The sequence below is a fragment of the Pogoniulus pusillus genome, chromosome 21, assembly GCF_015220805.1.
Source record: "Pogoniulus pusillus isolate bPogPus1 chromosome 21, bPogPus1.pri, whole genome shotgun sequence".
NCBI classification, from domain to species: Eukaryota; Metazoa; Chordata; class Aves; order Piciformes; family Lybiidae; genus Pogoniulus; species Pogoniulus pusillus.
This window is the reverse complement of record NC_087284.1, coordinates 19,246,360-19,493,324: the sequence shown is the minus strand read 5'-3', so window position 1 is coordinate 19,493,324 and position 246,965 is coordinate 19,246,360. Positions and strand designations below refer to the sequence as shown.

Genomic DNA, 246,965 nt, shown 5'->3' with positions numbered 1-246,965 from the left:
TCCTGACCTATTAAAAGCTGAGCCAGTCCACACCATTCCCAGAAGGAATAACCCATTGTTAAACAGGCAGCGTGGAGAGGATCTCTTGGATGTTCAAATGCTGCTGAAGATCAAGGTTGTAACGAGGCCAAATCTATATGGATTTAAAGTGCATCTCATTGTCTGACCCAGTAAACAAATACTATTCTAGGCACTAGACTAAGCAGCAGTTCAAGCAGGTAAACAGGTGGTAGGGCTTGCTGAGTAAAAAGCAAACAAAAGCAAACCAGAATTGGCTTAGAAATGCAGAATGCTGAACCTCCTGCACTTGCAAGCTACCTCTGTGGATAAATAAGGCAAATCCTAAAAGCAGATGTGTTAAGGTGTATTTTTTTAGCTCCCAGAGAAGATAAAAATAACTAGTATATAAGGTCTGCCTCATCTTCCCCTTGAAAAGGTCAAGGTTATTGAGAGTTCATGTTGGTCTCTACTTTCTAAACTGGCCTTAATTTCTATGGGTTCTGTCCCTTCCCGGAAGCAGTTTGGATTATACATTCATGTGAACTAAGATGCAGTAAAACCTGAGGCGTGACAGGGCCCTGGGCAACCTGGTCTAGTTGAGGATGCCCCTGCTAACTGCAGGGGGGTTGGGCTAGATGACCTTTGGAGGAAGGTCCCTTCCAGCTCAGACCATTCTGTGACTCTTTTCCTTCCAGGGCTTTATCCCATGACATTGGTAAGCAGATCCCTGAAGAGGAGGAAGTCTGTCCTCTTGGAATCCAGGGCAGTGAGCTTGCTTCACAACCTCTTTGATGCATTGAGAATCTTAAACTCTACCATTTCATGGTTGCTGCAGCCAAGGCTGCCCTTAAGTTTCCCATCCCTCACCAGCCCCTCCTTGTTGGTAAGGACAAGATACAGAACCTTTTCTTTTGGTTTCCTTTACCACATTCGGGCACAAATAGATACACATCCTGTCTTCAGCTGGAGCGTTTTTTCCATGACAGCTGAGTCAGACTCCAGGACACTGAAGAATGAGTGTAGATCCACAGCAGTATGCAGGACCTTGATGCCCACGCTGGAAGTCCACCAGTGAGGTCCCAAGACAGACAGAAAGGACAGACAGACAGAAAGGACAAACAGGTTTGTTGAGTGTTTCAGTTTTTGTTTGTTTTTTAGCAGGAGTTGACACAGAAAAGGGAGTCTTTAAATACCCTCCTGCAGATTCCCATTGGAAAGGAAGAGCTGGGATTTAAAGGGCATCTGATGACTGTCAGACACAAGTATTGTCACAAGTAACCAGTTGTGGTTGGAAGTGCAAATAGCAGACTTGATTATGATGCTTTGTATTTTCCTTGGAGACAGCATTTAAGACTTAGTTCATGCTTGGTTGATTGTAGCAGTGGTTCGTTCAGGGGGTGTAAGTATTTCACACAGGGGTGCTGCTCTTGCAGCCTTCGCACCCTGAAGAGGTGCAGCAGCTACTGAGAAGGTAAACCAGTCAGTAATTCTGCCCCAGAGCAGTCTTCTCTGGGCTATGCTTCTAACAAGTCCCAGGTAAACACACCACAGGATGACGGATGAGTCTGTAACATTGTAGAATCACAGACTGGTTTGGCTTGGAAGGGAATTTTCAGGGTCACCTAGTGCAAGTGCCCTCTGGTGAGAAGAGACCTCTTCAACTAGAGCAGGTTGCTCATGGTGCTATTGCTCTGCAGCACCTATGCATCCAGGCAAACTGCTCATCTCCCCAGGTCAGTTACCACACAGGCAGTCCAAGGTGGACGTAACACCATCCTACTAGCAGGCTAGACTCACAACTTTTTACACACACACTCTTTCTTTCCCAAACATTGGACCTTTTTCTGCAAGGGGAAAAACACTTTAAGCAACTCCTAGGCCGCAGAGCTCACATGGTCCACATCACCTCCTTTGAGGCAATTTGAAGCTGTTTCCTCCTATTGCTTGTTACTGGGGAGAACAGACTGACCTCCGTGACCCAGATCTCATGGATTCATGTTCCACACATGGAAACCCCCACCTTCCTGGTGCCCCTCACTGCCAAGGCATCTCTGGTGGCAGAGCATTTAGCTCCTCTCCTAGGTTTTATGCTCTGGGGAAAGCATGTGGACTCAGCCCTTGAGGTCAGATCCACAACATGGCAGCTCTTTCACTCTCTCCACCCATGTCAAGAATTAACCTGCAGCTTCACCTTAAAAAAGATGAGGGGAAAGCATTAGGGGATGAGCTTGAGGAAGCAGCAAGGAGGAGACACATGGTGGCAACACTATCATCTCATCTGTTAACCTGACATCTTAGAGGCCAGCTCAAGCTGTCACTGCCCAGTAGTTGGGGCAGGGAGGATCAGAGGCAGGAGGACCGAAGTTCTGCTGGCCTGCAAGGTATAACCCTGTTGAAGACAAGAACAACAGGGAAATGCCCAGCTCAGGAATCATCACAGTCAAACTTAGAAGAGCTGGGCACACTAATTGTACTCTTCTGTGGCCAAGAACCCAAGGGTTGGTTGGTTATAAACTGGATCATGGCCTTATTGAAGAAGAAATCAACTTCTAACTTGGTTCTAACCAACTTAGACTTCTAAGTCATCTATTTCATAAGCAATTAGTCACAATGACTTAAACTCATCCCACTTGATTTTATACCTCATGACAGGCTCCCATGGTCTTTGGACATGAGTGTCCCATCAGTCTGGTGGGAGGAAGGGGGATTTCTAAGGCCAGAGGCTGGGAGAGATACAAGTAGCATTTCTGCAGGTTTTCTTCCCCAGAAATGCTGTTTCTGTCCCTTCAGCTGTCAGCACTGCCAGCAGTGCTTCATCAGACATCCCCCACCTGGGGCAGAGCTGGCGCTGACTGCTTTTCTTCTAACCAGTTCTCACTGGGAGGTGAGGCATCGCATCCTCACCAAAGTGCTCTGGGGGGGTGATGACCTCTACCGTGAAGACACGGAGGGTTGTAGGGAGGAAAGCAGCAGTGGCAGTTTACCCCCCAAGTATGGCTCTCCAATTCTGAATTGGTTCAGTTCTCTACCAGAAAGAAGCATCTTACCAGGACTTAGGAAGACGCAGAAGCTTCAGCATCACTTCCACGCCTCCAGAGCTGGACACACAACTCGCACCGTTCCTTAGCTCACTGTTCTGTGAAATGCCTTTTATTGGTAGGAAAGCATAAAAAAACGCAGCAAAGGCAGCTCCAACAAGCTCCAACAAAGGATTTCTCTTTCTTTTGACACAACATGTGGCTTCTGAACACACCCTGGAGATTTCACAGCCACATGCAGATTTCTGCCTGCAGAAAGTGACTTAATCTCTAGAGAAAAGAACTAAGAGTGTTCATCACCGCAACGTGCTGGATGGATGCTCACAAGAAAGGAGAGAGCCCTGACCCCCAGGGCCTGCACAGGAAAAGCAGCACCGAAGACCTTGTCCTTGACCTGCAGCAAGAGAAAAGAACCTTTCAAAGAGGCTGGGCAGCCAAAAAATGGTGGCCAGAATGACCATGACTTTTCAGAGCACTTCCATCGCCTCCAGTCCAAAGCAGCTCAAGCGGAGGAAGAAGAGCAGCGAAGCTGTGCGCAGAGCTAAGCTGTGGCCTGCGCCTCGCCCTGGAGCCGAGCAGCCTGAGAAGCCAGTTCCACCAAACCCCCAAGAAGAGCCAGGCCCATTCCATAACCTCTAATTTTTAAATACAACATTTTATTGCTTAGATGGTTTGATACAGAACAAAACTTGTACTTTTCAGTTTGGATTTGGAAGTACTGTACAATGGGACGAAAAGAGGAGTAAGAGTACCAAAACAAAACGTGTGATTCTCTGTTCATGTGGCATTTAACCAGTCTTGTACACAATTCGTAGCAGCAGTTTTTAAGTTCCCTTTAGAGAAAAAAAAAATAATGAATTCTACACATTTATGACTGTTTCCTGTGTGGGATGAAATCACTAGGATTAAACTTCCTTCGTGGAGAGAGAGAGAGAAGAAAGGAAGGAGAGACAGAGAGAGGAGGGAGAAGAGAATGAATCGCTCTGAAAATGGAATCAGGCTCTCACGTAGCCCCCAGAAGTTATTTCACAACAGCCTCAAACAAGCTTCTCTCTTTTTTTGTTTCCTTTATTTAGTTACTTTCTTTTTTCTTTTGCTCTTTCACAGTCAAGTGCTTAATGTAGTGATTGAATTATCTCAATGTTAAGTCCATTGCAACTCAGGCAAAAAAAAAGAATTTCAGATCCTTTTGTTTTTTTTCTCTTTTTATGTCTTTTTTTTGTTTGTTTTTTTTTTTTTAATATTTTTTGTAAAAGCCCTGAGAGAGGAAAAAAAAAACAAAACCCAAAACAAACCAACCAAAAATAACAAAACAATAAAAAGATTCAAACAAACAAACAAAAAAAAATTGTATAGAGACAAATTAGCTGAACATGCAAACTAAAGCCTAAGATTCACCCATAAACATTATCAATTTCACAGTTTAATACTTGGGGGGGGGGGAAGGAGGGAAGGGAGGGGGGAAAAGGGGAGGAGAGGAAACAAAAAAACCCAACAAAACGAAACAGCCCAACAACAGCAACGGTTCTCGGTCAAACTCAACTAATAAACATGTCAATAAAATGTGGCAAGACCTTAAAACTCTACAAGGATATAGATAAAAGGCTAAATAAAGCTTTAAATCAATAGTGATTATTGCTAGCAGACGTCCCGGCAGGCTGCTGGGAATTAATTACTTGCTACATCATTCTGCAGCATATAGTTTAGTAATGGCTTCTCTCCCACAGTTATCGAGCAGTTTTAAGTGTGGAGAGCTGCAAGAGAAAACAAAACCCAACAACAACAAAACAAACAAACAAAAACACACCCCCAAATGACCAAAAAAAAAAACAAACCCCAACCCCAAAATAATAATAATTATAATAATTATAATAGTATTAACAATTTAAGGGATGCGTGAGAGGGGTTTGAGTAGAATGCACCTGGGTAGAGAGTTTTCATCTGAATCATTGGTTGTGACGAGTTTACCTAGAGCTGGCCTTAGCTTTCATTCTGAACTGCTTCAAACATCCCTATTTACACAAAGAGTAACACCAAAAATAACAATTCCCAACAATAGAAATCACAGATAGATACCTCGGCAGAAATCAGATATCTCAACAGGAATCAAGATACCTCAACAGAAGTCATCACAGATACCTCAACAGAAATCATCACAGATAGCTCAACAGAAATCAAGATACCTCAACAGAAATCATCACAGATAGCTCAACAGAAATCAAGATACCTCAACAGAAATCATCACAGATAGCTCAACAGAAGTCATCACAGATACCTCAACAGAAGTCATTACAGATACCTCAACAGATATCTCGACAGAAGTCATCACAGATACCTCAACAGAAATCATCACAGATACCTCAACAGAAATCAGGTATCTCGACAGAAGTCATCACAGATACCTCAACAGACATCAGCCACCTCAAGAGAAGTCACCGCAGCCACCTCAACAGAAATCGTTACAGATAGCTCAACCATCAGCTGGTTCTTCTCAACTCTATTCGCAAGAATACTACTCGAAAACCTTTCTCTTGCATCTGAATTCTGGACGATGAGATTTTGGCCTCCAGAAAATTTGGGGAGAATTGTATAAGTTTCTATGAAATATAATCTAGGCTGGGTTTGAGGCTCACCTTCCTCCATGCCTGGAGAGAGCAGGAAACGCGTTTCTGCAAGGAGAGGGGAGGGAAGGAGGGTCCCAGTGAGGGCTGGGCTTGGGAGGGTAGGGCTGCAGCGGTGGAATAGCACAGTGAGGCTCCGGCAATGCTATTATGGCTCTGTCTGTCCCAGAGGTCACGACTGACAGACAATTCACAAACAACAAGAAGGACAACAAATGACAACAAAGGACAACAACAAAACAATCAACGCTGGGCACTCCTAAAAATGCACAGCTACAGTAGGAGACATTTTGCTCGACCCCTTCAACAGTGGTGGCTGGAGTGTCACCTGTTGCCGGCAACAGGAGCCATGGGGAGAAATCCCAGCTGCCAACATTAAAGGGATTAGATTTGATATGAAATTTAGACAACACACCTCTAAGTCTTCAAGCATCAACCCCAAAATCTCAGGAAGAATTTCTTTTATTTTATTTATTCTCTTTTTTTTTCTTTAATTTATTTTATTTACTTTTAACATGTCTGTAGTTTTTATTACCAGTAGTATTTTCTTGCTCCAGAACGCACCGGCAGCAAGACGACGGGTAGGGCTTGCCTTTCTCTCTTGCTAGCTTTGGACTGGAAGACAGAATAACTTTGCTCTGAGTAACACACGCTGTCACCAACGGGATTCTAACGGGATTCATCTGCCACTCGCGGTACTTCTGATGCGCCTGGAGGGGCCTTACATAGCCTCCTTGTTCGCGCAAGTGTCTCCTCCCTGCCCACAGACACACCCCCCCGCACCACGAGTGAGATGCTCCCCTGTACGGGTGCGACGGTACCTCGCTGGTTTCTGTTCGACTCTCTGGCGAGAGGAAGGGGTTCATTGAGAGTACAGTAGAAGAGCTGCAACATAAGAAGAGGAGCTGGTGAAAGCGCTAAGTCAAAAAAACAAAACCCAGCAATTTTGGTGAGGGGAATCCAAGCTGCGTTACGCATCTGCGGGAGGGGGGGAGGGGCAAATATTGCCCATCGGTTTCTGCTGACTGCAGAGACAAGCCAACTGATGGATTTATAAAATAATAATAATAATAAAATAATAATAATAATATTAATAATAATAATAATATATTGAAGCAAATCAAACATATATAACAGCGGGTGCATCATTTCCATAGGTTATGTTGCTATGTAACTCTTCTCTGTATACACTGCTCAGTCCACGATGGCCAGAACACCCTTCCCCACCCCCCCTCTCAAAATAATAATAATAATAATAATAATTAAAAAAAAAAAGGATTTCGAAGACCATTTCTAATGCTGAAAAGTGGAAACAAGCATGAGGTTGAAATTCGTTGTGTTTCCTGCTTTTGGCTCGAACCACTTTGAAACACCTTCGAACGCGCCACGTTGTTGAGGCTCGGCTCCAGAGTGGGAGCCCTGGAACAGGCTTAATGCTCCACCGTGTGGCAAACGCAAGAACATCTACTGAGAACGAAATAAATCAACATCTCAACCTGCGTTTTCCTCTGACTAGTTCATATGAAATTCACATCAGTTTTCTTCCAGTTATTGTCTGTGGTATCTAAGGGCCTCCCACCCCACTGCCCCCATTTCCAGCTCAGAGAACAAACACAGTAACTATCACAGATTGAACAAGAACAAGCTCACGCACACCAATACAAAAGGTAACATTAATGCTTAAATGAAAAAGGTCCTCTCCAAATAATTCATTAAAATATTAAAAAAAAAAAGAAATCATTTTGGGGAAAAAAAAAATCTATGATACCAAAAGATCTAATAAAGTAGTAAGGCACTCAAATCAGTATAGACTGTAGTTCTCTTGCATTATTATACTGAAAGGCATATGGCACTGCATCCAGTCTGCCGTTCTCCACTCCCCGCCAGCTCCAGGTCGCTCTTCAAAACCCCAGACTCCAGCAACCTCGCTCTGCTGCCTTCAGCCGGGCACGCCGGGACAGGTCTGACCCCTAAGCCGAGTCATTCGACCCCCAGGAGCTGAGGCGTGCTGTCTGCAGGGGCGAGGATGTGATTCAGGGGAGACTTTTTGTTGTGCATCTCCAGCAAGTCTTGAATGAAACCTGAGGGCCTCTCCTGCTCAGAGCTAGCCCGAGGCTCCTGGTCTTTCGCAGTCTGTTTCTGAGCACTCTTGATGGGCTCCAGGGGGCAGGTGCTGGCTCCTCGCCCGCTTGGCCTCTCCTCTCTGCAGGGCAAGTCCTTGACCGTGCCAGCCAGGGACTCATTTCGGCTTCCCGTGAGGCTACCGACAGCCCCTGCAGAGTCACACTCGTTTTCTGAGATGGGGTTGGTGCCGCTGTGGCTAGACTCATTTTCGCTGTCTTCTCCACACCTCGACTGGGTCTCCTCCTTGTCACTCTCCTTCCCGTGGTTTCGGGTGGTTTTGACTTTCTGGTGTATGCGCTGGTGACGAACCAGACTGTGTTTCAGAGTAAAGGTCCGTTCACAGGTTTGACACTTGTAAGGTCTCTCACCTAGAAGAGAGTTAATAGGCAAAGTCAGACAAAGTCACCAACGTCTCTCAGCCTTGTTTCAAGTAGTATAAGGCACTCTGCACTCTGGAAATCCAGTATCTGCATCAAAGGAGTCCCATTTAGGCAGCATTTTTGCTTCTGTCCAAGCCGGATACAGACAAATCCCTGAGGGTGCAAATGACAGATCAAAACTAAAGGCTTTGAGAGTCCTATGAGCTTCATACAGCCCCACACTAAGGAGGGAGGAAGACCGTAAGTCCCAGGTTCTTGTTAGCAGCCCATCTAATTTACTCAGCAACTTTTCTGGAAGACATTTGCAGTCACTGTCTGGAGCTCAAAAGCCACCCTAAAGCCTGCCCAACATGGGGCTTTCCTGCTGTGAGTCAGCCCTAACACACATGGAGAGGGAGGACTTGAGATGGCAAGATGATACTACCCAGGTCAACAGTGAACAGCCTCTGAGAAAACATTTCCCTCTTTCTGACAGATGGGCAAGCATGAAGTGTGTGAGGCCTTCCACAAGGGCCTCTCCTCTCTGTGAAGCAGAGACAGTACCACCACATCTCACAGAGCAACTAAAGACCTTGGCTTGTCAGGCATTCATGGGATGTGGGAACTATCAGTTAGAGGGGATCACAATTTACTGCCTCGGAGAAAAATGCCTGCCTCAGGGTGTTACCCACAGAGCTGCTGGTGTTCCTCAGATGACTGGTGCTTTAGGACAGGAGGAACACCTGAAAGCTCCTGAGAAACCTCTTCATGCCTATTCCACAGATGCTACTCAGAGGACAAAACTCTTCCTCTTACTCTGCAATGCTACAGTGCAGAGCACCTGCAGGCCCCTTCTGTTGTAACCGACAGGCCACCTGCTCTCATCTCAGAGCTGCCTGTTGCATAGAAAGTGCTTCAATACTTCCCTGGGCATGAGCTTACTGGAAAACAATGCAAGCACAGCTCTAGAGACAAAACTCCCCTAGGGTCCCCAGGAAGCAGAATGCCCTGAAGAATGAAGCTCCCACCTTGACCCATCCTCCATTTTAAATTCCACAAAGACCTGTGCCAGTGTAGGCAGAAAACAAGGCACAGTTCATTGCCTGGGACCACTGAGAACATAGCAGCTACAAACTGCAGGCTGCTGGCTCTAGGTTCTGCTGTCCCTGGGAAGCCTCACACTTCCTAGAAATGTTTCTCTGCAGCTCCCTGTTCAGGCATCTGCTAGCAAGGGAAGGTGTGGCTCCCCAGGTGCATTTTTGGCCAACAGTCTTGGCCTACCTGGTTGTGGCCAACACAGTGCTGGGGCTCACCCTGAACTTGGGCAGGCAGCACTAGAGCATCCTACAATGACCTGCCACGAAGCAGTTTGCACTGGGAGATCATTTCCAGCCTAACTGCCACGTATGAGGCAGAGGTTCCTCACTCACTTGAGCACGTCCCAGACATTCCTGTTCTGAGTAACAGCATCTCCAAACCTTACAGTTGTCATTAAAACCCGATGGCATTTGCTGATAGAACTGAACAAGAGGGAAGGAAAGAAGGGCGGGCATCATTTGGGTAAAACTCAGAACTTCATATATTAGCATCTTCCCAGAGCTGCTGAATTGGTATGAAAATAGGCACAAGAATGGGACCTGTCTTTTGTTCACTTGTGGCTCCATGCCAGAAGAAGACAGGCCAACTGCACACTTGGTAGGGTAAAAAGTCTGGTTAAGGTGCTAGTCTCTGGGCTAGTTGACTAAACATCGCTGTCAATGACAGCACAACTATGTTTTTAATCATACAGGGCTTGTCTTCAGCAGACAGCACCTTCAAAAGGGTCAACCTGCCTGTTTGCCCCTGTCACAGCAGCTTGCTGACAGGTAAAAGGCCTCACTGATAAGGACATGTTAATAAGAATAATTAATTCACCTCTGATCTGGCTCACGGCTTCATCTCATCTGCAAGGCCCTGCTGCAATCCCTATCACTTGAAGCAACCCCAGGTGTTCTAACCACCAAGCCAAAGCATTTTGCTCCCTGTGCTCCACCTTGCCTGCCCAAGCCTGAGTGAAGAGCAGGGTGTCCACTGTAGCTTTGCCTTTCACTCAGCATGGTACCTGTGCCAGACTCAGCTAATCAGACAAAACCAGACACTCTTAACACTCGCAGGGGAAGGCATCACCATATACTGGCAGGGTCCTGCACTGCTTGGCAAAACACTGTGAAGACATAAAGCCATGTAGAAGCTGGACAGAGCAACTGCTCAGGGATCTACATGCTTGCCCTCACCTCTAAGCTCAGTAAAGAAAGTATGGGTAAAAAACAGCTTGGGAATTGATGATAAGACAGTGGTGTCAATTCCTACTCCTGTGATAGGCTTCACATGCAGCAGGGGACTGGGGCAGAGAAGTAACCTTGCAGATACCTGTAGACTAAAAGCAGTGCCTCCAACCTCAAGTGCCAGCAGCAAGTGTGCAACTACAGAGCAGATGCTTCAGCCTGGTGGCAGACCTGCTCAAAAGGTCGAGAGGAAGCAGCCTCATGTTCAACCAGGGGAGGTTTAGCTGGACAGTAGGAACAATTTCTTACCCAGAAGGGTTGTCAAGGCACGGAAAAGGCTGCTCGGGGAAGGGGATGACTCCCTGTTCCTGGAGGGATTTAAAAGCTGTGTAGATGTGGTGCTGAGTGACACAGTTTTGTGGTGACCTGGCAGTGCTGGGATTAGTGGTTGGACTTGATGATCTTAAAGGTCTCTTCCAACTAAAACAACTCTATGATTCTATGATCTGTTCTGCTCTCAAGCCTCCTCTTACCTGTATGAGACCGCATATGTCGCGTCAGATCTTGCAGAGACCAGAAACGCTTGTTGCACACAGTACAGACTTTCTTTCTTTTGTCTGCTTTTTCAGTACTCTTAGCCCCATCAGTCTTTGGTTTTCTGTCATCACTGCTCTTCTCAGTGGACTTTCTCTCTGTGCCTTCCCCCTCAGAGATGCTTTCGCTCTCTTCATTCTCCTTTCCTGTTGCCTCAAAGTCCACAGGAGACTCCACTACCTTCAAGTCCATCGGAGACTCTTCCTGCTCAAGACCAGAGACCTGCATCGAGGGAGCTCCTGCATCATCCTGAATGCTTTTGCTTTCATCCTCACTGCTCCTTTCATCCTTTCTGTCCTCACGAGTGTGGGCCTTTTTGTGACGGCTAAGAGTGCCAGCAAACTTGAAGGTTTTGCCACAAATGTCACAGGGATGTTTCCTTTCAGTCTGAGAACTGCTGCCTGCACTCTGGTCACTCTCTGCCAGCTTGAAGTCCATTAATTTGCTGGCAAAATTGAGGTCAAGACTTTTGTTACTTACAGAATCTTCCTCGGGGCCCTCTTCATATCCATCTGCTTTTTCTTCAGCATCCTCTTCGGCGGGAGGGGAGTCAGCCTTCTGCTCCTCCTTGGGGCCACGCTCACTCTCTGGCAGCTCTGTTATTTCACCTGGCTGTTCCTTCTCACCGGAGGTCAGGTCCAAGACTTCGTTTCCTGTCGCTAGTGTCTCTGCATCAGCCTGGCTGTCTGCAAGTAAACAGAGATAAACTTTGAGGGGGATGCTCTCTGCTAAGTCACAACCACCAGTGGCCAGGCTGCCCACAGATCCACAACCACTGCTTCTTGTCAAGCAATCTCCACATGTTTCTCTCGTGTGTGAGTCAGGCCAGTAAGTCAGAGATTAAATGAGATCAAACCACCGCAGAACCACATGAATAAGATGGTTACAAATACTTTCTTTTACGAGACATGCGCACAGTAGGTCAAGGGAGGTGATTCTCCTCCTCTACCCTGCTTTCACGAGACTCCACCTGGACTGCTGCGCCCGACTCTGGAAGCCCCAACACAAGAAGGACATGAAACTGTTAGAGCTGCTCCACAATATGCCATGAAGGTGATCAGAGGGCTGGCTCGCCTCTCCTATGAACACAGGCTAAGAGAGTTGGAGTTGTTCACCCTGGAGAAGAGAAAGCTCCAAGCAGACCTGAGAGCAGCTTTCTAGTATTTGAAGGGGGCCTACAGGATAGATGCAGAGGGAATTTTTACAAAGACATGTAGTGACAGGATGAGGGCTAAGGACTTCAAACTGGAAAAAAACAGACATATTAGACATGAGGAAAAAATCCTTTGCCATGAGGGTGGGGAGGCACTGGAACAGGTTGCCCAGAGAAGCTGTGGAGGCTCTGGGCCTGGAAGTGTTGAAGACTTTGAGCCTTGAGCCACCTGATCTAGTACACAGTATCCCTGCCCACGATTCTTTGCAGTGTCTTTAAGGTTTTTTTAATGTAATCACTTCTACCAGACAACACCAAATGCTGAGATGCCAATGAAAGGCTGAGGTCACTGTTGTTACAAGTACACTGCTCCAGAGACAGGTGGATGGATGACTTATAAACCCCTGTATGAGAATCTGAACATTTATCAGTGTCACACACATACATCCACATATTAATCAAACTGATGCATGAGTAGGAGGAAACACTTTTCAAAGAGGATGTAAAGGCCTCATAGAATCACATAGATCTGTTTGGAAGGGTCCTCAAAGATCACCCAGTCCAACTCTTGACCCAGCAGAAAAGGGTCAACACTAAACCACATGCCTAAGCGCCAGGTCCACACGCTGCTTGAAACCCTGCAGACACCACAGCCCTGGGCAGACCATTCCAATGCTTGACAACCCTGTCGGTGGAGAAGTATTTCCTAGCATCCAGCTTGAGCCTCCCCTGGGACAGCTGGAAACCATTTCCTCTAGTCCTGTCACTTGACACCAAGAAGAGGTGGCTGTCCCCTCTCTGCTCTGACCTCCCTTCAGGTAGTCATAAAAAGGGATGAGGTCTCCCCTCAGCCTCCTCTTCTCCAGACTGAACAGGCCCAACTCCCTCAGACCTTGAAGTGAAACCAATAGAAAGCACCTGAAAGGGTTGCTATAACCCTGCCATTGCTGGTCATCCTCAGCAAAGTGGTGGGCACCTCCTGACATGTGTGGGTCACCATGTCCCCTCCCCAGGGAGGTGTGTTAGGCAGAAACAGTTCAAGCAAAGATTGCAAAGGAAGATTGCAAGCACAGCACGGAGTGGGTTCATACGAGAGCAGGGCAGGAAAGCATGTGAGCTCTGACAGCATGGAGAGCAGCTAAGGGCACAGAGACTGAGATGAAAGCTCCTCTGTTATCCTACCCAGTGAGGTGTTGTGTAACTCTTTGCTAACCAAAGAGAAGGCAGCAGATGCAGCATGAGTTGGGTTTTCAACAGGAAGTACCAAAGTGAACAAGGGGAACACATGCTAATAGCACTCAGGTACAAGCAAGACTAACCCAGAATGTCTTAATGCTCTAAACCACAGAATTCCCAACCTTTAAACTCTACATGTCATATGCCATGCATGATTTTCCAGTTTTCTCCTAATTTTCACTAAGCTGCTGCTTCTCCTTCTAGTACTTCCAAAACCTGACTCTTTTTCTTATGCTATACTCATCCTTCAGATAAACTGTACCTGAACCCTGTCTTCTTTTTGCCCTGATCCCCTTCCCTGCTGTTATTCTGTTCTTGTGTGGCTGACCTACAATTGCATTTTGCTGCACACAAGAGCTAAGCTCCATGGGATGGGTGGTCCACAGACAGGAAATGCTGCCTTACTAGCACAGGCAAACAGGAGAGGTGAACAGCAAGAATGTGCAGTTTAAAGAACATGCTTTCACAAGGGACAAAGGCCACTCCAGACTCTTGCAGCACAGATGTACGCAGGTTTTCTCCACCCCTGCATGAATACATTCAAGCTTGGGGTAGGGTCACAGTCAGGAACAAGCTAACACAGATACGTGCCTGGCTGAGCCACTCTTCCTTCTGACCTACACAAACCACACCTGCTGTTTTCTTCACCAAGAGGGAGTTTCACCAGCCCCTAATGAAACTTCCTGTTGTAAGGTGGCAGCACCTGACGAGTCCACTGTGCTCTGTGGTTACCCCCAACCTGCACAGTTGGTTCTGCAACTGGTGAACCAGTGAGCTGCTCTGCACAGACCCTGGGTGCTTGAGCATGGGTGAGAATCAGCCAGGCTCTGCTGCAGCCGGACTGGAGGAGCGGTGGGGCAGCTGCTGAGGGGCTTAGTAAACAATGGTTGTGAAGACAGCCATGGCAGGGCTGCTGTGGGATTTCTCCTGCAGTGCAAGAGACACTACAAGGGTAGTTTCACATTGGCAGCTGCTCCACCCACTCCAGAAGATGTTTAAGCTTGGCTCTGCACTCCTGCTTCTACACCTATCTACAGCAACAGAAACCTTGTTGGCCATATGGCAAACAAACCTTAGTCAAGGAGAAAGATTTTGACCAAACCATCAGATGCAAGCAAACATCTCTCCAACAAGGCTGAGCTCCTGTCAGAAAGGTAATTCCTATTTCCAGAACTCTGTTGATTTATGGCGCAAAGCAGTCACAGAATCACACAATGGTAGGGGTTGGAAGGTTACCCAGGATCGTGTCCAAGAAGGTTTTCTATCTCCATCCAGGTGCTTGCACCCAGATGCTGAGGAGTGTGAGAAAGGCCTGCCACTGCTTTCACCCTCTTCCCATCTTTCACTTACTCAGGTTGTAGAACACTTTCTGGTCCGTTTGTTATCCCACAGATATTTATACTTGTCAAGTCAAGAGGATAAGAGTGGAGAGGTCAGCTTGACAAGGCTCCCACCCACCACCACTCTTTCATTCTGTATTGTGGAAGTAGAATACATGGCCCTGTCATGGACAATAGAGCTTGTGTCAGTCCTCCAAAGTGAAGACAAGAAGGTGACACTACTTGATTATGCCATTTCTGGCACTGGAGCCAAAAGAACATGGGCAAGGCAAAGGAGAACGAAGAGCTGCGCAGGGAGGTAAGGATGACAGCAACATGAAGCAACTATCAGTAACTTAGCTGCTGCCTCATCAGCTCCTGGGAAAATAATGACCTTCTTAGGAGATATATTCATAAGCAAAACATCAAGAACTCCATCTGAGAATTCAACAACTTTTTTACCTGCAAGAAAAAAATCCTATACAGTTGTAACCAAAATAGTTTCCCCTCTGAACTGTGGAAAGAAAAGTCTGTTTTGCTGAGGTCTACCTACAGTTCAGGTTGCAGTTCTCAGTCAGCCCAGGCAGAAGACCCCACTTCATCTTTTATAGGAGTCAAGAAAGAACACGAAAGAGAAGCAAACTACTTTCCTGCATACACAAACCACATCATCAGGGCAGACAGCAAAGGTGGAAAGTTTCAGATAAAAGAGCACACAGAGATCAAAGTGGGGAGGTTGCTGGCTTGACTCTTCTTTTCCCATGGGTTTCTTTTTTTCTGGAACCAAGGTGGAATAGAAAGTAGAGTTTAAGATGCTAAGGAGTTAGTAGATAAAACAGGGTGTTGTAATGGAAATGATTTTGGGTCTTTAAAGCAACTATTTATTGCCAAACATTCCTGGCATCCTGAGAGAAGCGTTAGAAACCCATCGCACAAAGAATGCTCCGAACTGCAGCAGACAGAGCACTGGGAAGGGATGTTGCACAAGTAGTTGGCATTATCAGTCAGATGAGCCAACGATTTACTGTTTGCCCTGCATTAACTGAAATAACCCCAACTGCTCTCGTATGTTACAAGGGACACAGCTACCACTAGGTGGTAGCAGCCTAGTAAATTTGTGAGTTCTCTTTTGTTTTTAGCCCCGCTCGCCCAATGCTGCTTCTACTTCCACCTACAGATGGGGGAATCAGAGAATCAACCAGGTTGGAAGAGACCTCCAAGATCATCCAGGGAAACATCTTTCCAACCTGCGAAGTCGACTTGCAAACTTTTGGGGGTTATCTGTGTCCATTTTTATTGTAAACACCCTAAGCACTAAAATGTGCCACCTTCATTACATGACATGCACACAGAGAGGTGAAATGTTTATTTAGCCCACAGCTGAAGGAGCTGAATGGCTTCTGAAATGAAAACATCCAAGGCAGAAAAGGCTTGGGTACATTAAACAAAACTGAATGCATCTGGTGGAAGAGGAGAATGTAACCTCTGCAAAAAAACTCACTTTTTGCCTTTAACATAAAGCATGTTCCTCCAGTACCTTCAAGGGAGCAGCTGAGGGCATCCACACAAAGAAAAGCAACCAGGACTAACTCTGACTGAACCTAACCAGTAGACCTCTTCCCTGAAAATGCTGGACTTTCAGCTTATGTTGAATTCCAATTTCATTGGAAAGCAGGGAATACAATCAGCAAGTTAAGCACCATCTCCTCAGTATCTTCCAAACAACAGCTCTAGCATTCAGGCCAAACAGGTCCTGCCTTACCCTAAGCTGTGGCACTGAAGCAGCTGTTAAACTTTGCCTGGCACTGAAAATGGTTATTTGAAGCCCTTTGCCCTCTAGGAAATACTCACAAAATATAGTTCAGAGGTAGAAACAGCAAGAAAAGTTGGGAAAACCAGAAAGTGTCCCTGCTGTGCCCAGGGCACACATGATATCTGGAGTGTCAGAATGGGCAGAGATCTAGAGCAAAGATGAATTCTGCTAAGTGCCAATCAGGAAATTCACTGGGTGTACTCGGTGTGTCAATATTTGCCTAGCACAGAGTGGGTTGTGTTCGACCCTCTCACGCCAGAGGCATGCCTCTTTAAGACAGAAATCTTTCCTCAGCAAAGTCTCTTTCTGCCTTACATAAGAGATAATCCCTTGCCCTATTCCCATCCCACATTTCTCTTCTGTCAGCAGTGTTTCGTTGCAAGAAGGGAGCATTCAGGAAGGCCTAACGAGACAGAGGCAGAGCTGCTTTAACATGATGGAAGTGGACGACTCCTTCACTTGCTCCATGATTTGATTTTATGCCTCTCTGCCGGTACAGGTTTTCCCTGCCCTGACTGCTGCAAATCAGGCCAGATGTCCTCACTTTGCTTCAGAAGCTTTAGACTGTTCCTTCCCTCTCCACGCACCAAGGACAAGCCCCATCACTCACACAGCCTCCTTGTCTCTAAATTCTATTTAAAACCACCATTCTAGCTCTGTTTTGCTTGAAAAAAAGACCCCCAGCAGTTCCTGCATGCCTTTGTTCCCAGCGATGCTCTGTTGAATTGCACTTCCTGCCTTACACCTCATTCTCAAGCTTCATTTAATTCATAGCTGCCCCATTCATTCATGCATCTCCCTTCATTCCCTTTCCCTCTGACACATGGTGAAATTTGGATTAGCCATGTCCAAATGTGGCCCTTGCATGGGTTCTGCAGATGAGCCCCAAGCACCTCCTAACAGGAGCACAAAAAGAGACATTTTCCCTTTTTATCTAAGACACAGCTTCAAAGCTTCAATTTCTTTCCACCGATTTTGAAACCCATTTTTCACAGACCACGGGTCCAAGGCAGTTGAAGAATTCTGGACCACGATTAAAGACCACTTGACAAGGCCAGTTCTAAACCAAAGTCGTGCCACACAGAAGAGGGCCTGGGCTCCTTCCTCACTGTCTAAAGCTGTGGGAAGGCACAAAGCCAATTTGAAGAGCATCGATCCCCAGTGTCTCCAGGAGATGCTGCCAGCTCCACACCTCAGCTGCACCAATGTGCTCCTTGAGGCTAGATCACAGAATCACAGAATGTCAGGGGTTGGAAGAGACCTTGAAAGATCATCCAAGTCCAATCACCCTGCCAGAGTAGGATCACCTATACCAGATCACACAGGCATGTTCTGAACATCTCCAGAGAGGGAGACTCCACACCCACCCTGGGCAGCCTGTTCTGTCACCATTACAGTGAAAAAATCCTCCTCCTGTTTACATGACACTTCCTATGCCTCAGCTTCCACCCACTGCCTCTCGTCCTGTCGCTGGGCATCACTGAGCAGAGCCTGGCTCCAGCCTCCTGGCATTCACCCTTTACATATTTATGAACAGTGCTGAGGTCACCTCTCAGCCTCCCCTTCTCCAGGCTAAAGAGCCCCAGCTCCCTCACTCTCAACTCGTAAGCAAGATGCTCCATGCCCTTACTCATCTTCATGGCTCTGCCCTGGACTTTCTCAAGCAGCTCTATGTCCCTCCTGAACTAGACCTGGGAACTGATGCTACCAACAGCCAGTCCCTTCTTTTGCCCTTTTTCTCTTTTGGTGCAGCTGGGTCAGCTACAGCTGAGGGGATGAACAGCTGGGAACAGGTCCAGCCAGTACAGCCAAGAAGTGCTTTGTGTTATCCAATCATGGCCCAAGGCTCTGTCTGCCAGGGGCAGGTTGAACTGCTCTGACTCGCCCGGTGCTGGTTGCTAAGAACAACATCTACTGCCACTGAACTCCTACCCATCCTACATGCTATAGCCAGTGCTCATCTGAGTAGCTTTAGAATCCCTCTCTCCTCACCCCACCAACCCACTGAACCACATCAAGATGAGTCTGACTACAAAGAAAGGTTACATTAGACTCAAGTAAAGTATTGTAGGCTCTACAAAGGGATCTGAACAAGGTGGATTGATGGGCCAAGGCTAATAGTATTAGGTTCAATGAGGCCAAGTGCCAAGTCCTATAATGTGGTCATAACAACCCTCTGCAATGCTCCAGGCTTGGGGCAGGTGGCTGGAAAGGGCCTAGCACAGAAGGACCTGGGGATGTTGACAGCCAGCCATCTGAATAGGAGCCAGCAGTGTGCCCAGGTGGCCAAGAAGGCCAATAGCAACCTGACCAGTATCAGCAACAGCATTGCCACCAGGCCCAGGGCAGTGATTGCCCCCCTGTACTTAGCAATGGTGAGGCCACAGTTCAAATACTGGGTTCAGTTTCAGGCCACTCACCACGAGAAGGACACTGAGGTGTTGGAGCAGATCCAAAGAAAGGCAATGAAGCTGGTGAAGAGCACAAGTCTTGAGAGGAGTGGCTGAGGGAACTGGAGTTGTTCAGTCTGGAGAAAAGGAGGCTCAAGAGAGAGACCTTCTTGCTCTCTATAAATGCCTGAAAGCAGGGTGGAGCCAGGTGGGGTTCAATCTCTTCCTCCAAGGAACAAGAACTAGGACCAGGGAGGGGTTAGCATGGACACTAGGAACAATTTCTTCCCCAAAAGGAATGTCAAGCTGTGGAATCTCCCCACAGAGGTTTCAAAGCTGTGCAGATCTGTTGCTGAGGGACGTGGTTTAATTGTAACCTGGCAGTGCTGGGTTAATGCTTGGACTCAGTGATCTTAAAGTTCTCTTCCAACCAGAAATATTTCTGTGATTCTATGATTTTAGTTTCATTGTGCCACGAAGATCTTCAAAGCTGAACACTTCCAGAGTCTTTTCTGTAGACTTTTGTTCTGTGAAGAGATCATGTCATAACATGAGTCTTCCTCTCTCAGGCTGCAGCCATATGTTGTCTGCATAGGCTGAAGGAGCCCATGTGACAGCCCAGATACCAGGCTGCAGCCCTGAGAAGTTATAGCCTGTTAAGGAGGTAACAAGGCAGCTTAGTCTCTTTATGGTAGGCAAGATCAAATCACGTCGTAACATGTCTCCAGCACGGCAGACTTTAATGCCAGCCTAGCACCAAGACCTGTATTACAACATCTGAATTACTGCAAGGCAACCTGCTGGATTAAAGGGAGAAGAAAGGAGGAGAGAGGCTGGGAAGATGGCACTTTCCCAAACACACTGGAGCTTGGAAATGTAAGAGGAAAATCCTGTGCACACTCTGTGCCATCCGATCAGCAGCTACCCTGAGGTACAGCCCATTCAGAATGTTAACTACCCTGCCATGCAGAGCCAACTCCTTGCTGTCTTTCGGTTTGTTATTTCAGCAGCTCTCCTTTGAAGCTGACACAAAGTGACCCTGGAGGTGTGAACACCTTCCAGCAACCGCTCCCTTGTGCAAACACCTCTTAGGCAAGGGACATGGACCACCATCTGCTGAGCTTCCTTCTTGCATCCACCCCATTTGGTTAGCACAGAAAACCCCCGAGTGACTGCAGCCGCTCTTGGTTTTGTGCCTGCTCGTCCTTTCTGGCTAAGCACTACTCGCCTGCCTACAGCAAAGCCCTACACGATCTGGCATTCTATCTCCTTCACTGCTAAACTCTCCAAGCACAGCAGGCAAGAAATAGCAGGAGAGCTGCCACGCAGATGAATACAGGGTGAAACACCTCTGGGAAAACAACCCACAACATGCCGATGGGGGTAAAAAGCCAGCACCGCCTTCTGACAGAGGAAGGGCTGGCACAAGAAGAAAGCAGACCCACCTGTCCTGCACAGTAAGAAACCTCTTTGGCTGTTTGCCTATTCTCCCTTTGCTGCCTGGTGACCAACTACAACATCCTGATTGCAGGCTCCTGAGATGTCTCTCACCCATGTGAATTTGACACAACTTCCATCAAAGCTACAGGGTATCTCTCCCTGCACTTTGGTGGAATCAGGTGCTGTATGTTGAACAACTTCCATCAAAGCTACAGGGTATCTCTCCATGCACTTTGGTGGAATCAGGTGCTGTATGTTGAACAACTTCCATCAAAGCTACAGGGTATCTCTCCATGCACTTTGGTGTTGAATAACCAATCATTTTTTTCCCACTAAAGTTTTTCATGTCTGTAATGCATTTAAATGACCAGAAGAGACTGAGTGACTACAGGAAAAGGCAGGATCGTGCAGTGCCATGAGGACAGCAGTTCTGCAAGATATCTTTGTGATACAGATGGATTGTGAGGATAGTTACTCCTAAAAGGACGTGGGCTCCTGTCACATCTCTCATCTCACAACCAAAACCTCTGCACACACACATCAGTCCTCCCACCAGCCTCTTTGAGACACCAGCACAGAATCAGAGAATCAACCAGGTTGGAAGAGACCTTCAAGCTCATCCAGTCCAACCTATCACACAGCCCTGTCCAATGAACTAGACCATGGCACTAAGTCCAGGCTTTTCCTGAACACCTCCAGGGACGGTGCCTCCACCACCTCCCTGGGCAGCCCATTCCAATGCCAATCACTCTCTCTGCCAACAACTTCCTCCTAACATCCAACCTAGACCTCCCCTGGCACAACTGGAGACTGTGTCCCCTTGCTCTGTTGCTGGTTGCCTGGCAAAAGAGACCAACCCCTACATAGCTACAACCTCCCTTCAGGTAGCTGTAGACAGCAATGAGGTCACCTCTGAGCCTCCTCTTCTCCAGGCTGCACACCCCCAGCTCCCTCAGCCTCTCCTCATAGGGTTTGTGTTCCAGGCCCCTCACCAGCTTTGTTGCCCTTCTCTGGACACATTCCAGCACCTCAACATCTCTCTTGAATTGAGTGGCCCAGAACTGGACACAGTACTCAAGGTGTGGCCTGACCAGTGCTGAGTACAGGGGAAAAATAACCTTGTCCTACTGGCCACACTGTTCCTGCTACAGGCCAGGATGCCATTGGCTCTCTTAGCCACCTGGGCACACGGAGATGTTTCTCACTTGAATCTCCCTCAAGTTGGTTCTGCTCTCATTAAACATCTCAACCTGTACAAGGCAATGATTCTCCACATCCCACAAACATCTTGGATGCTCTTTGTTTTAATTTTCTTCCAGTGTCAACACAACTTTTTAGAAGCATCAGGATCCTGCTTTTTCTGGGCTTTCAAGTCACTCTCTTTTTAGCTGCCTGCTAAACCAACCATCAACTCGTGCTTATGAACACCACCAGCTTCTGCACTTCCATTTGTCTTCGTTCACAATGCAAATACAAAACAGAACTTCAAAGGTGAGCAGAAATCCTTTTGATTCATGATAGCCCAATTCCTCTCCACAGTTCTTTTCAAGCATGCAACGACAGGATTAGCTGGGGATTAATTACTTGAAACTCAACCTGCATCTCAGGTCACAATTTTCTCAGATTTTTCAGCCTTGAAAACTTTTTTTTATCAACAAAATGTTTGCCATACAGACCAACACTTGTAACAGATAAGATTCTTCTTTCTACACAAACATCCTAGCTGGAGATCTCAAAACCAAAACAAAAGTCTTGCTTACTGTGCAAACTTCAATACTCCCACCCCAAGTTGTAGTCCTATTCCCAGATGGAAACCTGACTGCTTTCCAAAAGTGTCACCTAGAAAGGCACAAGAGAGATCACTCACAAGAGCAGTATTCTCTGCTTCCTGCAAGTTGCCTTGAAGGCAACTGCTCCTCTGATAACATAAGCCTACTCCCTGAGGGAAACCTCAAAAATAATGAGGCTAAGTGTAGTATGTAGAGGAGGCCACAAAGATGCTCAGAGGGCTGGAGCACCTCTGCTATGAGGACAGGCTACAAGAGCTGGGGCTCTTCAGCCTGGAGAAGAGAAGGCTTTGAGGAAGACCTTATATGGCCTTCCAGTATCTGAAGGAAGGCTGGGGAGGGGCTATTTACAAGGTCTAGTAATGACAGGACAAGGGGGAATGGGTTTAAACTGGCAGAGGGGAGATTCAAACTAGATATTAGGAAAAGGTTCTTTACAGTGAGGGTGCTGAGTCACTGGCACAGGTTGCCCAGGGAGGTTGTGAATGCTCCCTTCCTGGAGGTGTTCAAGGCCAGGTTGGATGAGGCCTTGAGCAACCTGTTGCAGTGGGAGGTGTCCCTGCCTATGGCAGAGGGTTGGAACTGGATGATCCTTGAGGTCCCTTCCAACCTAAACCATTCTATGATTCTATGATTTCACTTTTCCTTAGCTTCCCCCCCCCAAGAATTGTGATGGGTCTGGATTAAACTAAATCTGTGTCTACACACTGACTCAGAGCTGGCCAAATTTTGGTAATGAGCACAGCAGGACTAATCTGGGCAGGACACTTTGCAGAAGCTATGCAATAGGAAGGACCTGGGAGTCCTGGTGATCACCAAGAGCCAGCAGTGTGCTTTTGTGGCAAGAAAGTACAATGGTCTTCTAGGGTGCACTGAGAAGAGTGTAGCCAGCAGGTTGAGGGAGGTTCTCCTCTCCTTCTACTCTGCCCTACTGAGATCACATCTGGAGTATTGTGCCCAGTTCTGGGCTCCTCCATCTCAAAAGAGACAGGGAACTACTGGAGAGAGTCCAGTGGAGGTTCTAAAGATGTTGAAGGAACTGCAGCATCTCTATGGTTCAGAAAGACAGAGAGCTGGGGCTGGAGAGGAACTGACTGAGAGGGTACCTTCTCAATACTCATCAACATCTAAAAGGGAGAGGAAGGAGGTGAGGCCAAGAGAATGGTGACCAATGGTAGGACAAGAGACAGTAGGCACAAACCAGTACACAGGAAGTGCCACCAAAACATAAGGAACATCTTCTTTCCTGTGAGGTTGACAGAGCACTGGACCAGGCTGCCTAGAGAAGTTGTGAAGCTGTGGAGTCTCCTTCTCCAGAGAGATTCCACAAGTGCCTGGACACAATCTTGTCCATATCTAAGTGTGTCTTTAACATTCAATAGAATTGTGATATGGAGGACTCCATACACACTGACATAGACTGCTAGAACTGGCAGTGCTCTGGCACCTTCACAGGAAGGCTTTCTAATGCTCAGATGGAAGCTCCGGGGTTCCAGTTTCTGCCCATTGTTTCTTCCCTTATCACTGGGTGCCACTGAAAAGAATCTGGCCCCAGCCCCTTGTTTCCTACCCTTTGGAAATAGAGAAGATCCCCTCTCAGTCTTTTCCATGGTAATACTCCCTCATCATCTCTGTAGCACTCTCTTTGTAGCTATATCCATGAGAAAGCCAACCCCCCCACCCAGAACATGCCCTCAATAAACTGCTGTATCTATCAGCCAGCTGCCAAGGTGCTCCCATGCCACCAGCACCTGACACTTCCCACAAAAACACAGGGCTCACTGCGGCTGAATGCATCCTTGTTTTGGCACCACCTTGCTGGAACTACCATGCCCTCTTACCTTTCCCTCTCCCCTCCATTAAGCCTCGTCTACAGCACTGCCACAAAGAAGCTGTTGCAAACAGCCAACATCCAGTTTAGAAACAGAGTGCTGATGTCACCCAAAAAGAGATGTCCTATGGCCAAAGTGTGCTGTCAACCGGTCCTCCAGCAGAAGTCTCTGCTGATGATTAGAGCTTGGTATTATCATTGCCAGAGTGCATTGATCATACAACACCATGGTATCACCAAAAATCTTGTACCTGCACTGAGGATCCAGTGCTGCTACTGCTGCAGTTGCTCTCCTTCCTTGTGGGAATTGCAGCACAGGCCTTCTGAAAGGACAGTGTCTCCTTGCAAATCCAGTGGTGGTAAGGAAGACAAGTTTTACCAGTAACTCTTGGCTGAGTGCATTTTCCTGTCTTCATTAAGGGTTTACACCAGTGCTGCTAGGTTGGAAGTCTGCCATCAGTAAGCAGGTCAAACCCCTTAGTCTGGGAAAAGCCTCTCTATTGTTTTCCGCCTTGTGAATGGTTCTTCAGTAACTTCTTTTTTTTTTTCTTGAAAGAAGGGTGTTAGAAAACAATTGATACCAATAAAGAGCTCTCCTTCACCATGGAAAGTAAACTGTACGCTTAATAACATGGAATGATTTGGTCTCTGTGGGCCAAAAAACAATAGCCTCACTGTTGCACTGTTACCTTGCAAGTTATGTCCTCACGTCACCTAAAGCAAACTGTAACAGGGACTGCTCCACAGCTTGGATTCCCTTTAAACCTCTTAGCTAACCTCCTTTACCTCTCCAGATTTCCCTCTTTAGCACAGACAGGAATTGGCTGCTCCAGGAAACCTCAAATCCTTAAAAAAACCCAACACTTCTCTTTTACAGAGCAGTACTCAATTCCCTAAGTTTTACTCTTTACACCAGGAGCTTAGATTGCACGGTGAGGTAAACTGTATCCTTTTAAGTCACTCACAGCTACAGCAGCAAGTGCAGCTTTGTCTCTTCTCCCTCCTTGCATGATGAGGATCTGCTAATTACCTTATTATAGTGTGGGTGGGAAAAGGAATGAAAAAAAAGAACAGAGTATTTCCTTTGCAGTGCAGAATGAAAAGTAACCCTAAACCTAGAACACATCTTGTAGGTTTGAGGTTGACTACACAGTAGCAAAATTACTAAAGACTCCATACACATCTCCATTCCTCAAGCCCACCTTTAGCTGTCTAATAGACAGAAGAAACATATCCCATAGGCAAACTACTACGTAATGCCCAGGATGGATGATGTTTCCTGTGTCCTCCTTCTTTGATCTACCAAATAAGACCCATCACAAGAAGAACAAAATGCTAAACTGTTATTTTATTTTCCTGCCACAACTTCATACATATTTGCTCTGAAGCAAACAAGCAGGCAAGCAAACCATGTAAGGCACAGTGAAATACTTGACACACATGTTCACTCTCAAGATAAGCCAATAACAGAACATCTGAAGCCAAGCTTTTCCCAGCTATGGTAAAGTATGTCACTGGAGTTAAATGGGCTTTAAGCAGTCTAATTTACCTTCTTTGTAGAATTCTAAAGTTGTTTCAGCTGGAAAAGACCTTCAAGACCATGGAGTCCAACCATTATCTAACTCTACATAAAGTCTGGGGCTAAACATGTACCTAAGAACCACATCTCTGTGGTTTTTAAACACCTCCAGAGACGCAGATTCAGTCACCTCCCTGTGGAGCCTGTTCCAGGGTTTGAGAATCCTTTCCATGAAGAATTTTCTTCTAATATCCAACCTAAAGCTCCCCTAATGCAACTCGAGGCCATCTCCTCCCATCCTATCACTTGTTACCTGGGAAAAGAGACCAAAACCCTCCTGGGTCAAGCCTCCTTTCATGTAGTTGTAGAGGGCAAGAAGGTTTCCCTCAGCCTCCTCTTCTCCAGGCTAAACAATCACAATTCCCTCAGCCACTCCTCACAACACCTGTTTTCCAGACCCTTCACCAGCTCTGCTGCCCTTTTCTGGAGATGCTACACCACCTCAGTAGCCTTCTTGGAGTGAGTGGCCCAAAACTGAATCCAGTACTCAAGGTGCAGACTCACCAGTGATGAATACAGGGAAACAATCACTACTGTGGTCTGCTGGCCACACTATTCCTGAAAGAGGTCAGAATGCTCTTTGCCTTCTTGCCCACCTGGGCACATGGTGGCTCATTTTCAGTGGGTTGTCGTTCAGCAACCAGAAGTCTGTCTCTACTGGGCAGCTTGATACTCAAAAGCAGAGATTATTCTGTTACTAAAATATGTACCACCACCACCCAACAGCAACAGCTGTTATATATAATATATGACACATGAAACGACAAGAAAAAGATCTGAGAACAAGAAAGGAGATTCCTCCACAGTGAGGCCCTTCCATGAGGTACATCCTCAGCAGCTCTTACCTGTGTGAGTGAGCATGTGCCGCTGCAGGGAATTTGCCCACGGAAACACCTGAGGACAGCAAGGGCAGGGGATATTTTGCAAGCAGTCTGAGTAAGCATTCCTCTTCCCTCTCAGCAGCTTATCTTCAGCAGTTTCCTTTTCATCCTCACTTGTTCCATTTCTTCCACTTTCTTCCTTGAAATTATCAGTGGACTGCAGAAAGGGGCTAAATTTATTAGTGTCTGTGGTAGCCAGCATCTTCTCGATGCTGGCAAACTCCCCACTTGACTCCAGATCCACACCACTGCTGGGCTTAGGCTTGTTTTTTGTTCCTTTCTTTCTCCCTCTTTTCTTAGTCAAGCTGGCATCAGCAACAGGAGACTGCTCTGGCTCACAGGCCTGAGCCAGGTCACTGGGCAGGCTGGAGTCTCTCTGCATTGTGGTTGTGATTGTCACTTTTGTTTTGGCATTCCCTGATACGTCACACCCAGTGGAGCTGCTCAATGCCTTGGGACTAGCGTCTGCAGCCTCTGCTTTCAGCAATGCAGGAGCAGAAGACACGGATGAAATGATCTGTGCAATGGAAGCCAACGGTGGCAGCTCTTTAGCTACTGGAGGCTTTGGCAAGAGAGGTGGTGGTGGTGGTTTAGGCCTCAAAGGTCTCAGCAAGGTAGAATTGCCAAGAAGAGCTGGGGAAATGATTGGGACAGTCAAATGCAATGAACCTTTCAGTGGCTGAGGGTGCCTGATGGCCATGTTTGTCTCTGAGTTCCCATTGGCACCAAAAACCACAGGACACTGCAGACAGTTAAAGGCTTTATCGCTGTTCCCTGAAGCAGCCAATTCTTGGTTCTTGGCTTCACAAGGGACATCATCTTTATCCTTCTTCAGGGCTTTGGGGATGGACAAGTCAATAGGCTCCATGGAACAGTCATACGGGGACAAGGGAGAAGAGCCAAAGAGATTCTCCTGTTTCACTTGCACAGCACTCAGGGTTTTGCTCTTTTGAGAGAAATCCAATGGCTCGTCGAAATCCATAGGGAAGTTGCCCGTAGGTTCAAGTTTGATGGGAACGTGCGACGGCGTCCCGAGCAAGAAGCCGTTCTGCGGCTCCAGGAAAGGCGTCACGGACTTGTGGTCCATGTAAGTGCTGTCCTCCAGTAAGGGAGGGTCTGTCTGGCTTTCCTGAGCACTGCAGTCCACTGCTAAGATGTAATTCTCAATCTCCCTTTCTTGCACGTGCAAGTGCTGCTTGAGGATATGGTGAATGCAGTTTCTCTTGGCCGAAAAGGCTGTGCCACACTCCTTGCACTCAAACGGCTTCTTCTTCTGGCAGCCACTGTGTGTCCTCATGTGAATGCGGAGGGCCCGGTAATGCTTGAGGTCCTCACCACACAGCTTGCACACAGTGTCTGGGGAGCAGAAGGCGTCCACCATCTCTGCAGCATTGCTGGTGACATATTCAATGTTCTTCTCTATATCCTTCCTGGTCACTTTGAGGTGCTTCTTTCGCAGGTGCCTCTCGCAGTTGGCTTTCACTGTGAAGGGGTAGTGGCAGATTTTGCAGATGTAAGGCCTCTCCCCACTGTGTGTCCGCAGGTGCCGGATCAGCGCCGCCTTGTCGGCTGCGATGTAGTCACAGATGTTGCACTGGTACGGGGAAATACCCAAGTGAGAGCGGATGTGAGCTCTCAGGACACCAGAGAAGGCAAACACCTGGTCGCAGAAACGGCAAGGATACAAAACCTTCCTCATGGTTGGGGCTTTCTTGTTTGCTGCCCCTGCCATGATGGCTTTGAGCTCTCCTTCTGTGACCTCTTGCTTGATGTTGGCTTCCATACTCAGAGGCAGGAGAGCTTCAATGATTCTGTCCTGCTCCAGTTGTGTCTTCATCTCATGCTGAGTTAAAGGCTCTACTTTGGGTTGGAGGAGCAACTGTGAGGAAGCACTTGATTTGGCTCCTGGCTGGGCGAGGTGAGAGTTGGAGGAGGACTCCACTGAGTTCTTGATCAACCTCAGAGGGGGAGGTGGGAGGCTTGGGCTGATGCAGCCAGGCGAGGCTTGCTGGGCACTGATAAGAGGAGGTGGTGTAGAGGTCGCAACTATTGTTCGGGGCGTTACCAAAGGCTTTGGCTTCAGCGGTGGCATATGCTTGAAAATTGACTGCACAGGGACAGAAGGTGCCTTAGAAAGTGGAGGAAGACTGATTTGAGGAGGAGCAGAAGAAGCCATCTTCAAGATCTGCTGAATATCTGCCAGCTCAATGGCAGACTCGTTGGAGATGGGTTTTACCACAATACTGCTGTCAGGCTGGATGATAAAACCCTTCTGGAAAGGCTGCAGCGAAAGAAGCTTTATGTTCTCTTTTGTAGGGGGAAGGACTGAAAATGACCCTCCCATAGAGGCAGCTTCCAGAGGAGAGAGGCTGAGCAGACCGGTGCTGCCGGGTTCCTGAGGTAGGTTACTCTTCAGTGCTCTGAGCTGTATTTCTTGGACCTCATCTTGTGTATTGTCCTCCTGCTTGACAGGCTTGATGTCTTTGGTGTACTGTAGGCCCAAGGATGCCATGAAGGCTTTCTGGTCTGGGTTCTCACTGGGTGGGGTCGTGGACTGTGGCTTGTGCTTGTCTTTTCCCTGATCCACCACGTGAGTTTCCATGTGCAGTTTGAGTGCCGAAAGCATGGGGAATGCTTTGTTACATGTCTCGCAAATAAACCGATGGAAGTCACTGATGCACCTTCGCAGATTCGTCTCACACCACACCTGCAAGACAGACAGAAACACTTCTGATACCTCCAACTGGTAAGGCACCGCATGCTGCTGTGAAACAAAACCAGTTCACTCTCCCTTCCACTGCCCAAGTTAAGGAGTTTCGAGCAGTAGCCACCTACCTGGCATGGAGATAATTCTGCTCCACAGTCCTCAGCCACCTAAGTGCTGTGTCTAAATTAGGGACTGAATTGCCAAGGACAATTCAGACTCAAATATTCCTCCATCCTAAATCATAGGAAGGGACCTTCAAGATCATCTAGTTTCACCTCCCCTGCAACAGGCAGGGACACTTCTACTAGACCAACTTGCTCGAGGCTCTATACCTGGTTCTGAGTACTTCCAGACCTGGAACCTCCAGAACTTCTCTGGGAAACATTTCAGTGCCTCACCACTCTCACGGGGAAAAATGTCTTCCTAATGTCTAATCTAAACTGAGCTTGGAGCCACTAACCCTCATCCTGTCTCACAATGCCTTTGTAAAAAGTTCCTCTCCAGCTTTCCTGTAGGCCCCCCTCAAACTGGAAGGCTGCTTTAAGGTGAAATTAGACCCTTCTCTTCTCTAGGTTGAACAACCCCAACTCTCTCAGCCTGTCCTTATAGGAGAGGTGCTCCAGCCTTCAGATCATCTTTGTGTCACTCCACTGGATCCACTAAAAATTCCATGTCCTTCTAGTGTTGGGGACTCCAGTGTTGGGCCTCAGTAAACTGGGCAGCAAGATTGCCTTATTTAGAGCTTTTACTACTAGGAGGAGAGGAGGGGAAAAAGAGGTGTCCAATAAAGCAAACAACATAAGCCAGCCAAAACAACATTCCCCAAAAGCAGATCAATGTAATGCAGAGCCCAAAGTGGCTTTGGGCTGGTGAAGCCCAGTTATGCTTTTTCTCCCAAAAAGAAACATTAAGCTCACAAATGTATTTTGTAACTGGCCCTAGAAATGATCATGAATCCAAATGCTATATTCAGATGCTATCTGGATAGCTCACATATTGCAAAGGGGGGCACAAGTGTTAAATTAAGCAGAGGGCTCAAGACCCTACACATACTTCTTACACCTTTGCCTCAGTGCAAGCAAAACTGTTAGAAAAGGAAAGTCCTAACATTTAATTCTCTTGATAACTTTAAATTAATTACAAAAGAAACAAATCCAAGGTATTTAAATATTCTCTCTTCTTCTGATTTTGTATCTTTTCCACTAGAACTCCACTAGATTTACAGAATTACCTACTGGCTGCCTGGATTAGCAGCAAATTTCAGCTCAACTTCTTTGCAGCCAGAGGAGCTGGAAATCATTGTTTTCATCCAAATAAAATAAGAAAAGTGATGACACCAAATGAGCAAGGTCCTGCTGGACTGTGCTGTGGAGGTATTTCTTTCATTTTTAACTAGACAGGTAGCTTCATCCAGACCCAGATTAAGGCAGGCAAAGTTTGACAAAAGGAGAAGTAACACCATCCACAGAGAGCTTTATGGCTCACAGAAAAATATTTATAGCCTATCTCCCCCTATCTCCTGGGTTTTTTCCCCCCAGGCTGCTGTCCCTCAAAGGTGCAAAATCTCTAAACCTTGTGTAAAGAACATAATGAAAAGGTGCCTGGGAGTGTTCTGTGTGGAAATCACCAAAGTTGTCACTGGTGAGTTCCTAAAGCTTTTTGTGATATAATCTTTCACATTACAATTACATCCTTGTTGCAGTAAAATAAAATATAGTATCTTCCTTACTCTGTCTCTTCTCTTTTGATTTTAGATGTGGGATGGTTTTGTGAAGGAGAGAACTAATGGCCAGGCTGTAAGGAGAAAGGATCTAATATCAGCAATACTCTTATAGCTCCTTACACTGGTAGTTATCCACTGCCATGCTGAAAAATCCAACCCAAACATTCTTTAGATTGAGAAAGGCAAGGCAGACAGTGTTTGAAGCCTCTAAAGTGCTTTCCATTTAACACCTGTTCTCTCTCTCCTTGAGGACAGCTCTTCAAGTGATTTCAGAACATGCACATTGTATCAACTGCCAGCTTAAGCTACACGAACAGGAAGTACCTGAGCAATGCGGGGGAACTTCCTACAGGAGAAGTCGGTGAATCCCAAGTCATGGAAGCCTGCTGGTATTGAAGGGTTGTTCTGAATGAAAGGTTTTCCCATGAGATCTCTGGGAAGCTGCTTGTGGATAACTGCATTATGGCGCAGCAAGCCCCGGTGAGTACGAAAGGTAATACAACAGATGTCACACCTGGAAGGGAAGAAAAGAGACATGACTCACTGGCTGCTGCAAGCTTATGAACTAGCATTATTCTTGCTTTAGGACAGCCTCTTCTCACCTGCCCCATGGTAATGTGACTAACCTGCTACATGCAAAACAAAGCCACAGCCTGTCAAACACCTACGGCCACAGAAAGGCTGCCTCAGTCCCAGTCACTTTCAACTCCTTTCTGGCTGTAAAATACAGCAGGTGACAATGGAGTGGCCAACAGCAAAGTGAAGGCTGAGACCACAGATTTCTGACAACCTTCCTATTGTCTGACATAAAATATTTCAGTAGTCTTTATATGTGGGGTTTTTTTTTACTAAAAACTGTTATTAAAATAAAAGACGTCTTAAAAACAAACAAACAAACAAAAACTGTGACAAAGAAAGGCTAAAGCAGACCTAAGCAGCAAGCAAGTGCTAATGTAGAAGTGGTAGCTTTTTAAACTCAAATACCCAGACATGAATTTTGTCTGGACTGCCTCTCCATAGCCTTTCACTGATTCTCCTCAAAGCTGTTCTGAGAAGTTGTTTTAAAAGGAAAACCAGTGCTCCTTGAAGGAGAGGAGGATCAGAGGAGGAAGATCTAAAGACTTTCAACACTTCTGACACTCATATGCTCCCTTCGCAGCCAGTAATCCCCATAGAATCACAGAAATCCCATCATGGGATTGTAAAGGACCTCTGGGCACCACCTAGTCCAACCCTGCTGTTAAAGCAGGGCCAGCCAGAGCAGGCTGCCCAAGCTTGCAATGCTCAGGTGGGTTTGGAACCTCTCCAGACAAGGAGACATCACAGCTTCTCTGGGCAGCCTGCTCCAGGGCTCCATCACCCTCAAAGAATGCAGAAGCAATGTCGTTCCCTATCCACACTCCATTGCTATGATTTCTTGGTTTTCTTAAGTTCTTAAATCCCAAACTGAGCTGAACAAAATCTCCTCACATGAAGTGTACTTGGATTAAAAAAATCAAAGGTGTTGGTGATGCAACTGTGCTGCAGGCAGGCTGGACTATGCAGCAACATGTGGCCAACATGTCAACAAACAAGCCTACAGCTTTTGGACTATCTGGGATTTTAGCTCTGCAGCATGACAGGTCATGTCCACTCTTCATTCAACAAGTGGCACTTTTTGAGTTTCACTCAAAAATTTCCTTGCCATTATGGCTCCAGCTTGTAACTAAAGCATGAACTTCGCAGAAGCAAATGCCAAAGAACATGAAGCTGATTCTGCCACTACAAATATTTTATGCCTTAGGAGTTTTTCACATCTCCCCTCTGTCTTAGTTCTCTCCATGCTTCCTTCACCCTCCACATCACAGAAAAGGACCTAACCTACTCATTACAGAAACATGCTGCAACTAGAAATGATTTCTGGCAAAATCCTGAAACCAGCCCCTCTTTGTCCTGTCCCTAACAATCTCCCATTGTTGTTCTTTTTATCACTACATCAAACTTCCACAGACCTTTCTGATTCCCTGAACATGGAGAGAGCACCAAGTCAGCCCACAAAGTAACTGGATTCACAGTCTCTGAGTGGTGAATCACAGAATGGTCTGGACTGGAAGGCACCTCCAAAGATCATCTAGTCCAACTTCCCCTGCAGTCAATAGGTGCATCCTCAACTAGATCAGGCTGCCCAGAGCCCTCTCAAGCTGTGTCTTGAGTATTTCCAGTGAAGGGACCTCTACCACCTCCCTCAGCAACCTGTTCCAGTGCTCCACCACCCTCTTAGTAAAGAATTTGCTCCTAACATCTAATTTAAATCTGCTCTTCTCTAGTTTGAAGCTATTGCCCCTTGTCCTGTCACTGCAGGCCTTTGTAAACAGTGTCTCTCCATCTTTCTTGGAGGCTCCCTTCAGGTACTGGAATGCTACTATTAGGTCTCCCCAGAGCCTCCTCTTCTCCAGGCTGAACATCCTCAGCTCCCTCAGCCTGTCCTCATAGCAGAGGTGCATCAAAACCCTGATCATTTTTGTGGCCCTCCTCTGGACCCATTAGCAAGAAGCATGTGTGAAGTCTGTATCAAGGGTCCCAGAAGAATGAGACATTAATACCAAGTGCTGGAGGTTTCATCTACTTTACTTCCTGTGTCAATTCCCTTGCATCCTACCTTTACAGTTATTGCCAGCACAGTTCCTACATCCCATTAAATGCTGAACCAATGCCACTTGCAAAGCAAATGTGTCCTTAGAGATGTCTGCTAAATGTGACAACAATCTCTGGCAGTGGTGGTGACAGAAGGATGCTAACACATAAGGCTCTTCCAGCATCAAGACCCACAGATTTCCTCCAGCTCACTTGGCAGCACCTATTCTGTAGCGCTGAGCTTTCAAAACCACACACAGCCACCTAAGTTGCTGGGGCAGGGAGGGCATTAAAGGGTCAGAGCAGTTACTTGGATACCTTGCAGGCTGCTGAAATACAATTCTTCTTTAGAGGTGACAAAAACACCTCTCTTGAAAGCAAGCAGTTCTTCTGGCAAGCCCCTCTTGGTACGTCAGCACACAGCCAGCTCTTCTGCAGACGGACCCAGACCTTCACCTTGGGGTGTCTTGAGGAAGACCTGGGGTCCCTGAGGTGTCTGACCTCTACCAGGCTGGCAATCCCTCCTGGTACCAGGGCAGGTACAGCTACCACTGATGTGACTAGATTGCTTCTGGAGTAGCAGGTGCCTGCCATGGTAACCCCAGGATTTGGGCTCAGCAAGGAGCCAGTACTCCAGGGCAAGCAGACAGCAAGGAGATGTGCCTTGTCCATCGCACACACTCCCCTGCCCCCCTCCCCCATCAGCTGCACAACACACTGATTTTAAGAACTGGCTTATTTAGGGCTCCCATCAAAAGCTGCACCTGAAAGTAATATCTTTCAGAGCAGAGACCCATGTGAAAGTCCTTCACAGAACACCTGGATCAACTGCTATGCCTCAGGACAGTGAACATTTGCAATTTAAAACCGGTGTTTTCCATGCCAAGTGCACTGCCTTCCCACTCCCACAGCCAAAGCAGCAGATCTTGGACAAAGAATGAGTACTTTCTCTAGAACTAAACACCACACTGTGTTTTTCCCTCTCTTCCTTAGATTATTCCTTGCTGTGAGTGAAGAAGCAGCAAGCAAAAAAGAGATTTCAGGAAAAGGATTATGCTCTTTTTCCATTTGGTCAAAGAGAAGCTCCCAGCTGACAAAAAGAAACATCCAGATAAATCACACCTGTCACCTGGAGAGACAGGCACTGCAGGGCATCTAAATGCACAGCACCCTGGCTCAGCACCCTCCCCTGCTGTCAGATCACACGAGGAGGGACGTGTGGATGCCCTCCCTTTCTCAGTGGTCCAGGCACGACAGTAAAGGCAGACAAGCTTTGAGGGCTGGAATATGAACACCCAGAGAAAAGCTTTCCCTGAGAGACAGAATAGGTTGGAAGAGATCTCCAAGATCATCCAGCCCAACCTATCACACAGCCCAGTCCAATCAACCAGACCATGGCCCTAAGTGCCTCATCCAGGCTTTTCTTGAACACTTCCAGGGACGGTGACTCCACCACCTCCCTGGGCAGCCCATTCCAATGCCAATCACTCTCTCTGCCAACAACTTCCTTCTAACATCCAGCCTAGACCTCCCCTGGCACAACTCGAGACTGTGTGCCCTTGCTCTGTTGCTGGTTGTCTGGCAGAAAAGAACAACTCCCACCTGGCTACAACCTCCCTTCAGGTAGTTGTAGACAGCAATGAGCTCTGCCCTGAGCCTCCCCTTCTCCAGGCTGCACACCCTCAGCTCCTTCAGCCTCTCCTCATAGGGTTTGTGCTCCAGGCCCCTCACCAGCTTTGTTGCCCTTCTCTGGACACATTCCAGTTTCTCAACATCTCTCTTGAACTGAGGAGCCCAGAACTGGACACAGTACTCAAGGAGTGGCCTGACCAATGTTGAATACATAGGAAAAATATCCTCCCTTGTTCTACTGGCCACACTGTTCCTGATACAGGCCAGGATGCTATTGGCTCTCTTGGCCACCTGGGCACACTGCTGGCTTGTGTTCAGCCTACTATCCACCAGTACCCCCAGGTCCCTTTCTGCCTGGCTGCTCTCCAGCCACTCTGTCCCCAGCCTGTAGTGCTGTAGATGTGTAGGCCTGTCAAGGGGTGATTGTTTTAAACTGGAGGGACATTTAGAGTAGATAGAAGGAAAAAGGATTTTTTACAGAGGATGATGAAACACTGGCCCACATTGCCAGAGATAAAGTAGATGTCCCATTCCTGGAAACATTCCAGGACAGATTGTTTGGGGCTCTGAGCAACCTGCTTTAGTTGAAGATGTCCCTGCCAATTGCACTGGGAGTTGGACTAGACAACCTTTAAAGGTCCCTTCCAACTCAAATCACTCTATGCTTCTATTCTGTGAAAACACACAGCCTGTTTTTTCTCCTGTGTCATTAGTTGAGCTCCTCCTCCACAAGACAGGAGTCCAAGCTTCTCCCAGGTGAGACAGTTTGAGCTTTGAACACAATTAGCAGTGCAGATGCAGATACAGACATGCACCACTTCCAAGAAAACCTCACAGGTACTGTGCTTCAAACCCAAACCAGTCAAGGCAAGCATCCTGCTCCATCAACTAAGGCTTGTGCTAACGTAAAGTGGAGTAAACTGCTGTGCCTAACAACGTATTAACTGGAAACATTAAGTGTTTTTAAGGAAGCTCAAGCATTAATTTCTCTGTTCTGTCATCAGCATTATGTTCCATCCTTAGGTAGTGCTAACGCCTACAGTATCTTTAAATCTAAAGCCACAGTTGAAGACAGACAGAAAGGAATCCTAAGTGACTGCAACATTTTTTTTCATCTTGCTAATACTGCTTTAAAAAAAAAAGACAAACAAACCAAAATGTTAAATCATTGTGGAAAGTCTGCAAAGTCCAGCACATGGAATCATAGAATGCTTTAGGTTGGAATGCACCTTTGAAGGTCATCTAGCCCAACCCCCCATGTTAAATAGAGTATCTGAAACATATGGGAATGCTTTGCTCATTATGAACTTTAAGAAAGAACAAAACAAAAACCCAGTATAACTTCCCCTCTCCTTACAGTTCTTACAGTCCTTACAGTTTCACAAGCCTGCTCATGTGCAGTGCAAAGTCAAACAGCGATGATATGGCTCAGAGAACAGGTTCTGAGGTTGTTAGCAGCACAGGCAATACAATGGCTTCACACCTGAGCCAAGATAAAAGCACTCTACTTGCAAGGTAAGTTTCCAGCTGTAGCAAATAAAAGCTAGTGTTATCATGTGATTGTAGGTCTTGGCCATTGTTGTCCATTTGCCTATAAATATGATTACAGAGCAGAGAAAAAAGCTGTTCCACCCCTAGCACTGAGGGTCAATTAGAAGTAAAAAGGAAAAAAAAAACACACCTGTTTTTAGCAGCTAAGACCACTTTAAAATTAGCTTCATTCTCAGTGGCCTTCATGTTTGAAAGTCATCCATACCTGTACTACATAAATGTAACACAGAGGTATACAAAGCAAGGCAGTGAGAAAATGGAACAGCTGCAGTACAGAAGCATCATCTAACTGCATGAAAACAATGTAATGGTTAGGCTTCCCTTGGTGCTTTCAGGTGAGTCTCACAGAATCACAGACTGGTGTGGACTGAATGCGACCTCTGAACATCATCTAGTTCAGCTCCCCTCACCCAGATCAGGTTGCCCAGGACTGCAACGCCTAGGTGGATTTGCAATGTATTCAGAGGAGACTCCACAACCTCTCTGGCCAGCCTGCTCCAGGGGCACTCCCAAAGTAAAGACATTTTTCCTCATGTTCTCATGGAACCTTCAGATTTGTGCCTGTTTGCCCCTTGTCCTGTTACTGTGCACCACTGAAAAGAATCCAGCCCCATCCTCTTGCTCCCTGCTGTTTAGATTGCATTGAGAAGATCTCATTCTGCTCTTCTTCAGGCTAACCAGCTCCAGCTCTCTCAGACTTCCTTCAGAGAGATGCTTCAGCTCCTCAACGTCTTTGTAACCTCCGTTGGACTCTTTCCAGAAGTCTCCTGTTTCTTTTGAACTGGAGAAGTCAGAACTGGACACAGCACTCCAGATGTGATGTCATTAGGGTGACTTTGTTTTGTTTTTGAATGCAGATAAAGTCTGCCTGTAAAGCTATTAACAGGCTTTCTACTAAAATAAGTTATTACTGTAATGCTAATTGGGATATAAATACATTTGAAAAAGCCTTAAGAAAGAGTTAATGCTTTGTGAAGCTTGCTCAAGAGGCAAGCCAGGGTTTGCTGGCTCTAAGACCAGCAGCACCTAAGCAAGAAAAGTTTACACAAATGATGCCTGTTGGCTTGCATCAGACTCTCCCCTGAGCCAATCTTACTTTGTCGGCACTGAGAAGAGCTTTTTTTTTCTTTAAGTAAAGGAAGGAAGCTTTAGCAAGGAAATGCAGAATAACATTTTAAGCAAAGCTAATCAGTCTTGATTTTTAGAGTAATGCAGTCAAACATTCAATCCTTCTAAATTCCATATTTTGTTAGTCAAGATGCAAAGCCAATTCTTTATATGCACCGCTGTTCCCAAGGGAACCAACGCTGTGCTCTTCATTACACTGGCACTGGGCAAGGCAAAGGGACGTTGAGTCTTCTCCTACTTCACAGTATCACAGTATCACCAAGGTAGGAAGAGACCTCATAGATCATCAAGTCCAACCCTTGACCACAGAGCTCAAGGCTAGACCATGGCACCAAGTGCCACGTCCAATCCTGCCTTGAACAGCTCCAGGGACGGCGACTCCACCACCTCCCCGGGCAGCCCATTCCAGTGTCCAATGACTCTCTCAGTGAAGAACTTTCTCCTCACCTCAAGCCTAAATTTCCCCTGGTGCAGCCTGAGGCTGTGTCCTCTTGTTTTGGTGATGGCTGCCTGAGAGAAGAGAGCAACCTCCTCCTGGCTACAACCTCCCCTCAGGTAGTTGTAGACAGCAATAAGGTCACCCCTGAGCCTCCTCTTCTCCAGGCTAACCAATCCCAGCTCCCTCAGCCTCTCCTCGTAGGGCTGTGCTCAAGGCCTCTCCCCAGCCTCGTCGCCCTTCTCTGGACATGCTCAAGCATCTCAATGTCCCTCCTAAACTGGGGGGCCCAGAACTGAACACAGTACTCAAGGTGTGGTCTAACCAGTGCAGAGTACAGGGGCAGAATGACCTCCCTGCTAGCCACACTATTCCTGATGCAGGCTTAATACTTTTGAAACCACACAAGAGCAAAGGAGAGCTTGAAGTTGTCACCCTCATGCTTCACTAGCACTAGGTTGTGAATGTTAACAAACAAGAGCAGTGTGAATTTCTAGGCCTTATCTAAAACATAACCTTAGTACCGGTTTGTTACTTTCCCTATCTATGCTCTTTATAAACTGCCACAAACAGAAGCAAGGAAAACATAACAAGAATGAAATCTATCCTGAGACAGAATTGTTAATCCACAGTTCTAATAGGAAGCCATCCAGCTCCTCCCACTGAAATCCCTACTATGGGCCATAGATAAATGTCTGCTTTTCGAAGCACGGAACTGCACTGGCATTGAGTCAAGCCAATGACCAAGTCTGGTGCTGATGCATGTCTCTCTACACCACATCTCTGCATCCTTTAAACACTTCCAGGGATATGGATTCAGCTGAGACTGTTCCAGTGTTTGAGAACACTTTCTATGAAGAAGTTTTTTCTAATATCCAACCTAATCCTCCCCTGGTCCAAATTTCCTCTTCTCCTATTGTTATTGCTATTAGGGAGAAGAGACCAGCCCCCACCTGGCTACAACCTCCTTTCAGGTAGTCACAGAGGGTGAGGTCTCCCCTCAGCCTCCTCTCCAGACTGCACAACCCCAGTTCCCTCAGCTGCTCCTCTCAAGACCTCTTCTCCAGGCTCTTTAACAGCTTTGTTGCTCTTCTCTGGATCTATTCCAGCACCTGATGTCCTTCTGGGCAGTGTGGCCCCCGCCCTGTCATCATTATTCTCCTTTCTGTCTCACATTATGTGAAGAATTAATGTAATTCTCCTTACGAACAAAGAAAATCTGACAGTGGCCTAAAAACACTCCAACTGGGCAGAAGAGAATGATGGTCATTCCCTGCCGTTGACTCATGTCCTCACCAGGGACAGCAGCAGGCTCCTGGCCTCTGCCCTGGGAATGTGCACTGCAGAGGCCAGGGGGAGGGAGAAAGAGGGAGAGGGGGGGTGATGGGGAAAGGCTGGTCTTAAACAGAAGGGCTGTCACCACCTGTGAGAGAAAAACTAGCAGCTTACAGACATTCCCCTTCAGGAAAGGATTCCTTTGCTTCTCTCTTACTCCTCTGGGGGCAAAGGGAAGGGAGGGAGATGAGAGAGAAAATTGCTTTCTGCTCCTGTGCAACCCCACCCAGATCCAGATACTCATCTTCTTTTGGATGAAAACCCCTTCCTGGCCTCCACACCCAGGGCCCTGGGAAATAACATCCAACAGCTGCACTAATCTCTCCCACTTGTTGCAGATGAGTGATGGAAAAGCAGCAGTTCTGCACATGCCACTCCTGCCTCCCTCCTGGGGATCCCTGGGGGTCCTCCCATTGTCCTGCGGTGACCATTCCTGCCTCCTCCCCCTGCAGTATCTTAGCATGCCTGACCCTGAAGGACCTGCTGATCTCCCATCTCCACCTTGCCCAGTGCTACAGATCAGCGCCAAAACCACAAGCAGCACAGCAGCACCAGGAGCTAATTCTGCCAGGCTCAGAATGGCTGGAGAGGCTTCCCTCCCCAACCCCAGCAGCATAGGGACATGGACACAGCTCTTCAAAAGTTCAGTACAGGCACAACAGCTGAGACTTTCAACTTTTCCTCCCTCCCACCTCCTCACTGCCTGTCTGACTTTGTTACCAATGTGTTCCACACTTCTCTTTAATCATCTCCTTCACAGAATCATTTTGGTTGGAACAACCATGAATCCAACACTGCCAGGTCACCACTAAACCATGTCCCTCAGCATCACATCCACACAGCTTTTCAATCCATCCAGAGATGGGGACCTGACCGCTCCTGTGGGGAGCCTGTTCCAGAGCTTGACAACTTTTTGGGGGAGTAATTTTGTCCTAATGCCCAACCTGAACTTTCCCAGGCACAATTTAAGGCCATTTCATCTTGTGTTACCTGGGACAAGAGACTAACTTCTGCCTGGCTGTGATCTCCATTTAGAGAGTTGTAGAGAAAGGTTTCACCTCAGCCTCTTTTTCTCCAGATTAAATAACCACAGTTCCCTTGGCCACTTCTAGGCCCTTTAGGACGTCATTGCCCTTCCCTGTACACACTGAAGCACCTCAATATCCTTCTTGTAATTGAGGGACCCAAAAGTGAACCCAGTATTTGAGGTGTGGCCTCATCAGTGCTGAGCGTAGGAGAACAATCACTGCTCTGGTTCTGCTAGCCACACTGTTTCTCATCTGAGAAGACACCCTTGGGTGTAGCAATGGCTGAAACCTCTGTGCCAGCTCTTCTATTAATAGGGGGATGCACAAGACCATGTGCATTCCTACAGCCATGCTGTGGTCCAGGCAAGAAAAGTACCATGCAGGAGCCAGGGTAGATAAAACCAGGGTGATGTTGTGCTTCAGGAATCTGTCACCATGCTGCAGAGCCAGTGTCCTTACTGGCATGTCATGACACAGTCAGAGGAACTAACTGGGGCATCAAGAAGGTGGGAATCTTTTCAGAGCTGCCCAGCAACAGGACAAGGGGCAACACACACAAACGGGAACCCAGGAGGTTCCATCTGAATAGGAGTTAAAAATTCATTGCTGTGATGGTCCTGGAACCCAGAGAGATTGTGGAGTCTCCTCTGGAGAGATTCCAAACCCATCTGGACATTGCAATCCTGGGCAACCTGGACTGACCCTGTAGTCAGACTAGATCTCCTGAGGTCCTTTCCAGCCCTAACTATTCTGGGATTCTGCAAACTCAAACAAATTTAACCAATCTAAGGTATAATAAAAGGACATCAGCCATTCTATGCCATCTTTTAACTGTCTTTCAGTGGTTGCAAACACATCATTTCTTCCCACCCCTCTAGTGAGTTGAATGAACCATCTTCAACTGTGCCAAAATGAGTTATCTTTGCCCTGGGGAAATCTTGCCTGACTAACCTGATAGCCTTCTGTGAAGGTATGACCAAATGGATAGATGGAGAGCAGTGGATATTGTCTATCCTGACTGCAGCAAGGCTTTTGATGCTGCCTCCCATAACACCCTTGTAGGCAAGCTCAAGAGAAGTGGGTTAGATGACTGGACCATGAAGTGCATTGGTAACTGGCTCAACAGCAGAGCTCACAGAGTTGTGATCAGTGGAGCAGAGTCCAGTCAGAAGCCTGTGGCCAGTGGCATTCCCCAGCGGTCAGGACTGAGTCCATTTTTGTTCTGTATCTTCATCCATGGCCTGGATGAGCAGACTGAGTGTGCCCTCAGCAAGTTCACTGATGGTCCGAAACTGGGTTGGGGTGGCTGATGTGCTGAAGGCTGTGCTGCCATCCAATGAGATCTGGACAGGCTGCAGAGCTGGGTGAAGGTGAACCTCATGAAGGTCAGTAAGACAAGTGCAGAGCCCTGCCTCTGGGGAGGAGTAACAGCAGGCAGACTAGGGGTTATCCTGCTAGAAAGCAGCTGCATGGAGAAAGACCTTGGAGTCCTAAGTGGATAACGAGTTCTTCATGAGACAGCAATGTGCCCTTGTGGCCAAGAGGGCAAATGGCATCCTGGGATGCATTAAGAAAAGTGTGCCCAGCAGGTCTAGGGAGCTTCTCCTCCCCCTCTCCTCTGCCCTGGTGAGACCATATTTGGAATACAGTGTCCAGTTTGCGACTCCCCAGTTCAAGAGAAACAGAGGTCTGCTGGAGAGAGTCCAGCAGAAAGCTACAAGGATGACTTCAGGACCTGAACATCTTGCCTCTGAAGAAAGACTGAGAGACCTGGAGCTGTTTACTCTTTAGAAGAGAAGGCTGAGAGGGGACCTTATCGAAGCCTATAAATATCTGAGGGTTGGGTGTCAAAACGAAGGTGCCAGTGTCTTTATGGTGGTACCCACTGACGGAACAAGGAACAACAGGTACAAGCTAGAACACAGAAGGTTCCACCTCAACATGAGGAGACACTTCTTTACAGTGAGGGTGACAGGGCACTGGAACAGGCTGTCCAGAGAGGCTGTGGAGACTTTCAATCTCTGCTTGGATGCACTTCTGTGTGGCCTGCCCTAGGTGATCCTGCTTTGGCTGGGGGGTTGGACTCAGTCTCTGGAGATCTCTTCCAGCCTCTTACATTCTGTGATTTTCTAATGGAACAGTAACTTTACCAACAACAGAACTGACATACAACTAAAAAAATAAGAAAAAAGGGAGATAATCTACAGACATTTGCACAAACATTTTCTCATCATCACCTTTCTACTTAAAATGCTCAAAGTTTAAAAAACTAGAAGTGCCAAGAAACCATCTGGACAGAATTACAGAGCAGAAGATGAAGATCAACATAAATAACAATAAAGAGTTTAATAATTAGGGCAAGCATAGCTAGGACAAAAAAAAACCCTCCATGACCAGTACAGTGCTCTACAGCTACCAAAATTGGCAGCTGTACAGCATTCTGAATAAAAGTAATTATTTGTGCACACAAACTGAAGTGGACATTCTAGTATTCTTTAGGGGTGAGAAAATGAAAGCTTGTCCTCCCTCCTTCCAACTAAGGACATAAAGTAAAACTACAGGAGTAAAGTTAATGGCAAGAAGTAAAAAAATAAGTCTATGTGTCTACTAGGATAAAAAGCAGCACCATTTTTCTCAAGTAACATAAGCAGCAACACATTTACAGATGCTTGCCTACCCCAGAACCACCCACTGGTGACAATGGGGTTCACAGACAGGTGGACAGGAAAGGACACCCTTGTCCTTCTCTAGGCTCACAGGTAAGCCATGTTCAGCATGCAGACATTACTGCTGACACAACGAGCAGCAGCCAGTGCTCGGAAAGAGCCCACACAGAAACAAACCCTGGCCATCAGGATCAGGCAGGCTCAGGAACAACCTCTTTTGGCTCAGCCCTCCTGCCCTCCTCTCACTGTTACGAGAAGCAGCTTTCCTCTGCAGTCACCTTTGTATTTCACCCACTTTCTATTCTTGCAGCTGAGCTCAGATATTCACCACCATGTGACACACCACACAGCTTCACAAGAGAGCCTCACACCCTGGGTCCATTCACTTGCTGGTATTTTAACCCAGCTGCTCTGGATTCCCCATCTCCTCTCACAATGAGCTCCCTGATGGGAAGTGACCACTTTTAGGCAAGGGCTGGGTTTCTGCTGCCCTTCAGATGTTTCCCATGTTTCTTTCTTCAGAAAGCACTTCAAATGCAATTCTGCTCTGATTTTGCAAGCCAGCACAGAGACAGATGCTCAACCCACTGATTGTCCTTCTCCCCTTGCACAGGAAAAGGATGCATTCACAGGCTTGCTTGTACCCCCTCCCCTCTGCCTTATCAACATTAAAAGTTGCATTGTACCACAGCACATTTTTGGTCCTAGCATTTACCAGAGATGAATTTCACCAGCTGGCCTGTGGAATTACTCCTGTGCTGAAAATGCTGCCAGCAGAGATCAGGATGAGATTCCTAGTTCCTACCAGCAAGCAGCTTGCAGAGTAGAGCAGGAGAGTCAGTCAAGTCAGCAATGCCACACAATGGACCTTTGTGCCTCCATCCTTGGCTCTAGCAAGTCTTTATAGCATAGACTCTTAGTACTCAGTTACGCCTGGGAGCAGTTCCTACCTAAACTATCCTTGATGGTACAAACTCAATCCATGTCTAAAATGGGAGGTATCAGGGCCAAAGGGGTGCCAAAGGTCAGGAAGGTTCATGAACACACCTGTGATGGAGTGCTTTCAATGTCTCTTACTACCCAACAGTCTCCTAGGATACTGGACTTGGGTCTCAATAAACCCCTGAGGTGCTCCAGGCGTGGGGACGAGTGTCTGGAAAGCTGCCCACCCAGAGAAAGTTTGTTGATTGACATCCAGCTGAATGAGGGCCAGTGTGTGCCCAGGTGGCCAAGAAGGCCAACAGCATCCTGACCTGTATCAAGAACAGTGTGTCCAGCAGGACCAGGTAAAGTGATTGTTCCCCTGTATTCAGCACTGGTGAGGCCACACCTCAAATACCGGGTCCAGTTTTGGGCCTCTCACTCCAAGAAGGACACTGAGGTACTGGAGCATGTCCAGAGAGGGACAACAGTGCTGGCAAAGGGTCTGGAGAACAGGTCTTGTGAGGAGAGGCTGAGGGCACTGTGATTATCTAGCCTGGAGAAAAGGAGGCTTCATTTAGATAGCTGCTTGCTCTCTGCAGCTATCTAAAAGAAGGCTGGATCCAGGTGGGCACAAATGAAAGAGGAAATGGACTCAAGTGGCACCAGGGAAGATTTAAGTTGGATATTTGAAGAAACTTCTTCATAGAAAAGCTTCTCAAACCCTAAAGCAGACTGCCCAAGGAGGTGATTGAATCCACATCCCTGGAAGTGTTTAAAAGGCACAGAGACATGGTGTAGAGAGACATGGTTTAGCACCAGACTTGGTGGTGTTAGATAATGGATGGACTCAATAATCTCAAATGTCTTTTCCAACCAAAACAATTCTGTGAGTCTATGATGCAACCACCTGAGAATCATTCACCTGCATTAGAAGAGCACAATGGTTCATATTTTGGTGCTAGGAAGGAGTGAGGCTCATCTCTGCACACAGCTCTGATGGAGATGGGAAAGGAGGATGAAATTTCACCATGCCCCATGAAGACTATCTGCCATTCATGCTTCAAGTTGCTTCCAGTAGTCAGTAATTACCACTAGTAGGAAAAAACTTCCTCTCCCCATAGTTTTGTCCCACAAGCAGCATCAAATGCAAACATGTGGTTTTCAAACACATTCACTCCTGTAAGTTCACACTGTCACTACACCCTCGTCCCAAAAAAAGGCTGACCATGTGTGGATGCTAATGTGCTTCACAAAAATGAAGTCAGCAGGATTATTTCCTGCTATATAAGGAGAGAAAAGATAGAAAGTGAATTCCTGAAGTTGCTTAAGTAGGCACTGGCAAAACCAGGAATGAAACTTCAGGGTTTTTTCCCTGGTGATTTTTGTTCTCTTACACATCCTGTACAGCGTACTTTCACTCGGCCACACTGCTGCTCTGTTCACAACTCAGTCTTTTCTACTGAAGATAATGGTTGAAACTATCTCTGTGCACTCTAAGTCTTCTTGGCTTTTTTATCTCCCCAAAACTGATGTGCAGAAGTGCCCTGAAGAACAGTAACTGTTCGAGATGCATTTCAGCAAAGCTCAGAAGGCTGTTTTGGAAAACAAGGTAAGACTGTGAACAGCTTTTGGTTTTCTTTGGAAGTTCTACAGAAGCACATTACCCTGGGGCAAGAGAGCTGCTTTTGCTGTCCTTGTGAAAATATGCCTGGGATTTGACAAGTTCCAAAGCTTAATATATTATAACAATTACTGTTTGGACATCCTCTGCGGAAGACCAAAAAACTTAATCTACCCTGAATCCATTCATGGCAATAGGAATCTACTGGCTCTGGTCAGCAGGACAGCTCAGAGGCTGAGACAGTGTCTTTCACACTCTGCAATGCCTATTTATTTCCTGGTGACTATAAAAAGTTAGCAAACTCAAATCCTGCAACTGAAGGCAATGCCATGCTGAACCAAATGTGATCATAAAGCTACCATAACACTCATTATGATGCAGGCTTCCACCACATTCAGACTGCATGACTATCCCTGCTGAGAACTGCTGTTGAAGTTCATGTCTAAGAAAGGAGGTAACTGCAACACTATCACCACCCCCCTGCTCCTCTCCTCGGGAAGATGCACAGGGATGAGAGGCAGTGTAAAGGTCTCCTTGCTGTTGTGAGGAATTTAAAATCAAGCTGTTGCTAGTGAGGGTACTGTAAAAAATATCCCAGCAGAGAATCACAGAACTGTTTGGTTGGGAAGGGACCTTAAAGATCATCTAGTTCCAAACCTTCCTGTCATAGGCAGGGACACCTCTTACTAGACCAGGTTGCTCAAGGCCCCACACAATCTTGCTTTGAACAATTCTGGGCTTGGAGACTCCACAACTTCTCTTGGCAACATGTTCTAGCACCTCACCATCCTTGAGGGGAATAATTTCTTCCTAATGTCTAACCTAAGTCAGGGTTCTTCCAGATTGAAGCCACTGCCCCTCACCCATGCCCTTTTACAAAGGCCCTCTCCAGCTATTGTGTAGGCTCTCTTCAAACACTAGAAGTCTGCTCTAAGGTATCCTTGAGGCTTTCATTTCTCCAGGCTGAACGACCCCAACTCTCAGCCTGTCTTCACAGAAGAGGTGCTACAAAGAGCCTCAAGAGACTTTCCAGAGGAAATTCTCACATCTTGGCTTGTGCTGTTGATGCTGCTTCGAGCTGTCTACCAGGCAACCTTTACAAGCACATCCCGTATTTGACAGCAACCCTCTGCCACCAAAGCTTCCAGAGAAGTTCCACTTCTCAGGGAGGTTTCTTAGTTTCCCAGCCAGCATTTAATCTCTCTGCTAATTAAATCAACGATCAGATACAAACCCACCAAAATAAATGGTGTCCTGAGGCCCCAGCTGCAGGGAAACTGCCCTCCTCTTCAAACAATCCAGGTATAGAGGCCAAGGGGGTCACAAAGCACCCCTGGGCCACCCCCCACTGCTAAAGGGGATTGCAGACAACCTCCCCGGCTTGACCAGCTCCCTGCACTAATTAGGGGACAAGTCCCAGAGCTTCAAAAGGCCAGAGATTGACCCGGGGGGGGGGGGGGGGTAATGCTACAGAGGAGATGCAGTGGCACAGCCCATTGTCAGCAGGACAAAAGGCTCCATTATAGCTCCCAAGAGCAGGGCAGTTCTTACCGTAATTAGGAGACAAAGATGCATGATTTGGGATTTTACATAATCAAGAGATACTTTGCCCATGCGGGAGCTCCTCTCAAACAATCAGGGGATTAAGTATTGTTTATTCTGCTTCGAGTAAACAATGAGGTGATCCCTCCTCGGGGCTTTACATGAAAAAAGCAGCGCCGGGGAAGACAAAGCTGGATGTCTTTTCATCTGACTTTGAACAGCTAACCCTTCCATTTCAAGTTGTTCATTTGACAGCAGCTGGAAGAGTATGGCCCACCCTGTAAATTAGCTGCTCACACACTGATCCCAGGGCTGCAAGACAGCCTTACCTTTTCTTAGCAGAGGGAGGTCAAGGGCAGACAAACTAGGGGCAAGAGTCTGTATTTACACAATAGCATGACAAAGGCAGGATTAAAGAACCACAAGGAAACCAAGAAGCTGTTGCCCACCCCAGCACTTTGCTGCTGCTGCAGATGCCACCCAGAGGGACCTGAGCAAGCTGGAGAACCGTGATCGTGTGAACCTCATGAGGTTCAACAAGGCCAAGTGCAAGTTCCTGCACACTGGTATCAGTCCAGGCTGGGGGGTGAAGGGATGGAGAGCAGCCTGTGGAGAAGGACCTGGGGGTACTGGTGGGTGAAAGGCTGGACACGAACCAGTAACAGGCACTCACAGCCCAGAAGCCAACTGTGTCCTGGGCTGCACCCCCGACAACGTGGTTGGCAGGTCGAGGAAGGAGACTTTGCTCCTCTGCTCTGTTGGGCTGAGACCCTGCCTGTAGTTTCAGGTCCACCTCTGGAGTCCTCAGCACAGATGGGACATGGGGAGCAGGGCCAGAGAAAGCTACAAAAACGACCTGAGGTTTGGAATCCCTCTGTTGTGAGGACAGGCTGGGAGAGTTTGGGTTGTTCAGCCTGGAAAGCAGAAGGCTTCAGGGAGACCTTACTGGGGCCTTTCAGTACTTTAAGGGGCAAATAAGAAAGATGGGGACAGACAGATTTTGTAGCAGGAAAAGGGGTGATGGTTTTAAAATGAGAGACAGGAGATCTAGACTGGGTCTAAGGAAGAAAGGTTTTACACCGAGGCTGCTGAGATGCTGGCCCAGGCTGCCCAGAGAGGTGGTGGATGCCCCATAGCTGTAAACTTTCCAGGTCAGGCTCTGAGGCTCTGAGCAACCTTCTCTAGTTGCAGATGTCACTGCTGACTGCAGGGATGTTAGACCTTCAAAGGTCAAGAAAGATATGGCTTGGCAGACAGGGCATCATTTATTTTTAGCCGTGACAAAACAGTCTGTGCAGGGCTACCTAACCCTCCAAAGTGACTGCCAGACCCAGAACATCTGGCTCTGGGATGCACAACAGAATACCCACCTCACAGGAAGCCCTGATCAAGGGACTCTACTTTTACAATACTGGCAATAAAAAGAGACTGAGAGTGTTCTGCTCCCTGCCCTTTGGTCCTAACACGGATGCTACACTTTTCTGTTTGAACTGTAAGGAGAGTTCTTCCTCCTTGTCTTCTCTGATAAGGAAACACCAGGACTTGATGAATGTGTTCTAGCACTTTGCAGTATGCTCCCCTGCCATGCACACACTCATACACATGTGCCTCCTGAAAAAATGTTCATCTTTTTCACTCAAAACCCCACCCCTAAGAGGAACCATTTCAACCACATGAACTCAGCACCACAGTCAGTGTATCCTGTTGAAATCCTACAGTTTTGCAGAACCCTGGGAACCACTGTCTGCCAAGGATTTTAACACATTTCCTTTGGGATAAAAGCAGTCCAGACTGTTCTGCTTACCAGAGGATTTTCTGCCAGGTTGGGACAAGCAGACAGTGTAATTTGATTTTTTTTAGGTGGGGATAAAAATATGTGTTTTAAACCAGGTATCTGGGACAAGCTGCATTTATTAGCGGGCCAGGGAGAACCACAGCTTCCTTTTCCTGTCTTATCTCCACTGATGTGTGGAGCAAGCGTTTGACCACAACCCTCTTACCATCATCTAGACAAGTCCATGAAGACCAGCATCCCAGCACCACCCTTAAGTCATGCTCCTGGAGCTTGATAATTATGGCTTTGATTTAGGGACACATTTTAGGTTTTGTTGCTCAGCACAATCAAGTGCAGCAAAATCTATTTCAGGAGGATATTATCAGAAATGAGTCTCCTAATCCTAGAGAAGGAGCTGCATGGACTGGAACAGGATGTTTGCATGGCCAGTATGTGTTCCAGATGTGTCAAAGTGGACTGCAACGCAAGGATACCCACTCTGTCATCCTTTCTCCATCACTCAAAGCAAGAGAATCCACCTCTCCAATCATGTCCATGGCACAGAACTTTGCAAAGAGGTCCTATTTTCACAGAAGCTTCAAAAAGAGGCAACAACCCCCTGCAATGCTTTGGCCCTGGGGAAGAGTAGCTGGACATCTATCCAGAAGAAAAGGACCTGCGGGTGTTGATAGATGGCTGAACGTGAGCCACTGCAGGCCCAGGTGGTCAAGAAGGCCAACAGCATCCTGGCCAGCAGGATTAGGGCAGCAACCATCCTCCTGTATTCAGCACTGGTGAGGCTGCATCTCAAATACTGCACTGAATTGTGAGGCACTCATTACAAGAAGGACACTGAGGTGCTGGACTGTTCTCTACAACTACCTGAATAGAGGCTGGAGCCACATGGGCACTGATTGGTTCTCCCAAATAGCAAGGGACAGGATGAAAGGAAACAGCCTGAACTTGTCCAGGGGAGGTTTAGGCTAGATATTAGGAAAAATTTCTTCCCCAGAAAATTTGTTAAGCCCTGGAACAGGCTGCCCAGGGAGGTGGTGGAGTCCTCATCCCTGGAGTGATTCAAAAGCCATGTAGATGTGGTGCTGAGGGACATGGCTTTGTAGTGACCTGGCCATGCTGGGTTAATGGTTGGACTCAATCATCTTAGAGGTCTTTTCCAGTCTAAACGCTTCCATGATGCTAACATCAGGATAAGCTTGCCCACATTCCCCAAAGTGCATGGCAACATTTTCTCAGACTCCCTTTTTGGGGGTTGCAGAACTCTTACCAGAGAGCTACTATTTCAGTTTTGCCATAGGATGGAAATGTACTTATTTTACTTCAGAAACAGTGAACTCCAACTAATTAACTACTACTTGTTGGACTGCGTTTAAGAGCGAGCTTCCCAAATCCCTTCCCCGGTAATTACAGCTCTTACAGTGCCTTTAAAATGCGTTTGCTTGCATTTACTGAGGTTTTCTGATTTGAGAAGATGGGATTCATTTCCTTAAATTTTACCAGTTTAAGAGAATGGGATGACCCTGCTCCATGTCATTCTGCTAAGAAGCTGCATTCAGGTGAAAGTGCTGACACTTTGAATGCTGAATTCTGCACCCTTCCAAAAAGATCATTAGAGATCAACATTCCAAAGTAAACTTAAAACACTGTCAAAGCTCTGCAAGAGGACAATCACCTTCTCTACAACAGCAGCTTTTCTAACATGTTTAAGATGGACCTGGAATATCTTTTTGGATAGTCAATTCTTTGTAGAACAGATGGCTCTACATTTTTCTATAGTAAACACCAGGAATATAAGAGTGTTAGGAGTCTAAGGGGCAATGAGTTGAATCAAAACACACTGCTCAAGTACCTTGCCAAACAATTAATAACTAATTTTGCCCTATTAAGAGAAGCTGATTTATGCCCAAATCCAAACTATTCCCCAACCTCAACAGCCAGAAAAGCACAAGACATTTTATGGAAGAAGCTCATCTATCTTCATTCACTTCCACAACAGACAAAACCTTTGCACCCAGCTGCCTTCTCCCCAGGCAGAATCACCTCACAGGTTGTACCAGAATACTCAAGTTTTGCTTCACATTTTAAGCATATTTAACTTAGTAACTCTAATGTTGGCATTTTACAGTTTTATGTAACAACAATGATGGCTTTGATCTTTTTGAGTTGATTATAATGCCCTCTATAAAGATCCGCAGCTATTAACCTGCCAGATTGCCTCTATTTGAAAAAAGAAAAAGAAGAAGAAAAAGAGAAAGAGAAAAAAAAAGAATACAATTAAGCCTTACAGCACCCTAGTGACACAAGATGAGGCAGAAACGTTTAAAAACCTGTTCAAAATCACCAAGTAATTAGAGTGCAGGGAGCTGAGTGGCTCCTCCCCCTCTCCAGCAGGCTCCCTCAGGCTACGTCATGGCCAGAAACACTCTGGGGACTCCTTCTTACCTCAGTGAATTATCTGGATGTGTCTCCATGTGGGACTCCAGCCCATACTTGCAAAAAAATTCTTTGAAACACACTGGACAATGATAAACTTCCTCCTCAGCCCTCTTATCCCCTTCACCAGAGTGACCATCTTCAACAACCTACAGAGAGAGGGGAAAAAAGACCTCACTAGATCAAGTTTTAAGCAACAAACCAAACACTTAATCCATCTGAAGCCCCCCCCACAAAGATATAGCATGTTCCATCTGTAACTTTGCTGCAGGAGACCAGAAGTGATTCATTTCAGAGAGAAGGGTAAGTGACAGAGCCTCTCTGTGAGTGAGAGCAGGCACGACAGCAAAGGAGGCTCAGCAGGAGATAAAGTGTGTAGTGAAGTCACGTATGCAACAGCTCTAATGAGAAACTGCCATCTGAACAACTCATAGACCCATATGTTTATCTACTACCACTGAACCAGCATTCCTCCCCTTTCAGAAAGCCAGACGAGCTGTCAGCCTAAATTATTTATGCCACTGAGATACTGCCAACTGCTAACTCAAGTGGTCCAGGGCAAAGCAGTGAACTTCCGCGTGCTTTCTACAGGCCTCTTCTGATTACAGGGAGAAAAGCATGCACCAAACGAGGGATGCAGAGCTAAAGGGAACTGCCACTACCTTGCACTGGGAGATGAGATATGGAAAGGGTCGAGTTCAGCTTGGCAGGCACCTTGTATTTTGTATAAATGACTGAAATGCACTCAAATATGGCCTAAATAAAACCCTAATGGAAATGTCTAACCCTCAAATAAATATCTTCTTGTTGCTCCTGTAACTCAAATAACACAGGATCATGCTCTCGTGAAAGAGAGATGTACTAGAGGTTTTATCCTTGTCTCTCCACATCAAGACAAAAGCAGACTTGAGCTGCTGCTGCTTTTGAAATAAACACTATTATCTTAAAAGTTAAAGTCACTCTGCTGTAAGAGAGATCTTTCTGAGGAAAAAAAAGCTTCAGTAGCAAAAGAATAGTTCATCATCCTGTCATCCAACACCAATCATCTCATCATGTAAATCCAAAGCAAACCCAAAGATTTAAACAATAAAGTACAAAAAAAGGACGATTCTTTTTTCATCTGAGAAGTTAGAAATGATTTTTTCATGTTGGAGAAATTAATTTTCTCTCTCAGTCATCAGTGTTGGCTACAGAGGAAAAACAAGGCTTGGTACACAGGTCTGTAACAGGACCACATCTTCACATCTCCATGCTGACTGCCTGAGCTCAACAGCTGACAGTTTAAGAGGTAGCCAGGGACGTATCCCACTTTCTGCCCCTTAAAGAACCTTTTTTGCAGGTGTCCTTTCCTCTCTGTCCATCTCAGCATCGTGACTGAATTTCCGTTTCGAAGACAATCGCCTGCGCTTCAGCGGGGATGGGGGAGTTGTGCTCGCAGTGCTGTTTGGATCCTTCTCATGAATCTTCATGTGCCTGAGCAGAAGGGGGAAGAAGACACTGTCAGAGGGCAAATCGGGGCAGAATGACCCCAAACATTTTACTGTCAACATCATTTCTAAGGTTTGCTTCTCACAGAACCATAGAATGGTTTTGGCTGGAAGACATCTTTAACATCATCGAGTCCAACACCACTAAACCGTGCCCCTCAGCACCACATCTACATAGCTTTCAAACCCATGGGGACTCCACCACTTCCAGTGACTGACAACATTTTGGGGAAGAAATTGTTCCTAATGTCATCAAAACTTACCCTGGCACAACCCAAGGCTGTTTTCCCCTTGTCCTATTATTACTCAGAGAGCAGACCAACCTCCACCTGACTTCAATTTCCTGTCAGGGAGTTGTAGGGAGCTAGAAGGTCTCCCCTCAAGCTTCCTCTATTCCAGTAACACAAATGCCTGGCCTCTCAGTCTTATAAAATCATGGAATGGTTTGAGTTGGAAGAGACCTTTAAAGGTCCTCTAGTCCAATCCCCTGTAGTCAGCAGGAACATCTGCAACTGGAAGAGGTTGCTTGGAACATCGTTCAACCTGACCTGGAAGGTTTGAAGAGATGAGGCATCTACCACCTCTCTGGGCAACCTGGGCCAGTGTTTCACCACCTTCAGCATAAGTTTTTTCTTACATCTATCTATTCTGAATCTCCCTTTTAATTTCAAACCATCACCCTTTGTCCTGTCACAACAGGCCCTATTAAAAAGTCTGCTCCCATCTTTTTTACTGGCCCCTTTCAGCACTGAAAAGCTACAAGAAGGTCTTCCCCAGAGCCTTCTCTTCTCCAAGCTGAACAACCCCAATTTGTGGTTGTCTACTTAAGTAAAAAGCCTGCAGCTTAGCATCCACTTCTTTCCATGCAAAACAAACATCCCATCTGCAATTGCCTCTCCTATAGTTAGCTGGTATTACACATGGATTTGTATTTGCTAACACTTCTGAAATACATTTGTTCCACAGAATCACAATGCAGTACGGTTGGAAGGGACCTTTGAACATCATCTAGTCCAACCTCCTAGCTGATCATCCAGAGCAGGCTGCCCAGGATTGCAATGTTCAGGTGGGTCTGGAATCTCTCTAGAGAAGGAGATTCCACAACCTTTCTGGGCAGCCTGGTCCAGTGCTCCAGCACCTTCACAGCAAAGAATGTTTTCTTCATGTTGAGGTGGAACCTCCTCTGTTCCAGTTTGCGCCCATTACTGGACACAAATGAAAAGAGTCTGGCCTCATCCTCTTGAACCCCGCTGCTTAGATATTCATTAACACTGACAAGATCCTCTTTCTCATCCTTAACACACTGATGCTGGGGAAGGACTTTACAGGCTCTCAGGGAGTGACAGGAGGAGGGGGAATAGAGCAAAGCTGGAAATGGGTAGGTTCAGGCTGGACATGAGGAGGAAGTTCCTCAGCATGAGAGTGGTGAGAACCTGGGATGGGTTGCCCAGGGAGGTGGTTGAGGCCCCACCCCTGGAGGTGCTTAAGGCCAGGTTGGATGGGGCTCTGGCTAGCCTGATCTAGGGTAGGGTGTCCCTGCCCATGGCAGAGGGGTTGGAACTGACTGATCCTTGTGGTCCCTTTCAACCCCGACTGATTCTATGATTCATTCCAATACTGAACTTCCACTCTGAAGCTGAGATCTATCTGGACACACTTTTAAGCTAGAGCAGGCATGACCTGCAGAACTCCTCATTGCCAAGGCACATTCACAAACATGCTTCCTCAGGAGAACAACCATTTTGTGTCACAACAGCACTAAAAAAAGACAGGAAGCAATCTCACAAGCATCTCTCTATCTGCCCTGTCTGCTGTTTGGGGTTTGTTATTTGCAAACTGAGAAGACACTTGGCAAGTTCTAGATGCAAGCTGCTGCTCCTGTCTTGCTGCTTCTGAACACTCAAAGCTCAGATTGCAAAAGTTCTCTTTTGAAGGGCCTTTAGCCTCACTTCACACTTACTGTGCTGTTGGAAAACATCAAACTTATGCTCCTACATGCAAAGATAACGTCTGCTTCTACTACCTAGAAGTAAAGGATACAGCTGCCCTTTGTCCATCTGACTGACTTAAAAGCAGCACAAAGGAGACCATGTTCATGGCCTCTTGGCACATCCTGCAGAAGTCACACCCACAGCTCCATGCCATTTCACCTGCACGCACGCTATCTCATGTTCATACATGCCAGAGTGTTGTAACCTACATGAGTCTTGTATGTCCTCATAACTGCTTGGGTGTTATGACATCAAACCCATTGCAGTTTTGGACGCCAAGGGCATGATGCTTTCAGATAACACACTGGACCAAAGTGATCCACGGGCAGACTCCAGTGGAGCTGCTGGGAGTCCTGTCTTCTCACACAGCACTTTTTGTTATGTTTCTTTTCACAATCTCTGAATCTTATACAAAAAAACTCTAAAGGCATCTAAATTACCATCTCTAACTACAGCCAGGCTTCTGAGGGTGTAGTGCAGGAGCAGTCTCAAGCCAGAAGAACCACACACAGCAGAACCTACGTGAGATTAAAATGGCTGCTCAGCCACTATCTGCTTTCAACACTCAGCAAGGCTGCCTGGAGGACCAGGTCCACATGAGTGAAACACAGCTTCCCCAGCCCCTCAGTAACGCTCACAAAAGTGGTGGAGGCACAGTTTGTCCACCAGTTAGTCACACCGTGGGAGATTCAGGGAGGAGAGAGCATCTGCATGCAGATGTGCCCAGGAGACTGGGCACAGCACCGCAGACATGTTGCTGCATTTGATTTCTTTCCCTGTTGTTCACTCGACTGGGAGCAGAAGGAAGGCTGAAGTTCTGAGAGTTTGGCTCTTTCCAAGACTTAGGGAGAAGTTGGGGTTCCCTGCCTTGCCCTCTTGGTAGCTCTGATACCACGGGCTCCAAACTAACTGAATCTAGTGCTATACAGCCTCACCAAATCTACATAGGAGGTATCTACAGGTACTTTACTGACTCATTTTCTTTAAGTCTTTTTTTTCACCTCCTGTGGAACTGATCTACCTTCCCTTGCCAGCTAGAGCTTCTTACAGGTGCTACAGCAACAACAGGAGAAGCAGCTGCCTGTATCCACGTGAGAAGAAACCGGTTACTTGTTCAAAGAGTTTCTGTCCACAGTGGTTGAAGATAAAACTCAAAAAGCATCTGGGAACAACAAAATGTAGTATTCAAATAGCAGAAGCAAAGCAAAATGTGGAAGGCGGTTTGTTTTTAATCTTTTTGGTAAAGACTGTTTTTCAATTTCGATGAGCACTTGAAAGTGAGACAGAGGTTTTTGCATGTGGTCGTCTATGCGTCTATGCTTCCCCCCCAGACACATCCTGCATTGCTTAACCTTCCGGCTGATGCACAGCTAAGGTGACTTGGCCAGTCACTTTCCAGATAGCTAGAGAGCAGAGATAGCCAAGCTAAAGCACATTCACCCAGAGAACAAAGAAACGCATAACAAAAGAATCTGCTCTGCATTAAGCATGGGACTCTCTGTCCCTATTTTCTTTCAAAGCCTCTTTTCTGCCAGTAACAAGCATGCAGAACTCCCACTTTGTAGCTACCTATGCAAAACACCTTCCCCTAGGGCTACCTTCCTTCTTTGTGCTGTTTAACCACCTGCTGAACTCTGCCTGCCTTGAAGGAGCTGCTCCTACTTCAGAGGGCACATCCACAGAATACCAACACGAGAACCAGTCGAGACCTCCATTCCAGCGTGGCACCTCTGCGTGGCATGACCTAACTCATGCAAACACACCGGCTCCTGCAAGCCTCAGCGCAGTCTAGTTGCCCTTGCAATGCAACAGAGCACAGAGTGTGCTTGTACCCCAGGAGGCCAAATGTAGCCTAGATGTCAACGGGCAGGGCTGGGCTGGCCACTAGACAAGGGACAGAGACTCTCCACCAACCCCTTTCCCTGGCAGAGAGACTGATGGGCTGGGAAGGAAAACTACATCATCTTGAGTGGAAATAACAACAATAAAATGGATGCAAATATATACAAAACCAACATCAAACCCAGCCCCCTGATGGCAATGTCGTCACTGCCACCACTGATGCTGGAGGCAGGCACTGGGGAAGTGCCAGAATGGATTCAGTATCAGATGGGAACTGGATTCAGGAGTTGGATTCAGCAGCACAGGACGTGAGAGTGGGGTTGTTCAGCCTGGAGAAGAGAAAGCACTGGGGAAGACATTCTTGTAGCCTTTCAGTATTTAAAGGGGCCAGTCAGAACGATGGGAACAGACTTTAAATAGAGCCTCTTGTGACAGGAAAAGGGCTGATGGTCTGAAACTAAAAGGAGATTCAGACTAGATAGATATAAGGATACTTTTACACTGAGGGTGGTGAAACACTGGCTCAGATTGCCCAGAGAGGTGGTAGATGCCCCATCCCTGCAAACATTCCAGGTCAGGTTGGACAAGGTTCTGAGCAGCCTGCTCCACTTGCAGGTGTTCCTGCGGACTGCAGGGGCTTGGACTAGATGACCTTTAAAGGTCTCCTCCAACCAAAACCATTCTATGATTCTATGTGCTAATTCTATATGCAGACCTTGCTAATGTAGGTGCTACACCACAGTGATGGGGCCTTTGCTGCTTCTGATGTCAAAATCATCAGCTGCCCCCAGCGTGCAGTTCTCCTTCCTGCAAGAGAGGCTTGTGCCATGCCCTAAAAGTGACAGTAGAATCTATACCCACAGCAGGGAATGTGGTAATCCCTTCGTGTTTTAGTTTTGCTTGTTTGAAAGGAAGCAGCTCAGGCTATTGAGCTATAAACAGGAAGACACCCTGACTGCACCTTTGACTTCTACTGTGTAGGTCAAACATCAGAGCTGCTGTGATCACTCTCTGCATACCATCATTAAGGGAAAAAGAAAAATCCAAAACCAAAGCAGCAGGTTCCAGAGTTCTCAAGGAGAGTCGAAACCTGTCCACATCACAGTCAGCAGGTTTGTTTCCTTGGCAGGTTGAGCAAGTTTCACTACATCAAGTCAAGGGTGGAGAGGAAAAAAGATTACTAAAGCTACAGGCCGAGATAAGCAAGGAGATAAGGCTGAGCAGTACAAAGGAGAGACAATCTTCATCTCCTACTCTGCAGCATGGATGTTATCCTGCTTCGTGAAAACATTTATCACCCAGTTTGGGTTGAACTGCAGCAGATGCCAAGGCACATCCACATCTTCTCTTTCAAAGTTAAACAATCCCTTCACCAAGGCTTCTTTTACTTTAAAAGTTTCCTAATTATAATTAAGGGAAGGGGGGGAAATATTTGTGTTGAGTTATCCTCCTTGAGAAGAGTTTGCCTTGATTAGATCTTACATGTAAGGCTGAAAATGCTGGAGCTCACTGTTTAGCCTGCCAAGATGCAAGGAGAACAGGAACAGAGCTGTGCTTAGAAGTTATTTTCCCATTGTGACTATAACAACATATTTTGGCCTGACAACACTGGCATACTTGGAATACAAAAGCCAGGCTCGTAAGTCAGCCTGGCTTTCAGCATCTTACAGTGACAAAGGAAAATGGTATGATGTTCATCAGTTCCAAAAAATAAACACTCAACACTAAGTTAGAATGCAGCACCATAAAAAACAGGGCAAAATGAGGACATGCACAGAACATCTTCAGCCACTCAGGCAGGTTACAGTATTATGTGCTAGAAGCTCTGAAGTGATCACTACAGCAGCTCAGAAGAGAGCCAGAAGTGGCTGTTTCACCTACAGCAGATGAACTTTTACAATTTAAATCAATGAATTGTGGCCCTGAACCACCCTAGAGAGCTGCCCAAGAAGAGCAGTCAAGCTTGGGAAGGTGCAGAGTGTCACTTCATATAGTGGTTGCTAATCTCCCCAGCATGCCTGCAAGGACACAGACACTTGGGACAGCATTGAGGGTGGAACGCTGAAATGCAACCATGATACAAAAGATGAAAGGAAGGAGATAAAAAAATTTAGCTTAATACTAGGGAGGATTCCCTGCACTAAGAGCTAGATAGCCTTGATTAACATCTCAGAGAAAGTGGTGGAGGAACTGGCAAAGACTACTGCTGAAAAATGGGAAGAGGAAATGAATTTTTTCCAACCAAGGTCTGAGCCACCTCTGAACTGAACTCTTAGCACTTAAGAACTGCTATGCAAAAAATGCAGCAAACTTGCTACATGCTCTGCTTTTCACACCACAGCTGTAGGTGAAAAAGCCCTCCCCATAGTTTCTTCCCTCCCCCTCGCACAAGGAATTTCACAGGTGAGCCAAGAGGATCCAACTGTGCTACGCCTCTGCTGGCCAGCCCTCTTCACAAAAGCAGTTTTTCAAGTGCCTGACTGCCTTTCATTCCACCCTCACTGTGAAAATCACCTTCCACTTCCCCTCTTCAGCCACAGCTTTCCTCTCCCTCTAGTTGTCATCTGAATGGGATGACTAAGACGATACTGCTCAAAAATTCCCCCAGCTCCTCTCCTTTCCCCTCCTTTTTTTAAGAAACAAATGGGCAAAAAAGCTTTCATCCTCAGTTCTGGCATCAGAGCATGATTTCAGAAGGGTGGAAAGGTGACTATTCCACCAGCACAGTGGCAAGGCAAAACTCTGCTCCCTTTCCTTGAAGGAGAGACTTCTGTAATAATAAACAACTGCAGAACTGAAGTGCCTTACTCCTTTTTGGATCAGTGCCTAAGGGAAGTGACTCACTGAGGGGGGGTGTGGGGGAAGAAGGGCAGGTGCCCTCCTGAAGTGACACAAAGCCCCTGCTGGTCACATCCCAGCCCTTCCTGCACCTCGAAAAAGACCTGCTGTATTTTCTTAATGCCAAGAGGATTTGCATGTTGATCATATAAGCTTTCTGGAGGTCCTGAAACAGGGCAGCCCCCAGCTTCAATGCCAAAACCAGAACGTGGGCAGGTTTTGACTGGCTGGCTCAAGGCTAGAACAAGGAGTCGAAGCATCCTGAAAGAGGCAACTGCAAGACGCAGCTGCTCCCAGCTCCGAGTCTCACTGAATTAAGAACAAAACCAGGAGCTCCTGCTTTGCATGCAGATAACCTGATCAGCTCTGCTTCGGCTCTTGGAGAGGAAGTGTCAACCTTCAGCGTGTGTGGGAATCCCTCACCTCTTAACTCTGGGGGAAAAAACCCACACTGGAGCTGCACTTTGGATTTTTGCAGCTGCTGATGTGCTCCATATCCTGAAGCCTACCTGGCTTGGAGGCTGGGGCAAAAGGGACCTATGGAAAAAAGGGTGTATCTACAGCCTCTGAGCAGGGTCCAGGATTAAGCCTCTCCCTTCTAACCATGGCAGCACAAGCACTGCTGGCCTTGAGTCAAGAGAGGTTGAAGCCAGGTAGGTCTGATTAGAAGGAGCAGCATGTCCAGAGGGGGAGCAGCAAACAGTTTAGTGAGGCCTGGTTGGGAAAGTCCCAGCATCTAAATCAAGATTAATTCATGAGTGCAGGATCCAGTGCATGTATAAACACTCTCCTCCTCCCTCACATCTCCATGCTTGTGGAAACATAGTGGGGAGGCCAATGAATCCAGGCTTTATCAGCCCAGAGAGATCATCTGACAGTATTAAGTTCAGGTTCTTGCTTCATATCCCACATATTATTCCAAGTTTCCCCACTTTACCACTAGGTGTACTCTATACTCTGCCATACAGCACACGGCTGCTCATCTCCTCTGTGATTTCTGAGCAGGCTGGTATATAAAACAAGGGGATGATCCTCATACAGCTGATGATATCTGGACAAAGGTGCCACACATCCAGTTGGATCAAACACACTCAACTTTACATAAAAGATACCTTTTTTTGTTTGTTTCCCCAACTCCCCCCACCCCCCTTCAGCAGTATAGTTACTTAAGTTCACCAAGATACTCTGCTGATAAGGACTGGGCTGGTCAGATGGCCCTAAGGACAATTACAATAACTTTACCTCTCCCACTGTTTTATCCCCTGAGATCTTTCTTTTATATTGCTGCCTTCAAACAACAGGAAATAATCTCACAAGGAATAAAAAAAAAACACACCACATTTTCAGTCATTTACAGTAAACCACCTCTGTCATTCAGATCATCACCAAACACATCTGCTTAAAACAAACAAACCAAAAGTCTGCTTTGTCTAAGCTCCCACTCTGTGCCACCATAGCAGAACTAATGAGAGTTCAGGGTGCAACCAAAACAGGTTGAAATTTGGACCATGACATTCCTCAGGTCCCACAATGAGAAGTGTCTCAGAGCAGAAGACAGCCTTCAAGGTGATACTGATAACATCTCTTTTCAGAGCTAAGTCATGGCATCTTTGTCATTGGTTTGATATCATTCTACCCAAATTGTCTAGAAATGCAGAACTTAGGGAGCTCCTCTTCAAAGCTTCCACCATTTGATGTGGGAAATAAATCCTAAACAAACACAAAGTGAAGCTGCAGCATTTTTAGGAGCAATCACTTAAACTGCTGCTGTTCCTTAATAGTCTCATGAATATGACTGGAACTTAAGTCAAAAGTGCAGCAAGATTATATCCTTGGGTTAAAGACTTTAGTCAGTTGTTTGTTTGTTAAATCATGTAGAGAATCTGTATTGACAGTGTATTTCCAGTGCTAATTACCAACATAACCCACTTAAAGTGAGCAATACACCCAGCCTTTGCCAGCTATAATCACAAGAACCAGAAAGATGCAGGTAATTTTGCACTTCAGATACAATCCCTACTTGGACCAGCTTCTGTTTTTTGTGTCAGCTTCTCAGCTTGTTTGCTATTTGTATCCTCACAAAAACTGCAAAGCGACCCCAAAAGCCATCAGACGTGCAGACACACTTCACAGCAAATCAAGAGACATTCAAATACCAAACCCCCTGCGTTCTGGAAACACCCTCTTGCAACTGTGGAGCAATCTCCAAACACATTTCAGGTACCACCGAACAGCCTAGTGGTAACCAGTGCTGAACACTGTAAACAAAACAAAGCTGAAAAGCAAGAAATCTCCATGCCTGTGCTGGTAGAAAGCAGTTGCAACACATGCAGTGGAAGAGCAGGCTGGGGTGAACAGGTCCCAGGAAGCATTAGACTGGGGAGCAGCAACTTGTTTTCTCACAGAAAATAATCACAGAATCATCTAGAACTTTAAAATCATTGGGTCCAACCACCAAGCTGACCCTGCCAAGTCTGGTGCTAAAACATGTACATCAGCACGACACCTGCACGGCTTTTAAACCTTGCCACCCCTGCCCTGATAGTCTGTTCCAAGACTTGACAAGACTTGTGGTAAGATTTTTTTCCTGATGTCCAACCTAAATCTTCCTTGGTATGACTTGAGGCCACTTCCTCCTGTCCTGTGACTTGCTGCTAGGGACAAGAGACTGACCCTGACCTGGCTACAACCTCCTTTCAGGGCGCTGTAGTGAGGCATGAGGCAGAAGGTCTCCTCTCAGCCTCCTTTAATCCGATGCTTACAACCCCCAGTTCCCTCAGCTGCTCCTCACAGCGCTTGCACTCTAGACCCTTCACAATGAGCTTTACACTTTAGTTGCAGGCCTGCAACTAGGCACAGCAGGAGATCCCCCAGGGCAGCACTCAGGCTCTGCAATCCTGCCAGCACAGCTGCATGGCTCATTAACTCTATCGGGGGCAAAGAGGACCCTGTCCAGCCTCCTCACATAGCAGCATGTGGTGGCATGTGCATGAAGCAGCCTGCCTGGGAACTGTGGCTGCTCAGACATGCCATGACCATCCCTCCACATTCAGCATGGGCTGCCATGGTATCTCCCTGCTCAGCAAGGCTCTTCCAGCAAAGCCAAAATAGAGTAGAGAATATCATTAGGATGACATGAACAGATCCACCAAGGTGAGCTGGGTTACAAGAGCCACCCAGGCTGACATTCAAGTGAGAGATCAGAAATCCCTTTTCAGCACTATCAGGCCAGTCTGCAAAGTTAACTGGTGGCAGCTCCCAAGCTGCGATACCTAAAGTTTACAATAAACACACATCCCCCACGGAGCATTTCATATTTCCATCTGCTTTGCTGTGAGAAAGGGCAAGTTGTAAGAATGACTGAGAGAGAAGATATTAATCTACAGATCCAAAGTGTGAGGGGGACCATTTCAGAATAATTATGCTGTATTCACATTTAAGCAACTACTTGCTAGGCAGAAACAGCAAGTTGAAACAGGCTTAGATTGATACAACTGCATTTCCAGCTCGGCTCGAAGTTACTCCTGTTCCCTACCAGCAGCATTGTCAGAACACCTCAAAGGAAAAAAAAGAGACAAATATTTGCCTGATGATACTGTGACAGGAAAAGTGATTCAAACCATGCCTCCAAAGCAAAGCTTCCCAGAGGACAGCAGAATGAAGCTCTCATTCGCAGTTTGCATCAAGTCTCACATAAGGGAGGGTAAAAGGGGAGGGAAATGGAGTTTGAGTTTCCCAGTATCACCTCTCCAAACTGCCTGCCCACAGCCTGTATTAAATTCAGAGCAGACCTAAAGTAACAGTGCCAAGGAGACTTCCCAGTTGTAAGAAACTTGTTCACAAGAGACAGTATTTAAAAAGGATACTTCCTTAAGCTTAGACATCAATGTTTTAAACAGTGTACCAAAAACCTGGCCTGGGATATTCTGAACTGCTATCTCCTTTCATCCTTTTGGAAAGCTGTGGTTTCCAGGCACATCCTTTCGTTATCACAGAATATAACCTTAGTCAATGACTTCATTGCTGATCTTTCAGGAAACTTCATGTTTGAAGACAAGTGTTGTTAGATAATAAGGTCAGTTAAATCAGTTTTAAGTTTTACAATCAGGGAAAAAAGGGGAGAGAGAGAAAAATGAGAGAAAAGATACTACAAGTAGAGACTTTTATCTTTAAGAACAAACACAGGATCCAGGTACCATCTCAGCTATGTCCTGCCTCTCCAAAACCTCATCCCTTTACCAATCAAGCAAACACAAGCTCCAGCTACTTCTCAGACACAGGCAAAGATCTGCTGCAGCTGCCTCCCTCTCACACTCCTCTGTTGAGCAATCCTGACAGCACACAGTAGAGAGCAACTTGTTGCATCACACAGCTCAGTGAAGAAAAAAATTGATGGCCACAGCTGAGTATCTCCCCCACCCAGCACACACACACGTGCAAGCAAGGAAGCTGCACCAGGATAAGAGAAGCACATCTTTGTGAAAGCAGGGCCTCCACATCACCCCAGTATCAGCAGTCACCAAGTAACTTGAGGAGTAAGAAAATAAGAGGTTATCACCACACACACACACACACACGTTGTGCAAACTTTTCCCAGCACTGAGGACGGCATCCTAACAAATGAGGTTTCACGTGCTCTGCCCATTTCCTCCTTGCCTGTTCCTGAACATGAGGTCCTCCTTCCTCAGCAGCAGTGAGCTCACAGCATTCTCTCACTGAGCAGAGAAGCACTAGGAAGATTTCACGTCTTGTAACAGGCCTGGCTGGTCAGGCACAGTAGCTGGACACAGAAATCGCCACGTGGCTTGTGCTACTTTACAGGAGTTTGGGAACTTTGGCCCTTAAGTGAGATTAATTTTGGTACAGCCCTGACTCTCTTCCCCCTTGGTCTGAAACTATCAAGGAAGGCAACACACTAAGGTAGTCTGATGTCAAAACTGATCCATACAGAAGTCGTACATCTCCTCTGTTTCAAGACATCTTTTTATGTAGAATCACAGAATCAATTAGGTTGAAATCATAGAATCACAAACTGGCTTGGGTTCAAAGGGAACTTGAAACTTCATCTAATCCAACCCCCTTGCATTCAGCAGGGATGCCTGCAACTAGAGCAGGTTGCTCAGAGCCCAAAACAACCTGACCCAGAATGTTTCCAGGGATGAGACATCTACCACCTCTCTGGGAAACCTGGGCTAGTGTCTTAGAATCATAGAATCATAGAATCAACCAGGTTGGAAGAGAGCTCCAACATCATCCAGTCCAACCTAGCACCCAGCCCTAGCCACTCAACCAGACCATGGCACTAAGTGCCTCATCCAGGCTTTTCTTGAAGACCCCCAGGGACGGTGCCTCCACCACCTCCCTGGGCAGCCCATTCCAATGAGAAATCACTCTCTCTGTGAAGAACTTCTTCCCAATATCCAGCCTATACCTACCCTGGCACAAGTCTTGCCACTCAGTGTAAAAAATGTCCTCCTTTTATCTAGTACAAATTCCCTTCTTTTAGTTTAAAACCATCATCCCTTGTCCTGCCATAGAAGGCCCTGATAAAAAACAAACAAAGTGTCCTTAAAGATCTTTAAGATAACTGCATCCTATCATTTTGGTTGGGAAGGGCCTTTAAGATCACTGTGTCCCACCAGGAAACACCAGATTGCTGATTCTGAGGATACAGCAAAAAAAATTACTGAGTGTGTACAAAGCTTCACCTAAGAGAGCAGCCCAGAGAACTCGGTATGTCTGCAGATGTCCTCAAGAAGCAGAAAGGAGCATTTGCATTCAGGGTGCCATTTGCCAGCTGTATGGTGACACTGGTACTTTACAGACAGTGTCTTTGCCTGAAGCTGTGTGCACCACGCAGGTAAGCATCACAGCTCAAAGCCCAAGTGAAGGGCCCTCACCAAGCCCAAACGCCAAGGTTCTCCTCACCAATTTGGTTTTTTTAAGCTAGAGAAGCTTCCTTGAATGCTGATGATCTACCAGTAACAAATAACCTGGTTTTAAAAGATGGGAGAAAAAAAAAAAGACTAAGAAACCTGCTGACCCTGAAATGGGGCATTTCTGCAGCCTGCTGGTTCCAGCATGATGAACTAGAACAGGTTGAGCAGGTTAGATGCAGGGGGAGGGGGAGAGAGAGAAAAGGTAAAGCTGGAAGACATACAGTAAAGGTAGAACGACAGCAACCACAGCTGCAGTTTGAGAGTTTCCTCATTCCCGTGGCCCCAGAGTCTTTTTAGAGAAGAGGAGGAACAGAACGAGCACATATTCGTTGGAGAGGCAGTGCAAGTATTTGATGTGCATGCACAACAGGTTGAGCAGAGGTTACCTTAAAGCACAAACTCTCCCAGGAAACTTTCTCACCAGCAGCACTTTTAACATGGAATAGCCCAACCAAAGCACAAGCTAGAAGACAAATCACTAATTGAAATGCTAACAAAGTAACACCTTACTTGTTAACCTTGACAGTTAATGTCTCTGCAAGAACAGTGTCAATGTCAGGCTAATGACCAAGCACTGGAAGCACCCCAATGCCCCTCAAAGATCACTTTTTTTTCCCCAGTGCTTGCTTATTTAAAGGCTTGCATTCATAGAATCAGTCAGGGTTGGAAGGGACCACAAGGATCATCTAGTTCCAACCCCCCTGCCATGGGCAGGGACACCCTACCCTAGATCAGGCTGGCCACAGCCTCATCCAGCCTGGCCTTAAACACCTCCAGCCATGGGGCCTCAACCACCTCCCTGGGCAACCCATTCGAGTCTCACCACTCCCATGCTGAAGAACTTCCTCCTCACATCCAGTCTGAATCTCCCCACCTCCAGCTTTGCTTCATTCCCCCTAGTCCTCTCACTACCTGATGTCCTAAAAAGTCCCTCCTCAGCTTTCTTGTAGGCCCCTTTCAGATCCTGGAAGGCTACAAGAAGGTCACCTCAGAGCCTCCTCTTCTCCAGACTGAACAGTCCCAACTCCTTGTCCGTCCTCATAGGAGAGGTGCTCCAGCCCTCTGAGCATCCTTGTGACCCTTTTCTGGGGGCCACGAGGATGGGGGCCATTCATTTTGCAGTTCTTCAAGGTGAGAAGAGGAGGTAACATGCTGAGAATATGAGACCTTCAGAGGAGATGATGTTTCTGAAAGGATATTTAGTCGGAAAGATCAAGGTCTCACACTGCTGTATGCTCCAGGATCAGTCTGTGAGGTCAAGTGGCTTGCGTTTGTTTGAACTGTGACACGGGTAACAAAGCAGCACTAAGGAACACTCTGTTATACAGAGATTTATATTATTGGCCATGAGGAGGGTGGCACAACTCTGCTGCATCAGACGACCTTTCCCCACGCACAAGCCACAGCAGAAGCCTAAACTTACTGAAAGTGACATGTCTCCTTTTTTTAGACAAAAAACCTCACCAAAACACACAAATCCACAACCTTGTAACATGCAATACCAGCCTTAGTGGTTACTTAAAGGCACCACTGCCAAAAAGCAGGCTGAAGTTTGTCTTATGTTAAGGTCCTGAAGAGCTGTGGAGATGCAAGTATAATGTTCTTCATTGTGTACACTTGGCTTCTCAAGAACAATGGAGCTAATTAAGGTCTGCGTATAAATCTTAACCCTGCACTTCCTTGCCTCGCTTGATTCTAATCAGAGCTCAGCATTCGTGTTTTGGTGTTAACTTCCTTTGCTGTGCTTTAATGATAACTGAAGGGGGATACTGTTCAAGGCTACAGGCAGCATGTAACACATCTGAAATCATGGCAACTTCTGACGCCGACAGCTCACAGAGGTGCTGTTGCACCACAGCTCCTTCTGAGTCTCTTGCCACTGAAAGTAACTATGGTGGGGGTGTTGGAGCACCCTATTTATGCATCGTGAGAATGAAAGAAAAGTGTTCAGAAAAGATGAGCAATTTACTCAGCAACAGTGGGACAGACAAAAATTTCTGCCTGGGACCATTTATAATAGCATGGCCTTCTCGTTCTCAAAGACACAGAGAAACATATTCTTACTGCTATACTGCTGTTGAAAAAGCCTCACACACACACTCCTACCTCTTAATGCTTCTTTCTTTCCCTTTCCCCCTATTTATTTTTTTTCCCCACCTTCTTTCCTTCTCTGTCTCCTGTCTTTCACCTTTCTCTCCCTATTTCCTCTTTCTCTCCTTGTCTTTATTGCTTTCTAAATCTTCAAAACACAGGGATTTCAACAGAATATCAAACATTTACCCTGGCTATCTATGCTGACAGGAGAGAGACCAAACCCACTTTTCTCCTCATCTCCCCATCCTTCTTTAGAAAATGTATTCCCAAAAATGTAGGAAATGCATTTTAACTGCAGAGAACACCAAAGCAGCTATCATACCTCACCTGTCTCCTACACCCACAAACAGTCAGCAGAAACAGAACTGAGCCCTTTGTGTTTGTCATCCCTGCTCAAGAATTAGGGCACTTGTTTTTGCTGAGGCTTATCCCTCCTAGCATGCTGACAGTGGCTAGATCATCCCCCCTGTATAAGGAATGGATCTAAGAGACTGTAATGCAGTCTACTGTTTCATATTTAAGAGCACTGCCTACCAGTTGCTACACTGGAATAAAAGCTCCTTAGGAGATGACCAAAGAAACATTTCTATTGTGCAAGACAATAAGAGGGAGCCTTTTCACATGCATGGTGTCAATCATGTCCAGCGTGGCAGGATCCTTGGCTGTTTGTTTTTAGCTGTAAGCTCTTGAACATTCGTTTTTTCAAAGCCATAAAATGTTTAACACCAAATTTTCACTTGGTCACCTTGGCAAAGCACCAGAAACCTAAATGTGTTGTACTAAGGCAATTCCTCTCCTCTCCTACAAAACAAAAGCTTCTCATCACATCTGGCTGAGCCCTGCCTCCAAAAACTCCAGCCTTAAGCAAATGGCAGGCTGCACATGCCAGACTGCAGAGATCCTATTTGCACTCCAAGTCATTGCACTGCACCCTCCGAAGCACACAGGAGATACTGGAAGCAGGCTAATGCCATAAATAACATAGGAGCAATTCACAGGTGGAATGCAGGGAGAGGATGGATTGAGCCAGATCTTGAGGACGCTCTGCCTAGGGGATATGTGCAAAGTCAAGGGCAGCCTGCACGCATGCCTGCCTGAGGAATGCTGAGCCATGTTAAAGAGAACGGCGAAGTCGTTATTGCATCTCAGCTCCTCTGCCTTGATCAAGATCCAGCACTCATCTTCCAACCAGCACATTACAACATTCACCATGTGCATGTTCTTTGTTTCCCATGGCTGGTTAAAATATCAAACTTCACAAGTTACCCTCCAGCATGTACACTTTCTACCCTTGCTCAAGTGACTCCTTCAGCAACATATACCACACGTGAAGTGTTGGGTAAAACACATCTGATTTGAGCATCAGGACAGCACACACCCTGCTAACAAAACAGCTGTTTGTCCACCCATAGCACATTAAAAAGACAAGTTTGGGAAACCTATCTAGCACTGAAAATAAGATGGAGAATGTCAGTGCCTTCTTAATTAAAAGAAGAAATACCTTCTCTGATAGGACCCTTTGCAAGCATGCTTCAAAGCATAGTTCTGCAATCCACATCTTCTAATTTGAGTTTCAAAGACTTCTGCATGTGGATGTTGCATGTGATGTTTTGCATGTGCCAAAACCACCCCAAACAATTCTCCATCCTTTGACACCTGTTCTTGATATGATGCATAAACATCCTAGGAGTACTTGAGTAGGATGAAAATAAAAAGCCATTACAAAGAATTTTGCTAGATATGGAGTAGAAGGTTTGGTCTGGAAGGGACTCTTAAGGTCTTCTCATCCAATCACTTTACACTGAGCAGGGATAGCTTACACTAGACCATGTTGCTCAAAGCCTCATCCAATCTAGCTTTGAACACTTCCAGAGATGCACATGGTTATGTTCAGTCTGGTGCATACCAGCCACAGTCCCTGCAGCTTCTTCTAGCACACTGGGGAAACTGGCTGAAATGTGTCTATTATCTCTTCAGCCTTTTCAGACTTGCCATAAAGCCTTTAATAGCTACCCACTGGAAACTGGTAGGAAGGTCACTCCTCATCTCATTTCCAGCATTTCTGTCCTATTAACATTTTCAAATTGCATTGAGAACATGTCTTTGGCAGGAAGGAAAATGTGATTTAAAAGTGACAGGCACAGACCATCCTCAGTCATGGAAATGGAAAAGGAAACGTTGGCAAAGCCTCCTCCTTCCAAAGGAAACACTTTTGGAAGCATTGCCCTTCCTCTTGAGGCCTGACTGATGCATGTATTACCAGAACACCACATAGTAAGTCAAGCAAAGTCTTTTGCCCACCTAAAGGTCCCTTGCTAAAGCTTACAAACCACCCCAATGAAGACCCACAGCAGTGGTCTAAGTCTTCTGTCTCCATTTTGTGGAGGTGCATCAGTGGAGATGTAGTAAGAGACTTTCAACCTCTTGTTTGCTGGAAGAGCTCCTCAGAGCTGGCACTATTCATAGATCAGCTCCCCGGGGAGCTACTGTGACAGTCCAGTTGGAAAGGCTCTGGAAAACCTTTAGTAACTGCAATCTGTTGATTTGAGACACTAGTTTGTAAATCTCCATCTCCCTTAGAACTACAGAAAACTCTTTGTACCACCCCTCAAACCCCATCCCCACTCCTCTGTACTTCTATATGGTGTTTTCTTCTGCTAGAGATCTAAGAATGCTGAACTTCCATTTCCTGAGGCCAAGAGAAAGCAAGAGTGGCTATCTTCAGTGTGAAAGTGTGAAGCTCTGCATATCCTCAGCTGCAGATTTTCTTAGATAATAGATTATTGTTTTGCCACTCCGATTATAGGAACTTTGAACTACAAGAATCACTATGATCTAATTCCTTTCCCCAAGTTCTAAAAAGCCACAAGAAAACAACCCCCTAATCCCCCAAAACTCAGTCCCTGATGCTAGAAGGTTTGCTATTTCCAAGACTTGCTCTTTCCAATGCTGGGCCAACAGAAATCGCTGTAAAAAACCTCAGCATTGTCTCCAGTTCTACTTTTCAAGAGCAATTTCTGTTCCTCATACGAAACACTGATGGATCTCCCCCTTATCACTGAGACCTTTGCTCTCTCCAACAGAGACTCACCCCACAGGAGGCTTAGGGCACTACTGAGCTGTCTTCCAGCTGTAAGAGACCCAGGCTCATGGTTCCCTCTTGAAAACCCTGTCCAAGAGTCACTCTGGTCAGAAAAGCAAGCAGGTTTTAACCTCTTTTTTTTTCAGAAAGGTGCTGCACAAGACAATTTTCCCCCTCCACCCCTGCATGCTGTGCCCATTCAACTTGACTTGCTGTCCAGAAAACAAGGAGCACAACAAAAAAAAAACACCTGGACTTTATGTGAGAGGTTATGACTGCCTTAAAAATATCTTCCTCATATTGAGGGCCCCAAAACTGAACACAGTACTAATGGTGCTGTGAGACACTCTAGGGATACCATCATGGCTAGCAGGGGAACATCAGAAATCCTATTTTTTGGGCATAAATCTGTCACTACTTAAGATACTAGAGCACAAAAATAGGAAATGATAAAAGGAACTGCACACAACAGGGGAAGATGGATTTGTATTATCCAGGTGGTGTGAAAGAACTCACACACAGCACCACCACAAGTCAGGCCTATGGGAATTGCGCACAAGGCAGAACGTGGCCAGCAAGTCCTTGCTCCAGAATCCTGAGGTGGAAGCAGTCTGGAATGTGAAGTGAGAGGCATTCAGGCACAGCAAAGGCAGGCCAGTGGACATGATGCTATAGTTAAGTTTGAGATGCCTACAAAAGAATTCACTTCAAACCATCTTAAACTAGAAGTACCTGTTTAAGGAGGAGGTACCCAGTGGACAAAACCTTGTGAGTGAGTCATAGGAACAGGTAACAAACTTAAACTTCACTTTGCATTTATCCTCATCTGCCTACTTCCACATTCATGCTTCCCACTTCAGCAACAGGATTAAGTATCAGTTTGTTATAGTAGTAAGGTTACTGACTGCAAAAAATATTGGTGGCACAGTCTTGCCAATCACAACCCTCCTTTGGCAAAGGTAGCCTGATTTAGGGTGCTCAGGAACTTGCCTGTCACGGGTCTGGGATTACTTGCTGCAAGCTCAGCAACAGGTTTCTGCCATGTCCCACTGAGCTGCTTTGGTATGGGGCTACACATGGGACTTTTACAGAGCAGACAGAGATATATCAGATGGAAACAACTTTTAACAGGAAGCTTTTCACTGATTGAACTTAGGTCTTTTTTAGTACAGTCAGTAAATACAACTTGTTACAACAAAAACTGAAAGTCAAACAATCTTCTCATCAGGTCCTCATCTTCCTGTCTGGACTTCCTTCTGGGGGAGTCACTGAGCCTGGCAGTGCTGGCAAATTAGCTCCTAAAGCACAGTAAATGTTGCTATATGGGAAATCTGCAAAAGTGAAGCTGACTACACCAACAACTGATAGGCCTGGAGTCAAGTCTCAAGGTGAGCCTTCTTTTCCTGCTTCTGAGAGAGGATGAGGAGATGCATGGAGAACAAAAAACCAAACCAACTCCACAAGCAGCTTGGGCTGAGGAGTGGGCCACTAATGTCCAACCACTCCAGACTGCAAGCACTGGAATTCACCTTTGGATGCTGACAGTGCTGCAATTCAGGAGCTGCCCTGCCTTCCTCAGGCAGACAGAGTAATGACTTAGTCTGGCAACACCTCTGGTCAGATGAGTCAGAGGTGTGATTTATTCAGTGCCCAAGGCCCCTATCTCCTCTGAACCTGTTTGCATCTTCCCTTCTCATTTTACATCTCTGTCCAATCCTTTCCAATTCTAATCAAATGTAAGTTAAATAAATATGGAACTACAAAACTGCATTTCTGCTCTCTTTTCACCTGTTTAACCTAGACAGTATGACACAGAATAGGCAAAGCTCCAAGAAAGTACTGCTTCCTTCATGTGGCATTTTGTTATCTTCCCTATTGTCACCAAAGTCACCCCTTTGATTCCACCTATAGCACACTACTTGGAAAATGACTGGTAATAATCAAGGAAACAAGATCTCTTCCCTCCTACACTGTCTGTAACCATCACTCTTGTCATTGCTTATTTGCCATATTCCTTTCTCTCACCTGTCTTGCAGATTCTTTGTATGCTGTAAATGCTTTGATAGAGGCACTAAAACTATGTGGGAATTCACAACGTTAATCAGCTCTGAAGTGTTCCACCCATGAGAATACATGAATCCTGGATGAGGGCATGAGAGAGGCCAAGGAACATCCATGAGATTTAACATTTTGTTTCCCCACTTGACAACCCTCCATACTGTGATACTGTGATACTGTAGCTGTACAGTGAAAGAAATTACACAACATATACTTAGTAACTTGGGTTACAGATCATTTCTCAGATCTTCCAACACTGTTGGAAGTTGTCTACAGTATGAGTAAGTAGTGATGGATGCACTTAAAACCAAGATCCATTATTCCAAAGAAACATTTTCATGATGGCACACAGATAGCTAACAACATAAAACATCATCACGGATGTTCCAGCACAACTATTTGCATCCACAGCTCTGAAGCTACAAACTTAGAAGCTCCCTGTACAGCTTGGCTATTTTTGTCCTCTGAGAAAAATCCATCTCATTTGTCAAGATAATAATACCAATAAAGCCAAAAAAAGAGCAATACTTAGGGACAACTCTTGGTAATGCATGGTAAGCTGGAAAACCTTTCTCAGTTCTGACTTCCCCCCACACCTTAAGCACCCTAGCCATTATAGTGTGTCATGCCATGCTTGTACACCACAGACAGCCCACGTTTTCTGCTACATTAAGTGCCTTTAGTCAGGCTGCAAGTCCTTCTAAAGCAATGAAACAGCCTCCTATACTGTAATCCTTTTCCAAACTCCCGGGTGATAGTCAGCACTCACCTGTGCATGTTGCCATTGGTGGTGAAGGACTGTCCACATACCGAACATTTATAAGGCCTTTCACCTGAGTGCACCAGCATGTGGCGATCAAGCGAGCTCGCTGAGCTCAGAGACTTTCCACAGATGCTGCAGGAATGGTCTGTCCCTCCAGTGTCAGTGTTATGCTAGAGAAAACAACGATTTGTTTTCATTGAGTGCCCTTTCTGAAGTGCCAGCAATTAGCGAGAGCTACAAACATCTCAAAGCCCCATTTAAAGGCAGAATGGCTTATACTAAGGTGCGTCCAGAACATAGCTCTCCTCCCCAGCCCTCCCCTCTCAACTTCACACCCACCCTTCATTTTTAACTTCATAAGGCACTAGCTGCACAAGTAGCTGTTTCATGTAACAGCTGTTCCACACAGCCTGCAATGCCCACCACATGAGCACTTCTGCTGGGTGAGCGGCAGAAGAGGACAGGAAATGATCCAGCAGCAACCCACCAGACAAATGGTACTTTAGGACACTATAAGCTGAGCAGTGTTTTGGGGCTGGCTAAGGGGGAAAACAGAAAGAGAATGTAACTATGAACTTCATGTCAGAAAGAGACACTTAAAAACAAATACTCCTTAAAGATATTCATTTCAGACTGACTGTGTAGTAAGGAAACAGAAGTAAACTGCTTCTGAGTGAACATGCAGACTTGTATGGCCATATCCATGGCCAAAGGGTGGCCCTCAGCTGTATATACCACCCTCCCCCTTACTCACATTTAGATTTGAAGATTTCTTCACACACCAAAAAAAAACTAATGTCAGAAAAGTAGAAAAGTAATAAAATTGATAGTTCAGGAGGGAAAAATGAAATAGTAACTAATGGACTCAAGAGTGGTGAACCACAACCTGAGCATCCAAAGCAGAAACTCCTGCCACAAAAAAAGGCCAAACTTCCTTACACAGTATGCATATAATGCAATAGGAGCAAGAAGAGGCCTGTAGCTGACCACAAAAAGAGTGCATAATCTATTCAAAAAGTGTATTTCTAATTCTGCCTCATGAAACTGTCACATCCTGAGACCCTCTTCTACACTGACATGATTGAAAAAACTGCCTTCCTCTTTCTTAATTAGCAAGGAGAGTAAAGAGATCTGTAGTCAAGGCCTCCTGCCTCGTGATGTTTTTCCAGATCCTTGGGACTCCTTAAGCTATGCACAACAGGACACACATCCTTGTTGAAGCCACTGTGTATGTGTGCATGGGGAAGTGTTGGGCAAGGAAGAGAGGGAAATTACCCACTTTGGGTTGGGTTTGTGGGTTGGGCTTTTTCCCCCCCCCAGAAAACACAAGCACAGAAGGCTTAAAAAAAAAGGCAAAACAATTGAATAAAGTTATAAAGAAAGCATTTCAGCATTTCTGGTTTGCACATGCTTTTTCACCACTGAAAAATGCAAACCAGACAATTAATACTACAAGTCAGGAACCGAGAGCCTGTACTCCACATACCTGACGAATGTGCATAGTTAACTGGTGCTGTGTAGTGCAAATCTTTTCACAGAGAGGACAGGTATAGGAAGACTTCTCTTCTTTTGTTTCCTATGAGTAAAACCAGAACAAAACAAAGCAAAATGAGAAGGAATACTGATACAAAAAGAACTCAATAACTGAACCTGCAGGGCATGCAAAAAGTATTACACATCCTAAGTACCAAAGGCTAACATAAGTTGCATGTATGCATTTATCATCATGAGAGATCCCTCAAGGAAGTGTCAGAAACTTCTGAATTTCTAAATAAAGACTATTTCAGCTACTGCAGAAGAGCAGCTGCTGTTTTAGTAACACAGATTCTCAGCAGTAGCAGTTTAGGACAGGAACTGAAGGCAATTATTGTGACCAGATCAAACTGCCAGGAAGAATTTAAGTGAGCTGAAAGTAATTCCTGGAACAATGCCAGAATATACAGGCAAATGCCACCCATCTTCCCAAAAGGTCTTTTAATAAATACAAGTTGTTGAGACTTCAGATATTCCACCCCATCCCAACAGCAGGCATAAGCTCAGTGCCCTCTTCCAGAGGCTGTATGTTCTGCTCCATGGCTGACTCAAAAGAGAGGCATTTACTGAATCACCAGCACCACTTCCCTTTGCATCATGTTTCTCCTGGAAGCATCCCATTCAGGCACACTAGCCAGGCCCAATCCTTCTCAAGCTTGCAAGATCTGATGACATCATGGCAAGAAGAGGTGACAATGCAGCAGTGTACGTGACTCAAAAAGAACACACTATGAACCTGGTTATTCCCCACCCAGGTGAGGATCAGGAGAAACCATGCTCAAACCACGAGTACAAACAATGAAGTGGACCAGAGAGCTCAGCCTGCTTTAAGTGTGCCCTTGAAACACTGAGCAAAGCCACAAACAAAATGGCACTCTCAGAGCAACCAAAGGCATTTGCTTGACTTGTTCACAAGAATGACTGAAAGGTTATTTTCACCACTTCACCAGGAAGCCCAGGTTCAGCTCCTGTACCAATGCCTTCATATTACAAGGAAGATGGCCTAGCACTGAAAAATGAAACCTCAGTTTTCTGTAGAATGATGCAAATCACCAGTTAGGTTCATCACCTGTTACCTACACTTCTGGAGACAAGTACAAAACCATCTCTGCATGACTGGAGGGAAAAGCCAAAAGGACATGCTCTACTCAACTTCTTGGCTGACTACTTTAAGTACTATTAGTAAACCCACAAAACCAAGGACAAAATAAAAGCCATGCTCAGTAGCTCTTTAGTTGAGAGGGATTTAATAGGTATGAGTCTATCTACACATTGCCTCTCTCTGCACAATTGCCTCCCCTGTTGCTTGTCCAACAGGAGCATTTGTTAAGAACACTGAGAATGACTAATGCAAGTCTCTGTGACAAATGTTATGAGGGAAGATGCTGACACAGTGTTAGAGAAAGGTTTTGTTATGGCTCAGTTAAGCAAGATTCTCTCCTATATGACTCGAGAAAGAGAGCTTCCTATTAAAACCTAACACTGTGTTCTCAAAAGTAGGGCCATGAGCATTTTCTGTTAACTTCAGCAGCCTGTGGACATGGATGAAGTGCTGACTTCCTTTTTTGCCTGAAGCAAACAAAAACCTGGTGACTACACTTCTACAAGGCTCAGGGCTGCAAAGATTAGGTTCTTCCACCCCTCTCTACTGCTTCTCCTGTACATCTGTATCTCAGGGCTCCCCATCCCAAAGGTAGTCACTGCTGCACACACAGGCTAACATCTAACACACAGAATGTTAGAAAGCAAGTAAAAAAGGCTGACATGAAGAAGTCTGAATGCCCTGAGAATACTAAAACACATTATCCCAGTACTTCTCTCCATTTTTATCTGCACACTCATTGCATCCAACTTACAAACCTTTAATTTTCACAGACTCACAGAGTGGTAGGGGTTGGAGGGGACCTCTGGAGATCATCTAGTCTAACCCCCTGCTAATGCAGGTATACTTGTATCCGGTTGTACAGAAACATGTCCAGGCAGGTTTTCAATGTCTCCACAAAAGAAGACTCCACAATCTCTCTGGGCAGTCTGATCCAATGCTCTGGTATTTTCCTTGAGTTCAAGTGAAATCTCCTGTGTTCCAGTTTGTACTCACCAGGCACTACTGCAAAGAGGTCAGCACTGTTCTCCTGACCTTCACCCTTTAGATATTTCTATGCATTGAGAAGATCCCTTCTCAGTCTTCACTTTTCCAGGCTATACAGTCCCAGGTCTCTCAGTCTCTCCTCACAAGAGAGATGCTCCAGTTCCCTAATCATTTAAATCCCTCTAATGAAGAGGACTTTAAACCAGGGTTGCCTGGGGAAGAGATCCTTAATCCATTCCATAAGCCAATACTAATGACACACCCTGGGCCTGCACTTGGACCACAGGCTGAGCAAGGAGCACCTGAAGTGCAGGGTAAGGAAAATCCAGCCAGTAGTCATCTTCAATGGGGGCCCAACTTAAATGCCTCTACACTAACACACACAGCATGGGGAACCAGCAAGAAGAGCTACAGACATGTGCATGCCTGCAGGACTACAGTGTCATTGGCATCACTAAGATGTGGTGGGATGGCTCTCATAAGTGGACCATAGCAATAGACAGTTACAAGCTCTTCAGGAGACAAAGGGAGGGAGTGTTCCACTGAAATTGTAGCGTTTAAGATATTAAGATGTCACTGCTCTGGATTTCAAGAGAGCAGACTTCATTGTCTTCAGGGATCTGCTCGGCAGTGTCACAGGATAGAGCCCTGGAGGGAAGAGAGGCCCAAGAAAGCTGGTCAATACTCAAAGACCATGTCCTCCAAGCCAAGCAGCAGTGAATCCCAAGAAAGAAGATGGCAGGCAAGAATGCTAGGAAGCTGGCTTGGATACACAAGGTACTACTACTTAGGCCAAGAAAGGGAAGTCCATAGGGAGTGGATGCAAGAAGGGGCTGAGAGGATTACAAAGAAGTTGTCCCAGTAGTCAGAGAACAAGTTAGGAAAGCTAAAGCAGAGACAGATTTACTTTTGGCTAGGGACATAAAGGGGAACAAGAACACTGGAAAGGGACTTTTTACAAGGGCTTGTAGTGATAGGATGAAGACTAATGGCTTTAAGCTGGAAGAGGGTAGATTTAGACCAGATACTAGGATGCCACTTCCATGAAAGTGTTCAAAACTAGGTTGGACAGGGTCTTGAACAATTTGGCCTACTAGAAGGTGTCCTCATCCATGGAAGGAGGGTTGGAACTATATGACCTTTAAGGTCTCTTCCAATCCAAACCACTTTATGATTCTATGAACCATCTTCGTGTCCCTCTGTCGGACTCTCTCTGGTAATTCTTTATCCCACTCTTACTGGGGAGCCCAGGTCCAGCCTTGCCAGGGTGGAGTAGAGAGAAGGAGAATCTCCCTCAACCCTCTGGCCAAACTCTGTAATGCATGCCAGAATACCACTGACCACTTTGGCCACAAGCCTGTATTGCTGGCTCATGGTGAACTTACTGTCCACCAGAGCTTCCAAGTCTTTCTCTGCATTGAGATGCAGAAACCTGTCTGTGGAGCAACATTCAGCTCCAATTATGCTGCAACCCTATATGCAAGTTGTCTCAGGACAGTGAACAAACACTGTCACCAGAAAAATCCATGCAACTGTGCAGACAGTTCAGATGGTGTTTAAATCCCAGGGTATTTCTGTGAAATTATCAACCTACTCCTGGGGGCTTCTCTCCACTCCCTATGCCCCCCAGAAAAAAAACCCAACTCAACAAAACCCAAACTGCAGTTCTACATGATGCAGTTGATTGCTTCCAAGCCTGCTTTCCTGCCTACTCTTCAAAACAGCAAATTAACTGAAGATAGAGTAATTACTGGTTCACCTTGAAGCAGAGCTCAGAAACACACTCCAGCTCAGGCAGAGTTGATTAGTATTGAATCTAGGGTTGATTATTAACTAAAACTCAAACTTTCTCCGGCGGTAACCCAGAGTACAGGCTGCATACCGTAACACAGCTCAAGCAAATCCAGGGTAGCTCCAACAGGAATGCTGTTGACTGACCCAGTTCAGACCAAAAGCTATCGGCATCCCAATCATAAAAGCAGCCCTGCTCACGAATTTAACACGTAGCATTCAGCTCCTCCACTGGAGGCAAGCTGGTGAAAATACAGTCCCTGAACTGAAAGACAAAACCAGCAGCAAACTTTTTAGCTACTCTGCCCTTAGTAAGTCAGCCTGGCACCACTGCTCTTCCTTCAGCTGATGGGTTTTGGAATCTATTTGTTTTTCTGCAGCTCAGAGAAACACCCTTGTCTCGATTTTCATGTTCTTCACAAGCAAAGCAAATGAGAAGTTAAAATGGATGCTGGTCTGATGTGAGAACATGTTTATTAGACTATGGGTAGACTAGAGCCAAGATAAAGTCAGTGTTATAAAGAGAACCATAGACTTTGGGACAAAGGTTCAGGGCAAAACATTTTGCTGCCAACTCATGAGAAACTGCAGTCAGACCCAGAAAACTAGCTTAACTGTTATTATCCTTTAAATATTCTAATAAGGGGCACATTCTGACCAGAACCCCTAAGCTGTGAGCTGCTACTCACTGAAACAATTCAGTGCTTTCATTCTGCTATGCTGGAAGTGGAAATTCGTTGTATTAGAGGCTGCTGACCAGACTGATTCCCACTTAATATCTCACATCTCACTTCTATTTTCTCAGTAATGCAGCCATTCGCCCCTCTGGCAATAACGATCTCTCAGCCTAAAAACAAATAAGCTATTTAGAATCACTGAATCCTTTTGGTTGGAAAAGATCTTTAAGATCATTGAGTCCAACTATTATCTAATTCTACCAAGTCTGGGGCTAACTGTGTTTCTCTGCACCACATCTCTGCATCTTTTAAAAGTTCTGTAGGGATGGAGATTCAACTAACTCCCCAGAGACCCTGTTCCAGTGAACCCTTTGAGTGAAGAAGTTTCTTCTGCTATCCAATTTAAAACTCCCTGGTGCAACTTGAGAACATTTCCTCAATTACCTTGTCCCTGAGGACATTGTCCTATTACTTGCTCCTACAGAGAAGAGACCAACATCCACCTTGCTCCAACTTCCTTTCAGGAAGCTGTAGAGAGCAAGAGGGTCTCATCTCAGCCTCCATTTCTCCAGGATAAGCAACCCTTGTTCCTTAAGCCACACCTCAGAAGAAGACCTGTTTGACAGATCCTTCATCAACTTCATTGCCCTTCTCCAGCACTTCAACATCCTTCTTGGAATGAAGGGCCCAAAACCAAACACAGGAGTCAAGGTGTGATCTCACTAGTGTCACGTAAATGGGAACAATCACTTTGCTGACCCTGCTGGTCACACTACTTTCTATGTTTTCTGTGTATTTGTTTATTTTTGTGCTGTAAGAATCCTTCTTAATCCTGTCACATTTACTCTCAAGCTTCCTTTGATTCAATGCCCATGGAAATATCAGGTGGAATAAAGGTCACCAATGCTTAACAAGCTTCCCTGAAACCAAGCCACATGGTGTACTGGAGGACAGCTGTATAACAGCACTGCCACTGACACCAGCCTCAACTCCAGTGCCTTCACTTCACATGATGAAAACAAGGGACCAGGGCAGCCCTGAAGTGGGAACACTGCAGGTGCTAGACAATAAAATCCCCCACAGTTGCCTGCATGCTGCCCAGACTCTTCATTTAAGAATCTTAATTGACAGTTAATAGTTTTAACTCCTTCCAAGTAAAAAAATCCAAGAAAGTCATAAGTCTGCCAAGTGCACAGCTACTCGACAAGCTATTAATAAACTACTATAGGAACATCACGAGTCATGCCTTGCATCCCTTCTGGTCCCTGCTACAGCTTGATTCATTTGTAAATTCTCTGTGCTTCACCATAAGCTCTACAGTCAAATGGACACAGGGATTTAGGGTATTTCTTGATGTTCTGCAGCACTTCTATTGGTAGGGCTTGGCCCAGCAGGAGAAAAAAGGAATAGTCACAGCTTTAATTAATACAACTCTGTCTTTTCGCTTGTTTAGATAAATGTTGCTATCAACTGGTGCCATCAGCTGGTAATTGGAAAAAGTAACTGATAGAAGCTAAATGCATTTGCTTTTCCAGATACGTACAAAGCATTCTGCAATGCTTCTTCACAGTTTTATTAACAATGAAGTAAGGCTACCTTCACCCACACACATTTACCGAGTGTCTAACACCACCTTTAACCTTAAATCACTTGGATCTTCCCTGGAGACGTGATATTCCCATACACTTCACAAGGAGTCCCACACAAAAGGCAAACAGAGGCCCCCCTCTGCCACCCTGCTCTGCTCCTCTCTGAACTACTTCTCTCCTCCTAGCTTCATGAAGTGAACTGATTCCCCAGTAGAATAGGTGAATAAAAGAGCCAGGAGAAAAGACACAGCAGGGAAGAAGTAGCAGTTCTTAGATGCCTGGCCACAGCTATCAGCATCTACTAGACCAGTGCATCATTGTATGATGTCAGAGCTCACTCTCACACAGGTTTTACATCTGAATCCAAGTAAGTGGACACCTCTGACTCCTAGTTTTCTGAAGTTATGTTCTGGAAGAGCCATTACAAAACATACAGAGAGAAGCATACACAGAGGAGGAAGTTCTTCACCATGAGTGGTGAGATCATGGAATGGGTTGCCTAGGGAGGTGGTTGAGGCCCCATCCCTGAAGGTGTTTAAGGCCAGGTTGGATGAGGCTTTAATCAGCCTGATCTAGGGTAGAGTGTCCCTGCCCATGGCAGGTGGGTTGGAACTAGATGATCTTTGTGGTCCTTTCCAACCCTGATTGATTCTGTGATTCTAAGCAATGGTGAAGGCAAGAAATTCCCACTGGAAAAAAAAGGCAAAGCAATCAGAGAAATACAATTATGCCTTATCCCTTTCCATGTCGCTGCTTGTCTCCCCTTCACCCTCCTTGCACACACCTGGTTCCTCCTGCCAATCCGATTTGGTGCAGGAGACTTCGTAGGGGATTTGACATTTTGAGAGTTCCCACCATTTTCAGCAATCTTCCCCACATTCATCACTGCTGACATCATGGCATCAATGGAGGACAGGTCTGGTCCGTCCAAACTGTTTGGTGAGCTTGGTGATACCTTGTAGCTGTTTAAGCTTTCCAGCTGCTTCTCTGGAATTAAAACAAAAAACACAAATAGGAGTTGCCAAAAACATCCCAACCCAAACAATCAAATCACAGTATTTTCAGTTGCCTCTAACTCATCACACTTTGCTGAATCATCACAGAACACAAGCAGCATCCCATAATAACTGAAATTCCTACGACAGGAGAAGTTTCTAATGTTGGAATGTGCAGGACAAGATGTACACTTCTCACAGCACACGAAAGTCCTCTTCATTTTTGAACCTTAATTCAGTATGGGGCTTAGAGAGTGGTTTGCCTGAAACTCTCTTACTGTAAAGTGGTGTTTTCCTGGTACCTTGTAATCACCAGAACTAGCAGAGCAGTACTGATGAATGCATGCTCTGGCAAGCACAACCATTCAAGCAAGCACGTGCTGTGAGCAGAACTGCACAATTAAGGCATGAGAAACAGTGTAGGATGCTGGGTTCTTCTCCTAGCCAGGCTTAAGCCAGCTCTGTATGTGGAGTAAGTTAAATTAGCAAACACCCAACCAAAACAAACATCCAACCCCCCAATGTCTCTTTACTGCCACAGTTGGTATCTCTGTAATTTTTTTTCTGGTTTACCAAGCCACCTTAGTCCATGGAGCACATATTTACAATTAACGTCACAGCTAAAGCTGATCATGGTTCAGACTTCTCCATCACATTCTGCATATAGCAGAGATGCTCCTGCCTCAGATATCTAATTCAAAACACACCTAAAATCTCCTCTCTGCTTTCTCAACACACCACGTCAAGCACACTGGTAAGGCCTTCAAAGTTCATCTTTACAGGTCCAACAAGTCAAGTATTTTCAGACTAAGCACTCCTTTCACCCCAAAGGAGGCTTCCAAACAAACAGGAGCACCCTGTAAATCTACTGTTCTGTCACTTCTGGTGGAAAGCACAGAATCTTAATCTGCCTTGTGAGAAAGTCACTGTAACACAAGGAGGAAAACATTTATCTACGAGCATTTCAGCTCTGCATCAGTTTGAGCATTACCAACAGGTGGCTTTTTGAGGCTGTGTAATGTGGTGCCAAGTTACTGGGAGCAAGGAAAAACTTAGTTTGGAAGCCTGCAGTGGCAGTACAGTATATGCCCATGCTCCTAGTCAACTTATTCCATACTTTTCACATAGAAAAAGCTTAGGGATGGGGAAAGAAATTTATGCACCAGTGCTCATCTAACACTCTTCACACAAACAAGGGGTACAGGGATGGGTAAGAAATGATTCTACAAGCATCAATCAATGCCCTAATTACAGTCACACAGAGCAAGTCAAACCAGTTACCTTCATTGTTATTCCCTGATTGACTGTGGCTTTTTTCTTGGTTGCTGGTCTCCTCACTTAGTGTAGCATGCACAGTAGCGTCTGGCTCTTCAGCCTCTTCTTCAGCAGCACCCTCTAGCACTGCATGAGAGGGAAGGGAGAAAGAGAAAAGGAGTAAATTTTTTCTGGAAGCCATTTTAGCAAAACAAAAGACTACAGCCCTTTAGTTTGATGGCTCTCCTGACTGGACAGAAGCATCTCAACAGTGCAGCATCCACTCCCACCAGCGGCTGGCCACAGGTGAAATTTGAGCAAAGAAAGAAAAAGGAAACTCTTACTGGCTTGGTCTCCAGCATTCAACCATCAAAATGGAAGGAGAGAGAGGAAAGAGTGATCCAGCACATCTCAAAATCTCACTACTGTCAGCAAAAAGAAGTTGGGAGAACATTCTACAGCTAGAAAACTTAAGTAACTCCATTTCATCCAAGCCCTCCTCCCCCTTTCCCTTCTTGGAGGATTAACATTTCCTCCAATACATGTATTCATGGTGACCTTTTTCTTCCTTCTGGCAGTGGTGAAATGACTACTGGAGTTTCTGGGACCATTCGGTACATTCCTCACACCCACTGCCCAAGGTTTCCAGATGAGCTGAAGACATAAGCAACCATTGTATCTGCTGACAGAATTTCTCCACACCCCCTTCTTGAACCACAAACTTATCGTGCTATTGTTGGGGTTTCAGGAAGGATGCCTGCTCTGGCTGGAGAACGACAGGGCAGTTAAACATCATTTTAGAGGTGATGAGGAACGATTGACACAGAGGAAAAAGGAAATCTCTGCTCGCAGTGCCCATGGAGATAGTCTCTGGCAAAGGTTATTTGTAATGTGGAAACCTACATTTTTAAAGGTGAAATACACCTTCATACCCTCCCCTAGTTATTTAATTCTGGAATTGAACACACGTGGACGTTTTGACATCTCAGATTTCCAAATCCTATCCAGCAAACTTAACAGAGACCTTCTTTTTTTCCCAGAAAGCAGAGACCCTAAGCCTCAGGTCACTACTTGAGCAAGGTTTCTTCCTTTTAAGAAAAGCCATATTCTCCAGGATGGCGTGCAAAGCAGTCAAGCAACGTGTCTCAAATGTTGTTTGAACAGCATTTGCAAATAATAAATACCTTCTCCCAACTACTGACATTTTAGAGTGCACAAGAAAAGACAAGCAAAGAGAAAGGGCCCAGTTTGTGTCAGGCAGCAGTTCCTCATTTCACACAGTTGACAGACAAAGCAGCAGATTCAGGCTTCCTACTTTTAACCACTAACCCTCTCAGCAGCAGTGCACTGATGTTCTGGCACGGTGAGCCAGCACAGGCTTAGAAATAAAACCTAGGACCCAGCTAAGCCTAGCATTTAAGGCTCTGGATAACATTTACTAAACTAACACTGTATCTTCAAAACCAGGCAAAAAGATCTTTATGCCCTCCTGGACAAATCAAGGTAACACTTCCCTAATCAGTTTTGTGTTTTTCTGCTAGGGAAACACCAGTGGTCCCAGCAACACTTGATCCAAGGTGAGGCCAAGCATTCGGTGCCATGGTCTAGTTGACTTGATAGGGCTGGGTGATAGGTTGGATTGGCTGATCTTGGAGGTCTCTTCCAACCTGGTTGATTCTATGAAGTCTACTCTATTTTATCCAGTAATTATGCAAGTTGTTTCTCTCTTTGCCTTTGTTTCATTTATCCTTAAGTGTTGCTGTTACTTTTATAGTATCACAAAGGCTGGAAAAGACCTCCAAGATTATTAAGCCCAACTGTTAACCCAACAAGCCCACCAGTAAACCATGTTCCTCAGTGCCACGTCTACACATTTTCTGGAACACTTCCAGGGATGGTGATTTTACCACTTCCCTGGACAACCTGCTTTGAGGGAAGAAGTTTCCTCTAATAACCAACCTAAGCCTTCCCTGGCACAACTTGAGGCCATTTCCTCTCATCCTGTTGTTACCTGAGAGAAGAGACCAACTCTCATCTTGCTACAATTTCCTTTCTGTGGGTTGTAGAGAGCCACTTCTCATACCTTATTTTTAAGAAGGGTTTATTTCACTCAAGAGTAGCACAACTGGCTTGTATTTTTTTTTTCTCCCTCAACCTTTTTTATAAGCTCTCATGTGGTGGCTGACTTAATTTTGAATAGAATAGGTAAAAAAAGAGTTATTTTCAAGACTGGTTCACATAAATCTTCTAAGGTGCTTGGTGTACCTGCTTTGTACCACCAAAAATAAGGACTACTTTAAATTAAATTACTGGGACAGATTTCTCTGGAAACAATACACATAAGGGCTTGAGTCCTTAAAGAACCCAATCAAATAAAACAACTCTCTCTTCCACAGTAGACCTGTTCATTCCTCTTCAAGTCAATATCTAAGGCATCAGTATTACCACTGATTCACTCTGGGAAAGTCAATTCCATGTTGGCCAAGGTAACTTTAAGATTGCTGAGAAGCTTCCCAGAGGAAGAGGAGCCTGAATTCCTTGTTCTGCTATCAGTAACAGTGACAATGTGTTCACTACTAAGACAAGAGGCAGGCAGATGCACACACATCATCGAGCCTGCCTCCTGGTTTTGAAACACCTGCCGGCTTGCCCTGTCCTTCTTTCAGGTGGCAAACTCTGCATTAGGCTATCACAGTCCTTCACAATTTGTAAGAACCAACAGCTATTTTATTTTTGAGTGCCAAGATCTTCCTGCAAGTACAAAGGAAGATGTACAGTCACAGATCTTGCTTTGAAAAACATCTGTCTGATTAAAAAAATGCCCTCTTTTGGAAGCAGCTGAAAGCTCCCAAGCTGATTTGTGCAGAAGTAGGTATTATTGTTGCATTGTTTTATTTGCATATTTATCCTCCACTCTCTTGCACATAGTGAAAATACACTACTGAAACAAAGGCAACTGCACAAGCAGCACACACTGATCTGAAAAGCCTAACTTTCTATTTGCAGTAGGATATAGAAACAATAAGAATACTGGGCCAAATCTCTCTTTCCTGTGGGAAAACCCATGGCAGAGAGCCTTTAGGCAGGAACACACTCAGAGGTTTCTCCTGCAGCCTTTTTTTTCTGCCTTCTTTTTTTTATTTTAATTATTCTTTAAATAAATGCATCATTGAGGTTGGGGAAGTGGGTTTATTTCCACAGCACCTATGCAGCTCTGGGAACCAGACAGGCAGTGAACAGCACCGATACACTATGCCAGGCTTCCTTAAGGGCTGCAAAACTTTTCAGCACACACCAAGTGCCACTGCTTGGAGGTCATGCTGATGGAGCCTTCTTCCTCCCTCTCCCCAAAAGAAAACAAAGACCTCCAGGAAAGAGGACAAACAGGAAGTAGGTTGGCAAACAGTGCAGCCTCAGGTTGCATTCAATATCAGATCCAAGCCTCTAGGAAACAGGGAAGTGGTCACAAGCACTCAAGTTATCTTCTGCTCTGAAGAAAATCCCCAATGTCACAATGACCCTCTGTGAAAAGGAGGAAAAGCAGAAAGCAACCAGCACAGCAAGAGTGTTGACACAAGGTGAGTGGGACACGGGACCAAGCAAAACAAGGCAGAAGTCCTCTTTGCACAGCCATGCTGAGACACGGCTCTTGCATCCCCTGTGTCTGATAATGTTGCTGAAACCACGAAAACAGGGCAACCACAATCTCACAGAAGAACCCAAAGGGCCTTTGGCTCTTGTTTCTCCCAGACGTCCAACCCTGATGTCCTGCAACACCAGCTATGTCAGGGAGAGTCACTGAGAAAGCAGAGAGCTCAAATAAAAAGCAAACAACCTTGTTGCTTCCCATGCAGTCTGTACAGGAAGACACTTGCTAGACCTATTTCCTCCTCTGGGATAAAGTGTGACTCTACTGTACGTTAAAGCTGAGCCCATCAACAGTTACTTCCCCCCTTCACTTATGTGTATTTAATTTTCTTAAGACCAGACCACTGTCAACATTTAGAGCTGCTTCTACTGAAGAGCATCATGGATGAAGGAAAATGGAGAACATGGGCCACAGGGGAAGGAAGAAGAAAGGAGAAGAAATGATGAGTTTTCAGAGTCATAGTCACTTGACCTGCTGTTGGGAGGCAGCTACAGCAGCATGGAGTGACACGTCCCAGCCCCCAGGAGCTGGTACAAGTTCCTGCTCTACTTTGCTCAACTCTCTTTTGCACAGGAGTTCTCCCTTTGGAATAGATAGGAAGAAACACACAATACATTCAAGGAGGGGGAAAACCTGGTGTATAGCACAAAGCTGCTCATTGTTCTGACTTCCAAAAAAAAAAGTCCACACTAACGTTAAAGGAGAAGCCATGTGCTAATTGGGCTAGAGGAAGATCAACACTCACAGCCAAATACTCTTACTGGCTTCATTAAACATACCACAGTACATAGAACAGGACATGAGGAGAGGAAGGAGAAACAAATGACAGTTGTAGGAACGTGCACCTCCCTGCAGATGGATTTCAAACAACTTTTTTCTGTGAGGCCCAAACAGGAATCCTGAGCCATCTTCATCATTTCCATCTTAGCAATGCTATCAGCTTATTGAAGGCTTTCCCATTGATCTTTTTTTTTCTCCTAACTGGTAGAAAAAAAATCCCCAAGGATCATTTAAATGAAGGCCAGACCTTCTCATATACAAATTTAGATGAGAACAGAACTTCAAAGAGGGGTATCACATTTGAATAAACAAAGTTTACCATTTACCCTTGAGATTGTAATACCTAAGAATTGCTACAACATGCTCCAAACTGCTTCTGATGCACTGGTCTCCTGCTAAGCCTCTACACAGAGAAGCAGATTTTACTTCCAGAGTACACAGTGACACTTGCAAACACACTTTCACGCCAAAAGATGCACTCAGTCACCCATGCTATGTTTTGAATGTGATTTTGCATCAAAACTGGGAGGAAGGGAAGAGGGTGAAAAGGTGTTGGGCTGCAAGAGAAAAGGGTTAACAACCCTGTTCGAAGCACTGCCTCATGACAAAGGAAAACAAAATAAAAAGGAGTTTTCCCAACTGACCTTTTTAATACCAATTCTGTCATTGCTACTGGAGTGTTTGGTGCTGACTTGGCACCCCAGTGGTAGAGAATTACACTGGCAGCATCACCTCACTGTCTCACCACTGCTGAAGCACCAGTACAGAGCCGCCTATGGGGAGAGGAAGACAAGCACAAGAAGAAAGACAAAAATAAAAAGAAAGACAAGAATAAAGAGAAAGAGGAAGATAGAGACAGATAGTGACATGGGAGAAGCAAGCTGGCATTCCTTCACTCAGCCCTGGCAAAAACTAAGACAGTTATCCCAAAGCTATTGAACTTGTACCTGTAGCTAACACGTTTCTCTAGGCAAGAAAAAAAAAGCCAAACAAAAGCGCTCAAAGGCAACAACCAAAAGAAACAAGTCCTCTTCAAAGGTGCTCTCTGAGTGCTAGGAGACAGACTGCCCATCTCTGAGCCATTAGTGATATGATTATTGTATCACCTGTATTAGCACACATGCAGTACTTTGCTTCCCAAAATAATCCTGTAAATCTCCAACATTCGTATGCCTTTTCTTATCTAACATAGACAGAACAAATAAGTGAGGCACACACTCACGGCCACACTTTTAAACTGAGCTAGGAACCACCTTCTGCTCTGGGGAGGAAGCAGAGGAAGCAGCACCAAAGAAGAACAAGATGACCCTCATACTTCCAGATTACTTTATGGAGTGTTGCTACAACACTTGACAGGCTAAATTTGAAACATTCAAACATATTTACTCCTCCTGATTTATTTCCTTGCTTGCATGTTAGGCTATGCACATACATTGAGGTTTTTACATAGGTTTTGAAAACCACCTTCTGGTGACTTGCAGACCACTAATAGTCTTCAGGATGACCAAAATCACCTCTCCATAAAGAGTATGAACTCAGTTAATGCCTTAAGCGAACAACAGGTCTGATTCTCCATGATACTCTGGTATTACATTGACGTAATACACCAAAAACAAGCTCTAATGCAACTGGGAGATGCAGTACCAAGTGCTGCACAGCAACGTATGGAGGTACCAGGCAGCCTTAATACAAAAAAATTATAATATAAAGCATATTGTCCCAAACCTCTCAATCCTATGTTCAACTTGCTAACGAACAGGGTACCCATGTGTGCTCCTTTTGGAAGTGCCGTGCGAGCAGCCCTCATGCAGCAGGCTCTGGTCGTGCTAGGCTAGGAAAGCAGAAACGAAGCACATGCTGTGCCATCAGGAGAGAAAGCAAAACCCAGCAGCCTCTATGCTCCCAACAGAAAATCTCAGGTCTCTAGCTGCACCTTAGAGGGTTTAATCCAAGCCTGCCCCAAGCTCCCAACAAGCACTGCCATCTCTGGGGACACAAAAAACACACAGCACTGCAAGCGCTGCAATAACCTGTGGCCACATTTTGGGTCAACTGATGAAGAATTCACAGCTCCTGATTAATTCTGAATTTTTTTCTAATGACTTTGCCCTCCTTCCCTCTCGATCTGCAAAGTATCCATGAGCTGTTCCTCATCCTTGCTGCTCCTCTGAGCTTGTGAGTGAGCACCTGGCCCTCCAGGAAGCCTTTGTCACCAAACTGCAGTCAGTGTTGAGAATTCACTCAAGCAAAAAGGATTACTGAGATTTGAAGGCAGCTTAAGAAAGCTGGCCAGGTAAAAGTGGAACACTGCTTTTAGACACATTAGAAAATAGAGCCAGGGCAAGAGCATAGCAATGAAGTGGCTGTAAGCAGACATCCCTCCACTCTTTTCTCTGTAGACAACTGCAAACACCCCTCCATCCTCATTCCTGCCTGCTCACGCAGCCCTGGGGAGGGGGCCTGGCTCCCCCCAGCCACCCAGAACCATGACGACACAGGGGGAATGTGGGACAAGACGGGCCTTAGGCTTTACCTGGCACATCCCCTCCTGCACCCTCCCAGCTGGCTGAGGAGGGTCACAAAAGCAATACTGTCTGTCTTTAAAAGCTCTGCTTTGCATGTGTTTGGGGAGCGAGGACAGCTGTGCGGACGGCTCGCTGAGTTCCAGGAAGTCAATGTGTTTCTTGGCTTCGACTCCAGCTTATTTGCCTTAGATGAAGTGGCGACCCGAGAAAGTCCCTTTGCGTCCTGTCCCCCCCACCCAGGGCTGGCACCAGCCGCAGCGGGGTGGTGCTCCTTGGCACGCAGCCCGGGGTCTCTCCCCACAACCATCAGCCTGCCCCGCTCCAGCTGCCACATCTGTCCCTCGGGCCAGGGCTGGCTCACAGCCCACCGGGTGAGGGGACAGCTTTGGGATGCAGCATGAGGGAGGGTGGGAACCCAGAGCGGAGCCAGGGGCCAGAGGGAGCAGAAATCTCTTCCCTCAGCACGAGGGATGGCGGTGCCTTGAGACGGTGGGAATGGGTGAGAGGAGCAGCATCATGTTGCCCGCCAAGCCACCACCACCCACACCGCCCTGAAGGAGCCGAAGCAGAAAGGCAGAGGAATGATGAAGCAAGGACTAGCGGGCACCTCAGTTACACGAATCTCCTGGGGAAGATGCCTGCCTGCAGGGACCCCAGTGACCCCAACGAAGCACAGCCCAAGGACACAAAACCTCATCTACTGCTTCTGCCTCAGACAAGCAAGAGGGGACAAGTGATGTAAAATGAGGAAGCAATCTAACATGCAGCTCTGTGGGTTCGGCTAGGTGATTCAGTCGTTTTTGCTTTGTCCTCCCACACTCGGTTAGCTTAAAACCCTGAGCAGAAGAGAAGCTGTGTCACCTATATGGCTCAGCGAGCACTACACTGAGGGAACGAGATACTTGTCCAAGAGTCTGAGGGGTGAGCTAGACAAACTGCACTTGGGACAGCCAGCTGGAAAACATTTCTGAGGAGTAACAGAGAAGAAAAGCAACCTCCCCTCCAAATAGTCCGAATTACAGCTCCCCTTGGCTCCAGCAGAGGAGAGATGCAGGGATGTGGGGGGGAGGGCAAAGCTGGGCTCAGCTGGGTAGCTGTGACGGAGATGCTGACATCCCCAACAATATATGGCCAGTCTAAACCACAGGATATCTTGTCCTTTTAAGGTGGGCCAAGAGCAAGCATCTGTGCAGCAGCAGCACAGCCCCAGCCTGCCACCAACAGCCCCTAGTGTCACTGAAAAAACAGGAGCTCCTGTGCCATACAGACAGACAGTGCAAATGCCCAGGCACCCACCCCGAGAGGAGACAATCCATCTGGTTGTTCCTCCACACAGCAGGATGGAAACAAGGAGGAACAGTAACGATGAGAGGAAAAAAAGCCACAAAACCATGCAGCCAGGCTGCTCGCTGGCAGTTGGCATCTGCAGCTGTCAGAGAGGGAGGAAGAGGGGGCCTATCCCCATCCCTGTTCCTCACCCTGATGGCAAACAGCTCAGCCAAGAGGAGCTTTGGACCCATGACTCAAGGTGAAGGTTTAAAGCAAATCTCTGGAGGAAGAAACAAGCAAACGTTTCACCCTCCCACACTTGCTCTTCACACATGGCCAGAGCTGCGTGCACACAGCAGGATAGGTCAGAAAGGGATTAGAGAGGCAGAATAAAGTATGCTGAGGAAGATAGAGAATATCTCCTGTGCCAGTGCCCTGCTTCGTGTGAGGTACCCCAGATGTGATCCAATTCCTCCAGGACACAGCTTCACTAAGGGTCCTGCATGCATGTGTAGCATTAACAAAACCATTCTGGAAACAGACTAAGCTAAACCAGGAAAAGAGTCTTTCCTTGTGGAGTAGCCATGTTCCACATGGCGTTGCACCACTCTAACTGCATCCACGTGCTAGCAAATGCCCTCGTATAGGCACTTACTGCAGAGCCCCCAACACATTCTTTGTGGGAGATGCCAGCACTCTCTCTCTGCTTAAAACACCACACCAGGTAGCAAACTAAGGCACACTGCATCTCACAAGACAATGTAGTAAAACATGAAAACAAAGAGTAGATCCTACACAAATTAAAACTCATTTCCCGGTGGTTGCACTGTCAACCATCACCATTTTTGGTGAGCCCTATAAGTATCAGATGGTGCATCAAAAAAAAAAAAAGACTGCACAAAAAGCTCAGAAATTTGAGATTTTAAGGCAAAGTTTGAGTTTTACTTTAAAAAAAAGGAAAAAAAAGTTTCTGCAGCTTGTGGAGGAAGGACAGAAACATTGCACACTCAGCAAGATACAAAAAGCAAATTGGAGTGAAGAAATTAATTTTAAAGCCTCATGCTTTTACAGATAATCATGACCTTAGAAGCTCAGTCTGTAAGTTCTTAACACACAGGAATAGCACCACAGACTGACCCTTCTCTGTGCAGCACACTTTGGACCCTGGGACATACACCTTCCAAAAGTAAAATGTGGTTTTCTTTGTTTAAAGAGGGAAAAGAATGGCCACATCTCACCCTTCCTAACATTTTACCTAAGAGCCAACTCCACTGTGCTTTGGTGCTGCTTCAAGATGAGAACCCCACCAAATACCAAACTCAATTTAAGCAGAGAGGGATTCAACATGCAAATATTTTGAAGGGAGAACGATTCAAGAGTTCTCGCAGTTCTTCTGGCTGCTCTTTTCCAGGGAGCATGACTTGCTGACAGGATTAACTACTGCCAAACTCACGAAGCTGGGAGACAGCTGCCACATGGCAGCCATTTATTACAAAGCTCCACTCCTCTAAAGTTAAGGAAGAAGCAGACTATTTCATCTGTGTTATCAGCAGGGCTCCTCTGCTCCACAGGCTTTAGTGACTAGGCTTTTTCTAAACAAACACCTCCTTTTCTCCCCCACCTTGTTAACATCATTATCTTCTTGTCTTCTGTTTTTGGTCAGCACAGGAACTATTCTCCCCTTGTCACACTCTCCAAACAACGAAAGCATCTATCATCAAGACAATTAAAAATGCTCAGGAACACATACACCCCCAAAAACTAGTTTTTTTAATTGAAGAGTTCTATCTTGAAAGTGAACATGGGGAAACCACATGTCACAGGGAAGAAAGAGGGACGTGCTGGAGTGAAGGATGCTGTACAACCCTCACCTCCCCATCCACCCTGGGAGGCATTTGTAATGTCAGCCTTAAATGGCAACATCCAAAGTGGCTACACAGCTTTCTCACAAACGAGATAACCTGCAGTGCTCCTTCCTAGCTTATGTTTCCATACCAGGCAGATCCTCAGCAGAACCACAAGCCAAAGCCAACCCTGGTGCTGTACCATATGAGGTACAAACAGTTCTCAAGTCAACCACCTCACACAGCCTGCCAAGAACCAGAAACAGATACACAACATCTACATCATTTCCATGCGATACTAAGCACAGATGACCACTGGTTGCCATTCTCTGTTATTTTGAACCAGAGTTAAGACACAAGCTAACTGTTTAATTTTACCTGGAGTTATTCTAGATACATATATGCCAGAGTACCACAAATCACTCAAACTGAGGTTTATTGTTTCCTCCAGGTGAAAGGAGAACCCAGCCTTGAGAAAAATGTCTTTCTCCCATCTCTGATGAACAAGTTGCCACAGTCCTGTGATTACACCCACCAGTTTAGAGCAGCTGAACAGACAGCCTTCAGGGTTGTTTGCAGAACTCTAAATTGGGCCATACAAAGACTCCTTCTTGGTTTAGTTAGGTAAATTAATTACAGCAATAGATGATGCTGGCAAACCACTCCAAGCTGAGATCCTCTCAGGAAAGTCACCAGGAAAATTTTAAGCAGCTCCTGGCCAATAGCATTCTTCAGTAAGAGTTTTCTTTCTATTCTGAAGAACACCCAATGAAACTAACCTGTGGGAGGTGCTTTCTGCACACTGACAAAACGAAACAGCATCTGTTAACTTTCATGGACTGCAGTACAGAGGCAAAAAGAAGGACAGAGGGAATCCAGTTCAACAATTTCTCATGGAATTCAAAAGTCACTCAGTTTTAGATGAGCAAAAGCTTTCTCAGGAATGACATATCTCAATTTGACTTGAAATAAAAGATGTATTTTCAAAACAAGAACTGCATACACACACACAGACACACAACTCCTGCTTCATCCACGATCACATCCAGCTGCTGATGTTCCAAGTTCCTTGTCGTGTATAGCCTTTGCTCTGGGGCTCTAGAAGCCTAGCAGGCATTTCTAAAGGATTTTACAAAGTACACAGGCACGGCCTTGTAAGAGCTCATGAGGAATCCATGGAGGTCATCATGTAGCTTAGACAGACTGCAAACAGCGTAATCCACGTGCTGGTGAGGTAAGGAATCACCAAAGTCAGGAGGATAGGCCTGAAGACTTCTGCAGCAACTGGCTCCTCCAACAATGCTGTTAAACCCTGGAGGAAATGCCTGCTGATCTTCAAAGCCCTTGAGTAGGAACAGCCTTAAGTTTCCTGAACATGAACATTCTGGTTGCGAGGCTGCAATCCTCTTATGCACACAGAGAAAAATATAAAATCAAAGCAAAGAACAAGAAAAAACAAAATCCACTAAAGTTAAGAACTGCAAATACCGAGCGAGACTGACCCTCTACTCTGCAATGAGCTGTCGGATCCATCCAGCAAAGTTCTGATGCTCCTCGGCACAACAGCCACACGGATCAAGCAGCAGCTTACAATCTCTGCAGCTTTCCTTTTTCTATTCCAGGCAGTCCTCGACACGTGTAGACTCCTGGAACACAACACTCAGGGATGCTACAGCCTGCAGCTGCACAAGGTGTCCACCGTAACTAGATCAAAACCATTTCAGTGTGCTCGCACTGCCGGCAGAATTTTAGGTACAGCCTTCAGTCGTCTGATGGGCTGCACAGGCGACCATGAGTAAAGGGGGGAGTCCGGACACCTGCACACTGCAAAGAATTGCAGGAAGTTTATTTCAGGAACGCTGGGGAAAAAAAAACAAAAACACAAAAAACAGACAAAACAGTGAACAGGTTTCTTCAGTAAGTGAAGTTTCAAAGTTGCTATTCCTACAGCCAAAAAATGTCTGTTGCTAGTCCAAAACCACCCTCCTCTTCCAAAAAACCAATTCCAGCACTAGTGCTTCCTCTGTTGCTATCAAACAAACAAGACAGGCAATTCTTCCCACAATTCATGGATGAAAAGGGAAACTCATTTACTTCTGTTGACTCTCACTTACCCATAATATACCAAAATGTTAGCCCGTAATTAATTAGGAGGAATTAAGCACAGGTTCAATCCAAAGTAGTAGTTGCAAGAGATCACCAGAGAGAAACTGAATGAAAACAAAAAAACTGCCCAGGGTAGCCTGTGTGCCCAGCTCACTCCCACCCCAAATTCTGCAGTAGGACAGCAAGAGCTTGCCAGTGAAGCCTTGACTAATTGCTTTCCTATATGTACACACACTGAAGTTAACACTGAAGTATCAGAATCAGAGCTCTGGTACCAAAATTCATATTTCTTTTAAGGAGTGATGTTTCCACATGAATGTCTTCTCAGTCAGTTTTATGTACACACACAGGCAGCCACTTTCTTTCCATTCTAAAATTGAAATCACCTTAGCTTCATAGTTCTCACAGAATGGTGGGTGTTGGAAAGGACCTCTGGAGATAACCTAGTTCAACCTCCCTGCTAAAGCAGGGTCACCCACAGCAGGTTGTCCAGGATCACAGCATCCAGATGGGTTTGGAATCGCTCCAGGAGACATTGCAACCTCTCTGGACAACCTGATCCAGAGCTCCAACACTCTCACAAAAGAAGATTTTCTTCATGCTCAGATGGAACCTCCTGGGTTCCATTTTGCATCCACTGTAGTACACGCTATGGCAGCAGATGACTATGTAGTCAAATGTGTTAAAACAAGACAGTAAAAAGAGAAAACAAGCAAAATTATCAGCTAAATTTTTCACTGTAAGGAGAAAAACTACTCTGAATATACCCACTCATTTCACAGGTAGTAACATGCAACTAACTTTCTACCAACAATCAGAAGAGTAACCATCACATTTGTTTCACTCCTTCCTTCATCTAAACTTCCAGTGGGGTTTCTGAAGCTGCAAGATTTCACCGTTTCTACTTAGTGACAGAAACTGTCCCCTTCCTCATCTCTTTGGGTATGGAGCCAATGGAAGTAGGCACCTTTGTAACACAAGTGGCAGCAGCAACTCGTTTACCACAGAACTTGACACATAATTCAACACAGATTGGACACTAAGAATACGAGAGCTGACAAGCTCAAAGGTTCCCCAGCAAACACATTCCTGTAAAACGTTGCAAGATCTTTTCTGAAGTAACAAGGCCTTCAAAGTAGCAGTGAGCAAGCTCCCTGAAGGGTGGGGTAAGTGGGAGGGTTATCACACCTCTGGGGGAAGTCACAGGCTCTGTCTTGGCAGTGTTTCATCCCTTCATATACCCAGGGGACTGATTAGTTCCTGATAAGCAATTAGGCACCCTAAGGAGGCCAGTTAACCCTCTTAACCAAAACAAAAAGGCTGCACAAATTTAAGTCCCACTAGACTGAAGAAACTCTATCTGAGGAACAGCAAATTTGTGTTTCCTTCTACTGGAACTAGGAAATAATGCATTTTGCCTACATGTGGCAGACACAGATCTCAGAAAGCCCAAATGTGAGCACGTACTTGCTGCTAAATTGATAACAAATGCTCTGAAACATTTTCTTTCCCAAGACACCAGTGCTGTGATGCAGGAAAAAAAAATGGAGGCGAGAAGGAGGGGAAGAACAGAGTAAATAAAGATGAGACAACTTGAACTGGCAATCTCATTTATCTAAATTCTCTTCCTCACTATTAAAATTGTCCCTAACCAAAGACTGGCTGTGGAAAGCACGACTTGGAAAGGCAGCTGGATGCTGGTTGAATTTTGGAATACCCAGCCAGCAGCAGTCCCACTATTACATGTACTGCTCCTAAGAAAGAAAAGTTCTAGGAAGCTCCTGCCCACTGTGAAGCATCTATGGGTATCACTCTCCTACCTACCTTAAACATTTCTCTCTGGGGAAGCTCAGGGACAAGTTCACCTTTTGCCTGCCGACTGACTGAAAAACTCTAACGCACGCTAGAGCTGCCGATGGAGCTGTTTCTGACTTACATCAAGCCCAACGTATTTCAAAGTACTTCTACTGCTTAAAAAATGAAGGAATGCTTTTCAATAAGGCGACCCCCTGTTCTTTTCTGTCCTTTTATCTTCTCTTAACAGTTTGCCATCCAGTGATAGGAGGGAACCCCAGCTGCATAGCCTGAGCTTTTATCTTCTGCTGACCATGCAACAACACAAAGCTCAGTGCTGGATTTCCTGCTGCTTGCCTAGAGGGGCTGTTCAGCTTGTTTAAATATTACTTGCCTTGGGAGCCTTGGAGTTGTGCCCAAGCACTGTACTGTATCTTCCCAGCATCCATTTCAGCATGTACTTTAAAGGTCTTTAAGTTGGATGCACTATGCTCTCCCTTGCTATGGGGAGGAGCCTGATGCCTCTAGGACAAAAAAAAAAGGGAAAACCCACCAGACTCCTCCCTCTCTCCCCATTCCCCCCATTATTAACCCCTGCACCTCATTCTGTGACATAGCTGGCAGAAGTTCCTCTTCATCCCAAAACCATGCAAACATGTTTAGTCCAGTAAAACCCAACCGAGGGAAAGGACATTCTGGTATGAAAGGCTGCAGCTAGGACAAAATCAGCTGCTGTGTACCACACGCAGCAAGCGAACAACCAAGAAAGTACAGTAGCAAAACTGGGCTTTTAAGTTGAGTTGTGGTCCAATAGCCTCTTGTCAAGCTAAATTTGGGAAGTCTCCACAGTGGATTCTAGAAGAAAGGGAACTTTGAATGGCCTTCTTCAAATCTGCAAACTTAACATCAAGGCACTTTCTTCCCTCGTTCAGCAATGAAAATAAGAGACAAGGACAGCTTTCAGAAAACCTGAGAGGATATTGCAGACCTCCAGGAATTCTTTCAGGAGCTCTCCTTTTCACAATTTCCGTGCCACCTAGAGGCTGAGCTCCGGCTGCAAGGTCAGCAAGGAGATAACTCTGGCCAATAGAAATTATCTGCATCAGCCCAAAGGCAGAGCCGGGCGGCCACCCAGTAAGCAGCAGCCCAGCAGGCTTCCCTGTTAACCTGTTTGCAGACGATAACAGCTGATACGGATGGAGAAGGAAGAGATAAAAATCCAGACTCAGAATCTATTTGTGAAAGTTGTGGACACAGCAGTTGAACAAGGAACACTCTCAGTGAATGCTGATCACGAGAAGTGTCCTGTAAAAAAGATGTCTTCTGTATCCCAGGGCAGCTGAGATGCAGAAATGCACCTTCCCCCACAAGCTGGCGTGGAATTGCAGTTGTGAGGAAACTCAAGGCTAAAGTGAAAACCTGTTTTTAATCCATTCTGCTTTGCCTCAGCCTGCAGTGTACTGACTGATTTAACCTGATCTAAGTCACGGCTGTAATTCAGAAGGACAGGGACTGCCAGTCCTCACTACACCCTGAAGCTTCAACCACGCATTCTGCCTCCGGCCTTACGCCAGTCTCAGCATCTGGATGACCACACGGTGATCCAGGATCATGGAGCTGGTCTGTTTTGGGATTTGATTGAGTTTATTTTTTTTGTTGTTATTATTTTTTATCAAACTTAAAAATGTACACACAAAGTTTCATCAACAGCCTTCACACAGAGGATCTGAGACATCGTCAAATTACACCCTCTATTTGAGTAAGGGATGAGAGACCTGAGCAAGAATGTTGTTGGTAACTCTACTCCCATGGTGCTGCAGTATTGGGGAAAGATGAAAAGATGCAGTGGAACAAACCCACAGCCAGCTCCGTCTACAGACTCCTACTGCTCCCCCTTGCTCCCTTCTCATCAGCTGAGAGCTCACTCACAACCCCTCTGCCATTAAAGAAAACTCTCTTCATTTAAAAGCCTACCTGAAGATCATCTCTGCAGTTAACCCCAGTGAAAACAAGTCCTAACAAAACAAGCTACCGTGATCACATCACTGCTGCTCCCACAATCAAAATCTCTGCAGTGCACCTATCTCACGGCATCCCTGGAAGAGGCAACAAGAATGCAAGAGCAGTACCAGGCAACAAGTGAGTGATTTTCTGCTTACCGACCCCAGAGTTTGTCCCAGATCCAGGACTGGCTGTACCTTTAGCACAGTGCTAAGCACCAAACAAACACGAGTTCGAAATAATCCCTCCCTCTTCACCTCCCTCAGTCTTTACAGGGACGAATACAGCATAATTTTCAACGTGTTTGTTTATAAACACTTGCAAAGGACCCAAAGAAAAAAACTGCCCCCTGCAACACAGCTCATGCTTCATTAAGTCACATCAGTAACAGTGCTGCAGCAGCCTGTCACCCTGTGCCACCACATGTGCCAACTACAGCTCCAGAGTCCTCAGGAAGCCAGGCAAGCAGCTCACCTGGAGTCTTCACTACTTTAGAAACAATATTTGCAAACCTTGGGCCCTGGGATTTACCACACGGCACAGTGGGAATGGCACAGATGCTGCCCCCCAGGCAGCAGACTCCCTCCAGGATTGGGTAGCCATTGGAAAATGCATCACCTTAAAGGGAGGGGATGGCACAGAGCTGCAGGGGGAAAGGACGTGTGGCCTGGCTGCATGTCCTCAGGCGCTGCTAGCTCACATTGCTTGCACCATCTGATCGCTCACAGCTAAACATGGAATGTAGGTAGCAAGTCAGAAGGCTGTGCAGGGCTGGAGACGTGACCCATCAGCTGTTTCTCAATTATAATTACTACACTGGGGCACAGCAGGACCAGAAGTTTGCCTGGGCAGACTTCTGTGACGTTTTGGCTTGTTAAAACCGACAAGAAAGGCCACATGTTACTTTCAGCTTTGTGATTACAGAGGCATTTCCACAGGCCTGGCATTCCCTTTTTAAAATCCTCAATCCACAGGGAAAAAAGCCCAGAACTGTTTCCCTGTACTAAGAAATCAGACTTCACAGAGCTGTGATCTCTCTCTCCCCTCTCCCAAAGACGTTAAAGAGTTTCACACCAAGCAGCATCCAGAGTCACCATTCCCTGCACTTCTATGCTAGACTTTGTCATCTCTTCAGGCCACTTCTGCTCTCAGGCTTTCTCTTCCTCTCTTCTTAAAGTTTTTGCTACTAATAAAATCCAAACCTGCCTGCCATGCCATCATTTCCCTGAATTATGGTATTTTCTGGTGATCCTGACCCTCAGCTCCCACTGGGCCTAAGTTGGTGCAAACAGGTTCCTTCAGCTCTTCCTCCATTTTGTTTTTGTCCTAAGTACAAGCAGAGGACTAAGTTCTACAGCTCCGGGCTTAAAATGCAACTACCTTCACTGGTGCAGGCTGGAAGGAAGAAAACCCTGCAGCAGCAGCACACAGCCACTGTGTTTCTGTTGCCAGGCAATGTAAGATGGAGAGCACGGCCCCTCTCTTTGAGAGACCACCAGCGCTTGTAAGCCAGAGGAATGCTTTCAGGAGGTCACCTCGAGCTACCTCAAGTTTCCTGTCTGGTACCACATACACACCCTCTGCCATCCCACCCATTCCTCAACCAAAGAAAGAAGCAAAATGTTAGCACTTGGAGCACACTGTCAAAATGCACTCAAAATAAAACCATTGTGAGGGAAGAATACAAAAGGGATAACCCCCAAACTTCAAAGATGCTCTGCTCCACTTCATTGAGACCTCACCTGCAGCGCTGGTCCAGCTCTCAATTACTTAGCACACACAAGACATGGACCTGATCAAGCAGGGCCAGAGGAGGACACAGCAATGACGCGAGGACTAGAACCAACGCCTCTGCTGTGAGGACAGGCTGAGAGAGTTGATTCAAAGGCCTTGCCATCTACTGTGAGATCAGTGAGCATCAGTCTTTCTGTGTGGAGTTGATGAGGAAAGAGGAGGGAGGAGCTATCTGTGTCTTGAAAGAGAACTGAAAACAAAAAAAACAGAAGACAAGCCCAGAGTAGTGTCCAGCTCTGGAGTCCTCAGCATGGGAAAGACGTGGACCTGTTGCACTGGATCCAGAGGAGGCCACAAAAACGATCAGAGGGCTGGAAGCACCTCCTTGTGCTGAGAGGACAGGCTGAGAGTTGAGGTTGTTCAGCCTGGAGACAAGAAGGCTCCAGAGAGACCTTATTATGGCCATTCAGTAATTAAAGGGGCCCATAGGAAAGACTGGGACAGACTTTCTAGCAGGGCCTTTTGTCACAGCAGAATGGGTGGTGGCTTGAAACCAAAAGAGGGAGCTTTAGACGAGATCTAAGGAAGACATTTCTTTACGTTGAGGGTGGTGAAACACTGGCCCAGGTTGCCCAGGAAGTGCTGCATGTCCCATCCCAGCAAAACATTCCAGATCAGGTTGGTGGTGGCTCTGAGCAACCTGATCTAGTTGCAGATGTCCCTGCTGACTGCAGAGGGATCGGACTGGCTGACCATCAAAGGTCCTTTCCAGCCCAAACCATTCTGTGATTTGCTGCCAGGTAGTTGTCAGGATTGCAGGTGAAGGGAAGAAGACATCAATGAGTTACAAACAAGTTTGTAGGTCAGAAAAGCACACTCAAAACTAATAGACCAAAACTTTTGCTAGCACAAAGAAGAGCACCCATCTCTAAAAATCCACTTCTCATCTTACTCTTCCCACTCCATCCTTTCTAGCCTTCTCCCTGCTGCTCTTTGGAACAGCTAAGCAACTGATCTCTAACCATGCATCAGAAGAACTGGCCACCCCACATGAACAGAAACCACCAATAAATCCAGCTAGTGGACAATTGCAAATTTTTCCTTTATTGATGGTGTTAAACTGCTAAGGGTACCTTTGCCTCTGCACACACTGCTCTCTGCTGCAACTCACACTTGCAAATGCACAGACAGATATTCTACACATCTGCTTCCACCTGGTGGATTTACCAGAGATGGAGACTACAGCCTTTTAAAAACAAATGTGGGAACTCACCTCCAAAACCAGCTGTAAATTAGTTCTGTGGCCAAGAGAAAAGAGGAAGAGTGGTTGGGCCCAGGTGATGGGGGTAAGTGTGCAAGAAATGGAATATGAATCACTAAGCTGTTTAACTCATTAGGAAATACATTTTTTTTTGTCCCTTGGAAAGCAACTCAAAAAGGGATTTTTCTTTCATTTTGAGTTTTTCAGAACTGAGGAGGGCAGAGCTATTGAATATTGCTCTAGGTACTTCATGTGAATACACCACTTCAACCGAGTGTCTTCTCAAAAAACTTTAACTATTCTTTCCACAGTCTCTCCTTCCCTAACCAAGTAAAAAATAAGTTTTTAATTAGCATATATAATACAGACACATGCTGTACAGCCAAACCAAAATCCTAAAGCAGTTCAGTGAGGACGAGCCATAGCTACACACACCGAGGTTTCAAACAGTCACAGAGTGGTTTGTGTTAGAGAGGACCTTATAGATCACCTAGTGCCAAACCTCCTGCCACAGGCAGGGACACCTCTCACTAAAGCAGGTGGCTCAAGGCCCCAGACAACCGAGCTCTGAACATTTCCAGGCTTGGAGCCTCCACGACTTCTGTGGGCAATCTGTTCTAGCATCTCACCATCTTCATGGGGAAGAATTTCTTCCTAATGTCTAATCTAATCTGAGGTTCTTCTACTATGGAGCCATTACCCCTTGTCCTGTCACTCCATGCCTTTCTAAAAAGTCTCTCTCCAGCTATTCTGCAGCCCCCCTTCAAATACTGGATGGCCACTATAAGGTGCCTTTGGAACCCTCTCTTCTTCAGGCTGAACAACCCCAACTCTCCCAGCCTGTTTTCACAAGAGAAGTGCTGCAGCCCTGTGATTATCTTTGCAGCCACCTTTGGACCCACTCTAATAGTTCCACATCCTTCTTGTGTTGGACACTTCAGAGCTGGACACAGTCCTCCAGGTAGGATCTCATGAGAGCAGAGTAGAGGGAGTTCTTTCAGCATTTCAAGCAAAGCCAGTGAGGAATGTCAGCATCCCAAGATACTCTCTGTTGTGAAACCTTTCCAGTTTGGTTTCTAAAAATTTCCTTGCTATGCTACCAGTAAAAGCAGCTTTGCAGTACCTTCCAGTTCCATTTTCATATGCATGTTTTAACAGACAGCAGCCACCTTAGCTCTGTGTATATAGCACTGGGGATATTTCATTCTTTGTAGCCAAAGCTCCCAGAAAAGCCAACACAGAGATCTTAGGTGTGGCACATTCCTTTTTGCTCAGACTGGAAACTAAGGTAAATATTACTCCAGCCTCTATCTGTTTCCCTCCTGCACCCACAGCTTAGTAAGACTCATTCAGCAGGTTACTGCAAATCATACTTAAGGGTTAGTTACAAATCAAGGCCTCAGTCTGGCTAATGGCTTTGATATCAACAAGTCTATTCTATGGAAGAGACCCATCAGCTTCAAGCAAAGCTATGAAGTCCCAGTGCAAGCTGTCTTCTGCAAGGAAGGGCTACATGGCCCCCTGCTTCATGAGGTTTGTTTACACCATATGCACAGGCATTTATAGATTTCTGGGCCTTTGTTTTTCCTTAGGAGACTGGTGGTGTTTGGCAAAGAGTGCAAATCTTGTCAGACAACTTTCAAGCTCCCCTTACTCCACATGAAGCAGAAGTACCTACAAAGAGAATGTTTTCACCTTACTTCAACAAGCCCCTCAGCTGGAAGTGCTCTACCTATGCCTGTACATCACAGTGCACTTCCCACATGGTTTCTGCACGTGAAAGAAGAGATAAATACACTGGTACACAAGATCACCAAAGTGCTAACTCAAGATACAGGCCTGGGTTGCCAACTTCAGTATTCACAGAGCTGTACTTACTGTGGAGTAAGGGAGACATGAGGATGGCTCAACATTCCCTAGGTTATGCAGAGTCCTTTACCATTCTGTCATGAAAAACAGAATAAACTGGGAAAAAAGCATCACTACCAGTGACTGTCAGCTGGGATAATCAATAACTAAGTTTATTCAATCAACAGTGGTAACTGCCATCTTCCACCTGCTTATCCCTTCCCAAATCTGAAAGCTCTTCCACCACAGCTTTGAGGACTAGAAAGGTTAGAGTTTCTCCCCACTTTTCAGAGATTCTAGGTTTGTTGTGGTTTTCAATTGTTTTCAGCGAGAAAAGAGAAGGCATGAAAGAGAATTCAAAACCTGAAGATACCTTTCACTTAGCTGCATTCTTAGACATAGCTGAATATACACTTTTAAAATTACTTTTCTCTCCACCAAAACAAACCTGTTCTGAAGCTGAACACCTGACATGTACATGGAGTTTCATCACTGATGGTTAAAAGCTTGGTGGAGCCTTATGAGAGAGAGGACAGGGCCCATAATAAAATTGCCTGCTGATCTCCAATCCAAAATTCTCCTGTGAGCCCAGATTCTTTCATACAGAGAAACTTAGTGACATTCTCTCTCCATTTCTGTCCCTGATGACTCTTTCAGTATTTCTGGAAATTAGGAAGCTGACTAAGCTCCCTAAGCACTGCTCTGGACAGTCCCAGTCGCTCCTGCTCCAAAATGGTGCAAACGAGTGGTTTGACATCTCAGCAGATGAAGTCGCAGACTACACTGTTGGAATTGCTGGCAAACACTAAAAGTATCCTTCTTTAACCTCAGGTTTAGCTGCTGTCATAGCCCCTCATCCTGCAGTCAGGAAAGATTTGCAATGCATTCTAGGGGTTGCTGACTTAAGGCTTGCAGGACAAGCTCCATGGTTGTTCACAAGTCAGATGTTTGCTTGGAAACAGAAAGCAGGAAAAAAATATTCTCTCACAGTCACTCAAGTCCAAGAGCCACAGCCTTGGCACTGCCAATTTCCCATCTCATTAAGTGTCTTGCAATACTTGTTTTTCTAAGTTTTCCATGATGTCTACACAAGAAGCTATCTCAGAACCCAGAAGAACTACATTCCTTACATGGACCCTCTCCAGACTCACCCCAAACCCTTGTGTGCTTAAGGTCTCACATGAACACACAGATCACTACAGGCCCAGCAGTTAATTCTCGTTCAAGTTGCATTAATTTTGAGGCTAAACACATCCAGAACTTCTCCATCCTTGATGTTCCCCAAATTCTTCAAGAATGTGAGGCTTCCTGCTGCTTTCTCTCCATTCACAGTTGGTAAGACCTCCCTGCAGCCAAACAGCTTGCTCTCCCATGAGCCACTGAAGTGTCCTACCACGCATGCAGAGTAAGATTCATATCAACTACTATATACACAGCACCGTTCTTTGCAACAGCTACAGAGTAAATGGGATCACAGAATGGTTTGGGCTGGAAAGGACCTTTGATGGTCAGCCAGTCCGATCCCCCTGCAGTCAGCAGGGACATCTGCAACTAGAGCAGGTTGCTCAGAGCCACCACCAACCTGATCTGGAATGTTTTGCTGGGATGGGACATGCAGCTCTTCCTGGGCAACCTGGGCCAGTGTTTCACCACCCTCAACGTAAAGAAATGTCTTCCTTAGATCTCGTCTAAAGCTCCCTCTTTTGGTTTCAAGCCACCACCCATTCTGCTGTGACAAAAGGCCCTGCTAGAAAGTCTGTCCCAGTCTTTCCTATGGGCCCCTTTAATTACTGAAAGGCCATAATAAGGTCTCTCTGGAGCCTTCTTGTCTCCAGGCTGAACAACCTCAACTCTCAGCCTGTCCTCTCAGCAGAGGATCCAGTGCAACAGGTCCACTTCTCTCCCATGCTGAGGACTTCAGAGCTGGACACTATTCCAGGCTTGTTTTCTGTTTTTTTTTTTCTTTTCAGTTCTCTTTCAAGGCATAGATAGCTCCTCCCTCCTCTTTCCTTATCACCTCCGTGTAAAAAGACCTAAGCTGGCTGACCTCGCCGTAGATGGCAAGGCCTTTAAATCAGTGGCTATTAGCTGGTCCTGAATGGGTTTGGGTAACATTCAGACAAGACACAGAGTAAACTTTATATCCAATTACAAATTCCCCACCTACCCCCTCATCAGCTCACCCCAGTTCCTTTGTCTTTCAAATGTAATGAACAAGTAACAACCAAACATCTCAAACAGTCACTTGACCTCAACAGTTTCTACATCCCTTCTCATCCTCCAGCAATGGCACAGACATCTTCGAACTCAACACTGCCAATGCAGAAGTGCAGCAGAAAATAAACTCACAGTCATTTCCCAGGGTTGGAGTGTACCTACAACTGTAAGCTCACAGTGTGATGGACATTTGCTTCCTTTGCATACTTTACATCCTTTATGCCTAAATCAAGACAAATCCCATTTTGGAAAGCTTTTTAAGAACAGAAGAGCCCAGTTCTTCCAATTTTTATGCAAGCAGCAAATCCTCCAATACTTATGTGTTTAGGGCACTGAAAAGCTACCAGAAATAGTCAAAGGACAAGGGTAAGGCAGGTTTCTGTGACAAATCCTACTTTTCAAGAGGTTACAGGAAAAAATGAATGCTCAAACAGATCAAACCAATATGGAATCTGAGAATGGAAACTACTCTAAAAATTGCTATGGTGATTTTTATGGTTTTCTACTTCTACTGATTTACAGTTTTGACAGCAACAGACAAGTGGTTAACAGAGAACAAAACTACTTTCCAACCTCAAGATAGCATTAACACATTGGTATCTGTGCATCTTTCATCTGCATTCATGTCGTAGATTCCATGGTAGAGGCAGAAGAAGGATGTAAGCCAAACCTGCAAGCTCCATAACCACACCTTTCTCTTAAAAAGATTACTAGAGCAATCTAACAAAAGGGTGTTCACTTTTAACACACACAACTCTGTATCACTCAGCATGTTTGCAATCTAATACTGATATCACTTAACACTGGAGACAAGAGGCACCACATCTCCCTACCAGGCAGATGGAGCAAATCCATATAAGTCAAACCAAAACCAGTCAAGAAACAGAAGAATCAAGTCTTTGGGATGTTATAGAATCATAGAATCATTCAGGGTTGGAAGGGACCACAAGGATCATCTAGTTCCAACCCCCCTGCCAGGGGCAGGGACACTGTACTCTAGATCAGGCTGCCCACAGCCTCATCCAGCCTGGCCTTAAAACACTTCCAGGGATGGGGCCTCAACCACCTCCCTGGGCAACCCATTCCAGGCTCTCACCGCTCTCATGCTGAAGAACTTCCTCCTCACATCCAGTCTGAATCTCCCCACCTCCAGCTTTGCTCCATTCCCCCCAGTCCTGTCACTACCTGATATTCTAAAAAGTCCCTCCCCAGCTGTTTTGCAGGCCCCCTTCAGATACTGGAAGGCCACAGTGAGGTCACCTCAGACAGTTATGCTACTGTCTCCTGTGTGGTTAATTTTGATGAGCTTGCTGAAGCACAGCCTTCAGCCAAGTGCTTTTTCATGCAGACTCATTCGTAGCTTGGAGACAATTAATCATCATTTATTACTCTCCTCCTGGTAACACCCACTTTAAGCTAGATACCATCCAGACACATCAAGCAAGACAGTCCAAGTCTGAAGGCTTTGTGGTAAAAGGCATCCATTTCTGAGATCGGATCCTGACAGACAACTACAGACACCCATGGTACTCTGCAGCGCTACTAAGATCTGTCAGAATAAAGCTGCTTGTAGGAGAATGTAAATACAAATGCAATTCTTTAAAAGGTGATGTATTAAATATGCTGGCTCTACCTACTTTTCAGTGCCTGCCAACTGCTACTTGTGCTATGGTATGAGTAAGTCTCATGTAAGGAATCTGCTGAAGAAATATGGTGGTGAATTTCCATAGATCAGAGCACCTTGCTTGGTTACAGTACACAGAAAAGCACTTATTTTGTTCTCCTGCAGCATTAGTAACAGCTCAAACAAAGAAGCCTGATTGAGACAGACAGTGAGGGGCTTATCAGCTTAGGAAATGGCAAGGATGGTCCAATTAACTGCCAAGCAGTCAGACATAATTCACTCTGACGAGGCCAGCGAGAGACAAGTCGGAGAAATGCATGTCCTGTCCCTTTATGTAACACCCAAGTCTCCCCTTCTGGAACTGTTCCCTAAATAGGGAGCAAGTCTCTAGAAAAAAAAAATCACCTGTACAGATCTGCATCAAACCAGCCCCCTCTCTGATTAAGGAGCCACCTCAGTGGTACAGGATACATGGCCACTCGCTAAACTGCTGGAGACAGGCACTAACAGCTATTACCAAGCAGACAGCTAGAAAGCTCTGTGCAAGGTTATCTTGGGTCTACACTACTGCTCTGTCTTCTCACACATCAAGGAACAGGGCAAGAGGCAGAAGGCACAAAAAGCAAAAAATTACCCCACCCCAATCTAAATAGACATGTTTCATCTCCTCTCCCTGAGCCGCTCCTGCTAGTACAGGAGTCAGAACATTACTGCAGGCAAACCATACATAAACACCTCATTAAGAACACTGTGAATCCAGCCACAGTGCTGCTCCTGTCCTCTGCTGTTCACAGTACCCTGCTGGTGCAGGGCAAACAAAAAGGTGGGTACAGACACTGTGGAAGGGGAGAAAGATGCTGGAAATGGAAAGTGAGTTGGAGTTCTGGTTTGGGACCCATCACCTGGGAGGCAACAGTCATTAAAGTGGAGAGAGAAGAAAAAAGAAACAAACCAGAAGTCCCCTAAACATTGATTCATAAATACAAGCTTCTTCTGGCATTTATGGAAGGAATGGAATCTTCATCTTGCAGCAAAAACACACATGTGGAACCTGGTCCACCCTTTGATAAAACACCTTTTGCAGGCTGTCATGATCAGAAACACATCCTTTATACTCCATGAGCAGGAGTGTAAAAAGGTCCAGCTGCATGGAGTATTTATGTTACATATGGCAACATCCTATTTGTCAGCTGGTTACCAGGAGCTGAGGAATCCGCGCGGTACTAGCAAAGTGGCCTTGCAGCAGGGTGTTATAGCGAGCACAAATCGGACTATATATGGTATGTTTACTGAACTACTAGGCATAAACATGCTACAGAAGAAACTGTGTCTTGTATTAGATGCTGGGCTTGCTCAGAAAGCAGTTTGCTGCATATTCCCCACACGCTTCTGTCTGTGGTGCCAGTGAAACCTCTAGAAAACAGGAACAGGTTATGCTGCAAGTAATGATTAACTATGTGGAAGATCAGCCCTCTGAGCTCCACCCGCCAGCATTCCCTGCCTCCTTGCTGCTCTGCCTCCCCCACTAGTTTTCAGCTGGGACCGCTCTCAAGGCAAGCCGGCAGAGGGTAGGAGCGGAGGCACAGGCCACAGAGGCGCATTCTCTGCTACGACCGGATGATGGGCACAGACAAGTGCACCCTCCAAGTCTTAAGAAACAGCTGGCAGCCAGGCGAGCCAGAGCTGCAACCATCCGCCTGCCCCATGCTCAAACCCAGTTGGCGCAGGACTATTTCATCATGGGGAGGGGGCTGGAATCCTGAAAGGGGAGAGGGAGGAGGGTGCACTGAAGATGCCTTAAAGCAGAGAAGAAGGTTCGTATCTGGCTCAGCATCCTGTTTAACCTGTTTTGTGGTATGTTCCGGTTAACCCTCCTTTTGGTTGAGGTTGTTAGGTCTTTTTTAATCTGGCAACCAGACCCAAGCTGCAGCCCCATCTTTTTCCTCTGACTGCTTTCACGCTCCATCACACTCCAGCACAAACACAGGCACAAAGAAAGGAGAAACCAGAAAACAAAACCCTGAGTACCTCACAGACTGAAACTGGACACACAGTTTCTTTACTGTAGGTAAGGAGCTGGATTTTCCTTACCAATTTGCCAGGACGATGAGCCCTCAAGTGCCAGACTTCCCACCTCTGTTGCTGCATTTCTACTTCAGCAGCTTCTGCAGCTCCTCCAAACATCCCCCAAAACTATACAAAGTGGCAAGGAGATGGGAAAACAAAGCAAGTGCAACCCCAAAACCCCAAACTACACACCCAGAACATGCAAACCTAACCCAAGCGTAGTACAGGGGCAGCAGCAGTGACCACAGCAGCAGTGATCCATCCTTGCCACAGCAGATTTATGTCTTGTGTACAGCATTCACAGGGTTAACAGACAGCCTGAAGGTCAGAAATATACCTGCTGAGCAACAAAGGCATTAACTCCAAGCTGTTCTGGGTGGGCTTTTGACAGGGGTTAAGCAGTCAGTAACCAGTAGCACAACACATGTACCCCTCCATCACATGTGAAACTCAGAGAAACCGAGAAAGAAAAAAGCTTATTCCATGAGCTCCAGAGCAGTGGCAAATCCCTCAGAGCAACGAGCACCAGGCATCTGAAACTTCCTGGTTTCCAGTTGGGTGTTTCACATGTTTTTTTGGGCAGTTCCTGCACTGTGGGAACATTTTCTAAGTGCACTGAAAAGTGAGCCTGCAACATCCCCTTTCACTCCCACAGCAAGTATGCAGTCCATAAAAGATGAAAGTGGTGAAACAGGCTGGAGTGAAGACTCCTCGGGTTTTTTAAATCCTATCACAGTTCAGCATTTGATACATTCAGTCAAACTATTCTGCCACCCTTTTTTAAGGCATCAAGGGAGTGCAGGGAGATGGAGCAAGCAAGAGCATGTGAGACACATGCAGCCTATAGCTCAAACACGATTTTACAGATGTATTTACTACACTGCTTTTCACTGGGGGCTTTTCAGGCCAGGGCAGCCTTTGTCTCAGCAGATCTGGCTCCTCCTTGGAATCTGCTGGAATGCCAAGGCATGAAGATGTGCCTGAAAAACTCCTTCTGTCTGGTTAAGAATCCAATCAACCCCTTTGGTCACGTGAGTGCCTGAAGTCTGGTACAATTATTAACTGTGCTGCAGTCACATGAAAGGGGAACAAGCTTCCCCCTTCCAGCCTCATCCCACGGGTAACATTATGTGGGCAGAGAAATACATGAAGGAACATGGTGAGGTGGGGGCAGTGGAGGAGACCTCCACAGAAAGGCTGCAAAGTTGTACTGTTTTGGTGACTATTTCTTTTTTGGTGAATGGTTTACTACGTTCCAGGCAAGGCTGCCCAATGCTCAGGCTCCTTTGGGTACCCAGAGGAGGGTGAGCAGGAGTCCTCATCTTCTTCACTCAGTGCCATCTTTTTTTAAAAGGGAAAACCAGAGGTGGTTGCAGATTTCCTCATTTCTCAAACACAGTGATGATGGGGCAGGGAAAGTATTTTTACTGAAGCACAAGCAGGCGATTTCTAAGCTGGTGGGGTTGCTTTGGAGGTGGTGTTACTTGCTGGGGGGGTTCAGGTATGAGAGAGGAGAGATGGAAGAAAGAGCCCACTGTGCTTCCGAGGAGAAACTCCTGGCATTGAGACAAACAAGACAGGCAGCATGGACTGAAAGCCTAAGCTGTGATTCAGCTGCTGGGACCAGAGCCTCACATAACTCCCCTGTTCTGCTGCACACACTCACGGAATTAAGAACAGGAACAGCACTTTCCAAAACCTGCTTCTCAAGGTCAAGGGGCGAGCAACAGAGAAACAGAATGCAAACAGTATGGCACCCACTAACCCAAATTCCACCTCCAAACCTCCTCACCCACCTCCCAGCCTGACAGAAAGCTGCTGTTGCATTATTTTAAGTGAAAATCAAGCAAAGCAGAAGTGTTTAAAAGGCTGAAAAAAACACAAGAGGCCACTTAGCCTGAAAAAGAGCAGACTGAGAGGGGATCTTCTCAGTTCTAGGCAACATCTGAAGAGTGGGGGACAAGAGGATGAGGCCAGACTTTTCCACTGGTAACCAGCAAGAGAACAAAGGGGAACGGGTACAAACTGGAACACAGGAGGTTCCACCTGAACATAAGGATGAGCTTTGCCGTGAGGGTGCCAGAGCCCTGGACCAGGCTGCCCAGAGATTGTGGAGTCTCCTTCTCTGGAGATTCCAAATTTGCCTGGACACCATCCTGCCTGGGCAACGTGCTCAGGGTGATGCTGCTTTAGCAGAAGGGTTGGACTAGATGATCTCCAGACGTTACTTCCAACCCCCAACATAACAAGATTCTGAATACTCTGTAGAAGCTTGGGGCAGTAAGTATTAAAGACTGTATCTCAACTAGGATGGCAGCCACACTTGATGTCCATGCAGCCCCTCCATCCTCCCCCAACACATCCTGACCCATGGATCAGCCTGGATTTGGCCAAAAAACAGTGAATTTTTCTGACCTTAGAAGCAGGATAAGCTGGGCAAGCAGAGCAGGCAGTGAGCCAAAGCATCAGGTTTGACATCAGATGACATTTCCTAGACAAGAGTTAAAAACTGTAAAGCACAGAACATCTTTAAATGTCTCCAGGGTCTCCAGGCCTGTGGCACTTAACAAGAAAAGCACAGGGGAGGAATAGAGTGGGTTGATGACACACAATAAAACCTAAATGACACACAATAAACCAGAAACAAGCACACACACTCTCATGTATTTTCAGTTGACTTACAACTGAGGCTGTCGCCCCAAATAACTCTGTAACCTTACAAAATGGATGCATGATACAAAATACTTCTAAATGTGCTTTTGCCTTGGCCTGCCTACACAAAATAATGAAGAAATATGGCTCATCAGGAACTCCCAAAGAAAAATAAACCTCAAAACAGCCTGGAATGCTCACCGAGCACCACGTATTTTGGCATAAGTGCTGTCCCTTAAGTCTTCTTGCCCCTGAATGCTGTGAGCCTCACACGCGTGTGCACACAAAAGACAGACAGACTGCTGCTGCTGTGGCTGCTGTGGACAAAATGGTGCCATTTAAGACAAAAATCTGGTTTATGCATAGCCTGGCTGTAGTGCACACACTGGGCCCAAGCAGAGTGGGATGCAGCCAGTTAGATCGAACAGTTGTGCTCTCGGCAACAAACGGTGCATTCATAAAACTGGAAAAGCCTCTGTCTAGGGGCTCGCAGCTCCACGAAGGGAACAATTGCTTGCTGACATTTTCTGAGGGAGGGTATGGCCAAAAGAGGTTGTGGGGGAGAAGTTATGTACAGAAGAAACATCAAAATACAAGGGAAACCCCCCCAATTCTTCCACTAAGTCACCTTTGTACTCTCCCCGTGTTATCCAGTAAGGCCACTTGGAAAAGGACATGTGCTTGGAAAGCACCTGGCCAGTGAAGAGAAAAGGCTTCTCATAGAACACTAGCCCAGGAAGAAGGAACAGACACCAAGCAGGCTGCAGTACACCAAGCTGCATCTGACAGGCAGTTTTCTCCCCAGTTTCTCACCCTTGCCTTTATTAGCTATGCCACCTCCACACTGGTAACGAAAAGCCAACATCTGGTGCTAGCTAAATGTCAGCACAGACAAACCCCTTAATAAAAATTTAAAGAGTCTGGGTCCCAATGAGGAAGCCCTAAGTGCCTTACATGTAAGACCTTACACCAGAGCTGCAAGACCAAAACAATCCAGCCTTTTAAAGGCAGGCAGAGTCGAGATCTTGGTGTGTGCTGGGCCACCTTGCACAAGAAATGCTCAGCTGGGACACATGCAGCCCATGCGAATGGTTCATCCAGTCAGCACCCCGTGCTGAGGAGCCCACCCGTTCCCGCTGGTGCCCAGGTGCTGCTGGAGGATGGGAGTACCCCATACTGTCTGCCCCTGGCCTGGGGAGCTCTGGCTCCTGGAACTGGAATGCCTGGTACTGCTACCTGCCCCAAACACAGGACGTCTGCATCGCTGAAGCCAAATCCTGCTTATTATGGAATGGCTTGGATGGGAAGAGACCTTTAAAGGTCTTCTAGTGGAACCTTCCTGAAGTCAGCAGAGACATCTTCAACTAGATCAGGTTGCTCAGAGCCTCAAACAACCTGACCTGGTTTGTTTACAAGGATGGGGCAACTACCGTCTCTCTGGGCAACCTCTGCTAGTGTTTCACCAACCTCAGTGTAACAAAAAGTTTCTTCTGAGATCTAGTTTAAATCGCCCTCTTTTAGTTTAAAATTATCACCTCTTGTCCTGCCACAACAGACCCTCTCAAAGAGTCTGTCCCCAGCTTTCCTACCAGCCCATTTCAGTACTAAATATCCACAATAAGGTCTGCCTGGAACCTTCTCTTCTCCAAGATGAACCACCCCAACTCTCTCAGCCTATCTTTCACAGCAGAGGGGTTCTGCCCTCAGATCATTCTCTGGACCAGTTCCTTCCTGTGCTGAGGAATCCAGAGCTGGATCCAGCACTGCAAATGCCCTCAAGATACATAAGACACACACTCAAGTTGATGCAGAAGTGCTCCTGAATGGCAGCTAAGCAGCAGAGCTTATTAATGAATGCCTGTTATCTACTCTGATTAACTAAGTTCAGTAATTAAAAAACCCTCCTCCAAATCACACACTGGAGCTCAAGTTAAGTGGGAGAGTCACTGAAAGTTTCTGGAAGAGGAGAAATTAGTTGAGACCCCTTGCACACTGACAGGAAATAAAGCTCCTTCACTTACCCTGACTGCTCCAAGGCTGTGGTGGGGCATTCACTTCACTTTCTCCTGGTGCCTAGAAGTCTCACATCTCACTCCACAAAGACTTTCTACCAATACAAATCTGACCATGACGCTTTGGGAGCAATGAAACTATTTCCCCAGGTGAAGGAAAGAGGACAGAAATTTTGTGTAAGGGTTGAAAGAATGAGTCCCTTCACTGCCTTACCAAAAGACTTTGTCTGTTAGAGATTTAATAGAGTATTCTTGTGTTGAAGTTTTACAAGGGCATCTGGGGAGGGGAGACATAATTATTCCTGCTAACAATCCTGCAAGAACTGCTCATGAAGCTATTCCAGAGAGAAACAAGACTATTGTCTCACAGACTGATAGCAGAAGAACCTGGAGAGAGGTTAAACAAAAAGGCCAAACAGGATTAGTGGCTCTTCAGGAGTGAGAGCCCTTCCTGCACCTTGGTACTCCAAGCAGACAAAACCAGAACCACACAGAAGCTGTCAAGATGCTGGATATTAATAGGAATATTTTTGTTTATCAGCTGTGCACTGTAAATGACTGCAACTGCAATAAAGTTTGTATAACTGATTTCAACCAAACTGCACAACAAGCCACTTTGTTAGCACCCATTGGAGACATCCAGCAGATAGAAAACTGCAAATGCTTTTGCAGAGGCATCAAAGCAACCTAAAAACTTTCGGACTTTTGCCTTGCCTGGAAGCCACCCAAGGAATAAAGTTTACAGAGATGTACAATGTTCTGTACAAAGAACTGTAGAATCACTTTTGTTGGAAAAGACCTTCAAGATCAGACTCCAACCAATATCATGCTCCCATGATGCTTACCCTTAGTACTTAAGTGAATGTATTTCAGCATTCAACAAACATGTATGATTTTGTTTCCCTCAATGAACTTTAAAAACCTTCTATTACAACACACAATCCACTTACTGGGAAAGCAAGTTGGTTTGTTGTTTGTTTTGCTTTTGTTAAAACATGAAGTAGGCAAAACCACCTGGGAAGCTAGGGGAAAGCATCATCAGAGGCAAAACTACATCCAAGCTTCCTGCAAAAGGTTAAAATAAATCTCTTCGGGAAGCTTGTGAGTAAGGGACAAACCAAGAAGTTCTCAATTTGAGAACTGTCTTGGCTTGATTTAGATTAGAGATTAGAAAGAAATTCTTCCCAATGAGGGTGATAATGCACTGCAGCAGGTTGTCAGCCAAGCTGTGGAGGCTCCAAGCATGAAAGCATTCAAAGCCAGGTTGGATGGGGCCATGAGAGGTGTCTGTGCAGGCAGCTGGAACTAGATGATCTTTAGGTTCCTTCCAACTAAAACCATTCTATGATATTCCAAGAAGTTGCAGTTTCAAGCCTGCATCTAAATATCCTCATAACTTGGCCACCCACAGGACTATGTGACCACAGCATGGGCTATCACTGCAGCCCTAGTGGTGATGCCTACCTCTGTGCAATAACCTGGCCACCCCACAGCAGGACATGTCAGCTGAGCCCCTGCACCTCTCATGACAAGAGGTGGGTTTCAGTTGGACGGCTAATGTCAAATTTAAAGGCCCTTCTCATTTCTTTTTCATCTCCTGGCTGATCCAGGTGGAAAGAAGATGCTGGGATTTGCCTCTCACACAGATACTTCTAGCATCAGTATAAAATGCAGTGGGGAAAAGAGGCTGAAGGTTTCTAAATGAGTGTGCCAAACACTGTGACCTCCTCACGCCCCAACCCACAAATGCTTAACTGCTAAATGAGATTCCTCTCGTTTCCTGCTCTGAATCATCTGTGTCACCACAAAGATGAGATTTTTAACTGTGAGCATACATTTCGTACTCGAGGTGCAGCAGAGGCTAGGACCTGCCACATAGAGTTTGGATTTCTTCTCTGTTTGATGTACCACGTCAGTAAATCTGTGTTTTTCCGGTAAGGTACAGTCTTTCAGTGATGTCCTTTTCTAGGAAAGATGTAGGTGAACACTGCTGCTTCTTTCTTTTGCAAAGTATAATTTGAATGGAGCTTGGAGGAACAGGATATGCTGATTTGCACAAGTAAAAATAACTTGCAGTTCGAACTCTGGCATCAGATGCTTCAACAAATTTCATTGGGGTAGACCACGTGCTCCTTTCAAAATGCTTGTTTTTCCCACCCCTCGACTTAAAACAACTTCCTTAAGTCACCTGCAAATTGCTTCCTTTTCATTGCTAAGTCAATCAGCTTGATCAGTACTATTCTTTCTACAAAAAAATTAACAGTGCTGCACCCCTCAAAAGCAATAAAGAAACATTCAAGTAGCCCAAGAGAAAGAAAAAGGAGGCAATCTGCTAAACTACAGCTCCTTAAACACCCTTTGTAAGCAGGACAGCTCTGTATCATTGCTTCCTGTAGGCAGGGAGGAGAGAAAATGTGATCTGCTCACTCTTGGCTGAAGTCAGGGTTCTGGGTAGAAGCTGGCCCATACAAAGATGGGAAAGGGATAGCAAAGCTCATGCTTTGCTCTGATTTGATCGGAGTCATGAGGAGTTTGTGCTGTTAGCAAGAGCAGGAGGGCTGATGTGTTCTGGTCATCCCACTGGAGGAGAAGGAAAATTAAAGATGCACATCCTCCTTGAGCACCACCATCTATATGGATGAAAGCTTAAGGACAAACCCCACATTTTTTTACACGGGCCTACTTCCACAAAATGCTCTCAGTGCTCTCCACCCCTGAAGAAAAAACCTTCCATCCTTTTGACCTTGGACTTGTTCATTTTCTCTGTCTCTTTCCGGCCATGCTCTTTGCTAACCATTCAGCATGCTGCGAGCCTTGATAAAAGTGGTTAATGTTTACTGAAACCTGTGCATGAACTTTACTAAACCTGCTGTGGAGGGAGGCAAAGTTCTGCTAGCAGCATCCATGACCAATTAAAAATAAGTCTTGGTTTGTTCTTCTTTCTAAACTCAACCCCCCTTCTACTAAACAGCTGCATCAGTAGATGGGCAGGCAGCAGAGGGAGAGGATGAAAAAAATGCTTCTAATTCATCCATCTACTGTGATACTTCAAAATAGGTTGCTGTTTTGAGTACCACAGGCCTTCCACATACACAGAAGCAATGAAAGAACTATCTGGGTCCTTTTTCTGGGGGATGATTATTTTTTCCCCAAATAACTGGTTATCCAAACTATTCTGAAAACTTACAAGTCCAGCAGAACTGCTGAGTATTCCCTTGTAGCTTTCACTGTGAGAAGTCCATATACTTTTGCTTCAGCAGTCTTTCAGCAGCCTTTGCTGGATCATGGCCAAAGAACAGCAACAAAGCTGGTGAAGGATCTAGAGCACAAGTCTTGTGAGGAGCAGCTGAGGAAACTGGAGTTGTTTAGCCTGGAGAAAAGGAGGCTGAGGGGAGACCTTCTTGCCCTCCACAAATCCCTGAAAGGAGTCTGGAACAAGGTGAGTGTTGGCCTATTCACCCAAGCAACAAGTGGTAGGCTAAGAGGAAGCAGCCTCAAGTTGTGCCAAGGGAGGTTTAGATTGGACATTAAGGATATTTCTTCCCTGAAAGGATTGGCAAGCCCTGGAACAGGCTGCCCATGAAAGCAGTGGAATTGCTATTCCTGGAACCGTTCAAAAAAAAGTGTAGATGTGGCACTCAGGGACATGCTTCAGTGGTGGACTTGGCAGAGCTGGGTTAAAGGTTGGACTTGACGACCTTGGGAGATCTTTTTTCAACCTTTATAGTTCTATGAAAACATCCTGAGTCTTAATTAAGTGAAAAAGAAGAGTATTACTGCTGTAAACTCAAACTCCAAGTAACAGTTGATCAATATGATTGAGAGACCTTAAATTCATCACAGAATCACAGAATTGTTTTGGTTGGAGAAGACCTCTGAGATCATTGAGTCAAACCACCAACCTAACACCACCTGGCCACTAAACCACAGAGACACATCCTTCATAATAATCACCTGTTTCAATAGCTGCACCCATGCACTGTTTAGGAAGAACGTACTGCAGCATCAGCCAAACATACGCATCACCCTTTCTTAGCTCTTCTCTCTCTGTATTCTAATATACAGCCCAGGGAGCTCTAACAAACAGCTCTTTCTTCCCTCCTACCATCTCTGGTGACAGTGGGATGCTCTCAGGTGTTTAAAGCCTTTATATGGGTGGTTTTTTTTTTGGTACTAGAGGGCAGCAACAGAGCTACAGTCACCTTGGAAACAACCATCACCCACTGTTTGCAGAACAAACAATGGTACCTTTTGAGCCAGCGTGAGGCAGGCAGGGCAAGGGGCAGCCAAGCAATTCTGGGACTTACAGGAGTGTTAACATATTGCATTCATTCAGTGCGTCAAAAAATAGTTCAGCACGAAAAGCAAGGCGCTCTCAAAGCGAGAGCCTTTGGCTGGAAACCACAGACAAGCGCCCAGGGCTCAGAAGGTCAAACCAGTCTCCCGAGTCAGCGCTGAGATCTTTTCCTCTTGATTTTTTCTTTCCCTTGCCCTCTTGTTCCCCTCTCTCTCGTACACACAGAAGGATGAAAAACGCACCTATTTAAACTGATCTTATCCATGGAAAGTCAAGTGTTCAGTTTCCAAGAGTCACTCACTGAAGTTTCCTCAGCGTGCCAAAATATTTTAAAGAACTGTTTACCCGCACTTGTAGTGCTTTGTACCCTGTGCATCAAGAGCCGTTTCCAGCAGCATTCCTTCTGAAGTTAGCAAGATCTGCGGTTATTCAGCATTTCAGACCCTGTGTCTAAGCACTCAAGTAGCTACATACCCCCCTCCTCTTAACAGAGTTCCATTTTCATAGAGCCGTGGACAATGCTACCGCTTTAAGAAGCAGATGATGCAGATCGGACATAAAAGTAACTTCTTGAGTGGCTTCCAAGCTGCTGGAGAATTTTTTTTCTGTTCAAAAATACCTGCACCATCGAACAAGCCTTTTAAAACGGGCAGGAAAAAGAAGGCAGACTTCTAAAGACACAGGTTTTGTCTAGTTTAACACCCCCTCACAAGGTGCTCACTCTTGTGGCCAGTTGCGAGCAGAGTGTTTAAAGCAGAACAGAAATCAAGGCATCACTCAGATACTTTGGTGCTTTACAACCTTCCCAGACTGAGAAGAAGCTGACATAAGTCCAGCTGCCCAGCTGCTCTGTCAGGCCACTCGGCAAAGGACTGGGAGGCCCTCTCAGATCCCGCTGCCGTTTGACTCACGCATAAAAGAGCATCCAGGTGTGCTGTGAAGAAGTGCCAGGCACAACACACTCGGCTGAGAACCACACCAAGGAGGTGAGAGCAGAACAAAAGGACAACAAAGCAACTCCTGGGCGAGATCTGTGGATTTCGGCATCACCATCTAAACGTTTTCCTGCAGCCCACACTTGGCTTTGGGAAAAAACAAACGAGAAAATGACACATCTTAATCAGGCCTTTAGGAACACGGACTGGTGGTGTCCTGCTAACTAAAGCCTCCAGCAAGCTTGTCCATGTGGGTCAGACGGGTTCACTGATGACTACAACCACAGCAGCTCAGTTGAGTCAGATTAACATTACCAAAAAAAAATAAATCTATCTTAATGTTCATTAAGATGCAAGTCAACACAGTAACTGGTCTCAAACAGCTACAAACGTGGCTACCACAGGGCAGGCTGTACCTTAAGGAGCATCGAGAGAGGCTTTTTTTCCTTCTTAATTGTGTTAAGCTAACTCATCTGACCTCAAACAATTGAGACACACACCCTTTCTGCCTGTCAGGACAGGGTCCTCCTCTGTCTTTCACTGCTGGGACAGGAGAAGTCAAATAGGTATAGAGATGATTCACATGCAATCCATCCTTCACTTACTCCTGATGGGGGGTGGAGGGGAGGAGGGAAGCACAAGCCGCAGCTGTTCCAAGGCTGTTCCAACTTTACAGCACACGATTTATGGAAAACAAAACAAGAAGAACAGAAAAAGAGGATTTTAACATTGCCACCTTCAGGAATCATTATAAATACCTCCTGCTCTGTCTAAGGCCTTCAAGGCCAAGAAAGGAAACATTAAACTTAACACAGCAGCCAGAATTCACGGCCTACTTTCTCAAAGCCCCAGGCCGTGCCAAGAAGGGGAGGTTTTTACCTGTGGCACTGGCCAAGCCTTGCTGCTGCTGCTGCTGCACCTCCACCCTCACCCCGACCTGCAGGCAGAGGCTGGTGAGAGCAGAGAGGGCTGCCCTGGCCCGCAGCTGCGATGCCCGCAGCCAGCCCTGGCTCTCTGGGCAGAGGCACTGGCTCCGGAAGGCCCTGACTCAGCGGGTACCAGTGGGACAGGCCAGCCCTCCCGAAGGGCTCCGGCTGCTGCCGCTGGAGGCACCGAGCCGACGTCTGAACACAAGCAAGGCCGGGGGACGAACACGAGCCCCCTTCGCCCGGACATCGCCATCCAAACTTCCCGGGGTCGCACCACAGCCCAGCACGCCCACAGCAGGGCCTCCCTGCAACGGAGAGGCGGCGGCGGCGGCAGCAGCAGTTGCTGAGGCAGGGCCAGCCCTTCCCCTCCCTTCCCTTCCCCCCACACAGCCACCCCCACCCTCCAGGAGCTATATCGCAAATCCCCAGGCCTCGCCGACTGCCAGCTGACATAACTGTTTAGTCAGCAAGCGGGGAAGGAGCAGCCGCCCTCCTCCATCCTTCCCTGGCTGCTTCTCCTGGTACCTTCCCCGTCACCAGCAAACCTTATCTCTGCTCCCCAACCCCCAAGTCTCCTGCTTTCCAGAACGTCTGCCGAGCATCACACATGACCGAGGCTCTGAGGCTGGGTTATTTCTTTCAGTGACTCCCTCTCTGTGCAACCCTCTTTCACCACACCGCCCCATTCCTCAGGAGAGAGAGAGGAGGTCCAAAGGAGCTGCTTCTGCTTCAGCAGCTTCCTCCATTTGCTGGAAGAAGATGGTCCGCCCCGCAGAGGAAGCACAACATAATAGCCAGGCCTGAGGTGCCAAGGTTAGCTTGGCCTTTTCCTCTCTCCCCGGGATGATTTCCACTCCTTTTAGTCTCAGCTTCATCAAGAGGCAAGCGTTTAAAAGCCATGCAAAAGTTACCAACCAGAAAGCAACAACAACGAAACCCAAATAAACAAAACCAAACCCACCAAAAAAAAACAACAACCCCAAAACAAAACAAAACGAAAAGAGAAAGCTGAAGCCTGCTGAAGCAACACAAACTCGCATGTGTTTTGGAAAGATGTAACCTTTTCTGTGGAGCTAAGTCAACTTTCATCCACGCATGCAAAGCTGGATCACTTTAACCATGGCTTTTAATGGGAGGTTCTTCTGCCCCTGTACTCAGCACTGCTCAGGCCACACCTTGAGTGCTGTGTCCAGTTCTGGGCTCCGCAATTCAAGAGAGATGTTGAGGTGCTGGAAGGTGTCCAGAGAAGGGCAGCAAAGCTGGTGAGGGGCCTGGAACACAAACCCTGTGAGGAGAGGCTGAGGGAGCTGGGGGTGTGCAGCCTGGAGAAGAGGAGGCTCAGGGGGGACCTCATTGCTGTCTGCAGCTCCCTGAAGGGAGGCTGCAGCCAGGTGGGGTTGGTCTCTTCTGCCAGGCAAGCAGCAACAGAACAAGGGGACACAGTCTCAAGTTGTGCTGGGGGAAGTACAGGCTGGATGTTAGGAAGAAGTTGTTGGCAGAGAGAGTGATTGGCATTGGAATGAGCTGCCCAGGGAGGTGGTGGAGTCACTGTCCCTGGAAGTGTTCAAGAAAAGACTGGATGAGGCACTTGGTGCCATGGTCTAGTGGACTGGCTAGGGCTGGGTGCTAGGTTGGACTGCATGATCTTGGAGGTCTCTTCCAACCTGGTTGATTCTATGGTTCTATAATGGAAGTTAGAAAAGCCCAGACCTGGCCAGCAAGGCAGCAGGACCACCAGCGTGTGAAACCCCCTGGGCTAGTTTGCTTTGCCTACCTAGCACAGATAACAGGTGAGGTCCTCTATGTCACAGAGACACAAACATCTACAACTTCATGATGAAGATGGCAGAGTTGAGTGTTTATGGATAAGAATCAAGGGGAAGGCCAACAAGGCAGCTATCATAGTGGGAGTCACACACTTCCCACTCAGGATGATGAGACTGATAAAGTACTCTATAAGCACTTGGGAGAGGGTTCACAATTGTTACCTCTTGTTCTAGTGGGGGACTTCAGCTTCCCAGATGTGTACTGGGAATATAATGCAGCAGAGAAGGAACAGTCCCAGAGGTTCTTAAGAGTGTGTGGAAGAGAAATTCCAAACACAGATGATGAAGGAACCAGCTAGAGAAAAGTGCCCTCTTGGACCTGCTGCTTGCTAACAGAGAAGGGCACACAACAGCTAGAGGCTGTCTTGGGCTTAGCACTCATGAAATAATACAGCTTTCAATTCTTGCAGAAGGAAGGAGCTGGGTCAGCAAAACTGCCACCTTGGACTTCTGTAGGGCAGATTTTGGCCTGTTCAGATTTTGGCAGTGTCCTTTAGGAGCCCATCCTAAAGGACAAAGGAGTGGAGGAGGACTGGGCACTCTTCAAGAAGGAAATCTTAAAAGCACAGGAACAGGCCATTCCCATGTCCCAAAAGACAGGCCTGGCAGGGAAGAAGGATGACCTGGCTGAATCTCCATTCAGCTTTGGCTGGAACTCAGGAACAACAGCAGAGTTTAAGGCCTTTGGAAAAGGGGATGCAGCACTCAGGAAGACTACAAAGATGCAGTGAAGCTATGCAGGGAGAAAATTAGGAGGACCAAAGCCCAACAAGAACTCAAATCTAGCTGCTGCTCTAGAAGATAATTAAAAAATGCTTCTATAGATATATTACCAACACAAGGAGAACTAGGGAGAATCTGCATCCTATATTGGATGCAGGGGAAAACAATCTCACCAGGGAAGTGGAAAAGGCTGAGATACTTAATCCCTTCTTTGCTAGCCTTTGATGGACCCGTTGTTTGATGGGTAGCCATCCCCTCAAGCTGGAAGACAGGGATGGGAAAGAGGAGACCTCCATAATTCAAGGGGAAATGGTGCCTGCTGCACCACCTAGACATGCACAGGCCTGTGGGGTCAGATGGGTTATGTGCAAGAGTGCTAAGGAATTGACAGATGCGCTTACTGAGCCACTCTTCGTGGTTTATCATTAGTCTCAGCTAACCTGGGAGGTCCTAACAGACTGGAGATTAGCAAACGTGATGTCCATCTACAGAAGGGCCAGAAAGGGGACCCAGGGAACTACAGACTCATCAGTCTCACCTTGGGGGCAGGGAAGGTCATGGAACAAATCATTTTGAGTGCCATAACACACCACTGACAGGACGATCAGGCCCAGTCAGCATGGGTTCATGAAGGGCAGGTCCTGCTTAACAAACCTCATCTCCTTCTATGACAAGGTGACCCACTTGGTAGATAAGGGAAATGCTGTGGATGTTGTTTACCTGGACTTCAGTAAAGCCTTAGAGACTGGCCCCACAGCATCCCCAAGACAAAAACAGCTGCCCTAGGCATGGACAGGCACACATTCTGCTGGATCAACCCCTGGCTGGGTGGCAAGGCCCAGAGCAGGGTAGTGAATGGAGCTAAATCCAGTTGGCAGGCAGTCACAAGTGGCATTCCCCAGGGCTCAGTGCTGGGCCCACTCGTGTTTAGCATCTTTATCAATGCTCTTGACAAGGAGATTGAGAGCACTAGCACTAAGTTTGCAGATGACACCAAGTTAGGTGGGAGTGTTTAGCTGCTGCAGGATAGGAAGGCTCTGCAGAGGGACCTGGGCAGGCTAGATTGATGGGCTGAGGCCAATCATTTGGGCTTCAAAAAGTCCTAGTGCTGAGTCCTGCACTTGGGCCACAACAACCCCATGAAAGGCTGGGGCTGAGCGACTGGAAAGCTGCTTGGCAGAAAGGGACCTGGGGGTGTTGATCAATAGCCAGCTGAACAGGAGCCAGTAGTGGGCTGTGGTGGCCAAAACCGCCAACAAATCTGGCCTGCATAAGGAATAGTGTGGCCAGAAGGAGCAGGGAAGTGATTGTCTCCCTGTACTCAGCACTGCTGAGACTGCACCTTAAGTACTGTGTTCAGTTTTGGACGATGAAGTGTAAGAAGAACAGTAAGGTGCTGAAACTGGTCCAGAAAAGAGCAGTGAAGCTGATGAAGGGTCAGGAGAGTAAATCTGATGAGGAGTGGCTGAGGGAGATGGGACTATTTAGTCTGATGGAAAGAAGGCTGAGGGGAGGCCTCATTGCTTTCTATAACTACCTGAAGTGAGACTGTAGAGAAGAGGGTGTTTGTCTCCTCTCACAAGTGATAGGACAAGAGGAAACAGCACCGAGTTACACCAGGGATTAAGTCAGACATTAGGAAAAACATCTATACAGAAAGGGTTATCAAAGTCTGATAACAGCTACTCAGGGAGCTGGTGGAATTGCCATCACTGGATGTATTAAAAAGCCATGTAGATACGGTGCTCAAGGATGTGGTGTAGCAGCAGCCCTGAAGGAGTTAAATAATGTCTGGGCCTGATGTTTATGAAGGTCTTCTCCAACCACAATGGTCCTATGATTCTCTAACAAGTACAGCAGTACAAATATCTCAGCTGAAAGGAAAATTATACCCCAGACCAGGCAGAGACTAAAAAGCTTGTCCAAAAATTAAGGATGTAGACTATGAGCAGGGAGATCATAGAATCATTTAGGTTGGAAACGACCTCTAAGATCATCAAGTCCAACCATTATCTAACTCTACCAAGCCTGGAGCCACACCACGTCCATCAGCACCATACCTTTGTGTCTTTAAATCACCTCCAGGAATGGGGATTCAATTACCTCTACAGGCAGCCTGTTTCAGTGTCTGAGAATCCTTTAGGGGAAGAAGTTTCTTTTAACATACAACCTAGACCTTCCCCTGGCATGACTTGAGGATGTTTCCTCTCGTTCTATCAATTTGTTACTAGGGAGAAGAGACCAACACTCACCTTGCTACAACCTCCTTTCAGGTAGTGGTAGAGAGCAAGAACATCTCCATTCAGCCTCCCTTTCCCCAGGCTAAAGAACTCCAGTTCCCTCAGCTGCTCCTCATGAGGCCTGTTCTCCACACCCTTCATCAGCTTCATTGCCCTTTTGTGGACATGCTCTAGCACCTCAATGCCCACCTTGTAGTGAAGGCTCCAAATCTGAACACAGTACTCAGTGTGCAGCCTCACCAAGGCTGAGCACAGGGAGTTAATCACTTCCCTGGTCTTGCCAGGATGCTGTCTCCTTGACCACAGAGTTCATCACCTCAATCTTGATTCTCAAAGTGCTGGGGATGGAGTTTCCCTTTTGTCAATCTGTGCAACTGAATGCATAGCATGTATTTAAAAACAGAAGGTTTCATGGAAAGATTCAGAGGTTATTACACCTTTGCTTTGTCAGTTTGCTTGCAATGGTACAACAGTGTGCCTCGACTTACCCTGAAACTCAAATGTTGTGTCGAGTAGCTGGAGTGAAGCTGCTACACTGGCTCCTTTTGCTAAATGCTCTGCCTCTCCAGGTGGAACAAGAGGAGATTAAAAGGTCTAACAATGCCTTAGGTGTTATGATGCTATCCATAGGTTAGGCAGAAATAATATCCTATGCTCACAACCCAAACCATTTATCTGACTCATATAAAAGTCTGTTTCATGGTTAAAAAAAAAAGAAATCTTCCCTTTCCTCTTCACCTCCCCCCCCCCCAAAAAAAACAACACATGCTCCTTTTTGTACTCCCTCCTAGCTGGGGATTCATGGAACTGACTCCAATCCACTCGATTATGATACTGCAAAATAACTGAGAATATTGAAGAGTTAGTGACCTGTCTCCACTTGGTGAGAGCTGAAATCCCCTAGAAAATAAGCATTTTTTGAAGTTCAGAACATCTTAATTTGCTCTTCCACACTTCAGCACTGAAGCCTCGTGTTCTACACAGGCTGTCTGCTGCCAAGAGATAGACAGCTGCAACACATAGACACAAAAAGAAGGTGTTTTTTTTGCTGGAGTTCTAGGTTTTTGCATGCTGCCCTGTTTTACTTGCTCCTCCCCCAGAGAGTTACAAAAATAACTTCAGAAAATGGACAAATGGACTGTTTAAACTGGTGATAAGGACTGGAAGAGCCCATATTAAGCATGCAGATGCCATAAAGCCCTTTCACAGTCCATGTTCTTTAGCAGCAAAACAATTTTCTTGGCAATGTGCTGTGGCAGCTATTGCACTTCCTCAGCCTTTAGCATATCCTTCGGTATCCTGGGCTGCTTCCTCAGCAGCACAGGCAGCAGGTCAAAGGAGATTATTCTTCCCCTCTATCCTGCTCTGGTGAGACCAAATGAGGAGTATCACATCCAGCTCTGGAGACCCCAACAAGAGACACAGAATTGTTAGAGTAGGTCCAAAGGTGGCCACAAAGACAATCAGAGGGCTGAAGCATCTCTCCTGTGAAGACAGGTTGAGAGAGTTGGGGTTGTCCAGCCTGGAGAAAAGGAGACTCCAAGGAGATCTTAGAGCTTTCTTCTAGTATTTGAAAGGGCTCCAGGAGTGCTGGGGAGAAACTTTTTACAAAGGCACAGAGTGACAGGATGAGGGGTAATGGCTTCAAACTGGAAGAAGCTCAGTTTAGATCAGACATTGGGAAGAAATCCTTCCCTATGAGGGTGGTGAGGCACTAGAACAGGTTGTCCAGAGAAGCTGTGAAGGCTCCAAGCCTGGAATGGTTCAGATCGAGGTTGGAACTAGATGATCTTAAGGTCTCTTTCAATCCAAACCATTGCATGATTCTATGTTTAGTTCCACCCCTTACAAACAGAAGTCTGGGCATTCCAACAGCATCTGCATCAGCCTTTGCTATTATTTCCGCTAAGCTGGTGTTTGAGCAGTGATTGGTAACTCTGCTACTCAAACCATCTTTACAGAAGATGCTGACCTGACACTGCTAAAATAGAACCAAATTTGTATCAGTTCACCCAGAACAAAACCTAGACCTCATACTTATACGATGAAACATGATCTCCATGTGCAATATCAAGTGCAACTAAAACAGGTACTTTAAGATGGAAACTTATTCAGTGGCAGGAGAGGCAATTTGCAGAAGCAACAGAATTTTTGCACAGCAAATACAATAATGAGATTTGCATCAAGAGAGCAGAGAATATGCAGCAAGGTGGGAGCACAAGACTATCCTCAAGGCTGAAACTCCAAAGCTTCTTGATGCAAACAGGATGTAGTTTGGTGCAGTTTGCACTGCTGGTCAACACCTCTCCAGAAGCTCTTCTCCCTCCTTCAGATGCTTATTCCCGTTCCAGGAACAACCTATGATTTGTTCCCCTTTAGTGCACAACAGAAGTTGGTCTGTTAAAAAAAAGAAAGGATTGGCTACCAAGATAATTTTTGAGATAAGGCTTACAGAGAAACTCCACAAACACTTCTAACAGCATCTCTGAGGAGATGAGCTACAGTACAACAGCTACGAACTGCTACAGGTGAAGGGGTAATGAAAAACTAAACCAAAATCCCTTCCTTAAGCTGGTTTTGCTGCTTCTTCACCCTGTGATGTCAAGTGCACGTACAGGTTGCCAAGGAAATCATTCTGAAATCATTAATTCAACATCACTGTTAATTTTTGTAGTTACTCAGGCAAAGATCCAGTAGAAAGGGGAAAGCTGGGACAAAATACCTAAATATCAAAATACTCTACAGAAAAAGGCGGCTTCAAAGAGGTCACAAACATCAGGCACGGTTCTCCACTGAGATTTTCCCCTTTGTATTTGTTTGTAGTCACATACTTGGAAGAATACTTGCCTTGAAGTGGGGGGAAAAGGGTTAAGTGGTGCTAAATACAGTCTGTGAAGGCAAACACCACAATGTGCCTGAAAGACAGGGGCAAGCGGGAAAGGTAAAGTGTGGGGTCAGAAAAAACCTGACTATTAATATCAGCCTGTCCCTCTTACAGTTCCTGGCATCAAGGTACAGAGACAACTATGAACTGAGCATAGCCACAGAGCAGATGCTCACTCTTACCTCCACCAAAGATGGAAGCCTGAATGCAGGTAAGAATGAACAAATTAAAATAAAGCATCTTTAAATAAAAATGTTGTGCTGCATTCTCAACAGAACTTCAAGATGGCCAAGGCCCTGAGCCCTATATATAAGGACAGACACAACAGACATTGCTAATGATCCTCCATCCATGGAGCAGAGCTTGGATTAGGCTCTGAGTGCAGGAATTAATTGACCCAGCCACACTGCTGCACGGGTTCCAGGATCTACCCTAGTAAGCAATGCCTCCTGTTTCATCCAAGGTTGATTTCAGGCGAGTGTAAAGATAAACCGACAATCCTCCACTCTTCCTCATGCCCCCTGCTTCACTACGAGGATGTGATGCTTTTAATGTCTTGAGCACCAGCTTTTTCAATGATGGTTGCATGGGCCTGTCTGTGCTGCAACCAGAAATCCTGTCCTCCTTTGCTACGACTTCTCTGCTGTCTCCTTGCACCAGCACAGCTAAATCAGTCACCAAGCAAGTCAGATTAAAGAACTGATCAGATGAACCTGAACTTCAGAAGATAGAGGGACAAACAGAGGAGAGTTCTTACCAGCTTCTTGGCTTAGCTCTTTAGGACATACCTTTAAGATATTTAAAGATCTTTTGGATATGTACCCTAAGAAAAAAAAAGCAGCTATGAAAGTACTTCCAATTAAAGAAACACAAACTTGCCCTCCTGCTTACACACACACAGAGACACACACAATGAGCTCTGCATTCACAGTCAGAACTACATCCACAACTTGATAGTGTGCAAAGACTGCTCCCACCTCCTTTCTCCAAATGGACATGCCTGAGACTTCCAGACACTATATCATTCACAAAGCCCAGTGCTAAGTGCTGAACAGTATATTAGAATGGTTCCATATGTGGTGAGGTTGAAAGATTATTGTTATGTATCAGTGCTACATGAGGAACTGGACTTGTTCCTCCTAAGACCACTACATTTCACCAATCCTGAGAGGCTTAATAAAGGGAATATGTAAACTAGATAAAGCTGAGTCCTCATTGTGAAAGGTTTTCCTCATCAAAAGGTAGAAATTGCAAGTGTCACCCCTACAACTATGTTCCAGGTCCTGGCATGCTGGAATCAAGTTTTTCATCAGCTTTACACAAATCAAGTAGCATGCATCATTTGGTAGGCAGGCTAAGGTAGGACTTTAAGAGAGAAGGTTCCTTTTTAGGCTATGTCAGTGCCAAAGAATGCACAATGCTTTACACAGAGGAAGAAAAAGGTTAGCATGACCTGATCTAAACCTCTTATTTCTCACTCTCCACTTAAGAAGTGGCTGCATGTCAGTAGCACTGGAGGCACTTATTTACAAAGCATCCTGGGAGCTTTAGGTTTAGTGTACACCAGAGGTATGGTTAGTCCTGAAGTAAACCCACTTTTGGCTGCAAAAACTAACATCTCCAAGTCCAGCAACATACAGCATCCTATAGGCAGACAAGTGGGTTGGCACACTACCCAGAAAAAAGGGATGGGAACACAGTACTTACATCAGTAAGCATTTTACTTTGGAGAGCTTAAGTTCTCTGGTACTGGCTGAGACCAAAGAGACATGTGAATCCTAGTTATCAGGCCAAACAAGCAAGGTACCACTGGAAAGCAGGCAAACGTTTGGTGGGTAATATTGCTTAAGTGGAGCTCAAAGAATACCCTGAGAGCAGGGACAAATGTCCCTTGTCTTTAGATAAGTTGCATTCAATAAGGTTTTAGATACACAGGGCATGTGCCATCTGCAGAGGCAGAGGGAAGGGCACAGTGACACTGTTCTTAGACATTCTTCCTGTGTTTGGGAAGGAAAGCAGTGAGCAAAGTGTCATTTAAACAACCAGTTATTATGGAGATAGGATGGAAGCAAGCAAGCCTGACCTGCAAACACCCTCACCAACCAGCATCTCCTGCCTGTAACCTGCCACACTGAGAAAGTCTCCTCAAAGAAGCACCTGAAAAGGAGAGTCCTGAGAGCACCTAGAAATCTGTTCAATTAATACATAGGCAAATAGAGTACTTCTGGCATGCATCTGTGATGTTAACAAGGCAAACTGAAGCTTAATGAGTGTCACTGAACAACATACTGAAAAGCAGGGAATAGCCAGAACTCAAGGCAGGGGCTCTAACCTGGAAGGAAGGCAACAGAGGTGACACAGTGGAGGTTCACAAAATCCTGAAAGGCTTTGAGGTCGGTAGCGAACAATTACTTGCTACTTCCCATAGCACAAGTTCTAAATCATATCAAGAGGAAGCATCAAATGGCAGATTCAGAAAGTTATTCTTCACCTCCCCTCCAACAGATGAACTGCAGAATTCAATCACCACAACGTGCCACATGTCAGTACAGATTCAAAAAGCTACTGGATGAGATCAGGAAAAAAGATTCTTGAACTTAAATACTGAACTCTCGGGTTCAAGAGATTCCAGAAGCTGCACGCTGCCAGTAGACTATACTGGGAAAGCATCATTTATGACCCTTTTGCCATACTCTGTTTTGATACACCCACATCAATCACCATCCTGGGCTAGACAGAGTTTTGGTCAGGTTTAGCATTAGACACCAGCAGGACTCCCTCTAGTTTTCAGTTTTGCAAGCAAAAAATGCAGCGTGTTTTACTGCACACACGTAAAAAACCTTTTGCCACAGCTCCAGAGGCATTTCTGTCACACTGAAGAGACATTCCCTGTTCTGAAGTCACATTTCACCAGAGAAGCAGGTACCAGAAACTGCTCATTCCAGAACAGGGTAATCCTGAGGAAATGTGGCCAGAGCCACAGCTTCAGCGTGATTTAGGTCAGGGCGATTGCAGAGGTTGCTGTACCACAGCTGTCTTCCCTGTTGGACAGCCAGTGGTTACTAGGCTTGCAGCAGAGACACGTCCCACTCCAGAGCTGCTCCTAACTGAAGTCTGAATTATTACTCAATGCAATTTAAACACAGCAAATTCAGAAGTGCAGTGCTCAGGAAGGAAAGGACAAATCTACCCTTCTGCTTTCTCTGCAATACAAACCAAGCCCTTTACTCCAGGTCAGAGCACAGCAGCAGGATGACAATCCTCTGGAAAAACTGAAGCCCCTTCTGCAGCCTTCACCTAGGCAGTGAGTACAGGCACACTTAATTCCAGGCCTTTGGGCAGGGATAGTGATGAGAGGCCCATCTGTGGACTTTCTCCAGCAGAAGAGTCCAGCACAGAGCCAGGCCTCTTGTTGGTACTGCCACAGGCCATATTAACTTGTTGCCTTCAATATGCATCCAGCAGAGTTCAGGTCATGGATTTGTTGGAAGTTCATCACTTATTCAGGCTTTTGTGTGAGAGGTCACTGCTGTCAAACTGTCTGCTTTCACAAGCACAAAAGCTCATGTTATAATGTAAATAGTTACAGGTGTTCCACCAGGCACTCAAGATGAAAGAGCAAATATATTAGCCTGAGATGTATTTTACAATGCTGGTAGCACTTGAATGTCATCTGTTTGTGAACTGAGGATTTTATGTGGGTTCATCTGCCTAGACAGGAAGCGTGAAGGTGAAGACACAGAGCTGGATTTGGAGCATTTGGCTTCTTTTTCTGCCTCTGTGACCTTCAGTAAATAAATTCTTCATGCCACTGAAAAGAACATGAATAGATGCTTACTCAGTGCCATACAACTGTTGTGACCCTGTGTCATTTTGGCTAATTACTACAAGAATTCTGGGCTGATACAGGAGATGGTAGAGTTAGACAATGGTTAGGTTTGATGATCGTGAGGATCTTTTCCATTCAAAATGATTCCAGGATTCCTGGTTAGTCTGACTCATTAAGTTAACCTAAACTAACAAAAAGCAAGAGCCACGTAAGGGCAAAAGACTCTCCTCCCCAAAAGCCTGCTTGCTTTTCAAGATGAACCTCTGCAACTTATTATTACACTGACCTTGATGGAAGCCTTTGCAACGAGCCAGGGTAGACCGGCTTAGCCCCATCGCCTAGACATGAGCTTGCACACCACTTGCAAGCATCCAAGCACAATTTCTGTGTTGGGGCAACACCACAAGGAGCAGCAGGACAACTCTGGTGCAGTCCTACTGGGAAAGTCAGCTCCCCAGCTGTGGGAAGAAGCAAAGCTGGTGGTGGCTGCAATCACCATGTCATCCTAGAATCCAGTTTCATGTCCAGTCCAACCTCCTTCTGTAGTTGAGCTATACAGTACTGGAAAAGCTGGTATCCCCTTCCCTCAACACTCCCAGCCACAGGTCGGATTCTCTTGCAACTTTCAGAAACAACCATATTAGCTATCAGGTTTGAAGAAGTCATCTTGGGCCCAAGAGGAACTCCCATTCATTCACTTAGCACCTAGGGGCAATTTTGCATTGCGCATCCCATGTCACAGAGGTCAGATAGTGCCACTGCCCTTCACCACACAGAGGCTTTCAACATCAGAGACTTTTGGCATCAATGTGAATAGACAGTATCTAGGCAACAGAATCCCAGCATAGTGGGGCTTGGAAGGAATTCTGGGCATCATCCACTCCAATTGGCTTCCCTGCTAAAGCAAGGTCACTCACAGCAGGTTGTCCAGGACCTTGCCATCCAGGTGTGTTTGGAATCTCTCTGGAGAAGGAGACTCCGCAACCTCTCTGGGCAGCCTGGTTCAGTGCTCTAGCACCCTCAACACCACATGACATGCCTCTGAAAGAAGAGAGGTAGTGGAAGGGAGTTGCAAACAACAGCGTTCTGCTTTGCACTCCCTCTCCTCTGCTCTAGTAAGCACGGGAAGCCAAGCAAAGCGCACATGCATGCTCCCTGCAGGATGCCACACCTTGCCATGCTTCATGCAGCATCCTAAGGCAAGCCAGATTCTTTTCAAACACAGTACGGTACAGTGTGACAGGTTCTCAGAGACAACATAGGGGAGAGAGGAGGGAATTGCTCTGACAGATGCATCCCACAGTGATGAACTGCTCCTAGCCACACTTCTCTGAAAAGGAGGAGCACACAAGCAAAGCCACACCACAGACACACAGATTTCACATTTAGTCTTTCTACTCCTCGCTTTTGGTAACTTGTTGCACTTTAATGAACTTCTCCCAACTCTCACCCACTCACTCCAAACCTTCCCATTCCTACGGAAAGCCGAGATGTGCTTTGAAGCAGGGAGGGACGAGGAATAATCAGAGCAGTTGTTTTCTGCACCGCTTACCCCTCTAAACTTACTCCCCCTTGCCCCCACACATGGCAAGGCGTTCTAAGGAGCGCTGGCTATGCTGACATCAGTCAGGCTCCGGAGGCCATCTGAGCAGCTGCTGCTGCTCCTGTGCATGCCCAAGAGCCAAGTCCCTTGGCCTTTTTGGTGAGGTTCCCTCCTGTTGGCTACTCTTCACTCCCGCCCACATGTCTGCAGGGTGGGGCGAGGTGGCCACTGGCAACCTCTCCACGGAAACCTAAGTGGAAAAAAAAAAAAGGCAGCTTTCATCTCCAGCCTCTGGTCAGAAATGCTCAGCAATTTTTAACAGGGTGCTGTGGGTTAAATGAACTGTAGTTTTCTCTTCCCAGACAGCCAAGGCCCAAGTTGCCCTTAGGACTTTGTAGCCTAGAGGAGAAAAGCATGTGCTCGGTCCTCCCTCTCCTCACATCCCTGCCAGCATCAGAGATGGGCCTCCTTCTGTACAGCTGTTCCCCTCTTTTAAAGCAGACCCATCCTCAGAGGCAGCTGTTCTCCAGCCAAATGATGACAGCAGAGCAGCAGCAAGCTCGTCCAGGACAACTTGAGAGCACAAGGTGGGTGCAAGATATCTTCCAGGCACAGCAAAGGAGCCACCACAGCACTTTTTCTTCCCTCTCTTGCTCCTCACACGGGCAGGAAGCCATGAGAGCAGTGCCAGGGCACCTTTCAGCCCAGTCAGCCCCACAGGGACAAGCTTTAGGCAGTAGCTATCTGCAGCCAGCAATCCCAGCAGCGGGAAGTGTCGCTGTGCTGAGCCACAGCCAGACCCCGGGAGTTAAAAGGTGACAGCCAAGCTAACTTCACATACGCCTCGGAGCTTGCAGCTCAGACCCCATGTCAAGATTAGCAAAGTATGCACACACAGAGAGCACATGAGCTGTTGGAGTGCTTTCCTTTAACTCTTGCAGACACTGTAGATTGAAGGAATTTGGATTCACAGCCACGTTTTTTTGCAGACTCTCTTCAAAGCCAACTCTTTTCAGGCCACAAAACCTGTGACACTTCCTCAGGCTGTGCAATACCTTCTCAGGTAGGTCAGGAACTGAAGTCAGTGAGATGGGTTTGGAGTTGCAGCTCACATGGGTTAAAGACTCTGGCTTGTGTCAGGAATACTTTTCCTGAAAGTTAAATGCAGGCCCCAGTCCTGAAACACTTCCCCTAACTTCACCCATGCCAGTATTTTGACTTAAATGGAACAACCTACTTAAGGAGAATTATAACTGTTTAAAGTGTCTGCAGGATCAGTGCTTGGCATGATCTGGACTTGCCTCTGACATACACATACACCACCAAATTGAAAAAATGCCTCGAGAGCCATCAGGCTAAGCTGCATCCAGACAAAAAGAAAAGGGTAACGCCAGAACCCCCCACCAAGGCACACTGGAAATTTACATCCATGCACTCTGTAGGATGAATCACCAGGACAGGAGAAGTAGGGATGCCTGAAGGCTACGTCTGGAAGTGAGAGAAGGGTCCCTAACAGGCAGTTTATCTGGGCACAGATGAGCCTCAGAACCAGGCAGATCTGTACAATATCAGCACCAGAAACATGACAGTTCTGGGAGTCACCCACGATGGTTTTAATTTTACCTCTTGTAAGAGTAAGAATTGGAGTACAGCAACATTAGCAGCCCTAAAGTACAAAGAAACACCCCTTCAGCCAAAACCCAAACTGGACTCCTTCCTTCTCTGCACCAAGCACAAAAGCAGCAGATACAAACACGAGTTTCCCCAGAACAAACCAGTCAAATTCATTCAAATCTTCCCAGAGCTCAACAGGGCAGAACCCATTCCTGTTCCCTGAGCTTATTACAGCAACATGACTAAACACGCTCAGCAGCCCAATGTGATAGGATGCATCCATTTGCTGATGCCAGAGGAAGATGCATGTCTCTTCTACATGGCACTGCTCTCCCAGCCTGCTTCTCAAAAGATGTTTTGAAAAGCGACCTGCTGCGTACATTCTTAACGAGTCAGAATATCACCGGCTGCACAAGCGTGTGACCTCCACTTGATACGCACCCTGGACAAAAAACTGACCTCAGCTTATTCCAGCCTCAGTAAAGCTGAACTGCTCCTACAAAGCTGGCTGCAACAGGCCACTGCAAGGCAATCATCAACTCCTAGACGGACCCCCGGAGTGCTTTGCAACTAGTTTAGTACGTGAGCCCAGATGGTTTAAATTTGGGTTGGTTTAATCCAAGTAAGTAACCTGATTTAAATGGGAGTCTTCTCCGGGGCTCTCATTTCTAGATGTTTCCATTACTCCATATGCTTTGGTGGTGCATAAACATAACAAATGATACATGCATCACTAGTGAGAGGACTTAAGAGTTCGGTTTAAAGGTACCATGCAAGTCACTCAAGGCAAGAGAATTCAGTTACCTTTCTGAACAACAAGAGCCAGAACCTGTACTTTGTCTCAGTGTGGGGAAGGTGTCATATCGAGGGTGCTATAAAGTCATTTTGATTGCAAAAGACCTTTAAGATCATCAAGTCCAACTATTATCTAATTTTACCAAGTCTGGTGCTAAACCATGTCCCTCTGCATCACATCTCTGCATCTTTTAAACACCTCCAAGGAGAGGGTTCAACCAACAACCTGAGGAGCCTGTTCCAGTGTTTGAGAACGTTTTCTGTGAAGAATTTTCTTCTAATATCCAATTTAAACTTCCCCTGGCACAACTCAAGGCTGTTTCCTCTCGTCCCATCACTTGTTACTAGGGAGAGGAGACGATATATCTTTCTATTTTCTGTTTCTTCCTCCAATTTCTCAATTTCAGAACCTCAGCATTTGTCATTTTTACACACAGATCTAAGAACAAAAGGGAGAGGGAAGGACTTTAAAATACATGTTAAAGCTAGGAGTGCATTCACTTTTAGTTTAAACTAAGTAACCAGAGGCAGAGCCCTGAAAACGAGTATATACTTGCACCTATGTTGCCTAGAAAGAGAGAAGGACCCTTGTCTACCTTAAGCAGATGAGGTGTTTATGAGATCTGCCCAAATTCTGCCTTGCAATCAAAACTCTCTGTTTATACACAGGTACCTCAACAGCAGCAGCACAGGTTCCCAGCATGCCTCAACCTTCATATCTGGAAAGGCTTCACTATGGGGTAAGCAGATAGTTATAATGAAACATTTAAAATGAAGTGATGCCAAGCAGGTCAGCTCCACAGTGTGTTAGGTAGCTTTTCAAAACTTGGTAACTGAATGTTGATGCCTGCCCCAAAGAGTTTACAGTGTAGGAAATCAAAGCATAACACTCAGCATCTGCATACAGGGAGTTAAACAAAGACCACTGCTAGTTCACAAGTCAAAACCCTCATTTGTTGGGGCTTTGGACTAGGCAGCTCTTCTAAACATCCATTACCAGAAAAAGTGGATGTACAGTAGCCTGGATGTTCCTAACACACATCTGTGCTACTGGGCTGAGCAGCTCTGTTGAATCACTAGCTGGGACAGTAACTACAGCACGCAATTTGCACATGCTGTTGGCATCCTCCTCGTCCAGCGTGGATTATTTTCTGTTCTGAAAAGACAGCAAGCACACAAACAGAAACATTTGCTGCAGCTCAGGCAGTGCAGACATGAGAGTGGCTGCCAAAACACAAGGTCAAAAGTCAGGCAACAGCAGATCCTTCTGCACAGGGCCACCCAATACTCCGGGACAACCCCAGGTAGGCAGCAGTACATCTGCTATGCAATACCAGCACAGGCACTTATCAGGCAGCCCATGGCCACACACAAGTCTGTGGCGCTGCAAATCTACTAACCCACATCTTTTCCTATGGAGGTTAAGAGTTATGCAACAGTGCAAACAAAAACTCTGGCCCCAAACATGCAGGGTCCAGCTCTGCCCTAGATCCATCCTCAAGAAGAACTCTCTACATTCCCCTTTCCCTGAAGGGAAGGACAAGGCCTGGGAAAGACAAGTCCTCCTCCCACTCACTAGACTAAGCATGCTCCAGAAAATTAAAGCTCAACCTCTAGGATTTAGAAACAGGATGCAACAACAGTCACAGTTTCAGAGATGACCAAAATCAGGATGGGAGAGAATTCAGTCAAAATAGATGATTATATCACAAATTCCATTTGCTGTTTATCAACCAAGCCCCTGAAACAGATGCACTGACTTTGTTAACGATACCTGTAGGAATTCCAGGCACCAAAGACACCATTAGTGCTTCAGGTTTTCAAAGTTTCCTGGCATCTTTCACGCTCTGCATGCTTAAGAGTCTTCAGCTGTATGTACCTGATGTAAAACCTCAGTCCAATGAAGCCTGGAAGAATTTTGCTGACTTTTGCTGTTGATTTGAGTGAAGCCTTGTTTCTCATTTCTACATGCTATTTACATATCTCTTGACTTATTAAATGCATAACTGATCTGCATTCTCTTTGGCCTGCTTAATGCCTCTGCAAACACCTTAACTTTGCTGACTTTTGAGCATTTAATATGAGTACCCTTACCTAATTTCTCTTTTTCTTTCTTGAGGGAAAAGGGAACAAAAGAAAATCCTCAGTCTCTAGATTTAAAGAGCTTACAAGTTCCAAAAGCTTTGCAAGTAGATTGGGAACTGCTTGAACTGCAGTTAGCAGGGCTGCAGAGTTTACAGAATGCACCAGTTCCTTCCTACAGAGCTTATAAACTGCACGGCTTCCTTCACTCTCAAGTATGGATCATTTCATTCTCCCCTAGAAATTCACTCCCTGGGTTAGGCCAAATGTGGTGGTCACCTCACACTTAGCAGCTGTTGTTCCCTAAAAATAAGGAATGGAGAGAGAAGATGGAGATGATTTCTCCCACAATGCAAAAGTAGCACTGATAAAAGTCATTCTTCACTCTTTAAAAAAAAGCAGTTTAGTTTCCAACAATAAAACAAGTTTAAAGCAGGGGAACAGGGACAATGTGGTACAGCTCTCTATGCTTTTGCAGCACAGACAGCTCAAAGACTACCAGGAGATGCTACCAAGTAGAAGAGCCACCTCTCTGTTGTAAAGGCTTGGAATTCACTCCCAGACTTGTTCCAAAAGCTGCCAAGGGCCACAGTTTTGAACCTCACTTGGAAATGTAGTAAGATGTACTAAGCAACACCTGACCGAGCCATCTGATAAGGAAGAAGAACAAATGATACCTGCAGCTGTTAGGACAACAGATGAAATACACCCTCCATATCAACTAAATACAAGGCATAAGCTACATCTCTGTAGAGCAGCACTTGTCATTGCATTCATTTCTTTTCCTGGAAAACAAAGTCAAACCTCACAAATGGAAGCAGCTACATCTCTTCCACAACTGGCTTCCACAGCATGTGCTTCCTCTTCCTAGACCTTCAGTGTCTCACTTAAAAAACAAGCTTCCTCCTCCATCTCTCCTTCCTTCCACCCAAAAGGATGTACAGACAGCATAGTAATGTGAGTGGTGCTGCACATTATCCAGGTGAATGCCATTTCAGGATATCTTAAAGCTCTTGGGGAGAGGGAAGGGATCAAGCAAGTAGCATGCACAAATACTACACCCACCTGTTGTTCTCTACACATTGGCAACAGCATCAAGATTAGAAAATGAAGAACAGCACATAGGTATTCTCATCCTGGCCACTTCTCATGCTCTTAAACATTATAAGGCATAACAAAACTCATTTAGTATAGAAAATGCATTTTGTGTAACAGAAAGAGGAATTTAAACCAAGGTCTTTCCACTTAAAGCTACCCTGAGTGGTCCAAATTCAGTCATTTTACTCCCTGAAGAAAAGACAAGGCAGTACTCATCCAAAGCAGCTCTTCCTTGCCCAAGCCATAATGTTAACAGTGTGAAGGAGTTTGGCCTGAACGGAGGAATGGAATTTATTACAGTAATGCAAGCGCTGAGCAAAGCACTCCCAGGTACCGATACACCTGAACACTGACATCACCTGCTGTATGAAACAGGACTAACAAGAGCTGAGGTAAAGCCAGCTCATGACACACGAGAGAAGCAAAGGCCAACTACACTGTGGCGTGTACATCCTCAGAGAGGAAGCACGTACCTAAATTAACAACAACCAAGAAAAGGTTTCTCAACGGATGATGATCCTCTGTTTTCAAAGGACAGATGATGCAGGCCACCCACTCCTAAAACACCTATGAAGAGGTTGGTGCTGTTTCAAGAAAGCACATGCTCATACCTGTTAAAATATCCACCACGAGACGATGAGTGGAGAAGTCCTGCTTGTATCAAAGGCTAGAGATTCCACTATGAACCACAAAATACATGTCTCTTTTAGAATCAAATTATTAAGTCACTTGGGCACAACAACATTGAAAGTCATAGGTATGGTAGGTGTCAGAAGGGACCTCTGGAGATCATCTAGCCACATCCTCCCCTTGCAATACCCAGAGTTTGAAATTTCTCCAGAGGAGGAGACTCCGTGAGCATTCTGGGCAGCCTGGTCCAGGTCTCTGGCATCCTCACAAGAAAGAGTTTTTTTCTCATGTTCAGCTAGAACCTCCTGTGATCCAGGTTGTGCCTGCAGCCCCTTGTCCTGTCACTGAGGGCCACTGAAAAAAAGATTCATTTCTCAAAGCTGACAGAAATTACACTGGGAAGTCACTTAGCCACTGTGTGCAAGCAGCTCTCCCAGGCCTTCTGAGACCTTCACACAAGTGAGGAGACAACATCAATCTCCAAAGAAACATCGGATACCATCAGACAGTTGTGGATGCCTTCTTCAAAAGGAAGAGGACCTCTTGAAATCCTAATATTAATTAAATAATTAAACACAAAACACTTTTTCTCATTAAGATAGGTGCAGGAAAACAGTGGAATTTGGAAGATGCATTCCACATGCTTCTATGGGAAGAGCTGTAAAGGAGACTGGGGGGAAAGTAACTAAGGCTTGAAAATTCTCCCTCTCTTAATGGTCCTTTGAATAGCTATTGTAGCTCAGGAGCCTAAACTCACTTGGGGGGTTGTAATAGATTTTCTCCTCCCTCGCTGGAGCACTTCTGGGATGGCTGGGGCTCTGCAGGTGAATCTCTGCAGTTAAAAGAACTGCCTTTCCCTACATCTTTAAAGAGTTCAGATTCTCTCAGCCATCCTCAGCTGAATCACTCTGAATAAACAGTCTCCACCCATCAACTACTTCTTTTGTGTAAAGCACCTATTCAAAGGCAACCACCTTTATTGATTGCTGGGTCGGCCAACCTGAAAGCTGCAATGCCGCCGCGAAAAAGCAAAGCAGGATACACCAGGTCTGTGCTGCTTCTAAAAGAAGCACAGGTCCAGGCGCTGCTCTCTTACATCAGGATCACAGGATAATTCCCTTCTGACTGCAGGAGGCTGCTCCAACAGGTTGAACACGAGCACAGTATCCCACTGATTCTCCTCCCTTTTGTCCAGGCTCTTTCCCCTGTAACGACCCTTTTCCAGCACGAGAAATCCCACGGGAGTCCACAGCTGGCATTTATATGTGCTTTTAACTTTTCATAATAAGGAATTAGCACATGCTCTACGTATGTTTCGTGGCCCTGCTCGAAGTGAAATGATGAATGATGTGGGCTGAGACGCTCCGCTGCTGCCTCAGAAGCCTGGACTCTTCTAACTGGCCCTCAAAAGTTGCCAGTCAAAACAGAGCAGCAGGGTGGGGTGGAGGAAACACCTTCGGGTGGGAAAAACATCACGACTTGCAGACATCAAAGATAAGCCATCATCAGATTTCTTGCACCCAAGAAGAACAAAGAGTCAATGCTCCTGAAATTCCTGTTCAGAAGTACCCCAGAAGGGAGCCAGCACTTCCCACCTCAGCCAACCTCATCTATTTTCATTTGCAATCAAAGGCTGATAACCAAAGCTGGCCTGGCAAAGCTCGGCAAGTTTCAAGCCCTTGGCTCCACACAAATAGCAACTTTTCAGTCTATCACCAGAGAGGGGCACTTCCAAAACCACCCAAGTGCTGCCTTTGAAACCACTGCTTACAAAGACACTTCGAAATCAGGCGGAAGGGGAGCACAGCTCCCACAGATGATGGTTTATGGAGGTCACTAAAAATAACACACCCAATACACATAGAGAAAGGATTCCTCATACACCTCCCCAGAGAAAATCTGCTAAATAACTCAGCAATTCTCATTCATCTCCAAAAAATAAGAACCGAGTTGTTGCATGAGAGGGCAATTCCCTCTCACTCCCAAAGTTTACATCTACTCCTCAAGGCGCTTCCCAGCAAAGCTGCTGGGTACCTGAGCTCTCCAAATGAAGTTGTACTCAAAAGATGGAGCAGTTCCTGGTTCCTCTCCAAGTTGCAAGATACTCATGAAAGTGTATTTTAAAATGGTAATCCCATAACTGACCAGCTTGCTTGAACTGAGAAAAGAGGGACAAGGCACAGAGCACCAAGCAGCCTCACTACCTTCAGGAGAACCAAAAACTGCTCAACCACCCTCCTCTACAAACAACTCTCTCCCAGGAAAGAAGCAATCACCTTGCCAAATTGGTCCAGCAACATAGTTCAATAATACATTCATTCTGTCACTGAAAGCAGGAGACTTGATTTCACACACCTGAAGAGCATGCACCCTAAAAACACTCATTTCCAAGCTCAGCCATCATTTATCAGAAAGTTAAAAGGGGCTTTTTTTTGAGCAGAGATTTCAGACCAACAGGATTTACTTGTTTTCTGCCTGTTCCTGGGCAACCTTTGCCGTTTCTTTCTTCCTCAAGCCTGTCCCTGCAGGCTGCTATCCAACATACATCAGATGCTCCCAGAGCAACAGATAACTCTGGGAGGGCATTTGCAGAGGGCAAAAATTGAGGGCACAATGCTGGAAAAATTCAGGCATACTGGGTGGAATTACCTCTGTATGTAGATTACTTGGATGTTCAACATAGTCCCCTGGAAAGCTTTATTCATGCATCAAAGTTTTGTTGTTTGGTAGGGTTTTTTTTCCACATATGTTCTAATAACAAAAGTAGGGTTTAAGTAAAAATAAATAAATACTGCACCTTAAAAAGTGAATCCCTTACAGAAACACTCAAGTTAATTTTAGCATCCTTCTGTTTAGCTGCTTAGCAACACTTATCCTATGACCTTCTAAGCACCACCTACTTTTACAAGGGATAATGAATATAACCAAAGGGATTTATCTATATGTTTTTAATCTACACACTGTAAGCACATGAAGAGATTTTTATTTAAAATGTAAATCAGAGAGCAACCTGAACTATTTGCTTCAGGAGAAACTTTCAGAAGCTGAGTCAAGCTACTGTTAGGATTGCTGTGTGACTTCCACGTAGGCTAAGTGATAAAATCCTTCAGGATTGAGGAAAGCGTTACAAAAGTAGATGCTTGCATGCCTTGGGAAACACTGCACTTGACTTGGTACCAAAGGAGGTAATACCTATTGCTAATTGACAACGAAGACATTCAGCTTTCCCAGTTTGGAAACATCAATTGTCTTCTGACCCTCTGAATCAGGAAGAAAAGGCACTTGGTCAGAGGGTCACTGAATACTGTCAAGAGTTAAGAACAGGCACACAACCCTGGCAAGCTGAGTCAGAGTAAGATGTTTCACTATGCTGAAATCTGCAAGCCAAGTTTCAAACACCCAAGTTTGGGTGAAGAAAAAAAAAGCCACAAAAAAACCAAAACAAAACAAACCCAAAGAAACCAACCAGCCAGCAAACATCTTAACACCAAGCCAAAACCGTAGATATATGTTCTCCAGTGTAGTTATTAAATGCATAAGACTGGCTGCATAAAACTATTTAGTCACTGCTGAGGGACAAACAACAGCCTGACAACTAGAAGCTGCCTGTGAAACTAGAGCAGAAGGAAAGTTTACTCAATTGTACTTAAAGGATGGTGCTTTTCCAACTACACCATATGAATCTGGATCCAAATATGGCTGCGGGGAGGAGGAAGGTGAAGGAGCAAGAGAGGCCATGCCACGCAGAGCTGAGCTGCCCTGTAGCAAGAGAGGAGGTTGGATGTGTCCCTGCCGGCAGGTGAGGCAGAGCCCTTCTCCTCTGATTGATTGGATGATGGATTCATGCTGTTTCTGGGTTTCTAGCAAACAAAAGGGCCTATTCTTCCCTGGATGTACCCAACTCCTGTTAAGGCTAATCGGCATTATGCAGACACACCAAGACAAGAGTATATACCCTTAAGTCTTCAAAGGGAAAATTAAAACGTAAAACAAATATGGCTGGCCTGACCCTGAGTCACTGCATCCCTTTCACGCACGCTGACCCTGTGGAAAACAGGAACTGCAGTAACAAAACTCGGTGCTTGTGTGTCAAAACAACAGACCTCGATGAAAAAAATCCAGCCATCCTAACAGCTGTCTACTGTGCACTGCAGGGGTGACAAGACGGCGTTATTTAGCGACTGCTCCTGTCGTTAGCAAGCAAAAGTTCCCTTCCAAAGCGTGGAGATGGATGTCGGAAGGTGAAAAACATCAGCTGCATGTGCTGTCTCTCCTAGGCCACTGCCCCAAACTCAAACTGAGCCACACTGGACCAGACACTTAACTAACCCTCTCAAACACGCTTGATCTTATCTACAGCAAAGAGGGAATTGGAAGTTAAACCTGAATGCTTGCTTCCCCCCACTATTCTCTCCAGAAATCAGTTTAGTGCTTCCCGAGCAGGATGCTGGGTCCCGGCCAGGCAGGACCAGAGCATCAGCTCCAGACTGGCCAACCCATCGTGGCTGGGCCTCCTCAGGGTGCGGAACAGGGCAGCAAAATGTGCTGAGCCAGGAGAAGTTCTCTCCTCCCGCATAACCCCAGACAGGAGGATACAAGCAGCAGAGGTGAAATGAAGAAAATTTAAGGGGGGGGGCGGGGGGGGGGGGGAGGAGGGCGGGGGAGTAAAAAAAAAAGCCAAGAGGCAAAAAAAAGGCAAAAAAGCCAGCGTGTGTGCAGAGGGGCGGCAGGAGAGAAGTGCAGGGAGAAGACAGAGAAGTTATCTGCGACATGACAAAGTTCAATCCACCGCCCTCTCTCCCTTGCTGAAAAAAAAAGCAAGTTGTAGCATCTCGGCTCGCCGCGATCGCCCCAGCCCGCTTTGGGCCTCCGAGCCCCTGCACCGCCGGCGGACGGAGGGGAGGTGGGGCGGTGGGGGAAGAAGAGCAGAAAATCCCCCCTAGCCCCATGGGTTGGGAGGATCTGCCTCGCATCCTCCCCGCGGCCCCCGCGGCGTGGCCGGGGGGGTTAGTCCCTCGGCCCGTAGCAACCGGCGATGGGGAGCGCAGTCGCCTGAGAGACGGGTCGCGGCTGGCTCCCATCCGCACCGGGCGGGGAAAGGGGGGGGGGGGGGCTAGTGGCAACCGCCCGGCCAGAAAGTTTGTTTTCATCTCAAACATCACCGCTACGGGAGAGGTCTCCACCGTCTGTCCCCACCCAAAGCTAAATCGGGAGATGAAGGGAGTGAGGGAGACTCCGGACCGGACCTCCTCCGGCCTCGGATGCTGCCCCGGCTCCTTCCTGCAGCGGTGACGCCGCCCGAGCTGCCCCCGCCGTGCAGGGATGTGTCCCTGGCACCGCACAAAGACGAGTGGGGGGGGCACGCCGGCGGGGGGCACTGGTCCCCCACGTCCCATCCGTGTATATGTGTGTGTATGTGCCTGGGCCTCGCCGTCCCCCTCCTCACCCCCCCTGGTGCTGCGCAGGCCCGGAGGGGAAAGGACACGCACGTCCCTACCGGGGGGTGAGCGGGGGGGGGGAAGGTTAGAGAAAGAGAAGGAAAGGGGAAAACTAATAAAACTAAATAAAAGAAAGTGGGAGAAAGGGCAGACGTACCGGGGTGCCGAGGAAGGGGAGGCACGGCCGGGCGGCCCCACCGGGAAGGGAAGAGGGAGAGCAGAAAGTCAGCGGAGAGATGCGCGGCTCAAGCCGTCTGTACCTGTGGAGAAGGGGCCGCCTTCATCCCAACTTCCCAGCGCCGGCGCGGCCCTCCCGTCCGGGAAAAGCGGGCAGGGGCCACCGCGGGACCCGCCGCCGCTGGCAGGAAAATCAACCCGAAGGAAAAGTTTAAAAGGCAAAGGGCTGCGAGCTAGGGGGGGGGGGGGGGGGGGGGGGGGGAGTGAGCCGGGCTAGAAGATGTTGCTTCCTCGCAGCCCCATCCAAATTGTGGCGGTGGCTGGTTAAAAATAAACTTTGCAGCAGGAGGAGGGGGGGGATGATCTGGCCGGATTCCTGAGCTCAGACGGTTTAATATGGATGAGCATCAGGTCCTGAAGGCAAAACGCCGCGGCTGGTGCCGCTGGTTGGTAGAAAGTCTGCAACAGGGAAGGGGAAAAAAAAAAAACACCCCAGGAACCGCGGAGGGAGGAGAGGGAGGAGCGGGGGAAGGGAAGAGGGAGGCTGCACGAACTCATCATCATCTCCACCGCTGCCAGCCAAACTTTTTTCCTCCTTCTTTTTTTTTTTTTTTAAAGGAAACTTTTTCTACTTCCCCAACGCGCATTTAAAGGAATCGCACGGCCAGCCGACACGCTGCAAGATACACACCTCCCGCCTGCCCCCCTCCTAAGCGTTTGCTTTTCCTTCTTTTTCTTCGCTCCCTTCCCCCCCCCCCACCTCCTCCCTCCAAGGAAAAAAAAACCCGGAGAGATCCCTGCAGAGTTAAGGCACACTCCTGCCCTTTGTGAGGCAGCAGCCCCGCGGTACTTACGCCGGACTTTGCTGGGGCTGGGCTGCTTGCGCCGCGACATGCCGGGAAGATGGGCCGCAGAAAACGGGGCGGGGGGGTGGGGGCGCCGGGGGCGCGCCCGGGCTGATGGTTTGAGGGGGGAGCGCGCAAAAACTTGTTCCGGAAAAAGGAATCAAAATGGCGTTTCTGTGGATGTGCAAAGTTCATCAACTCCGCGCTAACTTCCCGTCCTCCGCGCCTCCCTGGAGAGGGAGGGGGGAAAAGAGAGATGGGCACGGTTAGGGACCCCGCCGAGCTCCGCGGGCGCTCCCGCCCCCGGCCCGCCCCCGCGCTGCCCCGCGCACCCTGATAAGGAGACACATCACGTGTCGCGCCGGCTCCTCTCTCGGGACGCGCTGCCGCCGCCTGTTGCGAATAGCATCTCTTGCGGGGAGGGGCGGCTGCGAGGAGAGGAGCCAGCGCGACTTCCCCGGTGCCCCCCCGCCCCCCCGTGTCTTTCCCTTCTTCCCACCTTCCCTCTGCCGCGGCGGGATGCCCCGGGATGGAGAGCGGGGAGGGCACGGCCAGGTGCCACGCGGCGCCCCGAGCGGTCCCGCGGCTCTCTCGGCTTCTCCCGAGTGGGTCGAGTCCGGCCGCGCTCTGAGCTGGGAGCGTGCTGGAGAGCATCCGGAGCCGGCTGCTGGGCTTCAGGGATTCATCTGGGTGGGCTCTCTGCTGGCTGTGGAAATGTCTGTGCAGCATCCTCCTCCTTCCTCTCAGCCCAGTGTCTCACCAGGTAGAGCGGCCGCAGGCTCCATGTGCGGAAATCGGCTCCTGGTGGTGTGTTGTTTGAGTCCTCGCTGGGGTCAGGCATCCATCCGGCTGAGGAAACCTAAAGGCCACGAGATTTAACAAGACTCAGAGTATCGGCACAGGAGCAGGAGGTCCAAATACTGTGTCTCATCAGAGGCGAGATGCAGACATTTGCAAATAGAATTACAAATTGCCTAAGTGCTGTGTATGCCACTGAATGCGTGGTCCCTTCCATCCCTGTCACTGCCGTGAAAGTCCGAGGACACAGAAGGATCCACAAGGGATGGAGAGGTGTTCAGAGTCATGAGGATTTCATTTTAAAGTCAATTACTAGTTTAGAGTTGTGTGACAGACAAATAATAAAAACAAAATAGCTGAAAATGCTCCATACTGAAAGCTGGATTGGGGGGGGGGGGGGCAGAAAGTGGTTTAAGGAAATAGTTATTTACACTGTTTCTAAAGCTACTAAAAGTAGACCTTTTAAGGCTGTTCCTGGGGAGGTGAAACCTGAAGTCACAGGCTGTTTTCTAAAGGAATCCAAGTCCTGGCCTGTAGGCAAAAGGCTGGTACCTGGTATCCTATCTCCTGATTGCAGAGGGATTCACATGGAAAGGAAGGCTGAATTCCAGGCATGGGGCAGTAAGCCCTCACCCAACTCGTTCCACACAGTCTTTGTCATTATTCATTTCCTTTGCTCCATTCTACTCAAGTACTGGAGAAAGGTGCACAATCCAGGGACACAGAGAAGCTGTCTCAGAGACATGAGCTGTGTCTCATGTCAGGAATAACTCTCTTCCTTTCTCGACTTCAAGTTAAACGCTTGCAGGTCTGGTGATCTGGAACCTGGAAATGGCCAAACTGCAAACCCTGACCGCCAGACTGCAGCTTCTTTTTTAAATGTGTGTTTGTTGTGGTGGTTTCTGCAGACTGAGTTTTCTGTGTCTACCTCTCAATCCGTTAAGATCTGTTGAAACAGAGTCTCTGACTGACAGAACAGCCATGTAAGATTTTAACCCCACAATACCAGCAGCAAACGAAAGTGTGTTCTCATTGTTCTCTTGCAAGGTTCTTATTTGGCCAAAAAACAATCAAGGGAAGTCATTAAAAATAAATTAATTGTAAAATGCCTTTAACCTTTTCATCTCTGTCCCTGTTCTGCCTGCCAACCTGTGGTGGCAGAACAGCTGGTAAATTCAACAGCTTTTTAGCCAGCTTATGGCTTTACCTCAGTATCTCTTTCAGTCAGGCATCTAATTAAACCAAAACCTGATAAACTAAAACCTGAACTCAGGTCTGTCTTGAGCTCAGCCCTTTAAACACTTTGTTACTCATGTTGGGAGAGTACCATGATTTAAGCCTGCATGACACATACCTGCAAACTTGTGGAGGTTAGTTTGCTACAAGATTAGTTTACAACCCAAGGCCTTGTTTCCACAGACATCTACAATAAATGGCTGTAATGCAGGATTGACCTGGAGCTAGTAGCTCTAGAGTAGTCTCAGAGACATTCTAGACCACCTCTGCATGAAGAGAGAGTGATTTGCCATTGGAATGGGCTGCCCAGGGAGGTGGTGGAGTCACCGTGCCTGGAGGTGTTCAAGCAAAGACTGGATGAGGCACTTAGTGCCATGGTCTGGTTGAGTGGCTAGGGCTGGGTGCTAGGTTGGACTGGATGATCTTGGAGGTCTCTTCCAACCTGCTTGATTCTATGGTTCTAAGATTTGTGCCCACCTTGACTGTAACTTCTGCCTTCAGAGATGCTTAAGCCACCTTCAATGAGGGAAGTTTAGCAAGTGGATAGACATGAGGAAAAGAAATGCCTCTCAATCCAGTATCTGAAATCCACTCTGGGAACATGCAAATGCAAATAATGTGCACATTATAAAGCTCACTCTGGGGAAAAAAAAAATCCATAATTTTAGTGTTTGGGGAGAAATAAGTACATGATGTTTTAAAATTTTGATCTGTGATTTAAACATCCCTGTTCTTTCATAAAGTGGTAATCTAGGGTGAACCACCACATGCACATTCATGATGTAAACTTAAAAAAAAGAGAAGCTATTAAGTTATGTAATGACTGAAAAGAAGATGTTTTTTTCTTTTGCATAATAAATACTACTTTCAGAAATACACTGATCTCAGAGGGTTACTACCAATTGGTACGCCAATCTTTTTTGCTTGGCATTTTGTGCCAGCTGCATTGCTATGCTTTGTCCCATCTCCCCTGATCACTTCAGTTGTGACAGTTGAAGTATTAAGCTTTTTTGCCTCACCCTTAGTTTGAATACTTGGTGGATGTCACAACATCAACACTCACAGTATCACAGTATCACCAAGGTTGGAAGAGACCTCATAGATCATCAAGTCCAACCCTTGACCACAGAGCTCAAGGCCAGACCATGGCACCAAGTGCCACGTCCAATCCTGCCTTGAACAGCTCCAGGGACGGCGACTCCACCACCTCCCCGGGCAGCCCATTCCAGTGTCCAATGACTCTCTCAGTGAAGAACTTTCTCCTCACCTCCAGCCTAAATTTCCCCTGGTGTAGCTTGAGGCTGTGTCCTCTCATTCTGGTGCTGGCCACCTGAGAGAAGAGAGCAACCTCCTTCTGGCCACAACCACCCCTCAGGTAGTTGTAGACAGCAATAAGGTCTCCCCTGAGCCTCCTCTTCTCCAGGCTAACCAATCCCAGCTCCCTCAGCCTCTCCTCGTAGGGCTGTGCTCAAGGCCTCTCCCCAGCCTCGTCGCCCTTCTCTGGACATGCTCAAGCATCTCAATGTCCCTCCTAAACTGGGGGGCCCAGAACTGAACACAGTACTCGAGGTGAGGTCTAACCAGTGCAGAGTACAGGGGCAGAATGACCTCCCTGCTCCTGCACACTTGTCAGCAACGATAAACACACTAAGAGCTGTGAAGACTTTAACTTCTGTGTCACCCTCACGCACCTCTCTGATGGGATGTTAAATGCAACCAACAAGGGTGGAAATAAACCAGATAGTTATGTGGCAGTATTTTGTGCATTATGGATGTCATTCAAACCACTGGTGACATAACTCTGCTGGTGATATAAAAGCCACCTGCTGCGGCACCAAGAAAAGGACAACTCTGCCCCTACCCGCAATTCAAACATCTGAGATGCTGATTAAAGCTATTCAAGGAGAGAAGAATAACAGCATGTGTAGCTTATACCACAGCCCAGGGATACAATGATGCCTTAAAGTGTGGAGACTAAAGATAATATGAGGTAAAATCTTTTTTTCCCTTCTATCTTGTTAGATGTTTTCTAAGTTCTGATGGTGTTTAGAAGGTGCTTTAATTTCTTGCAATGCTTACACATCTCCTCCAGCTGAAGCTGTTTAGAGTAAGGCAGTTCTCTTACTAACCAGGATTATCTTAAACACTGCACGAGGCACTGTTAGGCCCTGACTTTTTAACCCTTCATGACTGCTGCCAGGAGCCAGCTCCTTTACCCTGACACATGGCTGTTCAGTCACAGAGGGTGTTGGAGGCCCCTTACACTACTCAGCATCCCAAATCCTTTCACCGCTGTCCTTTTCCTGATGCCAGGAGGTGGAACTCCACTAACATGGGTAAAAGCCTGCTGGGAGGATCAGAGAATACAGCTCCAGTGGCTTTGAGGAGTAAGTCTTTATAAAAGCTAACACAAGGAGAAATGCTTGAATTTCCTTTGCATTTCAGCCTGTATTTCTTTGGATGAGCAAACATGCTACTGGTGGCTTTTCTTGCGAAGATTTGATTTGATTTAAAGCAGAGAGGTTTCTTGAATCAGAAGTTTCTTAAGAACAACACAGACCTGACAAGTGACCACCGTACTGGCAGGGTAATGATATGGAGTAAGAGGAGGAAGGTTCAATTAAATGTTTCCTAAAGACCACTTGGAAAACTAAACTTGATCAATTTGTGCACTGGAAAATCACACAGAGAAGCACATCACAAAAGACCAGCCACAAACTCTGTCAGAGCATTTGTTGGATGACACAGTGTCCTGCAGCATTGCCATTTTCCCTCTCTGGGTAACTGATGGACTACCATGCTCAGCCACCTCAGACTCTGGAAATAATAGAATAGAATCATAGAATCATTCAGGTTGGAAAAGACCTCATAGATCACCAGGTCCAACCAATAACTCCACTCTGCTATATCACTGAGTGCCACATCTGAATGACCTTTAAACACATCCAGGAGTGGTGACACAATCACCTCCCTGACCTGTTCCAATGCTTGACCATTCTTTCAGTGATTTTTTTTCCCTAATGTCTATCTTAAAACCTACCCTGGTGCAACCTGAGGCATCTCCCTCTTGTTCTATTACTAATTAGTCATGAGAAGAGACCAGCACCTACCTATCTATAGTCTCCTTTCAAGAAGTTGTAGGGAGTGATAAGGCCTCCTCTTAGTCTTCTCTTACTCAGACTAAACAGTCCTAGTTCCTTCAGCTGTTTCTCATAAGCCTTATTCTCTATGTCCTTCACCACCTTAGTTGTTGCTCTTTGCACCAGCTCCAGCACCTCAATGTCTTTCTTGTATTAAGTGCCCAAAACTGAGCAGAGTACTTGAGGTATGGCCTCAGCAATGCCAAGTCCAGGGAGAAAATCACTTCTCTACTCCTGCTGGTCACACTGTTTCTGATACAAGCCAGATGCCACTGGTTTTCTTGGCCACCTGGGAACACTGCTGGCTCATGTTCAGCTCCCTGTTGATTAGAACCCCCAGGTCCATTTCTGCTGGACAACTTTCCAGCTGTACTTCCCCAAGCCTGTAGCATTGTGTGGGGTTGTTGTGGCCCAAGTGCAGGGACCTGGTGTTGGCCTTGTTGAAGCACATACCACTGACCTCAGTCCATTGATCCAACCTCTCTGTTTCTATGTAGACCTTGCCTACCCTCAAGCAGATGAACTCTCCCACTTAACTTGGTATCATCTGCGAACTCACTAATGGTGCACTCCAACTCCTCATCAACATCATTGATAAAGATGTTAGAGAGAAGTGTTCCTAACACTGAGCCCTGAGGAGCAGCACTTGTGGCCAGCCACCATCTGGATTTAACTCCTTTGACCACCACTCTTTGGGCCTGGGCACCCAGGCAGTGCTGTATCCATCAGAACGAACGAGTGCTCATCGGGCAGGCAGAATCACAGAATCATAGGATGGCCTGAGTCAGAAGGGACAAACCCCATCTAGTCCAACCTCCTCTGCAGTAAGCAGGGGCATTCTCAACTAGATCAGGCTGCCCAGAGCCCTGTCAAGCCCCACCTTGAATATCTCCAGGGATGAGGCCCCACCCACCTCCCTGGGCAACCATCCTCATAGTAAAGACCCTGTTCTTAATATCCAATCTAAATCTGGGAGTGAGGGAGCAGAGTGGTGGAATGGGCTGCAGCAGTAACCCAAACCATTACCTCCAAGGGAAACTCTGGATGATCAGAAAGCCAAGACTGAAGCTTCATTCCAAACTTATTTTAATGTTAGCCTGTAGTGAGTGAAAGAAGAGCTGAAGTAACCCAGTGTGCTTAAGCAATTTCCCTCACATCTCAGCAGGCTACCAGTGGCAAAGCTGGAAATAAAACCTGTCTTTCTCACAAAAGCTTGATGCAGTTCTTCAGGTACCAAGCCACTCGTTCTGCTTTATGGCCTAATATCAGCAGACAGTATCTTAGTGATAACATGCTGCAAAAAGAAGAGATGGAGTGCTCAATATCTGCTCTGTGTTTGGCCTGAGCCATTGCAACTGTGCAAAGCAGCCAGCTAAGAACTACCTGCTGTCTAAGGGCTCATCTGGAAGATGGTGTTTCTGAAGCCCACAGTACTTTCCCTCTCCACTAGATCACAGCCCATAGGGTATCTTGCAGGACTGCCTGAACTCTCTGGCTGCAGTAATTATCAGCCCCATCCTTCTTCTTTCCTTTCACAGCAGGAGTCTCCAGCAGCTGGATGAAATGAAGAGCAGGCAGTGCTGCTGGGATTGAACCAGTCTGATGAATGAGTCCCTGTTCCAGCCCTGCTTTTCAGGATGTAAAAGGGAGCATCAACTACTCCCCTCAGCTATGTTAGCAATGAACAATGCTTCTAAATCCTTTCTGGGGAAGATCAACGACTGAAACCTATTCTTTCAGGTAGATGTGATATACCATAGTATAACTATATCCTGTGTACAGTGGTAACTGTTGAGAATGGCTAAAGCAGTACATAAGCAACTTACACCTCTTTCAGCCTTGTTACTGAAACAAAGGGGGCACAACAGACTGTTACTACAGTTTTGGTACCCAAGGTTCTTACGGGAGGAGGCTTTTAAAGAATAGTTTGAATTAGATGGGTAGAACTAAACAAGATCTCCTCTGCATACTGAATTACTTACCAAATAATGGAACAGCACAACCTGCTCATTTCTCAGACTATTTAAAAACATGGCATGAAAACAACTACCCAAGCAGCTGTTTGACATTTACATCCTCAAACAGTTCTGTAATCATGAAAGTACAGTCTCAGAAACAGGTTGTATAGCCTGTGTGCAAGCATGTCTGTGTAGAGACAGAGCAGGAGTAACAACAAGGGTGAGCAAAACCACCTACTGCAATTCTTTTACTTCTTTGAAAGCTCTGTGTTGTGGCCCAGAAACTTCTGTAGCCAGGTAATGCAAGGGAAAAAAATGGTGTGCAAAAGGAAGTTGGTGTTTAATGCCCACATTTGGTCTTGAATGTGACATCTTTCTTTGGTTTTTTTTTTGACCATCCAGCCTGTCACACCTAATTGTTAGTTTAAATGTGATTATTTTCCCTCCTGAATGCAAGCAGTAAGCTAGCTGGGTGTTTCCCCATGTAATGGCAGCCTTCTAGTACCTGAAGGGGGCTTACCAGAAAGGGACTATTTACAAAGGCCTGTAGTGATAGGATGAGGGATTTAAATCAGAGAAGAGTAGATTTAGATTGGATGTTAGGAAGAAGTTCCTTACCATGAGGGTTAGTGGAACACTGACATAGGTTGCCCAGAGAGGTAGCTGTGGCCCCGTTCATGGAGATATTCAAAGCCAGGCTCAACAGGGATCTGGACAACCTGATCTAGTTGAGGATGCTCCTGCTGACTGCAGGTGATTGGACAAGATGTCCTTTGGAGGTGCCTTCCAACCCAAAGCATTCTATGGTTCTATGTCACAGGGAGAGTTGATTCTGAAACTCCTCATAAGTGAATTGCTCACGCTAGCAGTGACTTCACGTTCAGTTGTTCAAAGGGCTGCTGTAGCACCAGCACAGACATCCACAGCAATATCCAGCAGAAGCATTACTTACTGTCTCTTGGTGTTAGTTTTGAGATAGAAAATCCCTGCTATTCATTCCTGGAGGCTGCCACACTGTTCCTCTATCCAATAGACTTTTCCTGTCTTGGCTCGGTTTTAAATATCCTCAGTTGCAGAGAATTCAACTTCTGTTGGGAGCTTGGTCTACACTCCTGCAGATTTCACTGTTTGAAAATAAATGTCCCTTGATTTTTCCAGCCTACATTTTAATTTTCTTAGCTTCTATGATTCATGCCACAGCTAATTATAGCTCAAATAGTGCAAGTAGAAAAGGGAGGGGGGGAAGAAGGAAACCCCAACCAGCCTGGGGAAACTACAGTCGACAGTGCTTTGAGATGCACCCACAAAGCAGCAGAAAATAGGCAGAGAAGGCCAGCAAGCAACAGAGAAGTGAAGAAATAGGAAGTGAGGCAGCAATCATGAAGAAAGTATGCAAGGGAGCAGTTACCCTGCAGGGATGGAAAAAGCAGGACAACTTTCAAGGGCAGAGATTAATGTAACTCGGGGGAGGCTGCAGTGATGGAATTTGGGGAAGAGATAAAACAAACTACCAGGGGAAAATAGCCAGTGGATGTGGTAGACAAAGTATCAAGGAGGAAGGCTCAGGTAGATGGGCATGGAAAGAGCTGCCTGTGCTTTTGCACCTGCTTAAACTGTGCTTTTGCCTCCTTAAACCAGAGGCAGAGTGGCCTAATTCCACCAGTCAGATGTGCAACAGGGTCGGATCTGCAACTGAGGTTGAAACCAAGCGAATGTTGACAGTTCTGCAGTAAGAACTATACTTTCGCCAGCTCAGTTTGTGTCATCCATGTGATGATAAGGTAAACCACACTGGTAAAAGCATGGTTTTGCTGATGTCAGTTATATCAGGGACAGATATAACTCTGGTGAAGCACACAGGGGTGTAATGACACAGATAGAGCTCTCTGTGAAATGTCCGTGCTGCGTTACTGGATTGTCTTTAACAGAGACACAGAATCATGGAATCAGTCAGGGTTGGAAGGGACCACAAGGACTAGTTCCAACCCCCCTGCCATAGGCAGGGACACCCTACCCTAGATCTGGCTGGCCACAGCCTCATCCAGCCTGGCCTTAAACATCTCCAGGGATGGGGCCTCAACTGCCTCCCTGGGCAACCCATTCCAGGCTCTCACTGCTCCCATGCTGAAGAGCTTCCTCCTCACGTCCAGCCTGAACCTACCCATCTCCAGCATTGCTCTATTCCCCCCAGTCCTGTCACTCCCTGATATCCTGAAAAGTCCCTCCCCAGCTTTTCTGTAGGCCCCCTTCAGATACTGAAAGGCCACAAGAAGGTCACCTCAGAGCCTCCTCTTCTCCACACTGAACAGTCCCAACTCTTTCAGTCTGTGCTCATAGCAGAGCTGCTCCAGTCTTCTGATCATCCCAGTGGCCCTACTCTGGACATGCTCCAGCACGTCCACATCCCTCTTGTAATGGGGGCTCCAGACTTGATTAAGGCAGGTAAAAGAAATTCTCTTGACATGATAAAATGATTTCCACAACAACAACTGTCTTGGCAGAAAAAAAGAGCTTTGTGAAGCAGAGGAGAGTGAGACAGAGACGTGTTTTAATGAGCTAATTTCTGGAGCTTTCATAAAGGAATATGCTCCAACAAATAGAAAACTCAATACTTGTAAAGCATCTGAATATTGGAAAAATGTAGATAAGATAATTTAAATCCTGATATTGACATTTACATCTGCATTTATCATTCACTTATCTTCGTTTTTAAATGAAGGATTACTGAGAAGAAAGATTATCAATGCATTTTTCTGCATTCCTGCCCTCAACTTTGATAATAGCTAATGTGTTTCATAATCTGTGAGGGTGAAAACTCTCTTAGTGAGCATCTGGAGAGGACAGATTTGGTAGCTAGGGTAGATGTGGTACAAAATATATGTATTTTGCTTTTAATTTACTTTGGTAGTCAGATGGGACTGTGCTGTACCTAAAATGAAACTTGAAAATGAAAAAAAAGCCATCCAAAACACTGTTATTAAAATGAGCATTAGAGAGCTGTTACCTGAAATGATTCACTGAGTGGAAATCTCTACTCTTGAAGAAAATGTTTTCTAAGAACAGGACACAGACATTGGCCTTTTCCTCAAAAGAACTCTGAGAAACTAGAAAGGGCAGAAAACACTTAAGCTCCAACTTTGCAGCTTGCAACCAGTGGCCTGTGTTATTTTACAGCAAAGGATTAAATTGTTTGAGTCACAGAACCAGGTTGGAAGAGACCTCCAAGATCATCCAGTCCAACCTAGCACCCAGCCCTAGCCAGTCAACCAGACCATGGCACTAAGTGCCTCATCCAGGCTTTTCTTAAACACCTCCAGGGATGGTGACTCCACCACCTCCCTGACCAGCCCATTCCAATGCAAATCACTCCCTCTGTGAAGAACTTCCTCCTAATATCCAGCCTATACTTCCCCCAGCACAACTTGAGACTGTTTGGGATTGATGTCTGTGAAAACATCCTGAAATCCTAACAGTCATGCAATAATCTTCTCTTGTAGACTTATGACAGACTACTGTGGCTCCTTAAACACGGAATAATCAATGAAATGGCAACAGCAAGATTTTCTTTAAGAATTTTCTGAGCAATCTTACATATTCACTTCACAGAGACCTTCTGAGTTTGCTACATAGAGTAAGCTGTCTTACTTTCCCTCTCAGGTGGGTGAAGGTAACTCTTAAGAGTGCAGATGAGTGGCCTGGATAGTTCAGCAAAGTTATTTTTAAAATGGTCAAATGCAAAGAAATCAAAATTCAAGAAAAGGCCTGAGTGTAGAGCCTAACATCACTGGACTAAGAACTGTCCAAGAGAAGGACTGAGGAGAACACTGCTACGATGTCTAGTAGCAGAGTGGATTGGAGCACTGGCTTCCTGCCTCTAGAGATCTGGATTCCAAGCCCAGTTTGTAACAGACATAAAAATGCATGTGATGAATTCACCTTCACTCCTTCTGAGCAGTGGTCCACAGGCAAAAACAGTATTTGTTGAAGGACACCAATGTCCTCCACAGTTACTCATTCCCTCTTCCCCCACCTCCACACACATACACACTGCTTAAAGCTTGAAAGTTGTGTGGAAGGTCTCTCTGGCTGAATGATAAGCTTGTGCTTGCTTGCTGTTCATTCTTACCTGGTATTTATAGGAGCTTTGCTATGGTTATATGAGTAGAGAAGTGAGTAGCAAATAGTCTCCTAACTGACATAAAATCCTGAACTGTGGTTTCTGCTGTCAGTGGGAGTGAGTCACCTCAGAAGACCTCGTCTGTCATTCGGAGTACTTCATCAGTAAAAGTCCTGCCTGGTGCTTTTGTGTTGGCTGCTACATGTCTCATCCACCAGTCAATGGACACGATTCCCCCACAGTCTGCACACTTTGCTTGGGGTAATCATAAAGACAGACTCACAGATGATGTTTCTGATCTAGACACCAGGACAGCAAGAGAGAGGAAATATTCCCTGTGCCTGCTTGCATGTGGTGATTCAGTAGAGCTGGCATCATTAGTCCTAGGACAGCAATGGAATGAAAGGAAGGTAATAGAGAGTTGTGTCTTATTTCTGTGTGCAAAAACTTCTCTTCTTCCTGTGAGGGTGCTGGAGTGCTGAAGCCCTGGACCAGGCTGGCCAGAGAAGTTGTGGAGTCTCCTTTTCTAACGAGATTCCATACCCTTCTGCATATTGTGGTCCTGGACAACCTGATCTGGGTGACCCTGCTTTAGAAGGAGGTTTGGACTAGATGATTTCCAGAGGTCCCTTCCGACCCCACCATGCTGGGATTCTGGGATTCTGTGAAAATTTTGGTAACACAGAAAAGTACAGAGGCAGTTCCTGGTATGATTTTGGGCTTGTGCTGCCTGCAGAGAAATACTGTACAGCTGGAGTAGTTGTGTGAAAATGTTAGCAGCATATGTAATAAAAAGCCCTGAGCTGGAAATATACAGAAAGAAGTCATTATTGAAGCACAGCTGTACTTTGAACAAAGCAAGGAGGAATTGAAAAAACAGTGATTTGCCAAAGGGAAGAGCATAAACTTATCTCAGCCAGAGAGCCACAACCAGTTCCTGTGGCTGCTCTCCAAGCACAAGGCCCCTTTGCTTGCAGTGAAGTGGGCATGCTCCTCACCAATTTCTGTAAGCTGATGTCCTTTCTTCCTATGAATTAAAAACATGTCAAGTGTCTTGCTATTTTTTTCATCCTCCTTCTCATTAGTCTCACTCTTACGGTACGAAAGTTGATCACAAGGGAACTGCAATTATCCAACTAGCAGCTAGTGGTGATAACATCAAAGCAAAAGGATGCTTGTAGGGCTAATGCACAATTATTTTAGCATCCCAAAGGCTTTGGATTGCCATACCATCCAATTATCCCAGGGCTATGTGAGAAGAGGCAACTTTGTGGACTTAGGAGGGCCTAAACTTAGCTTTTGGGATCAGAAAAATACATTGCATCACAATTCACAATACAGCTGTTTCACCCCAGTTTTACAGAACATAACATGACCTTCTTGTAGAATTGAGAACATGAAACACATTTAAAATCAGACTACAGAATTAGTAATAAGATTTTGTGGTTTGCATGGAAAATAGAAGACATTTTGCAGACATCCTAAACATATGTATCAGTTTGACCGCATCCAAATGAGCAAGAGATCCACCAAGTCATATGTTCTGCTTCTGCTAGGAACCAACACTTCATTCATAGTCAATACACTTAAAATATTTTTTAAAAGTAGATGATTTTGTTGTTGTTGTTGTTGTTGTTTTGGTTTTATGTTTTTCCATTTGGAATGTCTTGAATTGGATATTTGATTCTGTACGTACATAGCCTGATTTTCAGAGATGTTGAGCGCATGTGTTGCTTTTCTTTGGCCACTGAGCAAATCTGAAGCTTAAGCATGTTAGTGTGAATTAGATGCCAAACTATGGCCACAGAATCCCAGCATAGTAGGGGTTGGAAGGGACCTCTGAAAATCATCTATTCCAGCCTCCATGGAGGGTCACCCAGAGCAAGTTGCCCAGGATTCAGATAGAAGTCATAGAATCAACCAGGTTGGAAGAGACCTCCAAGATCATCCAGTCCAACCTAGCACCCATCCCTAGCCAGTCCACTAGAACATGGCACTAAGTGCCTCATCCAGGCTTTGCTTGAACACCTCTAGGGACAGCAACTCCACCACCTCCCTGGGCAGCCCATTCCAATGCCAATCACTCTCTCTGTGAAGAACTTCCTTCTAACATCCAGCCTATACTTCCCCCAGCACAACTTGAGACTGTGTCCCCTTGTTCTGTTGCTGGTTGTCTGGGAGAAGAGACCAACCCCCACCTGGCTACAGCCTCCCTTCAGGTAGTTGTAGACAGCAATGAGGTCCCCCCTGAGCCTCCTCTTCTGCAGGCTGCACAACCCCAGCTCCCTCAGCCTCTCCTCACAGGGTTTGTGTTCCAGGCCCCTCACCAGCTTTGTTGCCCTTCTCTAGACACATTCCAGCACCTCAACATCTCTCTTGAATTGAGGAGCCCAGAACTGGACACAGTATTCAAGGAGTCAAGGCATGCAGCAAGCAACACAGAGTGACCAGCAGTCTCTGGACACGGAGAAGCCCAGAAGGGGGGGCAGGGAAGCAGCAGGCACAGCAAGCTACATGGTGTTAAGTGCTCACTCAAAGGTGAGGCAGGATTGCAATGTCCAGGTGGGTTTGGAATCTCTCCAGAGAAGGAAGCTCCACAACCTCTCTGAGTACCCTGGTACAGAACTCTGGCACTCTCAGAGCAAAGAAGTTATCTCCTCATGTTCAGATGGAACCACTTGAGTTGCAGTTTGTGCCTACTGCCCCTTCTTGTATCACTGGGCACCAATGATAAGAGCCTGGTCCCATCCTCTTGACCCCTGCCATTTAGCTATTGATAAGCTTTGAGAAGATCTCAGTTCATTCAATTTTAAAAATGAACAGCATAATGCATATAACTTCTTGTGTGATCTCTGATGAGAATGGGATGAAAAGGAATGGAAATGCCTTTCTGCATCTCAGATAACTGCCCAAACCACTGGGGTGGTGAACTTCTCACCTTTGACTCAGTAAACCCTCCTCATGACAGGCTTATTCAAACATTGAAGTCCAAAACTTAGGATGTAAAAACAAAACTATTGCAGAAATTTGTGGGAAAATTCTAGGGAACATCTAGTTACAACTAATCTATTCCCTGAATAATACCAGCAGTTACAGATTCATGGAATGGCTTGGGGTGGAAGGGAGAATCTGCCAGGGTGCTGGCAAGGTCTTAAGAAGACCACAGTGATGATATTATACTTCATAAGCATTTTGTTATGTCAAATGCTGTTCTTCTTTAGCCAGGCCAAAGAGTAGAAGATACAAGCCTTGAAAAAAAAACTGCTGCTGCTTTGTGGAGTGACAGCAGTAAATGATACTTGTGCAACAGCTATTGCTCTCTCAGTTCATGCCAGGTTTTTCCCAAGCATCTTGAATCACATTATAATAAAAATGACAGTTTTGTGAGCCCCATCACATAGCTGAAGTGAGGCAGTGAGAAGAGAACTAAGCAGCAAGATATAGAAACGCCAGGAACAGGTCTAGCTCTGGGCAGCTTATACCAGTAGTGTAAGAAATAGAATAGACTCTCACTGAAGGAGGGAAAAATGTGCCAGCTGCACAAACATGTTGAAAGAAAAAAAGCTTTACAACATGCAGAAATCTCATCACTGGCAGATGTAGTTTGGCTTTTACAGGTTTTGAATCCAAGGCTGCCAGTAGCTGGACCTCTGCTCTGCACACTAGATGTAAGAAAGAATCTGCTAGTCCTTGGCCATTCAACAGCAGACCCAGAAATAAATACAGAGAATGATAGATGGATGCTTTTAGAGGGGCAACTGTAGGTTGAAAAACGCAGAGGGAAAAGGCAGAGAGTCAGAACACAGAGTAGGAGGTGAAAGGAGGAAAGGATGTTTCTTTGCACAACACGTTTTTGTGAGGTCGCTCCTGATCTTAACTTGGAGGGTGAAAAGGCTTTGTGGCATAGCAGAACTGGTGTGCATTTGTCACAGGGAGAAATAATTTGAGGAGAGGGTACAGGTGTTTCCTGTGTTGCAAAAATAAACTCTACGGAGGCTCTTGTTTGCTATTGCCCAATACTTCAAAGAAGATACCAAGACCAATGTGTAAATGGTCCTGCCAATATCAGGATTCACCTCCATTCTCAACTTACCAAAGCAGAGGCAGCCCCTAGAACACCTAGGAGGAAGCACCATCAGCAGAAGCTCTTCAAAAGAGCCCTGGATGTGTTGCTTTTCCTTTCTTATTCCCTGTTGGATAGCATCCCCACTGAGCTGTGTACATTTCTAGAGCTGGGCCTTACATTTTCAACATGTTCAACACAAGAAGGACATTCACCTGTTGGAGTGGATCCAGAGGAGGCCACGAAAATCATCAGAAAGCTGGAATCCCTCTGCTGTGAGGACAGGCTGAGAGAGTTGGGAGTGTTCAGCCTGGTGTAGGACCTTACACTTGGCCTTGAATTTCATGAGGTTGGCCTGGGTCCAACCTATCCAGCCTTTCCAGGTCCCTCTGGATGGATCCCTGCCCTCTAGCTAAAGTTGACTGTGTCACACAGCTTGGTGTCGCCTGCAAACTTGCTGAGGGTGCACTCAATTCCTCTGTCTGACAAAGCTGTTAAACAGCACTGGTCCCAGCACTGACCCCTGAGGGATGCCACTTGTCAACGCTCTCCAGGTGGATGTTGTGGCATTGGTCACCACTCTGTGTGTGCCCATCCAGCCAGTGCTCCATCCATCAAGTCCACATATTTCCAGTTTGGTGGCCAGGATGTCATGTGGAACAGAGTCAAATGCCTTGCTCAGGTCCAGGTAGATGATGTCAGTTGCCCTTCCCCTGTCCACTGTTGCTGTGACTTCATCATAAAAAGCCACTAAATTTGTCAGGCATGACTTGCCCTTGGTGAAGCCATTGCTGGGTACCACCAATCACTTCTGCTTTGTTTTCCATTTGCCTTAGCAGAGCCTTCAGAAGGATTTCTTCTTAAATCTATTTAGCATTTGTGTGCCACACAGTCCTAACTTTTCAGAGCAATCTGTATAGCACAAGACTGTTTTTCAGAGGTGCTGAATAACCTATTCTCCTCTGTAAGGCTTTGCTACATGTCAAAAACAACGCTGCTGAGGGGTGCTGAGAAATAGAGAAACCTGTGATTGCAAGGGGGAGACTAAATAAGAATCTGGTGTGTTTTCCACAGCCCTCATCAATGTGTTTCCTCCCCAGACCTCCAGTGCAGAGCAAGCACCAGAGAAGCTGATCTATGAGAGTGCCCTGGGCTTGGGTGGGGGGATCTCATGCACAGCCTGTGACCTGAAGCAGGAGAGAAAAGACTACAGCCTTGGGAAATGAAACCTGATTTCACTCCCAGCAGTACACGTTAATGGGAGCTTGAAGGAAGCAGCATAATACCACAGTGAAGCACAAAACATCTGCATCTCCAATGGTCCAGCCGCTGCAGAGCCTCTCCCGCGGGTGTTGGCTGAATTACAGTGAATTAAGATGAGGGGAGCTGGGTGGGTAATTAAGACTTTTCTATGCATGTTTTGAAACAGGATCCAGTAAATTCACAGCTAAAAAAGTTGAAAAAACAGGGTAGGTTAAGCATTTTAAGTCTACCGTGTTCTTACTTGCAAGATACAAATCTTTTGAGCTCTTTCTGAGGCATCCTGCTGGAAAAGGGGCCATAAATCACGGGATACCTGACTTTTGTTGTTCAGGACACTACAACATTCAGGGAAAGGTGTTTAATGAACATTCTTTGTGTTCAAAGCATTTCAGTAGCTCGGCTCATATTGTTTCAGAACTGTTTTCTCAAGGCCCTCCAGCACATGGTGCTATGAAGAAAAAAAAAAGTTGTCCAACTGGTTTTAATACATCTTTTCAGTACTGATAAGAAAAGGTTCACTGAAATAATGCTCAATAAGACAGATGTAGAATATACCTTGCTCAAGGCTTTCTTGTTGAATTCAGATTTTAAGGGGACCTGTTGCTTGCTTTCTGAGCTCAAGCAGCCTCTTTCAGAGCTATTAGAAAAGCACAGGGATGTGTCACAAAGCGTGCAGAAGAAAGTCTATGTCACATCCTGTTCACAGTGTCTGTGTTTAAACCTGTTTTGTAAGTGCAGCGAGTGGCTGACAGGCTCCAGCTGCAAACAGCTTTGAAACTACACCAGTGAGTTTCAAAAGCAAGCCAGACACAACTGGATTTTGGTTCCTAAAGGTAGAACACTCAATAAACAGCAGGTTTTCCTTAATGAAGTAAACGATTTAATCTTGAGACTACTTTGCTTAACAATGCCATCATTAAGATGGTAATGGACTTTGAGGTCCCTATTGAGCCTGGTATGGCATTATACCTTTGCTGCTATTGTTTCATACTGTCAGCACAGAAGTCTTTGCAGCACAGGCTGGGAAGAACAAGACATTAACCAAGGAAATAAAATCTCCACAATAGCACGTGGCTAAATCTTTAAATTGGTCTTAATAGGGCCAAATCCATCCTCACCCTGAAGCCAGTCAGTCACTTTAGGAGGATGCAAAATAGTTCCCCTGCAAGGTGGAGACAAGATGAGCTAATAACTTCATAAAAACCCTAACAATTAGGAATGATGGTTTTAAAAGCCAAAACATGCTAAAATTGCCCAGGAAAGAAGTATATTGCTGAACTTTAGCCTCCTAACTTGACTTGGTAAAGCTTTATATATATATGTATATATATATATATATATATATATATATATATATAATAGGCAAGGAATTTAACTGAATACAGTTAGAAAAAAAGCCCTCTTTAAACAGTATTTCCCCCTCCTAATTTTCCAGTGTACAAGTTAAAGCAAAACCAAACAAAAAATACTTCTGCAGATGGATTCAGGTATCGGAGCTGGAACTTTTCCATGTTTCCTTTTCCATACCTTTGCATTAAGCAGCCTCTCGCTGCAGACTAGGTCTGTACCCAAATGTTGGCAGTAAAGGACTAGTCTGGGATGTCATAATCAGCTCCTGTTCAAAGCAACCACAGGTGAGTAGATCTTATTCCCTCTTATATCTAAGCTGTGCTTTGTGCCATGTCCTCCTGGGGACCTCTAAGGCATCAAGACAGATTTAGAGCAGAATCAAGGTCCCTGCCACTTACCCTTGAATTGAAAGGCCTTTGCCAGAGCCAAGAATAACTGGAAAGCAGCAGCTTTCTGCCCACATCTCCCTCCTTACGCCAACCCTACCGAAAGGGTGGGGGGAGCAGACAGGAAACACCAAGCTTCTACATGGAGCACAGGAGGATTTTCCTGTAACTGTTTCCATAAGGCTTAGCATATCCTCTCCTTGTCAAGAGTGACATAAAAAGGGCCCCACTTGATGCTGAAACCAGACCCTCCCTCTAGTCAGTGAAGAAATGGTTGCTAATGCAAGTGCTTCTTCTTTGTAATCATGGACTCGTTTTGATTGGAAGGGAACTTTAAGTCCAGCCATCAGACCCAGTCATTAAGCCAGCACGGCCAGGTCACCGCTAAACCACGCTCCTCAGCACCACATCTACACAGCTTTTAAATCCCTCCAGGCATGAGGACTCCACCCCTTCTCTGAGCTGCCTGTTCCAAGGCTTGACAGCCTTCTTGGGGAAGAAAATGAGCCTAATATCCAACCTAAACCTTTCCTGGGACAAATGGAGGCCATTTTCTCCTCTCCTAGATCTTGTTACTTGGCAGAAGAGACTGCCCCCCACCTTGCTCCAACCTCCTTTCAGGAAGTTGCAAAGAGTGAGTTCTCTCCTCAACTTTTTCTGCTCCAGAATGAAGAGTCCCTGCTCCCTCAGTTGCTGCTCATAAGACCTGTTCTCCAGACCTTTCACCATCTCTGTTATCCTTCTCTGGACCTGCTTCAGCACCTCCATGTCTTTCTTGTAGTGCTCAGTTTTCCCAGCTCAGCAGGTTGCCTCAGCACACATGCAAATATGCTGATAATAGGTAAGACCATCAAGACTTTCTGTAGGAGTCCTGGAAGAGGAAGCTTCCAACCTGATATTGTCACCTGATGATGAAAAGACCTGTGAGAACGCCCTGCCCAGATTCTCATGGCAGCAGAGGTCTGTGCAAGCAGACAACACAAAAGATTGTGTCCACTGAGTGCTCTGCGCTGCCAGCAGAGTTGACAAAACCAAGTCATGCTCCACAAAAAAAAACTGTGTCATACCTAAGCAATTATTGATCTTAAAGCTGTGGAGAAAGACTGCCTAAATATTTTCCATGACTGGAGGAGAATAAAAGCTTTGTGGCCCACAGCACTTAAACCATCACTGATTTCTGCTTTTTTCTGTTCTTGAAACAGGAGCAATGGTACAATAAATCAGTTATATTTGCCACAATTTGCTTAAGTCCATGTGACTTCTATTATTTGATTTAGTGTTTAATAGTGTGCAGAGGAGAGCAACAAAGCTGGTGAAGGGCCTGGAAAAGAAATCTTATCAAATGGCCCAGGTGGCCAAGAGAGCCAGTGGCATCCTGGCCTGCATCAGGAATGGTGTGGTCAGCAGGAGCAGGGAGGTCATTCTGCCCCTGTACTCTGCACTGGTTAGACCACACCTTGAGTACTGTGTTCAGTTCTGGGCCCCCCAGTTTAGGAGGGACATTGAGATGCTTGAGCGTGTCCAGAGAAGGGCGACGAGGCTGGGGAGAGGCCTTGAGCACAGCCCTACGAGGAGAGGCTGAGGGAGCTGGGATTGGTTAGCCTGGAGAAGAGGAGGCTCAGGGCAGACCTCATTGCTGTCTACAACTACCTGAGGGGTGGTTGTGGCCAGGAGGAGGTTGCTCTCTTCTCTCAGGTGACCAGCACCAGAACAAGAGGACACAGCCTCAGGCTACGTCAGGGGAGATTTAGGCTGGAGGTGAGGAGAAAGTTCTTCACTGAGAGAGTCATTGGACACTGGAATGGGCTGCCCGGGGAGGTGGTGGAGTCGCCGTCCCTGGAGCTGTTCAAGGCAGGATTGGACGTGGCACTTGGTGCCATGGTCTAGCCTTGAGCTCTGTGGTAAAGGGTTGGACTTGATGATCTATGAGGTCTCTTCCAACCTTGGTGATACTGTGATACTGTGATACTGTGAAGAGCAGCTGAGGGAGCTAGGTCTTTTAGTTTGAAGAAGAGGAGGCTGAGGGGAGACCTCCTTGCTGTCTACAGCTCCCTGAAAGGACGTTGTGGAGAAGCTGCTGCTGGTGTCTTCTCGCAGGTGAACAGTGATAGAACAAGAGAGAATGGTCTCAAGCTGTGACTGGACATTAGGAATCATTTTTTTCACAGCAAGAGTGGCCAGGCATTGGAATGGGCTGCCCAGGGAGGTGGTTGAGTCACCAACCCTGGATGTGTTTAGAAGCTGTTTGGATGTGGTACTTGAGGATATGGTTTAAGGGTGAACTTTGTAGAGTAGGCATAATGGCTGGACTTGGTGATCCTGGGGAGGGGGTGGTGTCTTTTCCAACCACAATATTTCTGTGATTCTCTTTAGTAGAAAACTATTTGGGAAATCAACTTGGCAAATTATTTCAGAGCAGAAACAGTAACATACATTGTGCATCCTTGAGTTGAAAGGCATGGAGGGTTTTACAGACTGAGTAGATTACAGAGATGAAAGAAGCTAAAGGGATGCTTATTTATAGCGATGCCTGCTCGAAAGAATTGAAAAGAGTAAAAGGAATAGCTGCACTGTTTGCTCTGGTGAGTTTTGTTCTCTTAATGAGGTGTACACACCCCCCCTCATCCACTGACCAGCTGCACACCTGTCTGCTGCACGGCCTGCACTGACACACTCAATGTGCCACCTCACTCCTGATGCATCTGTGAGCCTGACAACTCAGTTCTCCTCTGTCAATCCTCAGGCTGGCAGCAGAATCAGTCCCATGTACAGGTGTACAGGAACCCTTTTTTTCCTTCAGAATAGCAGTTTTGTAAAAAGCCTGTGAGTCTGGAAGAAAACTAAAGATATATGTCACAGTCCCTGTCTTCTGCAGGTTTTCAGTCCTTCACTCTAAAAAAGTGATCCCCCACCCCTATGAATAAAGATCTGTTTCTCTGTAAGAGGAAGATGGAAATCAGACGATGAGAACTGGAGGGAACAGGGAGGAATTCTGCATAACTCAGCCTCAACTTGAATATTTTTTGCTTGTTCTTTAAGTTTGTTGTTGGAAGTATTTAGTTTGAGGATTTCCCATAGAAACAGGGTTGATGAGTTCTCTCTTCTAAGCAACGAGAAATGTTAATCTAGCACAGTAATGCTGGGAAGAAGATGGATGCAAAGTTAAGGTTTTGAGTCGGCATTCACCTTCTTTCACATGTCTGACTTTTCAGAAATTCAGGACATCAAGCAAAAATTCCTTGCATGCTAAAGGGCTGCAGAGTTTTGGGAGAGCTCTGCACTTCATGATACATCAGTGGGGCAGTTTGTTTCTCTCTTTTTCTCAGTAGTTTACAATAGATTCTGAGAGCTTTATTGCACCAGGAAATGTAAAAGTCCTGTGCTTAACTAATACAGCTCGTTAGGATGCTTTTTAAACGTTCCCTGACGTGACTGCCGCCTATACAGTTTCAACTTCCTCCTCCTCCTCCTCCTCCATTAGCAAGGCTCACCTATGATATTTACTGCATCATTGCATCCAAGCCAAACTCGGTTACTGCGGCAACTAAGTTTTTCTTCTCAAAGGGTCACGGGGAAACACATCCTTCAGGATCCCCTAGTAACGACTGGGGAACATCAACAGCGAAATGCCTGCTTTTCCATCTCTAAGGCAGCGCCTCCTGAGCCTGCAACAAGGGGGGCAGAGTCTAGTTACATTCCTGACCCACTTTCACATCCCTCCCTCCTCCTCCATCTCCTCCTCCTCCCTCCCTGAGCACAGCAGCAGCCAGCAGGGCAGCAGGAGCCTCCATTGAGCAAAGCGTAACACACCCGCAGCCGCCAAGCCCCTCGGCCGTCTCCTAGCAAAGCGGCAGAAGCGCAGGTTTCCCCAGCAGCAGCGTGCGGGGAGCGGGGAGGAGAACCGCAAGCCTCCTGGGAAGGAGGATTTCCCCCTCGGCACCCTGGGTGTGCAGCGACAGCGCTGCTGCCTTTTGTCCAGCCAGAGCTCTCCTGCACCCACGCTCAGTACAGCGGCAGGCTGCTCCCTTGCCCTTCGCTCCCCAGCCGGGCGGCCGCACTCAGACAACCATTTAGTTTCCTCTCCACCTCCCCGTCCAGCACCCCCTCGCCCCCAGGGCAGCCTGTCTGTCTGCCCCGCTCCCCTTCTCGCCCACCTCCTTTATGCAACCCGCCGCTCCTCTCCCACTCTCTCGCTCCCGGGGCTCGTCCCTTTCCCCACATGTTGCAAAACCTCCTCCCGCCGCCCCGCACGGCAGGCAGGTAGATGAGTAAGAGGAGGGAGCTCCTGACTGGTTTTGCATCCCCACAGCACCCTTCTGTTACCCTTCGAGGGACACTCCCTTTGCCCGCGGGTGGCTGAGAGAGCTCTCAGGCCGCGCTGGGGGCAGCCGCTGACTCCCACATCCCACCTCACCCACTCCCACATCCCACCTCACCCTGGCCTTGCGCCATGCGCCCTGGCGGGGGGTGCTGTACGCAGACAGGGCCGGGGGCTCCCTGGTGCCTGGGAGCTGCCTCTGCTCTGCCCTGGTGAGACCACACCTGGAATGCTGTGTCCAGTTTTGGGCTCCCAGTTCAAGAGGGACAGAGATGTGCTGGAGAGAGTCTGATGGTGAGCTACAAAGATGGCTGTGGGGCTTGAAGCTCTGTCCTCTGAAGACAGGCGGAGAGACCTGGGGCTGTTTAGTTTGGAGAAGAGAAGGCTGAGAGGGGATCTCATCCATGGCTATCTGAGGGGGATGTGTGCCAAGGTGAAGGTGCCAGTCTCTTTTCAGCGGTGCCCAGTGGTAGGACCCCAAGCGACAGGTACAAGCTAGAGCACAGGAGGTGGCACCTCAGCACGAGGAGACACTGCTGCACGGTGAGGGTGGCAGAGCCCTGGAGCAGGCCACCCGGAGAGGCTGTGGAGCCTCCTTCCCCGGAGACTTTCAAAACCCGCCTGCGTGCCTTCCTGTGCAGCCTGCCCTGGGTGATCTGTTTTGGCAGGGAGGTTGAACTCGATGATCTCTGGAGGTCCCTTTCAGCCCCTAACGTTCTGTGATTCGGTCACTGTGCAGCCGTGGCCTGGGGCTGAACGTGTGACCCTGGGGTTAGCAGCATTTGGAGCACGGCTGGGCCTAGAGCTGTCTTTGGAGGGCAGCTGGCACCCTGGGAGTGGATAAGTGCTGGCACCAGGCCTTGGCACTACCTGTCTCCCTTCAAGGCATGGGGTTACACTTGAGACAAGGAGAAGGGACATGGATCCCAGCACCCCCAGGTCCCTAGGCAGGAGAGCTCCCACTGCAGCAGGACTTGAAAGGTAACATTGGGCCCTGAGGCAACAACTCGTGGGGCCAGGGACACACACCAGTCTACTGTGGTGGTTGCAAGAGATGTTAATGAAAGATGTTTTGGGAGCTATCTTTTAGTTCTGTTATTGAAAAGTAGTAGCCATGGCTATGAGCACCTGCAAGGGGGTCCTGGTGTGGGTCAAGGAAGTGCTCCTGTACCTACCAGCCTGGGCACACAGGCTGCTGCTGCTGCTGCTGCTCCAGCAACAAAGGCAGGCCAAAAAAAGAGTGCTTCCTCTTCCCCTCCCCATGGGAAGGAGCCTCAGCTTTAAAATGATGACTTAGATTTCAGGTGCTGGTTTTCCAGCCCAGTGGGTGGCTCTTTTTAGTTTTGGGTGGGGGGGAGGAGGTAAAAAGAGGAATAAAAATGGCTGTTTGATTTCTGAATGCAAAAAGTGGCTGCTTAAAAAATTGTTCTCTGCTCTTTGTGCTTGTATAACTTAAACCCACCTGTTTTCAAGTTGAGGCTTGATACATATTTCTGCTTCATTCCTGTAAGCACTTCAGCACGTTACACACATGCTTATGTCTGCAGAGTTGGGGGCCTGGATCTTCAGTGTCATTTAAATCTTCAGTGTCATTTAAATCATCAGTTCAGCCTGGATCTTTAGTGCCATTTCAATCTTCAGTGCCATTTCAATCTTCAGTGCCATTTAAAGCTTCATTGCTGTACACAGGTTTACAAAATTCCTTGCAGAGCAGATTAATAATGACTCAAAATAACATGACACAAAGCTGGTATATTATTTCCATCACCAGAGAAAAACGTGGGTTTTCCAGATATTCTCTCCCTAAATGTGTAGAGTGGTGCACCTGCACTTTTAATTGTTAAGTTTGAATGAAATGTTCATACTTCTCAATTAATCTAATGTTTTACATAGAAAAGGGCTCCAAAATATAGTTGTTATTATTTATATAACCTTTAAATTAGCTTATGCTGTCCTGTGTGCTACCAGCACTAAGCTAATAGCTTTACCTCAAGCATCTTTAAACCTTTCTCAGGTATTTGTGCACTATACCTAATACTAGGAAAGAGTTACATACCTTTAGGGTGTTTGCAAGGACATGAGGTTGCACACCCTCATTTCTCTCCCTGAACAAGCCTTCTTCTTTAAATTGAGGGAATACACTGGGCCTCCCTGCCTCTGTTGTGACCATCACAGCAACTGCATGAGGTGGTCTTGTCACTGGCAGATTCTTAAGCGGAAATGAGCAAAAATAAGTTAAGACAATAACCAGGAGAAACCAGCATGAAAATAATAAAAGCAGAACAACAACGGTGATAGATGTTAACACTGCTAAAACTAACTTTGAGTTGAGTATTTTGCACTGAGATAACCAAATCTTGTGGTTGAGATAAAACATGCTTCTGAGCAGGCAGCAGTAGCTGTGCTTCAAAAGCATTTTTCACCTCTTCAAAGCTTTTCAAGAAATTAGAGAACAGTGACTATTTGCAATACTGTTGGATAGATTATTACATAAATATTAGCATCCCCATCCCTAATGTCAGAAGACCCAACTGAAACAAAATCCTAGGCTGTGTAAAGAGTGATTATTGATGAGCAACATATGCCTTATTCCATAAAAGACTTCTATTTCTTACTAGGCTTACAAAAATCCCATCTAAATCACAAACTGCAAGGTATTTCCAGTCACTGTGGAGGGGAATGTATTGTCTCAATTTACTGCATAAAAATATTGCATTGCAGTAATTTCTAGTGAATATTTATTAATTAAAATGCTTGTCTGGGGAGCTTTTTATAATACTTTCTAGAGATAGAGGAGAAAGGGAGGTGAAATTTTATGGTACAGGTTGGTGCAGACACCAAGCCTATTTGCAGCTGCTCCAGTTTTAAGGTGCTTTATTTTCTGTTCAAGGTGATTGTATTTTCTGTATTGTGAGGCAAGTTTTAAGGTTGTTTGACCCTGGTCAAGCACTCTCCTATGGTGGCTTCACATTATGGCTAAGGAGTGGTTTGCTACAGAACAGATACTGCAACGCAGTAAAGCAAATGTGCATGTAGGAGGTTTCAAACGGCTTGGAGGAGTGTGGTGAGGAGGCTGTCCTAAGCTGTCCTAGGTTGCTGGGACAGCATGAGGAAGCATGCCAAGGGCAGGAGCCAGCAAGCAGCCCAAGACAGTTACTTAAGATGGCCTTTATTCAGGCACCTACTGCAGCCATAAAAATAGACATGCGAGGGGAGTATCTTGGGAGAGCCTGGGAGAGCAGCACAGCGTGGCATGAGGAGGAGCCAGGCTGCAGCTAGGACGGCTCACTCTCTCTCTCTCTCTACTTCCTTGGGGCCTCCAGGCATTGCACTGTGGAGTGAGAGCCTGGAGGTAGAGGACAAGAAAGCCCATCAGACACGGCAATTTCTGGGGATGTAGAAGGGAGAACAGAAGGCAAATAACCCCAAACAACTCTCCTTTTATACCCTTTATTTCAAAATAGACACTAGAGCCTGTCTTTCCTGCCAGCAGCACAGCCCCATTGTTGACCTTGCCTGGTTTGCCTTGCAGTGAGGTTAAAGTTGCTCAGCTCCACTGTATTTTTTTTTTTTTACCTTGAGACAGGTCAGAAACATTACCCCGAGGTAAAAAAGCTGCAGCTTTTTGCATGGCAAAGGCAGGGCCTTGTTCTGCCTCAACCATTTTTCTCTGTAATTGGAATTTCAGCAAGTACCTGCCCCTAAAATGAATGTTGCACGGCATTCCCAGGCATGCCCCACCTCAAATGCCAGCCTGATCTTCATCCCGGCCCCAGCACAGCATCAACAGCCTTCTCCTGCCTGGAGCAATGCACAGCAGCTTTGGTGAAAGGCTTCCCTGCTCTACAGCTACTGATTCATGCTCTTTGGTCAGCAAGCAGGGAGATGTCTCCCCCATCTCAAGGTCCTGGATACAAGTACACAAACCCTATGAGGAGAGGCTGAGGGAGCTGGGGTTGTTTAGCCTGGAGAAGAGGAGGCTCAGGGGGGACCTCATTGCTGTCTACAACTACCTGAAGGGAGGTTGTAGCCAGGTGGGGGTTGGTCTCTTCTCCCAGGCAACCAGCAACAGAACAAGGGGACACAGTCTCAAGTTGTGCTGGAGGAAGTATAGGCTGGATGTTAGGAGGAAGTTGTTGCCAGAGAGAGTGATTGGCATTGGAATGGGCTGCCCAGGGAGGTGGTGGAGTTGCTGTCCCTGGAGGTGTTCAAGCAAAGCCTGGATGAGGCACTTAGTGCCATGGTCTGGTTGAGTGGCTAGGGCTGGGTGCTAGGTTGGACTGGATGATCTTGGAGGTCTCTTCCAACCTGGTTGATTCTATGATTCTATGAAGAAGTTATCCAGGAAAATTTGTGCTTGGAAAGAAGCTTTTATTCCTTTTCTTTTCTGGCCCTGTTCTTGATGATTTATGTGACCAGTTTATAAACCCTTCTTAACAGTAGAGATAATGTATTTAAAACGCATGTGCTTCCTGTAGCGTTGCACGCGCTTTGAGTGCTGTGTGCCTCTTGCCCTGCCTGCATTCACAGCTGGTGCTCATGCATGTGAAAACTCAGGCTACCCAAAAGACAACACACTTGATACTGCTAATTACATGGAGTAAACACTGCCGGGACTATAACTGGTCTCTAGATCTGAGTCACTGTTTTGCTGCTAAGTCCATTACGTGTGCTCATCTTACAGCCAGCTAAAGCCCCTGCTGCACATATTGCTGATTTCTGTACATGCTACATGGCACAGAGCCAAGGAATTGTCACACACACAGGATTTTATAACCAGTGTTATTTAAGGATGGGCAAACTGTGAAGCTCCGAAAGTTAATGATTCCAGCACACTTTCAATTAAATTTTATTGTGGAGCTGTATTTCAGGGTACTAAAGATCCTCTGTGATGACAAGAAGGAGTGTGTGAGAACAGGCGGGGAATACTGTATACATTGTTATCCTCCCTCATTTATAGATCAGTGAGCCACCTATCTGGGTAACAAGTCGCTTTGCTCCTTTCGTGTTAGATGGAATTAATCTCAGTGTTGAGTTCTCCCCCAAAAAAGGCATTTTAGCAAAAAAAACACAACAAAACAAACCCCACACTATCAGGCATCATATTGCACAAAAGATACAACAGAGTTATAGAACACCCTTTCTGCACTGAGGATATCTGCACTACTTCTGTGTTTAAGACAATTTTGCAATAGCCTGGTAGAGAATGTAGTCAAAACTACATCTTAATGACTTACAGAACTTCTGACAGGATATTGGTTTTTAAAACATAGGTACAGACTGAAGTCTACATGCCATAAGTTTAAAAGTCTGGATTAAAGCAGGCTGTGATGAGCAATCAAAGTGCTAAAGCCTGGCCTCTATCATGAACATCAGGTTCATCCCCTCAACTTCTTGAAACCACAGCTGGAGTCATGTGGCAACTAACTGGCAGCACTGGCTGGCAGCTGGGTTTTACACACCTTTCTTCTTGTGGAGGACATGAGTTTGGACTTCTACCCACAGACTGGCCGATTTAGAGGGACATACTATGTTTGAGACTCTCTCAGATTCGACTGAGACTGGACAGCAGATTTTAAAGGGATTACAGGAAGACTGAGGGACAGAGAAATTGCAGAAGCCTAAGGGGAAAACCTTAAACCAGTCCAATCCAAACCACACATTTTGGAAAGCATTGGTGGACCTGGGGCACATGCAGGTGTCCTGTTCTAGCTGGCAGCTGAGCAAGGTGGCTGCTCCAGTCCATCTCCTTCTCTGCTTGTTGCCCCATGTTACTGCTCCATTGGAAGTGCTGATTCAGCTGTTTGTCTAGCTGCCCTTTCATCCCATTCTGTCAAATAAAAAAACTACTTTTCAGGGAGGACATATGGTGTTCTTTTTTTATAACCTAAAGGTCCTCAATGAAATCTTCAGAGCTCAGTTACACAAACACTTGATTTGATGTCACAAGACAGAAGGTGTAAGTCTGGGTATGTGAGAGCCTATGCTAAAGGGCTCTGCATAAGCCTGCACAGATATATGTCCATTATCTGAAGTGACAAGAAAAGGTGTTAATGTTTGCTCTGGTGTCCCTCAAGTCTGCCAAGACCATAAAGTGACTTTACACCCTCTTCTGCAGGGTGTGTACCTACTGGGTGGTCACTCTGTGGTTGGCTGCCATCTTCACCACAGAGTATTCACTGTAGCACAGTGTCTTCCTTTGGACTCACCAGTTTTGGCAGGCCTGGCCTAGACTGTTTTTTGCCAGTTAAGCTATATCATACTAATATGAGAATTTCAATAATGGCATGTCTACACCATTTAAAAAGTGTATACTAGAACTAAAGAATCACAGAATTGTTTTGGTTGGAAGAGACTTTGTAGATCAAGTCCAACCATCAACGCATCATCGCCAGATGAAATGGTGACCCTCAGCACCAACTGCACAACTTTTAAATCCCCCTAGGGATGGAGACTCTGCCACTTCCCTGGACAGTCTGTTCCAGGTCTTGAAAACCCTTTTGGAGAGAAGTTGTTCTTTATGTCTAATCTAAACCTCCACTGGCACATCTTGAGGCTGTTTCTTCTTGTCCTATTGCTTGTTACTTGGGAGGACAGCCCAACCTCCGCTACAGTCTAACCTCCTCTCAGGCAGTTGCACAGAGCAAAAACGTCTCCCATGAAGCTCCTTTTCTCCAGGCTAAGCAATCCCAGTTTCCCTTAGCTGCTTCTCACATGATGTGTTCTCCAGACTCTTCTCGCTGATTCTCCAGCCAGCTATGTTGTCCTTCTTTGGACACACTCCACCATCTCAATGTCCTTCTTGCTGTAAGGGCCCCAAACCAGGTCCCAGTATTCAAGGTGTGGCCTCACCAGTGCTGAGCACAAGGGGACAATCACTTTCTTAGTCCTGCTGGCCACACTATTCCTGATACAAGCCAGGGTGCTGATGGCTTTCTTGCTCACCACATTCAAAATGTTAGCCAAGCCTAATGCATCAGCACTAGGCTCATCTCCATGTGAAAGCTGGCATGTGACAAGTCAGAGTACGAGCACTGCCACTCTGTGCTTTAGCTGTAGAATTCATGCAGGCTGTGGCACAGATTACCATCTCCAGCTTTTCCCTGGCACTAGATGTTCCTGCTGCTTCAGATCCAAGGAGTAGGCTGTGGGGTGACCACTCCCTGTCTTGCGTTGGGTAGCAGCTTATAACATTGAAATACTGTTTCAGGCAGACTGAGTGAATGTGGAGAAGCATCAAGAAAAGTTCAGCAAAGCAGAACTGAAGGGAAGGTAACCACAGACTGGGAGGATATCCTTTCCAGTAGCACCTTAGCTTGGGAGGATGTGTGTCTTGTAGCCCAGCTCCTTGAATGTTCATTGGAGAGAGACCTGCAGGTTATTTGCAGCACGAAACCACACAGCTCCTCCTTTGGGCTGGCATCGTGCTCCAGCTAATGGGGGCAGATACTCTGGTTGTCTTTGTCTGCTTAAAACAGTTATAATACATGTTCACATCAAGTGTGAAAGTAGCTCATCCCTCTTTGAAACACAGGGAAACTACTTCATCACTGACTGCAAAACACGAAAATCTTCATTGGGAAGTCTTCTGCTGAAACCTAAGTGAAACTTTACCCTTGGGTTTCTTATTGCTGCTTCCTAAGTCACCACATCCTTCTCTTTGTTGCTATCACCTTTCAGTCTAGAAAGTGGCAGCAAGCTACAGAAGTCAGTGGCAAGGAAGAAGTGGATCTCTGTGTGGGGAAGGGATGAATTTATGGAGGAGTTAAAACTGGCTTGTTGAAGGCAGTGTACACTGAAGGGTCCTCCTGGAGAGAACGTTTCTGGTGTGCTGCAATTTTATGTTTCTTCCCTACTGTTCTTGTGGAGACAAGCCCCATGGAATCTGAAGACTTGGCTTATTTTCCTGATCCTGCAACAGATTTCCTGTCTTGCCCAGCCATGGGTCCCATGCCCAAGTCCTTTAGGGTCACATTTTCAAGCATGGGCTTTAGTTTTAGCCCTGTGGATTGACATACCCAGAACCTGCCTTGCACATACATTAATCACTTGCAGCTCTAGCCAAGATGAACAGAAGATGCCTGTGCACAGAAGTGCACTGAAAAATAGATGCAACTTAGGAAAAGCAACGCCAGCTCTGTCTTATTCAGCTTGAACATAATGTTCAGTGGAGATGATAACACCTGTCCAGCTGGAGACACATCAGGCTGAATTAATTAATGTTTGTAAAGCATGTGAAGCAATTATTATTTTTGAGCATTATTTGCAAATGTAGCAGAGAAGAGGGCAATGAGAGTTGTTTGTCATGTTCTGGTGGTTTTATTTGGTTTTGCTTGGAAGGATCAGGGCATGAGATTTTGGTTCTTCTCACTTGTTTATGCGCACAAATTTGCTGCACACAAATCACTGCAGGTCAGAACACTGCTGTTCCCTTAGCACAAGGTAAAAGAGCACAGAACTGCTCTTTAATGTTGTGCAATTGGACAGGATTTGGCTTGTCCTGATTCTGTGTTTGGAGAACTCAGGCTGCCCTTTGTGCTTGATGTTTTACCTCTTTTTCTCTTGAAGGTCCAGTAGAGAAGTCTGACTAGGTGCGTTTGCATCCCTCCCTCCCTGCCTGCCTGAATTTTGTCTGTGCTTGGTGTTTTGCTGAAATTAAAGCACAGCTTTCTTCTCTTTTGCTCTTCGTGGGATTTCCCAGAGTTTCACTAGGCTGCAGTTTGATGAACTCCTCAGGCTGGCACTGATGATGAAAGAAGTAATTGTATTTTCACAGAATCATAGAATGATTTGGGTTGGAAGAGACCTTAAATATCATTTAGTTCCACCTCCACCCTGCCATGGGCAGGGACACCTCCTACGAGACCACATTGCTCAAGGCCTTATCCAACCTGGCTTTATACTTGGCTTTTTTGTTTTCTTTATACTCGTTCCCATTTATCTAGTCCAAAGCACTTGTGACTTTAAGGTGGACCAGAGCAGGGAAGCAACCTGGCCCAGAAAATACATTTTTTAGTTTTTAATCAGTTTAATTTTCTGTGGTTCGATTTTGTCATAGAACTGAAGAGCAAGGTAAGAGCAGAAGTTGCAGAGGGGAGTCAAGGCCTGAGCCTTCAGCTGGCCTTGCATGGTGGTGTTTTCAGAAACTCAGCCTTACTATTTGTCTCACTGTGTCTCTTCATCTCTCTAAGTGCCACTATCTCTTGATGGTGGTAATAAATTAATGTTACTCAGTAGCCAGCAAGCAATGGGGATAAAGACCCATATTGTGCCTTTCTGATCCCAAGGCTATCCCCCTCCCTCTTTCCATTCTTTGGTGTGCTCAGTGGAGCTACCCTGATTCACATAAGCTAACAATCTGTTTGGGAAGAAACAATTAGGCCCACAGAAGTTGTTGACATCTTATTTTCATTTCTTTCAATGGCATAACGGGTGCTCTGGTCCCGCTTGTCCTTTTGTGTTCTCCGTCCCAGGCATTCCTTCCAGATGCATAGAACCCATGAGAACAGTGGCCCTCCCAAACATTTGGAACCAAGAGACCATTAAAGACACTTAGTATTTCTCACAGAGCATGATGTGGGTTGCTGAGCAGGCTATGAATTGAAAAAAACAGTGTGTTTCCCTGCTCAAACCAGGTCACTTCTCTCTGAGCCCACAGTGCTGGTAATCGCTGAGACGAGCCATAGAGACCAGGGAAGATGGACTGCAGGGGCAGGGGGACATAGGAGCAGCTCGAGTGTCTCTTCCAGGAATGTGAGTGCATGCTCCCTGCTTCTTCTTTCTCTGTGGTCTTTCAGAGTTCAACTCAAATCACATCCTCAAAACAGCATCCTGATGAAGAGGCAATGGTCCTAGAAAGGGACTCCTACTATAAAAGAGTCCTACCAGAGCAAGATGCCCTCAACTCTGACAAAGACTGATCAAGTGGTTAGTCAGATCACTTTTCACTTTGATCTGGAAGGAGGGAAGCACAGAATGATGGAAAGTTTCCATGTGGAGCTGCAGTCAATCTTTAACATTTTTTTAAGCATGCAGACTGGAAAGAGTCATTCTACACAATGCAGTGCCAGCAGAGACAGAAAGCAGGACTCTCGGTACCAAGGAGCAATCATTCCTGAATGCAGCATGCTACAGCTTTGCTCTATGAGAGGTCAGATTAGATCATCACTGTGGAAAGTAAATCTATCAAATGTATGTCCTGGAGGTATGGGAGGTTCTGCAACAAATCTCCTGGGGCGAATCTCTGTCTCGAGATCCACTTTGGAAATCAGAGACGAGAGAGATAGATGCTCGACTGTGCTGCTAGTCTGCACAGAACTGTGGTGCTGAGTCTTGCCCCTGAGGATGAGGATTTGTTCAATGGTGGGTCTGACTTTCTGACCTGCACAGTAAGTCACAACACTTCATTAAAGCACTGCTTAGTGTAATTACAGATGTAGCTTACTCCTATACTGGGACTGATGCTGTTTAACATCTTCATCAGTGATGCAGGCAGCAGGATTGAGTGCACCCTCAGCAAGTCTGCAGAGGACACCACTCTGAGTGATGCAGTTGATGTGCCTCAGGGACAGGATCTGTCTAGAGTGACCTGGACAAACTCGAGAACTGGGCTTGTTTGAACATGAGGTTCAACAAGGCCAAGCACAAGGCCAGGAACATTGATTAGGGCAACCTCAGGAGTCAGTACAGCCTGGGAGATGGAGAGATTGAGAGCAGCCCTGCTGAGAAGGGTTTGGGGTACTGGCAGGTGAAAAGCTGGACAAGGGCAGGCGGTGTGCACTTGCAGCCCAGAAACCAACCAAATCCTGGGCTGCATTCCCAGCAGCAGCACGGGCAGCAGGTCAAGAGAGGGAATTCTGCCTCTCTGCCCTGCTGAGACCAATCTGCAGCACTGAATCCAGCTCTGCAGCCCTCATCACGGGAGAGACCTGTTGGAGCGAGCCCAAAAGCCGCAAGAGTGGTGCGAGAACTAGAACGGCGCTGCTGTGAGGGCAGGCTGAGAGACCTGGGGTTATTCAGCCCGGAGAAAAGGCGGCTCCAGAGACCCTGTGGCCTTTCAGGACTTGAAAGAGCTGATAAGAAAGCTGGGGGCGGACTCTTCTGCAGGGCCTATTGTGACCGGGTAAGGCGTGATGGTTTTAACCGCCAGCAGAGGGCGCTGCGCCGTGGGCAGCGCCAGCCGCGGGCGGGAGGCGGAGGGGCTGCGTGGGCGGGGCCGGGCGGGGCCGGGGCCGCGGCTCGCAAGGCGCTGAGAGCATCGCGCTGGAAGCCGCATCCCGGGGGTTATCTCCCGTCCTCCACGTCTTGCCACCGTTCCTCCTAACGCCAGCTGCTGCACGCTGGGTGTAGTTAGCGCCCGGTGTCCCGCAGTCTGGGAAAAATAATCCTTGCAAAGATATCTCTTTGCACAGAGAAGATTTCTGGGACTACATTATGGGACTGAAATTAAACTCTCCTGGAAAAAACCAAACAACCCAGGGGGTTATTTCCTGTTAATCTAGCAAACTGTCTGTTTTGCTGCAGTTTGCAGTGTCCAACCAGATACGGCTGGATACCTCTTGTCTTCCTTCCTTTCTCTTTGTATTTCCAGTCTGGGGAAAAAAAAAAACCCAATAAAACCAAACAAAACAACCTAAAGAGCAAAAAAATAAAAGCCCCCAAAAAACCCAACAACAAAACACCAACAAAAAAAGTTAGTTAAAAGAATAACATCTGTAAGAGAGAAAAAGAGGCGGGCCAGCCTCAGGAGATGGGAACACAGAAGAGCTATTCATTGACATCCACTTGATCCTCACCCTGCTGGATTATAAATTGGACACCTTCTTAAGAGCTGATCCTCCAGCAGCCTCACCCAGGGCTGTGCTCATGCTCTAAACCAGTGCCTCTTGCTGGAGAAGCAAATGTACAAAGAGGGCAGAGGATGTCAGGCAGAGAGAAGTAGCACCCTGGCTGTGCTCTGGATTGTCAGTTTTAGAAAGCAGAGTTTTAGAAAGAGGTTGGTTTTCACTAAAATTTGGGTCCTTTTATGCTGCTGCTGCCTTAGCAAATAATTAAACCCAACTTTTTCTCCCCCTCCCCCCCCCCCCCCCCCCCGCCCTTTGTTTTCTCAGTTGTGACTTTGAAATGCTAGTATGGTGTAACAAACCAAATGCTGCTGAAATCAACCCCTGAGAGTACCTGATGGCATATAACCTCCTCACCACATAAGCTGAGAGTAGGCATCTTCTGTGATTCTATGCTTCTTCTTTGAGGGTTTCCTTGGTCACTTACATCTTATCAGACTGGCTCAAAGGGTAACAAGTGAAGGGCCTGGAACACAAACCCTATGAGGAGAGGCTGAAAGAACTGAGGTTGTTTAGCCTAGAGAATAGGAGGCTCAGGGGTGACCTCGTTGCTGTCTACAACTACCTGAAGGGAGGTTGTAGCCAGGTGGGGGGTGGCCTCTTCTCCCAGGCAACCAGCAACAGAACAAGGGGACACAGTCTCAAGTTGTGCTGGGGAAAGTATAGGCTGGATGTTAGGAGGAAGTTGTTGGCAGAAAGAGTGATTGGCATTGGAATGGGCTGCCCAGGGAGGTGGTGGAGGCACCGTCCCTGGAGGTGTTCAAGAAAAGCCTGGATGAGGCACTTAGTGCCATGGTCTGGTTGACTGGCTAGGGCTGGATGCTAGGTTGGATTGGATGATCTTGGAGGTCTCTTCCAACCTGGTTGATTCTATGATTCTATGATTCTAAGTTTAGGCAAGATATCAAGATCAGTGGTCGTTGTGGTGTAAACATCACAGAAACTTAAGTTTAACAGATTCATCAAAGTTTTATCCTCCTTGACTGGACTTCCAACCTTTTTGACCTTTACACGCCTTTTAACCACTTGAAAAGTTATCCAGCTGGCATTTAAAAGGCACAAATTTATTGCCAATTGTTGCCAGAAAGCTGCCTCATGCTCTTCAAGGTTTATTTTTGCACAGAATAGAATAGGATGGAGCATTATAAACCTGTTTCAGTGTCTTTGAATAGTATCCTTGCTCACACATACATGTTTTTCTTTGCAAGCAAAGCCAGCTTGGGGGGTGTGTGTGTGTGTTCATGCAGTACTGGATGCATTATGAGGATTCTGCATTTATTCTGTATAGAAACATAGCTGTTTGGCTCCCCTGTTGAGGTACTGTGGTTTACTTTTTTTAGCAGGCAATTTAAACATAGTTATGTGTGTTCAGGAAATTAGAAAGTAACATGGGCTCCTTCCTTGTGTAGCAGTTAAGTTATGGACAAAGATTCAGGTGTGTTTCAGTGGTATCTTCCAGACTTCTGGGCTTGTTTTGCATCTTAAATGGTTGTAAAGTGGATTCCCTCCCCCCCCCATCCCCAGTTCTTTCAGATCTGAGTATCATTGTTGACTCATCATTTGAAACTGTGTGATTCTCTCCAGGCTTTGAGTCCCTGACTGTCACTGCTGTATTGGAAGCAATGACTTCTCAGATACTGTTTGAACACGTTTTGGATCTGCCTCGAATTACTTTATGAGTTCATGAATATGAACACAAGACATGATCTTTGACATTCTTCTCATGCTTTTCTTCTCCTAATTTTTATACAGGGCCTTGCCAATAACTGTTTCCTGGTAAAAGAATACCACTGAATTCATGCTATGTGTGTCTGTCTGTCAGTATGTTAGATTCTATGTGGTCTGTCTTCCAAAAAAAAGCATAAGCAGCAGTTAATTTGGACAAAAAAATACAGACCTGAACGTGAAGTTCCTCTAAGGCTCAAAGACAGAGGCAGATGGATACATGAAAGAGCCTGTTTGTACTGGAAGCATCAAGGTCCTTCCAGCTGAACTCACCTATTATCAACCACCAGAGAATCCCCACTGGAGTGTGCCTTTGGAAATCAGGCTTCAACCTGTCTTGTCACTCAAGGACTACTTGTTCCTGCTGGTGGGTGTGGTACTGTTAGAATAGAGATGGGAAGGCTGGGTTGAAAAACTGGAGTTTCTCTTCTGTTCTGCACTTGTGTGTTTTCTCACACAGGTGACCAGGAGTCCATAGCTATGTCCTAGGCAGGAGGGAACATCTGTCCCTGGCACACACACCCTTCAGATTGGGTGTTTATTTAGTTACAGAGCAATATAACAGTCAGATTTCAACATCATACTAGAAGAGTGGATGTCCTTAAACCTGAGGTCATGAAGGCTTTGAAAGTAAAGGCAAAGCCTTGAATTTAAGCTGGAATTGAGAGATCAGTAGAGCAATGAACAAAGCTGCAGCTTGTTTGGTGGGTTTGTGCTGCTGAGTAAATGGGCTGAAGGATTCTTGTGTGAGGTGTCCTCTAAACATACTAGGTTATAGAAATCAGCATGAGGGCCAAATTTAACCTAGCAAATGATCTGATCAGAAATAATTCTGAAAGACTGAGTGTTTTGCAGCAAGTTATTGGGGTTTCCAGGATGAATGAGTTCAGAGGAATGTTACCTTTTTTGATGAGCCTTAATGCCAGTAATAGAGAATTGGTGACATTGTGGAAATGTGAAATCCTTTCCTATACCATCATCAGCCCAGTCTCCTGCGACAACTCTGCTTCTGCCAAGTTATCTTCATTCATTTGCTGATCTCAGCCAAGCCCTTGAAGAGCTGTGTGGTTATGTTATTAGCATGGGAGGTGAAGACGATGCAGAGATGGGTGTCATGTGTGTCCTGCTGACAAGCCAGTCCATGGTGCCACTGAATCTTCTCTAGAGGCTTTATATAGATAGTGAACAGGCTGGGCAAGGGGAAAGAATCTCGTGTTATTTAGCAGGTGGAAAAGGTTTTGGACACTAAGGAAAGAGCAAGTGCTTATCATAAATCTCTGGAGTGCCCGAGAGATTTATGTAAGGGTGGCTGAAGATGGACTAGCTCAGTTCCACAAGACTGTGGACAGACATTTATTTCCCAACAGCTGAGCTGGTTGGAGATCTTACAGCTATTCCAGATGCTTGCTACCAGTCCTCTGCTGTTGCCTGCACTCCTTGCTTTGCTATTAGAAAAGGTGGTCCAAGGTCTTCCTAATCTGTAAGGTGAAGCCTCTCAGGTAGTTTTAAGTGCTGACAAGGTGGTATTAGTCCAGCTGACATTGCTTCACCTTTTCACCTTTAAGAGAGAGGTCTTTATTTACGTGGATTTATGCTGAGTTTTAGGAGGAAGAGTAGAGGGTTACATCTTTCTCACAGGTTGCATCCACAAGTCACAAAAAGCTCCTGCATTGCCTCCTACAGGTCTGAAAATGGGTAAGGTGTGTGGGATTGGGTGCTACTGGAATAGACTGTTACTCTTACTTTATGTGAATATAGACTTGGATATTTCATGCCAAGCCGCTGTGTAAAACACGTGTGAAGTACTTCTTTGTTACAGAGGCAACTGAAATGGAGTGTTTGGAGCTGTGTCAGCCTTCTGTGTAAACAAGAGCTCTCTCTAGGATGGGTGCACAGTATGGTAGAAGCCCTGGTAACTAAGAGTTCATTATTATCCACATTTACTGCTAGGGTGTTAATTATTATGTAAGGACCACTGTGGTTAAAGCTGAACCAGCCATTTATCATAAAAGCTTTAAGAATATCCAGTTGGGGCAAAGAAGGAAACTGCTGTTCTCAAGGAATTGTTCAAAAGTGGATGGAAACAGGAAGAAAATGTGTGGTTTTTTGAGAGGTTTTGGAGCTCATAAAGATTTCCAGATCCAGAAATAAAGAACTGTTGAAGAACTCCTGCTGCACACTCAGACAAAATGGAGCAAGGTCTAATGCTGTGGGTGTGTGGCCTTGTGGTAAATTTGTGTTGTAGTGCTTTAACATTGAGAATTGGTAGTAGCCACTGCTATGATTTTCAGGTAGTAAAATGCCCTCTCCAGTGGTCTCCTTCTGGAGACTGATGAGACCCTGAGATTCTTCCCAGAATCCCAGAAACACCCTGCAGCCTTTCTGAAATAAGGAAATTAGCATGCAGGTTTAAAATCCCCCCATCAAGGAACAAGCTTGCCCTTTTCTGTCAACCTGCTGATTTATTGTGTGACACAAGCCTGTAAAAATAGACCACCCTAATATCTGATTTTGGCTCTAAATTTACTGGTCATCCTGTGTCTGAACTGGGCCAGAATGGAGCATCCTACCTTAACAACAGTCTGAAGCTCTAGTGGAATTTGGCCTTGGATCCAAACTCCAGGCACTGGCTCTTCTCTAAATAAAATTGACTAGGTCAGGAGCTATTTTGGGGAGGTGACTTTTAGACAAGAAACATAGGGCTTACATAGGTTTTTGCTCCTGTCAAATACATCTGGATGCCGACCTCCTTCCAGTAGATACTCTGAAAGTACTTTCATCAGCTCAGAACCAAATAACCCCAAATGACAGGCAGAAGCTGTAGGACCACTGGTATGATTCACAGTAAAGAGTGGTGGTTGATTTTTGTTTGTTTCAGGTTTTTGGTAGTTATTGTGTTGTGGTGGCTTCCACCTCCCCCACCCCTCCTGAATATTCTGCTCCTCTGATTGTTGCTAGTGCTGATCCAACTTCTGTCATGGCCTGTGATGAATAGCATATGCAGTGCTGGGTCAAGATAAGAGCTAACAGCCTGTTGGAAAGCCTTCTCTAAATATGAAGTCCCACAAGTCTGTCTTTCTTGTCAGAGAGGTGGTTAAGGAAATTGCCAGGCCTGGAATCATTTACATAGCTGCCAAAGCTCCTCATCATCGTCACTGCTGCCTCCTGTTCTGTTATTTACTTGGCCATACCTAGCATAAGGGTATGAATGTTTTCAATTCATGAAGAGTGTGGTTATAAGGCACAGGAAGCAGAGGAGGAAGTGCTATGCTGGGACTTTATTGTCAGTGGCACCGAGTAGCAAGCACTAACACGTGGTTGACATCAGTGAGAGCTGGCTGCGTGTGGTATCCTACCTGGAGAGTTCCCTCTGCTCAGCAGTGATGACAGGGTTTTGTTGTTGTGTTTTAAGGTAAGAGCATGTTTCACCTTGGGAGATCAAGCAGTCTGTGAACTTCAGCTAAGCTAAAGCTCTGGGCTGTGTGAATTATCATCCAGTTGTGTTGAGGAGCAGATGGGTTTATGTAAGATGCCACAGGAAGTTGCCAAGGTCATAAATGGGATCTTCTGGGCTAAAAGAAAAGAGGTTTTCTTCCTTTAAACATATTTGGCCTACCTTCTCTTTGGTATTATCCCATCTTCCCCTAATCACTGGGTGACATCTGATCTCTCTAACTTTTGTACAGCATCCAAGATATATTGTGTTTGCTCCAAGATCTCACCTTACATTTCTGGCTCTTCTTATTCCATTTCAGTCCCTGGTGATTCCAGGAGGCTCATCCTAAGCCTAGCTGCTGAGCCTCTGGAAAGCAGGGTGCTCCCTGGTGATGCATCTTGCAAGGGCATGGAGATTTCCCTGGAGTAACCACAGGAATGGTCACAGTATCCTCCACTAAAGCCAGTGTGGAGGATGGCTCTTGCCACCCACACGCTTCCTGCAATTCATGCTTAAACACAGCGTTCTTGACTTGCTCTCTGTGGTTGGTATATAAAGCTGTTTTCTGTGGGTTTAAAGCTGCTCTCCCTTTCAAAGTGGCTTTATTTTAGCGTTCAGTGATTGGTGTTTAAGGTTTTATTTAGAGTCAAGTTAAAATAAAACATTGCTTTTCACAGACTTGCAGACTGGTGGGCGTCGGAAGTGACCTCTGGGGATTACCTGGTCTGACTCCCCTGCTAAAGCAAGGTCACCCAGAGCAGGTTCCCCAGGATCACAATGTCCAGGCACTTTTGGAATCTCTACAGGGAAGATTCCACAACTGTTCTGGGTAGTTTTGTTCAGGTCTCTGCATCTTCACAGCAAAGATGTTTTCCCCTGTGTTCAGACAGAGCTTTCTGTGCTCCAGGTTGTGCCTGTTGCACCACTGAGAAGAGTCTGGCCATATCCTCTTCTGCCCCACCACTTAGCTATTGATGAGCACTAAGAGGATTCCCTCTCAGTCTGCTTTGCTCCAGGCTAACCAGCCCCAGGGCTCTCAGCCTTGTCTTGTCAGAGATATGCTCCAGTCCCCTCAGCATTTTTGTAGAGTCTGATGAGCAGCAGTTTATCATCCTACCTCACACTAAAGACTGAGCTACAAGAAATGGCACGGACTGAGAATTGTACTCAGATTACATTTAACATTTGTGCAGGGGGTGAAAATTGAGGCTTAGGTCTGGTCTTGTAGAGTTTTTTGGTTTACTTTTCAAAAGAATTCAATTTGGCAGACTTTAGAATTTTCTACTTTGTTCTTTCTTTTTTAACTCCCAACTCCCTTTTATTTTGGTTGTTGTTGTGGATGAGCTAGAATCTTTGCCTTTGAGTTTTGCCATTTACCTAACGTTATGCAGACACAGTTACAACAAAACCAGTTTTGAAATAACATTGCACTTCTAATGGGATGGAAAAACCTTCCAGTGTGGCTGGAGCTCTTGTTCCTCTGACTTTCTTAAGGGGGAAATCCTGACTAAATCAGATAGATTTGGTGATGTGTTTTGATTCCAGCAGAGATTATTCTTCCTGGTGGATGGAGAAGAGCAGGAGCAGCAGAGCTCTGCGTGCAGGGTGTAGAGAGGAGCGATCCAATATGCCTTCTGTCTGTGGGAAGGAGGGAGGAAAGGGGGGGGAATAAGGATGCTTCCTTCCCAGCTCTCAGGGCTGCTGGCCAAGAATGTGAGTCTAAATTCAAGCCCAGCAAGTGCTGTGCCAGATCCAGAGAGTTTGGAGTCCCTCTGTCCAGAAGCTTGCAGTAATTGTGAGAGTTGCCAAATGGGATGTGTGGCATCCCTTTAATATATCTGATGCACGGAAACTGGTTTCTGCTGAGCTCACCGTGTGCCCGAGGCAAAAGTACTTCTGATTCCACACATGATGCAGTGATCACCAGACTGCTGTTCTCCTTAAAGCCGACTACTATGGCAGCTGAGGACAGCCTCTTGCCTCTGGCCAGGCTGAGCCAGATGGCATGCACAGGGAGAGGGAAGATGTCGATGCCTTTGACCCTGGGAAGGGAGGACCTGATGCTGTTTGCATTTCTCCCTGGGCTGAACTATGAAGCCTGATGACAGAAATGAACCTTTCCCCCTGGAGGTGGGCCAAAAGACTTTTTTTTCTTCCCCCTCCTGTCTCTGTCCTAACCATGGTTGTCACATATCTCTGGAACACATCACGTATTACTGTCAGGTGCTGTAGGTGTGCTCCCCTCTGCCCTTTTTTTTTTTTTCCCTTCTCCAATCCTGCTTCCCATCTGCCAGATAAGAGCCTCTCCTTGTCTGGCTGATGCTTGCTTGCCACAGGTAACAGGCTGCACCAAAGCCATTGCCTCTGCCTCAGGGGAGAGAGGGAAATCTGCTCTGGAAACACCCATCCAGCAACCTTCATGTCAACAGGGCCATAGCAATTCCTGTGTGATGAGCGTGCCTGTGCTCCTCAGCCTTGTCTGAAAGTTCAGCCAGTTGTGCTTGTGCAAAGTCCCTGAGGGCTCTGGGGTTGAGCAGGTGTCAGTGGGGACACAGTCTGGGTTGCAGAACTCTTATGAAAGGCTGCACCAGTCAGAAGAATCTTCTCTTGGTAGGAATTGTTATTGTGTTCCATGGGGATGCCACAGGGAGTTGGCAGGGGGAGTCCTGTGATGATGCTTTCAAACTCAAGGGTACTCAGGGTGGGTTTTCCATTCTATACTAATGGGACTGACACCAAATGCTAAGGGGTTCCAGAGGGCTGCTTGTAGGAGCACCTTTGATACAGGATGCACTGTTGCAGAGCCCTGCAACATCAGTTCAGCTAGTGTGCAGGCAGAGGTGGGCAGAAGGAACATGGTTCAGAGTGACTTAGTTTCCCTTAGGCTTGAATTCTCACTAACCTAGGCCTTAAAGGGCCTACTGGGATGTGTGGCAATAGGTTTACAATCAAAGTCTGTACCTGGCTTCAGGGCATTGTTAGAGAGACTGGAGGAGATGTGATCCCTCCATCTTCTGTCCTTCTCATGTCTGCCTTGATCCTGGCAGAGGTCAGCCTCTGTTTGGATGAACATCATAAGTATGTACAAATGTGACTTCTACTTCCTACTTGTCCAGGTTTTGTTCCCTTTTTTTCTTTCATGGATGCCTCCTGCTAAATAAGGAGTTGTGGCCATGTAACACGTGGCTCTGAAAGGGTGCCCTCAATCTGCTCATCTTGAGAGCTTCCTCCCCTCTTCCTCTGCTCCATCTCCCTCTGGTTCTTTTCCCCATCCCTCCTCTCTCTGAAGCTACCAGTGGCTACCAGTAAGGATGACTGTTTGCCACTCTTCCACGGTTGCTGCCACGAATTCTTTTCTTTATGTCTTGTCCCTGTTTTCTTCCCCAGCCAAAGGTGAATTGCTTGGCCCTGGTGAAGCCACACTCCACAGCAGGATATTGAAGTGGTGGAGTGAGTCCAGAGAAAGGCAATGAAGCTGGTGAAGGATTTGGAGAACAGATCTTGTGAGGAGTGGCTGAGAAAATGTGGAGTTTTTTAACCTGGAGAAAAAGAGGCTTGGGGAGACCTTCTCACTTTCCACAACTACTTGAAAGGAGCTTGGAGCCAGGTGGGTGTTAGTCTTTTCTCCCAAGTAACAAGTGATAGGACAAGAGGAAAGGACTCAGGTTGCACCAGGGGAGGTTTAGGTTGGACCTTAGGAAAAAATGTCTTATCTGAAAGAGTTGTCAAGCCCTGGAACAGGCTGACCAGGGCAGTGGCAGAGTCACCATTCCTGGAGGAGTTTCAAAGCTGTGCAGATGTGCTGCTGAGGGAGATGGTTTTGCAGTGACCTGGCAGACTTGATGATCTTAAAAGCCTCCTCCAACTAAAATGATTCTGTGTTGTGTTTGGGTTTTTTTCCTTCCTCCCTCCACACGTGGCTTTTACTGCACCTGCATCAAAGCATTTGCATCTTGTCTGTCTTTTCTGTGGAAAGCTGAAATCAACTTGGAGCATTGGTGCAGTGGTGAAAGGTGCATATAGTGAGCTTACATCTCTGGGATATAGGGAAAAGCTGGAGAAAGATTTCCCATGGGGTGGCTCTTATCAGAGTGAACATCTTAGCACAAGCCCAGAGTACCAAAATTGCACAGGTCTGCAACCCCTGTGGCTTCCTGGTTCTCTCCATCAGCCAAGGATGAAGGTTCCAGGAACTGGTGCTCCTCTGGCAGGGACTGCTGAGCCCAAATCAGGTGTCTGAAACATCATGTGTGACCTCGCTCCTCTGGAATTTGGGAAAACGCTGTCCTGTTTGGTGTTAACAGATCACCCTGAGGCCAAGTCCTGCAGCATGCTGAGCATCTGAATATCAGCTAGAGCTGGGAGGAACCTCACATTCTGGGGACTCATTTCCATGATACAGGCATGATACTCAGGTGGGATATTGCATGTTTAAATACTCACTTTTCCAGGAAACTGAATCACTAGGAGGAAAAATTTCTTCTCATGACTCAGCTTGGATGTTTTTCCCTCATTAATCACCATGCTCCACTTCGTATCCAAAATCTTTCTTTTGGGATCAGAGAAAGTTTGTGGCCTTGAGAATCCTTCCTGCTTAGGTGCAGCTATTTGAGTGGAGAGATGAGCTTTTTCTGGCAGTCAGTACCATCTGGCTTAATTTCTGGGCTGTGACAACAAATGATCTGGAAGGCCCTAAAAAACTGAAAGGTAGATTTTGCAGAGAATGTACTTTTTTTTTCCCTGGGATTACCATGCAATTTGAGGAATCACCACAAAGGTACACTGCAGGTTTGATGGTGATCTGCTGATCTGAGGGCTCTGTGATGCATGGTGGTCATTCCTGGGAAGAGGCAAATCCAGTGCAGCACTAGAGCTGGGAAACTCCTCAACTTTGGCTGTAAAAAATGCAACTCTTTGCCTTGGCATGGCTGTTTGAGCAGGAAACTGTTCAGGTTGGGCAAACGGAGAGCTGGAATCCCTCTTCTGTGAGGACAGGCTGGGAGAGTTGGGGTTGTTCAGAAGACAAGATTCTGGGAGACCTTATGGTGCCCTTTCAGTACTTAAAGTTGTCAGTAGGAAAGCTGGGCATAGACTTTTTAGCATGCCACTTGTGACAGGACAAGGGGTAATGGCTTGAAAGTAAAAGAGAGTTTTAGAGTAGATGGAAGGAAGAATTATTTTACACTGAGAGTGGTGAAACACTGTTCCAGGTTTCTCAGGTGGTAGATACCCCATTCCTGGTCAGGTTGTTTTGGGCTCTGAGCAACCTGTTCTGCTTGCAGATGTTCCTGCAGACAGCATGGGGTTGTATTAGCTGATCTTTAAAGGTTCCTTCCAACACAAACCATTCAGTGGAAAGGTGAAATGTATTTCTTCCATAGCTTGATTATTTTTCTCTCCTGTGGTTATTGTATATTAAATGGTACGAAACTTGAGTCTGGGAAGGAATAATAAATTGCACCAGTACAGGCTGGGAGGTGATTTGCTGGAGAGCATCCCTGTGGAGAAGGACCTGGGAGTCTTGGTGGACAACAAGCTGTCCATGGGACAGCAATGTGCCTTTGTGGCCAAAAAGGCCAATGACATCCTGAGGTGCACTAAGAGGAGTGTGTCCAACAGATCAAGGGAGGTCCGAGGTCCTCCCCCTCATCTACTCTGTCCTGGTGAAACTTCAGCTGCCATATTGTGTTCAGTTCTGAGCTCCCCAGCTCAGGAGGGACAGGGATCTACTTGAGAGAGTCCAGCAGAGGGCTATGAAGATGATTAAGAGGCTGGAGCACTGTGTCATGAGGAGAGGCTGAGGGACCTGGGTCTTTTTGTTCTGCCAAAGAGAAGACTGAGAGGGGACCTAATAAATGTTTATAAGTATCTGGGGACTGGGTGTTAAGGGGGAGGGGACAGACTCTTCTCAGTTGTGCCCTGTGATAGGACAAAGGGCAATGGTTGTAAACCACAGCACAGGAAGTTCCACCTCAACATAAGGAAAAACTTCTTTACTGTAAGGGTCACAAAGCACTGGAACAGGCTCTCCAGAAAGGTTGTGGAGTCTTCTTTGGAGACTTTCAAGACTTGTCTGGATGCATTCCTGTGTGACCTGCAGCAGATTATATGGTCCTGCTCTGGCAGCGGGGATTGAACTTGATGATCTTCAGAGGTCCCTTCCAACCCCTAACATGCTGTGATCCTGTGGAAACCTGAGTATTATGCAATGAGATCCCAGATAGCTCATTTCCTCTGCTCTTTGACCAGAGCTTACAGTGCTGTCAGCTCAGAAGAACAGTACATCCACGGATGGAAGTGGAGAAGATTTATTTTCATGTTGTGATCATTTTGCACTTAACTAGCATGCAAGAAACTTAGAAAAGAATAATTAAACCCCAACTTTCCCTTCCCTTAAAACTAGGTCCTAAAGTGTAACCTTGCCTTAAATAATCAGAGCTGACAAAAAAAAAAGAGCTTTTGAAAGAGATGCAGCATGCCCTCATGTGGCAATATGGGTTTTTCTTCCTTATAATGCCTGTTTGCTTTGGGTTTAATCCCCAAATAATCTTACAAGGAACTGTGATTGCATCAGAACTGGCATACAGAGTGGGTGTTGTGACACAAAGCTTCAGAAATTCTGTGGCCTCCTGCTCTCTTGTTAGTTGAGTCCCTCAGATGAATGGTTTTGTTCTAAAGGAAGAGCTCCACACAGAAATTCTCATACAATTCACACCTCTGTTTGAAATTTGTCCTCTACTCCTCTCTATTGGAAATTTGCCTTCCAGGACCAAAAGAAAGGGCAAAAATTGTTACAGGACCCTGTGTGGACAACTTTGAAAACAGAATAATTGCTCTCAAGGTCAGTTCTAAGCTAAATCAAAAATGAAATGCATATTCACAGAGCTGGCCTGAACGACTTAAATTGTGTTAGTTGTTGAGCAGGTAGAACTTCCTTATGTCTGCTTAAGACTTGCATGGATGAAACTGCTTCACAAAGTTGTCTCTGCTGTGTATTTTTGGTACTGGGGTTTTATAACCCCAGTTGATGCCTTTGATTAATTACTCAGAGTATCAATGCTGTTATCAACAGCACTGCCTGCATTGTCTGTAGATCATTCTTTTCCCCTGAATTTAAACAGTGAATGTGATACAATCACATGGGTGTAAGTTGCAGCACAAGAGGTTCCTCCTCAACACAAGGGGGAACTTCTTTACTATAAGGGTCACAGAGCACTGGAACAGACTCCCCAGGGAGGTCGTGGGGTCGCCTTCTCTGGAGACTTTCAAGGCCTGCCTGGATGTGTTGCTCTGTGCTAGACAGTATTGTCCTACTCTGGAAGGGGCTTTGGACTCGATGATCTCCTTGGGTCCTTTCCAACCCCTAACATCCTGTGATCCTGTGATCACATTTCTGCAGCAACTGCAGAGAGGACCAGGGCAGAGCTGTTGGAGCAGAGATGCTTGCTGATGTAGCTTACTAGATGAACTGGTTAAATACCGGTGGCAAAGAACTTGCTAAGCTGCTTTGAAGAAGTAGGTGGGTCTTGGCAGAGTTCCCACTGGCTCTTGTGTTTTGCCCTGAAGCCTGATTCCTATTTTCTGGACACTCTTTGTTTTTTGTTCTGCTTACGTGGCAGGTGATGCTGGCCAGGGGGTTGTGGCAGTCTGTCAGAAGTGGATTGAGACCTCCACTGGATGAACAGTCTGCCTGACCTGAAAACTTGGCAGAAAGCATGGGGTGCCTGCTCACGGGGCTGGCACTTGTGTTTGGATCTCCAGGAGATGGGTGACAGTGGCACTCTAGTACACACCACCCTGGAGGGATGGCTGTAAAAGTTATGGTCATGTGGTGGTTTTCAAATGAAGATCACTGAAGGCTGTAGATTTGAGCACTTTCCTTTCGCCTCCGACCCTTCAGCAGTCTTTCTGTCCAGATACACCCAAAACAGGTGTTATGGGGTACAGGGCTGCTGCAGCTCCCTTCCAGCAAGGCTAGGATCGTGGCTGGAATCCCAGGTGCTTTCCCAGTGATGTAAATCATGTCAAGGTGCCAGCTTTTTGGGATGGGGAACAACTGGCTGCTGCCCTACTGCATGGGGGGGATACTGGACAAATAGGAGGGAAGAAGTGCCTTCAAGAAGGAACTGGACCACCAACCTTGCCTTCCTTCAAGTCCACCTCCTTGTGCATGCCAAAGATGATGTCTGTGTGGCCACCCAAAGATTTGACACATGTAGACAAATGCCAGTGAAGTTTAACCCAGCTGGTTTGGGTGTTAGTAAGCAGGGAGCTGCTAGCTCAATCTTCAATAACCTGAGTGAGGGCAATACAAGCCTGAAAAGCTCAGGCTAAAAATGATGGTGTGGGAGGGAAAAGAAGAGATTTGGTCTAGCAGTGATCCCTTGAGGAATAAGCAGCATTATGCAGCATCCACCAGGCTGCCCAGGCCACTCTTTTGGTGGACTCAAGGTCCTGATCTCTGAGAGGCTTTTAGGAAGAGGAGGGCTTGTCTGGGCAAGGGGAAATGCTGAGGGCCTTGAAGCATGTGCCCATGTCTGCACCTTTTCCAGAAGGTCCTATGACAACAGGAATATGGTAGAAAGAGGTGACTTAGGCAGGACTGTGGACTTTTGGAGCACCTGCCTCCAACAGAAGAAATGCATAAATATCTTTCCAAGTCATGATTTTTCTTTTTCAAAATGGTACCAAAATGACCTTGTTGCAGTGGGTCTAGAGGAAGCTGCAATGATGATGTGAGGATTGGAACTCCTCTGCTGTGAGGACAGGCTGACCCAGTTGGTTTTGTTCAACCTGGAGAAGAGAAAGTTTCCAGGAGGCTTTATTATGGCTTTTCAGTACATAAAGGGGCTGTATAAAGCAGGCACAGACTTCTTAGCAGGGCCTGCTCTGACAGGACAAGGGGTGATGGCTTTACAACTAAAAGAGAGGAGATTCAGCCTAGAAAGGAGAGAAGGATTTTTTTACGTGGAGGGTGGTGAAACACTGTCCCAGGTTGTCTAGAGGTGATTAGATGCCCCATCCTGCAAATGTCCCAGGTCAGGGTCTCTGAGCAACCTAATATAGTTGAAGATGTCCCTGCTGACTGCAGCAGGGTTGGAGTAGCTGATCTTTAAAAGTCCATTCCAACCTAAACCATTCTATGGAAATTGGATGAAAGGCAGGGAGGTGTTTCCATGGGAAAGGCAGGTTTTCCACTCTGGGACATCATGTGAGAAATTGGACTAGTACTGACCACTTCCATGAATTTGGAAGGGTGTAGTTGAGGAAGCTCCCTCAGTGCAGCTGGATTGACCTTAATGGTTTTAAACTGACAAAATCAGTTTGTGCCAAGAAGCAGCTTCTGTGTCTGTGGCAGGAAGAAGAGAACATGGAATGCTGTGAAACCTATTCAGGACTCCTCCATGCAAGCCTAATGAACCAGAGAGATGCTCACATGGTATAAAGAAGGATGCTGTTGAAAGCTGTCCAAGAGCCACCCCTATTTTGAGGAGGAGTTTGAAGCAGGGAGGAGGCAGGGGAGAGTTACTCACAATCTTCTCCCTGCTAGCTCGCATGGCACTTTTCAGGGAACATTGTTAATCTCATCCTGGCTTAACCCATGGGGAAACTGAGTCATACAGCAGCGAGGTGACTGATCTGTGGTCAGTGCAGAGCCTAGAGAAGGACCTTGTGCTCTGGAATCCCAGCCAGCTGCTCACTGCAAGTTGTAAGTGGCACAAAAGCAGTTGTTTTGTCTTCTTTCTTTAGAAATCCCTATTTCTGGTGGGAAGCAGGTAAAGGTGAAATCCATAAGCCCTGCTTCTGGTTTTCCTTACTAGCCTGCCTGTTTGCTCCCATTTGCTATTTTCCATATGGTCACTCGATGCCAGCAGCTGCTTTGGGACATCTCTATCTGTCACATCTTTTTATTTTGGTGTCCAAAAGCTTTAGTCCTCACAACAACAACAACAACAAAAAGACATGAAAAAGCCCCACCCCTGGGAGCTCAACTTCCTCCCAGGTTTGGTTCTAAGCACATCACTTTAACGATGTCTAAACTATGCAGCACTTGATGAGCAAAACATTGCTATCTTCGAGCCACATTTGTTTTTCCCCCTGTCTCCCAGAGCATTATAGTCACCCAGGGAGAACTCTGTGTTCTACTTTGCTGCTGTAAAGCTATTATGGGTATGAAAAGTTCCCATTAATCTGCTCCACACATGGATGTTTCTGGATAAAGTTCAGTAGCCAGATCCTTCCTTCTTTGTGTGCATCAAACGAAGCAGAAAAACGCCTCCAATTTAAAGACGCCAAATGAATAACCGAATAGATGAGATTAATTTTTGTTTAACCCACGTGGGTAGCGAGGCCAATGGCCAGTGTTTGCCTGTGGACTTCTCCCAGGAGTTCATTACCAGCAGAGTCTGTAATAAGTTAATGCAGAGATTCCATGGAAATAGGGGGTTAATTATATGCAGAGGCTGTTGGCCAATGTACAGCTTTGAACAACAAAAATAGCCCAAAGTCTCAAGTTTTGGATGTGGAATCAATTAACAAGGTCTGTGAGGTCTGTACCACGTACCAGGATTCATTAAGATGATGTGCTGTAAGGATGCTTGATTGGTTTGGTGTCCCTCCCCTCAAAAAAAAAGATAAGAAAAGAGGTGGCTAATAGGTGGTGAGGGACAGAAAGACGTGAGACTGGTAATAAAACTCTGAACTTTGGCCTGGGGCCAAGGTGCGCTTGTCAATAGCTCTGAAGTTTGGACACCAGTAGAGTTTGAACCAGTTTGTGCTAACTGTCCAAAGGGTCAGACAGCAGTAGAGAGATGAGGTAGCTTCGAGTTTACCAACGCCCTTCTCTCTGCTAGTAGCAGCCTTCTGCTTCTAATGCACCGTGGTGGTTAGACTGATGGATACCAGCATGTGGCACGCTGCAGATTCAGCTCTGCAGCTGAAACGTGAAACATCCTCTGTGAGCCTGGTTGGCACAAACTGCCTTTTTTTTTTTGTTTCCCCTTTCCACATCTGGTCTTAATTTCAGATGTGTCTTTCTGCCTCTCGGGTTTGTGCTATTTGGTTGTGTGAGGGTTTGGGGTTTGAGTTTTTTTTTTTGGTTGTGGTGATTTTTTTTTCCCCTTCCTTCTCCCCTTGCCACATCTTTCAGATTGCTTCTTTGGGGAGAGGCAAAAAAAAAAAGACAACCCTCCCCTGTCCTCTGTGTTTGTAGGTTTTAGAATGAATTTCTCCTTTCCTCTGTGTTTGTAGGTTTTCATAGAATCATAGAATCAACCAGGTTGGAAGAGACCTCATCCAGTCCAACCTAGCACCCAGCCCTAGCCAGTCAACCAGACCATGGCACTAAGTGCCTCATCCAGGCTTTGCTTGAACACCTCCAGGGATGGTGACTCCACCACCTCCCTGGGCAGCCCATTCCAATGCCAATCACTCTCTCTGACAACAACTTCCTCCTAACATCCAGCCTAGACTTCCCCTGGCACAACTTGAGACTGTGTCCCCTTGTTCTGTTGCTGGTTGCCTGGGAGAAGAGACCAACCCCACCTGGCTACAACCTCCCTTCAGGTAGTTGTAGACAACAACGAGGTCACCCCTGAGCCTTCTCTTCTCTAGGCTGCACATCCCCAGCTCCCTCAGCCTCTCTTCACAGGGCTGTGCTCCAGGCCCTTCACCAGCTTTGTCGCCCTTCTCTGGACACATTCCAGCACCTCAACATCTCTCTTGAATTGAGGAGCCCAGAACTGGACACAGCACTCAAGGTGTGGCCTGAGCAGTGTTGAGTACAGGGGCAGAATAACCTCCCTTGTCCTGCTGGCCACACTGCTCCTGATGCAGGCCAGGATGCCATTGGCTCTCTTGGCCACCTGGGCACACTGCTGGCTCATGTTCAGCAACTGTCTACCAGTACCCCCAGGTCCCTTTCCTCCTGGCTGCTTTCCAGCCACTCAGTCCCCAGTCTGTAGCGCTGTTGAATTGTATGTGTGGGATGGTTTAATAGCTCAGTACCAAATAGATCACTGCACCATGTCTTTGCAAACAGATGTCATTTCACATAGGAAAAAAAAGTAGAGAAAAACATGATTGCTGCTTCCCCCCCAGGCTATGGAAAACCCTTTTAGCTGTTATAGCTGTTTAAAGAGATCCTTAAACAGGTAGAATGCAAGGAAAAGGAAAAGCTCTAGGGCCACAAGGATGCTCAGAGGGCTGGAGCACCTCTGCTATGAGGACAGACTGAAAGAGTTGGGGCTGTTCAGTCTGGAGAAGAGGAGGCTCCCAGGTGCCCTCATTGTGGCCTTCCAGTATCTGAAGGGGGCCTACAAAAAAGGCTGAAGAGGGACCATTTAGGATATCAGGGAGTGACAGGACTAGGGGGAATGGAGAAAAGCTGGAGATAGATAGGTTCAAACTGAATGTGAGGAGGAAATTGTTCAGCATGAGAGTGGTGGGAGCCTGGAATGGGTTGCCCAGGGAGGTGGTTGAGGCCCCATCCCTGGAGGTGTCTAAGGCCAGATTGGATGAGGCTCTGGCCAGCCTGATCTAGGGTAGGGTGTCCCTGCCCATGGCAGAGGGGCTGGAACTAGATGATCCTTGTGGTCCCTTCCAACCCTGACTGATTCTATGGTTCTGTGAACTGCCCTATTTACATCCCTCTTCACAACCTCTCTGGGAAGCCTGTTCCAGTGCTCTGTGACCCTTACGACCCTTCCTCATGTTGAGGTGAATCTTCCTGTGCTGTAGTTTACATCCATTGCCCCTTGTCCTACCACAGGGCACAGCTGATCAGAGGCTGTCCCTTCCTTCTTGACACCCAGCCCTCATATATTGATATGCATTTATTAGATCCCCTCTCAGTCTTCTCCTCTCCAGACTAAAAAGCTCCAGGTCTCTGTCCTTCCTCAAAACGCAGTGTTCCAGCACCTTAATCATCCTTGATTACAGTTGAGCCTTCAACTAGTCATGATTATAGTTAAGGAAAAGCTCAGCATGAGCTGGCAATGTGGGCTTGCAGCCCTGAAGGCCAACCATATCCTGGGCTGGGTCAAAAGAAGCATGACCAACCTGAAGGAGCTGCTTCTCCCTCTCTGCTCTGCTCTCATGACACCCCACCCGGAGTGTAATTCTGGGTCCCCCAACACAAGAAGGATGTTGAACTGTTGGAGTGGATACAGAAGAGGGCCATGAAGATAATCAGACGGCCTCTCTTTTGAGGTCAGGCTGCAAGAGTTAGATGATGCTAAATTAGGTGGCAGCGTTGTTCTGCTTGAGGGTAGGAAGGCTCTGCAAAGGGATCTGGACAGTCTGGATCAATGAGCTGAGGTGAATTGTATGAGGTTTAACAAGGCCAGGTGCTGGGTGCTGCACTTGGGTCACCACAACCCCACAGAATGCCACAGGGTTGGGGCACAGTGACCGGATAGCTGCCTTGCAGAAAAAGACCTATGGGTGCTGGTTTGCAGCTGACTGAACATGAGCCAGCAGTGGGGTCAGGTGGGCAAGAAGGCCAACAGCTTCCTGACCTGTACCAGGGATAATGTGGCCTGCAGGAGTAGGGGAGTGATTGTGTCCCTGCACTTGGCACTGGTGAAGCCACATCTCAAATACTGTGGTCAGTTTTGGGCCCTTCTCTGCAGCAAAGACAATAAGGCACTGAAGTGTGTCCAGTGAAGGGCAGTAAAGCTCATGAAGGGTCTAGAGAAAAAGTCTTGTGAGGAGTGGCTGAGGAAACTGGGGTCAATTAATCTGGAGAAGAGGAGGCTGGGGAAGACCTCGTTGTTCTCCACAACTCCCTGAAAGGAGGATGTAGCAAGTTGGGGGTTGGTTTCTTCTCCCTAGTATCAGGTGATAGACCTAAATAAAGTGGTCTGAAGTTGTCAGAGGAGGTTTATATTATATCCCTTCCAACCCAAACCATTCTACCATGCAGTCCAGCCTCTCTGCAGTTAGCAGGGACATCTTCCACTAGAACAGGTTGCATATAGCCCCAAACAACCTGACCTGGAATGTTTGAAGGCATGGGGCACCTACCGCCTCTCTGGGCAACCTCGACCAGTATCTCACCACTCTCAGTGTAAAAAACCCTCTTATTTCTGTCTAGTCTGAACATCCCCTTTTACAGTTTAAAAACAGCACTCCTTGTCCTACCACAATAGACCCTGCTAAAAAGTCTGTCCCCATCTTTCTTATCAGCCTCTTTATCTACTGAAAAGTTTCAGTAACACTGCCCTGGAGCAATTCTTTTTCCCAGCGAGGACAACCTGAGCTCCTTCATCTAAGGTCACCTGAGTCCCTGCCCCATAAGAGCAGTCCACAGATCAGATGTGAAATGCTGTGGTGTCACCTCAGGACAGAATCATAGGTCTCTTCCAATACAAAACATTCTAAAAGGTCATCTAGTTCCAAAGAAGAGTGTGTCCAGCAGATCAAGGGAGGTTCTTCTCTGCCTCTGCTCTGCCCTGCTGAGACCTCATCCTGAATACTGTGTTCAGTTTCGGGCTCCCCAGTTTAAGAGGGACAGGGATCTGCTAGAGAGAGTTCAGTGGAGGGCTATGAAGGTGATTAGAGGACAGGAGGGCATGGCTTATGAGGAGAGGCTGAGGGACCTGGGACTTTTTAGCCTGGAGAAGAGAAGACTCAAAGGGGATTTGATAAATGTTTATAAGTAGCTGCCAGGAGTGGGGGGACAGGCTCTGCTCACTGCTCCCTGGGATAGGACAAGGAGCAATGGGTGTAAATTGCAGCACAAGAGGTTCTGCCTCAACACAAAGGGGGAACTTTTTTCCTGTAAGGGTCCCAGAGCACTGGAACAGGCTCTCCAGAGAGGTCATGGACTCTCCTCTGGAGACTTTCAAGTCCTATCTGGATGTGTTCCTCTGTGCTCTGTGTTAGATAGTATTGTCCTGCTCTGGCAGGGGCGTTGGACTTGATGCTCTCCTTAGGTCCCTTCCAACCCCTAACATCCTGTGATCCTGTGATCCTGTGGACCCCCTCGCCAAGGTTCTTCCAACTAGACCAGGTTCCTTGATGCCCTGTCCAACCTGGCCTTGAACACCTCCAGTGAGGGGATGTCCACAGCCTTCCTAGGCAACCTATTCCAGTGTCTCACACCCTCACTGTATCATCCACTCTTTTCCTCTTTTGCTGCAGAACCCCAACTCATTGGCTACTTTTCAGCTTTGTGACTTATATAGTTCCAAATGAATTAATCTTCACCTGCAAATGAATTAAGCTCCATATGATTTCACTCTGCAACTGCTTGGTCATTTCCCTTTTCATTGAGATTTTTGTTCACACACTAAAAAAATACATATCAGTATTTTATAGTTTCTGCAGTGTACCCCCAGGCATGGATTCGGTTAACTGGTGAGCCTCTTTCAATCCTTTCTGGCTTTTGGCTTTGTATAACACTGCTGGTGTGATTCTGGTAGCAATCTCCTAGGTGTATATTGTTATGTTAGTGTAATAAGCTGCTTTATTGCTTAGCTGCATTCTTCTGTAAGGATTCTGCTGTTGCTACTGGGAAAGAATGACAAGGTGGTGGTTTGTTTTGTTTTGGTTGGTTTGGTCTTTTACTAAAGTTGATCTGATTTCAGTGTCTGACTGGGGTTGGGAAATGAAGGAAAGAGGTCATTAAATAAGTGCTGACTAAGCCCTTAATCCAGAACAGAACAGGTTAAAAGATGCACCTTGCTATGTGTAGAAAGATGTGGCCCCAAAGAGCGCCTTGGAAAAGAAGCTGGTGGAGCAGCCAGCACTGGAAGCCCTCTCCCAAGTTTAGGGGATTCTCAAGTGGTGGGCAATACCTCTGAGAGCTTACATGCACCTCTGTGATGTCCTCCCTCTCTGTCTTTCCCACCATATTCTTACAGAAGATAGAAAAAGATCTAAGTGGTCTTCATAAGTGCCCCATGGTCACCTCAGGTATGTGGAACCCGAGACACCTCTGGGGTGTGCAGCCACCCAGGGCTGAGGGGATCAAGGGCTGGTTTTGATGGTTGGAAAGAATGAAAGTTGCTGCTCCTGTGAGTCATTTGAATTCTCACCAAGCACACTTGCTAAATGACTTCCACCTCTGCTTCTCAGAAACAGGCCTGCTCATGCTGCTGAAGTTCACTGTTGCTCTTTCTGTTTCATTGAAGCCTTTTACTGTTTGGAAGTGCAGGTTTAGCAGAGGGGTCTGTGTTTGCTTTCAGCCATAGAACAAGAGGAAATTGCCTCAGTTTGACCAGTGGAGGTTTAGGTTAGACATTAGGAAACATTTCTTCCCTGAGAGGGTTGTCAAGGCCTGGAACAGGCTGCCCAGGGAAGTGGTGGAGTCCCCACCCCTGATTTTAAAAGCCTTGCTGATGTGGTACTGAGGGGCATAGTTTAATGGTGACCTGGCAGTGCTGGGTTAATGGTTGAACCTGATGATCTTAAAGGTCTCTTCCAATCAAAATGATTCTGTGATTCTATGCAATCAGGTTATCCTTCTCTATGGCTGAGCCATGGCCTCTTTCCAGGTCTCATCATGTCTGCCCCACAGAGGATGAACATGTCAGAGCTGTGTTTGTGCTCTGTGGCCAGAAAGAGGGAACTTGTGTTGGCCACAAGGGCCTCAGTGGGGCTTGTGCTGAAGTGGGTTTCCACCACTTGAGATCTACCCATGAGCTATGTCATCCTCTCTTAGAGATAGGAACACCCAGTACAGAGAAGACTCAACTAGGAGTTTACTAGGTATTGCAACATGGTTCACATTACCTCCAATGTTGCTGCAAATCCAGTGTGGAATGACTCTCTCCTTTTCCTTTTGAGGAAATCATAGAATCATAGAATCAGTCAGGGTTGGAAGGGACCACAAGGATCATCTAGTTCCAACCCCCTTCCATGGACAGGGACACCCTACCCTAGAGCAGGCTGCCCACAGCCTCATCCAGCCTGGCCTTAAACATCTCCAGCCATGGGGCCTCAATCACCTCCCTGGGCAACCCATTCCAGGCTCTCACCACTCTCATGCTGAACAACTTCCTCCTCACCTCCAGCCTGAACCTACCCACCTCCAGCTTTGCTCCATTCCCCCTAGTCCTGTCACTCTCTGATATCCTAGAAAGTCCCTCCCCAGCTTTTTTTGTAGGCCCCCTTCAGATAATGGAAGACCACAGTGAGGTCACCTCGGAGCCTCCTCTTCTCCAGACTGAGCAGCCCCAACTCTTTCAGTCTGTCCTCATAGCAGAGGTGCTCCAAACCTGATGACTCTTAAAAGCAGCTCTGTCCTGTTCTGTTCCATGTCAATTGTCAGGACTATTGGAAAAACTCAACAAACCTCAACAGCATCCTCTATTCATTTTGAAATACTTTGGGAAGCATTCACTGTTTTTTTCCTTTCACCTTATATAGCTCCATAGAAATTCTCAGCATTCTGCAGATATATACAAAGTTGTGAAGGAGCTGGAGGCATGAAGAGAGCTGGAACATGATTAACAGCTGCCAAATTACAGACAGCACTTCGAAGTCCCTGAAATCTCTCACGTTCTCTACTTTGTCCTAGGAGATAGGACATGAACATTTAGCTAGGTGGTCTTCCCCTGCTGCAGTCCTTTCATTTGCAGTGGGAGAGGATCTGAAGCTATGGGAAGTTCAGAAACATTAGGACAAACTCCTGACGTGAGAATGAAAGGAGAAGGGGTGAGTTGAAGCCCAGAGGATCACATGAGTGAGCAGCTGGTGTGTTTGTACCAGCACCAGAGCCCTCAGACCCTTTCATTATGGAAAACACCACTTGACTGGCAGATCAGCCACCTTCCCCATTGCACAGTCTCTCTCCAGCACCTTGAACCATTGCTCAGGAAGAAAACAAATAGAATCATTGAATCAACCAGGTTGGAAGAGACCTCCAAGATCATCCAGTCCAGCCTAGCACCCAGCCCTGGCCAATCAACCAAACCATGGCACTAAGTGCCCCATCCAGTCTTTGCTTGAACACCTCCAGGGACAGCAACTCCACCACCTCCCTGGGCAGCCCATTCCAATGCCAATCACTCTCTCTGTGAAGAACTTCTTCCTAACATCCAGCCTATACTTTCCCTGGCATAACTTGAGACTGTGTCCCCTTGTTCTGTTGCTGGTTGCCTGGGAGAAGAGACCAACCCCCACCTGGCTACAGACTCCCTTCAGGTAGTTGTAGACAGCAATCAGGTCCCCCTGAGCCTCCTCTTTTCCATACTAAACACCCCCAGCTCCCTCAGCCTCTCCTCACAAGGCTGTGTTCCAGGCCCCTCACCAGCTTTGTTGTCCTTCTCTGGACACATTCCAGCACCTCAACATCTCTCTTGAATTGAGAAGCCCAGAACTGGACACAGTATTTGAGGAGTCAAAGCATGCAGCAAGCAACACAGAGTGACCAGCAGTCAGCTACACATCTTCTGAACTGCTCTCCATCCCACCCACATTTCCCTCACCACTAGACTGACTCTGTGGAGGAGCTGCTGATTTGTTTTTCATTTCAACCATGTCTCTTTCCAGCTTGGAGGTGAAACCGAAACCACAGGATGTAGGTGCAAGATGGAAACAGAGACAGAGAGCTGTTGTGTCCATTGAACTTCAGTGTCTTCCAGTGCCTCTTACTATGTTTCAGTCAAAATTCTGCTAAGTGCAAACTCTTATGAGTGGATGCATCTGCTACCCATGCAGTGTTATTTCTAAATACTAAGCATCACTTCAGCTTTCCTATAGATCATATATAGATATTTTATTTCTTGTCCATGCCATAATTCAAGAGACCCTTTGTGCCAGCATAAACACTGATCTCACTCCGTGTTGGAATTCCAAAGTGTATAAGATGAGAAAGGTTGGAATAATGAGAATGTGCACTTTCCAAAAGAAGTAGAAGCTTTCTGGAGGAGTTTTCCCAGAGGGAGCTAAGCTTTCACATCTAATTCATTCAGGCCTTTTTGCTTCTGGAGCTGACACACACATGCACAAACACATAGTCCAGTATCTATTTCACAGATGCATTCTTCCCCTCTCAGTGTGTAAAGGTCTTGAAAGTAATAGCTACTGGCAGTACCCCAGTTCAACATATCTAATAGGTGCTTTCCAGTTCCAAAATCACTGAGGACACATGCTCAGATGAAAGGGAGGCTTAAACTATTTTGCTGTCAGAAGCAATGAACTGAGCTGTGTGTCCTTGTGGGCTTGATTTGTGGGTTCTTTGTTTTTTTAGCCTTGGTTTACTGAGTGCAGCTCAAGAATTGCATTGTTAGAGTGATTTTGCTAACAGAACTTCTGCAAGAACCTCCCAGCTATCTACAGGACTCTTCCAAGTCTAACACTAAAATGTTTTCATGGGAAGTTCAGACTGGAAGTTAGGAACAGTGCCTTCCCTGGAAGGGTGGTCAAGCCCTGGAACAGGCTGCCTGGAGCAGTGCTGGAGTCCCCATCCCTGGGGGGGTTAAAAGCTATGTAGATGTGGTGCTGAGGAATACGGTTTAGAGGTGAGCTGACAGTGCTGGGCTAAGAGTTGGACTTGACAATCTTAAAGGCCTTTTCCAACTAAAAGGATTCTGTGATTTATTGTTTTCTCAACGTGTTTGTGGATTAATAGGCCACAGGTGGAAGGAAGAAAAGAAAGTCAGATTTGATTCTTTGCAAACGACCTCTAACTCAGTTCATCTGCTCGGATTTGAGAGGCCATGTCCTGTTTGGATACTTAGAACAGGTATTTTGGATCAGCATCAAATGGCCTCACTCTACTGACTTTAGTGTTGGAACCTGATGCCACACACGTGATGAGAGCAGTGACTTTGCCTGCCTTTGGCTCAGTGTTTGTGAGTCTAGAGATGTGGAAGTACAGATAGGAACACCAAAACCTTTCTGCTCACCATCTTTTCTTGTCTGCTTATGTGGGAAATCTTAGCTACAGAAACTATCAGAGAACGACTTTTGATGCAAACAACTATCAAAGGAAACATGCCTTGAGAGCAGCCCTTGTGGCTTTCCCCTGGTGAGACATTCTGAATCTCCAGGCTAATGGGACCAGAGCCCCTTGCAGACTGACATATATTTTCCAGGCCTAAATTCCTGTACAGAACTGTGAGGTTTTTTTTCTTACACTGGTGTTCCTCTTAGCAATTCCCATGCTGCTTATGTGTACTTCTCAGCCTATAGGAGATCTGGCCAGGATTTATCTTAGTGGTCTGTAGTCCTCTGGTCACCAAAACGTTTCAGACTTATTCTTTAGAGCAAAATTAATTCTCACTAGGTTATCTAGGAGTTGGACTCACTTTGTTTTGCTAATAAGCATCATTTTGAAGAGCTTTTGTTAAAAAAGAACTGTTACCTAATTCTTACTGATAGATTTTGAATCTGACATTGCCATTGAGAGTGATTTTCTGTACATGCCTAATTGCTGATGACACAGTGAGGCTGATGCAAAATGCACCCCACTTCAAGCCAGGTTCCCTTTGGCTGACACAGAAAGCAGCTTTGTGTTAATTCACTTAGTGAAGTCACTATGGAAAGATCCTCCTCCAACAACTTGTAGCACTAGAAGGAGAGTGTATAAAACAAGTCCAGACACCCAACAAGGCAATTCCCAAAGTGTCTCTGTGTTTGCAAACATGCTTCTTCATATCTGCTCCACTTTGTTCATAGGATCACAGGATCACAGGATGTTAGGGGTTGGAAGGGACCTAAGGAGAGCATCAAGTCCAATGCCCCTGCCAGAGCAGGACAATACTATCTAACACAGAGCACAGAGGAACACATCCAGACAGACCTTCAAAGTCTCCAGAGAAGGAGACTCCACAGCCTCCCTGAGGAGCCTGTTCCAGTGCTCTGGGACCCTTACAGGAATGAAGTTCCCTCTTGTGTTGAGGCAGAACCTCTTGTGCTGCAACTTGCACCCATTGCTCCTTGTCCTATCCCAGGGAGCAGTGAGCAGAGCCTGTCACTCCCAACTCCTGGCAGCCTTCAGAAACATTTATCAAATCTTCTTTAAGTCTTCCCTTCTCCAGGCTAAAAAGACCCAGGCCCCTCAGCCTCTCCTCATAAGGCAGTGCCCTCCAGTCCCCTAATCATCCTCGTAGCCCTCTGCTGGACCCTGTCCAGCAGATCCCTGTCCCTCTTAAATGGGGGAGCCCAAAACTGAACACAGTATTCAAGATGAGGTCTCAGCAGGGCAGAGTAGAGTGGGAGGAGAACCTCCCTTGATCTGCTGGACACACTCCTCCTAATACACCCCAGGAAGCATAACACTGGGGTTGTCCTATTGATCTGAATGGATGTTAATTTAGGCTGTGGCTGCAACTGGCTTGAGGGAATGTTTCAAGACAAAAAAGAAAAGTGTTTATTTAACACAATCAAACAAACATAAAGATCAGTTGCCTGATGTGATTTACAGTGCAGCCTTATGAAGAGGTGTTGGACCAGTTTTGTGCTGCTGCAGTCACTGGTAGCCCTTTCCTGCGATCAAAGAAGACAATGAGAAAGTGGAGGGAAGGAGAAGAGTTTCTGGTTCCTTCTGTGTCCTTTATTCCAGAGTAGACATGAAAATGGCTGGTGAGCCTTTGCTAGGGTGTATACTCAAGTTTTGTGTAACCACCTTGGCCAGTAGACAATCTTGCTGTGAGACTGAGAGTATAGTGGTTTATGTGGATGTGGAGAGGCTTAGCTTATCTCCTGCACAGGTACAGGCACAGTAGGAAGAGTGCTCTTAGAGACTACAGAGATTGAAGAGATACATAGCAGCATCCATGTGAATTTGGTATATAATGATAATATGTGGAGAGTGCACAGACAGCAGATCTGAGGCATGCATGGGACATGTAAAGGGAACACCGAGAGAGTCCAGCAGAGGCTGGCTGAGGTGGCTGGAGCATCTCTCTGACAGGGAATGGCTGCGAGACCTGGGGCTGTTTAGCCTGGAGAAGAGCAGACCAAGTGCAGATTTTTGCAGTGCCTTTTGTCAATAGCTACATGGTGAGGGGCAAGGGCAAGAGCATGAGGCCAAACTCTTTTCAGTGGTGCACAGTGATGGGACAAGGGGCAACAGGCATAAACGGGAATCCATGTGGATCTGTCTGAACGTGAGGAAAAACTTTCCTGTGAGGGTGCCAGAGCAATGGATCAGACTGGCCAGAGAGGTTGTAGAGAGATTCCAAATGCACCTGGACATTGCCTTCTTGGGCAACTTGCTCTAGGTGACTCTACTGTAGCAAGGGAATTGGACTAGGTGCTCTCCAGAGGTCCCCTCAACTCCCACCACACTGGAATTCAGTGAAAGAGACTGGCATGAGATGACTCCAGGCACTAAATGAGACTCTTTGTTTTAAATGTTAGTGCAATATTGCAGGCACTGCACTACTAGTTAATACATCTTCTGGAGCATGCTCCTGGAAGAAATTTTTGCCCACAGTTGCTTGTCACTGTCCCTTCTCTGCAAGTTCCATGCCAAAGATTTACTGGCAGAGCTGCTAATCCAATCTGCCTTGTGCACTTTGCTCAGAGTATCTACCTGTACATGGCTGGAGCCTTTTGGCTTTAAGAAAAACATATTGAGTGTAACAAGAATGAGCTTACCATTAGGGTGACTTGGATTTTTGACTGTTTGGAGATCTGAAACTGAAAGAGCTTCTACACTGTTTGGATCCATAAATACAAGCACCACTAATCATGCCATTGGTGGAGTGATTTCATGCACTCGGCCAGTGCAACTCTTTTTCCTCTGTTTTACTACAGACAGTAACTCTGTCACAAGCTAAACATTTGAAGCATAATTTCAGGAGTGCTGCAATCTCCTTGAAAATCTTGGGCTTCACAATGATGGTCTTAAACACCATACGGTGCAAATGGTGTGTTGGTATTGGTGGAGGAGAAAGGGGAAAGTGAGGCGCATCCTGACACACATAAGGTGGTGCCTGCTCCTTAAGGGTGTAAAAATGGCCTGACCTTCTGTCTCTGGCAAAACTGCACTTCACACATGCTCCGTGGCTTGTGTCATTTGGCCGTGTCCCAACTCTAGTGTGGTTTCATTTCAGCAGTGTGGTGTGTGTGTGAGCGTGGTGAATTACTACTCCTAGGACAGCAGTAACCCATGGTGTTAGGCCCAGAGGTGTCTCAGTCTGAACATCTCATTGTCTGAAATGACCTGCAACAGAGCAGGAAGGGAAAGGGAAAGAGCTGAGAAAATTCATCCAGGGTTGCACAGCATGGAAACAAGGCAGCAGAGGTTCCTCCTCATGGGTGGTGGCTGTTTTCCTGCCTTCCTAGCAGTAAATGTTGCATCACTTAATGCTGCAGAAGGTAACTTTTGGGTCACAGTTACCCACAGGGCTTTTGAGGGCAGTGGTGGTGGCTTTTTCCCCTGGGACAGTTTAAAAGTCTTTCTCATCTGTGTATGACTAGCATGTCCTGTTGCCAGAGTGACGATGCTAATGCCTTAGTCAGTGAAACAAAGGTACCTGTGTAGTGGTCTCTCTGGGGCAAAGTCCAGCCCTTTGAGCTCTAAACTGCTTGTAAACAGCAGATTGATGGTATTGCTGGATGTGGACCCGAACAACCTGAACTCCTAATGTCCACTAGCCTTCATCTTATGCTTCAGGCCAAACGGTGCTGTGCAAACCATACTGGAAGTATGGACAAAACACTTGGGGCAAATTCTTCCCCACGAGGATGGTGAGGCACTGGAACAGATTGCCCAGAGAATTTGTGGAGGCTCCAAGACTGGAAGTGTTTAAGCCAGGCTGGATGGGACCTTGAGCAACCTGCCCTAGCAGGAGGTGTCTCTGCCTGTAGCAGGGGCTTGGAACTAAATGATCTATAAAGTCTCTTGCAACACAAACCATTCTATGATATGAATTTACGTTGTTAACACAGCCAGGTTTTCAAGGGAGCTGCATGTGAGGAGTTATTCCTATTCTTTTTTTGCTTCCCTAACTCACAACTTAGGGCTCCTGAAGGGTGCCTGAAGTTCTCCAGGGTACAATAGACTTCATCCACACTGCTGATGTTCATTTCTATTTGTCTCCTTAACATGAGCAAGGGAGTTGCTATGTAATGCCAGGTTCCCTCCTGAGCCTTTTCAGTGACTAGGCTGGTAGGAAATGAGTGCTGACGAAGTTAGCACTTATTGATCTTCTTAGGGTGAAAAAAACCTGCAGGACTATCTAATTCTCCAAGCTCCTCAGTGACTAATAAGTGTTTTATCATCCTTTCAGTTAGAAAGCATTTATCAGCAATCTTTGCTAGCTCACTGCATGAACTGACCTGTCATTCACAGTCACAGCCCTTGGCACTGATAATTAAGTTTAGCAATCTGCCTCAGCAGCCTGGATTGAGATATGTGATGTGTTTCCATGTGAGTAGGCAGATACTTTGGGTATTTCTTGCCAAAAGGAAAGGGCTTGGAAAAAAGAGAATGAAGAATCCCAGCAGATGTCTGCTTATGTCAGGTATCTGCTTCATCCCCAAACTTTCTAAGTTGCCTGCTGTTGGAGCTGTGGAAGAGATCTGTGCTTCATTTTTGATGTAGGGAACTACTGGAGCCAATCCAGTGAAGGCTATGAAGATGCTGAGGGGGCTGGAGCGTCTCTCTGGCAGGGAGAGGCTGAGACACCTGGAGCTGTTTAACCTGGAGAAGAGCAGGCTGACAGGGGATCTTCTCAATGCTCATCAATAGCTAAATAGTAGGGGGCCAAACCAGTGGTGCCTGATGACAGGACAAGGGGGGACAACTGCTCCAAACTGGAACACAGGCAGTTCTGTCTGAACATGAGGAAAAAGTCCTTTCCTGTGTGGAAACACTGGGCCAGTCTGCCCAGAGAGGCTGTGGAGTCATTGCAATTGCAGCAACGCCTGTGACGTGTGACGAAATACAGAGATCAAGTAAGCTGAGAGAGGTCCCACAGCCTCTCTGCTCAGTGTCAGCAGAGGACATGCTTTATTGATGATGTAACCCACAAAAACAAGAAGTAAGCCCATCTCTTGCTGAAGGAAAATGTCCAAGGAGTGATTGAGCTGCCATGTTACCCCATGATCTGCTGTGCTAACCCGGGGCTAATGCTTGCAGCATCAAAGGTGTCACTGACAATAAGGCTGCATGTCCGTTGTCATCTCTTGGCCTCTCCAGAGTCTTATAAGAAAGATGGAGAGAAAGTTTTTAGCAGGGCCTGTAGTGACAGTACAAGGAGGGATGGTTTTAAGCTAACAGAGGGGAGATTTAGACTAGGCAGAAAGAATACACTCTTCAGACTGAGGAGAGTGAAACACTGGCACAGGTTGTCCAGAGAAGCTCTGGGTGTCTCATCACTGGAAGTGTTCAAAGTCAGAATGGACAGGGTTCTGAGCAACCCAGTCTAGTGAAAGATGTCCCTGCCCTGGCCCGAGGGCTTGGGCTAGATGACCTTTAAACGTCCCTTCCAACCCAAACCAGTCTGTAACTATGATTTTCTTTTTAAGATGAGGAAAGATGAGGATTGGTTACACTGGGACCACACTTTTTGCGAGGAAGCTTTTTTCCCTCCTTGTCTCCATCTTGGGCTGACACTAGTTGGCACAGGCTGATGTTTTTTAAGCCAACTTTGGCACAAAACCCCAGCATCTTAAAAAAAGCCCCTGAGCCACCCAACCTTCTTCACGAGTGCCAAGGGGCACAGAAATGCCAGTGTCCCCACTGCTCTCTCCGTGTCAGGTTCAGGTTGTGTGGTTTGGAGCTCTGGAGGAAACATGCAATTTACAGAGTTCACTGAGCCTCACCAAATGATTTGGATTCAAATTTGTCTGGAGCTGCCCTGAAATATTTCTTACCCATTCCTGAAATATTCCTTACTGTGTTCTACCACAGGAAACATCCTGAGGGGATTTTTCTGCTGCTGCTTCCCCCTCCCCGTTTTTCACTGCGTCAGGCTCATCTCTCTGCTAGCTTAAGGAGACCACCTACAATTGAAAGAAATAAATACCTTCATGAAAAAAATACAGGCAAACCTGATATTTAAGGGTCAGCTCCCCCCAGTATTCAGCTAGCAGTTTAAGCTGATTTAACCACAAGAGGAATGGGGCAGTGAGGGCAGGGGAGGAGAGCAGCATTATCGTGTGGTAACCTCTGTTAAAAAACATCAATAAAACCAAACCAACCCAAAAGCAATGGGAGAAATGCCAAGTAGAGGAAAGGAAAAGGACTGGGAGCTTTATGAGGTATAGGAAATGAGAGCTCTGTGAGGTAGCACTGCTTAAAGTGTACATGCTTGGTGAGGATAAAGCAGCAGACAGACTCACTTAGGAACATTTGGTGAGATCCCATCTTGAATACTGTGTTCAGTTTTGGGCTCCCCTGTTTAAGAGGGACAGGGATCTGATGGAGAGGGTGTAGTGGAGGGCTACAAGGATGATTAGGGGACTGGAGGGCACTGCCTTATGAGGAGAGGCTGAGGGGCCTGGGTCTTTTTAGCCTGGAGAAGGGAAGACTTAAAGAAGATTTGATAAATGTTTCTGAGTATCTGAAGGCTGCCAGGAGCAGAGGGACAGGCTCTGCTCACTTGCTCCCTGGGATAGAACAAGGAGCAATGGGTGCAAGTTGCAGCACAAGAGGTTCTGCCTCAACACAAGGGGGAATTTCATTCCTGTAAGGGTCCCAGATCACTTGAACAGGCTCCCCAGGGAGGCTGTGGAGTCTCCTTCTCTGGAGACTTTGAAGGTCTGTCTGGATGTGTTCTTCTGTGCTCTGTATTAGATAGTATTGTCCTGCTCTGGCAGGGGCATTGGACTCAATGATCTCCTTGGGTCCCTTCCAACCCCTAACATCCTGTGAGCCTGTGAGCAGAGAGAATATGTGATACTAAATGATATTTATAAATGATGTATTTTACGTATAGCTATATAATGTAATCTATTGAAGAGCTTTCTTTGTGTTTCTAAGGGGAAAAAGTGGTCCTGGACATGAAATAATAAAAAAAAAAAGAAAAGATGGAGCTTGGGCAACAAATGCCTTTCCTCACCGAGTCACTATGCAGGGCCATAAATTATAAGGTATCTGTTTCAGGCCCCTTTCAATGTACAGCTTCTATAAGAGCTCCTGAGTAAGACAACCTCTAGAGATCAGAGGCAGCATGGTATTAGCAGAAGCTTATGCACTACATTTAGTGGTGTTTGGGGTACCTTTATGCTGAAGTGTTAATATCAGCTAGAGAGCTCATCATCTTTCTCCTGAGTTTAATTATATAGTCACTGTGCAGGCAGCAGGATAATCACATCTATTTAATTAGTTAAAGATGATGCTTTATGGGCACATTAAGAAAGATGTGACTGGTAGGTTGAAGGATGTTCTCCTGCCCCTCTACTATGCTCTACTGAGGCCACATCTGCAGTGTTGCCTCCAAGTCTGGGCTTCCTAGTTCAAGAGAACTACTGGAGAGAGTCCAGCAGAGGCTACAAAAATGGGAAGTTAACTGGAGTACCTCTCTGAGGAGGAAAAGCTGAGAGACCTGAGGCTGTTTAGCCTGGAGAAGAGCAGGCAGAGGGGATTTTCTCAAAGCTGATCAATATCTAGGGAGCAAGGGGTGAGAGCATCAGGCCACATTCTTTTCAGTGGTGTCCAGCTACAGGACAAGAGGCAATGAACATAAATTGGAGCTTGGGAGATTTCACCTAGGGAGATCCACCTAAAGAGTGGATGTGGTGCTTGAGGCTATGGTCTAGTGATTAAGGATGCTGGGATGAAGGTTGGTGCTCCTTTCCAACCACAGCAATTCATAGTGATTAGATGTTGTGCTGAGGGATTTGGTTTAGTCAAGGACTTGTCAGTGTGAAACTAATGATTGGACTTGATGATCTTGAAGGTCTTTTCCAATCCTGATTTACACCACTGCAGACATCTCCAGGCTCCCAGTGGATCCCAGTGCTCCAGCCATGCCCTTGGTCAGCCCAGCTTCATCTAGTTTTGACTTGTTTCTCCTTGTTTGAGTAGTATAATCCCTTCATCTCAAAGACATTTCAGTTGGAAGGGACCTCTGGAGGGACACTTTGAAAGTAGTTCTGCCTTCCAAGTTATATCAGCTTCCTCTCAGGCCAGGCCAGACACCTGCAGTTACTGATTTTCCCAAGGTGTGATTTACTGCAAGGAGAGTGCAAGACTGAAAGGAAGAAAAAGACATGAGGTGGGGTAGAAATCCAGCCCCTAGAATTAGAGGACTTAAGGGGATTCTGTCCTGCCTTAACAGAGTCCAGATAATTAAAATAAGACATTGCTATAAAGGATTAGTCAGCTCATTTGGGATAGATGATAAGGAATGACCTTGGGTGGGCTGTGACTGTGCTGATTGTGATGGTTTGGGTGTTACTCATCCCCCCACACTTTGGAAATCACCCAGACTAGACTCAGCCGGCTCTGGAAATATGAATGAAGCTATTTATTTACAGCTAGCACAATATACAAGCAGATATTTACAGTGTATACAGCTATAGACAGAAATAGACAAGGTAAAAGGTAATACAGACACACAACAGCCCTCCCAGAAACCTGAGTCCCCAGGAGGGGCTCCCAAACACCCTTCTACCTTCTCCCACCCCTCTCAACCTTACCCCAGTCCCAAGGAAGAGTGGAGGTTCGTCCAGGGGGTTAGGAAGCAAAGTGGATTAATCAGAGAGATGGCAGAGAAGCTAGGGAGAAATGCAGCTCAGACAATGCCCCAAGAAGGAGTGCCTTATCTGTGTTTGGATTCTTGTTCTTATACCTCACAGCCAGCCTATGAGTGAAGTAGACATCACCCTTGTTTTTTCTTTCACAGCCTGTAATCTAGTTCTTCTCACCAAAACATTCTAGCTAGCTTCAAACTAGCACACTGATGCTGCACCCATGGCCCAGCTTTGGGCAGCTGCAATCTCTCCCCAGGGAAGGCTGTCAGAGTATATTTCCTCAGTGTTCCCAAACTGAGAATTTATGAAGGTTTCATCCCAGAAAAATAGGGCCTCAGTGAGAGCAAAGTAGAACATAGAGATCCTCCTCATGCTAAGCCCTCTCACAGAATATAGCCCTTGTCTTATTTTATGCATCTCAGCTGGGAGGACTGTGCCATATGCATAGCAGGAATCTGGGATACAGGGAATTTATTCCTGTAGCAGTTTTTAATCCCATCACGTCTGTGTGTGCAGCATGCGCTGTTTGTCATACAAAGACTTCTGGGTTTTTTAAATACCCTTATAAAGGGTGTCCTGTTTTCACTGAGACATGGCCCACAGACAGTGGAGGTGAGGACTGGAAGTTCTCCTCTTTGGGCTGATTCTGCTCCTCCTTCTCCTAAGAATGTTTCCCTATTTATTGTGATTGCTGTTCACTGGAGTGACTGTAACTGCATACTGGCATTGGTGTTAGTTTGGCTGTTACACTAAATCTGTTTTCTTTTCATCCTGTGTTGTCTCCCTCTTCTTTTTCTAATCACACTTTTCAGCTGGAATGGGAGCAGAAAATGGAACCCAGGAGGTTCCATCTGAACAGGAGGTAAAACTTCTTTACCGTGAGTGTGCTAGAGCCCTGGACCAGGCTGCCCAGAGAGGTTGTGGAGTCTTCCTCCCTGGAGAGATTCCAAATGCACCTGGACATTGCAATCCTGAGCAACCTGCTGTGGGTGACCCTGCTTTAGCAGAGGGATTGGACTGGGTGATCTCCAGAGGTCACTTCCAACCCCCACCATGCTGGGATTCTGTGAGGAACAGGGTAAGATAAGCCTGTGAACTGGGAGGGGAGTGCTGCAAGTGAAGCGTGCCCCTGCAGCTTCCCATTGTGTTCTTTCACTTCACTTTTCTAGCCTGTCGTGGGAGCTGAGGCAGAAAACAACTGGCTCTCCCCATCTCCCATCACCCTGTGCTGGGCAGCCATCCCTTCCCAGTGTGATCTTTGCTCCCTGACATATATTTGTGTGTGCTGATGGGACTCTGGGCACCAGCTCTGCTGCTGGATGATTTGATTAGGTGAATGGTTCACTAAAGCTGGGTTTCCACCCTGCAAAGCAAGCACTGATGCTGCTGGTCCTCCCAGGGTGATGTGGCAGCCCTTCCCACCTCAGTGGGAGGATGGGGAGGAGGTGTAAATCACAGCTGGGTTTCCACATGGTGACCTGCAGGTCTTTACCTCTGCACAGTGTTTTGCAACCAGCACACCAGAGGGATGGCTTCTGTGCTTGTACTTGTTTTCCTACCCAGGCTGACTTGATCATGAAAGTCAGTGGGCAGCAGATTTCTTGGGAAACTCATGCTTGGTGACACAAAATGAGAGAATAAACAACTTGGAAAAGATTGAAAAGATGTTGAGCTCTGCCTTGCTCATCCTTAAGGACTGTGTGCAGTTGTGAAGCACCAATGGTGAACATCTCAGCTTGACTTCAGCTTTCTTCCTCTTAGTTTATTTCCACCATCACTGGATGGGATGGGTCCAGTGTGTGGATTCTTGTATACCACTTTGGCAGGATGCTCCCCAGCATCTTTGTTGAGACAAGGTCAAAAGCTTCCTATGATAACCAGGTGCAGTTCAGCACACAGGACTTGTCACCACCTCTGGCATAATTAGTGTGCTGAGGGATGAGCAGAGAGGCTTTGGCAGGAGGAGCTTGCAACTGCAAAAGTCCCACTGCAAAACAGTGGAAAACTGGCAGGATAAAGGCAGAATGCACTTGGAAAGAAATACTCCATAGGGGAGCAGCAAACCTTTTTGAAACCAAAGTGTTCAGTACTGAGACCTCCTCTGTGTGGGCCGAGCTTGGTGGGGAGGTTAGAGTCCACTGCGAGGTGTGCAGTGGTCACAGCAGGTCCCTCTCCTAGGCAGGAGTCCCCTGGGAACTGTCATGTTGAGATATGGCAGTTGTAGGGCCAGCTGCTTGTGCTGGAGGCCAAAAACCTCCCTTCCCAAGGGCTGGAGCAAAGTTGAGGGTGTTGAGCAAGATGTGAGGCTGAGCCTAGTGTCCTCTGCTGGTGTCAGGGCAAGTGCATTTGGGACATCATCTTGTGTTCATTTGCCTCACAACACAATTTTAAGGCGTTAACGTGTTCCACGAGGCAGGGGGAGCAAAACAAAACGGTGGCTCCTGGCTGCTTGTAACTTGTGTCAGTTCCAGATGTGACAGTTTTTTTTTACTGGCAAACAGAGCTGTTTATCCCCATACTCTCCTCACTCTGGATTAGCTCACGCTAGGAAGAGCTTGCTGAAAACACGCCTGCCTTTGCTACTCCTGGCCACAGAATTGTCCCTCTGCCCCTTCCTGGAGCTGCACATTACAAAGCACAACCTGAATTCCTGGGCAAACCCTGCGGGGCCCTGGAGAGCACTTCCTAACCCCTGCCCCCCTTTCCTTCAGGAATTGAACATCATTCCTAAAGGATAATACAGGATTAGGGCAAGGGCAAAACAAGTGGCTTAAACAGATCCAAACTGTGGTGAGGCTCAGCAAAACATCTCCTTCATCCCATCCCTGCCCTTTTCTGGTTTAGTTAATTTGTCATTTTCTTTTCCTTGCAAGGGGAAGGAGGAAAGAGCCTCCAGATTGTGAAAGGGGCAGAAGAGGAACAGTGTCAGCTCCCTGAAAATCCCCAGCCCTGCTCACTACCACATGGGAAAACCTTCCTGGCACTTCCCTGCTTGTCCTCCACCTCCTCCTCCTCCCCCTCCACTCCCCCAACACACAGGCACTAGTTATTGGGGATTAGGTGGAACAGATGCATGTAAGATGCTTACAGCCTTTTCCAGAACCAAGGCCACTTTCCAATCAGCTCAGAGGAAACAGGGTAATTAGATGGAGTCAGGCAGGGGGGAATTAGTCTCTTACCCAGCCAGAGGCTGCAAGCCCAGCTCTTTCCACACCCCCTCCCTTTTCCCCTTCACCACTCCTCTGCTCACTCTATTATTTTAAAGCTTTTTTCTTCTTCTTTTTCTTTTCCATGAGGCAGTTAATGCTGAAAAGGCATCCTCTCTTGGATGTGCCACTGGGATGTCCTGTCCCCTCCCCCCAACCTTCCCTCAGAGCCACTGGCCCCCAGAGCTGCTAGTGGGTGGTTTGATGAATCTGAATTAACTCCTCCTTTTCCTCATCCCCATCACAAACCAGTTTCACCTGCTGGTGAAGTTTTTGTCCCTTAAGCTGGTGATAACAACCAGAGATGTCTCAGAGTTGGAGTGCTGGAAAGATGCTTTGCTTGCCATTTGCCTGCCTTTAAAAACATATGAAGGCATCTCTGGCTTGAGTGCCCTGCAGGCAGAAATTCTAAGTGGGGCTGGGCTGCTTTTCACCGTCTCCCTCTCTGCTCCCAAAAAAGCCTTGGTTGCTGGAGAGCAGCCACTGCAGACTCAGGGGCTGCCATTCCTAGGCTTCCTTATGCCTGATGGATCTCTGGCAGCAGAGGAGGTTTTATCTTAGAATCATAGAATACTATGTTGGAAGAGACCTCAAGGATCATCTGGTTCAACCTCTTTTCCAGCTTCTTAAAGTTACTTGGCTGTGTTTATACTTCAGTGCATGCTCATCTCTGCAGAGATTTTGCTGGGTAAAGTCCTTCCAATGTGGAGAGCCATCTTGTCACCAGTGTGCACAGCTGAGAGAAGGCAAGTGATTAGAAAACACTTGGGTGGTGAACAATCACAGAACTGTAGAGTTGTTGGAAGGGACACTTCAAAGCCATCTAGTTCAGTCCCCTGCAGTGAACAGGAATATCTTCAACTAGAGCAGGTTGCTCGAGCCCCCTAAAAGATTATCTGGAATGTCTGCAGGGATGGGGCACCTACCACCTCTCTGGGCAGCCTGGGCCAGTGCCACATCAGCCTCAGTGTAAGAAATGTCTTCCTTCTATTTAGTCTGAATCTTCCCTCTCTTAGTTTAACAGCATCACCGCTTGTCCTGTCACGACAGGCCCTGCGACCAAATCTGTGCCTAGCTTCCTTACAGGGCACTTTTAGTACATAAGATCACAATAAGGTCTCCTCAGAGCCTTCTCCTCTCCAGGCTGAACAACCCCAACTCTCTCAGACTGTCCTCACAACAGAGGGGCTCCAGGCTTCTGATCATTTTTGTGGCTTCATCTGGCTGTGCTCCAACAGGTCTCCCCTGTGCTGAGGATTCCAGAGCTGGACCCTGCACTGCAGATGTGGTCTCAGCAGAGCAGAGGGTCAGAATTTTCTCCCTCAACCTGCTGCCCATGTTGCTGGGGATGCAGCACAGGATTTGGTTGGCTCATGGGCTGTGAGCACACATTGCCAGCTCGGGTCCAGTGTTTCACCCCCCAGCACCCCCAAATCCTTCTCAGCAGGGCTGCTCTCCATCCCTTCATCCCCCAGCCTGGGCTGATTAAGAAGGTGCATTCATTACCATCTCCTCCCACAAGCTTCTGCCTCACTCCTTTAGCTTCCAAGGCCTGATTGTGCTGCCATTAACTGGGCGAGCAATGCTATTCACAGTATCACAGTATCACCAAGGTTGGAAGAGACCTCACAGATCATTCTCTAGTATGTTTGGTCTAGCAACATCAAAACGACCCCAGGGCTTTGGAAATGTGCTGTGTCATGAAAGGCAGTGCTTCTCATGGAAGGATTTTTTCCAAGTGATGGGTCAGTCGGGCAGTAAACAGAAGGAGGAAGGTCACCATTACAGATGTGAGCGAGTAGAGGAGATCAGATCCTGCTTTTGAGGCATAGAAACCAGGCAGGGCCTGCATTTCTGCAGCCCAAGGCATTGCTCCTCCCTGGTGGTACCCTTTTGCATGTCCTGTAGATAATGTTCTGAGACTGACATTAACCTCTTCTCCTGAGCATGCACAAGCACTGAGTGTTGAAATCCACTTGAGAGCTGGATGGAAAATTTCTGACAATGGTTTTCTGTCAGGAAATGCTGGTTCAGCAAGAGGAAAAGATGTCAGCTCTGAGAGTGCGAAAAAAGGATCAGAAAGAAGCAGGAAAAAACCCTGGTGCCATTGAAGATACTCTCCTGGGGGCTTTCTGAAGCAGTGGGGTGTATTTTTCAGTGCTGTGTTTTCATGGGATGAAGACAGAGAGAGAGAAGAGGCTGCACTATGCTTTGCCCCGGGTCTTTGTGCAGTACGTGGCAGGCGATAATTTCTGCATACCTCAGTATGCAAGGACAGAGGTCTCATGGTGTGGATGGAACTGTCTCTGATGTCCCGTTTTCCTTCAGCACAGTGCTTCTGTGGAGCACAAAACCCCTGTGGAGCATGCTGGTGTCTGCCTGGGAGCTGGCTGATCTGCTTCGCTGACATCCTGCATTTCTGGCTGGGCGGGTTAGGTGGTGACTGTGCTGGAGTGTGCACAAAGAGCGGCAGTGAAGCTGCTCTAGAGCACGAGTGCTGTGAGGAGTGGCTCAAGGAACTGGGATTGTTTAGTGTGGATTAAAGAGAGGTTGGGGGAGACCTTTTTGCTCTCTCCAACTCTCTGAAAGGAGGTTGGTCCCTTTTCCCAAAGAATGAGCAGTGGGTCAAGAGGAAACAGCCTCAGATTGTGCAAGGGGAGGTTTAGGTTGGACATTAGCCAAACTTTCTTCCCCAAAAGGGCTGTCAAGCCCTGGAGCAGGCTGCCCAGGAAGTAGAGGAGTCACCATCCCCAAAGGACTTGAAAAGCCATGTAGATGTGGTACTGAGAGATACGATTTAGTGGTGACCTGGCAGTGCTGTGTTAAGGGTTGGACTTGATGACCTTGAAGGTTCTCTTTCAACCAAAACTATGGTATGAATTGAAGTGGCTGTGAACACAGACCAGAGGTGCATGTCTACCCTCATGCCCACTCGTTCCTGGGAAGGCTAACTGCAAGATTGCTGAGGTTTTCTTCAATATTTCATGTTATCCTGAGGCTCCTGTCTTGCAGCTGGTGCTTGTAGTCTTTTCCAGTGCAGCTCCCAAAGATGGAGCACTGTCTGTTGAAATTGTATATCCTCTTCTCTGGCATATGGGCTGCTGGGACCCACCTGCTGCATGTTCTGCCTTTCTCTGGGCCTGCTGAGGTGAGTACTACAGCACTAATATGTGGCAGATCGTGTCATGATGGACACACTGGCAGAACCAACATGTTTTACAGAGGTTAATAAGCCATTTGGATCTGTTATTTATTACCAGGACTGGCACCAGCTACACTTGTCCCTGTCTCTGACTGCAATAGCAAGGCCCGTCTGGAGAAAAACCTCATCTGTTTCTCTCCATTCCCCCTGGCACTTGCTTACTTCTCCCCTCTTTTAGAGCTTCTCTAGGGCCATGTTGGTCATTTAGCATTTCCCCAAGCTAGAGGGGACAGACTGAGTGCCCATGGAAGTGTGCATACATCAGATGACCTGAAACAGCCTGCATTTTGTTTTTCCCAATTTCTCCTGTTACTGGATCACTCAGGTGCTTTTGCTTTGAATCTTGCTCTTTGTTACCTGCTGGGTTATTTGTAGCTGGAGATGTGTCAGGACAAGAACACTTTGATATGACTGTGTCCAGCACAGAGGAGCAGTCTGACCTGCTCACAGGCTCCACGCACTGCTGCTCTAACAGCAGGGATTCTTTTTTCGTGTGTTGCATGAGAATAAGGATGGAAGTTTGCAGTGTGCCACACATTAACCAGGGGTGGGATTTCTGGAGACCCTTTGCCTGTTTGTTTTCCTCTCTGATCAGTGCCTTGAGCCTTCATCAGCCCTGCTGGGGTCTGGGGTTTGCCAATTATTCAGAGGATGGGAGCTCATGCAAGAGGTTTTTCGTTTCCCCTGCTGCCAAACACGCTTTGTATTTAGGAAGGCTTTTTGTCCCAACTTCAGAAAAGCTGTAGGTGTTCCAGCTGCTGGGGGGTTGGGGGGATACTCCTACCAGCTTGTGGGTGCAAGAAGAGGGACAGGGTTGTCCAAGTGTCTAGATAACTCCTGAATTTCTAGCCATGTGAAACAGTCTAGAATCTCAGACAAGTTCTGACCATGATGTTCAGCACTTGATGCAGCTGTTGGGCAGCCTGCGTGTGCAAATGCTGTTGAAAGCTGAAGGGTTATGGGAGAAGAGGAAGGAGCATTTCCTTTATCCTCTCTCCTCCTCTTGCCTGTTCTTCTCATGCAGCCCTTCTCCTCCTCCTGCCTCACTGCTCAGCTCGCAAATGTATGTGACTAATCTGTCACTTGAGGAACAGGAAGGCAGATTCACAGGCATGATTGAGCTCTTGGGAAGCCAATGGGGTCATCTGCTGGGAAAGTTTGGGGGTGGTCATTGAGGTTTTTAGTGCCTTTTTTTCTTTTTGGGGTGTGTGTCTTGTTTTGGTGTCCCCCCACCCCGCCTCTGTTAAATGATTGGAGGGACAGTGAGACAGCCATAGAAACACAGAATCCTTTTGGATGGAAATGACTTTTAACAGCACTGAGTCCAACCATTACCTAACTCTACTAAGTCTGGGGCTAAACCATGTCCCTCAGCACTGCATCTCTTCATCTTCTAAACACCTCCAGGGATGGGGATTCAGCCGTCTCCCTGGGAGGCCTATTCTGGTGTTTGAAAACTCTTTGAGTGAAGGATTTTCTTGCAATGTCCAGCCTCAGTGTCCCCAGGCACTAGATGCCCTGGATGCCGGGGTGGCCAGCTCCTCGGCAGCCGCAGAGGCAGCTGTGCCGCGGCAGCAGGGCGCATCCCTGCTCCCCTCCCCGCACGCGTGGCTGCTGCTCTCCCGCAGAGGCACGGTGCCAGCAGCCGCAGCGTGCTGGCTGGGTGCAGAGGCTCTGTTAGGTCTAGGTGTGAGATTAGGGCAGATCCTGACTTGTTCATCTCATAACCAGCTCAGGCAGAAGCCCCAGGCTGAGAGGCCTGAATACTCTGACCTGAATAGAGGCAGGACAAGCTGCAAGGCCAGTCCTCACCTCCCTGCACAGCTTCGCCTTGCTCTGTTTCAGGCTGTGCATCCTTAAGTAATTCAGAGGCTCAGAGCCAAAGGGCGCTCTGCCTCAACAAGCTGATTCTGTGATGTGCCAGGAGGTCTGGGAGGTGAATGTCATTTCATCACTGTTCTCCTGGGAGAGGTAGAGGGATCCAGCATGGGAACAACGGGGGTGGGGGGCATAAGTTAATGAGGAGAAATGGGATAAATTAAAGCGGGGAAAATGTAGGCCAAGTACTGGGGAAAAACATATGTTTAAGTGCTTGTGAGCCAAGAATTGTTTGCTGAAAGCCCCAAGTAAATTCCAGGGAAGGACACTGCTCCTAACTAGGCACCTAGAAAATGTGTTGCATCAGGCTGCTGGTGTGAATTACTCGGCCAGCTCTGGAAAATATACCCTAGGGAGCACCAGCTTTCTTGGTTTTCCACTGATCATAATGCCAAAGTGCAACCTCCTGAGGCAAAGGCCTTGTGCATTCACTAACTTACAGTGCCATCTAGCCCTGCTGAAGACATAAGACATTCATGAGTGATTGCTAATTTTGTTCCTGTGGCTGAGAGGCTGAGTCAGTTCAGCTCAAACCCACCTCCTAGCTCATCTGTTTGTGGATGTGAGTGTGTCTTGGAGTGCATCCCTGCGTGCACTGGGATGGATTCTTAAAGGCTGGTCCACGAGTGACAAACAGAAATGCCTGACTGGGAGCCATCCCAGCTGGATAAATCCTGAGTGTTTTCACAGCCATTCAGAATCATAGAATTGTTTTGGTTGGAAGAGGCTTCCCAGATTGTCAAGTCCAACTGTTAACCCAGCACTGCCAGGTCACCACTAAACCACAGAATACATTGGGTTGGAAGGGACCACCAAAGGTGATGTACTGCGCCCCCTCTGCAGTCAGCAGAGACATCCTCCACTAGATCAGGTTGCTCAGAGCCCTGTCAAGCCTGACCTTGAATATCTCCAGGGATGGGACCTCAGCTGCCTCCCAACTGGGCAAACCTGTTCCAGTGGTCCACCACCCTCGTGGTAAAGAACTTCCTCTTAACATCCTATCTAAATCTATTCTTCTCTAGTTTAAAGTCATTGCCTTGTCCTATCACTGCAGGCCTCTGTAAAGAAATTCCTCTCTGGCCTTCTTGTAGGCTCCTTCAGATACTAGAATGCCTCTATTAAGACTCCTGGAAGCCTTCTCTTCTCCAGGCTGAACAGCCCCAGCTCCCTCAGCCTGTCCTCTTAAGAAAGTTCTTCCAGTCCCCTGCTCATTTTTGTAGCCCTTCTCTGGACCTGCTCCACCAGGTCTGTGTCCTTCCTGTGTTGAGGGCTCCAGAGCTGGGTGCAGGGACTCCAGGTGAGGTCTCACCAGGACAGAATGAAATGGCAGAATCACCTCTCTGGATCTGCTGGTAATGCATCTTTCGGTTCAGCCCTGGATCTGATTTGCCTTCTGGGCTGCAAGTGTGTGTTTTTGGCTCACACCCAGCTTCTCATCCATCAGCACCCCCAAGTTCTTTTCTGCATAGCTGCTCTCAATTTCATCATCCCCCAGCCTGTATTGATAATGATGACTACCCCAGCCTAGGAGCAGGACCTTGCACTTTGCCTTATTGAACCTCGTGAGATTCTCCTCAGCTCACCCCTCCAGGCTGTCCAGGTCTCTCTTAACAGTCTTAACAACCACACCATGCAGCTTGGTATTATCTGCAAAGTTTCTGAGGCATGCTTAATGTCACTGTCTGTGTCATTGATGAAGATGTTGAACAGCACTGGTCCCGGTACAGACCCCTGAGGGACACTGCTTGTCTCCTTCTCCGTCTGGACATCGAGCCATTGGCTACCCTTTGGATGCAATCATCCAACCAATTCCTTATCCACTGCACAGTGCACCCATCAGGGCATACCTCCCCAGCTTAGGGACAAGGATGCTGTGGGGGACTGTGCCAAAGGCTTTACAAAAGTTCAGAGATGCCATCTGTTGATCTTCTCTTCTCCACTGGTTGGTCAGGCAGGACTTGCCCTTGGTGAAGCCATGCTGGCTGTCACGAATCACTGCCCTGTTCCCCATGAGTGCCAGGATAGCTTCCAGCAGGATCTGTTCCACAATCTGCCCAGATACAGAGGTGAGACTGACAGGCTGATATTTTCCAGTGTCCTCTTTTTTACCCTTTTGGTAGATGGGTGTAATGTTTCCCTTCTTCCAGTCTCCAAGGACTTCACCTGACTGCCAGGGCTTCTCAGATGTCATGGAGAGTGGCTTGGCAACTACATCAGCCAATTCCTTCAGAACTCTTCGATCTGTCTCTTTGGGTCCAATCAATTTAGGTATGCTAAGGTTCCTCAGGTGGTCCTAAACTTGATCTTCCCTTACAGTGGGAGGGACTTTACCCTGCTAGTCTACACCTAGTGGTCCATTGACTCAAGAGAGGGATGGAGGAAGATTGCCAGTGAAGACAGGCAAAACCATTCTTGAGTGCCTCAGCCTTCTGCTTGTCTGTTGGCACCAGGTCTCCATTCTCACTCCTCAGAGAGAGAACACTTTCTAGCCTTTCTTTGCTGGTTAATGTACCTGTAGAAGCCTTTCTTGTTATTTATTTGGATCTGGAAGTTTGCTTTCCTGAAATTAAGAGTCCTGATTCTGCTCCTTCCATGCCCCACATCCCCTAGGACTGCCATCTCCATCAGTGCATGATCACTGCAGCCCACGCTGCCCCCAGCCTTGACATCAGTGATGAGTTGACTTGCATTTGTGACCATCAGGTGCCATACTGCATTCCCTCAGGTAGTGATGTCCATTTCCTGGCTCAGGAAGTTATCATGGAGGCACTGCAGGAGCCTCCTAAATTGCCTACAGCTTGCTGTGCTATTTTCCCAGCAGATGTTGGGGTAAAGTCCCCCAGCAGGACAGGAGCCTGTGAGTGTGAAGGCTCCTGTAGCTAGAGTAGGAAGGCTCCATCAGTGAGTTCCACTTGATCAGGTGGCCTGCAGTAGTTGCTGACCACAAGGTTCCCTTTGCCACCTCTGTCTCTAGTTCTTATCCATAAGCTTTCACCCTGTTCACACAGATCTTCAGGGACAGTTCTTCACGTTCTATCAGTTCCCTGACTTGGAGGGCAATGCTTCCACCCCTCCTTCCCCGTTTGTTCCTTCTGAACAGTGTGTAGCCGTCAGTAGCTGCACTCCAGCCACAGTCTCGGTGATGGCTACCAAGTCCCAGCTTTCTAACCTGACAGTAGCTTCCAGCTCCTCCTGTTTGATGCCCACACTGCCTGTGTTCGTGTAGAGGCATTTCAGCTGGGCTGTTGGCTGCATCACTTTCTTAGCAGAGCTCCCTTCATTTCCTTGAGATATTTCATGTGATTGCTGGCTTCCTCTGCCTCAGGAGCTCCCAGTGATTTGACCTTCTGCTGATTACACTCAAACCTGATTTCTTCCCACTCCCCCTTCACATCTAGTTCAAAGCCCTATAAATGAGTCCCACTAATTACTGAGAAAGGACTCCCTTTCCCCTTTGAGAAAGGTGTCTCCCCTCTGGTGCTAGCATGCCTGGTGCTGTCTAGGTTAACTCATTGAGAAAGAACCCAAAATTTGGATGCTGACACCAATCATGGAGCCATGTATTAATGGGATGAATTTAGCTGTCCTTATCAGTGTTTCTGTCCACATCTATATGTCTTTCTCCAGCTCCCTAATGTTGCTTAGCCTATCCACTTCCTCTCTTTGCTCTACCACCAGGCTGAATAAATAGCCTACCTGCTCACATCTTACACAGCCATTCCCCCTAATTCCAAATACTTCTGGAGAGAGGCTGTGGCACTCCCTGCAGTCAGAGACCTGGACAGCTGTGTGTTCTTGGAGAAGTCAGTCTGAACCGATGCATCCCTTGTAGCAAGTGCAGAGGAGGATGTGCCCTTTCTCCAAGCAGATACCACGGTTCAGCGTCCTGACTCTTGCTGAAGTTGCTGTCTTACCTTTGGCCTGGGAAAGAGATTTTGCCCTGCCTGCTGGCCCAGCCTGTGCACACTGCCACGCCATGTCCTTCCTGACATGCCACACCCTGTTCACCAGCACTGTGGGTTGCTGGTGGTCCCTGGGGTGTTTAGATAGCCTGCACTGTGAGAGAGCAATGCTGCCTCATTGCCACATCAGTTCTCGTGTGCTTTGTTGATGGTTCCTGTCTTGGGCTGCACACTCAAAAACTCTGCTCACTTGTCAGAAAAGCCTCCTGCCTAATTCAGTCTAGCTTTGATCTAGCAAACAGCCTTTAGGATGCTGCATCTGAGATGTCACCTTCACTGCTCTGAAAAGGGTGACCATGTCCCTCATCATGTCCCTCTTCAGCTAGAGCAGGTTGCTCGAAGCCCCCAAAAAGATAATCTGGAATGTCTGCAGGGATGGGGCACCTACCACCTCTCTGGGCAACCTCACTGTAAAAAATACCTTCCTTCTATTTGGTTTGAGTCTTCCCTCTTTTAGTTTAAAACCATCACCCCTTGTCCTGTCACAACAGGCCCTGCTACAAAGTCTATGCCCAGCTTCCTTATAGGCCCCTTTAAGTACTGAAAGGCTACAATAAGGTCTCCTCAGAGCCTTCTCTTCTTCAAGCTGAACAACCCAAACTCTCCCATCCTGTTCTCACAGCAGAGTGGTTCCAGCCCTAACATCACTGTTGTGACCTCCTCTCCTCTTGGTCCCGCTCCAAGAGGTCCATGGATTCCTGTGCTGAGGATTCCAGAGCTGGACCCAGAATTGCAGATGGAGTTTCAGCAGAGTGGAACAGAGGGTCAGAATTCTCTCCCTCAACCTGCTGCCCATGCTGCTGGGGATGCAGCACAGGGTACAACACTACACTCATCACTACCTTCAACACAGATACAAGCCTCTCTGAGACGCGGCCATGGAGTGGGAGATGTGCTGTAGGCTCCCCGGTGCGAGAGTTTAGGGCCCTCTGAGGTCTGAGAGAGTCCTAAAGTTGTTATGTCATCTCTTTGGACATCTGCTTGTTCCCCTGGGGGGCTTTTGGGGGTGCTGCCAGGGAGCTTGGGTTTAGTGCAATGTTGTGGTTTGAGTCTGATAAGCTGGAGACAACTTTTCTGCCTTCCAGAAAAGTGCTGGGTCCTGCACTTGGGTCACACCAACTGCATGCAACGCTACAGGCTTTGGGCTGAGTGGGTGGAAAGCAGCTCAGAGGAAAAGAACCGGGGGGTGTTGGTTGACAGCCATCTGAACATGAGCCAGCAATGTGCTCATGTGGCCAAGAAGGCCAACAGCATCCTAGCCTGTGTCAGGAATAGTGTGACTAGCAGAAGCATGGGGGCGATCCTGCCCCTGTACTCAGCACTGATGAGGCCACACCTCAAATACTGTGTTCAGTTTTGGGGTCCTCACTCCACAAAGGACATTTTGGTGCTGGAGCATGTCCAGAGAAAGGCAACACAGTTGGTGAAGGTCTAGAAAACAAGTCTTATAGGGAGTGGCTGAGAGAACTGGGATTGTTTAGCTTGGAGAAGAGGAAGCTGAGAGGAGACCTCATTGCTTTTTACAAGTCCCTGAGAAGGAGGTTGTAGTGAGGTGGGGATCGATCTCTTCCACCTAGTATTAGGTGATAGGATGATAGGAAATGGACTGAAATTGTGCTCAGGAAGGTTTAGATTGGATATTAGGAAGAAGTTCTTTATGGAAAGAGTGGACAGGCATTGGAATGTGTTTCAGGGAGGTGGTGGAGTCACAGTCCCTAGGTATGTGTAAGAAACATGTGGATATGGCACTTCAGGACATGGTTTAATGGCCATGATGGTGTTAGGTCAGTGGTTGGGCTCACTGACCTCAGAGGTCTTTTCTAACCCAAACAGTTCTATGATTCTATGAAAATGAATACAGGGAAGCTGGCCAGGTTGCCAATGGCAGCGAGGTCACCTTGTCCTATAGAGAAAGCACTTGTTGTCCTTGCTGGGCTGGGACTGTAAGAGTGCTTTGCACTTTACATATATATATATATTGCTCTGTGTGCTTACACTCATGTCTACAGCCAGACATGTGCTCATGGCATGGAATGAAGTCAGCTGCAATTATATCCCAAGGGAGTCACTCCACGGGGGTTTTATGGAGGCAGGGCACAGGCTTTGGTGGAGTCTGTCACTGCTGCTGCTGCTGCACATGTGCTGTTAGACCTCTGAGTGCACTCACTCTGCTGCTTCTTTGTGAGAATGAAGAGCAGAAGACTCAGAAATAGCCAATGTGGTGCACATCTGGAGGCAGTAACATCAGGCAAAGTATGCTTCTCCTGTACTCAAATGAGCTGTTTGCTTGCATCAGCGATACCAGCACTGAAATGCTGCTTTTCAGCAGCGCTTGTGCCACATCCCTCATGCCCTGTGCTGGTCTGCACCTCCTCCAAACAGAAGGGTGCTTGATTGCAGGGTCAGGCCTCTCTCTGTGGTACTTCTGACTTCCTTTATCTCAAAAAGCAGCAAGAAGCACATGGCTGCAGCAATACAACCGTTTAATCCAGGCTGGAGAAACCTGTTCTCCAGATGAACAACTGACAGATCATTTGCTGTGCAGCTCTGCGAATGAATGCAATGTTTGTTGGGGCGGCTGGGTCTCAGTGCCAGCTTTCCACTCCTGTTTCCAGCAACGCCAAGCCAGGCTGTGAATCTCCTTCCAGCTCTTTCCTCTGCTCCTTGCAGCTGCATTAGTCCCGGGGCTCTCCCTCCTTGGCTGCTCATGGTGTTGTGGATGCAATTGGTGCGGATATAGTTGCCAGGAGAAAGCAGGCTTGGGATACTGAGGTTAGGAACGTGTTTGCCTGGGGACACAGGTGATACCTGAAAGGGTGCAGCCAAAACTAACAAAGGTGTGTTCAGAGAGAGATACAGTTTGATCTTTACCCCCTGATACAAACCTTTCTTTGACTGAAGAGGCTGTGGTGCCAAGCCCCATTTGTAAGGGTGGAACAGCCTGATAGGTTTCTGGAGATGGAGGTGTCAGCAGTGGGATGGAGGCAGGGAATATCTGATGTTATTCCCCTCCTGTGAGTTAGAGGCAGGGGAGAGATTAACCCTCTCATTTAGATCTCCAAAGTCTTCATGTCCAGATGCCAGAAGTGTGTGTGCCCAGAGCCAGTGGTTTGTTGCACATCATGCAAATGTTTGGGCTCATGTAGGTGTTCTGAGCACCCAGCTCTGAAAATCCATTCTCTCCCAAGTGTTGGAGGTTCTCCCAGTGTCCTGCTCTGCTGTGGGAAGCTGCTAGCCCTCGTTTGCAGCTTCTCTGTTTTCATCTTTCATCTCTCCCAGATTTTGTAATGTAAGGAGATTGTGCTGCTAATTAACAGCTGACAATCTCCCAGCCCAGCCAATGGCTCGGTGGCCTCACACCATCAGGGAGAGGACTCCAGTGTGCTCCTGATGGCAACCACTGCTCCCACAGACAGCATTAGAGACTTTCCAGGTGAATACACAATGCTTTTTCAGCCACTGCCTCCCTTTTTGGCTTAAGAAGTAAGCCCAGGGATTAGGCTGAGGTTCTGTGGGGGCTAGTTTATGCCCCTTGAATAGCTTGATCTAGGTCTGTGCTGCCTCTGAGAACGCAGAGCTGAAGAAGGTGCTTGCACTCAGCTTGCACTCAGAACTTCTTAAAAATGCCCTTTGTAAGAAGGACATGCGTTAAATATTTTTGAAGCCAGCATGGTGAGGTTGGCTCAGCCTCTAGAAGCACTTTCCAAAGCTTGCTGCATCCTTCTGCACTCCTTCTGGCCCTACCACAGGGTTTGTCTTTTGTCTCAGATGACAGTGGTCTCACGCAGATGGTTTCAGAAGACACCGTTGCAAGCCCAGCTCTCCTTCCAAGCTTGATTAGCTTGGAACTATGTGAGGGAAAGAGCTTTGAGGCCTCTCAATCTAACTTTATGATATGATTTCCCTGCTGTTTCAGCCTGTCTGGCATCTAATTGGTGTAAGTGGCTTTTGATGGACACATTTTGCTCCTCACAGATGACGTCAGGTTAACAAGCTTGAACAAGTGAAGTAACTTGGGCACTTACCTGCTGGCAGTGGGTGGGAGAACAGGGACCTGTCTCCCACCCCTCCATGGCTTTGCTGCTGGATGAGTTCAGTGTTCAGTTCGGGGTTTGACCCATGAACTGGGACAAAAATCCAGGATATAACTGGTTGTAGTACCTTTACTGGGTTTTCAGCTGAGCAAAGGCACTGGGAAACCCTTCATGGCTGATTTGAAACAACTTAGGATCCACATTAGACCCATATTAGGATTTCTATTTGTTGCACACTGCAACAGATTCTTTCTTTCTTTTTTTTTTTGCTCCCCTCTGTGTGCCTCCAGTGTGCAGCTCCATGTTAGATGAAAGCCCATGGGGCATTCCAGGTGTGCAGGTCTGGGCTATGTATCACCTTGTCTCCAGGACCAAGCTGGGAGAGGTCAGTACACGTGCACAGCTCAGAGCAATATGTGCTCAGGGTGAGATGGGAAGTTTAAAAGCATCATTGGTATTTTATCCTCAGTTTAGCATGGCTCAGGTTTGTCAACAAGGCACCACAGTCCTGAAATGTCAAGCCTGAGGCAGAGCTGGAAAGAACATCCTAGGGGTCCTTGGTTATTGTCTAGGGTTTGATTTGGACATAACATCAGCCAACAACTCTTAAAAGCCAAAAGATATCAGAGTCTGATGCCTGTTAAGCAAAGTCAATTGATACATTTGCCCTCCTGTCTTTGCACCATTTTTAGGGGGGAGTCAAGCATTAATTAATAAGGGAAGGAGTAAATCTTGCTTGAAGTTTTCTTCCTGCCCTCATGCCCTCGTGGCAGCTGCTAAAGAAGTGGAAGTCAGTGGTCCTGCAGAGATTAGCAGCACACAAAACGATCTCTCTTCTTGTGCAACTCAGAGTCCCAAAACTCCCCATTCTAGAGTAGTGGGCTGAGGACAATGGTATGATTCAAGAAGGCCAAGTGCTGCATCCTGCATTTGGGTCACAACAAGCCCATGAGTGCTACAGGCTTGGGGCAGTGGCTGGAAAGCTGCCCAGCAGTAAAGGTCCTGGGGGTGCTGCTTGACCATCTGAACATGAGCCAGCATGTGCCCAGGTGGCCAAAAAGGCCAACAGCATCCAGTCCTGGATCAGGAATAGTGTGACCAGCAGGAGTAGGGAAGTGATCATGCCCCTGTACTCAGCACTGTGAGTACTGTGTTCAGTTTTGGGGTCCTCACCTCACAAAGGACATTGAGGTGCTGGAGCATGTTCAGAGAAGGGCGACAAAGCTGGCGAAGGGTCTAGAGCACAAGTCTGATGAGGAGCAGCTGGGGGAACTGGAGTTGTTTAGTCTGGAAAAAAAGGAGTCTGAGAGGAGACTTTCTTGCTTTCTACAACTCCCTGAAAGGAGGTTGTAGTGAGGTGGGGGTTGATCTCTTCTCCCAAGTAACAAATGATGGGACAAGAGGGGAGGCCCTCAAATTGTGCAGAGAGAGGTTTGGGTTAGACATGAGGAATACTTTCTTCCCCCAAAAGCTGCCCAAGGAAGTGGTGGGGTTCCCACCCCTGGATGTGTTTAAAAGCAATGTAGGTATGGTGATGAGAGACATGGTTTAGTGACAACCTGGCAGTGCTGGGTTAATGGTTGGACTTGATGATCTGAAAGGTCTATTTCCACCAAAATGATTTAATAGTTCTATCTTGCCAGCCCTCCAGCCCAGCTGTCCCAGTCCCCTAGAGGAGAAATATGAAGAGCATCAGGTTGCTCACTGCACTGTCACCAAGGCAATGGAGAAGATATTGGGAACGATGACCATGAATCTTCTGAAGCAATGTTAAACATATTTGTGGTGGAAAAAGAGGGAAGAATTAAGCAAGTACACACCACACACACACCCCCATGTGCTCTTGTAATGTTGGAGGGTTTGGTTGTGACTGAAGTTTTGGGTTTTTTTCAGTGCCTGGTCATTGGAGTCCTCCTGCCTGCCACAGCTCCACAGCTCGAGCAACAGCTGGAGCACAGAGGAGCAGGGCAGTGCTGCCAGCTCTCCTCTCTGCAGCTGAAGCCTTGCACTCTGATGCTCGGGGATTTCTTTGCAGCACTCTGCCAGAGTGCTGAGATCATGTGAGAGTCTTGGCTTTCAGCAGAAGAAGAGGGGGAATATGCAAATTAAGAGGAAAAGCATTTCTAGCACTCGTGAGTGTCTGAATTGTGTGGATGATGGAGCCCTCTTCGGCGCTGCAGCACTGTTGCTGCTGCAGAAGGAAGAGCAGACAGAACTTCTTTTGCCCTCTGAATGCAAGCTGGTGGCAGGCAGTGGCTTTAGCTGTGAGGAATTGTATGGTTGATGCTTCCTGCTCCCGGCTGCTCCCTTTTGCCAAGGTTTACTGCAGCAGTGGTGGCCCAGTCAAGGGTAGGATGGTCCATCACAGAGATTAACTCCAAATCTTAGAATGTGAGGTGCTAGCCCAGTCTGTGGAAATCTTGGGCTTTGTTTCTTTTAAGTGTTTGACTTTGCCTGTAAAGATGAAGTTTTTCCTGGCCTGGCTTTTCGTTATTGCTGATTTTCTTTCCACCCTCTATCTTCATTGCTTCCACTGTGGGTACAGAGATGTGAGCTTTCAATACCTGCAAGTCCTCACCCTGGTTGTTAGCAGCACTCTGCGTGAAAGGGACCATGAAAAGGTGGAGATGCTACAGGGAAGCATCTGAGAAAAAAAGATTCCTCATTTCCTCAATGAATCAGTCTGTTTTGCACAGTTAGGGTGGTGGAAACAGGACTCCTGAGTGACAGAGCAAAAAATCAGTGTGATGGTTTGGGGGTTACCCCGCCCCCCCACACTTTTGAATTTGCCCCAGCTAACTCAGACGGACCCTGGGAATATAGATGAAGCAATTTATTTACAGCTAGCAGAATTTACAAGCAGCTATTTACAATATATACAGTTATATACAAAGGATAAACAATACAAAAGCACAACTCCCCTCCCAGAAACCTGAGTCCCCAGGAGGGGCTCTCAAACCACCCCAACACCTCCCCCCGTCCCTCTCAACCTTACCCCAGTTCTCAGGAAGAAAAGAGGTGCAGCCAAGAGGTTAGGGAGCAGGGTTAGTAGGAGCAGGGTTAATGAGATGTGACCAGGTCTAAGGCAAAAGCAAGAGTGAGAGACAAAATGGAGAATAAGTCTTTCTTCTTCCCAGAGTTCTCAGCGAGACTGTGAGAGAAGTAGACACAATTGTTTTTCATTTCACTGCCCATTATCTAGTTCTTCTACCAAAACATTCCAGCTTGCTTCAAACTAGCACAATCCACCCCTTGTCTACTTCGCTCAGAGTATCGCTGAGAATTATCCAATCTAATCTAAACCAATATTTACACTAAAACAATATATACAAGTTCAGTTCACACTTCAATCAGATGTAGGTGATTCAAAAGCTCAGAACAGGGACTCTCAGGTGACGTTGGGTTCGTGCTCACGTACTGTAGATTCTATCGTAGATTCTCTCAGTGTTGGGCGCCGATGTTATCTAGAACAGAAAACTCCTAACAACTTGAATTTAAACTCTCTCAGCTAAGGTTAAATTTCTCTGTGGAATACACTGGATTTCACCATTCTCCTGCATTACCCAGTATGTATGACCAGGACCTTCAGCAGAAACCACCCCTCGGACAGGTTTCCCTTCGCCCGAAGGAGAAAATACCCAAACAGTTTTCCCTAACAGATTCTTCTCACGTACAACAGGAACTTTATCACCGTCTACTGTTTGGACCAAATCTGATTGTGCAGGTCCTGCTCTGTTTACTGAACCTCTACTATTTACCAACCAGGTAGCTTCTGCTAAATGTTTGTCCCAGTTTTTCAGAGTTCCACCCCCCATGGCTTTTAGGGTGGTTTTCAGCAAACCGTTGTAGCGCTCAATCTTCCCTGAAGCTGGTGCATAGTAGGGTATGTGATAGATCCATTCAATACCATGCTCTTTGGCCCAGTTTTTCACAAGATTGTTCTTGAAATGAGTACCATTGTCTGACTCAATTCTCTCTGGAGTTCCATGTCTCCACAAGATCTGTCTCTCCAAACCAACAATGGTGTTACGTGCAGTAGCATGTGGAACTGGATAGGTTTCCAACCATCCAGTGCTGGCTTCTACCATCGTTAGCACATACTGCTTGCCAGAACGAGATCTAGGTAAAGTGATGACTGCTGTGGCTGAGTTCAACCACTTCTGAATGATCCTCCTGGAGGTGAGGAGAGGACTATGCTCGGTCGCCACCTCTGTTGCCGCTGCTTGGCTGAGGTATGCAATGCAGAGGATTTCACGGAGGGGCTCACCAACCCCTTCCAGCGACTCTGTACCACTCTGGGGACACAAGAGTGTCACAAACGGTCTGGTTAAACCAGGTTTGCAGCTCTGGTGTGTCATTATTGTGGCAAAAAGGAGCTGAGATGTGACAAATCAGGATCCACCACCGTTCTGCCCATTGCTTGTACTGCTGCAGATAAAGACGTGTGGCCACCCGGGGTGTGGTCCTTACTCAAGGTGCTTTCTGCTGATATAATGCTTCCCTGGGCACAGAAGGGAAGGTAGATATGGCCAGACATCCTCTGCCAGATCCTGTTCTGTGGGTGAGAGTGGCTGCTAGTGGTGGGACCACTCCTCTGGCTGGAAGCAGTTACCCACTCTGGGATGCTTTCTGTCAGACACACTTGCAAAGTGGGCAGATCACAGAATCCCAGCATGGTGGAGGTTGGAAAGGACCTCTGGACTTCACCTTGCCCAAACCCACTGCTAAAGCAGGGTCACCCAGAACAAGTTGCCTTGGATCACAATGTCCAGGCAAGTCTGGAATCTCTCCAGAGAAGGAGGCTCTACAACCTCTCTGGGCAGCCTGCTCAGTGACCTCATACCCTCACAACAAAGTTTTTCTTCACGTTTAAGTGAAAATTCCTCTGTTCCACTTTGTGCCCCTTGCCCCTTGTCCTTTTGCTGGCTCCATTCTCTTGCCCTATGCCCTCTAGATATTGATATGCAACGACAAGGTCCCCTCCCAGTCTACTCTTCTCCAGGATAAACAGTCCCAGGTCTCTCAGCCTTTCCTCTTCAGAGAGGTGCTCCAGTTCCCTCAGCATTTTTGTAGCCTCTGCTGGACTGTCTCCAGTAGTTCCCTCTCCTTCTTAAATTGAGTAGCCCAGAACTACAAGGGTGATTGTGGAACCTGAACATCTCTCCTCTGAAGAGGGACTGAAGTACCTGGGGCTGTTTAGCCTTGAGAGGAGGAGTCTTCCTCCTTCTCATTGAGAAGAGGCAATCTTCTCAATGTCTATAAATATCTGAGGGGTGGGTGTCAAGATGAAGGTGATGGTCTCCTTTCAGTGGTGCCCAGTGATAGGACGAGGAACAAGGGGTACAAGCTAGAACACAGGAAGTGCCACCTCAACATGAGGAGACACTTTATGGTGAGGATGATGGAGTACTGGAACAGGCTGCCCTGAGAGGTTCTGGAGTCTCCTTCTCTGAAGACTTTCAAAACCCATCTGGAGGTGCACCCTGCAGCCTGCCCTAGACGATCCTGCTTTGGCAGAGGTATTGGACTTGATCTCTGGAGGTCCCTTCCAAGCTCTGACATTCTTTGACTCTATCATTCTGTAACTGGACACAATACTTCAGATATGTCCTGAGCAGGGCAGAGTAGAGGGGGAGGAGAACCTCTGCTGGCCATGCTCTTTTTAATGCACCTTGAGACACCATCGGCTCTGTTTTGGCCACAAGAGCACGTTGCTGGCTCACGATGAACTTGTCCACCAGCACTCTCAGCTCCTCTGTAGAGCTGCTTTCCAGCAGATCAGCCTTCTGCTCCTGGGAAAGGCCAGAGGGAGAACTGGGAAACAGTGCTGGAGGAGCATGGCCAAAAGCCGAGCAAGACCAGGCAAGAAGCAGCCATATGTCAGCTGAGATGTTGCCTACATAATTAAGCCAAGTCCTTGGGATGCAAGAGGCTCGGCTGTGCTGTTTCCTGTGTGTTCCTCCCTGCTATGGTTTTTGACCAGAAATTCCTTTTTTGACCTGAAAAACCTTCCAGATGAAAATTTAATTATGAAAGTGCTGTATTCCCACAAGAGCCTTCCATGTCAGCAAACAAGCCTTGGGTTGTTTTTATTTTTTGGATGAAACCCCATTTTATTCACACACACAAGAACTGGCCCCCTCTAATTCCATTCTAGAACATTACCCCTGTATAGTCTCTAGTGCTATTTTCTAATAATAACAATTAGGATTTGTAATTAGCATCCTTTAGGCATTGAAGTCATTGCCTAATCACTATGGACCTCCCATACTGGAAGCAGTTTGTCGATGAGTACTTAAATAATGACCTGTGCTCTGCCTGTAATCTCTAAAAGGCTGTTGGTGGTGAAGTGGGATAATGAAATGTGGGAGTGTTAACAGAGAGAACAAAACTACCCTTCCTTTTGCACAGCAGTTTGCCTGCTTGCTGCACAGCAAAGGTGCAAAGCATTTGCCTCCAGACGATGCGATTTGTAGCCTGGACTTCATAAATATTTTCATATGCAAAGGTCTTCACTTGTGATTGTTACTGGTTCCATATTTACTTGGGATGTTCACACCCAGAGGATGGCTTTTGGCTTAGGAAGAGGAACTTCTTTGAGGCTGGACTCTTTACTCTTGCACAATGAGTCTCTGCCTTGGATGGATATGAGAGAGTGTGTACACAGGTGGTCAAGAAGGCTGACAGCATCCTGGCTTGGATCAGCAATGGTGTGAGCAGCAGGACTGTGCAGTAATAGTCCCCCTATACCCCACACTGGTGAGGCCACACCTTAAGTACCATGTTTTGTTTTGGGCCCCTCACTACAAGAAGGACATTGAGATCCTGAAGTGTGCCCAGAGAAGGGTAATGAAGCTGGTGAAAGGGGTGGAGAACAAGTGTTCTGAGGAGCAGCTGAGGGAACTGCAGGTCTTTAGCCTGGAGAAAAGGAGGCTGAGGGGACATCTCCTTGCTCTCTACACCTGCCTAAAAGGAGGTCATAGTGAGGTGAGCATTGGTGAAATGTCAGGACAAGAGTAAGTAGCCTTAAGATGCTCCAGGGGAGTTTTAGTTTGATATTAGAAGAAACTTCTTTACTCAAAAGGTTCTTGAACACTGGATTAGGCTCCCCAGGGAGGTGATTGAATCCCCATCCTTGGAGGTATTTTGAAGCTGTTGAGATGTGATGCTGAGGGATGTAGTCTAGCCCCAGACTTGGTAGAGTTAGATAATGGTTGGACTTGTTAATCTTCAAGGTCTTTTCCAACAGAAGTGATTCTGTAGGTTTAAGTCTTATGCACAGAAAGCCTGGTGGGGACAAGATGCTTTCACATGTAAGAGGAAGCTTTGCAATCTGACTACCAAAGGACAAACAGTTTAGAAGACAAACATGTTTGAAGAGATATGCTGCTCTGGGAAAGAAGTGGAGCTGAGGTGTGTATTTATGTGAACAAAAGAAGGCTAAACTGTAAACTTTAATACATTTGTTAGCTCATTAATGTGTCTGATGCTGACTAATTCCAGGGGTGTTCCTGCTGCCCGGCAGCAAAAGTGCAAATAAGTGGACAGCTGTGATTTAGTGCCAAATATTTAAACACATCCTGACAATTCAGACCACCCACAGTCTTAAGCAAATATGACTCTTGGAGAGTTGTTTCAGACTGGACTGGATCACAGGGCAGTCACTTTTCATGTGCATCTAGGACAAACAGTTTGCAACTCTTTGGGATCAAACTTTGCCCTCTTTAACACCTTGGAAGCCCTCATTTCCTCCATGGAGTAGTTGAGGGTAGAACTGACTCTTCATATTAATTTTCCTTTTTCTCACTCAATAACTGCATCTTTGCATGTAAATGTGGAACAGATCTGGACTCCATTAGCTTCTGAGTCCTTGACAAAAAGCCATAATTGTTGATCCAGATGATTTTTCTTTGTTTCACTTTTGTTTTCTCTGCACTTTAAAGCCAAGGTTTTAACGGGCTTGTAAAATAGATACAAGTGATGATTACAGGGGTATAAAAGGTGTGAGGAAAGCCTTTCCCTTCTCCTCAGCAGGAGGAGAAGCTCACTTGGTGAATGCCTAAGTTGTGCTCTCCAGAGCCTTGGGCAAGGGTGGCTGTGCATCTGAGGTAGGAGGGAGGATATTTCCAAGTCAGGGCTCAGCCTGGGGCTCCCATTGCAGATGCAGAAGACTTGCAAGCTACATACGTAGACACGCATGGATGTCTGCATGCATCCTTTGCTTTTCCTGGTAGGCAGCAACATTTATGCTAGCAGTAACACCTGGGGCACAGGTTTGTTGGGGGGTACCTGGGGTGCAGGTTTGTTATTAATACATACACATATAAAGAGATACTGTATTTTATCAGGGTAATCTGGTCTAGGAGCATAAGCACTAAACCATTTTGATCACAATCCGATGGTCCTGTGCTGCTGCAGGGCAGAATTAAGGCTATTTGTATGCCTTGGTTGTGCATTGCTGCACTTCAACAGGTTTGAATTTATTTTAAGCATAACTTTAACTCTGAATTCCCTGGATTGCAAATGCTTCATCTGGAAATAGGTGCAAACTCTTTGTCTTGAAGCTTACTCTTAAAAAAAGGCTTTCTACTTCAGTTTCATTTCTGGCGGTTGTCATTTGCTGCCCTGCCAGGATTTCTGTTTGAATGGGGAAGGCAGAAAGCATCCAAAGAAAGAAATACAGTGGAAAATCAGAGATGGGAGAGAGATGGCACATGCAATTAACACTTCCAAGGCTGTTGTGTGTGCACAGCCCAGTTATGGCTTTAACTGCCTGTGCCTGTGTCCTGGGTTGAGTTGGAATCCACTGCTGTTATCCAAAACCATTTTGCCAACAGGCCAGCTTCCAAATGAAAGGGCAGGCTGCACCAAAGTATTATAGGGCTTGAAGTTCAGATTGTAACACGAGAGGCTTCCTGTTCCAGTTCATAGGATCAACCAGGTTGGAAGAGACCTCCAAGATCATTCAGTCCAACCCAGCACCCAGCCCTATGCCCTGGCAGAAGAGACCAACCCCACCTGGCTACAACCTCCCTTCAGGTAGTTGTAGACAGCAATGAGGTCAGCCCTGAGCCTCCTCTTCTCTAGGCTGCACACCCCCAGCTCCCTCAGCCTCTCCTCATAGGGTTTGTGTTCCAGGCCTCTCACCAGCTTTGGTGCTCTTCTCTGGACACCTTCCAGCACCTCAACATCTCTCTTGAATTAAGTGGCCCAGAACTGGACACAGTACTCAAGGTGTGGCCTGAGCAGTGCTGAGTACAGGGGCAGAATAACCTCCCTTGTCCTGCTGGCCACACTGTTCCTGATGCAGGCCAGGATGCCATTGGCTCTCTTGGCCTCGGGGTTTGGGGGTGTTGTGCTCTTCCACTGGGACAGTGGTGGGATGGGGAGGGATGCAGAGGCTGAAGGAGCTGGGGGTGTTTAATCTGGAAAAGAGGAGGCTCAGGGGGACCTAACTGCTGACTACAACTATCTGAAGAGAGGTGAGGATTGGTCTCTTCTGCCAAGCAACCAACAGCAGAACAAGGGGACACAGTCTCAAGTTGTGCCAGGGGAGGTCTAGGCTGGATGTTAGGAGGAAGTTCTTCACAGAGAGTGATTGGCATTGGAATGGGCTGCCCAGGGAGGTGGTGGAGTTGCCATCCCTGGAGGTGTTCAAGCAAAACCTGACTGAGGCTCTTAGTGCCATGGTCTAGTTGACTGGCTAGGGCTGGGTGCTAGGTTGGAGTGGATGATCTTGGAGGTCTCTTCCAGCCTGTTTGATTCTGTGATTCTTAGCTCACAGCAGGGTACCCACGAGCTTGGTCTATAGCCACAATGGAGAGGTTCCATCTGGGATGACATCTTGATAGGAGGGAAGCAGCAGCATCCTTGGAGGTTCTCTGCACTGGCTTCTGCCTGCAGCCTCCTCCCCTTGGTCCTGCACAGTGTTCAGCTGGGCTGCATATCCAAAGACTTGGTGCATCCATCCCAGCTCTCTCCCACACATGCTCCATTGCTCTCTCCCTCGTTTCCCTCCCCATGCACCCATGTCCTACCCCGTGACTACAGCAAAACTGTTTGGGTTTTTTTCCCCTTTTGGCAGCTGGCCTTTCCAGGGGCCCTGGCTAACAGAAGCCTGAGCCCTGCCTGTGCTTTGGCCAGAGCGGAGCAGCTCCTCACTGACAGATAACATTGCCTTAAAGGAAAAGGGAATACTTTTATTTCCCCACCTATTTTGTGCTCACCTATTTGTTTCCCAGCTCCTGAGGCAAAGGGGGTTGCTTGTGTCAGAGGCCCACCACCACAAGACACCTATTGGGAGTTCTCCTCTTCTCTGCAGGCTCATTCCTGGCTGTGGAGTTCATCTTGGAGCCAAGCCTCCTGTAATTAATCCAAGCCTTGCTGTTGACTTTCAGTGAGCTTAGGATAAGGCTTTTCCAGAACTTGCAGCTCTCCTCCAGCTCAGTCCTTGCATGCCAAGTGATGAGGCTTCCAGGGCTGCTCCCGCGGGAGGGATCCAGTGCGTGCATCTCGCTGTCAGGAAGCCTTTCCTGCTGCTCAGCCTAAATTTTCCCCTTTCTAAATGTCATCCCAGCACTCCTACTTAGCATGCACATTCCATGCCTCTCACTCCCTCTGAGCAGGCTGGTGCCTCTCTCCCCACTGCCTGGGCTTTTCTGCTGCTGGATGGCTCTCTCCTGCTTTTCTTGCACCCACTTCAGCCTAGCCAGTCCGGGCACATTATCTCACAGCTCATTTTCCTTTATGAATCGAACCTCCCTGACATTTGGTCTTCTGGTTTTTTGTTGTTTTTTTTAAAATTTCCTTCTCTTTTTCCCTCCTCCCCATGACACAGGAATTAATTTTTGTGTGTCTGCCCCACAGTACAGAAAATTTTTCTCTCCAGCTCAGGCCGAGAAGGTTTGTAAAGTGCTGACAGTTCTTTGTGGCTCTAAGCAGCCAGCTCTCCAGGTAATCCTGGCTGGGAATGGGGAAATGCACAGCCATCTCTGAGATGGAAGTCCTGGGAGCAGCCTGGGTGGGCACCAATCAGCTGATGCCATTCTCACATAGACTCTTTGATATCAAACTTGGGCTGAGCTCCTACTGTTGCCTTCCTCTGTAAGGAGTACTCATGGTTCTGCCCTGTTCGTCCTTCCTGTGGACTTCATGGCTCTGAGGGTACTAATTCCCTGCAGAATTTAGACTGTGTGGGAAACAGCCTCAAGTTGAGAGAAGACTGGGAGGGAAGAGAGGCAGGCTTGCTGTGCAAGCCTTGTACTTGTGTCCTCTGCTATGCAGACATGGAATGACTGCATGTGCCTCATTTCTTTGTCAAGCCAGGCTGAACACGCTTCCTTCTGGGCAATATTTTAAACTACAAGAGGGGCATTCTGATTAGATATGGGGAAGACACTTCCTGCAATGAGGGTGGTGAAACACTGGCCCAGGTTGCCCAGAGAGGTGGTAGAATCCCCATCCCTGCAAACATTCCAGGTCAGGTGGTTTGGGGCTCTGAGCAACCTGCTGTATTTGAAGATGTCCCTGCTGACTGCAGGGGGTTGAATTAGATAACCTTTATAGTTTCTTCCAAACTGTTCTTTGATTCTACATAGCTGGCAGTGCTGCACTGCTGGATGCCTGAGGTGACAGGTGTCTCTCTTGTGTTGACAACTCCATAGCTGGATGCAGTATTGCAGTTGAAGTATTACCAGAGCAGACTAAAGTGGCAGAATCAACCAGCTGGCCACACTTCTTTTGATGCAGCCCAGGATGCAATTTGCCTTCTAGGCTGCAAGTGTGCACTTTTGGCTCACACCCAGCTTCTTGTCCACCAGCACCCACAGGTCCTTTTCTGCAGAGCTGCTCCCAATTCCATCATCCTCCAGCCTGTATAGATGTTGAAGATTGACCCAACTTAGATGCAGGACCTTGCACTTTGCCTTATTGAACTTTATTGAGCCTTATGATATTCTCCTCAGCTCACCTCTCCAGGTTGTCCAGGTCCCTCTGGATAGAATCCCATCTTTCAGTCTTCTCAACCACAGCACTCAGCTTGGTATCATCTGCAAATTTGCTGAGGGTGCACTCACTCTTGCTGTGAGCATAAGGAAAAACTTTGTCACTGTGAGAGTGACAGAGCCCTGGAAGAGGCTGCCTGGAAAGGCTGTGGAGTCTCTTTTGCTGGAGGCATTCAAAACCTGCCTGGATATGTTCCTGTGTGACCTGCTGTAGGTGGTCCTGCTCCATCAGAGGGCTTGGACTGGATGATCTTGCAAGGCCTCTTCTAACCCCAAACAACCTGGGATTCTGCCTGTGTCATTGAAGAAGATGTTTAACAGCACTGGTCCCAGTACAGACCCCTGAGGGACACTGCTTGTCACCTGTCTCCATCTGGGCATCAAGCCATTGGCTACCCTTTGGGTGCAATCATCCAACCAATTCCTTATCCACTGCACAGTGCACCCATCAGGGCATACCTCCCCAGCTTAGAGACAAGGATGCTGTGGGGGACTGTGCCAAAGGCTTCACAAAAGTTCAGAGATGCCATCTGTTGGTCTTCCCTTCTCCACTGGTTGGTCAGGCAGGACTTGCCCTTGGTGAAGCCATGCTGGCTGTCACGAATCACTGCCCTGTTCCCCATGAGTGCCAGGATAGCTTCCAGCAGGATCTGTTCCACTATCTGCCCAGACACAGAGGTGAGACTGACAGGTTGTCACAGTGATCTAATCATAGCGATGAGATGTTGTGCTGAGGGATTTGGTTTAGTCAAGGACTTGTCAGTGTGAAACTAATGATTGGACTCAATGAGCTTGAAGGGCTTTTCCAATCTAAGGTATCTGTGATTGAACTTCAATATTCTATGGTAATAAGACCAGTTCATCATCACTAATTGCATCTCTTCATTCCTAGCTTCCTCAGCCTGCTTGCTCCAAGCTGACTTCCCCACTCAGCAAAGTGTGTGTCTAGCAGAGTATCTAAAAAGCACAGAGCCTGAAGTAGATGAAGCTTTCATAAAAGGAATTTAGAAATGAGCAGAAAGAAGCAGCTGAACATAGCTCAAAGTGAGGAGGCCCAGCCAGCAGCTGTAGATGATGTTAGAGTGACCATCAAGACTATTCCTACCTAACCGGGGGGCCACCAGGCCCCCCGGCCTTTAGATCCCACTCCCTTCACCCAGTGTGCACCATGAGGACTCACCAGTGACGATGGGAGGAGGATCCCTCTGCCCAGATGGGCAAACCTAGGGCTCCTGTCTTTCCTGGGGCCCATTAAATAGGGGAGTGGGCAGGGAGGGCAAAGAGGTGACACCTGGGGTGGGAGGAGACTCCAACAGCACCCAGGTGCTCTGGGTTTGGGGGAAAATGCAGTGTGGGGTGGGAAAGAGGCAGATGTGGTGGAAAAGGGGAGGTGGTGCTGAGAGGAGATTGAGAGGAAAAGGACAGAGATGAATAGAGGAAAAGGATGGAGAGGAAAACGAGATGGGAAGGAAAGAAGGGAGATGGGGCAAAATAGGAGTGGGAGAGGAAAGGAGGGAAATGGGGGAAAAGTGAGACAAATAATAATAACGATGAGAACTGAACTGTAAAAAGAAAAAGGAGTGGCCCTGTACTGGCAGGTGGATTGGACTGGATGGTCTTTTAAGGTCCCTCCCAGCCTCTAACATTCTGTGATTCTCTGTGATCTAAGTGTCCAGTCAAACTCCACATTGGAGGTGGCTTTTATTCTCTACATACCACAGCTGTAAACGGTGTTTGAGGCTCAGATCACTCTATTTTCAAGATGCTTCTTTGGGGAGGTGGGGAAAGTAACCAACATCACAAAGGCCATTCTGACAAGCTTTGTAAAATGCCATGGGATACATACCTTCATCTTGAATACTGTGTTCAGCTTGGGGCTCCCCAGTTTAAGAGGGACAGGGATCTGCTGGAGAGGGTCCAGGAGTTCAGCGGAGGGCTACGAGGATCATTAGGGGACTGGAGGACATGGCTTATGAGGAGAGGCTGAGGGACCTGGGGCTTTTTAGTCTGGAGAAGAGGGGATTTAATAAATGTTTATAAACATCTGAGGGCCGCCAGGAGGGGGTGACAGGCTCTGCTCACTTGCTCCCTGGGATAGGACAAGGAGCAATGGGTGTAAATTGCAGCACAAGAGGTTCCACCTCAACACAAGGGGGAACTTCTTTCCTGTAAGAGTCACACAGCACTGGAACAGGCTCCCCAAAGGGGTTGTGGAGTCTCTTTCTCTGGAGACTTTCAAGGCCTGTCTGGATGTGTTCCTCTGTTATTCGTGCTAGATTGTGTGGTCCTGCTCTGGCAGAGGGGTTGGACTCGATGATCTCCTTAGGTTCCTTCCAACCCCTAATATCCTGTGATCCTGTTGGTATTTTCCAGTGTCCCCTTTTATACCCTTTTGATAAGGTCTTGTAATGACAGGATGAGGGGTAATGGGTTTAAACTGGCAGAGGGGAGATTTAAACTAAGTGTTCTTTACAGTTAGGATAGTGAAACACTGTCACAGATTGCCCAGGAAGGTTGTGGATGCTCCCTCCCTGGAGGTGTTCAAGGCTAGGTTAGATGCAGCCTTGAGTGACCTGTTCTAGTGGGAGGTGTCCCTGCTTATGCCAAGGAGGTTGGAACTAGATGATCTCTGAGGTCCCTTCCAACCTAAACCATTTTATGATCCTATTGATGGGTGCAATGTTTCCCTTCTTCCAGTCTCCAGGGACTTCACCTGACTGCCAGGACTTCTCAGATAGTATGGAGAGTGGCCTTGCAAGCTGAGTCCCATTTATGTATGCTAAGGTTCCTTAGGTGGCCCTGAACTGGATCTTCCCCTGGCCATGAGCAAAGTCAAAGTTGATCCCCACCTCCTGCTGGCAGCCTTATCACTCTCTATGACTCTGTGAAAGGAGGTTTAAGCAAGGTGAGATTCAGTCTCTTCTCCCCAGTACCAGAAGAGAAGAAAGAATGGCCTCAAGTTGCATGAAAAGAGGGTTAGGTTGGACATTAGTAATTTCTTCTCCAAAAGGGCTGTCAAGGCCTGGAAAAACCCACCCAGGGCAGTGGTGGTGTCCCCATCCCTGTAGGAACTGAAAAAACTTGTAGATGTGGTGCTGAAGGAAATGGTTTAGTGGTGACCTGGCAGTGCTGGGTTGATGGTTGGACTTGATGGTCTTAAAGATCTCTTCCAACCCAAACTGTTCAATGATCCTCTAAGGTTGCAGTAGTGACCTACCCCTTAGATAGATGGCAAACATTGCACTGCTGTGCTAGCTGTCGTCACCAGGACAGTGAAACTATGACCCACATTTAGGCTCACTGAGTACTACCACCATCCACATAGTAGTTACCTGGGATCAGTCTGAGCCTGGCTGGCACAGAGATTTGGCACAGAGTCTCCCACTGTGGGAACAGACTCCTTGCAAGGCATCAAAACATGCAAAGCCTCCTCTTCATTCAGCTCTCCTTTCTGTCTTGGATATCATCTCTCCTCCGAGTTCATCTGGAACCACTTCTTTCCAATGGTTTTAGGCTCTCAGAACTAAATTTAATTACTTCATCAATCTCCTCATGCAGAATGGACCTGGGGTGCTGGAGGGCTGAATTACCTCTCG

At 46.7% G+C, this 246,965-nt stretch overlaps 1 protein-coding gene and 1 long non-coding RNA gene across 5 annotated transcripts; one reads left to right on the top strand and one right to left on the bottom strand.

The window, feature by feature from the left end:
* Positions 1 to 3,674: 3,674 nt before the first annotated feature.
* On the bottom strand, positions 3,675 to 146,200 carry RREB1 (ras responsive element binding protein 1). 4 transcript variants are annotated; one of them, XM_064161144.1, is made up of 12 exons: positions 95,152 to 95,504; positions 83,610 to 83,729; positions 82,118 to 82,320; positions 75,141 to 75,230; positions 73,661 to 73,824; positions 52,889 to 53,033; positions 51,570 to 51,709; positions 31,184 to 31,373; positions 26,394 to 29,136; positions 11,481 to 11,686; positions 10,940 to 11,204; positions 3,675 to 8,151 (listed from the first exon to the last, which is right to left on the bottom strand). In XM_064161144.1, exons 1-12 carry the CDS (start codon positions 95,180 to 95,182, stop codon positions 7,640 to 7,642), a joined length of 4,809 nt encoding a protein of 1,602 aa, XP_064017214.1. In that variant the 5' UTR covers positions 95,183 to 95,504; the 3' UTR covers positions 3,675 to 7,639. The 4 variants fall into 4 exon arrangements, with proteins under 4 accessions (XP_064017214.1, XP_064017215.1, XP_064017213.1 ...); XM_064161145.1 differs by lacking the exon at positions 95,152 to 95,504 and adding an exon at positions 146,089 to 146,200 and having other exon boundaries at positions 10,940 to 11,686; XM_064161143.1 differs by having other exon boundaries at positions 10,940 to 11,686.
* Positions 145,820 to 146,923, top strand: LOC135184924 (uncharacterized). Its single transcript, XR_010306269.1, has 2 exons — positions 145,820 to 146,223; positions 146,624 to 146,923. It is a non-coding gene; the product is annotated as an uncharacterized LOC135184924 (long non-coding RNA).
* Positions 146,924 to 246,965: the final 100,042 nt, after the last annotated feature.

Excerpts from the sequence above, each read along its gene's own strand:
- RREB1 (XM_064161143.1), bottom strand. The coding sequence starts at position 95,182 with ATGGATCCGACAGCTCATTGCAGAGTAGAGG. Across the intron at positions 82,321-83,609 it reads ATCAGGGAATAACAATGAAG|AGAAGCAGCTGGAAAGCTTA; the intron begins GTAACTGGTTTG and ends TTTTAATTCCAG. Across the intron at positions 29,137-31,183 it reads AGTTCCCCCGCATTGCTCAG|GTGTGGTGTGAGACGAATCT; the intron begins GTACTTCCTGTT and ends TCTGTCTTGCAG.